This window comes from Salmo salar, chromosome ssa02 (genome assembly GCF_905237065.1).
Source record: "Salmo salar chromosome ssa02, Ssal_v3.1, whole genome shotgun sequence".
NCBI classification, from domain to species: Eukaryota; Metazoa; Chordata; class Actinopteri; order Salmoniformes; family Salmonidae; genus Salmo; species Salmo salar.
The window spans coordinates 73,581,964-73,848,378 of record NC_059443.1 but is presented as its reverse complement, the minus strand read 5'-3'; the positions used below and the strand labels follow the sequence as shown (position 1 = coordinate 73,848,378).

The 266,415-nt window shown below is 41.4% G+C and overlaps 8 protein-coding genes, 1 long non-coding RNA gene and 3 pseudogenes across 15 annotated transcripts; 9 read left to right on the top strand and 3 right to left on the bottom strand.

Moving 5' to 3' along the window:
- The first annotated feature begins 15,437 nt into the window (after positions 1–15,437).
- On the top strand, positions 15,438–17,023 carry LOC106592851 (GTPase IMAP family member 7-like). The gene is made up of 2 exons (XM_014184201.2): positions 15,438–15,459; positions 15,785–17,023. The coding sequence occupies exons 1-2, from the start codon at positions 15,438–15,440 to the stop codon at positions 16,699–16,701; spliced, it is 939 nt and encodes a 312-aa protein (XP_014039676.2). The 3' UTR covers positions 16,702–17,023.
- A 16,562-nt stretch (positions 17,024–33,585) lies between these two features.
- LOC123738004 (uncharacterized protein K02A2.6-like) lies at positions 33,586–66,169 on the bottom strand (annotated as a pseudogene).
- Positions 66,170–68,638: 2,469 nt separating this feature from the next.
- Positions 68,639–71,844, top strand: LOC106592293 (GTPase IMAP family member 7). Its single transcript, XM_014183624.2, has 3 exons — positions 68,639–68,811; positions 69,908–69,997; positions 70,206–71,844. The coding sequence occupies exons 2-3, from the start codon at positions 69,916–69,918 to the stop codon at positions 71,297–71,299; spliced, it is 1,176 nt and encodes a 391-aa protein (XP_014039099.1). The 5' UTR covers positions 68,639–68,811; positions 69,908–69,915; the 3' UTR covers positions 71,300–71,844.
- A 43,533-nt stretch (positions 71,845–115,377) lies between these two features.
- Positions 115,378–119,440, top strand: LOC106592321 (GTPase IMAP family member 7-like; annotated as a pseudogene).
- Positions 119,441–121,718: 2,278 nt separating this feature from the next.
- On the top strand, positions 121,719–138,218 carry LOC106592320 (GTPase IMAP family member 7). 3 transcript variants are annotated; one of them, XM_045709845.1, is made up of 5 exons: positions 121,719–121,850; positions 124,064–124,153; positions 124,648–125,533; positions 135,973–136,050; positions 137,444–138,218. In XM_045709845.1, exons 2-5 carry the CDS (start codon positions 124,072–124,074, stop codon positions 137,469–137,471), a joined length of 1,074 nt encoding a protein of 357 aa, XP_045565801.1. In that variant the 5' UTR covers positions 121,719–121,850; positions 124,064–124,071; the 3' UTR covers positions 137,472–138,218. The 3 variants fall into 3 exon arrangements, 1 of the variants encoding a protein (XP_045565801.1); XR_006762501.1 differs by lacking the exon at positions 137,444–138,218 and adding an exon at positions 134,732–134,870 and having other exon boundaries at positions 121,720–121,850; positions 135,973–136,059; XR_006762502.1 differs by lacking the exon at positions 137,444–138,218 and adding an exon at positions 134,732–134,870 and having other exon boundaries at positions 121,720–121,850; positions 135,970–135,989.
- Positions 138,219–144,335: 6,117 nt separating this feature from the next.
- Positions 144,336–160,115, top strand: LOC106592730 (GTPase IMAP family member 7). 2 transcript variants are annotated; one of them, XM_045709885.1, is made up of 4 exons: positions 144,336–144,575; positions 157,328–157,435; positions 158,086–158,126; positions 158,232–160,115. In XM_045709885.1, exons 2-4 carry the CDS (start codon positions 157,371–157,373, stop codon positions 159,146–159,148), a joined length of 1,023 nt encoding a protein of 340 aa, XP_045565841.1. In that variant the 5' UTR covers positions 144,336–144,575; positions 157,328–157,370; the 3' UTR covers positions 159,149–160,115. The 2 variants fall into 2 exon arrangements, with proteins under 2 accessions (XP_045565841.1, XP_045565842.1); XM_045709886.1 differs by lacking the exon at positions 158,086–158,126 and having other exon boundaries at positions 144,361–144,575.
- Positions 160,116–168,166: 8,051 nt separating this feature from the next.
- On the top strand, positions 168,167–168,664 carry LOC123737988 (FAM10 family protein At4g22670-like). Its single transcript, XM_045713278.1, has one exon. It carries the CDS (start codon positions 168,167–168,169, stop codon positions 168,662–168,664), a length of 498 nt encoding a protein of 165 aa, XP_045569234.1.
- Positions 168,665–176,217: 7,553 nt separating this feature from the next.
- On the bottom strand, positions 176,218–212,023 carry LOC106592152 (uncharacterized). Its single transcript, XR_006762519.1, has 2 exons — positions 211,933–212,023; positions 176,218–176,601 (listed from the first exon to the last, which is right to left on the bottom strand). It is a non-coding gene; the product is annotated as an uncharacterized lncRNA (long non-coding RNA).
- Positions 181,508–207,456, top strand: LOC106592611 (GTPase IMAP family member 7). 3 transcript variants are annotated; one of them, XM_045709873.1, is made up of 3 exons: positions 181,508–182,076; positions 195,933–196,022; positions 205,879–207,456. In XM_045709873.1, exons 1-3 carry the CDS (start codon positions 182,019–182,021, stop codon positions 206,757–206,759), a joined length of 1,029 nt encoding a protein of 342 aa, XP_045565829.1. In that variant the 5' UTR covers positions 181,508–182,018; the 3' UTR covers positions 206,760–207,456. The 3 variants fall into 3 exon arrangements, with proteins under 3 accessions (XP_045565829.1, XP_045565832.1, XP_045565840.1); XM_045709876.1 differs by lacking the exon at positions 181,508–182,076 and adding an exon at positions 193,936–194,126; XM_045709884.1 differs by lacking the exon at positions 181,508–182,076 and adding an exon at positions 193,959–194,126 and having other exon boundaries at positions 195,893–196,022.
- Positions 212,024–226,579: 14,556 nt separating the features above from the next.
- Positions 226,580–251,321, top strand: LOC106595410 (GTPase IMAP family member 7-like). Of its 2 annotated transcripts, none has more exons than XM_045709826.1 (3): positions 226,580–226,685; positions 228,589–228,675; positions 250,164–251,321. In XM_045709826.1, the coding sequence occupies exons 2-3, from the start codon at positions 228,594–228,596 to the stop codon at positions 250,943–250,945; spliced, it is 864 nt and encodes a 287-aa protein (XP_045565782.1). In that variant the 5' UTR covers positions 226,580–226,685; positions 228,589–228,593; the 3' UTR covers positions 250,946–251,321. The 2 variants fall into 2 exon arrangements, with proteins under 2 accessions (XP_045565782.1, XP_014042257.2); XM_014186782.2 differs by lacking the exons at positions 226,580–226,685; positions 228,589–228,675 and adding exons at positions 248,774–248,945; positions 249,977–250,066.
- LOC123733225 (GTPase IMAP family member 4-like) lies at positions 229,261–231,160 on the top strand. Its single transcript, XM_045712665.1, has one exon. It carries the CDS (start codon positions 229,261–229,263, stop codon positions 230,164–230,166), a length of 906 nt encoding a protein of 301 aa, XP_045568621.1. The 3' UTR covers positions 230,167–231,160.
- On the bottom strand, positions 238,489–244,415 carry LOC123733222 (uncharacterized protein K02A2.6-like; annotated as a pseudogene).
- Positions 251,322–266,415: the final 15,094 nt, after the last annotated feature.

Here is a 266,415-nt window from a genome sequence, read left to right as displayed (position 1 = left end):
TGTACATAATGTTGCTGCAACTGTCTCTTATGACCGAAAAGAGGTTCTGGACATCAGAACAGATTACTCACCTCGACCTGGACTCAAGTTTTTTATGTAACGAGTCCGACACAAATTATATAATGCCTTCTGAGAACAGGCCCAAATCTCCAACATTGGCGTGAAGAAAAGACAGAGAAAAAGGGGTCGGAGGTCGGGCTGCCTTCTGAGAATTCATAGGCGAGTGAGTAAACCTCCACTACCATCCGTTCTACTGGACAACGTGCAATGATGGAAAAATAAAATGGATGATCTACGATTAACACTATCCTACCAATGGGACATTAAAAACTGTAATATATTATATTTCACAGAGTCGTGGCTGAACAACGACACGGATAATATAGAGCTGGCTGGGTTTTCTGTGCATCGGCAGGACAGAGAAGCTACGTCTGGTAAGACGAGGGGCCGGGTGTGTGTCTATTAGTCAATAACAGCTGGTGCGTGATGTTTAATATTAAAGACGTCTCGAGGTTCTGCTCGTCTGAGGTAGAGTACCTCATGATAAGCTGTAGACCACTCTATCTACCAAGAGAATTCTCATCTATATTATTCATAGCCATCCATTTACCACCACAAACCGATGTTGGCACTAAGACCGCACTCAAAGAGCTGTATAAGGCCATACACAAACAAGAAAATGCTCATCCAAAAGTGGCGCTCCTAGTGTCCGGGGACTTTAATGCAGGGAAACTTAAGTCCGTTTTACCTAATTTCTACCAGCATGTCACATGTGCAACCAGAGGAAAAATAAACTCTAGACCACCTTTACTCCACACACAGAGACGCATACAAAGCTCTCGCTCGCCCTCCATTTGGCAAATCTGATCATAATGCTATCCTCCTGATTCCTACTTACAAGCAAAAACTATAGCAGGAAGTACAGGTGACTCGCTCAGTATGGAAGTGGTCAGATGATGCGGATGCTACACTACAGGACTGTTTTGCTATTACAGACTGGAATATGTTCCTGGATTCATTCAATGGCATTGAGGAGTATACCACTTCAGTCAACGGCTTCATCAATTAGTGCATCCACGACGTCATCCCCACAGTGACCGTACGTACGTATCCCAACCAGAAGCCATGGATTACAGGCAATATCCGCATCGAGCTAAAGGCTAGAGTTGCCGCTTTCAAGGAGCGGGACACTAATCCAGACACTTATAAGAAATCCCACTAAGCCCTCAGAAGAACCATCAAACAGGCAAAGCGTCAATACAGGATTAAGATTGAATCCTACTACACCGGCTCTGACACTTGTTGGATGTGGCAGGGCTTGAAAACTATTACGGACTACAAAGGGAAACCTAGCTGTGAGCTGCCCAGTGACGCGAGCCTACCAGACGAGCTAAATGTGCCCAAGGAAGTGAAGGTAACCTGACTAAATGATTACCGCCCCCTAGGACTCAAGTTGGTAGCTTTGAAGTGCTTTGAAAGGCTGGTCATGGCTCACATCAACAACATCCCGGAAACCCTAGACCCACTCCTATTCGCATACCGCCCCAACAGATCCACAGATGACGCAATCTCAATCACACTCCACACTGCCCTTTCCCACATGGAAAAAGGAACACCTATGTGAGAATGCTGTTCATTGACTACAGCTCAGCATTCAACAACATAGTGCCCACAAAGCTCATCACTAAGCTAAGGAGCCTGGGACTAAACACCTTCATCTGCAACTGGATCCTGAACTTCCTGACGGGCCACCACGAGGTGGTAAGGGTAGGCAACTACACATCTGCCAAGCTGATCCTCAACACAGAGGTGCGTGTCCCCTCCTGTACTCCCTGTTCACTCACGACTGCGTGGCCAAACACGACTCCAACACCATCATTAAAACCTGTTGGGGATCTTATCCCGATATCGGGATTCATTGTCAAGAGACCACGGCGGGAAATTCAAAAACTGCAAGAATCTAATAATTTCAATTTCTCAAACAATCAACTATTTCTCACAATTTGAAAGATAAACATCTCCTAAATCCAACCACATTGTCCGATTTCAAAGAGGCTTTACGGCGAAAGCATAAAGTTAGGTTATGTTAGGAGAGTACATTGAAAATAGCTGTGTGTAATGTTTTGTCAATTCAAAGACAGGCGTCACCATAAGCGGATAACCAGCTAGAATTATGCACCAACCTTTGACAATCTTCCTCAGATGACACTCCTAAGACATTATGTTACACAATACATGCATTTTTTGTTCCATCAAGTTGATATTTATATCCAAAAACAGCATTTTACCGAAGCGGTGAAAATCAGATTTTTTTTCTCTCAAATGCTTCCGGTGAACAACGTTACAAATCACAAAATTACTATTCGATAACATTGGTAAATTATATTATTGTCATTCAAATATTCATAGTTTAACATTTCGTAAATGCTACTGCAATGCCAGATTTCAAAATAACTTTACTGGGAAATCACAATTTGCAATAAACCGGGTGCTGTGCTAAGAACAATAGGCTAGGCTATACAGGTTAGCACCATATGTAACCATGTAATATCAAAATTACTATTGTCAATATTCCCTTACCTTTGATTATCTTCATCCATTGGCACTTCTAGAAATCCCAGGTCCACTACAAATGTGGTTTCTTTTGACAAAGTTCATAATTGATGTCCAAATAACTCCAAGTTGTTCCATGTTGTTAGCGCTTCGGTAGGCTACTAAAAAGTAGCGTGGGGGGGAGTCACGGCGAAAAGTAAAAAAATAATCTATTTACATTGTTCAAACATGTCAAACGTTGTTTAGCATCAATCTTTAGAGCCATTTTTAACGTGAAACATCAGTAATGTTTCAACCCGACCTCTCCTGTGTCTTGAAAAACGTCTTTGAAAAATGTATCGCATCACATGATTGCGCAGGTGCAGCCAATAATGAAGTGACGACATCCCAGGGAGGTCAACTTCTCTTCATTGCCATCCGGTCTCTGTTCATCATAGACGCTTCAAACAACTTTATAAAGATCGTTGACATCTAGTGGAAGCCGTAGGAGTTGCGAAATGAATCCTTTCTCACTATGGTATCTATAAAACAATGACACTAAATAGTACAGTCACAAAATTAAATTTTTTTTTTTTATCTATTTTTCACAGGTTTTTGCCTGCAATATGAGTTTTGTTATACTTACAGACACCATTCAAACTGTTTTAGAAAATTCAGAGTGTTTTCTATCCGAATGTGTTAATAATATGCATATCCTAGCTTCTGAGTTGGTGTAGGAGGCAGTTAAAAATGGGCACATATTTTTTTCAAAATTTCTCAATACTGCCCCCGAGCCTCAACAGGTTATGTTTGCTGACGACACAACAGTGGTAGGCCTGTTCACCGACAACGATGAGACAACCAATAGGGAGGAGGTCAGAGACCTGGCAGTGTGGTACCAGGACAACAACCTCTCCCTCAATGTGAGCAAGAAGAAGGAGCTGATCATGGATTACATGAAAAGGCAGGTGGAAAAGGCCCCCATTAACGTCGACAGGGCTGTAGTGGAGCGGGTCGAGAGTTTCAAGTTCCTTGGTGTCCACATCACCAACAAACTATCATGGTCCAAACACACCAAGACAGTCGTGAAGAGGGCATGACAACACCTTTTCCCCCTCAGGAGACTGAAAAGATTTGGCAAGGGTCTCTAGATTCTCGGTTGCATCACCACCTGGTATGGCAACTGCTCGGCATCTGACCATAAGGCTCTACAGAGAGTAATGCGTACGGCTCAGTACATCACTCAGGCCAAACTTAATGCCATCCAGGACCTATATACTAGGCATTGTTAGAGGAACGCCCCAAACATTGTCAAAGACTCCAGTCACCCAAGTCATAGACTGTTCTCTCTGCTTCCGCACGGCAAGCTGTAGCATTAGCAATGTCTTTCAAAAGGAGACAACTCACAAATGTGGAAATTCTGGAGATTTTTTTAAATTCTGACAATGAGTCTGAGTATGAAAGTCAGGAATCAGATTCTGGCAGTGAGGAGCTGCCCCCCAACCTTGCAGCCATTGAGAACCCTGAATCTGAGGATCCCTTGTCCACTGACAAAGTCTCAGGTCCCTTTGAAGATGCTGGTGGTGATGGAGGCAGACCGACAGTGGATGAAGTACAGGAGTTCTGTGGTAGCTGGAAGGTCGCCAGCCATTTCACCACTCCTGGCCCTGCTGTTTGCTTTGATGAGTCCCAGCCTTGAGTGCAATGCCCCTTTCCATTTCCCTATAGCTAAAACACCTAATCATTCTAACCTGAAGACCATGATAAAATGGTTACATTTTTATTGGAGTCAGGTGTGTTAGCTGGGGCTGATGCAAAAGTATGATTGTGTTTCCCTTCACAGGCGTTGTATGCATCAACCAATGGTTGCGTGCCATGTCATCAACTGTGCCATCCGGTACCAGATTGCTATAGCATATGGTGTGGTTTGCTGATATCAGAGGAGGCTGGTGGGTTGGAGCTACTGGAGGACAGGCTCATTGTAACAGTGTCACGCCCTGACCTGAGAGAGCCTTTTTATGTCTCTATTTAGGCTGGTCATGGCTCACATCAACAACATCCCGGAAACCCTAGACCCACTCCTATTCGCATACCGCCCCAACAGATCCACAGATGACGCAATCTCAATCGCACTCCACACTGCCCTTTCCCACCTGGACAAAAGGATCACCTATGTGAGAATACTGTTCATTGACTACAGCTCAGCGTTCAACACCATAGTGCCCTCAAAGCTCATCAGTAAGCTAAGGACCCTGGGACTAATCACCTCCCTCTGCCACTGGATCCTGGACTTCTTGACGGGTGTGTGCTTAGTCCCCTCCTGTACTCCCTGTTCACCCACGACTGCATGGCCGAACACGACTCCAACATCATCAATAAGTTTGCTTACTATACATCAGTGGTAGGCCTGATCACCGACAATGACAAGACAGACTATAGGGAGGAGGTCAGAGACCTGGCTATGTAGTGCCAGGACAACAACCTCTCCCTCAACGTGAGCAAGACAAAGGAGCTGATCATGCACTACAGGAAAGGGAGGTTCGAGCACACCCCCATTAACATCGACGGGACAGTAGTGGAGCGGGGCGAGATTTTCAAGTTCCTTCGTGTTTTTTATTTTATTTTATTTAACCTTTATTTAACTATGCAAGTCAGTTAAGAACAAATTCGTTTTTACAATGATGGCCTACCAAAAGTCAAAAGACCTCCTGTGGGGATGGGGGCTGGGATTACATTTTTTAAAATAAATAACACATAAATATAGGACAAAACACACATCACGACAAGAGACAACACAACACTACATAAAGAGAGACCTAAGACAACATAGCAAGGCAGCAACACATGACAACACAGCTTGGTAGAAACACAACATGACAACAACATGGTAGCAACACAACATGGTAGCACCACAAAACATGGTACAAACATTATTGGGCACAGACAACAGCACAAAGGGCAAGAAGGTAGAGACAACAAAACATCACGCAAAGCAGCCATAACTGTCAGTAAGATTGTCCATGATTGAGTCTTTACATGAAGAGATTGAGATAAAACTGTCCAGTTTGAGTTTTTGTTGCAGCTCATTCCAGTTGCTTGCTGCAGCGAACTGAAAGACGAGCGACCCAGGGATGTGTGTGCTTTGGGGAGCTTTAACAGAATGTGACTGGCAGAATGGGTGTTGTCTGTGGAGGATGAGGGCTACAGTAGATATCTCAGATGGGGGGGACTGAGGCCTAAGAGGGTTTTATAAATAGCATCAACCAGTGCGCCGGGTATACAGAGGAGAATAGAATGCAGTGATGTGTCCTATGAGGAGCATTGGTGGCAAATCTGATGGCCGAATGGTAAAGAACATCTAGCCGCTCGAGCACCCTTACCTGCCAATCTATAAATTATGTCTCCGTAATCTAGCATGGGTAGGGTGGTTATCTGAATCAGGTTAGTTTGGCAGCTGGGGTGAAAGAGGAGCGATTACGATAGAGGAAACCAAGTCTAGATTTAACTTTAGCCTGCAGCTTTGGTATGTGCTGAGAGAAGGACAGTGTACCGTCTAGCCATACTCCCAAGTACTTGTATGAGGTGACTACCTTAAGCTCTAAACCCTCAGAGGTAGTAATCACACCTGTGGGGAGAGGGGCATTCTTCTTACCAAACCATATGACCTTTGTTTTAGAGGGGTTCAGAACAAGGTTAAGGTAGAGAAAGCTTGTTGGACACTAAGAAAGCTTTGTTGTAGAGCATTTAACACAAAATACGGTGAGGGGCCAGCTGAGTATAAAACTGTATCATCTGCATATAAATGGATGAGAGAGCTTCCTACTGCCTGAGCTATGTTGTTGATGTAAATTGATATGAGCATGGGGCCTAGGATTGAGCCTTGGGGTACTCCCTTGTTTACAGGCAGAGGCTGAGATAGCAGATTTTCTGACTTTAAACACTGCACTTTCTTAGAATCAAGGGCAATGGTGACATCATTGACGACCTTTAAGGTTGCAGTGACACATCCATAACCTGAGCAGAAACCAGATTGCATACCAGAGAGAATACTATAGACATCAAGAAAGCCAGTCAGTTGATTATTGACAAGTTTTCCAACACTTTTGATAAACAGGGCAAAATAGAAATGGGTCTATAACAGTTGTCCACATCACCATCAAACTGTCATGGTCCAAACACACCAAGACAGTCATGAAGAGGGGACGACAAAACATTTTCCCCCTCAGGAGACTGAAAATATTTGGCATGGGTTCTCAAATCCCCAAAAAAGGTTCTACAGAGCATATTGACTGGTTGCATCACCGGTATGTCAACTCCTCCTGAACAGTTATTCAAATGGCTACCCAGACTATTTGCATTGCCCCCCCCCCCCACCTGTTGTTTTCGGTGCATGCAACAAATACATTTTAATTTGATTTGATTTTGAAAGTCTAACAAAACAGCCCCCACAATATTTTTATTGGTGATTTCCCTCAGTCAATCATCAGTCATTTGTGTAAGTGCTGTGCTTGTGGAATGTCCTTCCCTATGTGTGCTGAAAGTCTGCTGTCAATTTAAAACTCTACAGCGCTGGAAACGTTTGTTAGCTATTCCAGGCGAAGCAGGCTCCATTGAAACCCAGCTAGCTAACTGGCTAGTTGGTAGCAGGTGTTGACACAAACATTAATACAATTTAAATAAAACAAAGTAAATCTTCGGAAACAACAGGTTGAAGCAACAGGTCGAGGCGCAGGAGGTATCAGAGTTTGTGACAGGAAATTATGTCAGTAGACTGGAGGAGTCTTGGTACTGAGGGACACCTGCAGATTTCTTGGTGCTGAGGGACACACCTGCAGGTTTGTTGGTACTCTCAGGCCATTATACCATAGTGTACAGCAAGGATGGGCAACTCCAGTCATCTGGGGCCTGATTGGTGACCTTGAGTGCATTCCTGCCTGACTGCATTGCTGATGCATAACAGATCTTACAACGCCTGTATAGGTATTTTACATATCAGCTAACCACATCATAGGTTATAGCAATCTGTTGCCCAATGGTACAGTTGATGACATGGCACGCAACCATTGGTTGATGCAATGTAACGCCTGAATGGGGAAACACAATCATACTCAGCCCCAGCTAACACACCCGACTCCAATAATCAACTAATCATGATCTTCAGTTTAGAATGCAGTTAGTTGAATCAGGTGTTTTAGATATACGGCTCAGGGAAAAGTGTGCCACCAATCAGGCTCCCAAGGACTGGAGTTGCCCATCCCTGGTGTACAAGAGTCATATTCCCCTGCTCAGACGTTACATGCATCAACCAAGTGTCATATCTGTCGAGCTTCTTTCTTGACAACTTCAACCACCACAACCACCACCTCCCTCCTTGGCAATGCTCCCCCAAAAAAAATTCCACACTGATCAAATTTCAGGTCTGCTGAGCATAAACTTCTGTGCAACTTCCAGCACAGTTTACTGTGAACACTGAGGCTGTACCCGCTTTAAGTTACAGTTATAACAGTGGCCAAGTAGGCTACTGTGGCTATTTGATCATAATGTTGGTCTACCAGTGGCCTGCCATCAAAAACAATGAAGAAAATGCATCCCATAACATTTTATCATGGAAATAGCTGTTCTATCATTCAGCCTACAGTAGCAGCCAATGTGTGGCGTTCAATGTAGGCCTACAATCCATGAGACTTTTGGAAAAAAAACGAAAAAAACATGCAGGACTAGACATTAATCTGTTTATCCACTTGTCATTCAGACAAGTAGGTGACTAAAAGAGTTTGATGCAAGAAACCACTTTACAAAATAAAACATTATTATTCCCATACCATTATTACAGAGAATCAGACAAATTATGCTACCCTCTGCCTAATATTTCATAAACTAGTAAAGGATATGAACAAAATGTGCACACGTGGCTACATGCAGCTCTTGCTTTGATCTCAAAACAAGCGCATCAACTCACGAGTCATGACCACAGTTGTAAACACAGTCCAGTTCAAAGTAAATGCCACAGATGCATATATGGCAATGGTCTATTTACATATAGGCCTACTGCAGCTCTGAGTGGTTAAGCCGCACTGGTCTGTGTAGAGAACAGTCTGAGTCATGTGAAATATAATCCTACTCTCATGAGTTCTGCCTACAATTAAATCTCTTGCATAGTTCGTTTTGTTCCGGTGTGTTGCATTGAAAGTGACTAATATTGCGTTGATTCGATCACAATTGCCACAGTAAAGGTAAACTTTGACAGTGTAAACTAAAAGGGAAAACTCTAGAAAGTTGAGTGAACTTTAATCTCGTGCTTCTTTCTGTGAGCTGATATTTCTTCTGCGCTCTGCATGGCAGTCCAGAGGGAGCTGTGTTGCAGTCTTGGGGCTACTGCACACCTACACACAAGCACAGTTTAGAAGGAACATTTCTCCCAGGGTATTCAGCCAATCAGTGGCCACCACTGGTTTCAATGCATGTGGAGAGAAGCATTGCAATGTTACCTTTAAATTTCCCGCATGCAGAAATTGCTCTGCCATTTCCTGGTTGCTAAAATTTGTGACAAAATAAACTAGTGTAGTGTAGAGAATCATTGTACCATCTAAACCGCTGTGAAATATATTTTCCATAACCATTTTTTTCCCAGCTGTTTGAAGCTGGTGTACAAAACAAAAGTATGCAAAAATGAAATTTAAGAACCGGAAGCATAGAAATAGCACACAGAACCGATCTACCACTTCTTAGAATTGCTTTCAATGAGAATGACGGATATATATGAAATAACAAATCGGAATCAAATAACATTTTGTGATCCGTTTCAGGAAACTAGGCATATTTCGCAAGCCTCGACTTCACAGCAGAGCCATTTTAATGTTTTTTTAATTTTTATTTATTTATTTTTAATCAAAATGTGTTTTTTGGCAGAAATGCCTTTTGGAACATGTGAACTTTCATGTGCCTTAATTTCAAACTTGTATGCCATCTGTAAATAAGAATAAAATTGTTAAATTACGAGCCATGTTGGTTAAGCCACAGAAAAGGTAACCTTTCCACTAGCCATGATTGGCTGAGATAATGAGTGGGCTGGACATGCCGAGAGAGGAGTTCGGATTGGTCTGCCATATACTGTAGAAGGCCTCTGTCTATTTGAGCTGGTCAGTCTGTGTTGGTAATACTGTCGAACACAGCTTTTTTTGGAATGTATCGTATAGTGAAGCTGCATAACTGTTGCTCTCAACATTCTGGAGGATCAAGTTTTGAAATCAGTGGCATTATAGTATGATAGCTAAAGAGATGGAGAAAACACTTTCCCTTTGTAATCCGTGATAGTTTGCAAGCCCTTCCACATCCGACTTGTGTCAGAGCCATTGTAGTAGGATTCAATCTTAGTCCTGTATTGACGCTTTGCCTGTTTGATGGTTCATTAGAGGGCGTAGCAGGATTTCTTATAAGCTTCCGGATCTACAACTGACATTTCTATATGAATTTGGTCGGGTCACTCAAAAAGTTACATATTGCCACTTTAACGTAAGTCATCACAATTTTCAATTCATCACTGAGTTAACAAACACTCAATTAGGAGCACCTGGGCCAAAGCATGCACAGTAATTAGGGCATTCATCATACTATTATTTTATTCAAAGTAGTGCTACAAATAACCAATAAAGATCTCAGCAGGAAATTGTGCATTACAAACTACACAATATTATTATTCACTGGTGTAGATCAGCTCGAGGGAAAACCAGAAGAGGAAGAAACTTTACCTCTTGCTGATCTGGAGAGTCAGGAGCTTCAGAAACTGGTCTAAAGCTGTGGAGGCAGATATCATGTCTTCAACAATAGAGAGGATAACCAGATTAACAACTTTGGTAAAGGGGCCTCAGACTACACTATAGTATTATTCACTGGTGTAGATCAGCTACAGGGAAAACCAGTAGAGAAGTTTCTGGAGGAGAGTGAGGATCTTCATACGCTGGTCAGAGTCTGTGGAGGCAGATATCATGTCTTTAACAACAGAGAGAAGAGAGACCGTACTCAGGTCAGAGAGATGCTGAGGAAGATGGAGGAGATGGTGGAGGGGAATGGAGGACAATACTACACCAGTATGAGAAAGAGATCAAGAAAAATCAGTTGTTAGAGTTGTTTAAACAAGCTGCTATAGGAGTCGGCTGTGCAATTACAATAGTAGGACTACTGTAGGTCTTATTGCAGCTGCAAAAGAGGTTGCAGTTGTAGGGACAGTGATGGGGAAGGAGCAGCAACAACTATAGGAACAGCTATAGGACGAGGGATAACAAACAGACAACAAAATCGAAACTCTCGGGAGTCGGGATGAGACAGACACGCAGTGTTTCTCAGCCAGTCAAAATCATGAATCAGCAACAGTTTAAACAAATGCAAATGTGGCTACTTTGTTGTTATAAAAGTGATACTGCCCTCAAAGCTGGTGTTTGTAGGATATAAACAGCATGTGCACGGTTTGTCTCGGGCCTAACAACACCCGTGCCAGTATATCCTCCTAACACTGGCTTCACGGGAATTATCAAATCACTATATTTCTACTGAGAGAGAGAGAGAGAGAGAGAGAGAGAGAGAGAGAGAGAGAGAGAGAGAGAGAGAGAGAGAGAGAGAGAGAGAGAGAGAGAGAGAGAGAGAGAGAGAGAGAGAGAGAGAGAGAGAGAGAGAGAGAACTCAATGTTCTTGGGCTATTCTGACCTTGAACACAACACTCTCTGGATCAGTGGAGTAGGAAAGAGCACAAACAGATCTGGGAACATGATTTAGGCTTTCATTCAAAACAGACAGTCATAAAATAAATTATAAGGAACAAGATTTTAAAGTGTCTGTCCTATATCTAGGCCATATAAGAAAGCTGAAAAAATTTAATAATAATTTTGGACATATTTAGCCTGTTTTTTTTGTTGGCACAAAACTACTTCCATTCAATTTTTTTCTTTACCTTCAGACGAGTCCCATGGCACTTGTGGGGGTAGTAGAGCAAAACAGAGAAAACTATTGTATAACACCATAACAAAACCACAATGACAGTGCAATTGCAAGTTGCTGTCATTAATATTGGCACACTTGCATGATTCAATAATTAAGTTGAAATTGAAAAAACTTTTGGTGTTCACACGTGTTTGATTTACAACTGCACAGGACCAAGAAAAACAATAAGTAAAAAAATATTCAGAGTTACTTCATTTACTGTGCAATTTATCTCTCCTGTGGTAAATTGCAGGTAGCATGGCTGACACGAACCACGTGGTATACTGTACAACGAGGAAGAGCTGTAACTCACTGGTGTGGACAAGAAGCCGTTAATGCAATATTCTCTCAGAAATTGAGCAGACGCATTGATTGGTTCTCTCAAATATTTTCTTTTCTGGGGGGTTGAGAGCTCTCATTGTTTCGATTTGAAAATACAACAGTTGTAATGGAAGGTGACGGCTCTCAGGGGTTGTGTGTGAATGTGTGAGTGAGGAAGGGTGCGTTACACAGCTAAAGCGAGGCGACGTAACAACCAAAGGTTGCGTGCCACGTCACCAACTGTGTCATCGACTGGAAAACATATGCTGTGGTTAGCTGATACTTATCTATTCAGGTGTTGTAAGATCTGTCAGGAGTCAGCAATGCATAAGCATAGGAATGCGACAAGGAGGAGAATCAACCTGTAAACGCACAGCCCCCTTCATTATCAACGTATCGTGCCGACAACATCAAAAAAGCCTTTTAAGACTGAAGTCAGGAGGACTTTGAGTTAATATCAGCCAGACTTGTTGCTGGGTTACAGGGTAAGATAGCCAGGGTAAGATGCTCGGTCCAGGATATCCTGCACCAGCTCTACGCACTGTGTCGCCAGTGCGCATTCACAGCCCAGTTCGTCCTGTGCCAGCGCCCCGCATTTGCCGGGCTAAAGTGAGCATTCAGCCAGGACGGGTTGTGCCAGCTCTATGCTCCAGACCACCAGTGCCCCTCCACGGTCCAGTATATCCGGTGCGTCTGGTGCGTCCTGTGCCTGCTCTCCGCACTCGCCCTGAGGTGCGTGTTACCAGTCTGGTGCCACCTGTGCCAGCCCCACGCATCAGGCCTGCAGTGCGCCTTCCTGTTCCAGAGCTTCCGGCAACGGTTCCCAGTCCGGAGCTTCCGGCGACGGTTCCCAGTCCGGCGCTTCCGGCGACGGTTCCCAGTCCGGAGCTTCCGGCGACGGTTCCCAGTCCGGAGCTTCCGGCGACGGTCCGGAGTCCGGAACCTCCGGGGACGGTCCGGAGTCCGGAACCTCCGGGGACGGTCCGGAGTCCGGAACCTCCAGGGACGGTCCGGAGTCTCCTGGGACCGTCCGGAGTCTCCAGCGTCGGTCCTCAGTCCGGAGTCTCCAGCGACGGTCTGCAGTCCGGAGTCTCCACCGATGCTGGCGGGTTCGCAGGATGAGAGGGTTCGTCGTCCTGCACCAGAGCCGCCTCCGATGCGGGAGGATCCGCGGGATGAGAAGGTTCTTCGTCCTGCACCTGAGCCGCCACCAACACTAGACACCCCCCTAACCATCCCTTTTGGTTTCAGGTTTTGCGGCCGGAGTCCGCACTTTTGGGGGAGGGTACTGTCACATCCTGACCATAGAGAGCTCGTATTTTTCTATGGTAGAGTAGGTCAGGACGTGACTGGGGGTTTTTGTCTAGTTTCATTTTTCTATGTTGTGTTCTAGTTTATTTTTTCTATGTTGGGGATTTCATATGATTCCCAATTAGAGGCAGCTGGTCACCGTTGTCTCTAATTGGGGATCATATTTAAGTAGTTGTTTTTCCCGCTTGTGTTTGTGGGAGATTATTTTGAGTTAGTGCATGTTGCACCTCTTCGTCACGGTTTGTTTTGGTTATTAAGTTTATTGTATGTCTTGCATAGTTTCACATATAAATAAAGATGTGGAACAATACCCACGCTGCGCCTTGGTCTCCTCCTTACGACGGACGTGACAATTATAAGTGAAATAATCTGTCTGTAAACAATTGTTGGAAAAAGTACTTGTCATGCACAAAGTAGATGTCCTAACCGACTTGCCAAAACTATAGTTTATTATCAAGAAATGTGTGGAGTGGTTGAAAATCAAGCTTTAATGACTCCAACCTAAGTGTATGTAAACTTCCGACTTCAACTGTATGTATACATCTCACTGGGGATGACATTTCACGTGGAGTCATGTAAATTTCAATCTTATTAAAGAACTCACGCAATCTCAGATTATGAAGAAACTTGAATAGCTCTATCTGGACGCCAAATTCATTAATGTGTGGGTACAAATGATAACCCCTTATTGACAACACTGAGGTGAGCGCATGTCAGGGTCATAACCCCTTATTGAGAACACTAAGGTGAGCTGATGTCAGGGTCTTACTTGATAAGTTGAAGACATTTATCTCCTGTTGAACTGGGGGCCCGTCCTGGGTCTCAATTGGTAGGTGTCGCGGGGTGGTAGTGGATTTCCTATTCCCCCAACGTATGAGCCGGACCCTCTTACATGCTGGGAGTGTTGTCCCCGGTGTCCCCGCCCTCTGTTGTAGAAAAAAACGTTCACTTTTGGTAGAGGAGCCAGAGTTAGAGCTGTCTGTAGATACACAGGTATTGAGCATGTTGCTCTACCAAGGAGAGGAGGTAACATGGAGATCCTACTACTACAAAGGGAGGATTACTGGATATCCTCTCGAAAAACATTGACCCCTAGTGGTCTGAATATTGACTTTGATCTCAGGCCCTTATGAACAATTCTTTCTTTTATGAACAAGTCTTATAAATGTATATATTATTTCTACAGCTTATCAGCGTACACCTAATATGTTCCCCCTGTTGATGACGCTTATTATGCATTATGGTTTAACCAAAAGATTACATGTAACAAAAAAATGAAATGAAATAGGAAACCGTTAAATATGTGAAATTGAATTAAACAATAATGTATGTTGATGCTAATAGATTGTACAATATTCAATGACGTTTCCATATGATAACAATAGCCTAATATATTCAATATGCCATAAACTATTGTTTTTTTAACAGTTTCACTCAATTAATTATAATTAAAGTAATAATTATGACACACCCCTCACTATTGTCATTGGTTGCACTAATTGCACTGTTTGTCTACATAACCTGGTTCAAGCATTCATGACATTACCCTGAAGAAGGCACAGTGATGAAGAAACGTTGGTGATTTACCCAAAAATTACTGGGAGTTTCTATATGGAGTGTGTGACTCATTATTTTCATAGCTTATAGTTTATTCGCCGTTAGTCAGCACCTCTACATAAAATACATTTCTCTGGGTATGCGTCAGCTCATGTTTTTTATTTGACTAATAACAGCTTAATAACATATGTGATTCATGAAGACATTTTGAAAAGTTCCATTAAATTTGAAAAATTGTACAGCTATAAATCAGAACCTGATATATAATTATACATCCATTGTTTTATGTTTACAATAGTTCCTTTACTTGAGGAGGAAGAGATGACAGACTTCGGTGAGTATGGCTCAATTTTATGGTCAGAAAGATGGTCAGAGAATTAATAAACCCCAATTCCCTCTGTTGTCTAACAGTGAATGGTTAACCTTTTTTTATACTAGAGCATACAGTATATGTACAGCGTCACCAAGCCAACCAATATACAGAAACCCAGATCACATTATTCTCTCATAAATAATACATATTTCAGAGTGTACTATGGAATCATTGAAAATAATGTTGCAAGATACTAGGACAAAACATTTTCATTTCAGGTTCTGAAGATGAATTATTATATCTAGGTGAAAGATCCACTGATGTTTCATCATCCTATCCCATGAAGAATGACAGTCATGCAGGTTCTGAAGATGAATTATTATACCTAGGTGAAAGATCCACACCCACAGGTGTTTCATCACCCTATCCCATGGAGAATGACAGTCCTGCAGGTAAGGTAACAGTTTTGTTGGACAAATTAACCTGGTGATGCAATAGTTAGGCTTAACTGTTGCTGTTAGATGAATGTTGTCCCTGTGAAATTAAATCAATGACTTTGGTAGCTGATAATGATGTCACTGTGAATCTAATTGAATGACTTTAGTAACTGATAATGATGTCACTGAATCTAATGTAATAACTTTAGTAACGGATAATGATGTCACTATGAATCTAATTTAATGAGTTTAGTAACTGATAATGATGTCCCTGTGAATCTAATGTAATGACTTTGGTAGCTGATAATGATAAAATGTGTTACCATTTGTATTTCCACAGATTCAGAGCAGCCAGCTGATCTGAGAATAGTTCTGGTGGGGAAGACTGGAGCAGGGAAGAGTTCTTCAGGAAACACCATCCTGGGGAGAGATGCCTTTAAAGAAGAGGCCTCCTTTGTGTCTGTAACTGAAACATGTGAGAAACAGGGCGGAGTGGTGAATTGGAGAACAATTGATGTCATCGACACCCCGGGACAATTTGATACAACCATGTCTCAAGAAGAGATGAAAAGTGAAATAGTCAGGTGTATAGAAATGTCAGTGCCAGGACCCCACGCCTTCCTGCTGGTGATCCGACTGGGGAGGTTCACAGAGGAGGAGAGGAACACTGTGAAGTGGATCCAGGAGAACTTTGGAGAAGAAGCCTCAAAGTACACCATCATTCTGTTCACTGGTAAAGATCAGTTGAAGGGGAAAACAGTTGAGGAGTGTCTGAATCCTTGTGTTTCGCTTCAGGAACTGATCAAAAGCTGTTTGGGAAGGTACCATTGTCTCAATAATGATCAGAAGGATGACCGTCTTCAGGTCAAAGAGCTGCTGAAGAAGATAGAAGAGATGGTAGAGATGAATGGAGGAGAGCACTACACCAATGAGATGTACCAGGAGGTTCAGAGGAAATTGAGAGAGGAGGAGGAGAGAAAGAAACAGGAGATGGAGGAGGAGAGGAGGAGAAGGGAGGAGGAGTTACAGGAGCAAGAAAGGAGGAGACAGGAAGAAGAAAAGAGGAGACGGAAAAAAGAAAATATGAAAAAAGGTTTAATTTCAGCAGTAGTTGTTGGGGCAGTAGTAGCTGGGACTACAGTACTTATTGCTGTTGAAGTAGCAGTTTCCGTGGTAGTAGGACCTATTCTGTTGGCTGGGGGAGTTATAGTTGGTACAGTATCTTTAGTATTTTGGGGGGAAAAAATGAGAAAATAAATAAACAAAAAGAGAGGGAAGCAGTAATACCACAGATGGAAATTAGCTAGTTCAATACTTACAATATTAATGTTGAGCCTTGATGAATTAATAAACACGTTAACTGATAAATAATGTATACGGTAGGTGTTTAAAACAAAAATCTGATCAAACCTTTTTGGGGGTCATTTAATTCATCTATTTGTGATTCAAAAAGGGTTAAAGAGGTCAACTTCAAATAAAATAAAATGTATTTGTCACATACACATGGTTAGCAGGTGTTAATAAAAGTGTAGCGAAATGCTTGTGCTTCTAGTTCCGACCATGCTGCAGTAATATCTAACAAGTAATATAACCTAACAATTTCACAACAACTACCTTATACACACAAGTGTAAAGGAATGAATACGAATATGTACATAAAAATATATAAATGAGTGATGGCCGAACGGCATAGGCAAGATGCAGTAGATGGTATAGGGTACAGTATATACATATGAGATGAGTAATGTAGGGTATGAAAACATAAAGCAGCATTGTTTAAAGTGGCTAGTGATATATTACATCAAGCTGGCAAGATGCAGTAGATGGTATAGAGTACTGTATATACATATGAGATGAGTAATGTAGGGTATGAAAACATTATATAAAGTGGCATTGTTTAAAGTGACGAGTGATACATTTAATTACATCAAGATGGCAAGATGCAGTAGATGGTATAGAGTACAGTATATACATATGAGATGAGTAATGTAGGGTAATAAAGTGGCTAGTGATAAATTGATTACATACATTTTTCCATTATTAAAGTGGCTGTTGTTGAGTCAGTATGTTGGCAGCAGCCACTCAATGTTAGTGATGGCTGTTTAACAGTCTGATGGCTTTGAGATAGAAGCTGTTTTCCAGGCTCTCGGTCCCCGCTTTGATGCACCTGTACTGACCTCGCCTTCTGGATGATAGCGGTGTGAACAGGCAGTGGCCCGGGTGGTTGTTGTCCTTGATGATCTTTTTGGCCTTCCTGTGATATCGGGTGGTGTAGGTGTCCTGGAGGGCAGGTAGTTTGCCCCCGGTGATGCGTTGTGCAGACCTCACTACCCTCTGGAGAGCCTTCCGGTTATGGGCGGAGCAGCTGCCGTACCAGGCGGTGATACAGCCCTACAGGATGCTCTTGATTGTGCATCTGTGAAAGTTTGTGAGTGTTTTTGGTGACAAGCCAAATTTCTTCAGCCTCCTGAGGTTGAAGAGGCGCTGCTGCGCCTTCTTCACCACGCTGTCTGTGTGGTGAAGGGGGCTCCAACCCCCTATCTAATGTACATGGAAATATGATAATTCAGTTGAAGACGGAAGTTTACATACACTTAGGTTGGAGTCATTAAAATTCGTTTTTCAACCACTCCACACATTTCTTGTTAATAAACTAAAGTTTTGGCAAGTCGGTTAGTACATCTACTTTGTGCATGACACAAGTAATTTTTCCAACAATTGTTTACAGACAGATTATTTCACTTATAATTCACTGTATCACAATTCCAGTGGATCAGAAGTTTACATTCACTAAGTTGACTGTGCCTTTAAACAGCTTGGAAAATTCCAGAAAATTATGTCATGGCTTTAGAAGATTCTGATAGGCTAATTGACATCATTTGAGTCAATTGGAGGTGTACCTGTGGATCTATTTCAAGGCCTACCTTCAAACTCACTGCCTCTTTGCTTGACATCATGGGAAAAATCTAAAGAAATCAGCCAAGACCTCAGAAAAAAATTTGTAGACCTCCACAGGTCTGGTTCATCCTTGGGAGCAATTTCCACATGCCTGAAGGTACCACGTTCATCTGTACAAACAATAGTTCGCAAGTATAAACGCAGGTATATAATCATGAGGGAGGAAAATGATGTGGATATATTGAAGCAACATCTCAAGACATCAGTCAGGAAGTTAAAGCTTGGTCGCAAATGGGTCTTCCAAATGGACAATGACCTCAAGCATACTTCCAAAGTTGTGGCAAAATGGCTTAAGGACAAGAAAGTCAAGGTATTGGAGTGGCCATCACAAAGCCCTGACCTCAATCCCATAGAACATTTGTGGGCCGAACTGAAAAAGCGTGTGTGAGCAAGGAGGCCTACAAACCTGACTCAGTTACACCAGCTCTGTCAGGAGGAATGGTTCAAAATTCACCCAACTTATTGTGGAAGGCACCCAAAACATTTGACCCAAGTTAAACAATTTAAAGGCAATGCTACCAAATACTAATTGAGTGTATGTAAACTTCTGACCCACTGGGAATGTGATGAAAGAAATAAAAGCTGAAATAAATACTTCTATCTACTATTATTCTGACATTTCACATTCTTAAAATAAAGTGGTAATCATAACTGACCTAAGACGGGGAATTTTTAAGATTATATGTCCGGAATTGTGAAAAACGGAGTTTAAATCTATTTGGTTAAGGTATATGTAAACTTCCGACTTCAACTGTATGTCAGTAGACTATTGTGTTTTTAGTCTATTATTTTTGTATGTATGTATTGCACTCAGCTAAGGCAACTTTAAATGTATTTTACATTTGTCAAATAAAATACATGAAATAATGAATTCCTTCTGCATGACTTCATACTGTAACTGGGTAGTTCTACCAATTTGGTGCCTTTTGACAAGTGTAACATGGTAAAAAAACAAGTACTTTATATTTCACCTAATTTTAACATTCAAAGTGCCTATGTATTCCCAGTAATAGGGTTGACCATAACAGGGCTGACCATGCATGGTTGACAATATCATCTTAAATCAGCCATAAATCCCTTTGAGACAGGGGGAATGGATGCATAGTGTGTGCAATTGAATTCAAGCTTCACACATTTATTTGATATTCTCTAATTAGCATAAGAATACAAAACCTGTTTAAGTTAGAGATATCTGTTTCTCAGTACACGTCATCCACAGAGGAAGTGGCAGAGCTACAGCATCAAACTACAGACTCCGGTCATTTTAATTCCAGAGGTACAGTATCTCACAAAAGTGAGTACACCCCTCACATTTTTGTAAATATTTGAGTATCTTTTCATGTGAAAACACTGAAGAAATGACACTTTGCTACAATGTAAAGTAGTGAGTGTACAGCTTGTATAACATTGTAAATTTGCTGTCCCCTCAAAATAACAACACACAGCCATTAATGTCTAAACCGCTGGCAATAAAACTGAGTACACCCCTAAGTGAAAATATCCAAATTGGGCCCAAGTGTCAATATTTTGTGTGGCCACCATCATTTTCCAGCACTGCCTTAACCCTCTTGGGCATGGAGTTCACCAGAGCTTCACAGGTTGCCACTGGAGTCCTCTTCCACTCCTCCATGATGACATCACGGAGCTGGTGGATGTTAGAGATCTTGCACTCCTCCACCTTCCGTTTGAGGATGCACCACAGATGCTCAATAGGGTTTAGGTCTGGAGACATGCTTGGTCAGTCCATCACCTTTACCCTCAGCTTCTTTATCAAGGCAGTGGTCGTCTTGGAGGTGTGTTTGGGGTCATTATCATGTTGGAATACTGCCCTGCGGCCCAGTCTCCGAAGGGAGGGGATCATGCTCTGCTTCAGTATGTCACAGTACATGTTGGCATTCATGGTTCCCTCAATGAACTGTAGCTCCCCAGTGCAGGCAGCACTCATGCAGCCCCAGACCATGACACTCCCACCACCATGCTTGACTGTAGGCAAGACACACTTGTCTTTGTACTCCTCACCTGGTTGCCGCCACACACGCTTGACACCATCTGAACCAAATACGTTTATCTTGGTGTCATCAGACCACAGGACATGGTTCCAGTAATCCATGTCCTTAGTCTGCTTGTCTTCAGCAAACTGTTTGCGGGCTTTCTTGTGCATCATCTTTAGAAGAGGCTTCCTTCTGGGATGACAGCCATGCAGACCAATTTCATGCAGTGTATGGTCTAAGCACTGACAGGCTGACCCCCCACCCCTTCAACCTCTGCAGCAATGCTGGCAGCACTCATACGTCTATTTCCCAAAGACAACCTCTGGATATGACGCTGAGCACGTGCACTCAACTTCTTTGGTCGACCATGGCGAGGCCTGTTCTGAGTGGAACATGTCCTGTTAAACCGCTGTATGGTCTTGGCCACCGTGCTGCAGCTCAGTTTCAGGGTCTTGGCAATCTTCTTATAGCCCAGGCCATCTTTATGTAGAGCAACAATTCTTTTTTTCAGATCCTCAGAGAGTTCTTTGCCATGAGGTGCCATGTTGAACTTCCAGTGACCAGTCAGTATGAGGGAGTGTGAGAGCGATGACACGAAATTTAACACACCTGCTCCCCATTCACACCTGAGACCTTGTAACACTAACGAGTCACATGACACCAGGGAGGGAAAATGGCTAATTGGGCCCAATTTGGACATTTTCACTTAGGGGTGTACTCACTTTTGTTGCCAGCGGTTTAGACATTAATGGCTGTGTGTTGAGTTATTTAGAGGGGACAGCAAATGTACACTGTTATACAAGCTGTACACTCACTACTTTAAATTGTAGCAAAGTGTCATTTCTTCAGTGTTGTCACATGAAAAGATATACTCAAATATTTACAAAAATGTGAGGGGTGTACTGACTTTTGTGAGATACTGTATATTAGTGATCATAGCCCAAAGGTGGTTCATACAATTTTTCACATTTTTCATGAGTTTGTCAATCAACTTGTTCTTAACAAATCTAAATCATTGTTAAGTGATTCTGTATCAATATGGATTTAACAAAATGAATCCCAAAACACCTAATTCTGCCCATAGTCATTTGGTAAATAGGTCCTTTATTTGAATCTAGGTTTCTCTGGAGACATAATGACAAGTTATTCACCAGAGGGTGGAGGGGGATCTGTATCAGTGATTTAGACCAGATAGACAGATCATCTGCAGAGATATAGTTCCCCGTGTACTCACCTCAGATTGTACTTTTCTATACCATGTATCATATGACTGTGTACAAAACCAAAATTACCTGAACTCTAAGGCAACTCTAAGAAGTATTTAGTACCTGAACTCTAAGAAGTATTTAGTGAATCCAGCTTACTTCTTTCTACATATCATCAGAGGGTGGAGGGGGACCTGTATCAGTGATTTAGACCAGATAGACAGATCACCTGCAGAGATGGAACACCTTATTTACTCACCTATGGTTATAAGTGGTTATAACTAGGGATGACCATGTATAACATCTAAATGACCTTATATAAATGCTTAGTTGCAGTCAGAACAGCTCATACTAGTCTATCAGTGGTATGAATACTTGGTAGAACTGTAATACAGAGACCAGCTACCCTCTGAATGTACACATAGTGCTGAATTGGGGTGTATTTTCCAAAGAATTGTTATTATTCTGTTTATTGTTAAATGTTATATAAATAACAGAATTCCTATAATATCCTTTCCCTCTACCGTCCCTCCCTGGTCTGTATTTTCCCTCTACCCTCCCTGGTCTGTGTTCTCAACCTATCCTCCCTCCCTGGTCTGTGTTCTCCCCCCCACACTCCCTCTATCCTCCCTCTCTAGTCTGTGTTCTCCCTCTACCCTCCCTCTGTCCTCCCTCCCTGGTCTGTGTTCTCCCTCTACCCTCCCTCTCTGGTCTGTGTTCTCCCTCTACCCTCCCTCTTTCCTCCCTCCCTGGTCTGTGTTCTCCCTCTACCCTCCCTCTCTAGTCTGTGTTCTCCCTCTACCCTCCCTCTGTCCTCCCTCTCTGGTCTGTGTTCTCCCTCTACCCTCCCTCTACCCTCCCTCCCTGGTCTGTGTTCTCCCTCTACCCTCCCGCTACCCTCCCTCCCTGGTCTGTGTTCTCCCTCTACCCTCTATCCCTGGTCTGTGTACGCCCTCTACCCTCCCTCCCTGGTCTGTGTTCTCCCTCTCTACCCTCCCTCTCTGGTCTGTGTTCTCCTTCTCTACCCTCCCTCCCTGGTCTGTGTTCTCCCTCTACCCTCCCTCTACCCTCCCTCCCTGGTCTGTGTTCTCCCTCAACCCTCCCTCTCTGGTCTTTGTACTCCCTCTACCATCCCTCCCTGGTGTGTGTTAGTGTAAAACACCACATGATTAACACAGTAAGTAATGTTGTAATATACTGTACTTCATTACTGTATTTCTACTATACCTCATTACTGTATTTCTACTGTACTTCATTACTGTATTTCTACTATACCTCATTACTGTATTTATACTATACCTCATTACTGTATTTTTACTGTACCTCATTACTGTATTTCTACTGTACCTCATTACTGTATTTTTACTGTACCTCATTACTGTATGTATACTGTACCTCATTACTGTATGTCTACTGTACTTCATTACTGTATCTCTACTGTACTTCATTACTGTATCTCTACTGTACTTCATTACTGTATTTCTACTGTACTTCATAATCCAGGGGAAGGGATGGGGTCTCAGAACAAAAGGACAATTACATTAGAGGAACTACATCTCCATCTAGTCCTGCCTAGTTAAATAAAATAAATCAATAAACTCCTATTTTGTTATTATTATATATATTTTAACTGTTTTTATTTTAAAAAAAATTGTACCCCTTTTTCTCCCCAATTGGTAGTTACAGTCCTGTAACTGTATCTCCCGTACAGACTCGGGAGAGGCGAAGGTCAACCTAGCCAAGCCGCACTGCTTCTTGACACAATCCCCGCCGAACCTGGAAGCCGCACCAATGTGTCAGAGGAAACACCGTGCACCTGGCGACCATGTCAGTGTGCAGTAAGGCCATGTCCGCCACAGGAGTCAATAGTGCGCAATGGGACAAGAACATCCCTGCTGGCCAAACCCTCCCCTAACCTGGATGACGCTGGGCCAATTGTGCGTCGTCCAATGGGTCTCCCGGTCACGGCCGGCTGCGACAGAGGGTCTGAACTCGAATCAGGATATCTAGTGGCACAGCTAGCACTGCAATGCAGTGCCTTAGACCACTGCACCACTCGGGAGTATTTTCATTACTTTAACAATTACAATAGAGGAATTTCTATTTTGTATACTTACAGAGGAATTTTGTATTGTATACCTACTGAAAGGGATTTAGAGGGATTATATATTGTATAAATATAGATGAGTATCAATGTGATTATTAGTATTTTTTGTGTAGTGCTTGTGCTCTATAATATTTCCTGATTTATTAACCTTTGATGGACATTTGATGGACGTTTGATGGACGTTTGATGTACAACATTTGATGGACAACCTTTGATGGACATTTGATGAACAACCTTTAGTCGTTAGTGTTAGCTCATTGTTGCATGTATGATTTCGCCAGATTTCAACAATGTGAAATCCAGAAAATCCTTTCCTCACATTTCTTTCAAAGAAAAAAATCTTTACAACAGATTAATTTCACATTTGAGAGAGAGTGAGCGAGCGAGAGAAATATGCTTTGTCATCGTGCCGAGATCAAAAAAAGTCAGGAGAACTTTGAGCTAGATTCAGCCAGACTTGTTGCTGGGTTACAGAGTAAACATACTGTAGCAATTCAACAGGTTTGGAAAAGAGAAAACGCAACATTCCGCTCCATTGATTCAATCCAATACTGTATAGACACACATGCTTTCCACCTGGCCACCCTTACTCCGGTCAACAGCACTGCACCCCCCACAGCAACTCGCCCAAACCTTCCCCATTTCTCCTTCTCCCAAATCCAGTCAGCTGATGTTCTGAAAGAGCTGCAAAATCTGGACCCCCACAAATCAGCCGGGCTAGACAATCTGGACTCTTTCTTTCTAAAATTATCTGCCGAAATTGTTGCAACCCTATTACTAGCCTGTTCAACCTCTCTTTCGTGTTGTCTGATATTCCCAAAGATTGGAAAGCAGGGGGGGACACTCTTGACCCAAACTGCTACAGACCCACAGTGAGGGAAAAAAGTATTTGATCCCCTGCTGATTTTGTACGTTTGCCCACTGACAAAGAAATGATCAGTCTATAATTTTAATGGTAGGTTTATTTGAACAGTGAGAGACAGAATAACAACAAAAAAATCCAGAAAAACGCATGTCAAAAATGTTATAAATTGATTTGCATTTTAATGAGGGAAATAAGTATTTGACCCCTCCGCAAAACATGACTTAGTACTTGGTGGCAAAACCCTTGTTGGCAATCACAGAGGTCAGACATTTCTAAACCTACCATTAAAATTATAGACTGATCATTTATTTGTCAATGGGCAAACGTACAAAATCAGCAGGGGATCAAATACTTTTTTCCCTCACTGTATATCTATCCTACCCTGCCTTTCTAAGGTCTTCGAAAGCCAAGTTAACAAACAGATCACCGACCATTTCGAATCCCACCGTACCTTCTCCGCTATGCAATCTGGTTTCAGAGCTGGTCATGGGTGCACCTCAGCCACGCTCAAGGTTCTAAACGATATCTTAACCGCCATCGATAAGAAACAATACTGTGCAGCCGTATTCATTGACCTGGCCAAGGCTTTCGACTCTGTCAATCACCACATCCTCATCAGCAGACTCAACAGCCTTGGTTTCTCAAATGATTGCCTCGCCTGGTTCACCAACTACTTCTCCGACAGAGTTTAGTGTGTCAAATCTGAGGGCCTGTTGTCTGGGCCTCTGGCAGTCTGTATGGGGGTGCCACAGGGTTAAATTCTTGGGCCAACTCTCTTCTCTTTACATATCAATGATGTCGCTCTTGCTGCTGGTGAGTCTCTGATCCACCTCTATGCAGACGACACCATTCTGTATACTTCTGGCCCTTCTTTGGACACTGTGTTAACAACCCTCCAGACGAGCTTCAATGCCATACAACTCTCCTTCCGTGGCCTCCAACTGTTTTTAAATACAAGTAAAACTAAATGCATGCTCTTCAACCGATCGCTGCCTGCACCTGCCCGCCAGTCCAGCATCACTACTCTGGACGGTTCTGACTTAGAATATGTGGACAACTACAAATACTTAGGTGTCTGGTGAGACTGGAAATTCTCCTTCCAGACTCACATAAAACATCTCCAATCCAAGGTTAAATCTAGAATTGGCTTCCTATTTCGCAACAAAGCATCCTTCACTCATGCTGCCAAACATACCCTCGTAAAACTGACCATCTTACCGATCCTCGACTTTGGCGATGTCATTTACAAAATAGCCTCCAACACCCTAGTCAACAAATAGGATGCAGTCTATTACAGTGCCATCCATTTTGTCACCAAAGCCCCATATACTACCCACCACTGCGACCTGTACGCTCTCGTTGGCTGGCCCTCGCTCATACTCGTCGCCAAACCCACTGGCTCCAGGTCATCTACAAGACCCTGCTCGGTAAAGTCCCGCCTTATCTCTGCTCGCTGGTCACCATTGCTGCACCCACCCATAGCATGCGATCCAGCAGGTATATCTCACTTGTCACCACCAAAGCCAATTCCTCCTTTGGCTGCCTCTCCTTCCAGTTCTCTGCTGCCAATGACTGGAACGAACTTCAAAAATCTCTGAAACTGGAAACACTTATCTCCCTCATTAGCTTTAAGCACCAGCTGTCAGAGCAGCTCACAGATCACTGCACCTGTACATAGCCCATCTATAAACAACTACCTCTTCCCCTCCTGTATTTATTTATTTATTTATTTTGCTCCTTTGCACCCCAGTATTTCTACTTTGCACACTCATCTACTGTCAACTCTACCATTCCAGTGTTTTAAATGGTATATTGTATTTACTTCGCCACCATGGCCTATTTATTGCCTTTACCTCCCTTATCTCACCTCATTTGATCACATTGTATATAGACTTATTTTTCTACTGTTTTATTGACTGTATGTTTGTTTTACTCCATGTGTAACTCTGTGTTGTTATATGTGTCGAACTGCTTTGCTTTATCTTGGCCAGGTCGAAGTTGTAAATGAGAACTTGTACTCAACTTGCCTACCTGGTTAAATAAAGGTGAAATAAAAAATACAAATAAATAAACATAGGCTGGGATTCAGTCCAATACTGTATCGACACACATAGGCTGGGATTCAATCCAATACCGTATAGACACACATAGGCTGGGATTCAATACAAGGCGTGGTATAGAGCCAGACAGCTGACAATGCAACTTCTGCAGACATTCGTATGCATTTACCATAAATGTGATCTCTGTGAATTGGGAAATTGCCTTGGGGGAATTGTCAGCTTTCTAGTATATTGCTGTGTAACACACCTTGGATTGAATCCAGGCCATTGTGTTGTTCTGTACGGCTTCCTGATTTTTTTTTCATTGTGCCCTTGAACAAGGCACTTAACCTCAATGGCTCCAGGGATGTCGTTAATAATGTCTGACCCTGGCTAAAGACCCCATCTTTCTGCGGCTGTTGGGATATACAAGAAACACACGTCCAACTCACACATGTACAAGTGTGAAATAGGATGAATAAAAGCAGCTACTATAGTCACCATGCTAGTGAGCCTGACCTGAAATAACCCCTGCACATCTCATGACTGTTTTTAATCATGGCAGTTATCTACAGTTTCTCTTTCCCTGTTTGGAAACATGCAGAACTAGTTCATCGTCGTTCCATTGGATAATAATGGACATGTGGACACATGCAGAACTAGTTCATCATCGTTCCATTGGATAATAATGGACATGTGGAAACATGCAGAACTAGTTCATCATCGTTCCATTGGATAATAATGGACATGTGGAAACATGCAGAACTAGTTCATCATCGTTCCATTGGATAATAATGGACATGTGGTAACATGCAGAACTAATTCATCATCGTTCCATTGGATAACAATGGACATGTGGAAACATGCAGAACTAGTTCATCATCGTTCCATTGGATAATAATGGACATGTGGTAACGTGCAGAACTAGTTCATCATCGTTCCATTGGATAATAATGGACATGTGGTAACGTGCAGAACTAGTTCATCATCGTTCCATTGGATAATAATGGACATGTGGTAACGTGCAGAACTAGTTCATCATCGTTCCATTGGATAATAATGGACATGTGGTAACATGCAGAACTAGTTCATCATCATTCCATTGGATAATAATGGACATGTGGTAACGTGCAGAACTAGTTCATCATCGTTCCATTGGATAATAATGGACATGTGGAAACGTGCAGAACTAGTTCATCATCGTTCCATTGGATAATAATGGACATGTGGTAACGTGCAGAACTAGTTCATCATCGTTCCATTGGATAATAATGGACATGTGGTAACGTGCAGAACAAGTTCATCATCGTTCCATTGGATAATAATGGACATGTGGTAACGTGCAGAACTAGTTCATCATCGTTCCATTGGATAATAATGGACATGTGGTAACATGCAGAACTAGTTCATCATCGTTCCATTGGATAATAATGGACACGTGGTAACAAGCAGAACTAGTTCATCATCATTCCATTGGATAATAATGGACATGTGGTAACATGCAGAACTAGTTCATCATGGTTCCATTGGATAATAATGGACATGTGGTAACATGCAGAACTAGTTCATCATCGTTCCATTGGATAATAATGGACATGTGGAAACATGCAGAACTAGTTCATCCTCGTTCCATTGGATAATAATGAACATGTTGTAATAGATAAGATAGGTATCTTAAGAGACATTGGCAGATGTATAATGAGTCACATATCATAAAAGTGAGTATTCAGCTTAACTACCTTACTAATTAAATGTTGTACAACAATCTACAGTTTATTAACATCTATAGCACAACATTAAGTAAATATTTAATTGATACCAGGTCTGTTGACCTTCATGCATAAATAACCATGTTTAGAATATAATTGGATTTTACATCTTACCTTACATTTTATGGGAACATTATGTTGACCTGAGAAGGGAATGTACTGTGTTTAACGACAGTTATAGCACATAGCATTACTATCTTATAGTTTAGATTTTTTTTAAGTAAAATTGCTGCGAATTTTTTTTGATTTAAGTGATAATCCCAGACAAGCCAGTGTTATTGGCATGGGTGTTGTTAGGTGTTGTAAATCATGTCACAGTGCCAATATATCCTTCAAACACCGGCTTCGAGGGCATTATCACTTTCATACAATGTGTTACCAACATATTAAAATAATGATTGAAATATTTTCATAAAAAAAGTTATTTTGATGAATTTTTTCATACTATTTCATCCTTATACAAGATATAGTCCCCACACATCTAGGATTGTTACCTCTACAGTTATACCAAATATCATTAATCTCTTTATAGTACACACATCTAGGATTGTTACCTCTACAGTTATACCAAATATCAATACTCTCTTTATAGTCCCCACACATCTAGGATTGTTACCTCTTTCCTTGCGTTTGAGCCAATCAGTTGTATTGTGACAAGGTAGGGGTGGTATACAGAACATAGCACTATTTGGTAAAAGACCAAGTTCATATTATGGTAAGAACAGCTCAAATAAGCAAAGAGAAATGACAGTCCATCATTATTTAAAGACATGAAGGTCAGTCAATCCATAAAAATGTAAAGAACTTTGAAAGTTTCTTCAAGTGCAGTCGCAAAAACCATCAAGCGCTATGATGAAACTGCCTCTCATTAGGAACGCCACAGGAATGGAAGACCCAGAGTTACCTCTGCTGCAGAGGATAAGTTCATTAGAGTTACCAGCCTCAGCAATTGCAGCCCAAATAAATGCTTCACAGAGTGCAAGTAACACATCTCACCATCAACTGTTCAGAGGAGACTGTGTGAATCAGCTATTCATGGTCGAATTGCTGCAAAGAAACCACTACTAAAGGACACCAATAAGAAGAAGAGGCTTGCTTGGTTCAAGAAACACGAGCAATGGACATCAGACCGGTGGAAATTTGTCCTATGGTCTGCAGTCCAAATTGGAGATTTTTGGTTCCAGTCTTTGTGAGATGCGATGTAGGTGAACGGATGATCTCAGCATGTGTATTTCCCACTGTAAAGCATGGAGGAGGAGGAGATGTTATGGTGTGGGGGTGCATTGCAGGTGACACTGTCTGTGATTTATTTAGTATTCAAGGCACGCTTAACCAGCATGGCTACCACAGCATTCTGCAGCGATACACCATCCCAGCTGGTTTGGGCTTAGTGGGACTATCATTTGTTTTTCAACAGGACAATGACCCAACACACCTCCAGGCTGGATAAGGGCTATTTTACCAAAAAGGAGAGTGATGGAGTGCTGCATCAGATGACCTGGCCTCCACAATCCCCCGACCTCAACCAAATTGAGATGGTTTGGGATGAGTCGGACCGCAGAGTGGAAAAGCAGCCAACAAGTGCTCAGCATATGTGGGAACTCCTTCAAGACTGTTGGAAAAGCATTCCCGGTAAAGCTGGTTGAGAGAATGCCAAGATTGTTCAAAGCTGTCATCAGGGCAAAGGATGGCTATTTGAAGAATCTTTTGATTTGTTTATCACTTTTTTGGTTACTACATGATTCCATATGTGTTATTTCATAGTTTTGATGTCTACACAATCATTCTACAGTGAAGAAAATAGTAAAAATATAGAAAAACCTTTGAATGAGTAGGGGTTTTTAAACTTTAGACCGGTTGTGTATACATATGAGATGAGTAATGCAAACATGTAAACATCAATAAAGTGTCTAGTGTTCCATTGTTAAAGTAGCCAGTGATTCCAAGTCTATGTTTATAGGGCAGCAGCCTTTAACATGCTAGTGATGGCTATTTAACAGTATTTAACAGTCTGATGGCCTTGAGATAGAAGCTGTTTTTCAGTCTCTCGGTCCCAGCTTTGATGCACTGGTCCTGACTTCGCCTTCTGGATGATAGCGTTGTGAACAGGCATTGGCTTGGGTGGTTGTTGTCCTTGGTGATCTTGTTGGCCTTACTGTGACACCGGGTAGGTGTCCTGGAGGGAAGGTAGTTTGCCCCCAGTGATGCGTTGTGCAGACTGCACCACCCTCTGGAGGGCCCTGCGATTGCGGGCAGTGTAGTTGCGGTACCCGGCGGTGATACAGGATGCTCTCAATTGTTAATCTATAAAAGTTTGTGAGGGTTTTTGGTGTCAAGCCAAATTTCTTCAGCTTCCTGAGGTTGAAGAAGCACTGTTGCGCCTTCTTCAAAACACTGTCTGTGTGGGTGGACCATTTCAGTTTGTCAGTGATGTGTACGCCGAGGAACTTGAAGCTTTCCACATTCTCCACTGCGGTCCCGTCAATGTGGATAGGGGGGTGTTCCCCTATATGTGCATGCAAAGAGCAAACAACAAGCTGCACAAGAACTCACTGCTGTAATGGTCCATGTTACAAAGTGGCTCAGTGACTCACTACTGTAAGGGTCCATGTTATAAAGTGACTCAGTGACTCACTACTGCAATGGTCCATGTTACAATGTGGCTCAGTGACTCTACTGCAATGTTCAATGTTATAAAGTTGCTCAGTGACTCACTACTGCAATGGTCCATGTTACAAAGTGAATCAATACTGTAGTGGTCCATGTTACAAAGTGGCTCAGTGACTCACTACTGCAATGGTCCATGTTATAAAGTGACTCAGTGACTCACTACTGCAATGGTCCATGTTACAAAGTGGCTCAGTGACTCTACTGCAATGTTCAATGTTATAAAGTTGCTCAGTGACTCACTACTGCAATGGTCCATGTTACAAAGTGACTGAATACTGTAGTGGTCCATGTTACAAAGTGGCTCAGTGACTCACTACTGCAATGGTCCATGTTACAAAACGACTCAGTGACTCAATACTGTAGTGTTCCATGTTACAAAGTGGCTCAGTGACTCACCACTGTAGTGGTCCATGTTACAAAGTGGCTCAGTGACTCACCACTGTAGTGGTCCATGTTACAAAGTGGCTCAGTGACTCACTACTGTAATGGTCCATGCTACAAAGTGGCTCAGTGACTCACTACTGTAATGGTCCATGTTACAAAGTGGCTCAGTGACTCACTACTGTAATGGTCCATGTTACAAAGTGGCTCAGTGACTCACTACTGTAATGGTCCATGTTACAAAGTGGCTCAGTGACTCACTACTGTAATGGTCCATGTTACAAAGTGGCTCAGTGACTCACTACTGTAATGGTCCATGTTACAAAGTGGCTCAGTGACTCACTACTGTAATGGTCCATGTTAAAGTGGCTCAGTGACTCACTACTGTAATGGTCCATGTTACAAAGTGGCTCACGGACTCACTACTGCGATGGAGTTCATTTATTTTACTTTGGTAGCTAATAAAGATGTCACTGTTAATCTAATTGAATTATTTTAGTAACTGATAATTGTTAGGTTCCAATTATCAGTTGAGAGAAGCTTAACCAAGTTTAATTCTTCCCAAAGTGTCGTTACAGCTGTAATTCAGACAAAAAACATTTCACACAAGCACTGATATTTTACCCTTTCTCCTAGGCTGTGTCTCCTCCTCCATAACTGAACATCCAATGCATCTCTGTTGCTAGACAGAACCTTAGTGATATCTGTTCTTCCTCACTTCATCTAACCTGACCTCTACCCCAAAGTACTCACTCCTCCCCAACTCAAGGCTGTCATGGTGACTGGTACCAGACTGTGTCTCTTCTCCTCCCAGAGGATCCCTGATGGCTAACAATAACATATCCTGACATAATGTAAACATTATACATTACCCTCTCTCCCTCAGTGACAGATCTCCACCCGTCTTCCCTTATCAATGCCTGCCACATGTGATCGCTTCCCTGTACTCAACACATTCCAAGTTTAGTTGCACACACTATATACCTTCCTCCTATAACCCTTAACTTCTGGTGTAGACCCTCTAAACCTTAGCACTCCATCATTACATTTACATTTTAGTCATTTAGTCATTTTCCCCCCGTACTTATTGACATGAATAAGTATATTTCACATTTTCAAAACCCAACATAATCATGAAACCGCATTACAATTTGCATTTCCACAGATTCAGAGCAGCCAGCAGATCTGAGGATACTTCTGGTGGGGGAGACTGGAGCAGGGAAGAGTGCAACAGGAAACACCAACCTGGGTAAAAAGGTGTTTAAAGTGGAGGCTTCTCCAGTGTCTGTGACTGCTCAGACTGAGAAAGTGAGGAAGATTGATGTCATCGACACCCCGGGGATCTTTGACACAACCTTGTCTCAAGAAAATATTAAAAGGGAAATAGTCAGGAGTATAGAACAGTCAGTCCCAGGACCTCACGCCTTCCTGCCGGTGATCAGACTGGAGTATAGAACAGTCAGTCCCAGGACCTCACGCCTTCCTGCCGGTGATCAGACTGGAGTATAGAACAGTCAGTCCCAGGACCTCACGCCTTCCTGCCGGTGATCAGACTGGAGTATAGAACAGTCAGTCCCAGGACCTCACGCCCTCCTGCCGGTGATCAGACTGGAGTATAGAACAGTCAGTCCCAGGACCTCACGCCTTCCTGCCAGTGATCAGACTGGAGTATAGAACAGTCAGTCCCAGGACCCCACGCCTTCCTGCCGGTGATCAGACTGGAGTATAGAACAGTCAGTCCCAGGACCTCACGCCTTCCTGCCGGTGATCAGACTGGAGTATAGAACAGTCAGTCCCAGGACCTCACGCCCTCCTGCCGGTGATCAGACTGGAGTATAGAACAGTCAGTCCCAGGACCTCACGCCCTCCTGCCGGTGATCAGACTGGAGTATAGCACAGTCAGTCCCAGGACCCCACGCCTTCCTGCTGGTGATCAGTCTGGGGAGGTTTACAGAGGAGGAAAGGAAGACTGTGAAGTGGATCCAGGATTTATTTGGAAAAGAGAACTCAAAGTATGCCATAATTCTGTTCACTTTGAAAGATAGGTTAAACGGGAAAACAATTAAGGAGTATATAAAAGATTGTGTTCCACTTCAGAAAAGCTGTTGTGGGGGAAAGTATCATTGTCTCAATAATGATCAGAAGGATGACCGTCTTCAGGTCAAAGAGCTGCTGAGGAAGATAGAAGAGATGGTAGAGATGAATGGAGGAGAGCACTACACCAATGAGATGTACCAGAAGATTCAGAGAAAATTGAGAGAGGAGGAGGAGGAGAGAAAGAAACAGCAGATGGAGGAGGAGAGGAGACCAATTTGGTGCCTTTTGAGAAGTGTAACTTCATAAATAAATAAAAAATACTTTAGATTTTAACATTCAAAGTGCCTATTAAGTGCTAAGTAATGTAACGGTTGACTAAAACAGGGTTGACTAAACCAGGGTGTCACGGTTGTTGTCGGTGAATGAGGACCAAAACGCAGCAGGTACGTGAATGCTCATCTTGATTTTTAATTACTCTCAAAAATGAACATACAAAATAACAAAACACGAAAAACGAACACTCGACAAATAAACAGTCTGGTAAGGCACAAGGCTATACACAGAATAATCACCCACAAATCACACACACAAACACACCCTAATATATGGGACTCTCAATCAAAGGCAGATAGACAACACCTGCCTTCAACTGAGAGTCCCAACCCCAATTAACCAAACATAGACATACACTCACTAGACTCCACATAGAACTACCTAGACATAAACCAAAACCCGAAAATACTAAATCAAACACCCTTTACACAAACACACCACCCCGAACCACATAAAACAAATACCCCCTGCCACGCCCTGACCAAACTACAAAACAATTAACCTTATATACTGGCCAGGACGTGACAGTACCCCCCCCTTAAAGGTGCTACCCCAGAAGCACCTTAACAAAAAAATAACCCCAAGCAACACCAACAAAAAGTCCCCTTTTCTAAAGGGAGGGAAGGGAGGGTGGCTGCCGTCAACGACGGCACTGTGCTACACCCCCCCTCCCCAACCCACCTATTTCTGGAGGTGGCTCTGGTTCCGGCCGTTCCAGGCTGTCGGGCCACTCTGGCATCGCCGAGGGGCAGTCGGGCCAGTCTGGCATCGCCGGGGGGCAGTCGGGGCAGTCTGGCAATTCGGGAGAGTCTGGGCAGTCTGGCAATTCGGGAGAGTCTGGGCAGTCTGGCAATTCGGGACAGTCTGGGCAGTCTGGCAATTCGGGACAGTCTGGGCAGTCTGGCAATTCGGGACAGTCTGGGCAGTCTGGAAATTCGGGGCAGTCTGGGCAGTCTGGAAATTCGGGGCAGTCTGGCCACTCCGGCAGTTCAGGGCAGTCTGGCCACTCCGGCAGTTCAGGGCAGTCTGGCCACTCCGGCAGTTCAGGGCAGTCTGGCCACTCCGGCAGTTCAGGGCAGTCTGGCCACTCCGGCAGTTCAGGGCAGTCTGGCCACTCCGGCAGTTCAGGGCAGTCTGGCCACTCCGGCAGTTCAGGGCAGTCTGGCCAATCCGGCAGTTCAGGGCAGTCTGGCCAGTCCGGCAGTTCAGCGCAGTCTGGCCACTCCGGCAGTTCAGCGCAGTCTGGCCACTCCGGCAGTTCAGCGCAGTCTGGCCACTCCGGCAGTTCAGCGCAGTCTGGCCACTCCTGCAGTTCAGCGCAGTCTGGCCACTCCGGCAGTTCAGCGCAGTCTGGCCACTCCGGCAGTTCAGCGCAGTCTGGCCACTCCGGCAGTTCAGCGCAGTCTGGCCACTCCGGCAGTTCAGCGCAGTCTGGCCACTCCGGCAGTTCAGCGCAGTCTGACCACTCCGGCAGTTCACCGCAGTCTGACCTCTCTGGCGACTGTTGACTGGCGGGCAGCTCTGACGACTGTTGACTGGCGGGCAGCTCTGACGACTGTTGACTGGCGGGCAGCTCTGACGATGACTGTTGACTGGCGGGCAGCTCTGACGATGACTGTTGACTGGCGGGCAGCTCTGACGATGACTGTTGACTGGCGGGCAGCTCTGACGATGACTGTTGACTGGCGGGCAGCTCTGATGATGACTGTTGACTGGCGGGCAGCTCTGATGATGACTGTTGACTGGCGGGCAGCTCTGATGAAGACTGTTGACTGGCGAGGCTGGGTTGACGCACTTGTAGCCTGGTGCGTGGTGCTGGTACTGGGCTTACCAGATTATGTACACGCACCTCCATGCTAGTGCGTCTGGCGGGAAACACCGGACCGAAAGGGCGCACTGGCGGTCTTGAGCGCAGGGTTGGCATCACCCCTTCCGGCTCGATGCCTACTTCACCCTGGCACATGCGGGGCGCTGGTACCTTGCCTACCGGCCTGAAAATCCCAGGCCTCACCACAGCCCCAACCCCAAAGCACGGGACCTGTCCAGTCTGCCCTACAAGGGTACGGGGAGCTGGCCTGGGGCTGTAATCTCGCCCCGCCAAATAGCCCTTGTGCCCCCCCCTAAAAAATTCTTGGGGCTGCCTCCAACATTCCTCCCTCACTTGCCTCTGTCCTCTTCTCCGCTGCTTGGTCCTTTGGTGGTGGGTAGTTCTGTCACGGTTGTTGTCGGTGAATGAGGACCAAAACGCAGCAGGTACGTGAATGCTCATCTTGATTTTTAATTACTCTCAAAAATGAACATACAAAATAACAAAACACGAAAAACGAACACTCGACAAATAAACAGTCTGGTAAGGCACAAGGCTATACACAGAATAATCACCCACAAATCACACACACAAACACACCCTAATATATGGGACTCTCAATCAAAGGCAGATAGACAACACCTGCCTTCAACTGAGAGTCCCAACCCCAATTAACCAAACATAGACATACACTCACTAGACTCCACATAGAACTACCTAGACATAAACCAAAACCCGAAAATACTAAATCAAACACCCTTTACACAAACACACCACCCCGAACCACATAAAACAAATACCCCCTGCCACGCCCTGACCAAACTACAAAACAATTAACCTTATATACTGGCCAGGACGTGACACAGGGTTGACGATTTCATCTTAAATCAGCCATATATCCCTTCGTGACAGGGGGAATGGATGTATAGTGTGCACAATAAAATTCAAGCTTCACACATTTATTTTAGTATTATCTAATTAGCATAAGAATACAAATCCCCATAAAAATATTTCTGTTTAAGTTAGAGATATCTGTTTCTCAGTACACATCATCCACAGAGGAAGTGGCAGAGCTACAGCATCAATCTATCGACTGGGGTCGTTTGAGTTCCAGAGGTAAAGTACCTTTATTCAATTATTCACATTCGAATGAGTTTGTCAAATCAACTTGTTCTTATAACAAATCTGTTTCTGTAACAATATTGACCTTAAAAAAAATCAAACAGTCCAAACAATAACACCTAATTCTGCCCATAGTAATTTGGTAAATAGGACCTTTATATGAATCCAGCTTTCTTCTTTCTATATATCATCAGAGGGTGGAGGGGGGCCTGTATCAGTGATTTTGACCAGATACACAGCTCATCTGCAGAGATGAAGCACCTTATGTACTCACCTATGGTTATAAGTGGTTATAACTAGGGATGACCATGTATAAAATCAAAATGACCTTATATAAATGCCTAGTTGCAGTCAAAACAGCTCATAATAGTCTATCAGTGGTATGAATTATTGGTAGAACTGTAATACAGAGACCAGCTACCCCCCCCCCAAAAAAAGTATTCTATGGGAAATGTTATATAAATACCAGAATTCCTGTAATATCCTTTCCAACTACCCTCCCTCCCTGGTCTGTGTTCTGGTCTGTGTATGATTAATTTCACATTTGAGAGAGCGAGCGAGAGAGAGAGAGAGAGAGAGAGTCTGAAGTCAGCAGGACTTTGAGTTAGTATCAGCCACTTGTTGTTGGGTTACAGGGTAAAAATAGACATTCAACCAGTTTGGAAAAGAGAAAACAGAACGTTCTGCTCCATTGTTATCTACAGTTTCTCTTTCCCTGTTTGGAAACATGCAGAACTAGTTCATCATCATTCAGTTGGATAATAATGGAGATGTGGTGAAAGATAAGATAGGTATCTAAAGAGACATCGGCACATGTAGGATGAGTCACAAATGGCAACCTATTCCCTTAATAGTGCACTACTTTCTACCAGGTCCCTAGTGCACTATAAAGGGAATAGGGTGCTATTTGGGAAGAAAACCACATGTACCTCCCACAACACAAACATCCTTCTGAAAGGCAAGAGAGTGAAGCATTTAGCATACAGTGCCTTGCAAAAGTATTCACCCCCTTGGCATTTTTTCCTATTTCGTTGCATTAGAACCTATCGTTAATGAGCTTGAAGAGATCAGAGGATTTGATCCTGATTTAATTACCCTCACCTTTACCCTTAAATCACAAGGGTTATGCAAATATTGAAACTATAATTTTTTGGGGTTCAACAGATCACGTTGGTGTGCGGTTGCTAAGCAAATGTTTTGTAAGCTAAACTGACTTTTACACAGGTAAATAGAATCTGAGTACCCAGATACTGGAATTTCCATACTTCCATACTGGAAACGCACCTCCTGAGGAGAAGGACTGAGTCTAGAGGGAGTCATTACATCAACACCAGCTACAGTGTTTAGTCTACTTCAGGTCACACCTGTAGTCAAATCCAGGAAGAGACAACGCCGTGTCTCTGCCCTGTTCAACTGTTATATGGTCTAGTTGTTATCTACAATGCTGTGCCTGTCACGTCCTGACCAGCAGAGGGAGTAATTGTATTATAATTTGGTCAGGACGTGGCAGAAGGGTATTTGTTTTGTATGATTGGGAGTCATATATTAGATGCTTGTTTTCACCTGGGGATTTTGTGGGTAGTTATCTTTAGCACTGCTGTTGTTATTATAGCCTGTTAAACTGTCTTCTGTCGTTCTTCGTTTTTGTTGTTTTTGGTGTTCACCTTATTTAATAAATAATCAAGATGAGCATCCACATTCCTGCTGCGTTTTGGTCGTCTCTACCCAACGACACCCGTGACAGTGCCTTATCAGTTGGTTGATCAAATGTAACCTTTCTGCTAGTTTCTTACTTCTTATCTCTACTTGCATGGTCTCTCTAAGGTGACATATGGAATTGTTTTAATGTCATACTATGGATCAATTAGCTATTTGATTTGGAATTTTAGGATGCCTTTAAGTAGCATAAAAATATATTTATTAAAAAATATATTGAATTTGGCCTTTACTACTATAGCCCATAGAAATGCATTGAATAACACATTCATAAATGGCCAAAAATACAGTCAAAAAATAAAATATAAGAAACAAGGTTTTGAAGTGTCTATCCCATATCTTGCAGTAGACTATACAGTATAATAAAGCCCAGGAAATATATAGATAGATATAGATATTTCGGACACATATTTAACCCCTTCTTTTTGGGTAGGCTCCAAACCACCTTCAAAAATATTTGTCATTGTGCCTCTGATCAAGGCACTTAACCTCAATGGCTCCAGGAATGCTGTTAATAATGTCTGACCCTGTCTAAAGACCCCAGTTCTCTGTGGGTGTTGGGATATACAAGAAACACACGTCCAATTCACACATGTACAAGTGTGAAATAGGACGAATAAAAGCAGCTACTATAGTCACCATGCTAGTGAGTCTGACCTGAAATAACCCCTGCACATCTCATGTCTGTTTTTAATCATGGCAGTTATCTACAGTTTCTCTTTCCCTGTTTGGAAACATGCAGAACTAGTTCATCATCGTTCCATTGGATAATAATGGACATGTGGAAACATGCAGAACTAGTTCATCATCATTCCATTGGATAATAATGGACATGTGGTAACATGCAGAACTAATTCATCATCGTTCCATTGGATAATAATGGACATGTGGAAACATGCAGAACTAGTTCATCATCGTTCCATTGGATAATAATGGACATGTGGAAACATGCAGAACTAGTTCATCATCGTTCCATTGGATAATAATGGACATGTGGAAACATGCAGAACTAGTTCATCATTGTTCCATTGGATAATAATGGACATGTGGAAACATGCAGAACTAGTTCATCATCGTTCCATTGGATAATAATGGACATGTGGAAACATGCAGAACTAATTAATCATCGTTCCATTGGATAATAATGGACATGTGGTAACATGCAGAACTAGTTCATCATCGTTCCATTGGATAATAATGGACATGTGGAAACATGCAGAACTAATTAATCATCGTTCCATTGGATAATAATGGACATGTGGTAAAAGATCAGATAAGTATCTAAAGAGACATCGGCACATGTAGGAGGCTTCACAAATGGCACCATGTTCCCTTAATAGTGCACTACTTTAACCAGGATGCTGGTGCACTACTTTAAACAGGACCCTGCTGCACTACTTTAACCAGGACCCTAGTGCACTATTTCTACCAGGACCCTAGTGCACTACTTTAACCAGGACCGTAGTGCACTACTTTAACCAGGACCCTAGTGCACTACTTTCGACCTGGACCCTAGTGCACTACTTTCTACCAGGACCCTAGTGCACTACTTTGACCAGGACCCTAGTGCACTACTTTAACCAGGACCCTAGTGCACTACTTTCTACCAGGACCCTAGTGCACTACTTTCTACCAGGACCCTAGTGCACTACTTTGACCAGGACCCTAGTGCACTATAAAGGGAATATAGGGTGCTATTTGGGAAAACCGCCAAATGTATGAAATGTATGCATTCAATACTGTAAGTCGCTCTGGATAAGAGCGTCTGCTAAATGACTAAAATGTAAATGTAAAATGTACCTCCACAACACAAACATCCTTCTTAAAGTCAACTTCACCTGGGTACCGGTGAAACATACAAAAGAGCTGAAGGAGGCCGGCTTATAATCCATGTCATTTTTACAACAGTGTAATGTTAACTAAACAGACTGGTACCAAAACTACCTTGACACACCCTTTTCTATTTTACACTTTAGGTTACTACACATAACTTTAACCCATTGTATAAGACTTTCTCCAAAATGTAAATATTCCAGGCAATTATATATTTATTCCAGTCGTTTTTTATCAAAAGCCTTTTCAAAGTCAGCTATGAATTCCGGGCCTGGTTTCCCAGATTTTTCACAAGGTTCTATTGTTTCCCGTACTTGTCTTATATTATCTCCAATGTATTGTCCATGTAACAAACCTGTCTGATTAGGGTGAATAATATTCGAGAATACCTTTGTAATTCGGTGCGCTATGCATTTTGCTAGAATTGTATCATCACAACACTGAAGTGTAAGAGGCCTCTAAATTACTTTTTATTATTATATATTTTTTTACCGCCTTTTTCTCCCAAATTTCGTGATATCCTATTGTATCCTATTACGATCTTGTCTCATCGCTGCAACTCATCAACGGGCTCTGGAGAGGCTAATGTCGAGTCATTTGTCCTCCGAAACATGACCCGCCAAACCACGCTTCTTAATCACCCGCCGATCAACTGATAACCGAGGTCAGCCTGCAGGCGCCCGGTACGCCAAAAGGAGTCACTAGAGCACGATGAGCCAAGTAAAGCCCCCCAGCCAAAACCTCCCCTAACCTGGACAACACTGGGCAAATTGTGCGCCGCCCTATGAGACTCCCGGTGACGGCCAGTTGTGACACAACCTGGGATCGAACCGGGGTCTGTAGTGATGTCTCAAGCGCTGCGATGCAGTGCCTTGGACTGTTGCACCACTCGGAAGGCTGGGGGCTCCAATTTTTTAAATGGACTGAATATTTACCAGTTGGGTCCTGTTTCAGTAAATATGAAATCAGAACTTCTTGATGATGATAATGATAATCTAACATTTTTTATAGGTGTTGTTAAAACATGCTAATAATGGTCCTATGAGTACATCAAAAAGGGTTTGGTACACCTCAACTGGTGTGCCAAACAGCCCTGGAGTTTCCCCAGACTTAAAGGCTTTAATTGCATGAAGACATTCCTCCTCTGAAATTATTTTTGGTAGCATTTCTCTGTTGAAGATAAAAAAAATAATTTGGTGCATTTTCCCCCATATTCCATTAATTTCGCTTTATTTTTTCTAATACATTACACTTGATCTTTCTTGAATAAGTTCCACCATTTCCATTTGGGTTTTCCTTTAATGTATTCTGAGCCTCTATGGTACAGTTTTATTACTATCTATCTGTACTGTTAGTCCTTCAATTTCCTTTGTTAATATGAATTATTTTGACCTAAATTGCTTTAGTTTTAAAGATGAGTATTGAATTGCAAAAGGCACATTTAGAAGTGTCCCATACAATAAGTGGATCTGCTGTACCTATGTTATGGTGGAAAAAGTCAGTTATGAATTCTTCTGTCCTGGTTAAAAACAAGTTGTCATCCGATAGGCTTTGATTAAATTTACAATATCCTCACCAACATGGAAATTCTGTAAGAGTAATGTATGTGCCAATTATTTGATGGTCTGACTGCATTCTGCACCCCATCAACACTTATTTTTTTATTTTTTTTACTTTTGGTGCCATCGAGAATGACATGAGAAAGTAGTCAAGACGACAAGCTTGATTGAGCCTCCGCCATCTAGAGTGCCAGTCAAAAGTTTGGACACACCTACTCATTCAAGAGTTTTTCTTTATTTTTACTATTTTCTACATACTAATAGTGAAGATATCAAAACTATGAAATAACACATATGGAATCATGTAGTAACCAAAAAAGTGTTAACCTCTATGGGCTAGGTGGGACACTAGCGTGCTACCCATGGTGCACTACATCAACAGCTGAGGCATTTCAAGAGCGGCAAATTTGAATCCAAATAAATGTCAAAATTCAAATTTTTCAAACATACAACTATTTTACACCCTTTGAAAGATAAACATCTCCTTAATCTAACCACGTTTTACGATTTCAAAAAGGTTTTACAGCGAAAGCATAAATTTAGAGTATGTTAGGACAATACATTTACAAGAGTTGTGTGTAATGTTTTGTCAATTCAAAGACAGGGTCACCAAAACCATAAAACCAGCTAAAATGATGCACTAACCTTTTACAATCTCCATCAGATGACACTCCTAGGACATTATGTTAGACAATGCATGCATTTTTAGTTCTATCAAGTTCATATTTATATCCAAAAACAGCGTTTTACTATGGCATTGATGTTGAGGAAATCGTTTCCCTCCAATAACCGGCAGTCAAGTCAGCGTCACAAATTAAATAATTAAAATTAGAAAACATTGGTAAAATATTATATTGTCATTTAAAGAATTATAGATTTACATTTCTTGAACGCAATCAACTTGCCAGATTTAAAAATAACCTTACTGGGAAATCACACTTTGCAATAATCTGAGCACCGCGCCCAGAAAAATACCGTTGCGATACAGACTAGACGTCATGTTGGGGAGATCTAAAATCGAAAATACTATGTAAATAATCCATTACCTTTGATTCTCTTCATCAGATGTCACTTCTAGGTATCACAGGTCCATAACGAATGTAGTTTTGTTCAAAAAAGCTCATCATTTATGTCCAAAAATCTCCGTCTTGTTAGCACATGATCTAAGCCAGCCGAACTTCTCGTCATGAACGAGGGGAAAAAATATATTTACGTTCGTTCAAACATGTCAAACGTTGTATAGCATAAATCATTAGGGCCTTTTTTAACCAGAACATGAATAATATTCAAGGTGGACGAATGCATACTCTTTTATAACGTATTGGAACGAGGGTACCCAACATGAACTCGCGCGCCAGGTGTCTAATGGGACATCATCGTTCCATGGCTCTTGTTCGGTCAGATCTCCCTCCAGAAGACTCAAAACACTTTGTAAAGGCTGGTGACATCTAGTGGAAGCAATAGGAAGTGCCAAAATATTCCTCAGCCCCTGTGTTTTTCAATGGGATAGGTTTAAAGGTAATACAACACATCAGGTATCCACTTCCTGTCAGAAAATGTCTCAGGGTTTTGCCTGCCAAATGAGTTCTGTTATACTCACAGACACCATTCAAACAGTTTTAGAAACTTTAGGGTGTTTTCTATCCAAAGCCAATAATTATATGCATATTCTAGTTACTGGGCAGGAGTAGTAACCAGATTAAATCGGGTACGTTTTTTATCCGGCCGTGTAAATACTGCCACCTAGCCCTAACAGGTTAACACAATGTAAAAATCTAATGATTTATAATTGAAATAGCATCGGCGACCGAGAAAAACAAATTGGTACAATTTAAGGCCTGTACAGCAGGAAAAGTGTGGCTCCTTTGAAGAATCTCAAATATAAAATATATTTTGATTTGTTTAACCTGTTAGGGCTAGGGGGCAGCATTTGCACGTCTGGATAAAAAAAATGTACCCGATTTAATCTGGTTACTAATCCTACCCAGTAACTAGAATATGCATATACTTATTATATATGGATAGAAAACACTCTAAAGTTTCTAAAACTGTTTGAATGGTGTCTGTGAGTATAACAGAACTCATATGGCAGGCAAAAACCTGAGAAGATTCTGAACAGGAAGTGGCCTGTCTGACAAGTTGTTGTTCATCTTGGCTCTTTTTATTGAAGACTGAGGATCTTTGCTGTAACGTGACACTTCCTACGGCTCCCATAGGCTCGCAGAGCCCGGGAAAAAGCTGAATGATATCGAGGCAGCCCCAGGCTGAAACACATTATCGCGTTTGGATAGTGGCTGGTCAGAGTACTCTGAGACTCAGGCTCGTGCACGAGGGCACGAGATGTTTTTATTTTCTCTCTCTTTGTACGTATACACGCTTTCCCGGTCGGAATATTATCGCTTTTTTACGAGAAAAATGGCATAAAAATTGATTTTAAACAGCGGTTGACATGCTTCGAAGTACGGTAATGGAATATTTAGAATTTTTTGTCACAAAATGCGCCATGCTCGTCACCCTTATTTACCCTTTCAGATAGTGTCTTGAACGCACGAACAAAACGCCGCTATTTGGATATAACAATGGATTATTTGGGACCAAACCAACATTTGTTATTGAAGTACAAGTCCTGGGAGTGCATTCTGACGAAGAACAGCAAAGGTAATAACATTTTTCTTATAGTAAATCTGACTTTGGTGAGTGCTAAACTTGCTGGGTGTCTAAATAGCTAGCCCTGTGATGCCGGGCTATCTACTTAGAATATTGCAAAATGTGCTTTCACCGAAAAGCTATTTTAAAATCGGACATATCGAGTGCATAGAGGAGTTCTGTATCTATAATTCTTAAAATAATTTTTATGTTTTTTGTGAACGTTTATCGTGAGTAATTTAGTAAATTCACCGGCAGTGTTCGGTCGGAATGCTAGTCACATGCTAATGTAAAAAGCTGGTTTTTGATATAAATATGAACTTGATTGAATAAAACATGCATGTATTGTATAACATAATGTCCTAGGGTTGTCATCTGATGAAGTTCCTCAAAGGTTAGTGCTGCATTTAGCTGTGGCTTGGGTTTATGTGACATTATATGCTAGCTTGAAAAATGGGTGTCTGATTATTTCTGGCTGGGTAGTCTGCTGACATAATCTAATGTTTTGCTTTCGTTGTAAAGCCTTTTTGAAATCGGACAGTGTGGTTAGATTAACCTGTTAGGGCTAGGGGGCAGTATTGACACGGCTGGATAAAAAACGTACCCGATTTAATCTGGTTACTACTCCAGCCCAGTAACTAGAATATGCATATAATTATTGGCTTTGGATAGAAACCACCCTAAAGTTTCTAAAACTGTTTGAATGGTGTCTGTGAGTATAACAGAACTCATATGGCAGGCCAAAACCTAAGAAGATTCTATACAGGAAGTGCCCTGTCTGACAATTTGTTCTCCTTCTAGGGCATCTCTATCCATTACAGAGGATCTCTGCTGTTACGTGACACTTCCTACGGCTCCCATGGGCTCTCAGAAGGCGGCAAAAAGCTGAATCGTGGCTTTGCAGGCTCTGGTTGAAAAAAAGTAGCGCGTTTGGATAGTGGCTGGTTACAGTACTGTGAGACTCAGGCGCGTGCCCGCGTCGACCGAATGCTTTGTTTTCTTTCCTCTGTTTACCTAAACGCAGATTCCCGGTCGGAATATTATCGCTTTTTTACGAGACAAATGGCATAAAAATGGATTTTAAACAGCGGTTGACATGCTTTGAAGTACGGTAATGGAATATTTAGATTTTTTTTGTCACGAATTGCGCCATGCTCGTGACCCTTATTTACACTTCGGATAGTGTCTGGGACGCACAAACAAAACGCCGCTATTCGGATATAACGATGGATTATTTTGGACCAAACCAAAATTTGTTATTGAAGTAGCAGTCCTGGGAGTGCATTCTGACAAAGAACATCAAAGGTAATCAAACTTTTGTAATAGTAAATCGGAGATTGGTCAAGGCTAAACTTGGTGGGTGTCTAAATAGCTAGCCCGTGATGGCTGGGCTATGTACTCAGAATATTGCAAAATGTGCTTTCACCGAAAAGCTATTTTAAAATCGGACACCTCGATTGCATAAAGGAGTTCTGTATCTATAATTCTTAAAATAATTGTTATGTTTTTTGTGAACGTTTATCGTGAGTAATTTAGTAAATTCGCCGGAGGTTTCCGGGGGTATGCTAGTTCTGAACGTCACATGCTAATGTAAAAAGCTGTTTTTTGATATAAATATGAACTTGATTGAACAAAACATGCATGTATTGTATAACATAATGTCCTAGGGTTGTCATCTGATGAAGATCATCAAAGGTTAGTGCTGCATTTAGCTGTGGTTTGGGTTTATGTGACATTATATGCTAGCTTGAAAAATGGGTGTCTGATTATTTCTGGCTGCGTACTCTGCTGACATAATCTAATGTTTTGCTTTCGTTGTAAAGCCTTTTTGAAATCGGACAGTGTGGTTAGATAAAGGAGAGTCTTGTCTTTAAAATGGTGTAAAATAGTCATATGTTTGAAAAATGGAAGTTTTTGGATTTTTGAGGAATTTGTAATTCGCGTCACGCCTATCATTGGATATTGGAGCAGGTGTTCCGCTAGCGGAACGTCTAGATGTAAGAGGTTTAACAAACCCAATTTCATTACGTAAAAGTAGATCACGATGCTCAGCAGACTACGGAATAAAATCAATGTTGATCGGATAAAGTTCATGATAGCCATTACTGAGTCCATGGTGTTTGTTAATTAGGGATAGGGGGCACTATTTTCACGTCCGGATGAAAAGCATGCCCAAACTAAACTGCCTGCTACTCAGCCCCAGAAACTAGGATATGCATGTAATTGGTAAATTTGGATAGAAAACACTCTAAAGTTTCCAAAACTGTTAACATAATGTCTGTGAGTATACCAGAACTCATAAGGCAGGCAAAAACCTGAGGAAAATCCAACCAGGTAGTTGGAGATTTTGAGGGTTGTAGTTTTCAAGTGATTGCCTATCCAAACTACAGTGTCTGCGGGGTCATATTGCACTTCCTAATGCTTCCACTAGATGTCAACAGTCTTTAGAACATTGTTTCAGGCTTCTACTGTGAATGGGGAGAGAATAAGAGCTGACCAAACTAGTGGACTACTCGGAGGCCAATGAGTTGTTTACTGCGTGGTCACGCGGGTGCGCCGTTCCTTCTTTTTCATCTGTAATGAATACGCCATTGTCCGGTTGGAATATTATCGAAGATTTATGATAAAAACATCCTAGAGATTGATGCTATACATCGTTTGACATATTTCTACGAACATAAATATAACTTTTTGGACTTTTCGTCGTAATTTTCTGTTGCGCACTTCCTGCATTTGGAGTAGTGGACTCAACGTGCGAACTAAAGGAAGGATTTGGACATAAATGATGGACTTTATCAAACAAAATGAACATTTCTTGTGGATGTAGAAGTGGGAGTCCTGGGAGTGCATTACGTCGAAGATCAGCAAAGGTAAGTGAAGATTTATAATGTTATTTCTGAGTTTTGTTGACGCCATGACTTGGCGGGTAACTGTATAGCTTGCTTTGATGGCTGAGTGCTTTACTCAGAATATTGAACAATGTGCTTTCGCCGTAAAGCTGTTGAAATCTGACACAGCGGTTGCATTAAGGAGAAGTGTATCTTTATTTCTGTGCATAACACTTGTATATTTTATCAAAGTTTATTATAAGTATTTCTGTAAATTGAAGTGGCTCTCCGCAAAGTCACCGGAGGTTTTGCAGGCAAAGCATTACTGAACATAATGCGTCAATTTAAACTGAGATTTGTGGATATAAATATGAACTTTATCAAAAAAACATACATGTATTGTGTAACATGAAGTCCTATGAGTGTCATCTGATGAAGATCATCAAAGGTTAGTGATTAATTTGATCTCTATTTCTGCTTTTTGTGACTTCTCTCTTTGGCTGGAAAATGGCGGTGTGGTTTTTCTTGTTTAGGTGCTGTCCTAACATAATCGTTTGGTTTGCTTTCGCTGTAACGCCTTTCTGAAATCAGACAATGTGGTTGGATTAACGAGAATCTTACCTTTAAAATGGCGTATAATACTTCTATGTTTGAGGAATTTTAATTATGAGATTATTGTTGTTTTGAATTTCGTGCCCTGCTATTTCACTGGTTGTTTTCAAATCGATCCCGCTAAAGGGATTGGAGCGGGAAGGGGTCCCTAAGAGTTTAACCTGTTTGGGATAGGGGGCACTATTTTCACATCTGGATGAAAAGCGTGCCCAAACTAAACTGCCTGCTAGTCAGGCACAGAAGCTAGGATATGCATATAATTGGTAGATTTGGGTAGAAAACAGTCTAAAGTTTCCAGAACTGTTAAAATATTGTCTGTGAGTATAACAGAACTCATATGCCAGGCAAAACCTGAGGAAAATCCAACCAGGAAGTGGGAGATTTTGAGGATTGTACTTTTTAAGTGATTGACCTTTCTAATATGCAGTGTCTGTGGGGTCATATTGCACTTCCTAAGACTTCCTCTAGATGTCAATAGTCTTTAGAACTTTTTTTCAGGCTTCTACTGTGAATTGGGGGAGAATAAGAGCTGTTCAAACAAGTGGACTAGCTGAGGCCATTGAGTTGTTTACTGCGCAGTCACGGGGGCACGCCGTTCCTTCTTTTTCCTCTGTAATGAATACGCTATTGTCCGGTTGGAATTTTATTGAAGATTTATGATAAAAAGACCCTAAGGATTGATTGTAAACATCGTTTGACATGTTTCTACGAACAGTAATGGAACGCTTTTGACTTTTCATCTACCGTTTTCCTCTTGCGCATCTGCCTTTGGAATAGTGATCTGAACGCGTGAACAAAACGGAGGTATTTGGACATAAATGATGGACTTTATCGAACAAAACAAACATTTCTTGTGGGAGCCCTGGGAGTGCATTCCAATGAAGATCAGCAAAGGTAAGGGAAGATTTATAATGCTATTTCTGAGTTTTGTTGACTCCAAGTATTGGCGGGTAACTGTATAGCTTGCTTTGATGGCTGAGCTCTGTACTCATAATATTGAACAATGTGCTTTCGCCTTAAAGCTGTTTTGAAATCTGACAAAGTGGTTGCATTAAGTATCAAAAGTCAAAGTAAAAGTATAAATCATTTAAAAATCCTTATATTTAGCAAACCAGATGGCACAATTTTCTTGTTTTTTTTTAACTGACGGATAGCCAGGGTCACACTCCAACACAGTCCGCCAGATCAGAGGCTGCAGGGATCAGCAGGGATGTTCTCTTGATAAGTGTGTGAATTGGACCATTTTCCTGTCAAAATGTAACGAGTACTTTTGGGTGTCAGAGAAAATGTATGGAGTAAAAAGTATATTATTTTTTTTAGGAATGTAGTGTAGTAAATGTAAAAGTTGCCAAAAATATAAGTAATATATAGTAATGTAAAGTACAGATACCCCCCAAACGACTTTAAAATATTCTTACTGTACTTTACACCACTGATAATATCAAAGGCTGAACTGAAATCTAACAGTACAGCTCCCACAGTCATCTTATTATTAATTTCTTTCAACCAATCATCAGTCATTTTTGTCAGTGCAGTACACGTTAAGTGCCCTTCTCTATAAGCATGCTGAAGGCCTGTTGTGAATTTTTTTACACAGAAATAGCATTGTATTTGGTCAAACACATTTTTTTCCAACCAGAAAATGCTTTTCTTTTACTATTTTTTATGCAGGAATACGATGGCTCACTGTTCATCGCTGGTATTTCCTGCCTAAGTTTGCCATCTTTGCCAATGAAGTAATCATGAAAATAATTGGCAACATCAAATGGTTTTGTGATGAATAAGCCATGATTCGATGAAAGATGGAGTTGAATTTGTCTTTCACTACTGATAAAAAGCTCCACTACTATTCATGACATCCCCATCACTACTGAAAACAGCCCCCATCACTACTCATAACAGGATCTATCACTACTGATATCATTCTCCATCAATACCGATAACAGCCCCCATCACTACTGGTAACAGCACCTGTCACTACTGGCAACAGCCCCCATCACTACTGATAACAGGCCCCATCACTATTGATAACAGGCTCCATCACTACTGATAACAGTCCCCATCACTACTGATAACAGTCCCCATCACTACTGATAACAGTACCCATCACTACTGATAACAGGCTCCATCACTACTGATTACAAGCTCCATCACTGCTGATAACCTCTCTGCAAGTAAGGCTAGATTCCTGAATTTACGCCTGTCTGACGTGCCCAAAGTAAACTGCCTGTTACTCAGGCCCAAAAGCTAGGATATGCATATACATATGTATATGTAGAATTGGATAGAAAACACTCTGAAGTTTCTAAAACTGTTAACCTGTTATGGCTAGGGGGCAGTATTTTCACGGCTGGATAAAAAACGTACCCGATTTAAACTGGTTACTACTCCTGCCCAGTAACTAGAATATGCATATAATTATTGCCTTTGGATAGAAAACACTCCAAAGTTTCTAAAACTGTTTGAATGGTGTCTGTGAGTAAAACAGAACTCATATGGCAGGCCAAAACCTGAGAAGATTTCATGCAGGAAGTGGCCTGTCTGACAAGGTGTCGTTCTTCTTGTCTCTGTTTATTGAAGAGGAGGATCTTAGCTGTTACGTGACACTTCCTACGGCTGCCATAGGCTCTCAGAAGGCGGCAAAAGCTGAATCGTGGCTTTGCAGGCTCTGGCTGAAAAAAAGTAGCGCGTTTGGGTAGTGGCTGGTTACAGTACTGTGAGACTCAGGCTCGTGCCCGCGTCGCCCGAAAGCTTTGTTTTCTTTCCTCTGTTTAGCTAAATGGACATTCCCGGTCGGAATATTATCGCTTTTTTACGAGAAAAATGGCATAAAAATGGATTTTAAACAGCGGCTGACATGCTTCGAAGTACGGTAATGGAATATTTAGATTTTTCTTGTCACGAATTGCGCCATGCGCGCGACCCCTTATTTACCATTTCGGATAGTGTCTGGGACGCACAAACAAAACGCCGCTATTCGGATATAACGATGGATTATTTTGGACCAAACCAAAATTTGTTATTGAAGTAGCAGTCCTGGGAGTGCATTCTGACAAAGAACATCAAAGGTAATCAAACTTTTATAATAGTAAATCTGATATTGGTGAGTGCTAAACTTGCCGGGTGTCTAAATAGCTAGCCCGTGATGGCTGGGCTATGTACTTAGAATATTGCAAAATGTGCTTTCACCAAAAGCTATTTTAAAATCGGACATATCGAGTGCATAGAGGAGTTCTGTATCTATAATTCTTAAAATAATTGTTATGCTTTTTGTGAACGTTTATCGTGAGTAATTTAGTAAATTGTTAGCAAATTCCCCGGAAGTATGCTAGTTCTGAACGTCACATGCTAATGTAAAAAGCAGTTTTTTGATATAAATATGAACTTGATTGAACAAAACATGCATGTATTGTATAACATAATGTCCTAGGTGTGTCATCTGATGAAGATCATCAAAGGTTAGTGCTGCATTTAGCTGTCTTCTGGGTTTTTGTGACATTATATGCTAGCTTGAAAAATGGGTGTCTGATTATTTCTGGCTTGGTACTCTGCTGACATAATCTAATGTTTTGCTTTCGCTGTAAAGCCTTTTTGAAATCGGACAGTGTGGTTAGATAAAGGAGAGTCTTGTCTTTAAAATGCTGTGAAATAGTCATATGTTTGAAAAATTGAAGTTTTTGTATTTTTGAGGAATTTGTAATTCGCGCCACGCCTATCATTGGATATTGGAGCAGGTGTTCCGCTAGCGGAACGTCTAGATGTAAGAGGTTAAAATGATGTCTGTGAGTATAACATAACTGATATAGCAGGCATAAACCCGAGGAAAATCGATCCGGAAATAAAAAAATGGGCTCCAAATGACTTCCAATGCAATGCTATTGAAAGATCTAATTTCCACCTCCCAGATTGCAGTTCCTATGGCTTCCAGTAGATGTCAACAGTCTTTATACAAGGTTTTATGTTTGTTTTTTTGTAAAATTAAGAAGTATTTGTAGTCTTTCCAAGTTGAGCACCAGGGCAAAAGTAGCGCTCTTCGTTCCTTTCCTTTGCTTTGCTATTGAACATAGTAAACTCCGTCTGAAATATTATCATTTATTTAGATATTAGACAACCTGAGGATGAATAAAAAACATCGTTTGACTCGTTTGGACGATCCCTTTGTATGCATGTTGAAGGACTGGATTATTGAATTCAATGGCGCCAACTAAACAGTGTTTTTGGGATATAAAGAAGGACTTTATTGAACAAAACGACCATTCATTGTGTTGCTGGGACTCTTGGGATTGCCAACAGAGGAAGATCTTCAAAAGTAAGTGTTACGTGAATTAAGTTATCAATGTTCTTAACTTACATCTAGACGTTCCGCTAGCGGAACACCTGCTCCAATATCCAATGATAGGCGTGGCGCGAATTACAAATTCCTCAAAAATCCAAAAACTTCAATTTTTCAAACATATGACTATTTTACACCATTTTAAAGACAAGACTCTCCTTTATCTAACCACACTGTCCGATTTCAAAAAGGCTTTACAGCGAAAGCAAAACATTAGATTATGTCCGCAGAGTACCCAGCCAGAAATAATCAGACACCCATTTTTCAAGCTAGCATATAATGTCACAAAAAACAAAACCACAGCTAAATGCAGCACTAACCTTTGATCTTCATCAGATGACACGCCTAGGACATTATGTTATACAATACATGCATGTTTTGTTCAATCAAGTTCATATTTATATCAAAAAACAGCTTTTTACATTAGCATGTGACGTTCAGAACTAGCATTCCCACCGAACACTTCCGGTGAATTTACTAAATTACTCACGATAAACGTTCACAAAAAACATAAAAATTATTTTAAGAATTCTAGATACAGAACTCCTTTATGCACTCGCTATGTCCGATTTTAAAATAGCTTTTCGGTGAAAGCACATTTTGCAATAATCTGAGTAGATAGCACGCCATCACAGGCTAGCTATTTTGACACCCACCAAGTTTGACCCTCACCAAACTCCGATTTACTATTAGAAAAGTTTGATTACCTTTCCTGTTCTTCGTCAGAATGCACTCCCAGGACTTCTACTTCAATAACAAATGTTGGTTTGGTTCCAAATAATCCATAGTTATATCCAAATAGCGGCGTTTTGTTCGTGCGTTCAAGACACTATCCAAGGGTGACGAAGGGTTACGTGCCCGACGCGTTTCGTGACAAAAAAAATCTAAATATTCCATTACCGTACTTCGAAGCATGTCAACCGCTGTTTAAAATCAATTTTTATGCCATTTTTCTCGTAAAAAAGCGATAATATTCCGACCGGGAGTGGTTGTTTTCGTTCAAAGAGAGAGAAAGTAAACATGGAGTCGACTCGTGCACGCGCCTCAGTCTCAGAGTACTCTGACCGACCAGCCAGGGCCTGCAAAGCCACCATTCAGCTTTTTGCCGCCTTCTGAGAGCCCATGGGAGCCGTAGGAAGTGTCACGTAACAGCAGAGATCCCCTGTTTTGGATAGAGATGATCAAGAAGGCCAAGAAATGTTCAGATAGGGTACTTCCTGTACAGAATCTTCTCAGGTTTTGGCCTGCCAAATGAGGTCTGTTATACTCACCATTCAAACAGTTTTAGAAACTTTGGAGTGTTTTCTATCCAAAGCTAATAATTATATGCATATTCTAGTTTCTGGGCAGGAGTAATAATCAGATTAAATTGGGTACGTTTTTTATCCGGCCGTGAAAATACTGCCCCCTATCCATAACAAGTTAAACCGAACTTCAATTAAACTACTCAGTCTGCCCCCCCAGAGGGTGTAAGATTCTGGTTGAATGAAGCAGACGGATAGCCAGCCTACAAGGGTCAAAACGTTTATTTATGAGAGCTCTGAAATCCTTACAATGTACAAAGCCTTTTATATTAACACACACACACACACACACACACACACACACACACACACACACACACACACACACACACACACACACACACACACACACACACACACACACACACACACACACACACACACATCGGTAGAGAATTCCACCCAGATTTAGGCGGCTGTATTTTTCCACAGTACCCAGACAACCTGTCTCCTTACCTTTTGTCAGCCTAGCTGTTCCCAGGCCGTTGTTTCTCTCCCTAACTTAGGGAGACATCTTCTCCTGTTCCTTTCCCAAGGTCATCTTATCAACTCTGCCCTGCTCATTTTGAAGTGGTAACAGTGTCTTCACACACAGTATTGGAATATAGTTTTTAACCCATTATTATAGCCTTTATAATTTCAAATACATTTCAATGGGTTATATGGTTTCTGAGTGAAATCATTTAGCCAAACCTTTAATCATATAATTTCCATTACAGTAAGTGATTTATTTTACAGCTATTTGTTATTTTGTGACGCCTGCGCTGGTTTGTAAAATATGCTTAATGTGAGGCGCTGTCCTCAAACAGTCGAATGCTTTTGCCGTAAAGCCTTTTTGAAATCTGACAATGCAGTTCGATTACCAAGATTCTCAGCTAAAGAATCATGTATGACACTTGTATTTTCATGAATGTTTAATATTACGATTTTGTATTTTGAATTTGGCACGCTCCGATGTCACCGGATGTTGTCGAATTTGATCCCGCTAGCGGGATCTCTGCACTAAGAGGATAACAGGCCCCACCACTACTGATAACAGGCCCCATGACTACTGCCAACAAGCCCCATCATGAATGATACCAAGCTCCATCACTAATGATAACAGGTCGCATAACTACTGATAACAAGGTCAATCACAACTGATAACAGGCCCCATCACTACTGATAACAAACTCCATCACTACTGATAACAGGCCCATCACTACTGATAACAGGCCGCGTCACTACTGATAACAAGCTCCATCACAACTGATAACAGTCCCCATCACTACTGATAACAGGCCCATCATTACTGATAACAGGCCTCATCACTACTGATAACAAGCTCCATCACTACTGATAACATGCCCCATCACAATTGATAACAGGTCCCATCACTACTGATAACATGCCCCATCACTCATGGTAAGAGGCTCCATCACTACTGATTACAGGCTCCATCACTACTGATAACAGGCTTCATCACTACTGATAACAAGCTCCATTACTACTGATAACATGCCCCATCACAATTGATAACAGGTCCCATCACTACTGATAACATGCCCCATCACTCATGGTAAGAGGCTCCATCACTACTGATTACAGGCTCCATCACTACTGATTACAGGCTCCATCACTACTGATAACAGTTCCCATCACTACTGATAATCTCCATCACTACCAATAACAGGCCCATCACTACTGATTACAAGCTCCATCATTGCTGATAACAGACCCCATCACTAATGATAACAGGCCCCATCACTACTGATAACAGGCTCCATCACTGCTGATAACAGTTCCCATCACTACTGATAATCTCCATCACTACCGATAACAGGCCCATCATTACTGACAATCTCTATCACTAATGATAACAGGCCCATCACTAATAAATATACCAGGTTACTACATCCCCCCCTTTAAAGCTAAAAACCCAACGTAATTCCTTTCTGAGCTATGCTATTTTCAAATGTATTTTTTTTTTAAACATGATCTCCTTTAGGATCTGAAAAAGTCTGCCGGACGTCTCTCTCTAATAGAGCGTCTCAGAGGTGGTGTAGCTGGTGCCACCAGATCTTCACCCCTTGATGGTGAAACAACGTCATTTTGTGGAGACTTCACAGGAGGAGGTAGTCCCGGACTGGTGGTCTCAGGAAGTTGAGCATTGTTGGTCTCAGGTGGTTTGTCCAACTGCAACTCTGGGGAACGTTCCAATGTCCTGTCCTGCTCGTTTAAGCATTGATCCAGATCCCCGGATGGAACTGGAATTCTAGCTCAGATCTGATCCACGTGTCTCCGTAGTCTTTGTCCACTTCCGATGATCACAGTATAGGATACTGGTCTTGAGCAATCCTCAATGGTAGCTGGAATCCATTTAGGACCAAACCCATAGTTTCTTGTATAGACATCATCTCCAGGTGAGAAACTTCTGAGTTTGGCTTGGTTGTCATGATTCCATTTTTGATTCCATTGCCTTTGTTGTATTTTCACTTTCAGGTCTGGTCTGATGAGATCCAAGGTTGACCTTAACCTCCTTGACATCAACATTTCTGCAGGTGACAACCCAGTTGTAGCTTGAGGAGTAATCCTGTAGCTAAACAAGAATCTTGACACCTTTGATTCAATGCTGGGCCCTTGCATCTTCCTCATCCCCTCCTTCAAGGTCTGAACCGCACGTTCTGCTAATCCGTTTGAAGATGGGTGAGAAGGGGCCGACGTTACATGCTGAATTCCATTTTGTTTCATGAAACTTGTGAATTCAGTGCTTGTAAAACAAGTAGCATTGTCACTAACGAACATTTGAGGCAATCCCATAACACTGAAGCTTTGTCTCAACTTCTCAATTGTAGCGTATGATGTGGACATGTTCATGGTGTAAACATCCATCCACTTTGAATTAGAATCAATCAGCACAAGGAAAATATTTCCTAGGAAAGGTCCAGCGTAGTCCACATGTAGTCGTGTCCATGGTTTTTCCGGCTATTCCCATGGATGTAATGGCGTGGTGGGGGGTGACTTCCTGTTACTCTGACAATCTGCTCACCGGCTAACCTCATTTTCTACATCGTGGTCCATCTTTGGCCACCAGACGTATAACCTCGCTAGGCCTTTCATTCTTGACATACCTGGATGCAACTGATGCAAGAACTTCAGGGCGGCAGGTAGCCTAGTGGTTAGAGCACTGGACAATAACCAAAAGGTAACTGACTTGCCTAGTTAAATAAAAGTAAAATAAAAAAATAATAATACCCCGCCTTGCGATGGGATAACTACTCTTGAACCCCACAGAACACACCCATCTCCAACACTCAAGGCCAAGCGGTGAGCGTAGTAAGGCATGATCTGAGGCTCTGTCACTGTAGGCCATATTTTCAGGATAAATTCATGCACTTGGGATAACGTCATATCCTTTGAAGTCCATTGCCTGATTTGTGCGGTGTTCACCGTCGCATCATCCAACACATCGTTCATCAAGACCTGGTCATTTTCTTCTTCCTGAATGATGACTTCTGGAACGGGCAGCCTACTCAGAGCATCAGTTATTTCATTAGCAGCAAAGAAATGTTACATTATTTCACAGTACTCCTCCCATTCCTGATTAATAGGATCAAATGGTGATAGCGAGCCTATTGTTGTCAAAGCCATTTTTTCCGATTCTCTCTCCCCTCACACAGTCAATAATTTGTCCTACCCGAATCCAGGGAATCAAGCCTTCTTCCACCGCTCACTTGAGTCTCACATCCCGCGTCACGTGTCAAACACTCCGTTAAATTCATGGCAAAAAAATCCAACCCGGTCCTCCATAGTTATCCTCGTCGCCAAATATGTAATATCCTTAGAGGTTTCTTAGATTGATGACTCCTGACACGTAAGTACGGTTTAGTATTTAATTGTAACTTAGAATAACATTCCCTAATGCACCTGGCATAAGCTACCTGAAGCTTTCTTAATCACGGTTATATAGGCAGACATAGGAAATGGCTATGGAGAGTGGAAAGCAAACCCCCATCGAGCCAACACCGCCATCTATTGGTAAACATAAATATACCAGTTTACTACAACTGATAACTTATAGTTGAAGTCGGAAGTTTACATACACTTAGGTTGGAGTCATTAACTTGTTTTTCAACAACTCCACACATTTCTTGTTAACAAACTATAGTTTTGCCAAGTCGGTTAGGACATCTACTTTGTGCATGACACAAGTAATTTTTCCAACAATTGTTTACAGACAGATTATTTCACTTATAATTCACTGTATCAGAATTCAAGTGCGTAGAAACTTTACATAGACTAAGTTGAATGTGCCTTTAAACAGCTTGGAATGATGTCATGGCTTTGCTGCAGGAGGGACTGGTGCACTTCACAAAATAGATGGCATCATGAGGATGGAACATTTTGTGTAAAAATTGAAGCAACATCTCAAGACATCAGTCAGGAATTTAAAGCTTGGTTGCAAATTGGTCTTGCAAATGGACAATAACCCCAAGCATACTTCCGAATTTGTAGCACAATGGCTTAAGGACAACAAAGTCAAGGTATTGGAGTGGCCATCACAAAGCCCTGACCTCAAACCTATAGAAAATGTGTGGGCAGAACTGAAAAAGCGTGTGCGAGCAAGGAGGCCTACAACCCTGACTCGGTTACACCAGCTCTGTCAGGAGGAATGGGCCAAAATTCACCCAACTTATTGTGGGAAGCTTGTGGATGGCTACCATAGCAACACCCACCCGTAGCACATGCTCCAGCAGGTATATTTCACTGGTCATCCCTAAAGCCAACACTCCCATTTGCCACCTTTCCTTCCAGTTCACTGCTGCCAATAACTGGAACGAACTGCAGAAATCACTGAAGCTGGAGACTTATGTCCCTCTCTATATTTAAGCATCAGCTGTCAGAGCAGCTTACCGATCACTGTACCTGTACACAGCCAATCTGTAGATAGCACACCCAACTACCTCATCCCCATATTTTTATTTATCTTGCTATTTTACATCCCAGTATCTCTGCTTGCACATCATCTGCACATCTATCAATCCAGTGTTAATGCTAAGTTGTAATTATTTTGCCTCTATTTTATTTCTTTCATCACATTCCCAGTGGGTCAAAAGTTTACATACACTCAATTAGTATTTGGTAGCGTTGCCTTTATATTGTATAACTTGGGTCAAATGTTTCAAGTAGCCTTCCACAAGCTTCCCACAATAAGTTGGGTGAATTTTGGCTCCTGACAGAGCTGGTGTAACTGAGTCAGGTGTGCAGGCCTCCTAGCTCGCACACACTTCTTCAGTTCTGCCCACACATTTTCTATAGGTTTGACATCAGGGGTTTGTGATGGCCACTCCAATACCTTGACTTTGTTGTCCTTAAGCCCTTTTGCCACAACTTTGGAAGTATGCTTGCGGTCATTGTCCATTTGCAAGACCAATTTGCGACCAAGCTTTAACTTCCTGACTGATGTCTTGAGATGTTGCTTCAATTTTTACACAAAATGTTCCATCCTCATGATGCCATCTATTTTGTGAAGTGCACCAGTCCCTCCTGCAGCAAAGCACCCCCACAACATGATGCTGCCACCCCCATGCTTCACAGTTGGGACGTTGTTCTTCGGCTTGCAAGCCTCCCCCTTTATCCTCCAAACATAACGATGGTCATTTTGGCCAAACAGTTCTATTTTTGTTTCATCAGTCCAGAGGATATTTCTCCAAAAAATACAATCTTTGTCCCCATGTGCAGTTGCAAACCGTAGTCTGGCTTTTTTTATTGCGGTTTGGAGCAGTGACACCCTATTTTTGACTGATGACTGACATTTTTTATTTTATTTCACTAGGCAAGTCAGTTAAGAACAAATTGTTATTTTCTATGACAGCCTAGGAACACTGGGTTAACTGCCTGTTCAGGGGCAGAACGACAGATTTGTACCTTGTCAGCTCAGGGATGTGTACTTGCAACCTTTCGGTTACTAGTCCAACGCTCTAACCACTAGGCTACCCTGCCGCCCCATAAGGGCATGATAGGCCTATCTGGCTTATATGATTAGGATGGTCATAATGCTTCTTTATCGTGTCATAAAGTGTATTTTCTACAAGTTTAATTTAAAGTATGATGAAAAGAAACATCACTTTCTATCAGTCTCATGACAAAATTCTGCATTCATCAGCAACAGAGCATTGGGGTAGGTGCATGTATGACATCAATGTGTGCGCAATTACAATGATCATTTAATGGTCAAAAGTCAATTTCAGAAAATGATATAGGCTATGTTGTAATGGAATGTTTTGCCTTGCGTGGTAGGTTCTGTGGGTTTTGCCTATGTAGGTGTCATAACCAGCCATAAAATAACTACAGTGGTAGGTTCTGTGGGTTTTGACTCTTTATGTAGGTGTCATAACCAGCCTTAAAATAATGTAAGATATGTCACAACCGGTCTAAATATATGTATCAAGACAGTTTTGTTACAATACTATGACACATTATGTCAGATGTTATAACATATGACATGGTTATGACTTTGTAATAACATGTTATGATGCTGGGTGTCAAGTAAAGTGTAACCATTTTAAGTGTTTCTAAAATCTATGGGACAATGAATGGTGGAAAAATGATTGTAACCATTTCCTTGTTTGATAGCTAGGTGTTATGGGTATTGTGACTCATACTGTGGTACTCTATGGAGCTGGAAAGAGAACAAACAGATCTGGGACCAGGCTAGGCAAGTATAAAGTTACATTTGAAAATGCAGTTTTATGTTATTACATTTTGTTAATGTTGAGACAGTTCGTTTCTGGTAACAGAACAAAATAGTCAGCACATAGTAACTTCTGATTTAGCTGTACTTTAATTAATGCAAACACGTGCGTGGTATATGTGTGGTTCGTATATATATGGTCTCGCTGTTTTACCTCGCAGGGCAAAACAGAGAAGAGAACGACACATCCTATTGTTTTCTCTTTTTATACTCTAACAGAGATAGTTCCTGCTCAATGCTGGCCTGTCCGAGGGAGGAGGAGCGTGGTTTAAACTTGCTCCTCCTGTCGTCGGCGTGTAGGCTGATCTCAGCGTCGTGACGCACTTCCTGTTGCCGGTTGTAGTTCTTGTCTTCAACAGATGATTTACTCGTAGTTTATGTACTTAGCATAGCTTCCCCAGTATATTATATAAGTTATGCATACAAATAGCCAGTTCAACCCTAACAATCCCCCTTTTCACACCCCTTGGGGTGTGAACATACTCTAATAAGAAATTTCTGGGAAATTTAAGAGTCCCCCTTTTGACACCCCCTAGGGTGTCACTCAACACAATTTGTATATCTCCATTTCAATGATTATATATTTCCTTATAAACCTTCACATCAGGAAAGACAAATAGTATACAGGATAAATTCATAACATATTACTCAACACGTATAAAAAGCCTTTTTGCGACAGTGGCTACACCTAACATGTGTGGAACAGACTCTTTGTCCCAGTACTTAAAACCTTCACATCCACCTGCCACTACATGCAATACATATGAATTTATTGTGCATACGCTTTATTCAACCACTTCCTCAACTGTAAAACAAGGATCGTCCTCTGACAGATCCATCTTTGGCCCAGAGCTGGATTTAGTGTTCTCCGGGGTCAATTCCATCAAAGGCATCATTCCGGTTGCTCTGACAACTTCTTGCTCGGCGGTAGGTACTTGTCGTCTCATTGGTCTGAACTTTGACTCGGTCCGTAGCTCACCATCTGCTCCGTTATCCATCTCTCTAGAGTTCTGGTGATTAAACCTCTCGCACACGGGACCAAACAACAACCACACAACCCAAACACACTCATACAGGTGAAAGCAGCCCATAATACAGTTCTTGCAACACTTTTCCATTTCCCAAACATGAGCTGTGTTATCAGAAATGTACGTACAGTAATGAACCTAATCATTCTACCTACACCGCCCTCTTTGCCCGTAACCTATCGAGAGTCAGTCTATTTTACCAGGTCATGAGGGAGGTGGCGGATAATTGGTCAGAGAACCTCTTTACTGCATCCCCTGTTTCATTCATGAATCTCTGTTGATTAAAAGATGTCATAAATTCAATCCACATTATTATTTATTGTCAACTACGAACATAATGTAGTGTTAAAGCCTTCACATATTTGATTCATAACTTTGTATTAATCTGGAACCTCCCTGAGGATGCCAATAGCATCCATCTAGACAAAGCTAATCCCATCCTGGTCAAAACTCCTCCTGTGCCTTCTTTAGCCTCCTATAACTGGTCTCTGATAGTTAATTCAAACTGGTTGGGCCAATAACCCCAGGGCGCAAGTTCCTAACCACCCTTTGTGGTATTTCCTGTCGTATGCGTCCTTTGCTGGTACTAGCCCACCCTTTATCAGTTATAGGTGCTATGAGGTTACACATTTTCTCCTGTGCTTTCAAACCTAAGTCAGTCACATTAACGATTACCTTTCCAGCCATTAAAATCATCTTAGTTCTCGGTGCCATTCTTGTATCTATACCACTGGTGCTCATCAGGAATTTTGGTGAACCGAGGTGGGTTGGCTGAATACTTCAATCTGGCCAACCCCTATTCCTGTACAGTTGTCTGCTTCCCCAGGAAATTGTTTAATGTTTACCTTAAATTCTACATCTTGATCTTCTTTGATTCCTTATTCTGTACGTCACTCATCAGTGTATTATATAGTTTATCTTTTACTTCTTCTCAGTGACAACGGTATCCTATGATTAGTACCCGTAGGTGGTGGATCTGAATATATCAGAAAGATTAGACTATGATGCAGCTCAGAGTCTCTACTCTTCCCAAAAACCGCCAACCCTCTCCTGCCCTTAGTCTCTCTGCTTGGTACCACCCCATACTCACACCTCTAGGAGCACACACAGTGATGAACGGTCGGGATAGGAAATCTTCGTTAAGGAGGTAAACCCCGGACCTTATTGGTTCTCGGTTCTTCTCCTAACTCTGTGTGTGATCATCAGTGCTCATATGTGTACATACCTTCTTGCAGTGGGTAACGTGGACCCAAGTGACTCTCTCAGCTTTCCTAATGGCAAAGGCAATGGTTTAACAGCACCTGGTATGGGCCTTCCCAACGGGACTGCTTCCAGTTTTTTCTCCTCAGGGACTGGATCCACACCCAGTCTCCTAGTTGGATTGAGTGAATCACCTTCTCCTGTAATTCACCTGTTGGACACAAAATCTTGGACATACGGGTTTGGTTAACAAACAGTCTTCTCATGTGCTCTGCTAGTATTTCTTCAACTTCTATGTCTACCTGTTCTGGTCTCTCTAACTCTGGCATTCTATAGGCTCTACTTGATTAGCTAAAATGTCATCCATCATTTAAAGAGATAGATCCCAGTATCAACACTAGGGATAATATCTTGTCCTAATATTCTAGCTACCATAATCATGTCCACCAAGTAAGTTGGGAACGCTTCTACCCATTTACTATGCTTATCTGGTATTTTTAAACACCCCTTCTTCCCCTCAATTCGGAATAGTTCAATAAGTCCATTTCCAAATGTTGGAATGGACATTCTACAAAAAATGTTTTTGTTCTAGTAGCATCCTATCCTGTTCTAGCGCCTGCTCTACTATACTCCCCCTTTTTATACATGGCTCAAGCCATGTATAAATTTTGCTGCATTTCTTAACAATGTCTTTGGTAAGGTTAGTAAATTATCCTTATGTCAGCCCTTCTCTTGTAGGATTGCCCCCTTTTACTTTCCACATGTCCAATTCTCCCTGGGGCATTCCTCCTTAGCTACCCTGTGCATTTCTCTATCAAGTGTCTTATCTTCTTTAAGATTTAACAACTACTTTCAACTAAATTATCATATCTTTTCCTAGCGAATTTTACCAAACATAACTTAAAATCAAAACTAAAATACATGCTCATGGAGCTGATAGTCTCTTCATGAACTAATATCCTAAAGCTAAATGAACCTAACTAAATGATCCTGCTATCTTCTATTCTTATGTCTTTTCTGTCTCTCCCAGTGTTATTTCTGTCCTCACCTGTTTATAATTTAACTATGCTGGTCTCCACTCACTAACCGTTATCTAATTCTTCTGTTTACTTTTATCTTCTCTTCCTTGCTTATGCTCTCCTCCTACTTCCAACCCATCAAGGTCTCAGCAGTGCAGGGGGTACTAAATGTCTCATGGTCTTATTACATAGCTACTTACATTTATCTCGATACCCTCAATAATCCTGGATTCCCTACAGATGTCATATATTCCTGTCCTGTTGGCTTAGAATATATCCTAAAGCTTGGCATAAGTCTACCATTTAAAACTTATTTAACAACAAAATATAATATTACTATTATATTAATTCCAGTCTTGTTGTGTTAAATCTCTTCCACTAAATACAACCACAGCTGACTTCCTAAGGGAAAATAAACTTATCTAGATCATGTAAAAAGTACCCCTACTTATCAAACAATATCCACGTAACATAATCAGATCAAAATGACTAATCTAAACTACTCCCCAAAGAAAAATAATTGTACCATTTTCGTCATTTTGTCTTCTCATTGGTTCAAATTATCAATTGTGTCTAAGAACTTTAACTTCATCATAATTATCAGTTCTCCAAATTTCCTTAAAGTCAGTATCCCAAATGACCTTAAATTCACCATCCAATGGCTTTTCATTGCGGCTGATCAGACCACAAAAGGAAAAGTCACCAGTGGGGTCAAAAAGTCATACCCCCTTTTCAGAACTGTTTATTTTTTTTATTCATTTTTTACTACATTTGACAAATGAAAGCTAATAACCTTATCTACATTTTGTATCTCAAGTTCCCAGAACATTCCCTATCAAAAGAATTTCACGTGTTTAATTAAAACTCAGAAAACAAAACTTCAAAATGCCATGTGTGTCTACCCCTTTAAGATATCCTGTCCCTAGGAATTTTTCCCAAAAGAGCTAAGTGCTCCTTATTCCATAAAATAACCACTTGGTCAGCATTTCCTCATACTACACCGATTCAGAAACCCAAAAGTTAACTACAAACATAACCTAAAAATGCTTATACTTCCATTGTACTCCCCCCAATCATTAGTTTTAAACTTAATTGAACATGCGCTACCCTTGGATACAATACTGTACTTCAATCTATGAAACCCCATATTTTAACGTACTATTTAACCAATTTGACCCAAGATTGCTTAAAACCGTAAAACCCTTTCAGTTTGTCTGCAAACCGGCCCATTCTGTTTGCTAGGAATACCCTGCCATTATACACAACTGTGTTTAATGTGCACCGTCCCTGTTAATATAAAATTAACTCCACCTGTAATTCACCTTAATGACTTGATATTTTTCCTTGCAATGTTCAATTCACTGGTGTTACTAAACAATCAATACCACGAATCAATAAGCAGAATTTATCACAAAACAAAACGCTTCTTTCTCGCCAAACATAGCCCAGCGATTACCTCTTTTCAAACAGCGTTCTGCCTTTCCTCTATCACAAGATTAAAACCAATATTCCAACTGTATCTCTCTTTCGGCTTCACACTTATGAAATGTCTATGTCCTTATATGTACCATGTAAATCGCCAAATTTATATAATACTTAATACAATTTATTACTACTCCCTTTAAACCTATCCGCTCATTATAATTCATTAGATTTCGGTAACCGTCTCTTCATTTTAAACTAAACAAGCCATCAAAACGTTCGGTTTATATCTTAAACAACCACCATCAACCTTATGGTTCCATTCAAAACATAACAATTACATTTCAGTCCCATAGTGCATGGGCTGGGATCCGAACCCGGGTCTCCCGCATGGCAGGCGTGAATTCTACCACTGAACCACCAATGCTGTGTTTAGAGCTGCAATTTCGGTGGTTATGTCCAACTCCGTCACAATGTTTACAGGGTGTATAACAGTTTCTGGCGAGATGTCCCGTCCTATCGCAGTTAAAACACTGCTTCACTCCGTCTTTGTCAGCGTATCTCCCTGTTTTTCCCCTTCTGTCTACGGAGTCTCCGCTTCTCCCCGCTATTTCACCTAGGTTTGTTATCAGGTACTCTGTTGCCCCGACAGTTACTGTTAGTTGCTCTATCTCAACCGATTCACTCTTTTTGCAGTTTCGACCTATTTTATTGCAGTGTTTACACAGAACCTCACATTCTCTAGCAAAATGACCCGGTTTGTTACAGTTAAAGCATCCATCTCCCCCTTTCTTTTGTCTATTCCTATCTGGACTTTGGTTATGGTAAACGAGCCTACTGGGGGCTCTGGGTGGTGCAGCACCACTAACACGCTCTCGACCCCACGTTCTCGTCATTATATCTCCCTCTGTTTCTATCCACTTTTTTAATAAAGTGGCTACATCCTGTCTTCCTCCCTGTATCTCTTCCTCTCTACCTCCCTCGGCTCCCTGAGGACTAGCATATGGGGGAGGGGGTAACGTTACAGGCGGCACTTGATATAGTTGCCTCCGTCCCACTACCACCACCTCGCTATCTGGGTTCTCCCGCCACCCCTGGTCAGCCAGGAAGGGGTATAATATGGGTTTAGATGTTGTCTCTGTGTGAGCCGTGGGAGTCCTCTCTGTCTTTTCCTGTTCCTCCTCTTTACTTTGTTCTACTTTCCCCATTTCTTAAGTTTCCCTATCATTATCAATCATATTCTCTCCTTCTGTCTAGCTTTCTCCATTGCTTCCATAAATTTACCTTCTCCGGGTTCTCCCGCTTTCTTCCATTTCCCCTCTGCTTTCTGAATTTTCCGCTTCAATGCTCCCAGTATTCTACCTGGCTCACCTTCTGTGGGAACTCCATCAGGAGACAATACCCAACCATCCTCTATCCATTCCATATAGAGTTTCTCTCCTCGTCTCTTCCATTCCTTCCCTCCATTGATTTCGTGCGTGGATTTTAGAGCCTCTAATACTCTCTCCGCTTCTTCACTGATAGTCATATTTTAGTTTTACTGTATTATTTTTCGTTTTTATTTCTAACCAATTTGATAATTAGTCCCTTATTTAAAGCACGTTAACTATTTATTTAAATCAACTTATTTCAACCTATTTAGTTAAACTCGGTTCTTATTTTAACCTAATTATATGGAACCGGAGTTATTCAATACAATTCAAATATCACTCCATAACATTTCAACCCAATTATTTAAACCCGCGTTTTACAGTGTCAAGCTTCAAACATCAACTAATTTGATAACTCTCCAGTCGAGTCAACAATATCTCTCATTTAAACCATATATTCTTCAGACCCAACCACTCCCGCAATATGGGCCTTGCCAATAGCCACAATTTTCTTCCTATCTAAAATATTCCACCCGTCTTTTATTGCTTTTTCGTTAATAATTTCAAACAGTAAACTATTCCCTATTATTCCACGCCTAAATGTATCATATTATTTTATTTCCAATCCTTTTATTATACCATTATTCTCTTATCTTTAAATCCTCAACTCAGCATTCCTCTGTTACTTCGCCTTATAACCTTCTTTCCCAAGAATTACTCTACCGAACCCAACCGCACCTGTATATGAATGGATCTTGCCGGTCATCCAGTATTCTTATCTAAAATTTCACGATCATTGTCGGGGTAATTCCTCGGACCTAACCGCATTTCTATATGTACGAATCATTACCGATACCAATTACAAACCCAATTATTCTCTATCTAAAATTTCCCGGTCTTTGTCGTGGTAATTCCTCGAACCTAACCGCAGTGCTATATTTACGAATCTTTGCCGATACCAATTACAAACCAAATTATTCCCTATATCATCGAACCTAATCGTAACCTCCCTTACGAATCTCGCCGATATCATTAAACCCTATATCATCGAACCTAATCGTAACCTCCCTTACGAATCTCGCAGATACCATTAAACCCTATATCATCTATATCATCGAACCTAATCGGAACCTCCCTTACGAATCTTGCCGATTGATTTCAGTATTTTCCCTGAACCTAACCGCACCTTTCATATTTTACGGATCTCGCCAGATGAATAATACTCCAGGGTACCATTGTAATAACCACACATTTACCACAGGTTTGCATGTCACAATAGTGACTTTTTCAAATTTCTTATCTACTCATTATAATTCATAAATTTGTTCACTTACATCGAACAGGTACTTCACAAAATTAATTTGGTTAAAGCCAATATGCAGATCTTTAGTTATTATAACAATAGGTGTCTGCTTACCTGTTTTTAGTAGCCCGGACAATTTGTAAAGTACACCGTTTCCCGAAAGCGAAGTCCAATTGGCTGATTAAATGCTCAGCGTAAACGTCCTATACACCAGAACGTCAGGGGTCACCATGTTAATGTTGCGACAGTTCGTTTCTGGTAACAGAACAAAATAGTCAGCACATAGTAACTTCTGATTTAGCTGTACTTTAATTAATGCAAACAACGTGCGTGGTATATGTGTGGTTCGTATATATACGGTCTCGCTGTTTTACCTCGCAGGGCAAAACAGAGAAGAGAACGACACATCCTATTGTTTTCTCTTTTATACTCTAACAGAGATAGTTCCTGCTCAATGCTGGCCTGTCCGAGGGAGGAGGAGCGTGGTTTAAACTTGCTCCTCCTGTCGTCGGCGTGTAGGCTGATCTCAGCGTCGTGACGCACTTCCTGTTGCCGGTTGTAGTTCTTGTCTTCAACAGATGATTTACTCGTAGTTACATTTACATTTTTTTTTTTACATTTTAATCATTTAGCAGACGCTCTTATCCAGAGCGACTTACAGTAGTGAATGTATACATTTCATTTTTTCTTTTCTTCCCCTAGTTTATGTACTTAGCATAGCTTCCCCAGTATATTATATAAGTTATGCATACAAATAGCCAGTTCAACCCTAACAATTTTTAACCTTTCTTTGTGTCCCATGTGTCCAACACATTTCATCTTACCCAAAGATGTGGCCTATCTTCTGATTCTGGCAAGTAGCCAAGATTAAAGTAAAAAAGCAACATCCAATCAGAATTCAGACACTACCTGTTCTGAGAAGAATAATATTTGCCTAGCAGCACTCTCTCATTGGCTAGAAATGACTAGTTGCTGGGAAAATGAAACTTAACAGAATGTAAGGTGCAGCACATTGGGCGCTTTAGTTTCGCATGAGTTTTAGACCATTCCATTGGTTGTTGAGGTAAATATCCACCCACCTGGGGCACCTGGCTATGCAAAACCAGCAGGCCCACTGCTTCAGCTCTCTGTGACAACAGGGGACAACAATTAACAGATCTGTGAAACCACACTAAAAGTGAGTATTCAATTTAACTACCTTACTAAATAAATGTTGTATAACAATCTACTCTACAGTATTTTAATAACTGTAGCACAATATTAAGTAGACATTTTATTGATACCAGGTCTGTTAACATTTATACATAAATAATCATGATTATGTCAAAACTGTAAAATAATGTAGCTGTTAAAAATCACATTCTGCTATATGTGTGTATTTATACATATTGTTTAACAGTGAAAGAGGAAAATGGTTAAACATTTACCTTAAACATTTAGCTTGTTTAGTGCAGAGATAGTGCAGTATACTGTACCTTGTTTAGTGCAGTATACTGTACCTTGTTTAGTGCAGTATACTGTACCTTGTTCAGTGCAGTATACTGTACCTTGTTCAAGGAGGCTGATCTTGGGTGAACAGCCATCTTATAGCAGATTGTTGCTGTGAGGGACACACCTGCAGGTTTTTGTCAGTACTGACTAAGGTCACACTGCTTAGACGTTGCATGAATCAACCAATGGTTGACTGACAGATTGCTAAAACATATGATGTGGTTAGCTGATATGTAAAATACCTGTCCTGGCGTTGTAAGATCTAGCGTCAGCAACGTCTGAGCAAAGGAATGCACCTTTTGTGTTCCGACACCTCCCAATTTACTCATTATTCACTGGTTTCTGTTATACCGATTCTACTTAATTATTGTTTGAACTTTTCCTGTCTGTCTACACAGTAGATGTGATATTTGATGGTAATGGGAACACTCCCTCTAACTGGTCTATCTGGGCTAAATATGTAGCAGCCAGGCAACGGTAGAATAATAACCATGTTTAGAATGTCATTTGACACGCCATATATGAGTACGTTATGTACGCCCTATATTAGGGAATGTACTGTGTTTTATAACAGTTGTACAGCATATCATACAGTATAGTTTCTATTTTTATAGTTTTTATTGTTAAGAAGTCAAATAGCTGAAAAAAAAAATAATTGAGTCTTTCCTCATCTGTGAATGTTGGAACTTGGCCAAACCCTTTGGATGAGTCACTGAAGAAATGTGGACTTTGTATTTTGTAATGAGGTCATCATCTGTTTCTATGTTTTTGATTGGCTGCAGTAGTAGAGATGGAACAAGGGACAGGAGGGACTCTGAAGATTCTGTTCCTGTTGACACTCTGTCAGCAAGACTTCACTGGTCAATGCCAAGGTACACACACACACACACACACACACACACACACACACATAAAGTACACACACACACACACACACACACACACACACACACACACACACACACACACACACACACACACACACACACACACACACACACTGTGCATGAACACACACATAGTGTCTTGATAAATGGCTACTGAAAACGATCAACTCAAGCACTTCTTGTCTGTTTCCAGTTTCAGGGCAGCCTTCTGACCTGAGGATAGTTCTGGTGGGGAAGACTGGATCAGGGAAGAGTGCAACAGGAAACACCATCCTGGGGAGAGAGGTGTTTAAAGTGGAGTCTTCTCCAGTGTCTGTGACTGCTCAGAGTGAGAAACAGAGTGGAGTGGTGGATGGGAGGAAAATTGATGTCATCGACACCCCGGGGCTCTATGACACAACAATGTCTAAAGAAGAGATGAAAAGTAAAATAGAAAAGGCCATCTATATGTCAGTCCCAGGACCCCACGCCTTCCTGCTGGTGATCAGACTGGGGAGGTTCACAGAGGAAGAGAGGAACACTGTGAAGTGGATCCAGGAGAACTTTGGAGAAGAAGCCTCAATGTACACCATCTTGCTGTTCACACATGAAGATCAACTGAAGGGAAAATCAGTGGAGGGGTTTCTGGCTGATAGCAAAGATCTACAGAAACTCATCAATATGTGTGGGGGCAGATATCACTCCCTAAACAATGACAAGAGAAAAGACACTCAGGTCCCAGAGCTACTGAAGAAGATAGAGGAGATGGTGTCGAGGAATGGAGGAAAACACTACACCAATGAGATGTACCAGGAGGTCCAGAGGAAGATCGAAGAGGAGGAGAGGAAGAGAGAGGAGAGGAAGAAAAAAGAGGAAGAAATTAAGAAACAAGAGGAGGCGATCAGGGAAGAGGAGGTGAGGAGAGAGGAGGAAATGAAGAGAGAGGAGGAGTTGAGGAAGATAGAAGAGGAGAGACAGGAGGAGAGAAGGAAGATGGAAGAGGAGAGAGAGGAGGAGAGGAGGAAGACGGAAGAGGAGAGACAGGAGGAGAGGAGGAAGACGGAAGAGGAGGCGAGAGAGAGAGAGAGGAGACAGGAGGAGGAGGAAGAAAGAAGAAGAAGAGAAGAAAAATTGAATGACTGCAAGTGGTCAGCGCTTTTCAGTTCAGCTGCATTGGGGTTGGGAGCCATGTACAGCTCTCCATGGTCGTTAGCAGCAGGGTTTACATTAGCCGCTGTTAAAGGTTATGAATGCATGGACACCTATTTCAAATCAGGTAGTTCCAACTCAGAAGACCAGAAGAAGTAAGATTTCCACATCCACCATCTCAGATTGTTTTGAAATTAAGATTAATTATTGTGTTATATAATCTAAATAGAATTTGATCTCTGAGAAATTAAGCAAATTTATTGCGCCCAAATTGTACATTTTAATTGATAGGATTCATATACTATTCAATACATATAGTACCCAACATCTGATCTGGATCAACATTTTCCCCAACAATGATTTAGAACAAAGAATGGTCAAAAGCCTCAGATCAGATGTTGGCTATTATTTCACACTAATGTCTTGTTATCTGGAGGGCGGCCATTTGCATCTCCCCAATGGTCCAAATGTGGAATCCGTAACCATGCTGATATCATGGACAGTAAAGGTTTGAGAACATTTCAAGATTTGGAAGATACATACACATTACCATATACCTACACATTATCAGATACCTACACATTACCAGATACCTACACATTACCAGATACATACACATTACCAGTTACATACACACTACCAGATACATACACATTACCAGATACATACACATTACCAGTTACATACACACTACCAGATACATACACATTACCATTGTCATGACGTTGGCCTGTGGGTAAGGTTTATGACCCCCCCCATAAATACCTTTCTCCCTTCCCCTCTCTTTCTGACCCTACTGAAGGACTGCTGTCCTGAAGGACTGCTGTCCTGTCAAATATAGAGTCTGGGAACATCAAACAAATGGGAAAAGGAACCATATTTTGGTAATAAAACCAGATGGAAATATCTTTGGGAACGTAATGAGTATGGATGTCATTTCGGTTGTCATCTGAGACATTATGACTGATGACAGGACGACATAAACTGTACCTGGGAAAGTATACACCCTCTAGTTATCAGAGTCACATGGAATTGTTATGCAATTGAAATGTTTGATATTGAAATTGTTTGTTAGGAGATTAAATGTAATTTTAGCTTCCAAATGAGAGAATTGGGTTTTCATAAGGAAAGTGCCCTGCTTGATCAGTGGCCCACCCCTGTGAAGAGACAGGGGTTATAAACGATGAAACACATCCTTCCCCCTCTCCACTATATAAGCCTTTGATGAAAAGATAACCACATGTTCCAGTACGTGAGGTCTGCAGCCTCTACGTTAGAAGGACACACATGTCAAGTACAGAACTAAGCCAACCTCGGCGTGAGCTTTGGTGGTGAATGGTATGAACTTTGAGCTTATTCACTACAGAAGTGATACTTCCTAGCCGTTGAGTTAGCAGCGGCCGCTGTAGACGTGGGCTAGGAAAGGACGGACGACGGATTCAGTCTAACAACCAGACGAAGATACCACCACGTATCCAATTTACCACCAGAGACATTCTTCCGAGGACAGGAAGATCTGTTGGCCAACCCGGCCAGCATCTACGAGCAATCTACCGAAGCGCAGCTCAGAGTAAATATTTATAGCATTTTCCTTTTCCAAATGGGCGGTAATTTAGAATGCATAAGATAATGTATTTACGATAGCATAGCTGCTGTTTCTTTGTTCCTAAGTCTTCCCGCTCTTTCATTCAAGCCCAACCCCCTTTCCTTTGTGTAACCAGCCATCATGTATGACATTATTTGTATTCGGTGTATTTGTAATTCTGTGTGATTAGTTTAGGTATTTAGTAAATAAATAATTCAACCCAATTTACAGTGCCTTCTCCACTTGTTAGCCCAGAGTATACTCTGCTTCCTAAGAATTTAACATTGTTCAATGATCCGAAAAGGGTGTGAACAGACATATTTGGCGCCCCATGTGAGGACTCTTAAACTAAGACGCACGTTGGGTCAATTTGATAATATCATACATATTGAAGCCCCCGTGCGAGGAATCTAAAATAGGATGACGCTTTCATTTTGATTCAGCCTATATAAAATTGAAAAGCAGATTACATAATATACCAAGTTTATTATATACATTATGGGAATTGTAGACCGGAATTATTGGTGCGTGTGTGCTCTGGAGAATCGCTTCCGTGTTGTGCTCTGAGGTAGTCAGTGGCGAGCATAAGCTATACAGTTCTGTATGAGGGCTGATAAAGCTATCTGAGAAATAGCGCGTTTGGCCAAACGCTGGGCTATTTCTGCCTCGCGCGTTTCAGACGCGTGTTGGCTAGGTCATTATTAATTTCTCGAGCGAGGACAAAGAGCCAGCCGATTGAAATTTAGGAGAGATTAGCTTGACCAGCGATAAGTATCTCTCTGTCTCTCGCGCGTTTCGATGCGAGTAGACCACGGTGCATTTCGTTGTTTGCCGCGAGTTCCGGTTAAAACATCGTCAAATATCGCCGAAAAGGGTTTGAACATAATACGTTATAAGTAAAACCTTTCCCTTGCCAAGGGAATCCTATGTTTTGCATTTTTCAGGCATAAAGTAGCATTAGCTTGCTCGAGATGCTAAGCTAACAAAAGGGAAAAAAGCCATTTTGTTTTGTCCCACATTGTAAATCCTCCGCCTTGCTGAACGGAAGTCCCGCCCTGGGTACTTCCGCTTGATTTCAGCGTGTGCCAGCAGGGACCTCTGAAGAGTCACCAGTACTTTCCTTCAAGAAGAATTAGTCAGGTGACACTCAAGTCGTTACTCGTGATATCCAGACGGATATCGATGTCTTATTCAATTGAACTAATAAGTGAAATTGCCAGATTTACATTCTCAAGTGGATCTTTTAAATAATATCCAAATTGATGAGTTTTCTAAATGAGACATTGTAATCTTTTTCCACATTAACCTAGATGAATAAATCAGGTTAATTAAAGTTTAAATCCCAAAAAGCCTATACAGGTTTGATTTATCATTAAAATTGATCAATCAGTAAAATTTGGTTTTTGCAAAACCCATTCAGTAATCCAGTACTGACAGAAGTCCCGCCCCCGCGGGAATCCCATGTGGCTTCGGCCCAAGGAAGAAGTGTACCATAGTGGGGAGTGTTCCCAACATTTGATCGACTGTTTACACTTATGAAATCCAATCAATGGAGATTGTATGGATTATCGTCTCATTCAATTTAATAAGTTAAATTGTTGAACATACCTTAATGTTCTTCCAATCAAATGAGACACTTTTAAAACTTCTCATATTAACCTGGATGAAGCAACCTCTCAGGTTAATTCAAGTTTAATACCCAGATAGCCTACCCAGGTAGGATTAATCATTGGCATTGATTCATTAATTCAATTTGCTTTTGCAAATTCATTCACGTCCAACTTCCACATTACTGGTACAGTACTGATGGTTCGTCAACATCTATAAATAGATTAAACTTGTCTTTGCAGCTTCCAATGAATTCCAAACCCAAACATTGAAAAAAAAATAGGAACATTTTTCCTCTAAATTTTTCTAATAATGTGCAAGCTACCAAAGGAGGTGGTCACCACTCCTCTGCTAATTAGTGAACCTCCACCCATAAAAGGATTGATCTCTGACCTCAGCAAGGATACCAACCCTAATTATGACATTAGCGAAAACACAGCCGAAATTGCGAACGCTCTCCAAAATCAACCATCAAACACAGGCTTTGCGACGGTTCTCTCCACTTTAGCACTTATGTATCGCCATCAAAGGTTGGCATCGATCCAATACCACAGTGCACAGCTGAAGCACGTGCAAGACATGGCTAACATGAGGGCAAAGGTGGAGAGAACTGAGCAACTATTGACAAAAGCAGGAAATGAAAACATTCTGCTAGCCGAGTAACTGCGTTTGAAATCGGAAGAATTAAAAGTAATTGCAAATACTTATGACGATGAACGAGCACAAACTCTCCAACAAAATGTCATCTGCAGGAACAACTCGATTTAGCCAAAACTAAATACGATGTAGTCCACTCCAAACTAGATAAATCTGTCGAGTTATCTATAAACAGGAGCGCACAATTTGATAACATGCAGGCAGTTTTGTTGAACGTTACTCAAGGTAACAATGTTCTACTCCAAATTCTGCAGACCAAAGACGATCAGTTGATGAACACAATGACAAAGTTGGATGTCAAATCAGCAGAACTTATTGAAGTCGCTGACCAAATGAATGATGAGAGAACTCAGGTGATGAGGATGGAAATATTGATTTCTAAGCAAGCAGAGGAAATCTCATCACTGAATCTCTCGCTCCGTACTCGAGACCTCTATCTGCAAACCATGACAGATAAGTTTGAGACCAAAAGGAGCAGAGGTGACACTCACGTGTCCAAAATCGGTACTCTAAGCGCTCAAGTGGACTCTGCAATGCAGCAGAAGACCACCCTTAGGTACCAACTGGAGGAAGTCCAGAATGGTCACACTCTACAGCATGACTACCCATCCAAGCAACCGGAGTCCGGTACTCAAAGGAGTGAAGACGATAGGTTTCAGACATTGCCTCCATCATGTGTCCCTCAGTCTTCTCCTCTTGGCCATTCGGCACTGAGTAATATGGAGCCTCTTGGCCAACAAAGCCAAAGCTTGGCTTCTCCTCTTGACCTGTCGGCCCCAATTTCTCCACAGGATGGAGCCAACCCTCTCCGCCCACTTGGCGCGGAAGACCTTGACAAACTCGTCAAGAATTTCCCCACCTTTGACCCCGTTCCAGGTCAGCCAAACGGTTCATTCGTCTACAACAGCAACACGTGCTAAATGACTACGCTAAACTTGCCACAGCTTTGAAATTAGATTTCAGTGGTTCTGCGACTCGCAAACACGATAGCTCACTGGCTAACACGGTCAAACAAGCTCGGAACGAACACCCACAAGCTTTCTATCATAGGCTTTGTTCAGCTTACTTTGGCCTACTCACGGAAACAGCAATGGAAGAGCTGTTACCATTCAAACAAATGTTTCTGTCGAACATGTATCCCACCTTCATTACCTACTTGGGCCCTGCAGCCCACGTTGGCTTGCCTATCTTACAACTCAGAGAGCTTGCAAGCACAGCTTTTGAGGCATCAAAAGCTCGCAACTCTAAGAGCCCTGACAACTCGGTTTTGAAGTTTGACCAGGAGCACTCACTCCAGTTAGAGGGTGCATTATCAGGTATTGGAGCGTCGAGAGATGACGCACAACAACAGTTTCTACCACGAAACCATGATTCCAATAACCGCCGCGGTCTAAAAACTGTAAAGTACGTCGCCTTCAAAACGACTACCGCTACAATCGACCTGTTCGCTACGTTCCTGCACCCAACCCACACAAAGTGTCAGAACACAAGGGTAACAAAGGGTTGAAGGACGATCAAAACGTAGACCAATGTTCTCCAGAAGTTCCACTACGTGAAGAAATAAAGCGAGAACAATTTGAGAAAAGGGTAAAAGATAAGTCACAAGGACTAGACGGGGAATTACCGGACACCAGGTCCGCAGAAATTAACACCCATAGCAAGGACGTTAAAGTTCAAATTTCTCCCGCGCTCATTCAAGACCCTATCCAGGGCCCGCCTGATCAAGAAACAAGCCCCCGGGCTTTGTCTGTAGACTCTGATACAAAAGTTAAGAAGAAAAAGGTCAAACGCTTCGTTAAAGCCAAGCCCACTCAAAATCGGAAAAGTCAATCTGCTTCCACCTTGAACAGAAATGGCACATCACGTCGTTGCGAACGACCACTCCACTTTGTGGGGAATATGTCCACTAACCACGAATCTAAACGGCCATACCTGGAAACAGTCCTGGAGGACTGCTTAACTTGTCATGCGCTAATTGATTCGGGTGCGACAATATCACTCATCTCTCAAACATTGTTTGATGATCTCAAAAGGGCTTTGAAGCCAACTAAACGTTGGTTAAAAGTGGAACGATGCGAAACTACACTTCGAGGGGTCACTCAGACTACCTCGCCTCTAACATTGAGAGTCATGCTGAAAGTACAGTTCAAGGACGTATCGCTCGTTCACCCTGTGTATGTTACCAGCCTCGAAACTGTACCCCTGCTACTTGGAGCAGACTTGATGGATCGATTACTCCCATTGATGGATTGGAAAACCAACCAGGTATGGTCACAGGCCACAGTGCCTTCTCCACTGACCACACTGTCTTCCCCTAACGCTAGCTGCAACGCAGTCATTCACGAGGGGTATCTGTCGAAAGCACCCCTTGGGAAAAAGACGTTTAGAAACCTCTTGGTGCAGAATCCGATCCAAGGAGATATTACGATATCTCGACACATTCCATCAGCCAATCTGATTGACCATTCTTTTCATGATTTCGAGCCAGCTGTCTCTGTGAATGAGCAACTTCCCTTCTCCTTGCAGTCGTGCAATACGGTAGTTGAGATGAACTTCTCTTGCCCTTCGGACACTTCCACAAGCACTGCGGCCGTCTCAGCAAGAAAAACATCGATGCGCAGAGTATACTCTGCTTCCGATGATACACCTTCTGCTTTGTTGGGGACTGTCACCCCTTACAATGACACTAATGGCGTAAGTCCAGCAACTGACCCGATGACTCCCACTGGTGAAACACTTTGCGATATCACAGACCGATATCCTCGCCTCAGTTTGCAGGTACTGAAGAGGTTGCCACACGCGGATGCGGTGGTGACTGACAGACCTCGACAGCCACTGAGTGCTTTGAAGCACAAACACCAGGAGATTTAGTTGAAAGGTTACAGCCATTCTCATAATAACGCGGTCACTGACAACTCGTACATAGGGTCTGAACTTTTCGTTTGCGCCTCGGACACCAACACCACCCGCTGGTGGGGGGGTCCCGAGACACAAAGGGGGGGAATAGTAGCCCAGACCCATGATGAGCCTCATCGAGGCCGGTGGGGGGGTCGAGACTACGGACAACACCGTACGAGGCCGCCAGAGCATAAATCAAATCTAGTTGTAAACTCCCCTATGAGAACAGTGAGGAGCAGACAGGCCCCTAGACGGGGATTATCTTAGAACACACTTAAGATAGTACTGAGGTGTACCACACTGGTCGTAAAGGAAGTCCAATGGACTTGTCCACCTCCAAAACAAATGGCAACAACAATCATTCCTTGCCATGTGTAGGTTCAACTACAATACAACTAGTAATATGCTCCAATCATGTGTTCCGGTAGATAATATTTCAGAATAAATCGGTAGGACAACTGGACCCCTTGAATACCAGTACCAATACCACAGTCAGTCCAGCAACACTCAGTAAGAGGATTAGTAACCTCACAAGTTAACCTCCCTACTCAACAGCCAGTTGAATCCTGTGGCGCGTTATTCAAATCCTTAGATATGCTATTACTTCAATTTTTCAAAAATATGACTATTTTACACCATTTTAAAGATAAGACTCTCGTTAATCTAACCACACTGTCCGATTTCAAAAAGGCTTTACAATGAAAGCAAAACATTAGATTATGTCAGCAGAGTACCGAGCCAGAAATAATCAGACACCCATTTTTCAAGCTAGCATATAATGTCACATAAACCCAAACCACAGCTAAATGTAGCACTAACCTTTGATGATCTTCATCAGATGACAACCCTAGGACATTATGTTATACAATACATGCATGTTTTGTTCAATCAAGTTCATATTTATATCAAAAACCAGCTTTTTACATTAGCATGTGACTAGCATGTGACTAGCATTCCCACCGAACACTGCCGGTGAATTTACTAAATTACTCACGATAAACGTTCACAAAAAGCATAACAATTATTTTAAGAATTATAGATACAGAACTCCTCTATGCACTCGATATGTCCGATTTTAAAATAGCTTTTCGGTGAAAGCACATTTTGCAATATTCTCAGTAGATAGCCCGGCATCACAGGGCTAGCTATTTAGACACCCAGCAGGTTTAGCACTCATCAAAGTCAGATTTACTATAAGAAAAATGTTCTTACCTTTGTTGTCTTCGTCAGAATGCACTCCCAGGACTTCTACTTCAATAACAAATGTTGGTTTGGTCCAAAATAATCCATCGTTATATCCAAACAGCGGCGTTTTGTTCGTTGCGTTCTAGACACTATCCTAAAGGCTAAATCAGGGTTACGAGCATGGCGCAATTCGTGACAAAAGAATTCTAAATATTCCATTACCGTACTTCGAAGCATGTCAACCGCTGTTTAAAATCAATTTTTATGCCATTTTTCTCATAAAAAAGCGATAATATTCCGACCGGGAATCTGCGTTTAGATAAACAGACAAAGGATAACAAAGCATTCGGTCGAAGCGGGCACGCGCCTAAGCCCATAGTACTCTGAGTGGCCACTTGCCAAAAGCGATAAAGTGTTTCAGCCAGAGCCTGCCTCGATATCGTTCAACGTTTTCCCGGGCTCTGAGACCCTATGGAAGACATAGGAAGTGTCACGTTATTGCACAGATCCTGAATCTTCAATAAAAAGAGCCAAGATGAAACACTACTTCTCAGACAGGCCACTTCCTGCTTGAAATCTTCTCAGGTTTTGGCCTGCCATAGGAGTTCTGTTATACTCACAGACACCATTCAAACAGTTTTAGAAACTTTAGGGTGTTTTCTATCCAAAGCCAATAATTATATGCATATTCTAGTTACTGGGCAGGAGTAGTAACCAGATTAAATCGGGTACATTTTTTATCCAGCCGTATCAATACTGCCCCCTATCCCCTACAGGTTAAATTGCTATTGATAATAGCGACATAGGAGTCACTCAGAGTGCAACACGGGGAAGGGAATCTCAATTGCACTCTTCCAATGGTTAACACATGCCACTAATAAATAGAACCCTCCGTTCAGGAGAAAAGTTATTAGAAGTCATGAACCATGATCACACCACGTACGACTGGTCTAATACTTAGAGTACTTCCGTCGTGAGGTTAGCTCCTCTGTGGATAACATAGCTATGAAATAGACTTCATACCTACCGCCACTACAGTAGTGGAAGACACTGACTTGTAGAAAACTACTACAGACTCCCTTGACACCAATTCTGACTGACCTCCAGGCATTGACCTGAAAATTACCTGACTACGTCACACTTATTCTGAACAAGTTGTAATCTGCCAGAATACTTGGTTTTCTTCCCTTGACATGCGCGATTGTGTAAGCATAAACGCACATGCACAACGGAACATCCAATTAGGATTTATGCTAGGATCACTTAACCTGTTGGGTCTAGGGGGCAGCATTTGCACGTCTGGATAAAAAAAATGTACCCGATTTAATCTGGTTACTAATCCTACCCAGTAACTAGAATATGCATATACTTATTATATATGGATAGAAAACACTCTAAAGTTTCCAAAACTGTTTGAATGGTGTCTGTGAGTATAACAGAACTCATTTGGCAGGCAAAACCCTGAGAAGTTTTCTGACAGGAAGTGGATACCTGATGTGTTGTATTGACTTTAAACCTATCCCATTGTAAAACACAGGGGTTTAGGAATAATTTGGCACTTCCTATTGCTTCCATGGCTCTCAGAAGTCGGGAAAAAGCTGAACGAGTGTAATTCGAGTCCCCGAGGGAGTCTGAGAACACAAGAGCGTTTGGCAAGTGCTCTATCGAGGCCCATTAGACTGAGGCTCGTGCATGAGGGGATAGCATGCTTTTACTTTCACTCTCTTTGTTATAAAAGAGTACGATTTCCCGGTCGGAATATTATACGCTTTTGTTACGGAAAAATGGCATAAATGATTTGCTAAACAGCGGTTGACATGCTTCGAAATACAGTAATGGAATATTTAGAATTTTTTTGTCACGAAATGCGCCATGCTCATCAGCCTTATTTACCCTTTCGGATAGTGTCTTGAACGCACGAACAAAACGCCGCTATTTGGATATAACAATGGATTATTTGGGACCAAACCAACATTTGTTATTGAAGTAGAAGTCCTGGGAGTGCATTCTGATGAAGAACAGCAAAGGTAATAACATTTTTCTTATAGTAAATCTGACTTTGGTGAGTGCTAAACTTGCTGGGTGTCTAAATAGCTAGCCCTGTGATGCCGGGCTATCTACTTAGAATATTGCAAAATGTGCTTTCACCGAAAAGCTATTTTAAAATCGGACATATCGAGTGCATAGAGGAGTTCTGTATCTATAATTCTTAAAATAATTTATGTTTTTTGTGAACGTTTATCGTGAGTAATTTAGTAAATTCACCGGCAGTGTTCGGTGGGAATGCTAGTCACATGCTAGTCACATGCTAATGTAAAAAGCTGGTTTTTGATATAAATATGAACTTGATTGAACAAAACATGCATGTATTGTATAACATAATGTCCTAGGGTTGTCATCTGATGAAGATCATCAAAGGTTAGTGCTGCATTTAGCTGTGGTTTGGGTTTATGTGACATTATATGCTAGCTTGAAAAATGGGTGTCTGATTATTTCTGGCTGGGTACTCTGCTGACATAATCTAATGTTTTGCTTTCGTTGTAAAGCCTTTTTGAAATCGGACAGTGTGGTTAGATTAACGAGAGTCTTGTCTTTAAAATGGTGTAAAATAGTCATATGTTTGAAAAATTGAAGTTTTTGCATTTTTGAGGTTTTTGAATAACGCGCCACGGGATTACACTGGCTGTTGAGTAGGTGGGACGCAAGCGTCCCACCTAGCCCATAGAGGTTAATGAAGATTTCCTATCCCGACCGTTCATCACTGTGTGTGCTCCTAGAGGTGTGAGTATGGGGTGGTACCTAGCAGAATGACTAAGGGCAGGAGAGGGTTGCCGGTTTTTGGGAAGAGTAGAAACTCTGAGCTGCATCATAATCTAATCTTTCTGATACATTCAGATCCACCACCTTCTGGTACTAATCATACGATACCGTTGTCATTGAGAAGAAGTAGAAGATAAACTATATAATACACTGATGAGTGACTTACAGAATAAGCAGTCAAAGAAGATCAAGATGTAGGATTTAAGGTAAACATTAAACAACTTCCTGGGAAAGCAGACCACTGTACAGGGACTGGGTGGGTCAGATTGAGGTACTCGGCCAACCCACCTAGGTTCGCTTAAATTCCTGATGAGCACCAGTGTTATAGATGCAAGAATGGCACCGAGAACTTGGATGATTTTAATAGCTGGAAGGTAATCGTTAATGGGACTGACTTAGGTTTGAAAACACAGGAGAAAATTCTTAACCTCACAGCATCTATAACTGATGTAGGGTGGGCTAGTACCAGCAAAGGACGCATACAACAGAAATGACCACAAAGGGTGGTTAGGAACTTGCGCCCGGGGTTATTGGTCCAACCAGTTCGAGTTAGTCATCAGAGGCCAGTTATAGGAGGCTAAAGTAGGCACAAGAGGAGTTTTGACCAGGATGGGATTAGCTTTGTCTAGATGGATGCCATTGGCATCCTCAGGGAAGCTCCAGAAGAATACAAAGCTATGAATCAAATATGTGAAGGCTTTAACACTACATTATTTTGGTGGTTGACAATAAATACAAATGTGGATTGGATTAATGACATCTTTTATAATCAACAGAGATTCATGAATGAAACCGGGGATGTAGTAAAGAGGTTCTCTGACCAATTATCCACCACCTCCCTCATGACCTGGTAAAATAGACTGAATCTTGATATGTTATTGGCAAAAGAGGATGGTGTAAGTAGAATGAGTAAGTTCATTGCTGTACGTACATTCCTGATAACACAGCTCATGGTTGGGAAATGGAAAAGTGTTGTAAGAACTGTATTATTGGGCTGCTTTCACCTGTATGAGGTTTAATCACCAGAACTCTAGAGAGATCGATAACGGAGCAGATGGTGAGATACGGACCGAGTCAAAGTTCAGACCAGTGGGATGACAAATACCTACTGCCGAGCCTGGTGGAGGATTCATTTAATTATGAGGAGCACATGTTAGATGAGACCATCTTTAGAGTTTCCTGAATTAGTTAGATTGTGTGTGAAATTTCTGAATCCAATAAAAATAGATGTGTTATAATGTATGTGAAATATTTAGCCAATCGGGTGGATTGTGATGGAATGATATGATTTTAAGCCCTACTGAGACTAGACAAGCTATCTGCTGAAATGAAGGGTGTAGCGGGGGTAGACGAGTGGAATTGAATTAATATATTTTTTGGCAAGTACAAATCTATGGTGGATACTGGATTTCTGACCCTAGTGCTTGTTTTCCTATTATTGATAAGTTGTGCTGCCTGTATAATCCCTTGTTTAAGAAAGTGTTTTACAGATGTTGTCAGAGCAACCGGAATGATGCCTTTGATGGAATTGACCCGGGAGAACACTCAATCCAGCTCTAGGCAAAAGATGGATCTGTCCGAGGACGATCCTTGGTTTGCTGTTAAGGAAGTGGTTGAATAAAGCGTATCCACAGTAATTTCATATGTATTGAATGTAGTGGCAGGTGGATGTGAAGGATTTAAGTACTGGGACAAAGTGTCTGTCCCACACATGTTAGGTGTAGCCACTGTCGCAAGAAGGTCTTCTTTTTAATATGTTTTTTAAATATTATGTTCTGAATTTATCCTGTATACTATTTGTCTTTCCTTATGTGAAGGTTTGAAGTTCCTGGGTGACTGAAGGGTTTTTAACTAATTATCTAATCATTAAAATTGAGATACACAAATTGTGTTGAGTGACACCCTAGGGGGTGTCAAAAGGGGGAATCATACATTTCTCTGAAATTTCTTATTGGAGTATGTTCACACCCCAAGGGGTGTGAAAAGGGGGATTGTTAGGGTTGAACTGGCTATTTGTTTGCATAACCTATATAATATACAGGGGAAGCTATGCTACAATATTAAGTATATGAACTACGGATAAGTCAACTGCTGAAGACAAGAACTACACCCGGCGACAGGAAGTGCGTCACGAGGATGGGACCAGCCTGCATGCCAGCGATAGGATGAGTAAGTTTAAACCACGCTCATCCTCGCTCTGACAGGCCAGCAATGAGTGGGAACTATCTCTGTCAGAGTATATAGCCTTCCTTGTAGCTCAGTTGGTAGAGTATGGTGTTTGCAATGCCAGGGTTGTGGGTTTGATTCCCATGGGGGGCCAGCACAGAAAAAAAAATTATGTATGAAATGTATGCATTCACTACTGTAAGTTGCTCTGGATAAGAGTGTCTGCTAAATGATGTAAATGTATATAAGGGAGAACAAAGGGTGTGAACTTCTCTGTCTGCCCTGCGTGGAGTTACAGGGAGACCCTATATACGAACATCATATTTTCCATTTGTACTATCATTCTATTTACTTAAAGATGAATTAAATAATCATTGCAAAACTAAGTTGCATGGTTTGTTTATATCCTAATACTAGATTTGAATTGACGGGACCCGACAGATACATACACACTACCAGATACATACACATTACCAGATACATACACATTACTCTTTTTGTTTATGTTTACAACTCAGGTTAGCTATGTTGGCCTATGGAGTGGAGTCCCTTGGGAAACCCAACTACCGAACCCTCCAATGATGGGATTTATAAATAAATGATCTGGGCTCCTGAAAGGACTGATCTCTATAATATACATGCTATACATTCTGGAAAGTGGTAAAACATGTTTAACAACTCCTCCCCCTTGGGGGTGGCAGATAGCCAAGTGGTTAGAGCATTGGGCCAGTAACTGGATGGTTACTGGATCAAATCCCTGAGCATACAAGGTAACAATCAGTTGTTCTGCTCCTGAGCAAGGTAGTTAACCCACTGTTCCCCAGGTGCTGAAGATGTGGCTGTTGATTAAGGCAGCTCTCTGCACTTCTCTGATTCAGGAGGGTTGGGTTAAATGCAGAAGACACATTTCAGTTGTACAACAGACTAGTATCCCCCTTTCCCTTGTTGTCCCAGCAGGTTTTGACAGCCTCTGGTCCCATACCAGACAAAATTTAAATTTGTGGTACTTTCAATAACCATTTTGCTTCAGCTGGCCAATTATTCAAAAGGACAACCTCTGAAAATGCATATCATTCTACTAGAGTCCCCTAGTCACATGACCTTGTAGATAACGATGCACTAACAGACTCACAGACTGTATCTTCATTTCCCCATTTGATGTCTATGATGTACTAAGTGCTATGCTAAAGAGTGTAAGAAAGTTTTTTTTTTTTAACTGATTCACATAATCCCTTCTTACTCTCTGCACCACTTATCACAGAACCATTACATTATAACTTTACAGTTGTTTCTGGTGTTGTCCCTAAGATCTGTAAAGCAGGGTATGTCCTCCCCCTACACAGAGGAGATCCTTCTGACTTAGATAACTACCGTCCAATTTGCAAATGATCTTGCCTTTCCAAAGTACTAGAATCCCTGGCCAACTGTCAACTAACTTTTTTAACTTCCCACTCTATTCTTAATGTGAACCAATCAGGTTTTAGACCTGGACAGAGCACAGTTTCAGCTGCTACGCTTGTTTTAGATGTGTTCAATTGCTTTGATCAGAAACATTATTTCCAAGACTTTGGACACTGTTGACCATCACACTCATTCAAAGTTTACTGAAATAGGCCTGGATCAGGCTTCTTGAAAGTGGTTTGAGAATGATCTGTCAGACAGGACTCAATGTGTGATTTCTGATGGTGTCAAGTCTAGTTTCCTGGTACTGGGACCTGTTCTCTTTACTACTAATATAAATAATATTGGTTTATCTGTTAAAACTTGGATTATTAATCTGTATGCAAAGTGGGCCTCGGTTTTAGGAATATATCTTGCCTCTCCCTAAATAGCAGGAAGCAGACTGACAGTTCTTCCAGACAGTTCTTGACTAAGGTGACACCATTTACCAGATTGCAGCAGCTACTATTCTTAAAACTTTGGATGCCGTCTACCATAGTGCCCTTCACAGGTGACAGTTATAATACTCACCACTACATCCTGTATCAAAAGGTTGGCTGGTCCACATTAAAGTCCCGTAGATCACTTCATTACTCCCATTATGTTTACAAAGCTTTACTTCACAAGCTTCCAACGTACCTAACTTAGTTGCTAACGTATGAAATAATGAGCTACCAAAGCCGCTCGTAAGATTAATTAATTCTTGAGGTCCCTCTGGTCTCCACCAATTTAGGTAAATACTCTTTTAGTTTTACATTTACATTTAAGTCATTTAGCAGACGCTCTTATCCAGAGCGACTTACAAATTGGTGCATTCACCTTATGATATCCAGTGGAACAACCACTTTACAATAGTGCATCTAAATCTTTTTTTTTGTGGGGGGGGGGTTAGAAGGATTACTTTATCCTATCCCAGGTATTCCTTAAAGAGGTGGGGTTTCAGGTGTCTCCGGAAGGTGGTGATTGACTCCGCTGTCCTGGCGTCGTGAGGGAGCTTGTTCCACCATAGGGGTGCCAGAGCAGCGAACAGTTTTGACTGGGCTGAGCAGGAACTGTGCTTCCTCAGAGGTAGGGGTGCCAGCAGGCTAGAGGTGGATGAGCGCAGTGCCCTCGTTTGGGTGTAGGGACTGATCAGAGCCTGAAGGTACGGAGGTGCCGTTCCCCTCACGGCTCCGTAGGCAAGCACCATGGTCTGGTAGCGGATGTGAGCTTCAACTGGAAGCCAGTGGAGAGAGCGGAGGAGCGGGGTGACATGAGAGAACTTGGGAAGGTTGAACTCCAGACGGTCTGTGGCGTGCTCGGAATGAGTTGTAGGGTTTTAATGGCACATGCAGGAGCCCAGCCAACAGCGAGTTGCAGTAATCCAGACGGGAGATGACAAGTGCCTGGATTAGGACCTGCGCCGCTTCCTGTGTGAGGCAGGGTCGTACTCTGCGAATGTTGTAGAGCATTAACCTACAGGATCGGGTCACCGCCTTGATGTTAGTGGAGAACGACAGGGTGTTGTCCAGGGTCACGCCAAGGTTCTTAGCACTCTGGGAGGAGGACACAATGGAGTTGTCAACCGTGATGCCGAGATCATGGAACGGGCAGTCCTTCCCCGGGAGGAAAAGCAGCTCCGTCTTGCCGAAGTTCAGCTTGAGGTGGTGATCCGTCATCCATACTGATATGTCTGCCAGACATGCAGAGATGCGATTCGCCACCTGGTTATCAGAAGGGGGAAAGGAGAAGATTAATTGAGTGTCGTCTGCATAGCAATGATAGGAGAGACCATGTGAGGATATGACAGAGTTTTATTGCCCCCATTGTTGTAATAACCTACAAAATTCCTTGCATCTTGTTTCCCTGGAGCCTCTTGGGCAGGTTAGGACTCTGGTGGTGAATTATTTCAATGAAGATTGTATTTTACCCCTTTTTTCTCCACAATTTCGATCTTGTCTCATCGCTGCAACTCCCCAATGGGCTGGAGAGGTGAAGGTCGAGTCATGCGTCCTCTGAAACATGACCCGCCAAACCACGCTTCTTAACACCCGCCCACTTAACCCAGAAGCCAGCCGCACCAACTTGTCGGAGGAAACACTATTCAACTGACGACCGGGTTAGCCTGTAGGGGCCCGACCCACCACAATTAGTCACTAGAGCGCGATGAGCCAAGTAAAGCCCCTCGGCCAAACCCTCCCCTCACCCGGACGATGCCGGCCTATTGTGTGCCGCCCTATGGGGACTCCCGATCACAGCCAGTTGTGATACAGCCTGGGATCGAACCCGGGTCTGTAGCGACACCTCTCAATTGGGCTACCCTCAATAACTAAAAGTTAATAAATAAAAAATGTATAAACAACTATTGGAAAGCTCCTATTCTGAGCTAACCATTAAAAAAGTATGGTCCACAGATCTAATTGAATCTGAACAGCCCTTTAACTGGAACAGAATTTGGTAAAATATGGCATCCTGTAATCTGAACCTTCAATTTATACATTGTGTGCAACCCAGTCATCACCAAGTTGTACCAGGGTGCTGGTGGTATGCCCGAAGGCATGGCTGGTGGTCCCCGGTGCTGGTGGTATGCCCGAAGGCATGGCTGGTGGATTCCCCGGTGCTGGTGGTATGCCTGAAGGCATGGCTGGTGGTCCCCGGTGCTGGTGGTATGCCAGAAGGCATGGCTGGTGGATTCCCCGGTGCTGGTGGTATGCCCGAAGGCATGGCTGGTGGATTCCCCGGTGCTGGTGGTATACCCGAAGGCATGGCTGGTGGTTCCTGGTGCTGGTGGTATGCCCGAAGGCATGGCTGGTGGATTCACCGGTGCTGGTGGCGCAGCTCCTGCAGGTGGTGCATCATCTGGACCAACTATTGAGGAAGCCGACTAAACCATTCTAACGTTTCAGCAAATACCTCCCCCTAACAAGCAACGTTTGAAATGTTTTACACTCTTGTGGCTTTGAATCAATGACTTTTATCACTGTGACTCTTATCACAACCTGTTTCAAGTCACTCCAGTTCAAACTGACCGTAGTTGTAGTCCATCATGTGCTTGGGAACTTTGTTTTTTTCCTTCAAGTGTTATTAAATACACCACTCCCTGTGTTCGTTGCTTCCTGCGCCTCATTCCTGCAAACGCGACTACCAAAGCCCTTACAATCACAACTTTTCCCCACTGATCTTTGTCTATAGCGCCTGCTGAATTCAAGGCAGCAATGTTGTTGAGAGCAGTCCATTGCTAACGTTATATCTTTAAAAAACAGCTGCTCAGTATCTTCACATACTGAGCAGCTCACGTTATAGACAGAATCGTGCTACATGGCAGACCAATCCGAACTCATCTCTCGGCATATCCAGCCATTTATCTCAGCCAATCATGGCTAGCGGGAAGGTTCCTGGCTTTTTCCGTGGCTAAACTGACTAGCCTCGTTTTTTATTTTTTAAGGCATTTCTGCCAAACAAGCAGTGAAGTAGTGCCTAGCTTCTTGAATCAGGTCACATATGAACATTCTATCATTAATGAGCTCGGAAAGATAAGAGGATTTATCCTGATTCAAAAACCCTCACATATATCCTTATCACAAGGGTTATGCAAATATTGTAAGTCTATCACAGATCACGTTGGTGTCCGGTTACTAAGCAAATGTTCCGTAAGCTAAACTGACTGTTACACACAATGAAATAGGATCCGGGTACACAGGCTACGTTGCCACACCTTTTACTGGAAATTACATTAGAAACACACCTCGTGATGAGAAGGACGTCATTCCATCAAAACACACCTCGTGATGAGAAGGACTGTGAGGGAAGTCAGTGCATCATGTTCATGACTTCAGAACAAAGCAGACATTTCATCCACCTGTGGTAAGAGATAGGTATCTAAATAGGAAGGACTGTCTGAAACACATCAGCACATGTGGGATATGTCGCAAATGGCACCCTATTCCCTTTACAATACTTTTCATCAGGGCCGTCGTGCACTGTAAAGTGAACTGGGTGCCTTTTGGGACAAAAGGTACCTCCCACAACACAAACCCAATGGGGTTTGTAAGTTCCCTAAATCTCATATTTAGTGTAGCGTGATCAACACAATACTTAGCATATTCAGAGTTTCTGTAATACACATGATATACAGTGTTCTATTTGTGACACTCATGGTGCAGGTTTATAGTCACCAGACTTGTTATGGTTTGTTCTCATATCTGTTGATATAGTGAATGACAACAGAGCAAATTGTAAAAGCTGATGTGTTGTAACTCTCTAACAGCTGATGTTTATAACTCTAACAGCTGATGTTTATAACTCTAACAGCTGATGTTTATAACTCTAACAGCTGATGTTTATAACTCTAACAGCTGATGTTTATAACTCTAACAGCTGATGTTTATAACTCTAACAGCTGATGTTTTATAACTCCAACAGCTGATGTTTATAACTCTAACAGCTGATGTTTATAACTCTAACAGCTGATGTTTTATAACTCTAACAGCTGATGTTTTATAACTCTAACAGCTGATGTTTATAACTCTAACAGCTGATGTTTATAACTCTAACAGCTGATGTTTATAATTCTGCAACAGTTGATGTTTATAACTATATAAAAGCTGATGTTTATAACTCTAACAGCTGATGTTTTATAACTCTAACAGCTGATGTTTATAATTCTAAAAGCTGATGTTTTATAACTATGTAACAACTGATGTTTTATAACACTGTAGCAGCTGATGTTTATAACTCTGTAACAGCTGATGTTTAACTCTGCAACAGCTGATGTTTATAACTCTGTAACAGCTGATGTTTATAACTCTGTAACAGCTGATGTTTATAACTCGGTAACAGCTGATGTTTAACTCTGCAACAGCTGATGTTTATAACTCTGTAACAGCTGATGTTTATAACTGTAACAGCTGATGTTTAACTCTGTAACAGCTGATGTTTATAACTCTGTAACAGCTGATGTTTAACCCTGTAACAGCTGATGTTTTATAACTATGCAACAGCTGATGTTCATAACTCTGTAACAGCTGGTGTTTATAACTATATAACAGCTGGTGTTTATAACTATATAACAGCTGATGTTTATAACTCTGTAACAGCTGATGTTTATAACTCTGTAACAGCTGATGTTTAACTCTGTAACAGCTGATGTTTATAACTCTGTAACAGCTGATGTTTAACCCTGTAACAGCTGATATTTATAACTCTGTAACAGCTGATGTTTATAACTCTGTAATAGCGGATGTTTATAAGTCTGTAACAGCTGATGTTTATAACTGTAACAGCTGATGTTTAACTCTGTAACAGCTGATGTTTATAACCATGCAACAGCTGATGTTTATAACGCTGTAACAGCTGATGTTTAACTCTGTAACAGCTGATGTTTGTAACTCTGTAACAGCTGATGTTTAACTCTGTAACAGCTGATGTTTATAACTCTGTAACAGCTGATGTTTATAACTGTAAAAGCTGATGTTTATAACTGTAAAAGCTGATGTTTATAACTCTAACAGCTGATGTTTTATAACTCTAACAGCTGATGTTTATAATTCTAAAAGCTGATGTTTTATAACTATGTAACAACTGATGTTTTATAACACTGTAGCAGCTGATGTTTATAACTCTGTAACAGCTGATGTTTAACTCTGCAACAGCTGATGTTTATAACTCTGTAACAGCTGATGTTTATAACTCTGTAACAGCTGATGTTTATAACTCGGTAACAGCTGATGTTTAACTCTGCAACAGCTGATGTTTATAACTCTGTAACAGCTGATGTTTATAACTGTAACAGCTGATGTTTAACTCTGTAACAGCTGATGTTTATAACTCTGTAACAGCTGATGTTTAACCCTGTAACAGCTGATGTTTTATAACTATGCAACAGCTGATGTTCATAACTCTGTAACAGCTGGTGTTTATAACTATATAACAGCTGGTGTTTATAACTATATAACAGCTGATGTTTATAACTCTGTAACAGCTGATGTTTATAACTCTGTAACAGCTGATGTTTAACTCTGTAACAGCTGATGTTTATAACTCTGTAACAGCTGATGTTTAACCCTGTAACAGCTGATATTTATAACTCTGTAACAGCTGATGTTTATAACTCTGTAATAGCGGATGTTTATAAGTCTGTAACAGCTGATGTTTATAACTGTAACAGCTGATGTTTAACTCTGTAACAGCTGATGTTTATAACCATGCAACAGCTGATGTTTATAACGCTGTAACAGCTGATGTTTAACTCTGTAACAGCTGATGTTTGTAACTCTGTAACAGCTGATGTTTAACTCTGTAACAGCTGATGTTTATAACTCTGTAACAGCTGATGTTTATAACTGTAAAAGCTGATGTTTATAACTGTAAAAGCTGATGTTTATAACTCTAACAGCTGATGTTTATAACTCTAACAGCTGATGTTTATAATTCTGCAACAGTTGATGTTTATAACTATATAAAAGCTGATGTTTATAACTCTAACAGCTGATGTTTTATAACTCTAATAGCTGATGTTTTATAACTATGTAACAACTGATGTTTTATTACACTGTAGCAGCTGATGTTTATAACTCTGTAACAGCTGATGTTTAACTCTGCAACAGCTGATGTTTATAACTCTGTAACAGCTGATGTTTATAACTCTGTAACAGCTGATGTTTATAACTCGGTAACAGCTGATGTTTAACTCTGCAACATCTGATGTTTATAACTCTGTAACAGCTGATGTTTATAACTGTAACAGCTGATGTTTAACTCTGTAACAGCTGATGTTTATAACTCTGTAACAGCTGATGTTTAACCCTGTAACAGCTGATGTTTTATAACTATGCAACAGCTGATGTTCATAACTCTGTAACAGCTGGTGTTTATAACTATATAACAGCTGGTGTTTATAACTATATAACAGCTGATGTTTATAACTCTGTAACAGCTGATGTTTATAACTCTGTAACAGCTGATGTTTAACTCTGTAACAGCTGATGTTTAACTCTGTAACAGCTGATGTTTAACCCTGTAACAGCTGATATTTATAACTCTGTAACAGCTGATGTTTATAACTCTGTAATAGCGGATGTTTATAAGTCTGTAACAGCTGATGTTTATAACTGTAACAGCTGATGTTTAACTCTGTAACAGCTGATGTTTATAACCATGCAACAGCTGATGTTTATAACGCTGTAACAGCTGATGTTTAACTCTGTAACAGCTGATGTTTGTAACTCTGTAACAGCTGATGTTTAACTCTGTAACAGCTGATGTTTATAACTCTGTAACAGCTGATGTTTATAACTGTAAAAGCTGATGTTTATAACTGTAAAAGCTGATGTTTATAACTCTGTAACAGCTGATGTTTATAACTATGCAACAGCTGATGTTTTACAACACTGTAGAAGCTGATGTTTATAAGTCTGTAACAGCTGATGTTTATAACTCTGTAAGAGCTGATGTTTATAACTGTAACAGCTGATGTTTATAACTATTCAACAGCTGATGTTTTATAACTCTGTAACAGCTGATGTTTAACTCTAACAGCTGATGTTTATAACTGTAACAGCTGATGTTTAACTCTGTAACAGCTGATGTTTATAACTGTAACAGCTGATGTTTTTAACTGTAACAGCTGATGTTTATAACTGTAACAGCTGATGTTTATAACTGTAACAGCTGATGTTCGTAACAGATTATATTTATAGCTCTTTAACAACAGATGTTTATAATTCTGTAACAGCTGATGTTTATAACTCTGTAACAGCTGATGTTTATAACTGTAACAGCTGATGTTTAACTCTGTAACAGCTGATGTTTATAACTCTGTAACAGCTGATGTTTAACCCTGTAACAGCTGATGTTTTATAACTATGCAACAGCTGATGTTCATAACTCTGTAACAGCTGGTGTTTATAACTATATAACAGCTGATGTTTATAACTCTGTAACAGCTGATGTTTATAACTCTGTAACAGCTGATGTTTAACTCTGAAACAGCTGATGTTTATAACCCTGTAACAGCTGATATTTATAACTCTGTAATAGCGGATGTTTATAACTCTGTAACAGCTGATGTTTATAACTGTAACAGCTGATGTTTAACTCTGAAACAGCTGATGTTTATAACTCTGTAACAGCTGATGTTTAACCCTGTAACAGCTGATATTTATAACTCTGTAACAGCTGATGTTTATAACTGTAACAGCTGATGTTTATAACTCTGTAATAGCGGATGTTTATAACTCTGTAACAGCTGATGTTTATAACTGTAACAGCTGATGTTTAACTCTGTAACAGCTGATGTTTATAACCATGCAACAGCTGATGTTTATAACTCTGTAACAGCTGATGTTTATAACATTGTAACAGCTGATGTTTAACTCTGTAACAGCTGATGTTTGTAACTCTGTAACAGCTGATGTTTAACTCTGTAATAGCTGATGTTTGTAACTCTGTAACAGCTGATGTTTAACTCTGTAACAGCTGATGTTTATTATAACTCTGTAACAGCTGATGTTTATAACTTTGTAACAGCTGATGTTTATAACTCTGTAAAAGCTGATGGTTAGAAGTCTGTAACAGCTGATGTTTATAACTCTGTAAAAGCTGATGGTTAGAAGTCTGTAACAGCGGATTTGTATAATTCTGTAACAGCTGATGTTTAACTCTGTAACAGCTGATGTTTGTAACTCTGTAACAGCTGATGTTTGTAACTCTGTAACAGCTGATGTTTATAACTCTGTAACAGCTGATGTTTATAACTATTCAACAGCTGATGTTTTATAACTCTGTAACAGCTGATGTTTAACTCTGTAACAGCGGATGTTTATAACTCTAACAGCTGATGTTTATAACTGTAACAGCTGATGTTTAACTCTGTAACAGCTGATGTTTATAACCATGCAACAGCTGATGTTTATAACTCGGTAACAGCTGATGTTTAACTCTGCAACAGCTGATGTTTATAACTCTGTAACAGCTGATGTTTATAACTGTAACAGCTGATGTTTAACTCTGTAACAGCTGAAGTTTATAACTCTGTAACAGCTGATGTTTAACCCTGTAACAGCTGATGTTTTATAACTATGCAACAGCTGATATTCATAACTCTGTAACAGCTGGTGTTTATAACTATATAACAGCTGGTGTTTATAACTATATAACAGCTGATGTTTATAACTCTGTAACAGCTGATGTTTAACTCTGTAACAGCTGATGTTTAACCCTGTAACAGCTGATATTTATAACTCTGTAACAGCTGATGTTTATAACTATGTAACAGCTGATGTTTAACTGTAACAGCTGATGTTTATAACTGTAACAGCTGATGTTTAACTCTGTAACAGCTGATGTTTAACTCTGTAACAGCTGATGTTTGTAACTCTGTAACAGCTGATGTTTAACTCTGTAATAGCTGATGTTTGTAACTCTGTAACAGCTGATGTTTAACTCTGTAACAGCTGATGTTTATTATAACTCTGTAACAGCTGATGTTTATAACTTTGTAACAGCTGATGTTTATAACTCTGTAAAAGCTGATGGTTAGAAGTCTGTAACAGCTGATGTTTATAACTCTGTAAAAGCTGATGGTTAGAAGTCTGTAACAGCGGATTTGTAAAATTATGCAACAGCTGATATTCATAACTCTGTAACAGCTGGTGTTTATAACTATATAACAGCTGGTGTTTATAACTATATAACAGCTGATGTTTATAACTCTGTAACAGCTGATGTTTAACTCTGTAACAGCTGATGTTTAACCCTGTAACAGCTGATATTTATAACTCTGTAACAGCTGATGTTTATAACTATGTAACAGCTGATGTTTAACTGTAACAGCTGATGTTTATAACTGTAACAGCTGATGTTTAACTCTGTAACAGCTGATGTTTATAACCATGCAACAGCTGATGTTTAACTCTGTAACAGCTGATGTTTGTAACTCTGTAACAGCTGATGTTTAACTCTGTAACAGCTAATGTTTATAACTCTGTAACAGCTGATGTTTATAACCATGCAACAGCTGATGTTTTACAACACTGTAGAAGCTGATGTTTGTAAGTCTGTAACAGCTGATGTTTATAACTCTGTAACAGCTGATGTTTATAACTGTAAAAGCTGATGTTTATAACTGTAAAAGCTGATGTTTATAACTCTGTAACAGCTGATGTTTATAACTATGCAACAGCTGATGTTTTACAACACTGTAGAAGCTGATGTTTATAAGTCTGTAACAGCTGATGTTTATAACTCTGTAAGAGCTGATGTTTATAACTGTAACAGCTGATGTTTATAACTATTCAACAGCTGATGTTTTATAACTCTGTAACAGCTGATGTTTAACTCTAACAGCTGATGTTTATAACTGTAACAGCTGATGTTTAACTCTGTAACAGCTGATGTTTATAACTGTAACAGCTGATGTTTTTAACTGTAACAGCTGATGTTTATAACTGTAACAGCTGATGTTTATAACTGTAACAGCTGATGTTCGTAACAGATTATATTTATAGCTCTTTAACAACAGATGTTTATAATTCTGTAACAGCTGATGTTTATAACTCTGTAACAGCTGATGTTTATAACTGTAACAGCTGATGTTTAACTCTGTAACAGCTGATGTTTATAACTCTGTAACAGCTGATGTTTAACCCTGTAACAGCTGATGTTTTATAACTATGCAACAGCTGATGTTCATAACTCTGTAACAGCTGGTGTTTATAACTATATAACAGCTGATGTTTATAACTCTGTAACAGCTGATGTTTATAACTCTGTAACAGCTGATGTTTAACTCTGTAACAGCTGATGTTTAACCCTGTAACAGCTGATATTTATAACTCTGTAATAGCGGATGTTTATAACTCTGTAACAGCTGATGTTTATAACTGTAACAGCTGATGTTTAACTCTGAAACAGCTGATGTTTATAACTCTGTAACAGCTGATGTTTAACCCTGTAACAGCTGATATTTATAACTCTGTAACAGCTGATGTTTATAACTGTAACAGCTGATGTTTATAACTCTGTAATAGCGGATGTTTATAACTCTGTAACAGCTGATGTTTATAACTGTAACAGCTGATGTTTAACTCTGTAACAGCTGATGTTTATAACCATGCAACAGCTGATGTTTATAACTCTGTAACAGCTGATGTTTATAACATTGTAACAGCTGATGTTTAACTCTGTAACAGCTGATGTTTGTAACTCTGTAACAGCTGATGTTTAACTCTGTAATAGCTGATGTTTGTAACTCTGTAACAGCTGATGTTTAACTCTGTAACAGCTGATGTTTATTATAACTCTGTAACAGCTGATGTTTATAACTTTGTAACAGCTGATGTTTATAACTCTGTAAAAGCTGATGGTTAGAAGTCTGTAACAGCTGATGTTTATAACTCTGTAAAAGCTGATGGTTAGAAGTCTGTAACAGCGGATTTGTATAATTCTGTAACAGCTGATGTTTAACTCTGTAACAGCTGATGTTTGTAACTCTGTAACAGCTGATGTTTGTAACTCTGTAACAGCTGATGTTTATAACTCTGTAACAGCTGATGTTTATAACTATTCAACAGCTGATGTTTTATAACTCTGTAACAGCTGATGTTTAACTCTGTAACAGCGGATGTTTATAACTCTAACAGCTGATGTTTATAATTGTAACAGCTGATGTTTAACTCTGTAACAGCTGATGTTTATAACCATGCAACAGCTGATGTTTATAACTCGGTAACAGCTGATGTTTAACTCTGCAACAGCTGATGTTTATAACTCTGTAACAGCTGATGTTTATAACTGTAACAGCTGATGTTTAACTCTGTAACAGCTGAAGTTTATAACTCTGTAACAGCTGATGTTTAACCCTGTAACAGCTGATGTTTTATAACTATGCAACAGCTGATATTCATAACTCTGTAACAGCTGGTGTTTATAACTATATAACAGCTGGTGTTTATAACTATATAACAGCTGATGTTTATAACTCTGTAACAGCTGATGTTTAACTCTGTAACAGCTGATGTTTAACCCTGTAACAGCTGATATTTATAACTCTGTAACAGCTGATGTTTATAACTATGTAACAGCTGATGTTTAACTGTAACAGCTGATGTTTATAACTGTAACAGCTGATGTTTAACTCTGTAACAGCTGATGTTTAACTCTGTAACAGCTGATGTTTGTAACTCTGTAACAGCTGATGTTTAACTCTGTAATAGCTGATGTTTGTAACTCTGTAACAGCTGATGTTTAACTCTGTAACAGCTGATGTTTATTATAACTCTGTAACAGCTGATGTTTATAACTTTGTAACAGCTGATGTTTATAACTCTGTAAAAGCTGATGGTTAGAAGTCTGTAACAGCTGATGTTTATAACTCTGTAAAAGCTGATGGTTAGAAGTCTGTAACAGCGGATTTGTAAAATTATGCAACAGCTGATATTCATAACTCTGTAACAGCTGGTGTTTATAACTATATAACAGCTGGTGTTTATAACTATATAACAGCTGATGTTTATAACTCTGTAACAGCTGATGTTTAACTCTGTAACAGCTGATGTTTAACCCTGTAACAGCTGATATTTATAACTCTGTAACAGCTGATGTTTATAACTATGTAACAGCTGATGTTTAACTGTAACAGCTGATGTTTATAACTGTAACAGCTGATGTTTAACTCTGTAACAGCTGATGTTTATAACCATGCAACAGCTGATGTTTAACTCTGTAACAGCTGATGTTTGTAACTCTGTAACAGCTGATGTTTAACTCTGTAACAGCTAATGTTTATAACTCTGTAACAGCTGATGTTTATAACCATGCAACAGCTGATGTTTTACAACACTGTAGAAGCTGATGTTTGTAAGTCTGTAACAGCTGATGTTTATAACTCTGTAACAGCTGATGTTTATAACTGTAACAGCTGATGTTTATAACTATTCAACAGCTGATGTTTTATAACTCTGTAACAGCTGATGTTTATAACTGTAACAGCTGATGTTTAACTCTGTAACAGCTGATGTTTATAACGCTGTAACAGCTGATGTTTAACCCTGTAACAGCTGATGTTTTATAACTATGCAACAGCTGATGTTCATAACTCTGTAACAGCTGATGTTTATAACTCTGTAACAGCTGATGTTTAACTCTGAAACAGCTGATGTTTATAACTCTGTAACAGCTGATGTTTAACCCTGTAACAGCTGATATTTATAACTCTGTAACAGCTGATGTTTATAACTGTAACAGCTGATGTTTATAACTCTGTAATAGCGGATGTTTATAACTCTGTAACAGCTGATGTTTATAACTGTAACAGCTGATGTTTAACTCTGTAACAGCTGATGTTTATAACCATGCAACAGCTGATGTTTATAACTCTGTAACAGCTGATGTTTATAACACTGTAACAGCTGATGTTTAACTCTGTAACAGCTGATGTTTGTAACTCTGTAACAGCTGATGTTTAACTCTGTAACAGCTGATGTTTATTATAACTCTGTAACAGCTGATGTTTATAACTCTGTAACAGCTGATGTTTATAACTCTGTAAAAGCTGATGTTTAGAAGTCTGTAACAGCTGATTTGTATAATTCTGTAACAGCTGATGTTTAACTCTGTAACAGCTGATGTTTGTAACTCTGTAACAGCTGATGTTTGTAACTCTGTAACAGCTGATGTTTGTAACTCTGTAACAGCTGATGTTTAACTCTGTAACAGCTGATGTTTATAACTATAACAGCTGATGTTTATAACCATGCAACAGCTGATGTTTATAACTCTGTAACAGCTGATGTTTATAACACTGTAACAGCTGATGTTTTAAAACACTGTAGAAGCTGATGTTTATAAGTCTGTAACAGCTGATGTTTATAACTCTGTAACAGCTGATGTTTATAACTCTGTAACAGCTGATGTTTATAACTATTCAACAGCTGATGTTTTATAACTCTATAACAGTTGATGTTTAACTCTGTAACAGCTGATATTTATAACTGTAACAGCTGATGTTTAACTCTGTAACAGCTGATGTTTATAACTATAACAGCTGATGTTTATAAATGTAACAGCTGATGTTTATAACTGTAACAGCTGATGTTTAACTCTGTAACAGCTGATGTTTATAACTGTAACAGCTGATGTTCGTAACAGATTATATTTATAGCTCTTTAACAACAGATGTTTATAATTCTGTAACAGCTGATGTTTATAACTATGTAACAGCTGATGTTTATAAGACTAACAGCTGATGTTTATAACTATAACAGCTGATGTTTATAACTATAACAGCTGATGTTTAACTCTGTAACAGCTGATGTTTAACTCTGCAACAGCTGATGTTTAAAACTCTGCAACAGCTGATGTTTATAACACTGTAACAGCTGATGTTTATAACTCTGTAACAGCTGATGTTTAACTCTGTAACAGCTGATGTTTGTAACTCTAACAGCTGGTGTTTGTAACTCTGTAACAGCTGATGTTTATAACTCAGTAACAGCTGATGTTTATAACTCTGTAACAGCTGATGTTTATAACTCTGTAACAGCTGATGTTTATAACTCTGTAACAGCTGATGTTTATAACTCTGTAACAGCTGATGTTTATAACTGTAACAGCTGATGTTTAACTCTGTAACAGCTGATGTTTAACTCTGTAACAGCTGATGTTTCTAACTATGCAACAGCTGACGTTTATAATTCTGTAATAGCTGATGTTTATAACTCTGTAACAGACGATGTTTATAACTCTGTAACAGCTGATGTTTATTACTATGCAACAGCTGATATTTTATAATACTGTAGCAGCTGATGTTTATAACTCTAACAGCTGATGTTCGTAACAGATTATATTTATAACTCTTTAACAACAGATGTTTATAATTCTGTAACAGCTGATGTTTATAACTATGCAACAGCTGATGTTTTATAACACTGTAGCAGCTGATGTTTATAAGTCTGTAACAGCTGATGTTTATAACTCTGTAACAACTAATGTTTATAACTCTGTAACAGCTGATGTTTATAACTCTGTAACAGCTGATGTTTATAACTCTGTAACAGCTGATGTTTAACTCTGTAACAGCTGATGTTTAACTCTGTAACAGCTGATGTTTATAAGTCTGTAACAGCTGATGTGTAACTCTGTATCAGCTGATCTTTAACTCTGTAACAGCTGATGTTTATAACTCTGTAACAGCTGATGTTTATAACTCTGTAACAGCTGATGTTTATAACTATGCAACAGCTGATGTTTTATAACACTGTAGCAGCTGATGTTTATAAATCTGACAGCTGATGTTCATAACAGTTTATATTTATAACTCTTTAACAACAGATTTTTATAATTCTGTAACAGCTGATGTTTATAACTGTAACAGCTGATATTTATAACTCTGTAACAGCTAATGTTTATAACTCATCTCTCGGCACATCCAGCCCATCCGTTATCTCAGCCAATCATGGCTAGCAGGAAGGTTCCTGTCTTTTTCCGTGGCTAAACCGACGAGGCTCTTATTTGCAGATGGCATGCACGTTTTTTTTTAAGGCATTTCTGCCAAACAAGCAGTGAAGTAGTGCCTAGCTTCTTGAATCAGGTCACATATGAACATTCTATCATTAATGATTTCAAAAAGATAAGAGGATTTATCCTGATTCAAAAACCCTCACATATATCCTTTTCACAAGGGTTATGCAAATATAGTAAGTCTATCACAGATCTCGTTGGTGTCCGGTTACTAAGCAAATGTTTCGTAAGCTAAACTGACTGTTACACACAAGGAAATAGAATCCGGGTACACAGGCTACGTTGCCACACCTTTTACTGGAAATTACATTAGAAACACACCTCGTGATGAGAAGGACGTCATTCCATCAAAACACAACTCATGATGAGAAGGACGTCAATCCATCAAAACACACCTCGTGATGAGAAGGACGTCATTCCATCAAAACACACCTCGTGATGAGAAGGACTGTGAGGGAAGTCAGTGCATCATGTTGATGACTTCAGAACAAAGCAGACATTTCATCCACCTGTGGTAAGAGATAGGTATCTAAATAGGAAGGACTGTCTGAAACACATCAGCACATGTGGGATGTATCACAAATGGCACCCTATTCCCTTTACAATACTTTTCACCAGGGCCCTAGTGCACTACTTTGACCAGGGCCCTAGTGCACTATAAAGTAAACAGGGTGCCATTTGGGACAAACACCACAGGTATCTCCCACAACACAAACCCAATGGGGATATGTAAGTTCCCTAAATCTCATATTCAACATCAACACAATGTTTAGCATATGTAGAGTTTCTGTAATACACATGATATACAGTGTTCTATTTGTGACACTCGAGGTGCGGGTTTATAGTCACCAGACTTGTTACGGTTTGTTCTCATATCTGTTGATATAGTGAATGACCATAACATCCAAGACTATAATAAAATGAATTGATCTTGTTCTACACGTTTGTTCTGAGAGGTGGAGGAAAGAACAGCAGACAGAATGAGTTGAAATATAAAGTCAAGAAGGAGATTTAAGATTGACATCACCAGTAGTAGTTCAGACGGTGGTAGCAGCACCAGTAGTAGTTCAGACGGTGGTAGCAGCACCAGTAGTAGTTCAGACAGTGGTAGCAGCACCAGTAGTAGTTCAGACGGTGGTAGCAGCACCAGTAGTAGTTCAGACGGTGTTAGCAGCACCAGTAGTAGTTCAGACGGTGGTAGCAGCACCAGTAGTAGTTCCTGTTACAGCTGTTTTAACGGGTATTGTCATTGTTCAATGCCTTTGAAAAGACTGAAATGCCCTGGCATATAAAGATGTGGAAGATAAGCGGTTGGAGTGGGAAATACACTCAGAGTGATTTAAGTGTAGCAGTACAGTAGATTAATACGGTACAATGTGAATCAACAGACGTCAGATACACTGAGTGCAGACACACATCTTTTCTTTTTACATACAACATGACTGATAACACTTTACTTGACATCCAGCATCATAACAGGTTATAACACGGTCATAATCATGTCTTAAAGCCAGGCACCACAGGCTAATAGGATTTATTTTGTTTGTTTACTCTCATCAGACTGACACTTTACCAGTTCAAAGTAAACATATATGCAAGTTTTATTTATTTTAAAATTGAAATATGCAAAGGAAGCAAAGCCTCCTTAAATATGCGCTATTTTGCAAATTGTGAGAATCTGTTTTTCAAGACATTGCTTCGAGGCAGAATTTTGTTGCTTTGTTTTACTGTGATAAGACACTCAATGGTCAGACTTTTACAGAACAGTTTATCAAAATATTGTCATTTCATGGAATTAGTTATTCACATGTATGACAGGTGCATATTTTGCATATATTTTACAGATATTCTACACAGTCATAGCTATGTCATAATATGTCATAACAGCTGCCATAACGTGTCATAGCCTGTCATAATATGTTCATAACACTGTCATGACACATATATTTAGACCTGTTGTGACATATCTTGCATTATTTTATGGCTGGTTATGACACCTACATAAGAGTCAAAACACACAGAACCTACCACTGTAGTTATTTTATGGCTGGTTATGACACCTACATAAGAGTCAAAACCCACAGAACCTACCACTGTAGTTATTTTATGGCTGGTTATGACACTTACATAAGAGTAAAAACCCACAGAACCTACCACTGTAGTTATTTTATGGCTGGTTATGACACCTACATAAGAGTCAAAACCCACAGAACCTACCACACAAGGCAAAACATGGGATGAATGCAGGAGCAGATTTCAGGAGCAGGACAATACACCCTATTTTTGACTGATGACTGACATAAGTGCATGATAGGCCTATCTGGCTCATATGATTAGGGTGGTCATAATGCTTCTTGATAGTGTCATAAAGTGTATTTTCTACAAGTTTAATTTAAAATATGAAAAAAAAACATGACTGTTTCTCTCAGTCTCATGACAAAATTTTGCATTAATCCTGGTCATCAGCAACAGAGCATTGGGGTAGGTGCATGTATGACATCAATGTGTGCGCAATTACAATGATAATTTAATGGTCAAAGGTCAATTTCAGAAAATGATATAGGCTATGGTGTAATGGAATGTTTTGCCGTGTGTGGTAGGTTCTGTGGGTTTTGACTATGTAGGTGTCATAACCAGCCATAAAATAACTGCAGTCGTAGGTTCTGTGTGTTTTGATTCTTAGGTAGGTGTCTTAACCAACCATAAAATAACTACAGTGGTAGGTTCTGTGTGTTTTGACTATGTAGGTGTCATAACCAACCATAAAATAACTACAGTGGTAGGTTCTGTGGGTTTTGACTCTTATGTAGGTGTCATAACCAACCATAAAATAACTACAGTGGTAGGTTCTGTGTGTTTTGACTCTTATGTAGGTGTCATAACCAGCCATAAAATAACTACAGTGGTAGGTTCTGTGGGTTTTGACTCTTATGTAGGTGTCATAACCAACCATAAAATAACTACAGTGGTAGGTTCTGTGTGTTTTGATTCTTATGTAGGTGTCATAACCATCCATAAAATAACTACAGTGGTAGGTTCTGTGTGTTTTGATTCTTATGTAGGTGTCTTAACCAACCATAAAATAACTACAGTGGTAGGTTCTGTGTGTTTTGATTCTTATGTAGGTGTCATAACCAACCATAAAATAATGCAAGATATGTCACAACAGGTCTAAATATATGTGTCATGACAGAGTTATGACCATATTATGACAGGTTATCACAAGTTATGTCAGTTGTAAGACATATTATGACATGGTTATGACCATATAGTGTTACCATTTTAAGTGTTTCTAAAATCCTCTATGTGAAAAATGAATGGTGGAAAAATGATTGGAACCATTTCCCTGTTTGACAGCTAGGTTTTATGGGTATTATGACTCGTACTGTGGTATTCTATGGAGTTGGAAAGAAACAGATCTGGGACCAGGTTAGGAAACTATAAAGTTACAACCACAGTATACAGTTACATTTCAAAATGCAGTTTTATTTGTTATTTCATTTTTAACCTATTTTTTTCCCCGAAGTAGACTTCTATGTATCCAACACATTTCATTTTATCCAAAGATGTGGCCTATCTTATGATTCTGGCAAGCAGCCAAGGTTGAACAGCGATACCCAATCAAAATTCAGATTTAGCCTATTCTGAGTAGAATAATGTTTGCCTAGCAACATTCTCTCATTGGTAAGGTGCAGCACTTTAGTTTTGCATGAGTTTTAGACGATTCCATTGGTCGTTGAGGTAAATCTCCACCTACCCGGGGCATGTGGCTATGCAAAACCAGCAGGCCCACTGCTTCAGCTCTCTCAGTGTCAACAGGGGACAACAATTAACAGATCAGTACAACTGCACTAAAAGTGAGTATTCAACTTAACTACCTTAGAAATTAAATGTTGTACAACAATCTACTTAAAGTATTTGAATAACTGTAGCACAATATTAAGTAGACATTTTATTGATAACAGGTCTGTTAATATTTATGCGTAAATAATCATATGATTACAGTTTGTTTGTATTTATACACGTTTTAATATTGTAGAATAGTGAAAGGAGAAACATGGTTAGATTTTTACCTGAAACATTTACCTTGTTTAGTGCAAAGATAGTGCAGTATACTGTACCTTGTTTAGTGCAGAGATAGTGCAGTATACTGTACCTTGTTTAGTGCAGAGATAGTGCAGTATACTGTACCTTGTTTAGTGCAGAGATAGTGCAGTATACTGTACCTTATTTAGTGCAGAGATAGTGCAGTATACTGTACCTTGGTTAGTGCAGAGATAGTGCAGTATACTGTACCTTGGTTAGTGCAGAGATAGTGCAGTACACTGTATCTTGTTTAGTGCAGAGATAGTGCAGTATACTGTACCTTGGTTAGTTCAGAGATAGTGCAGTATACTGTACCTTGGTTAGTGCAGAGACAGTGAAGTATACTGTACCTTGGGTCAACACCCATCTTATAGCAGGTTGTTGCTGTGAGGGACACACCTGCAGGTTTTTGTCAGTACTGACTAAGGTCGTGTTTCACTGCTTAGCCGTTGCATGAATCAACCAATGGATGACTGATAGATTGTGGTGTCTGTGTGTGACACAGTGGGCTCTGAGTATCTGGGCAGACAACCAATGTTGAGTTGTCAGGAGGAACTTGATAATAGCAACACCCAATCAGAATTCAGACTCTGCCTGTCCTGATTTGAATTATCTTTGCTTAGTAACACTCTCTCATTGACTATAAATGACTAGTTACAGGGGAAATGAAACTTAACTCGAAATGTACAAGTGACTGCCAAAATAAAATAAACACTTGTGAAATTGAGGCTTCTGGCTGCTCTGTTATGGTGCGGGGTGTAATATTTGTGTTGTGGAGAAATGACCAGGCAGGAGTACAGTTAGTTTTCGTTTAGTCAAAACCTCTCGTGCTCTACAGCCCCCGGCCCAATGGTGCACATGTGTATTTCCTATTAGGTGTAGTAACGTAACACTGCCCTAATACATCACTGCTTAGTAACAGCATAGTAACTAATATAAATGGATGTAGATCCCAGATATTACACTCCTCCCCCATAGTGTTTAACTCCCAGAGAACAAGGTAAATATGTTAGGGAACTACTAATGCAATATCTGAACAATGCATTCTTAAACATTTTTCAACTACTGGGTTGAAGCAGACTTTTCAGAGCCCAGCACAAATCCAGGGGATTATTCTGCCCCGAAGATGGAGTTTGTGTCCTAATAACTAACCTATGTAATGTCATTTTTCTTTCCTTTTATCTAGGACATATTAACTTCTATGGGCTAGGTGGGATGTGAGCGTCCCACGCAATTCAACAGCCAGTGGTAGAGCGTGGCGCGAAATTCAAAACAGCAAAAATCTAATGATTTCAATTTCTCAAACAATCAACTATTTTACACCATTTGAAAGATAAGACTCTCGTTAATCTAAACACATTGTCCGATTTCAAAAGGCTTTACAGCGAAAGCAAAACATTAGATTATGTTAGGAGAGTACATAGCCAGAAATAACCACACATTTTTTAAGCAAGCATATATGTCACAAAAACCCAAAACACAGCTAAATGCAGCACTAACCTTTGATGATCTTCATCAGATGACACTCCTGAGTGGGTCGGTTTGGAGCGAGCAGTCGCACTACGCTTCGCTCCACAGGTAATATTACACTTCGCTACATTACAACGGCTTGATTTGTCTGATCTGAGCAATCTGAGCAATTCTTCTTAGCTAGCTACATAGCCGTCTTTGTATCAAAGATAACTGTGTAGTTTAGAGTAATCAGAGTAAACATCGAGGCTAGCTATCTTCGTCATCCTAACATAGTCAACACTGCTAGCTGCTAGCTAGCTAGTCATCACTGCTAGCTAGCCAACTTAATCTGACTAGCAGCACTGCAGAAACTATTACATTACAACGGAACGACTTGATTAGTGCGGTGTTAGTGTTAGTTAGCCAGCTACATAGTTGTCTTTGCTGTCTCTGTATCTAAGATAATTGTGTAGTTTGAGTAATTATCGAGGTGAGCTAGCCAGCCGCGACGCGGCGCCAGACTTAGTCAACACACCTAGTCATCATTAACCCACTGCTAGCTAGCCAACCGTTACCGACTAGCAGCGCTGTAGTTACTAATACTTTACAACGGAACGATTTGACTAGTGCAGTGTTAGCTAGCTAGCTACTTAGTTGTCTTTGTCATAGCTTGATAATTGTGTAGTCTAGTAATTACCGAGGTTAGCTAGCCAGCCATTGAGGTCAGCTAGCCAGCTATTTCCGTCCCCCGCGACGCCATTTTCCCTAACCCAGCCAACTATTACCGACGAGCAGCATTGTAGAAACTAAATACATTACAAGGACGTCTTGATTAGTGTTATGTTAGCTAGCTAGCTACAAAGTTGCTTTGTATCATGACAAGGGGTAGTACTGAAACTATCGAGGTTACCTAGCCAGCTACACGTTCAAAGTCAACAACGCAGCCACTGCTAGCTAGCCTACTCCACCAGCCAGCAGTACTGTATCATTTTCGTCATTTTAGTCAATAAGATTTTTGCAACGTAAGCTTAACTTTCTGAACATTCGAGACGTGTAGTCCACTTGTCATTCCAATCTCCTTTGCATTAGCGTAGCCTCTTCTGTAGCTTGTCTACTATGTGTCTGTCTATCCCTGTTCTCTCCACTCTGCACAGGCCATACAAACGCTCCACACCGCGTGGCCGCTGCCACTCTAACCTGGTGGTCCCAGTGCGCACGACCCACGTGGAGTTCCAGGTCTCCGGCAGCCTCTGGAACTGCCGGTCTGCGGCCAACAAGGCTGAGTTCATCTCAGCCTATGCTACCCTCCAGTCCCTAGACTTCCTGGCGCTGACGGAAACATGGATTACCACAGAGAACACTGCTACTCCTACTGCTCTCTCCTCGTCTGCCTACGTGTTCTCGCATACCCCTAGAGCATCGAGCCAGCGGGGTGGTGGCACTGGAATCCTCATCTCTCCCAAGTGGACATTCTCTCTTTCTCCCCTGACCCATCTGTCTATCTCCTCATTTGAATTCCATGCTGTCACAGTTACCAGCCCTTTCAACCTTAACATCCTTATCATTTATCGCCCTCCAGGTTCCCTTGGAGAGTTCATCAATGAGCTTGACGCCTTGATAAGTTCCTTTCCTGAGGATGGCTCACCTCTCACAGTTCTGGGTGACTTTAACCTCCCCACGTCTACCTTTGACTCATTCCTCTCTGCCTCCTTCTTTCCACTCCTCTCCTCTTTTGACCTCACCCTCTCACCTTCCCCCCCTACTCACAAGGCAGGCAATACGCTTGACCTCATCTTTACTAGATGCTGTTCTTCCACTAATCTCATTGCAACTCCCCTCCAAGTCTCTGACCACTACCTTGTATCCTTTTCCCTCTCGCTCTCATCCAACACTTCTCACTCTGCCCCTACTCGGATGGTATTGCGCCGTCCCAACCTTAGCTCTCTCTCTCCCACTACTCTCTCCTCTTCCATCCTATCATCTCTTCCCTCTGCTCAAACCTTCTCCAACCTATCTCCTGATTCTGCCTCCTCAACCCTCCTCTCCTCCCTCTCTGCATCCTTTGATTTCCTCTGTCCCCTATCCTCCAGGCCGGCTCGGTCCTCCCCTCCTGCTCCGTGGCTCGACGACTCACTGCGAGCTCACAGAACAGGGCTCCGGGCAGCCGAGCGGAAATGGAGGAAAACTCGCCTCCCTGCGGACCTGGCATCCTTTCACTCCCTCCTCTCTACATTTTCCTCTTCTGTCTCTGCTGCTAAAGCCACTTTCTACCATTCTAAACTCCAAGCATCTGCCTCTAACCCTAGGAAGCTCTTTGCTACCTTCTCCTCCCTCCTGAATCCTCCTCCCCCTCCCCCCCTCCTCCCTCTCTGCGGATGACTTCGTCAAACATTTTGAAAAGAAGGTTGACGACATCCGATCCTCGTTTGCTAAGTCAAAGGACACCGCTGGTCCTGCTCACACTGCCCTACCCTGTGCTTTGACCTCTTTCTCCCCTCTCTCTCCAGATGAAATCTCGCGTCTTGTGACGGCCGGCCGCCCAACAACCTGCCCACTTGACCCTATCCCCTCCTCTCTTCTCCAGACCATTTCCGGAGACCTTCTCCCCTACCTCACCTCGCTCATCAACTCATCCTTGACCGCTGGCTACGTCCCTTCCGTCTTCAAGAGAGCGAGAGTTGCACCCCTTCTGAAAAAACCTACACTCGATCCCTCCGATGTCAACAACTACAGACCAGTATCCCTTCTTTCCTTTCTCTCCAAAACTCTTGAACGTGCCGTCCTTGGCCAGCTCTCTTGCTATCTCTCTCAGAATGACCTTCTTGATCCTAATCAGTCAGGTTTCAAGACTGGGCATTCAACTGAGACTGCCCTTCTCTGTGTCACGGAGGCTCTCCGCACTGCTATAGCTAACTCTCTCTCCTCTGCTCTCATCCTCCTAGACCTATCTGCTGCCTTTGATACTGTGAACCACCAGATCCTCCTCTCCACCCTCTCCGAAATGGGCATCTCCGGCGCGGCCCACGCTTGGATTGCGTCCTACCTGACAGGTCGCTCCTACCAGGTGGCGTGGCGAGAATCTGTCTCCGCACCACGTGCTCTCACCACTGGTGTCCCCCAGGGCTCTGTTCTAGGCCCTCTCCTATTCTCGCTATACACCAAGTCACTTGGCTCTGTCATATCCTCACATGGTCTCTCATATCATTGCTATGCAGATGACACACAATTAATCTTCTCCTTTCCCCCTTCTGACAACCAGGTGGCGAATCGCATCTCTGCATGTCTGGCAGACATATCAGTGTGGATGACGGATCACCACCTCAAGCTGAACCTCGGCAAGACGGAGCTGCTCTTCCTCCCGGGGAAGGACTGCCCGTTCCCTGATCTCGCCATCACGGTTGACAACTCCCTTGTGTCCTCCTCCCAGAGTGCTAAGAGCCTCGGCGTGACCCTGGACAACACCCTGTCGTTCTCCACTAACATCAAGGCGGTGACCCGATCCTGTAGGTTCATGCTCTACAACATTCGCAGAGTACGACCCTGCCTCACACAGGAAGCGGCGCAGGTCCTAATCCAGGCACTTGTCATCTCCCGTCTGGATTACTGCAACTCGTTGTTGGCTGGGCTCCCTGCTTGTGCCATTAAACCCCTACAACTCATCCAGAACGCCGCAGCCCGTCTGGTGTTCAACCTTCCCAAGTTCTCTCACGTCACCCCGCTCCTCCGCTCTCTCCACTGGCTTCCAGTCGAAGCTCGCATCCGCTACAAGACCATGGTGCTTGCCTATGGAGCTGTGAGGGGAACGGCACCTCCGTACCTTCAGGCTCTGATCAGGCCCTACACCCAAACAAGGGCACTGCGTTCATCCACCTCTGGCCTGCTCGCCTCCCTACCTCTGAGGAAGCACAGTTCCCGCTCAGCCCAGTCAAAACTGTTCGCTGCTCTGGCACCCCAATGGTGGAACAAGCTCCCTCACGACGTCAGGACAGCGGAGTCAATCACCACCTTCCGGAGACACCTGAAACCCCACCTCTTTAAGGAATACCTGGGATAGGATAAAGTAATCCTTCTAACCCCCCCTTAAAAGATTTAGATGCACTATTGTAAAGTGGTTGTTCCACTGGATATTATAAGGTGAATGCACCAATTTGTAAGTCGCTCTGGATAAGAGCGTCTGCTAAATTACTTAAATGTAAATGTAAATTATGTTATACAATACATGCATGTTTTGTTCAATCAAGTTCATATTTATATCAAAAAACAGCTTTTTACATTGGCGTGTGATGTTCAGAAATTGTATTCCCACCGAAAACTTCCGGTGAATTTACTAAATTACTCATGAAAAACGTTGACAAAATACATAACAATTATTTTAAGAATTATAGATACAGAACTCCTTTTTGCAATCTCGGTGTCAGATTTTAAAATAGCTTTTCGGCGAAAGCACATTTTCCAATATTCTGAGTACATAGCTCGGCCATCAAGGCTAGCTAATTTGACACCCGCCAAGTTCGGGGCAACCTAAACTCAGAATTACTATTAGAAAAATTGGATTACCTTTGCTGTTCTTCGTCAGAATGCACTCCCAGGACTGCTACTTCCACAACAAATGTTGTTTTTGTTCCAAATAATCCATAGTTATGTGCAAATATCTCCATTTTGTTCATGCATTCAGGTCACTATCCAAAGGATATGCGAGCTGCATATCGACACAAAAAAATTCAAAATGTTCCATTACCGTACTTAGAAGCATGTCAAACGCTGTTTAAAATCAATTTTTATGCTATTTTTCTCGTAAAATAGCAATAATATTCCAACCGGACAATACTGTATTCATTCAAAGAGGAAAATAAAAAAATGACGAGGTCTCGTGAATGCGCATTTCCATTAGTCACCAGGCAGACCACTCAGAAACCATATTTTGCCCAGAGACAGGAGATGCCCCAATCCACTTTCTGGTGGCTTTAGAGAGCCAATGGAATCCTTAGAAAGTGCAACATAACCCCACGGATACTGTAGTTTTGATAGACAAGCAAAAGCAGAACTACAAAATCGCAGACAGGCCACTTCCTGCTTGGAATCTTCTCAGGTTTTTGCCTGCCATATGAGTTCTGTTATACTCACAGACACCATTCAAACAGTTTTAGAAACTTTAGAGTGTTTTCTATCCAAATATACTAATAATATGCATATTCTCAGTTCTGGGCAAGAGTAGTAACCAGTTTAAATCGGGTACGTTTTTTTTCCGGCCGTGAAAATACTGCCCCCTAGACCAGACAGGTTAAAGTGTTTGTTTGTTTTACTGTCTGTTAACTCCTTAAACAGCTCAACTCACAGGTCAAGCTTTTGAGGTGCCCTTCGCTGTCGAATAGGATATCTCCGCTCCTCCTGGGCTTCTGGTGGCGGGCCAGGTTCGGGTGGAAATTCAGGCTCTGTCTTTCCCATACGTCCACAGTCAGGAGAATAGTCCTGGGGGTCATTATTGTTCTTGTTCTCTCGGCATGTCTCTGCTGGGGCGTTGGACCGTAGCAGATGATCCACATGAACGTTGACCTGGCGATGACCAATTTGGACTTGCTAAGTCAAAGGTGCTCTGCATTGCAAGATCACACCTGAGTTCCACAGGCGCTTGGGGTGTCTAAAATCATGTACCATCACCCTCTCTCCTTCTTTGAATTCTCTGACAGTCTTTGAGTGTCTGTCATGAGCTTTCTTCTGCTGTAGCTGGTGCTTTGCCACAGTGCTTGACAAGTCTGGTTTCAACAATGTCAGGCGGGTACGTGGTTGGCGTTTCAGAAACAGTTCAGCTGGTGTACATTCCGTTATTGTGTATGGTGTGTTACGGTAAGTAAACAGGAATCGGGGAAGCCTTTGGTGGGTGGGCACAGACTGAACCTCGAGTCTAGTCCATGCCTTCTTAAAGGTTTGCTCGGCTCATACCGCTGCTCCGTTTGATGCCGGATTGTAAGGTGGTGACAGGATGTGCCTTACTCCATTGTTCTTGAAAAACATTTCAAAATTGTTTGACGTAAAAGGAGGGCCATTGTCCGATACGAGCTCCTTGACTAGTCCAAAGGATGCGAACAGGTGTCTGAGAAGATTGATGGTCTTCTCAGCTGTGGTCAGTTGAGTAGGGAACACTTCCATCCACATGGAATGGACATCGACGACAACAAGGAAATGTTGCTTGTCAATCTCGGCGTAATCCACATGGATGCATTCCCAAGGTGTAGCAGCCCAAGACCATGGATGCAGAGGTGCAGCAGCAGGCTTGTTGCGAACAGCACAAGGTGAGCAGTGGCCTACATGCTGTGGAATGTCCTGATCTAGTCCAGGCCACCACAGATAACTGCTGGCGAGTGCTTTCATTCGAGTGATCCCTGGATGTCCCTCATGCAGGTCAGATAGCAGTCTCCTCTGGAATTTGTGAGGTACCACCACCCTTGATCCCCACAGAACACATCCTTGATCAGTGGACAACTGGTCTTTCTTGTCGATGAATGGACGAAGGTTATCGTCATTTATTAAGGTTGGCCAACTGCCTAATGTTAAGTCCAAGACTTTGGAAAGCACTGGGTCTTTCCTTGTTTCCTCTGCTATGTCTGAAGCAGATATGGGCAGTTCGTCGATGAGAGAGATCTGGAAGACTGCTCTATCATCTTCACTGTCGGAGTCACTATTGCATGGTAGTCTTGATAGTGCATCTGCATTTGAGTGATCACTGGATCGTCTGTACTCAATCTCGTAGTCGTAGGCTAACAATATCAAAGCCCAACGTTGCATTCGAAGTGCAGCAAGGGTTGGTATAGCTGATTTTGGTCCAAGGACGACCAACAGAGGCTTGTGATCTGTCAGCAGTTGGAACTTCCTACCGTAGAGGTGTTACGCCCGCCTCAAGGAAGAGGGAACGCAACACCCTGCTACAACTCAACTCTCTGTGGTGTGAAAGCGGTATGGGACTGTAGGTGTGAGTAAGGATGACAAAAGGCAGAGAATTACCATTTACAGGGAATTTTTTACGTCGCACGGTAAGTTTGGGGAAAAGGGGCTGGATGGAACCAAAGCAAGGAAAGTAAATATCAAAGCCCCCTCTACTACCTTACCTGCCTACCCACTACTTACCTAACTAGCACCACCTGGTGCACTAACCAAAATACAGGGGATGGTCCACCCAGGTCTTTCCTAGTGTGCATAGACAGTAAACTACTATGGGTTATGTATGCCCGCGGGCCTCTTGCCTAAGCACTCCCTAGGTGCCTTCCCCTTCCCCCCTGGGAACAAATGCAACAGGATATTCCAAATTACTTCACAACAAAATTGAGAAAAAAAACTAACTCAGGACATTAAAGAAGCTCTCTCTCTGAGCAACAAACTAACACAGAACATTACAATCAGCTCTCTTAGTAACAACCAACATGCTATAATCCTCAGCCATTAGCCTCCTCTCTCAGCAATCATGTCTCTCTATGAGCAACTGAACACCGGCTAATAAAGCTCAGAAAGAGTCGGTAATGGGATACAGCTGTATCCTGACAAGGGGGCGTGGTCAGCCAATTCTAGATTTAACTTTGGATTGGAGATGTTTGATGTGAGTCTTGATGAGCATTAAACTATGTAAACCATATGCCATGGCCGTCACACGATCTAAACCCAATTTTAAACTAGTGGGAGATTCTGGAGCGGCGCCTGAGACAGCGCTTTCCATCACCTTCAACAAAACACCAAAATGATAAGAGGGATGTGACAGTTGCAAAACCTATGCTAAGGCGCATTGAAGCAGTTTATGCATCTCGTGGTGGCACAACGTCCTATTAATACACATTATGTTGGTGTTTCCTTTATTTTGGCAGTTACCTGTAAGGTCCAGCTAATAGCTTCACCTCTCAGCAGGCGAGAACAATTAACGGATTTGTGCAATTACACTAACAATGAGTTTTCAACTTAACTACCTTACTAATGAAACGATGTACAATGATTACATTAGAAGACCTAGGCAACGAATACCCTGAATGCCAGTCTGTTTGTGCTATCATTACAACTCATTGTCATGGCTTGAGAGTGACCAAGGGAGTTGGAAAGACCACAAACAGATCTGGGACCAGGCTAGGCAACTACATATTTACATTTTAAAATGCTGTAAAAAAAAAAAAAAATTATATAACCTTTTTTATTTAACCTTTATTTAACCAGGAAGGGCTCATTGAGATTTAACATCTCTTTTTCAAGAGTGTCCTGACCAAGATAGACACCACCAAGTCATTACAGAAATTACAGAAAAACATGAAAAACTAACATAGAATTCACAAGAGTATAACAAAATCAAAAACAGCAAATTAAAAACATTGACATGTCAGGGAATCAGTCTCAAGATCATTCATCAGTGATTTAAAAATACCAAATCGGGACAAGTTCTTCCAGTTTAAAAGTTTAAAAGTATTGTGTAAGGCGTTCCAAGACGATGGCGCAGAGTACATAAAAGCCCTTTTACCAAATTCAGTTTGGACATTTGGAACAGTTAGCAGGATAAAGTCTAGCAAACGAAGAGAGTACCCACCACATTTCTGAACAATACAAATGCCCAAATGAAATGGTAGTAAACCCAAAATGGCTTTGTAAATAAAAGTATACCAGTGACTGAGCCTACGAGTGACTAGAGCAGGCCAGCCTTTTGGACATTTTTGTCTAAATTATTTATATAAATAGTGAATAAGAAAGGACCAAGTACAGAGCCTTGGGGCACACGATTACAGACAGACAATTTAACAGACATGAGCCCATCAAATTGAGTGAACTGAGTTCTATCAGACAGATAGTTAGCAAACCATGCAACTGCACTCGACAATCTCTCCCTTAGTATAGCATGATCAACTGTATCAAAAGCCTTAGCGATCAATAAAAAGTGAGACACAGTGCTGTTTTCTGTCAAGGGCTTCAGTGATATCATTTAAAACCTTCATGGCTGCTGTAATTGTGATATGTTTCTTCCTGAAGCCCGATTGGTACATTGATAAAATAGAGTTAGTAAATAAAAGCTATTTTAGCTGTTCACTCACAAGGGTTTCAAGTATTTTCACCAGGGGTAACAGCTTTGAGATTGGCCTATAATTATTTAACATAGATGGATCTCCCCCTTTTAAAAGTGGTAGGACATATGCTGATTTCCAGATCTTTGGAATTTCATTACATTCCAGGGTTAAATTAAACAGATATGTAAGTTGTTCATCTCAGCTGCCAGATTTAAAAAGCAGAGATCCAGAAGATCTGACCTGCAGGCTTTCTCTGATATAAGGATTTCAGGGCTTTATGTACCACCTGCATTGAGAATGTCAAAAAGCTACAAGTTTGACCAACTCTCACTGGTTCAACTACACAGGGTTGTACAAAGACAAAGGACACTGAATCAAACAGATGATACAAAGTGCTCATTGAAACAATTCAGCATTTCAGTTTTGTCATATACAGCAACAAAGTCCTTCAATACACAGGTAATTCATTAACGTTACTGTTTCCAGACTTACTAGCCTTCCAAAACTTTCTAGGGTCATTCAGGTTATCAGTGGTAACAGACATAAAATATTCAGACTTGGCCTTCCTGAGAAGAAAAGAACCCTTGTTTCGTAACTGCCTAAAAATAAGCAAATCAGCATCAGAACATGATTTCCTTGCTTTAGCCCAGGCTAGATTACGGTCATGAATAATACAAGACAGCTCAGAAGAAAAACATTTATTATCCCTCCCTTTATCTCTGAACCTGCTGAATGGGGCATGTTTGTTTACTATTTGGAAAAAACCATCATGAAAGAATTTCCAGGCCGTTTCCACATCAGGAATAAGCTCAATCTTGCTCCAGTCAAAATAAAACTAATCGTGAAGGAAAGCCTGCTCATTAAAACACTTTAAATTACTCTTACGAATAAAACGTGGGTTTGTCTTAGGAACCTTAGTATTTCTAACAGCAACAACAGCACAATGGTCACTTAAATCATTACAAAAAACACCAACAGCAGAATATTTATGTGGAACATTTGTCAATATCAAATCAAATCAATATACAGAAAAATCTATGATATACCTTAAAGGTGTCAGACACATTTCATTTTACTCAGAGATGTGGTCTACCTTCTGATCCTAGGCAGACAGCCAAAGTTAATTTGTCAGGAGGAGGTTGATTACAGCGACACCCTATCAGAATTCAGCCCCTGCCTGTCCTGAATTGAATTATTTTTGCCTAGCAACACTCTCTCATTGGCTAGAAGTGACTAGTTAGAGGGAAAACAAAACCTAACTGAATATAGTCTGTCACAGTCACAACAGGGAACAACAGTTAACAGATCAGTACAACTGCACTAAAAGTGAGTATTCAACTTAACTACCTTACTAATTAAATGTTGTACAACAATCTACAGTTTTCTAACAACTATAGCGCAGCACTAAGTTAATATTTAATTGATACCAGGTCTGTTGACCTTCTTGTATAAATAACCATGTTTAGAATATAATTGGATCCTGATACATCTTATGGAAACATTATGTTGACCTGAGAAGGGAATGTACTGTGTTTATCGACAGTTATACCACATAGCATTACTATTTTCATAGTTTAGATTTTTTTGAAAGTGAAATTGATGAGAAAAAAATTATAATTACGTGATAATGCCCGACAAGCCGGTGTTATTGGCACGGGTGTTGTTAGGTGTTGAAAATCATGTCACAGTGCCAATATATTTTCCAAACACCAGCTTCGAGGGCATTATCACTTTCATACAAGGTGTTACCAACACATTAAAATAATGATTGACATATTTTCATTCAAAAAGTTATTTGGATGTATTGATTCATATTATTTCATCCTTCCACGGGATATAGTCCACACACATCTAGGATTGTTACCTGGACAGTTCAACTACATATCATTAGTCTCTTTATAGTTTAGATTGTTTGAAAGTCAAATAGCTGAGAAGAAATTCTAATTCAGTTTATCCTCATTTGCAAAAAATGGAACTCGGACAAAAAGATGTGGACAAAATTTTTGTAATGAGGTCATTGTCTTTTACCATGTTTTGATTGGCCATTGTAACAGAGATGGAACGAGGTAAAGGAGGGACTCAGAGGACTCTGTTCCTGTTGACACTCTGTCTGCAAGCCTTCACTGGTCAATGCCAAGGTACACACACACACATACACACACAGTTTTCAGTAGCCTTTTATCAAGACACTATCAACTCAAGCACTTCTTGTCTGTTTCCACAGTTTCAGGGCAGCCCTCTGACCTGAGGATAGTTCTAGTAGGGAAGACTGGATCAGGGAAGAGTGCAACAGGAAACACCATCCTGGGGAGGGAGGTGTTTAAAGTGGAGGCTTCTCCAGTGTCTGTGACTGCTCAGAGTGAGAAACAGAGTGGAGTGGTGGATGGGAGGAAGACTGATGTCATCGACACCCCGGGGCTCTATGACACAAAACTGTCTCAAGAAGAGATGAAAAGTGAGATAGAAAAAAGCCATCTACATGTCAGTCCCAGGACCCCACGCCTTTCTGCTGGTGATCAGACTGGGGGTGAGGTTCACAGAGGAGGAGAGGAACACTGTTAAGTGGATCCAGGAGAACTTTGGAGAAGAAGCCTCAATGCACACCATCTTGCTGTTCACTCATGGAGATCAACTGGAGGGGAAATCAGTGAAGGAGTTTCTGAAACAGAGCCCAGAGCTACGGCAGCTTGTCACCAGCTGTGGAGGCAGATATCACTCCCTAATTAATGACAAGAGAAAAGACTACACTCAGGTTACAGAGCTGCTGGAGAAGATAGAGGAGATGGTGGAGGACAATGGAGGACAACACTACACCAGTGATGCCTATGAAGAGGCTCAGAGAAAGATCAGAGAGGAGATGATGTTTTACTGTAAACTGGCAGCATACAGCAGTCTAGCCACAACAGGACTAGGGATATTTTATGCTTCACCAGTATTGGTGGCAGCAGGTCTAGCTGCAGGCTTCAGCCAACGGTTTGAATGCACTAAGGAGATGCTAGGCTTTTAAAACACCAGTGGTGCGTTCAGTTGGTCTTAATGTTTCGCTATGTATGGCAATGGTATTTAGTGAATGATATAATAGTTATTTCAAAACCATTTGCAATGTTATAGATATGCTAGCCGTGCAGCAGGATGGGTCTAGCAGGGTGTGAACATGGAAAATGTTAACAAAACTCTTGCTGCACTGTACACAATCACCCTTTCATAGCCCATAGTTACAACGTTTCTCAACTTAAATCATGACCGTTTATTTTAGTGGAGGTGTATGTATTTAGTGGGGATACGTAGTATATATTAAATGGTACTGTATGTATTTAGTGGGGATACATAGTATGTATTAAATGGTAGTGTATGTATTTAGTGGGGATACATAGTATGTATTAAATGGTAGTGTATGTATTTAGTGAGGATACATCGCATGTATTAAATGGTAGTGTATGTATTTAGTGGGGATACATAGCATGTATTAAATGGTAGTGTATGTATTTAGTGGGGATACATAGTATATATTAAATGGTAGTGTATGTATTTAGTATATATTAAATGGTAGTGTATGTATTTAGTATATATTAAATGGTAGTGTATGTATTTAGTGGGGATACATAGCATGTATTAAATGGTAGTGTATGTATTTAGTGGGGATACATAGTATATATTAAATGGTAGTGTATGTATTTACTATATATTAAATGGTAGTGTATGTATTTAGTATATATTAAATGGTAGTGTATGTATTTAGTATATATTAAATGGTAGTGTATGTATTTAGTGGGGATACATAGCATGTATTAAATGGCAGTGCCTGTTTTTGTGGGGTGGTTGTATTATGGGTAGTGGGTACTGGCTGTGTAGGGATATAAAACACAACTGTTATTATGAATACTCTTGTTTCCAGTTGTTTTATACATCCTGATACAGTCCTTGAAATGCATTTTCCAGATTGCATTATTTCTTTAAAAAAAGTTATGTACAGCAGGATTTGATGTATGGATGACTCATAGTGAAGACTGGGTTCGTGCAGATAACCAACAATTTACGACGTTTGGAATGAGACTAACGTGAGGTAAAGAATAATTCATCATTAATTAGAAGATTAATTGATCAGATATTAAAATATCTGAACATTATATTAGGAAAATTATAACTTTGTAATCTGAATATTTTCCTTGGTGCCCCGACTTCCTAGTTAATTACATCTACCTGATTAGTTAATCACGTAATAATAATTACAGAGAATTGATTTGATAAACTAAAAACAAGTCTTCAGTTTAATGATGCCAAAGACATGACACAGTCATGGGTGAACAGGGAGTACAGGAGAGGGCTGAGAATGCACCCTTGTTTGCCCCAGTGTTGAGGATCTGCCGGGTGGAGATGTTGTTTCCTCTCTCACCACCTGGGGGCATCCCGTCAGAAAGTCCAGGACCCAGTTGCAGATGGCGGGGTCGAGTCCCAGGGTCTCGAGCTTAATGACAAGTTTGGAGGGTACTATGGTGTTAAATGTTGAGCTGTAGTCGATGAACAGCATTCTTACATAGGTATTCCTCTTGTCCAAATGGGTTACGGCAGTGTGCAGTGTGATTGCGATTGCGTCGTCTGTGGACCTAATGGGGCGGTAAGCAAATTGGAGTGGGTCTAGGCTGTCAGGTAGGGTGGAGGTGATATGATCCTTGACTAGTCTCTCAAAGCACTTCATGATGACGGAAGTGAGTGCTACGGGGCGATAGTCGTTTAGGTCAGTTACCTTGGATTTCTTGGGAACAGGAACAATGGTGGCCCTCTTGAAGCATGTGGGAACAACAGACTGGGATAGGGATTGATTGAATATGTCCGTAAACACACCAGTCAGCTGGTCTGCGCATGCTCTGAGGACACGGCTAGGGATGCCGTCTGCGCCGGCAGCCTTGCGAGGGTTAACACATTTAAATGTTTTACTCATGTTGGCTGCGGTGAAGGAGAGCATGCAGGTTTTGGTAGCGGGTCATGTCGGTGGCACTGTATTGTACTCAAAGCGAGCAAAGAAGTTGTTTAGTTTGTCTGGGAGCAAGACATCGGGGTCAGCGACGAGGCTGGTTTTCTTTTTGTAGTCCGTGATTGACTGTAGACCCTGCCACATACCTCTTGTGTCTGAGCCATTGAATTGTGACTCTACTATCAGCTATTTTAGTGCTATTTTAAACATTTTGTCATGAGGCTGAGAGAAAACAGTCATGTTTTTTCATCATACTCTTATGTAGGTGTCATAACCAATCATAAAATAACTGCAGTGTTAGGTTCTATGGGTTTTGACTCTTATGTAGGTGTCATAACCAGCCATAAAATAACTGCAGTGGTAGGTTCTGTGGGTTTTGACTCTTATGTAGGTGTCATAACAACCATAAAATAACTGCAGTGGTAGGTTCTGTGGGTTTTGACTCTTATGTAGGTGTCATAACCATAATAATGCAATACATGTTACAAACGTGTCTAAATATATATCATGACAGTGTTATGACCATATTATGACATATGACATGGTTATGACCGTGTTATGATGCTGGGTGTAAAGTATAGTGTTACCATTTTAAGTGTTTCTATAGTCCTTTATGTGAAAAATGAATGGTGGATAAACAGCTGGGATTTATGGGTATTAGGAGAACAAACAGATACAAAAAAAAAGGTACATTTTTTTTACCTGGGCAAGTCAGTTAAGAACAAATTCTTATTTTCAATGATGGCCAAGGAACAGCGGGTTAACTGCCTTGTTCAGGGGCAGAACAAGAGATTTGTACCTGTCAGCTCGGGATTTGAACTTGCAACCTTTTTGTTGCTAGTCCAATGCTCTAACCACTAGGCTATGCTGCTGCCCCAGATCTGGGACCAGGCTAGACAGATATAACATTACATTTGAAAATGTAGTTTAATTTGTTATTTACTTTGTAACCTTTTTCTCCCAGAAGGAGAAGTCTATATCTTTCATTTTATCTGATTCTGGCAAGCAGCCAAGAATAAAAAGCGACATCCAATCAGAATTCAGATCCTACTTGTCTTGAGTAGAATAATGTTTGCCTAGCAACACTCTCTCATTGGCTAGAAATGACTAGTTTGCTGGGAAAATGAAAGTTAACAGAATGTAAGGTGCAGCACATTGGGCGCTATAGTTTCGCATGAGTTTTAAACCATTCCATTGGTCGTTGAGGTAAATCTCCACCCACCCGGGGCATGTGGCTATGCAAAACCAGCAGGCCCACTGCTTCAGCTCTCTGTGACAACAGGGGACAACAATTAACAGATCTGTGAAACCACACTAAAAGTGAGTATTCAACTTAACTACCTTACTAATTAAATGTTGTACAACAATCTACTCTACAGTTTTTGAATAACTGTAGCACAATAATATGTAGACATTTTATTGATACCAGGTCTGTTAACATTTATGCATAAATAATCATATGATTGCATCACTTAACATCAACATGTCAAAACAAATCATGTAGCTGTTAACAATCACATTCTGCTATATGTTTGTATTTATGCACGTTTTAATATTGTAGAACAGTGAAAGGAGAATTATGGTTTGACTTTTACTTGAAACATTTACCTTGTTTAGTGCAGAGATAGTGCAGTATACTGTACCTTGTTTAGTGCAGAGATAGTGCAGTATACTGTACCTTGTTTAGTGCAGAGATAGTGCAGTATACTGTATCTTGTTTAGTGCAGAGATAGTGCAGTATACTGTACCTAGTTTAGTGCAGAGATAGTGCAGTATACTGTATCGTGTTCAAGCAGGCTGATCTTGGGTCAACAGCCATCTTATAGCAGGTTGTTGCTGTGAGGGACACACCTGCTGATTTTTGTCAGTACTGACTAAGGTCACACTGCTTAGACGTTGCATGCATCAACCAATGGTTGACTGACAGATTGCAAAAACACATGATAGGATTAGCTGATGTGTAAAATATCTATCCAGGCGTTGTAAGATCAGGCATATGGTGGTTCATTTCTTTACTATCAAATTAGCAGAGACAAACTTATCACACAAGTCAGAGTTATACTTAAACTAAATCTTTAATCACTTATTAATAAGGGAGCAGGTCAATACAACACACACATATAAAGTGAATCGATTGAGTGCTCTACGATAATGATGGCTGGTCAACGATTCATGCTCAGATGATCTATAGAATGGGTCACAAGCTTAAGATTTGTATGAAAGACACCTATAATGCATAGCAGACAGTATCTGCTGTGTCAACAGTTTTCATTGTATAGACCAGTGTCTATACACTGACAGTAGATTTACAATGTCTTTGGGGGATAAAACCTAAAGAGCATTCCAGAGCATGAGTTAATGTTTCTGTTCTGTACTGTACCAGGGAGAGATGGCTCCAGTATGGAGTTGGGGGAACTCCATTACTGGAGCCATCTCTCCCTGGTACAGTACAGAACAGAAACATTAACTCATGCTCTGGAATGCTCTTTAGGTTTTATCCCCCAAAGACATCGTAAATCTCCTGTCAGTGTTATCTCCCAGAGGCCCATCCTCAGTAGAACACACACACAATAGCTATAAGAATCCTCTATTCTGTTGCATAAAACAATCATTTGATGCAATAAAAGTATTATAACATAATCTAGCAATTTTCCACCATAGGCGTCAGCAACGTCTGAGCAGAGGAACACTCCCTTTGCGTTCCGACACCTCCCGATTTACACGTTGTTTGTGTTCACCTCTAACTGGTGTATCTGGTCTTAACAGTTGTAACGGTCGTCGTACGTAGTGGACCAAAGCGCAGCGGGTTGAGTGCTCATAGTGACTTTATTTAACACTGAATAAACAAAACAAGAAAACGATCAAATGAACATGATTGCAGGCTAAACACACAGCTATGCAACCACAACTTCCCACAAAGGGACAGGTGAAAACAGGCTACCTAAGTATGACTCTCAATCAGCAACAACGATGTACAGCTGTTCCTGATTGAGAGCCATACTAGGCCAACAAAGAAATACACATCATAGACAGAACATAGAAATACGAAATAAAGAACATAACCCAAAAACCCCGGAATACTCTAACCAAACACCCCTCTACATAAACACATATACTAACAAACCCCGAACCACATAAAACAAATACCCCCCTGCCACGTCCTGACCAAACTACAATAACAAATAACCCCTTTACTGGTCAGAACGTGACAACAGTACCAGCCAGGCATGTTTAGAATGTCATTTGATACGCATGTGAGTACATTATGTTCACCTGATGTAGGCTACGTTGTTAGGGATTGTAATTTGTCTTACAACAGTTATACCACATAACATTACTCTTTTTATAGTTTATAGTTTAATAGTTTTTATTGTTTGAAAGTCAAATAGCTGAGAAAAATATATAATTTAGTTCATCCTCATCTATAAACGTTGGAACTTTGCCAAACACGCTGCATGAGTCACCGAAGAAATTTGGACTTTTTATTTTGTAATGAGGTCATTGTCTGTTTCCATGTTTTTGATTGGCTGCAGTAGTAGAAATGGAACGAGGAAGAGGAGGGACTCTGAAGATTCTGTTCCTGTTGACACTCTGTCAGCAAGACTTCACTGGTCAATGCCAAGGTACACACACGCACGCACACACACACACACTTGTTGTTTGTTTGTTTGGATCTCATTATCTTTTCCAGAGGCAGCATATATTCTTTCTGGGGTCAACAGAAAACACAAAACATGACAAGTAACTAAACACTGATAGACAAGGACAGTCACACAAATAAATGTATAAATATATATAATAATACAATACAATACATTAAAATAATGTGTTTGTTTGTGTGTGCCATTCCATGAGAAATTGCTTAATATTTTATTATTGTTAGTTTAATTTTGGACTTGGGGACTGTGAAGAGACCCCTGGTGGAATGTCATTTGGGGTATATATGTGTGTATAAGCTGAATGTTATTTGACGATAAGAGAAGCATTTGTCTCGTCAACCCTCAACCAGGAAAGACACAGACACACACACACACACACACATATATGCATGGTCATAGAGTAGCCTTATATCAAGACACCTACTATCAAATCAATCATTTCTTGTTTATTTCCACAGTTTCAGGGCAGCCCTCTAACCTGAGGATAGTTCTGGTGGGGAAAACTGGATCAGGGAAGAGTGCAACAGGAAACACCATCCTGGGGAGAGAGATGTTTAAAGTGGAGGCTTCTCCAGTGTCTGTGACTGCTCAGAGTGAGAAACAGAGTGGAGTGGTGGATGGGAGGAAGATTGATGTCATCGACACCCCGGGGCTCTATGACACAACAATGTCTAAAGAAGAGATGAAAAGTGAAATAGTCAGGTGTATAGAAATGTCAGTCCCAGGACCCCACGCCTTCCTGCTGGTGATCAGACTGGGGAGGTTCACAGAGGAGGAGAGGAACACTGTGAAGTGGATCCAGGAGAACTTTGGAGAAGAAGCCTCAATGTACACCATCATTCTGTTCACACATGAAGATCAACTGGAGGGTAAATCAGTGGAGGAGTTTCTGGCTGAGAGCAAAGAGTTACGGAAACTCATCAATATCTGTGGGGGCAGATATCACTCCCTAATCAATGACAAGAGAAAACACAACACTCAGGTCCCAGAGCTGCTAGAGAAGATAGAGGAGATGGTGTCGAGGAATGGAGGAAAACACTACACCAATGAGATGTACCATGAGGCCCAGATGAAGATCGAAGAGGAGGAGGAGAGGAAGAAACAAGAAGAGGAGAAGAGAGAGAGAGAGAGGAGACAGGAAGAGGAAGAAAGAAGAAGAAGAGAAGAGAAATTGAATGAGTGCAAGTGGTCAGCATTTGTCAGTACGGCTGCATTGGGGTTGGGAGCCATGTACAGCTCTCCATTGTCATTAGCAGCAGGAGCTGCATTAGCCGCTGTTAAAGGTTATGAATGCATGGACACCTATTACAAATCAGGTAGTTCCAACTCAGAAGACCAGAAGAAGTAAGATTTCCACATCCACCATCTCAGATTGTTTTGAAATTAAGATTAATTGTTTTGTTATATAATATAAATATAATTTGATCTCTGAGAAATTAAGCAAATTTATTGCGCCCAAATTTGACATTTTAATTGATAGGATTCATATACTATTCAATACATATAGTACCCAACATCTGATCTGGATCCAATTTTTCCCCAACAATGATTAAGAACAAAGAATGGTCAAAAGCCTCAGATCAGATGTTGGCTATTATTTCACACTAATGTCTTGTTATCTGGAGGGCGGCCATTTGCATCTCCCCAATGGTCCAAATGTGGAATCTGTAACCATGCTGATATCATGGACAGTAATGGTTTGAGAACATTCCAAGATTTGGAAGATACATACACATTACCAGGCAACTCTTTTTTGTTTATATTTACAATTTAGGTTAGCTATGTTGGCCTATGGAGTCCCTTGGGAAACCCAGCTACCAAACCATCCAATGACGGGATTTATAAATAAATAATCTGGGCTCCTGAAAGGACTGATATCTATAATATACATGCTAACTTCTGGAAAGTGGTAAAACATTTTAAACAACTCCTCCCCTTGGGGGTGGCAGATAGCCAAGTGGTTAGAGCATTGGGCCAGTAACTGGATGATTACTGGATCAAATCCCTGAGCTAACAAGGTACAAATCTGACCTTCTTCTCCTGACCAAGGCAGTTAACCCACTGTTCCCCAGGTGCTGAAGATGTGGCTGTTGATTACGGCAGCCCTCTGCACTTCTCTGATTGGGTTAAGTGCGGAAGACACATTTCAGTTGTACAACTGACTAGTATCCCCCTTTCCCTTGTTACCCCAGCAGGTTTTGACAGCCTCTGGTCCCATACCAGACTACATTTTTTGTACTTTTAATAACCATTTAGCTTCAGCTGGCCAATTATTTGAAAGGATAATCTCTGAAAATGCACATCAATCTACTAGAGAGTCCCCTAGTCACATGACCTTGTAGATAACGATGCACTAACAGACTCACAGACTTTATCTTCATTTCCCCATTTGATGTCTATGATGTACTAAGTGCTACGCTAAAGAGTAAGAAAGTAAAACAATTCTTAGCTGATTCACATAATCACTTCTTACTCTCTGCACCAGTTATCACAGAACCATTGACCTATATATTATAACTTTACAGTTGTTTCTGGTGATATCCTTAAGATCTGTAAAGCAGCACATGTCCTCCCCCTACATAAAGGAGGAGATCCTTCTGACTTAGATAACTACCGTACAATTTGCAAATGATCTTGCCTTTCCAAAGTGTTTAATCCCTGGCCAACTGTCAGCTAAGAACTTTTTTAACTTCCCACTCTATTCTTAATGTGAACCAATCAGGTTTTAGACCTGGACAGAGCACAGTTTCAGCTGCTACGCTTGTTTTAGATGTGTTCAATTGCTTCGATCAGAAACATTATTGTGCTGCCTTTCCAAGGCCTTGGACACTGTTGACCATCACACTCATTCAAAGGTTGACTGAAATAGGCCTGGATCAGGCTTCTTGAAAGGTGGTTTGAGAATGATCTGTCAGACAGGACTCAATGTGTGATTTCTGATGGTGTCAAGTCTAGTTTCCTGGTACAGAGACCTGTTCTCTTTAATATTAATATAAATAATATTGGTTTATCTGTTGACTTGTAATATTCATCTGTATGCAACGTGGGTTTCTGTTTTAGGAATAGATCTTGCCTCTCCCTAAATAGCAGGAAGCAGATTGTACAGTCAACTTTCCTAACAGTTCTTGACTAAGGTGACACCATTTACCAGATTGCAGCAGCTACTACTCTTAAAACTGTGGATGCCGTCTACCATATTGCCCTTCACAGGTGACAGTTTTAATACTCACCACTACATCCTGTATCAAAAGGTTGGCTGGTCCACATTAAAGTCCTGTAGATCACTTCATTACTCCCTTTTTGTTTACAAAGCTCTACTACAGAAGCTTCCAACGTACCTAACTTTGTTGCTAACGTATGACATAATGAGCTACCAAAGCCGCTCGTAAGATTAATTAACTCTTGAGGTCCCTCTGGTCTCCACCAATTTAGGTAAATACTCTTTTAGTTTTATTGCCCCCATTGTTGTAATAACCTACAAAATTCCTTGCATCTTGTTTGCCTGGTGCCTCTAGGGCAGGTTAGGACTCTGGTGGTGAATTATTTCAATGAAGATTGTATTTTACCCCTTTTTTCTCCACAATTTCGATCTTGTGTCATCGCTGCAACTCCCCAATGGGCTGGAGAGGCGAAGGTCGAGTCATGCGTCCTCTGAAACAGGACCCACCAAACTGCGCTTCTTAACACTTAACTCCGCTTAAGCCGGAAGCCAGCCGCACAAACGTGTCGGAGGAAACACTGTTCAACTGACGACGGGGTCAGCCTGTAGGCGCCCGGCCCGCCACAAGGAGTCGCTAGAGCGCGATGAGCCAAATAAATCCACCCCTCACCCGGACGACGCCGGCCTATTGTGTGCCACCTTATGGGGACTCCCGATCACAGCCAGTTGTGATACAGCCTGAGATCGAACCCGGGTCTGTAGTGACACCCCTAGCACTGCGATAAAGGGCATTAGACCGCTGTGCCACTCGGGAGGCAGATTGTAGTTCTTTTGATTGATTGTGGTGGTTTACATGTTGAAATTGTGATGTTGAGTTTGTTCTTTGTGCTTATTTTTATTCTCCTTGTTCTATTTGTCATGTTAGTTTTTCTTCCTGTTTGGGAGAACATTTTTGTATTCAGGGCACCATTGGGAATGAGACCCTGGTCTCAATTGGGCTACCCTCAATAAGGAAAAGTTAATATATAAAAAATGTATAAACAATTATTGGAAAGCTCATATTCTGAGCTAACCATTAAAAAAGTATGGTCCACAGATCTAATTGAATCTGAACAGCCCTTTAACTGGAACAGAATATGGAAAAATATGGCATCCTGTAATCTGAACCATCAGTTTATACATTGTGTGCAACCCAGTCATCACCAAGTTGTACCAGGTTGCTGGTGGTATGCCCAAAGGCATGGCTGGTGGATTCCCCGGTGCTGGTGGTATTCCCGTATGGCATGGCTGGTGGTCCCTGGTGCTGGCGGCATGCCCGAAGGCATGGCTGGTGGATTAACCAGTGCTTGTGGTATGAACGAAGGCATGGCTGGCGGATTCCCCGGTGCTGGTGGCACCGCTCCTGCAGGCGGTGGATCATCTGGACCAACTATTGAGGAAGCCGACTAAACCATTCCAACCTTTCTGCAACTACCTCCCCCTAACAAGCAACATTTGAAATGTGGCTTTGAATCAATGACTATTATCACTGTGACTCTTATCACAACCTGTGTCAAGTCACTCCACACTGACCGTAGTAGTAGTCCATCACAACTTTTCTCCACTGATCTTTGTCTATAGCACCTGCTAAATTCAAGGCAGCAATGTTGTTGAGAGTGTCAGGGTTCACCTAGGGGTCATGATAGGGGCTGTACCAAATGTTTGATGATTATGCTTATGTTGTATTAACCTGTTAGGGCTAGGGGGCAGTATTTACACGGCCGGATAAAAAAACGTGCCCGATTTAATCTGGTTATTACTACTGCCCAGAAACTAGAATATGCATATAATTATTGGCTTTGGATAGAAAACACCCTAAAGTTTCTAAAACTGTTTGAATGGTGTCTGTGAGTATAACAGAACTCATATGGCAGGCAAAAACCTGAGAAGATTCTGTACAGGAAGTGCCCTCTCTGACCATTCCTTGGGCTTCTTGGCTCTGTTTATTGAAAACTTAGGATCTTTGCTGTAACGTGACACTTCCTACGGCTCCCATAGGCTCTCAGAACCCGGGAAAAAGCTGAATGATGTAATTCCAGCCCCTGGCTGAAAAACATTAGCGCCTTTGGTAAGTGGTCTATCAGAGGACAATCAGACTGAGGCGCGTGCACGAGGCAACCCCATGTTTTTATTTTCTCTCTCTTTGTACTAAAACACAGATTCCCGGTCGGAATATTATCGCTTTTTTTACGAGAAAAATGGCATAAAAATTTATTTTAAACAGCGGTTGACATGCTTTCGAAGTACGGTAATGGAATATTTAGAAATTTTTTGTCACGAAACGCGTCGGGCGCGTCACCCTTATTTAACCTTTGGATAGTGTCTTGAACGCACGAACAAAACAGAGGATATTTGAACATAACTATGGATTATTTTGAACCAAACCAACATTTGTTATTGAAGTAGAAGTCCTGGGAGTGCATTCTGACGAAGAACAGCAAAGGTAATAACATTTTTCTTATAGTAAATCTGACATTCGTGAGGGCTAAACTTGGTGGGTGTCTAAATAGCTAGCCCTGTGATGCCGGGCTATCTACTTAGAATATTGCAAAATCTGCTTTCACCAAAAAGCTATTTTAAAATCGGACATAGCGAGTGCATAGAGGAGTTCTGTATCTATAATTCTTAAAATAATTGTTATGTATTTTGTCAACGATTATCATGAGTAATTTAGTAAATTCACCGGAAGTATGCTAGTTCTGAACGTCACATGCTAATGTAAAAAGCTGGTTTTTGGATATAAATATGAACTTGATTGAACAAAACATGCATGTATTGTATAACATAACGTCCTAGGGTTGTCATCTGATGAAGATCATCAAAGGTTAGTGCTGCATTTAGCTGTGGTTTGGGTTTATGTGACATTATATGCTAGCTTGAAAAATGGGTGTCTGATTATTTCTGGTTGGGTACTCTGCTGACATAATCTAATGTTTTGCTTTCGCTGTAAAGCCTTTTTGAAATCAGACCGTGTGGTTAGATAAAGGAGAGTCATGTCTTTAAAATGGTGTAAAATAGTTTTGTTTTTTTTGAGGAATTTGTAATTCGCGCCACGCCTATCATTGGATATTGGAGCAGGTGTTCCGCTAGCGGAACGTCTAGATGTAAGAGGTTAAAGCACGTTAACCTCTCTAGGGCAGGTGGCACCAAATCGTCCCACCTACGTAACAGCCAGTTGAATCCTGTGGCGCGTTATTCAAATACCTTAGAAATGCTATTACTTCAATTTTTCAAACATATGACTATTTTACACCATTTTAAAGATAAGACTCTCGTTAATCTAACCACACTGTCCGATTTCAAAAAGGCTTTACAACGAAATCAAAACATTAGATTATGTCAGCAGAGTACCCAGCCAGAAATAATCAGACACCCATTTTTCAAGCTAGCATATAATGTCACATAAACCCAAACCACAGCTAAATGTAGCACTAACCTTTGATGATCTTCATCAGATGACAACCCTAGGACATTATGTTATACAATACATGCATGTTTTGTTCAATCAAGTTCATATTTATATCAAAAACCAGCTTTTTACATTAGCATGTGACTAGCATGTGACTAGCATTCCCACCGAACACTGCCGGTGAATTTACTAAATTACTCACGATAAACGTTCACAAAAAGCATAACAATTATTTTAAAAATTATAGATACAGAACTCCTCTATGCACTCGATATGTCCGATTTTAAAATAGCTTTTCGGTGAAAGCACATTTTGCAATATTCTCAGTAGATAGCCCGGCATCACAGGGCTAGCTATTTAGACACCCAGCAAGTTTAGCACTCATCAAAGTCAGATTTACTTTAAGAAAAATGTTATTACCTTTGTTGTCTTCGTCAGAATGCACTCCCAGGACTTCTACTTCAATAACAAATGTTGGTTTGGTCCAAAATAATCCATCGTTATATCCAAACAGCGGCGTTTTGTTCGTGCGTTCTAGACACTATCCTAAACGGTAAATAAGGGTGGCGGCATGGCGCAATTCGTGACAAAAAATTCTAAATATTCCATTACCGTACTTCGAAGCATGTCAACCGCTGTTTAAAATCAATTTTTATGCCATTTTTCTCATAAAAAAAAGCAATAATATTCCGACCGGGAATCTGCTTTTAGGTAAACAGACAAAGGAAAAGAAAGCATTCGGTCGAAGCGGGCACGCGCCTAAGCCCATAGTACACTGAGTGGCCACTTGCCAAAAGCGATAAAGTGTTTCAGCCAGAGCCTGCCTCGATATTGTTCAGCTTTTTCCCGGGCTCTGAGACCCTATGGAAGCCGTAGGAAGTGTCACGTTATTGCACAGATCCCGAGTCTTCAATAAAAAGAGCCAAGATGAAACACTACTTCTCAGACAGGCCACTTCCTGCTTGAAATCTTCTCAGGTTTTGGCCTGCCATATGAGTTCTGTTATACTCACAAACACCATTCAAACAGTTTTAGAAACTTTAGGGTGTTTTCTATCCAAAGCCAATAATTATATGCATATTCTAGTTACTGGGCAGGAGTAGTAACCAGATTAAATCGGGTACGTTTTTTATCCAGCCGTGTCAATACTGCCCCCTAGCCCTAACAGGTTAACCTAATTATATGGAACCGGAGTTATTCAATACAATTCAAATATCACTCCATAACATTTCAACCCAATTATTTAAACCCATGTTTTACAGTGTCAAGCTTCAAACATCAACTCATTTGATAACTCTCCAGTCGAGTCAACAATATCTCTCATTTAAACCATATATTCTTCAGACCCAACCACTCCCGCAGTATGGGCCTTGCCAATAGCCACAATTATCGTCCTATCTTTAATATTCCTCCAATCCCTTTGATTTCTTTTTGTTTGTAAATTCTATCAGCTATATATCTCCTTTTATTCTACACCTAAATGTATCATATTATTTTATTTACAATCCTTTTATGATACCATTATTCTCTTATCTTTAAATCCTTAATACAGTATTCCTCTTTTACCTCGCCTTATAACCTCACCTCCTTTCCCAAGAATTACTCCGCCGAAACTAATCGTACCCTTCGTTACGAATCTTGCCGGTCACCAAGTATTCTTATCTAAAATTTCCCGATCCTTGTCGGGGTAATTCCTCGAACCTAACCGCAATTTTATATGTACGAATCTTGCCGATACCAATTACTAACCCAATTATTCCCTATATCTTCGAACCTAATCGTACCCTTCGTTACGAATCTTGCCGAATGATTTCAGTATTCTCCCTGAACCTAACCGCACCTTTTATATTTTACGGATCTTTCCAGGTGAGCAATACTCTATGGTACCATGGTACTAACAACACATTTACCACAGGTTTGCATGTCACAATAGTGACTCTATCAAATTTCTTATCTACTCAAAATAATTCATAATTTTGTTCACTTACATCGAACAGGTGCTTCACAAAATTAATTTGGTTAAAGCCAATATGCAGATCTTTAGTTATTATAACAATAGGTGTCTGCTTACCTGTTTTTAGTTGTCCGGACTCATTGTGAAGCACACCGTTTCCCGAAAGTGAAGTCCAATTGGCTGATCAATGCTCAGCGAAGACGTTCTATATACCAGACCGTCGGGGTCACCATGTTAAAGTTGCGACAGTTCGTTTCTGGTATCAGAACAAAATAGTCAGCACATAGTAACTTCTGATTTATTTGTACTTTAATTAATGCAAATACGTGTGTGGTAAATGGGTGGTTCGTATATATACGGTCTCGCTGTTATACCTCGCAGGGCAAACAGAGAAGAGAACGACACCCCTATTGTTCTCGCTTATATACTCTGACAGTGATAGTTCCTGCTCAATGCTGGCCTGTCAGAGGGAGGAGGAGCGTGGTTTAAACTTGCTCCTCCTATTGTCGGCGTGTAGGCTGGTCCCAGCCTAGTGACGCACTTCCTGTCTTCAGCAGTTGATTTATCCGTAGCTTATATACTTAATATTGTAGCATAGCTTCCCCGGTATATTATAAAGGTTATGCATACAAATAGCCAGTTCAACCCTAACACTATGAGGGGTGGCCAGTCCTCTTCTGGCTGTGCCGGGTGGAGATTATAACAGCACATGGCCAAGATGTTCAAATGTTCATAAATGACCAGCATGGTCAAATAATAATAATCATAGTAGTTGTCGAGGGTGCAACAAGTCAGTAACACAAGAGTAAGTGTCAGTTGGCTTTTTCATAGCCGATCTTTGAGAGTATCTCTACCGCTCCTGCTGTCTCTAGAGAGTTGAAAACAGCAGGTCTGGGACAGGTAGCACATCCGGTGAACAGGTCAGGGTTCCAGCAGGTCTGGGACAGCAGGTCTGGGACAGGTAGCACGTCCGGTGAACAGATCAGGGTTCCATTTTCCAGGGTTCCATTTTGTTCGTGCGTTCAGGTCACTATCCGAAGGGTAACGCGCGAGCGCATTTCGTGACAAAAAAATTCAAAATATTCTATTACCGTACTTAGAAGCATGTCAAACGCTGTTTAAAATCAATTTTTATGCTATTTTTCTCCAGTCTCACTGTCCCCAGGCTGACCACTTACAAACTCTGCTCCTATACTTTGCCCAGAGACTGCAGACACCCCATTCCACTTTCTGGTGGCTTTAGAGAGCCAATGGAAGCCTTAGAAAGTGTCACGTTACAGCACAGATGCTATAATTTCGATAGAGATGCAACAGAAGGACAACAAATTGTCAGACAGGGCACTTCCTGCATGGAATCTTTTCAGGTTTTGGCCTGTGTTAGGGTTTGACCAACTATTTGAGTGCATATCCTATATAATATAACAATTTGTTTGCATAACCTATATAATATAACACAGATGCTATAATAATGAGTATATAAACTATAGATAATTGAGTACTGCTATATGTTAAGAGGAAGTGGCTCATATGATGGTGGGTCATATGGAAAGAATGCTGATGATGTAGAAACAGGATTTTCTGTAGAATAATAGCAATAACAGGATATGGGTGAAAGGTATATGCGGGGGGGCGTAAGGGTTTTAGAGAACTGTGCATTGTGCAGTCGCAAGTTGAGACATCCGCCAGGAAGTTGGAGTGCGTCTAGAGGTTGGGACCAACCGGCACGCCAACGATAGGCTGGAATAAGTCTAAACCATATTCTAGACTCTACTATGACAGGCCCTCAAGGAGAGGGAACTAAGTCTGTCAAAGTATTTAAAGAAGAACTTGTAATGTCATTCCAGTTCTCTGTCTACCCTGCGTGGTGTTACAGGGAGCCCGTATATACGAACCACATATTTACCATTCAAGTGTTTGCATTAATTAAAGTACAAAGAAATCAGAAGTTACAATGTGCTGACTATTTTGTTCTGATACCAGATTCGAATTGACGCGACCTGACAAATGGTGACCCCGACGTGATTCTGGTACCGGGACTTCGCTGAGTATTGATCAGCCAATTGGACATCGCTGTCATGGGACGGGGTGTTTCACAAAACGTCATGACAACTAAAAACAGGTAAGCAGACACCTATTGTTATAATAAGTAAAGATCTGCATATTGGCTTTATCCAAATAAATTTTGTGAAGCACCTGTTCGATGTAAGTGAACCAAATTATGAATTATTATGAGTAGATAAGAAATATTATAGAGTCATTATTGTGACATGCAAACCCGTGGTGAATGTGTTGTTATTACCTTGGTACCATAGAGTATTGTTCTACCGGCCAGATCCGTGACATTGAGGGCACGGTGAGAACCGGAGAAAATACTGAAATCTCCCGGCTAGGATCGTAACTCGGCGGGTGCACCTAGGACCGGGGATATAGGGAATAATTGAAATAGCAATTGCTGCCGGCGAGGTTTGTAACTACGAGAGTACGACTGGGGTCGGAAAATTTTAGATAAGAATACTGGGTGACCGGCGAGACGGCGGAGTAATTCTTAGGAAAGGAGGTGAGGTTGGAGACGAGATAAAAGAGGAATAGTAACTTAGGAATGTAAAGGCAAGAGAATGACAGTATAATAGAAGTTTCGAAGATAAAATAATATGCTTAATTTAGGTGTAGAATAAAAGGTGATATTTAACTGTTTGAATTTATTAATGAAAAAGCATCAAAAGGACTGGAGGAATATGTTAGATAGGACGATAATTGTGGCTATTGGCAAGGCACGTACTGTGGGCGTGGCTCGGTTTGTAAAGTTTATCTTTTGAATGGTGGGGTAATGTTGGCTCTAACGGAGAGTTATTACTTGATTTGATATACTAAGGGTGTGTTTAGGTTTGGAAAAAATATGTTTTAAATGATGGGTTAAAGTTGGGACTAATGGTAAGAAAGATGCATAAGGTATGTGGAGACAAGACAGGGAAACAGCATGTTGAGGGTTAGACATAGCCAGGGTATGGCTGTCTGAAGCCCGGTTAAGAAGGCAAAAAGGCAAGTGTAGAGAAAGAGAGAGAGAAAGATTGAAGAAGGATATCAGCAGGAAAAGGAAAAAATTAAAATTATTATGTGCGTGTGAGATAGGTTTACTGACCAGTTAAAGGTAACTTGTATGTGTGTGAGACCTAATAACTTATCAAAAGTCACAATAGTAATTATTCCTAAATTCTGAGAAGGAGAAAAAGAGAGACAGAGACAACGAGGAAGCGAGCAGAGGGTGAAAAGAAAAAGGAAGTTACTAAGAAAGTTGAAAAGTAAGTTTGGCGATTTATATGTTACTTTTAAGTCTTGGACATTTTATAAGTGTGAAGCCAAAAGAGAAGAGAAAGTTGAAAAGTTTGGTTTTACTCTTACAATAGAGGAAAGGCAGAACGTTGTTTGAGTAGAGGTTATATTTTGGCCAACTGGTAAGAAGAGGAGAGTTGGTTGTGCGCGCTGGACTATATTTAGCTGTAAGGAATTCAGGTCTGAATAGTTGGATCGTAAAAGTTTTGTGATAGTTTCTGATTGTTGTTTATGGGTTTTATTGTTTAGGTAAAAATAGTGAATTTGAGCAGGAAGTAATGTATTCTAACATTATAATTTGTTTCCATTACGTGGAAAAATGTCAAGTCAGTAAAGTGAATTGCAGGTGGAGTTAATTTTATTTTTACAGGGACAGTGCACATTAAACACAGTTGTGTATAATGGCAGGGTATTCCTAGCAAACAGAATGGGCCGGTTTGCAGACAAACTGAAGGGGTTTAAGGTTTTAAGCAATCTTGGGTTAAATTAGTCAAGTAGTATGTTAAAGTAGGGGAGTTTAATAGGTTTGAAGTACAGTATTGTATCCAAGGGTAGCGCATGTTCAATTAAGTTTAAAACTAATGATTGGGGGGAGTACAATGGAATTATAAGTATTTTTAGGTTTTGTTTGTAGTTAACGTTTGGGTTTCTGAATCGGTGTAGTATGAGGAAATGCTGACCAAGTGGTTAGTTTATGGAAAAAGGAGGCTTAGCTCTCTTTGGAAAAAATCCTAGGGACAGGATATCTTAAAGGGATACACACATGGCATTTTGAAAGTTTTGGTTTCTGAGTTTTAATTAAGCACGTGAAATTATTTTGATAGGGAATGTTCTGGGAACCGGGAATAAAAAATGTAGATAAAGTTCTTAGCCTTCATTTGTCTAATGTAGTAAGAAATATGGTTCTGAAAGGGTGGTATGACGTTTGACCCCTCTAGTGACTTTTCCTTTTGTGGTCTGATCAGCCGCAATGAAAAGCCATTTGGATGGTGAATTTAAGGTTATTTGTGATACTGACTTTAAGGACATTTGTAGAACTGATAATTATGATGGAGTTAAAGTTCTTACACACAATTGATAATTTGAACCAATGAGAAGACAGAATGACGATAAGGCTACAATATTTTTTCTTTGTGGAGAAGTTCAGATTAGTCATTTTTGATCTGATTATGTTAGGTGAATATCGTTTGATAATTAGGGGTATTTTTTACATGATCTAGATACGTTTATTTTCCCTTAGGAAGTCAGCTGTGGTTGTAAGCAGTGTCAGAGATTTAACACAACAAGGCTGTGGAATTGACATAATAGTAGTATTATATTTTGTTGTGAATAAGTCTAATAATGGTAGACTTTTGTCAACAGGACAGGAATATATGTCATCTGTAGGTGATCCAGGATCATTGAGGGTATCGAGATAAATTTAAGTAACTATGGAATAAGATAGTGAGACATTTAGTACTCCCCTGCACTGCTGAGACCTTGATGGGTTGGAAGTAGCAGGAGGAGAGCATAAGCAAGGAAGAGAAGATAAAAGGGACACAGAAGAATTAGATAACAGTTAGTGAGTGGAGACCAGCATATTTAAATGATAAACAGGTGAGGACAGAAATAATACTGGGACAGACAGAAAAGACATAATAAGAATAAAAGATAGGAAGAGAATTTAGTTTGGTTCGCTTAGCTTTAGGATATTAATTCATGGAGAGACTATCGGCTCCATAGGCATGTATTTTAGTTTTGATTTTAAGTTATGTTTGGTAAATTTAGCTAGGAAAAGATATGATAATTTTGTTGAAAGTAGTTGTTAAATCTTAAAGAAGATAAGACACTTTACAGAGAATGGTTACAGGGTAGCTAAGGATGAATGCCCAAGGGAGAATTGGACATGTGGAAAATGAAAGGGGGCAATCCTACAAGAGAAGGGCTGACATAAGGATCATTTACTAACCTTACCAAAGAAACTGTTTAGATATTCTGCAAAATTGACACATGGCTTGAGCCATGTATAAATAGGGGGAGTATGGTAGAGCAGGCGATAGAACAGGTTAGGATAATTACTTAAACAAGAACATATTACTTAAACAAAAACATTTTTTGTAGAATATCCATTCCAACATTTGGAAATGGACTTATTGAACAATTCCGAATTGAGGGGAAGAAGGGGTGTTTAACAATAACAGATAAGTATAGCAAATGGGTAGAAGCGTTCCCAACTTACTTGGTGGACATGATTATGCTAACTAAAAAATGAGGTCAAGATATTATCCCTAGAGTTGATTTACTGGGATCTATCTCTTTAAATGATGGATGACAGTTTAGCTAATCAGGTAGAGCCTATAGAATGCCAGAGTTAGAGATACCAGAACAGGTAGACATAGAAGTTGAAGAAATACTAGCAGAGCACATGAGAAGACTGTTTGTTAACCAAACCCGTATGTCCAAGATTTTGTGTCCAACAGGTGAATTACAGGAGAAGGTGATTCACTCAATCCAACTAGGAGACTGGGTGTGGATCCAGTCCCTGAGGAGAAAAAACTGGAAGCAGCCCCATTGGGAAGGCCCATACCAGGTTCTGTTAAACCATTGCCTTTGCCATTAGAAAAGCTGAGAGAGTCACTTGGGTCCACGTTATCCACTGCAAGAAGGTATGTACACATATGAGCACTGCTGATCACACACAGAGTTAGGAGAAGAACCGAGTACCAACAGGGTCCGGGGGTTACCTCCTTAACCTCTATGGGCTAGGTGGGACGCAAGCGTCCCACCCGTGGTGCACTCCATCAACAGCAGGTGCATTTCAAGAGCGGCAAATTTGAATCCAAATAAATGTCAAAATTCAAATTTTTCAAACATACAACTATTTTACACCCTTTGAAAGATAAACATCTCCTTAATCTAACCACGTTTTACGATTTCAAAAAGGTTTTACGGCGAAAGCATAAATTTAGAGTATGTTAGGACAGTACATTTACAAGAGTTGTGTGTAATGTTGTGCCAATTCAAAGACAGGCGTCACCAAAACCATAAAATCAGCTAAAATGATGCACTAACCTTTTACAATCTCCAACAGATGACACTCCTAGGACATTGTGTTAGACAATGCATGCATTTTTAGTTCTATCAAGTTCATATTTATATCCAAAAACAGCGTTTTACTGTGGCGTTGATGTTCAGGAAATCGTTTCCCTCCAATAACCGGCATTCAAGTCAGCACCACAAATTAAATAATTAAAATTAGAAAACATTGGTAAAATATTATATTGTCATTTAAAGAATTATAGATTTACATCTCTTGAACGCAATCAACTTGCCAGATTTAAAAATAACCTTACTGGGAAATCACACTTTGCAATAATCTGAGCACTGCGCCCAGAAAAATACGCGTTGCGATACAGACTAGCCGCCATGTTGGGGAGATCGAAAATCGAAAATACTATGTAAATAATCCATTACCTTTGATTCTCTTCATCAGATGTCACTTCCAGGTATCACAGGTCCATAACGAATGTAGTTTTGTTCAAAAAAGCTCATCATTTATGTCCAAAAATCTCCGTCTTGTTAGCACATGATCTAAGCCCGCCGGACTTCTCTTCATGAACGAGGGGAAAAAATATATTTACGTTCGTTCAAACATGTCAAACGTTGTATAGCATAAATCATTAGGGCCTTTTTTAACCAGAACATGAATAATATTCAAGGTGGACGAATGCATTCTCTTTTATAACGTATTGGAACGAGGGTACCCAACATGAACTCGCGCGCCAGGTGTCTAATGGGACATCATCGTTCCATGGCTCTTGTTCGGTCAGATCTCCCTCCAGAAGACTCAAAACACTTTGTAAAGGCTGGTGACATCTAGTGGAAGCAATAGGAAGTGCCAAAATATTCCTCAGCCCCTGTGTTTTTCAATGGCATAGGTTTAAAGGTAATACAACACATCAGATATCCACTTCCTGTCAGAATCTGTCTCAGGGTTTTGCCTGCCAAATGAGTTCTGTTATACTCACAGACACCATTCAAACAGTTTTAGAAACTTTAGGGTGTTTTCTATCCATATATAATAAGTATATGCATATTCTAGTTACTGGGTAGGATTAGTAACCAGATTAAATCGGGTAAATTTTTTTATCCAGCCGTGCAAATACTGCCCCCTAGCCCTAACAGGTTAACGAAGATTTCCTATCCCGACTGTTCATCACTGTGTGTGCTCCTAGAGGTGTGAGTATGGGGTGGTACCTAGCAGAGCGACTAAGGGCAGGAGAGGGTTGGCGGTTTTTGGGAAGAGTAGAGACTCTGAGCTGCATCATAGTTTTGGTAACCTTTCTGATACATTCAGATCCACCACCTTCCGGTACTAATCATACGATACCGTTGTCATTGAGAAGAAGTAAAAGATAAACTATATAATACACTGATGAGTGACATACAGAATAAGGAATCAAAGAAGATCAAGATGTAGAATTTAAGGTAAACATTAAACAATTTCCTGTGGAAGCAGACAACTGTACAGGAATTGGGGTTGGCCAGATTGAAGGACTCAGCCAACCCACCTCGGTTCACCTAAACTCCTGATGAGTACCAGTGTTATAGATACAAGAATGGCACCGAGAACTTAGATGATTTTAAAGGATGGAAAGTAATCGTTAAATGTGACTGACTTAGGTTTGAAAGATGAATAGAAAATTCTTAATCTCACAGCACCTATAACTGATGTAGGGTGGGCTAGTACCAGCAAAGGACGCATACAACATAAATTACCACAAAGGGTGGTTAACTTGCGCCCTGGGGTTATAGGTCCAACCAGTTCGAGTTAGTCATCAGAGGCCAGTTATAGGAGGCTAAAGTAGGCACAGGAGGAGTTTTGACCAGGATGGGAGTAGCTTTGTCTAGAGGGATGCTATTGGCATCCTCAGGGAAGTTCCAGATGAATACAAAGCAATGAATCAAATATGTGAAGGCTTTAACACTACATTATTTTGGTGGTTGACAATAAATAAAAATGTGGATTGGATTAATGACATCTTTTATAATCAACAGAGATTCATGAATGAAACCGGGGATGCAGTAAAGAGGTTCTCTGACCAATTATCCGCCACCTCCCTCATGACCTGGTAAAATAGACTGACTCTCGATATGTTATTGGCAGAAGAGGGCGGTGGAGGTAGAATGATTAGGTTCATTGCTGTACGTACATTCCTAATAACACAGCTCCAGATGGATCAGTAACCAAGGCCCTGGCCGGTCTAAACAATTTTGCTCAGGAGTTAGCAGAAAACTCTGGGGTGGACACTGCACTCAAGGGGTGGTTCGATAGTACCTTTGGAAAAATGTTGTAATCATTGTGGTGTGGGCTGCTTTCACCTGTATGAGTGTGTTTGTGTTGTGTGGTTGTTGTTTGGTTCCTTGTGTGAGAAGTTTCATTTCCAGAACTCTAGAGTGATCGATAACGGAGCAGATGGTGATATACGGACCGAGTCAAAGTTCAGATCAGTGGGACGACAAATACCTACCGCCGAGCCTGGTGGAGGATTCATTCAATTATGAGGAGCCCATGATAAGATGAGACCATCTTTAGAGTTTCCTGAATTAGTTTGATTTTGTGTGAAATTTCTGAATCCAATAAAAATAGATGTGTTATAATGTATGTGAAATATTTAGCCAATCGGATGGATGTAATGAAAGGTTTGACTAAATGATTTCACTCAGAAACCTTATAACCTGTTGAAATGTATTCAAAATAAGGCTATAATAATGGGTGAAAAACTATATTCCAATACTGTGTGAGTAAGACACTGTTACCAGAATGAGCAGGGCAGAGTTGATAAGACGACCTTGGGAAGGGAACAGGAGAAGAAGCCTCCCTAAGTTAGGGAGAGTAACAACGGCCTGGGAACGGCTAGTGGGCAGGAGATTAGAAGACAGGTGGCAAGGTTGATAAGGAATGTATGTGTACTGTGGAAGAATACAGCCGCCTAAAGCTGGGTTGAGTTCTCTACTGATGTGTGTGTGTGTTAATATAGAAGGATATATTATAACCAACAGAGATTTGTTAACTATACTCGCACTGCACTGACAGGTATGGCTGAGCAACTAGAGGCTACCACTAGAACCGCTAGACAAAATAGATTGGAGTTGGGTATGATATTGGCTAATAATGGGGGGTGTATAAAACGTTTGGTGAACAATGCTGTACTTTTATCCCTAATAACACTAGCCCTGATGATAGCATTACCAAAGCACTACTGGGACTTGACAAGCTATCTGCTGAAATGAAGGGTGTAGCAGGTGGTATACTAGGGGAATTGGCTGAACAACTTTTTTGGTAAGTACACATCTATGGTGGTTACTGGATTTCTGACCCTAGTGCTTGTGTTCTTATTATTGTTGTGTTGTGTTGCCTGTATAATCCTTTGCTTGAGAAAATATCTTACAGAAGTTGTCAGAGCAACCGGAATGATGTCTTTGATGGAAGTGACCCCAGTGGATACTGAATCAACCTCTGAGCAAAAGACGGGTCTGTCTGAGGACGATCCTTGGTTTGCTGTTGGGGAAGTGGTTGAATAAAGCTTATCCAAAATGTCCTCATATGTATTGAATGTAGTGGCAGGTGGACGTGAAGGTTTTAAGTACTGGGACAAAAAGTCTGTCCCACACGTTAGGTGTAGCCACTGCCGCAGAAGGTCTTCTTTTTATAAGTTTTTTAAATAATATGTTATGAATTTATCCTGTGTATTATTTGTCTTTCCTTATGTGAAGGTTTGAAGTTCCTGGGAGGCTGGTAGTCAACCTAGTACAAGTGAGGTGTAGCCGGAAGGACTTGAGGGTTTTTTAATGAATCAGCTAATCATTAAAATGGGAATTTAAAATTGTGTTGAGTGACACCCTAGGGGGTGTCAAAAGGGGGAATCTCAAAATGTCCCTGAAATATTAAGAACTTATGTATTCACACCTATCAGGTGTGAAAAGGGGGATTGTTAGGGTTTAACCAACTATTTGTTTGCATAACCAATATAATACAACTATTTAAACCTATATAATAAAATTAGTTGTGGTGCATAACTTATGAATACTAATGCTAAACATAAGAGGTTTATATTGTATTAACATAGATTGAGCGACATATAATAGACATGACTAACTGGAGGATTGCTGGCTAGTAGGAGTGTAGGCTGAGTAGACTCGTGACACACACACACAATGCCTGGTTGTGGGGCCGCTCAAGGACAGGTGTATGGGAGGGGCTGGTAGAATGGAAGATAGCTGTAGCGCAAAAGCAGAAACTGTCCTAACTGTAGCATAAAAACAGGCACTGTCCTTGGGTGTCTGACTCTCGGGTACACACACGAAGATATGCTAGAAGACAACTATGCTTGGCAACAAAGATGCGTCTAGAGGCTGGGACCAGCCTGCACGCCAACGATAGGATGAGTAAGTTTAACACGCTCATCCTCCCTCTGACAGGCCAGCAGTGAGCGGGAACTATCTCTTCTCAGAGTATTTAATGAAAAGCAAAGGATGTGTCACTCAGTTCTCTGTTTGCCCTGCGAGGTGTTACAGTGAACCCGTATATACGAACATTGCATTTATCACTATTTACTTAGCTTAATAAACAGCTGTGAAACAGTACTAGAGACCAGAGTTTCTCTTTGTCCTAACACCAGGTTCGAATTTACGCGACCCGACACATGGTTATGACCGTGTTATGATGCTGGGTGTAAAGTATAGTGTTACCATTTTAAGTGTTTCTATAGTCCTTTATGTGAAAAATGAATGGTGGATAAATGATAGGAACCATTTCCGTCTTTGACAGCTGGGATTTATGGGTATTAGGAGAACAAACGGATACAAAAAAAAAAAAGTTAACTTTTTTTTACCTAGGCAAGTCAGTTAAGAACAAATTCTTATTTTCAATGATGGCCAAGGAACAGCGGGTTAACTGCCTTGTTCAGGGGCAGAACAAGAGATTTTTACCTTGTCAGCTCGGGATTTGAATTTGCAACCTTTTTGTTGCTAGTCCAATGCTCTAACCACTAGGATATGCTGCCGCCCCAGATCTGGGACCAGGCTAGACAGGTATAACATTACATTTGAAAATGTAGTTTAATTTGTTATTTACTTTGTAACCTTTTTCTCCCAGAAGGAGAAGTCTATGTCTTTCATTTTATCTGATTCTGGCAAGCAACCAAGGTTAAAAAGCGACACCCAATCAGAATTCAGATCCTACCTGTCTTGAGTAGAATAATGTTTGCCGAGCAACACTCTCTCATTGCCTAGAAATGACTAGTTGCAGGGAAAATGAAACTTAACAGAACGTAAGGTGCAGCACATTGGGCGCTTTAGTTTCGCATGAGTTTTAGACCATTCCATTGGTCGTTGAGGTAAATCTCCACCCACCCGGGGCATGTGGCTATGCAAAACCATCAGGCCCACTGCTTCAGATGTGTCAGTGACAACAGGGGACAACAATTAACAGATCTGTGAAACCACACTAAAAGTGAGTATTCAACTTAACTACCTTACAAATTAAATGTTGTACAACAATCTACTCTACAGTTTTTGAATAACTGTAGCACAATAATATGCAGACATTTTATTGATACCAGGTCTGTTAACATTTATGTATAAATAATCATATGATTGCATAACTTAACATCAAAAAGTCAAAACAAATCATGTAGCTGTTAACAATCACATTCTGCTATATGTTGTATTTATGCACATGTTTTAATATTGTAGAACAGTGAAAGGAGAATTATGGTTTGACTTTTACCTAAAACATTTACCTTGTTTAGTGCAGAGATAGTGCAGTATACTGTATCGTGTTCAAGGAGGCAGGTTTTGACAGCCTCTGGTCCCATACTAGACGACATTTACATTTGTGATACTTTTAACAACCATTTAGCTTAAACTGGCCAATTATTTGAAAGGATCATCTCTGAAAATGCATATCATTCTATTTGAGAGTCCCCTAGTCACATGACATTGTAGATAACGATGCACTAACAGACTCACAGACTTTATCTTCATTTCCCCATTTGATGTCTATGATGTACTAAGTGCTATGCTAAAGAGTGTAAGAAAGTAAAAAATGTATAGCTGATTCACATAATCCCTTCTTACTCTCTGCACCACTTATCGCAGAACCATTACATTATAACTTTACAGTTGTTTCTGCTGATATCCTTAAGATCTGTAAAGCAGGGTATGTCCTCCCCCTACACAGAGGAGATCCTTCTGACTTAGATAACTACCATACAATTTGCAAATTATCTTGCCTTTCCAAAGTGTTGAATCCCTGGCCAACTGTCAACTAAGAACATTTTAAACTTCCCACTCTATTCTTAATGTGAACCAATCAGGTTTTAGACCTGGACAGAGCACAGTTTCAGCTGCTACGTTTGTTTTAAATGTGTTCAATTACTTTAATCAGAAACATTATTGCGCTGCCTTTCCAAGGCCTTGGACACTGTTGACCATCACACTCATTCAAAGGTTGACTGAAATAGGACTGGATCAGGCTTCTTGAAAGTGGTTTGAGAATGATCTGTCAGACAGGACTCAATGTGGGATTTCTGATGGTGTGAAGTCTAGTTTCCTGGTACTGGAACCTGTTCTCTTTACTATTAATAAAAATAATATTGGTTTATCTGTTAAAACTTGGATTATTAATCTGTATGCAAAGTGGGCCTCGGTTTTAGGAATATATCTTGCCTCTCCCTAAATAGCAGGAAGCAGACTGACAGTTCTTCCTGACAGTTCTTGACTAAGGTGACACCATTTACCAGATTGCAGCAGCTACTACTCTTAAAACTTTGGATGCCGTCTACCATAGTGCCCTTCACAGTTGACAGTTTTAATACTCACCACTACATCCTGTATCAAAAAGTTGGCTGGTCCACATTAAAGTCCCATAGATCACTTCATTACTCCCTTTTTGTTTACAAAGCTCTACTACAGAAGCTTCCAACGTACCTAACTTTGTTGCTAACGTATGAAATAATGAGCTACCAAAGCCGCTCGTAAGATTAGTTAACTCTTGAGGTCCCTGTGGTCTCGACCAATTTAGGTAAATCCTCCTTTAGTTTTATTGCCCCCATTGTTGGAATAACCTACAAAACTCCTTGCATCTTGATTCCCTGGTGCCTCTAGGGCAGATTAGGACTTTGGTGTTGAATTATTTCAATGAAGATTGTATTTTACCCCTTATTTCTCCACAATTTCGATCTTGTCTCATCGCTGCAACTCCCCAATGGGCTCGCGAGGCAAAGGTCGAGTCATGCGTGAAACATTACCCACAAAACCGCGCTTCTTAACACTCGCCCGCTTAACCAGGAAGCCAGCCTCACCAACGTGTCGGAGGAAACACTGTTCAACTGACGACCGGGGTCAGCCTGTAGGCACCCGGCCCGCCTCGTGATGAGAAGGACGTCATTCCATCAAAACACATCTCGTGATGAGAAGGACGTAATTCCACCAAAACACACCTCGTGATGAGAAGGACGTCATTCCACCAAAACACACCTCGTGATGAGAAGGACGTCTTTCCATCCAAACACACCTCGTGATGAGAAGGACTGTGAGGGAAGTCAGTGCATCATGTTCATGACTTCAGAACAAAGCAGACATTTCATCCGCCTGTGGTAAGAGATAGCTATCTAAATAGGAAGGACTGTCTGAAACACATCAGCACATGTGGGATATGTCACAAATGGCACCCTATTCCCTTCACCAGGGCCCTAGTGCACTATAAAGTGTACTAGGTGCCTTTTGGTACAAACCCCACAGGTACCTTCCACAACACAAACCCAATGGGGAAATGTAAGTTCCCCAAATCTCATATTTAGTGTAGAGTGATCAACACAATGTTTAGCATATTTAGAGTTTCTGTAATACACATGATATACAGTGTTCTATTTGTGACACTCAAGGTGCGGGTTTATAGTCATCAGACTTGTTATGGTTTGTTCTCGTATCTGTTGATATAGTGAATGACACCAGAGCAAGTTACTGAAGGTACAAGTTAAAGAACCGAGGACTGATTATTCACTGATGTATTATATTGATAACGTTCTGTGGACACTGTCTGATGATCTGATTAGGTTACAACTACTCTTTGATGTAATCGATTACTAATAATCTTTTTACTATAGTGATTGCTTCAATACTGTTTAATATCTGTGTAACAGCTGATGTTTTATAACTCTTTAACAGCTGATGTTTAAAACTGTAAGAGCTGATGTTTATAACTCTAACAGCTGATGTTTAACTCTGTAACAGCTGATGTTTATAACTCTGTAACAGCTGATGTTTATAACTCTGTAACAGCTAATGCTTATAACAGCTGATGTCTATAACTCTGTAACAGCTGATGTTTATAACTCTGTAACAGCTAATGCTTATAACTCTAACAGCTGATGTTTATAACTCTGTAACAGCTGATGTTTATAACTCTGTAACAGCTGATGTTATATAACTCTGTAACAGCTGATGTTTATAACTCTAACAGCTGTTGTTTATAACTCTGTAACAGCTGATGTTTATAACTCTGTAACAGCTGATGTTTATAACTATGTAACAGCTGATGTTATATAACTCTGTAACAGCTGATGTTTATAACTCTGTAACAGCTGATGTTTATAACTCTGTAACAGCTGATGTTTATAACTCTGTAACAGCTGATGTTTATAACTCTTTAACAGCTGATGTTTATACCTCTGTAACAGCTGATGTTTATAACCATAACATCTGACATTTTATAACTCTATAACAGCTGATGTTATTAACTATTTATTATTTAACTATTTAATAGTTATGAACTATTTAACAAAGTGAGCAAATGAGGTGAGATAAGGGAGGTAAAGGCAAAAAAGGCCATGGTCGCAAAGTAAATACAATATAGCAAGTAAAACACTGGAATGGTAGATTTGCAATGGAAGAAAGTGCAAAGTAGAAATAGAAATAATGGGGTGCAAAGGAGCAGAATAAATAAATACAGTAGGGGAAGAGGTAGTTGTTTGGGCTAAATTATAGATGGGCTATGTACAGGTACAGTAATCTGTGAGCTGCTCTGACAGCTGGTGCTTAAAGCTAGTGAGGGAGATAAGTGTTTCCAGTTTTAGAGATTTTTGTAGTTCGTTCCAGTCATTGGCAGCAGAAAACTAAAAGAAGAGGCGGCCGAAGTAGGAATTGGCTTTGGGGGTGACCAGAGAGATATACCTGCTGGAGCGCGTGCTACAGGTGGGTGCTGCTATGGTGACCAGCGAGCTGAGATAGGGGGGAACTTTACCTAGCAGGGTCTTGTAGATGACCTGGAGCCAGTGGGTTTGGCGACGAGTATGAAGCGAGAGCCAGCCAACAGGAGCGTACAGGTCGCAGTGGTGGGTAGCATAGGGTGATGTATATATAACTATGTAATAGCTGATGTTTTATAACTCTGTAACAGCTGATGTTTATAACAGATGACATTTATAACTTTGTAACAGCTGATGTTTATAACTCTGTAACAGCTGATGTTTATAACTCTGTAACAGATGATGTTTATAACTATATAACAGCTGATGTTTATAACTCTGTAACAGCTGATGTTTACAAGAGATGACATTTATAACTTTGTAACAGCTGATGTTTATAACTCTGTAACAGCTGATGTTTATAACTCTGTAACAGCTGATGTATATAACAGCTGATGTTTATAACTCTGTAACAGCTGATGTTTATAAGAGATGACATTTATAACTCTAACAGATTATGTTTATAATTCTGAAACAGCTGACGTTTTATAACTCTGTAACAGCTGATGGAGTTCCATATTTGGATTTCCTACCAGCTTCCGGGGTTATTGTTGATAGAACTCAGAGAAGGCCAGATAGACATTTTCTCTGCTTCTGTGCTGGATGGTGTCTCCCTGTTGTAACTTTGATTAAACCATGAATGTGATATCCGTGAACAACGGGGAAATTGCCTTTAAATATATCATTGTCATCTGTCTAGTGCTCTGCTCTATAATACACCTTGGATTGAATCCAGGTCAGAGTCTTGTTCTATGGTAACCATGTTTGTGAGCCTGACCTGAAATTACCCCTGAATAATCGGATGACATTTTTTAATCTATCATCATGTCAGTTACCTACAATTTTCGTTCCTTGTTTAGAAACATGCTGAACTAGTTCCTGCTGATGTCTTCAAAACCAGTGGTGGAAAAAGTACCCAAGTCATTAATGATTCAAAGTAAAGATAATTTAATATAAAATGACTGAAGTAAAAGTGAAAGTCACCCAGTAAAATACTACTTGAGTAAAAGTCTAAAAGTATTTGGTTTTAAATATTCTAAAGTATCAAAAGTAAATGTAATTGCTCAAATATACTTAAGTATCTAAAGTAAAAGTATAAATCATTTCAAATTCCTTATATCAAGCACACCAGACAGTAATATTTTCTTGTGTTTTTAATTTACAGATATACACTTAGACATAATTTACAAACAAACTGTGTGTTGTTTAGTGAGTCCACCAGATCAGAGGCATGTCTTGGTTTTTGCTCTGACATGCACTGTCAACTGTAAGACCTTATATACAGTTGTGTGCCTTTCCAAATCATGAATTTACCACAGGTAGACTCCAATTAAGTTGTAGAAACATCTCAAGGATGATCAATGGAAACAGGAAGTACCTGAGCTCAATTTTGAGTCTCATAGCAAATGGTCTGAATACTTATGTAAATAAGGTATTTCTGTTTTGTTTTTATTTGCACAAATTCTAAAAACCTGTTTTCACTTTGTCATTATGGGGTATTGTTTGTAGATTGCTGAGGATTTTTTAAAATGTAATCAATTGTGACCGACCTGCTCAAATCGGTATTATGAAGCAAAATATGTGACCGGCCGCCTTGATTCGATGTAGCAAAATTTGAAACTGTGTTTTTTTCATTGGATAAAAGTAAAGACTCGGAGCTATAAAATTGTATATCATACACTGCATCTGCAGGAACAATGTGTCAGTAATTCTGCTTTGAAAGTTGATAAACTTGTAAATTCACTTTTGAGAAAATGGTCTTTGAATGTTTTGGAACTTACTGGAGAGCTCTCCTTTGTCTACACCCATTCTGTCACGGTTATCGTAGGTTAGAGACCAAGACGCAGCAGGGAAGTGTATACTCATCTTCTTTTATTTAGGAAAAGAAGGAAAAACCAAAACAAACACGTATACAAAAACACAAACGAACTTGACAGTCTTGTCAGGCAACATACAGCTAAACAAGAACAATCTCCCACAAAGTACTAAACAAACACATACCTATTTATAGGACTCTCAATCAGAGGCAACATAGAAAACACCTGCCTCCAATTGAGAGTCCAAACCCCAATTAACTAACATAGAAATACAAAAGACTAGACTAAACATAGAAATACAAAAACATAGAACATTTCCCAAAACCCGGAATAAATAAATCAAACACCCTACTAAACACACAACCACCCCGAACCACATAAAACAAATACCCTCTGCCACGTCCTGACCAAACTACAATAACAAATAACCCCTATTACTGGTCAGGACGTGACATATTTAGTAATGTTCCCACCCTCTTAAGTCAGCCCCACCCATCTCTTTAAGGATTCACATGTGAGGTTGTGTAGTAAAGATTAAGACAAAAAATGGTAAAAGGAAAAATTCTAGGTCAACAGTGTCCAGATAAAAATATTTTATTAATATTAGATGACGCTTACCCAGACACACTTGTCTAAATTGATGGGTCATGTGAAAGATATTGTGAAGCAGCAACCAAAGCAGCGGATCGGACAGTGAGGAGACAGAGAGGATATTCTAGTGCTCACCTCTCTTAGAGGCTTTTATGTACAATATTAACCGGTGCAAAAAAAAACATTTTGATCTTTAAAAAAAGTTTACGCTCAAATGGCTCTCCTGTAAAGTTGTGATCCTCCGACATACACCTAGTTCCCTGAAACGGGTCACTATTGTCAATTAAGGCTGTAACATAACAAAATGACGAAAAAAGTAAAGGGGTCTGAATACTTTCCGAAGGCACTGTATATATCGAAAGAATGAAAGATTGTTATTTGTTTATAAAGATTCAGTTATTGTTACATTGTTTGAAGACAGGATAGAGAGAGACATGAGTACAACACAGACAGACAGACAGACAGACAGACAGACAGACAGACAGACAGACAGACAGACCATGAAGGCAGCCAAGTAAATACATAATTCATTCATTTAGAGTAAAGTAAAAAATACAATAAATAAAATGTGTTTTTTTATGCCAAAAAAGCGATTTTCAATCATTTATTACCAAAGCGGTCCCCAGAGGAAGAAGGCCATGCCTTGCTGGTCCCTGGCTCAAACTGGTTTAAGAAAGGCTGTAGTAGTGGAACCTTTAGTAGGACAATCATGGTGAATGATGACACTGTATTGACATGCTGGCTGGATTTAAATCCATGGCATGTTATAGATTGATTACAAAAATTATCTTGCTAATTGCATTTTTTTGTTTATCTCACATTGAACCTAATGAGAATATCACAAAATATGAACATGTTCCATTATATATCTATTGATGTTTTTCAAAATATTTGTTTTCATCCAAATGTATTTATCAAGAAAACACAAGCCATGAGATCAGTCAATTATGTTGTTGTAATGTGTCTGTATGTGTAGGCTAGTGGTTCTCTACCTTTTTTGGTTACTGTATCACCAAGTACATTTTGATCTGCCTGGAGTACCTCTGAAGTACCCCTCATGTACATTTGACCAGTAAGCCTGTTATCCATTTTTTACATTTACATTTTAGTCACTTAGCAGATGCTCTTATAAAGAGCAACTTACAGTAGTGAATACATACATTTCTTTTTATTCTGGCCACCCGTGGGAATCGAACCCACAACCTTGGCGTTGCACACACCATGCTGGCGTTGCAAACACCATGCACCATGCAGTCTTTACAGCAGATACTATCTATTAGTATCTTTCATACAAATCCTAACCTTGTGACCCATTCCATACATCTGTTGTTAGTCATGAACATTCAGGAGGATGTACTTTACTATAAAATCCTGTGGCTCAAATCTGCTCGTTGGGCTCTCAACGAATCATCTAGGGGTGGTTCATCGACCAGCTTCATTACTGCAATAAGTAATCAATGTTATTAATACGTTTTGACTAAAGTAATATCCTGATTGACCGTCTCTCCTCAACTTTGATTAGAATTTCCACGACACCCCCAACTCCGCTCAAAAACGAAAACAGCTTACATCCTGCATTTCAACACATTTTGCAGTGGGGCAGAAAGAAACATTTGCAGCTTTTTCAATGCTTTTCTTAACATTTTGTCATGAGGCTGAGTAAAAATTGTTGTGGTTTAAAAGCAAATTTCTTGAAATTCTACAAATTGTTCCATTGCTTAGGTCGTGTTCAAATACCAACCCCCAAAACATTGAGCCCTGCGTGCCTGTTCGATAATCCAGTCTTACTGCAGGGACAGAGGTGGAGGCTCACCACTGAGCAGTATAATATGACTAAAACAATTACATTAGAAGACATAGGCAACTATTAACCTGAGTGCCAGTCTGTTTGGGCTATCATATGGCTTGATAGTGATCAGTGGAGTTGAAAAGAGAACAAACAGATCTGGGACCAGGCTAGATAACTACAGTATGTAGTGATCAGTGGAGTTGGAAAGAGAACAAACAGATCTGGGACCAGGCTAGACAACTACAGTATGTAGTGATCAGTGGAGTTGGAAAGAGAACAAACAGATCTGGGACCAGGCTAGACAACTACAGTATGGAGTGATCAGTGGAGTTGGAAAGAGAACAAACAGATCTGGGATCAGGCTATACAATTACAATATGTAGTGATCAGTGGAGTTGGAAAGAGAACAAACATCTGAGATCAGGCTAGGCAACTACAAAGTTATATTTGAAAATGTTTTATTAGCTATTTTATTTTTTACCTTTTTCCCACAAAAAGATGTCTGTGTCCAACACATTTCATTTTACCCAGAGTTGTGGCTTATCCAGGGTTGAGTTGTCAGAGGAGGTTGATAATAGTGACACCCAATCAGAATTCAGACTCTGCCTGTCCTGAGGTGAATTATTTCTCTCATTGGCTAGAAATGACTAGTTACAGGTGAAATTAAACTTAACTCTGACTATAAGGTGCAGCACATAGCCTCACCTCTCACAGTCACAACAGGGGACAATTAACAGATATGTGCAACTACACTAAAAGTGAGTATACAACTTATCTACCTTACTAATTAAATGTACAACAATGTATTGTAATAACTGTAGCACAATATTGAGTAAACATTTTATTTATACCAGGTTTGTTGACATTGATGCAGACATAATCAAACAATGACATCACTAGACATGTCAAGACAATTCAATCACATAAACAAGTTTCTTGGAAAGTCAACAATCACATTAATCTATTTGTATTTATACCTGTGGTTTAATATTGTATAACAATGAAAGGGGAATGATGTTTTTCACTTTTACCTAAAACATTTATCTTGTTTTATTGAATAGAAACCAGAGGGTCTAGGACAAGATAGTGTAGCACAGGTCAGGGTCTATGATATTTACCTAAGAGAGTTCAAGGGTTAAGTAGCCTATACTGCAGGGATCATCAGCTAGATTCAGCCACGGTCCGATTGTTTTTTTTTGTAGGGGATGGTCGGGGGGCCGGAACATAATTACAAATCATTTGTAGACTGCAAATTGACCACAAGAACCCCAAACAGATATGTTTTACTAAAACATAATCATTTCAAAACTTGCTTACATTTGTTTACGATCACATCTCTCTAATATGCGTGGGAATACTTGGGAACAGATTTCTTAACCTCTCTGGGCTAGGCGGGACGAATTCGTCCCACCTACGCAACAGCCAGTGTAATCCAGTGGCGCGATTTTCAAATACCTTAAAAATCCTATTACTTCAATATCTCAAACATATGACTATTTTACAGCTATTTAAAGACAAGACTCTCATTAGTCTAACCACACTGTCCGATTTCAAAAAGGCTTTACAACGAAAGCAAAACATTCGATTATGTCAGCAGAGTACCCAGCCAGAAATAATCAGACACCCATTTTTCAAGCTAGCATATAATGTCACAAAAACCCAGAAGACAGCTAAATGCAGCACTAACCTTTGATGATCTTCATCAGATGACAACCCTAGGACATTATGTTATACAATACATGCATGTTTTGTTCAATCAAGTTCATATTTATATCAAAAATCAGCTTTTTACATTAGCATGTGACGTTCAGAACTAGCATACCCCCCGCAAACTTCCGGGGAATTTGCTAACAATTTACTAAATTACTCACGATAAACGTTCACAAAAAGCATAACAATTATTTTAAGAATTATAGATACAGAACTCCTCTATGCACTCGATATGTCCGATTTTAAAATAGCTTTTTGGTGAAAGCACATTTTGCAATATTCTAAGTACATAGCCCAGCCATCACAGGCTAGCTATTTAGACACCCGGCAAGTTTAGCCTTCACCAAAATCAGATTTACTATAACAAAAATGTTATTACCTTTGTTGTCTTCGTCAGAATGCACTCCCAGGACTGCTACTTCAATAACAAATGTTGGTTTGGTCCCAAATAATCCATCGTTATATCCAAATAGCGGCGTTTTGTTCGTGCGTTCCAGACACTATCCGAAATGGTAAATCAGGGTTACGAGCATGGCGCAATTCGTGACAAAAAATTTCTAAATATTCCATTACCGTACTTCGAAGCATGTCAACCGCTGTTTAAAATCAATTTTTATGCAATTTATCTCGTAAAAAAGCGATAATATTCCAACCGGGAATCTCCTTTTCGGTAAACAGAGGAAAAAACACAAAGACGGGGGCGGCCAGTGCACGCGCCTAAGCCCACAGTCCCTTGATCGGCCACTTGAGAAAGGCGATAATGTGTTTCAGCCTGGGGCTGGAATGACGACATTCAGCTTTTTCCCGGGCTTTGAGAGCCTATTGGAGCCGTGGGAAGTGTCACGTTACCGCAGAGATCCTAAGTTTTAGAAAGAGATGTCAAAGAAAGACAATAAATGGTCAGACAGGCCACTTCCTGTAAAGGAATCTCTCAGGTTTTGACCTGCCATTTGAGTTCTGTTATACTCACAGACACCATTCAAACAGTTTTAGAAACTTTGGAGTGTTTTCTATCCAAAGCCAATAATTATATGCATATTCTAGTTACTGGGCAGGAGTAGTAACCAGATTAAATCGGGTACGTTTTTTATCCAGCCGTGTCAATACTGCCCCCTACCCTCAACAGGTTAACTAAAAATGTATTGGAGCTGATTTCCTCGTGTTGTTACAGTCTTAATGTTTTGCTCATAAAAATTGGTGGGCCAAATTAAACTACCTGCGGGCCAAATTCAGCCTGTGGGCCGCGAGTTGTGTAACCCTGCTATATCTTATTGAAGTGGGCAAACCTTGAGTCAACACACCTTATAGCAGGTTGTTGCTGTGAGGGACTGACGTGCAGGTATCTTGGTACTGAGGGACACCTGCAGGTTTGTTGACACTGAGTGCCAGGTCATTATACCACAGTGTACAGCAGGGATGGGCATCTCCATTCATCTGGGGCCTGTTTGGTGACTTTGAGTGCATTCCTGCCTGACTACATTGATGATGCATGACAGATATTACAACGGCTGGATAGGTATTTTACATACCAGCCAGAGGCTGTAGGAGGGATGGCTTATTGTAATGGCTGGAATAGAATACATTTAATGGTTCCTACACATCAAACACATGGAAACAACGTGTTTAACACCGTTCCGATGATTCCATTTCAGCCGTTACAATTAGCCCATTCTCCTATATCTTCTCCCACCAGCCTCCACTGATATCAAATATCCACATCATATGCTATAGCGATCTGGTGCCCGACAGCACAGTTGATGATGTGGCATGCAACCATAGGTTGATGCAATGAAACTCCTGTGCAGGGAACCACGATCATACTTTAGCCCCAGCTAACACGCCTGGCTCCAATAATCAACTAATGATGGTTATTCTGCCCTTGAATTGCGTTCCCATGCAAAACTAGACAGATAGCTAACTAAGTCTTCAATAAAACTCCCAAGGCGTGACTTTTTTGAATATATTGAAAACGTTTATGTTGTGAAACTGCAAAATACAGAAAAGAAAATACTTTAGTATTCAATTCAAATCAACATACTGTAACTGTACATTATACATTTCAAGTTGAAGTTGCATGAAAATACAAAACACGTGCTGAGGGTACCATGCATCTGGCATGACGCCAAACCATGTAGCTAATTGTTACTCATATGGTAATTGGCTAACTCCTTTCATTACTCTAATAATGTACAACCATCTCTGTAGAATAACAAAGCATATTACACTAGAAACAGTAACAAAACTGCAGTATTGTATGTTTTACAATTCGTTTGCATGACGCACGAGCAAAGTAATACAGCTGACGACATACATGAAAAGCATTGCAATTTGTGTGAGTAAATACAACCGACCAACATTGATATGTAAGCAACTCTATCAATAACAAGATTATCATCACTAGCTAAATGCTTGAATCCAACTTACAAACAAATTTTCCGAGGCTGAAGCGTGACAAGAAATAGCTACACTGAAAGACCTGCACCGTAGCGTTGTTTTTAGCTGCTTCTATGCGTGCAGGGCGAATTCTCTACTTCCTGTTTGCGTACAGTCTTTAAGTACCAGAAAGCTCCACTAGGGGGCGAATAACACCATGGAACACAATGAAAATCCATCTTAACCATTGTAATAAAATGATCTGTTACCTTCTAACAGGATGGCAGCACAATGGTCTTCAGGTTAGAATGTAATAGTTGAATCAGGTGTTTTAGCTGTAGGGCTGGGGGAAAAGTGTGACACCAATCAGGCCCCAGAGAACTGGAGTTGCCATCCCAGGTGCACAGGAACTGGTCTATCTGGTCCTAACACGTAGCAGAATGTCAACTGTAGAATGATAAGCATGTTTAGAATGTAATTTGACACCCCCTATATAAGTACATTATGTTTACCTGATGCTGGTTATGTTGTTAGGGAATGTAATTTGTTTTACAACAATTGCACCACAAACCATTTAGTTCACATTGTTTTAAAGTGAAATAGCTGAGAAGAAATTCCAATTTAGTTTATGTGGGCTTAGTTTTTTTGTAATGAGGTCATCGTCTGTTTCTGATAGTTTTTGATTGGTCGACTGTAGCAGCGATGGAACGAGGAAGAGGATGGACTCTGAAGATGATGTTCTTGTTGACACTCTGTCTGCAAGCCTTCACTGGTCAATGCCAAGGTACAGTATACACCCCCACGTACACATATACACACCAGGGCCGTGCACAGACCTTTCAGGGGCCAGGTGCTCAAAATGAAAAAAGGGCGAAATTGAGAAAATACTAAATGCCACTGTGGTGTAAATGTAACATGTTTAAATAGGCCTATTTATGTAATTACAAATTGTAAACAAACTAGTTCAGTGCCTCCTAAAGACATGATTGATATGGGGTAAAGAAGGCGGGCTATCAGCTGATCATTGATGTTGGTGATTGATGTTAATCTGCTGGTTAGCTTTATGTATTATACTGATTGTAATTTACCGTTGTCTGATAGGAGCATAGAGAAGAAGAAAAGACAATCAGACTGAAGTATTTTCTTCCTCTCTCTCTCTGCTCCTATCAGCCAATCAGACTGAATATGGATGATGATGATGATGATGATGTAGGCTAAATCAAGTGTTTAAAGTGTTAAACAAATGTTAAGGTCTCTCAAGCCGTCCATGTTTGCATATTGGGCAGGTGCAATCTCCTTACAGGGCAGACTGGTAAACAGGTGCAACCTACGGACGGGGTGGGGGGTGATGAACTTGACAACAGCTTGTGATCAGTAGTGGATTCCGAACAACAATGACAGAAACATTTATTTAAAAATTATATTACAACACAGAAGGGAGACTGGATGGACAAAGGGGCATGTGCTCTGCACAGGTAGGTCCCTATCTGCGCACATGCCTGATACACACACATACACACATTTCATTAGCTTTCATCAAGACAATCACTATCAACTCAAGCACTTGTCTGTTTTCACAGATTCAGGGCATCCCTCTGACCTGAGGATAGTTCTAGTAGGGAAGACTGGATCAGGGAAGAGTGCAACAGGAAACACCATCCTTGGGAGAAAGGTGTTTAGAGAAGACCTCTCCCCTGAGTCTGTCACTGCTCACTGTGAGAAACAGAGTGGAGTGGTGGATGGGAGGAAGACTGATGTCATCGACACCCCGGGGCTCTATGACACAACAATGTCTAAAGAAGAGATGAAAAGTGAAATAGAAAAGGCCATCTACATGTCAGTCCCAGGACCCCACGCCTTCCTGCTGGTGATCAGACTGGGAAGGTTCACAGAGGAGGAGAGGAACACTGTGAAGTGGATCCAGGACAACTTTGGAGAAGAAGCATCAAATTACACCATCCTTCTGTTCACCGGTGGAGACCAGCTGAAGGACAAATCAATTGTGGACTTTCTAAGTGAGAGTGACGAGCTTATGAAACTCGTCAAGGTCTTTAAGGGCAGAAATCATGTCTTCAATAATGAAAAGAAGAATGACCACAATCAGGTCCCAGAGCTGCTGAAGAAGATAGATGAGATGGTGATGAAGAATGGAGGACAACACTACACCAATGAAATGTACCAGGAGGTCCAGAGGAAAATCAAACAAGAGGAGGAGAGGAAGAAACAGGAAGAGGAGATCAGAAAACTGGAAGAGAAGGTGAGAGAGGAGGAGAGGAAGAAACAGGAGGAGGAGATCCTGAAACTGGTAGAGGAGCAAATTAAGAAACAGTGGGAGATGAATAAGAAAAAGTTAATAGATTTATCGGGAAAAGCTGTGGGATTGATAGCAACTGGTATCACAGCGGTGTTATCAGGACCAGCAGCCTTGGCAGTTGGAGGTGCTGTAATCTTAAAAGAGTTTGTTGAAGATGCAGTTGACGTTTATATGGATTCTTAGTAAGTAAAGATGAGAAAGAGGTGGCAGTGTGAAGTACCAATCTCTTCCTCATCTTAATGTCAAGTAGTAACAGTAGAGTAGATTATTACTGTATAATGACAACCATCAGGGATTATTCAAAACTTTCTAATATGATCAGTTATTTAGCATGTAATTATATAAGGGATCAGGGATAATAACATAGGAGGCTGTTCAGAAAAAATGTGTTCTCCCTCTACCCTCCCTCCCTAGTCTGTGTTCTCCCTCTACCCTCCCTCCCTAGTCTGTGTTCTCCCTCTACCATCCCTCCCTAGTCTGTGTTCTCTCTCTACCCTCCCTCCCTGGTCTGTGTTCTCCCTCTACCCTCCCTCCCTGGTCTGTGTTCTCCCTCTATCCTCTCTCTACCATCCCTCCCTGGTCTGTGTTCTCCCTCTTGTGTCAGACTTAGTGTAAAACACCACATGATTAACACTGTAAGTAATGTTGTAATATACTGTACTGTACCTCATTACAGTATTTCTACTGTACTTCATTACTGTATTTCTACTGTAACCCATTACTGTATTTCTAATGTACCTCATTACTGTATGTCTACTGTACTTCATTACTGTATTTCTACTGTACTTCCTAATCCAGGGGAAGGGATGAGGGCTCAGCACTGTAGGACAATTATTACTGAAACTATTACAATAGAGGAGCCAATTGAGAGATTTTTATTGTATAATTACATTTATGTATGTTTATTCCAGTGCACTCATGGGTATTTGAAAATTTGTCTCAGCTGTTTGTGCGTTAAATTGAAAGATAATCGATTATTCATGTTTTTTGTTTCATGCTTGTGTTTTATGCTGTTTCATGATTTTCCAACAACTAATGAACATGTGATGGACAATCTTTGAGGACATTTAGTCATTTGTAGTGTGTACTTTTGTTGTATGTATGATTTCCCAAGATTTTAACAATATATAATAAAGTGAAATCCATAAAATCCTCTCCTCATATTCTGTTCAAACACCAAAACATTAATATAAAACAGGACGTGTTCTTCTTGAAAAAAGTGTTATTTTAGAAGCATCAGAGAGATGCTGCTGTCTCTTACCTCTGCTGTCTCTTATCTAGTAGTTTTGTGTCTTATGATAAAAACAGTGATGGTCAACATACAGTGCCTTGCAAATGTATTCATATCCCCTTGGATTTATAAAAAAAAAATTGTGTTACAATATATGTATATATATATTTTTGTCAACAATCTACAGAAAAATACTCTAATGTCAAATTGGAAGAAAAATTTAAAACTTTTTTAAAGATTAATACAAATTAGATAACAAAAATATAGTCGTTGCATAATGTCACGATCGTCGTAGTGAGTGGACCAAAACGCAGCGGGTGCAGTGCTCATCTTCTTCTTTATTTTTTAAGAAACATGAACACTTAACAAAATAACAAACAACGACGAGAACAGTCCTGTAAGGCTACACAGCTATACATGGAACAACTACCCACAAACACGGTGACAAAAAACCCCTACTTAAATATGGCCTCCAATTAGAAGCAACGAAGAACAGCTGCTTCCAATTGAAGGCCAAACCAAAAAGCCCTGAACATAGAAATAGACTAAATAGAACATTACCCCCAAAAAACGAAACACACTAAACAAACACCCCCTGCCACGCCCTGACCAAACTACAATAACAAATAACCCCCTTTACTGGTCAGGACGTGACAGTACCCCCCCCCAAAGGTGCAGACCCCGTATGCACCTCACACAAAAAACACAAAATTAACCCCAAATAAAGGGAGGGAAGGAAGGGTGGCTACTGTCACCGACGGCTTCCGTGCTACACCCCCCCCCAATCCTCCAACTACGGAGATGGCTCAGGCTCCGGCCTTAGTCCCCATCCTAACCTGCCCACCCCCCTTGAAGGCTCATGGCTATAGACCACTACTAAATGCTCTGGGCTAAGGCGAGTCGCTGGAGACCTCGGGCTGAGGCGCGTCGCTGTAGACCTCGGGCTGAGGCGCGTCGCTGGAGACCTCGGGCTGAGGCGCGTCGCTGGAGACCTCGGGCTGAGGCGCGTCGCTGGAGACCTCGGGCTGAGGCGCGTCGCTGGAGACCTCGGGCTGAGGCGCGTCGCTGGAGACCTCGGGCTGAGGCGCGTCGCTGGAGACCTCGGGCTGAGGCGCGTCGCTGGAGACTCAGGGCTGAGGAGCGTCGCTGGAGACTCAGGGCTGAGGAGCGTCGCTGGAGACTCAGGGCTGAGGAGCGTCGCTGGAGACTCAGGGCTGAGGAGCGTCGCTGGAGACTCAGGGCTGAGGAGCGTCGCTGGAGACTCAGGGCTGAGGGCCGTCTCTGCGGGCTCCGGACTGTGGGCCGTCTCTGCGGGCTCCGGACTGTGGGCCGTCTCTGCGGGCTCCGGACTGTGGGCCGTCTCTGCGGGCTCGGACTGTGGGCCGTCTCTGCGGGCTCCGGTCTGTGGGCCGTCTCTGCGGGCTCCGGACTGTGGGCCGTCTCTGCGGGCTCCGGACTGTGGGCCGTCTCTGCGGGCTCCGGACTGTGGGCCGTCTCTGCGGGCTCCGGACTGTGGGCCGTCTCTGCGGGCTCCGGACTGTGGGCCGTCTCTGCGGGCTCGGACTGTGGGCCGTCTCTGCGGGCTCCGGACTGTGGGCCGTCTCTGCGGGCTCCGGACTGTGGGCCGTCTCTGCGGGCTCCGGACTGTGGGCCGTCTCTGCGGGCTCCGGACTGTGGGCCGTCTCTGCGGGCTCCGGACTGTGGGCCGTCTCTGCGGGCTCCGGACTGTGGGCCGTCTCTGCGGGCTCCGGACTGTGGGCCGTCTCTGCGGGCTCCGGACTGTGGGCCGTCTCTGCGGGCTCCGGACTGTGGGCCGTCTCTGCGGGCTCCGGACTGTGGGCCGTCTCTGCGGGCTCCGGACTGTGGGCCGTCTCTGCGGGCTCCGGACTGTGGGCCGTCTCTGCGGGCTCCGGACTGTGGGCCGTCTCTGCGGGCTCCGGACTGTGGGCCGTCTCTGCGGGCTCCGGACTGTGGGCCGTCTCTGCGGGCTCCGGACTGTGGGCCGTCTCTGCGGGCTCCGGACTGTGGGCCGTCTCTGCGGGCTCCGGACTGTGGGCCGTCTCTGCGGGCTCCGGACTGTGGGCCGTCTCTGCGGGCTCCGGACTGTGGGCCGTCTCTGCGGGCTCCGGACTGTGGGCCGTCTCTGCGGGCTCCGGACTGTGGGCCGTCTCTGCGGGCTCCGGACTGTGGGCCGTCTCTGCGGGCTCCGAACTGTGGGCCGTCTCTGCGGGCTCCGAACTGTGGGCCGTCTCTGCGGGCTCCGAACTGTGGGCCGTCTGTCGCCGGAAGCTCTGGACGGGGAACTGTCGCCGGAAGCTCTGGACGGGGAACTGTCGCCGGAAGCTCTGGACGGGGAACTGTCGCCAGAAGCTCTGGACGGGGAACTGTCGCCAGAAGCTCTGGACGGGGAGCTGTCGTCGGAAGCTTTGGACGGGGACTGCGCACTGAAGGCCTCATGCGCGGGACTGGCTTTGGAGGCACCAGACTAGTAACGCACACCACAGGGCTAGTGCAAGGAGCAGGAACTGGATACACGGGGCCTTGACTACGCACTAGAAGTCTGGAGCGCACAGCCTTTACAACCCGTCCTGGCTGGACTTTTACTGTAGCCCGGGCGGAGTGCTGGCACAGGGCGAACTGGGCTGTGCTGAGGCAAGATGGCTGCCGTGCGTAGAGCAGGCGCAGGGTAGCCTGGTCCTTGGAGACGCACTGGTGGCCAGATGTGTTGTGCCGGCGCACTTCTCCCAGGCTGGATGCCCACTCTATCACAGCACTTACTGGTATCGCTCGCGCCGGACTGTGCATGCGGATGGGCGAGATCGTGGGCACTTCCGCATAGAACGGCGCTCTCACCGCCAAATGCTCCCCATAATAAACACAGTGAGTTGGCTCAGGTCTATTGCCTGACCAAGCCAATTTTCCCGTGTGCCCCCCCCCAATTTTTTGGGGGGGCTGCCTCTCAGCCTCCTTGCCAGCCGTGTTCCCGCATAACGTTCCCGGTCCTCTCCAGCCTTCCTCCATGGTCCTTCTCCAGCTAGTATCTCCTTCCAGGTCCATGACTCCTTATACTCCTGCTGCTGCTCCCTCCTCTGCTGCTTGGTCCTCTTATGGTGGGTAGTTCTGTAACAATCGTCGTAGTGAGTGGACCAAAACGCAGCGGGTACAGTGCTCATCTTCTTCTTTATCTTTTAAGAAACATGAACACTTAACAAAATAACAAACAACGACGAAAACAGTCCTGTAAAGCTACACAGCTATACATGGAACAACTACCCACAAACACGGTGACAAAAACCCCCTACTTAAATATGGCCTCCAATTAGAAGCAACGAAGAACAGGTGCTTCCAATAAAAGGCCAAACCAAAAAACCCTGAACATAGAAATAGACTAAATAGAACATTACCCCCCCCCCAAAAAAAAACACACTAAACAAACACCCCCTGCCACGCCCTGACCAAACTACAATAACAAATAACCCCCTTTACTGGTCAGGACGTTACACATAAGTAATCAGCTCCATGAGTCAATAAAGAAAAACTCTTGAAAAGAAAGGGAAAGGGGATACCTAGTCAGTTGTTCAACTGAATGCATTCAACTGAAATGTGTCTTCCGCATTTAACCCAACCCCTCTGAATCAACCGAAAGGTTCCTGGATCAAATCCCAGAGCTGACAAGGTAAAAATCAATCGTTCTTCCTCTGAACAAGGCAGTTAACCCACTGTTCCCCGGAATGAGTATTTGTGTCCAAACTTTTGATTGGTACTGTATACATTCATACAATACCTCAGGACCATTTAAATATAATACATATGAAGGTTGTGCAGGACTGTTGTAGATGAAAAAACCAATCATCTGTTGAGGGAGTATTTATCTGGTCAATCTGGTCAATAAAAAAACACAACACTCAGATCCCAGAGCTGCTGAAGAAGATAGATGAGATGGTGATGAAGAATGGAGGAAAACACTACACCAATGAGATGTACCAGGAGGAACAGAGGAAGATCAACAAGGAAAAGGAGAGGAAGAGACAGGAGGAGGAGAAGAGAGAGAGGAGACAGGAGGAAGAAAGAGGAAGAGGAGAAAAATTGACGTCTGCGTTGGGGTTGGGAGCCATGTACAGCTCTCCATTGTCGTTAGCAGCTGTTAAAGGTTATGATTGCACGGGCTATTTCACATCAGATAGTTCCAACTCAGAAGACCAGTAGGATTAAGATTTCCACGTCCACCATCTCAGATTGTTTTGAAATTAAGATTAATTATGGTGTTATATAATATAAATGTAATTTAATCTCTGAGAAATTATGCAAATTTATTGCGACCAAATTTGACATTTTAATTGATAGGATTCATATACTATTCAATAAATATAGTACCCAACATCTGATCTGGATCCAATTTTTCCCCAACAATGATTAAGAACAAAGAATGGTCAAAAGCCTCAGATCAGATGTTGGCTATTATTTCACACTATTGCCTTGTTATCTGGAGGGCGGCCATTTGCATCAACCCCAATGGTCCAAATGTGGAATCCGTAACCATGCTGATATCATTGACAGTAATGGTTTGAGAACATTCCAAGATTTGTAAGATACATACACATTACCAGATACCTACACATTACCAGATACATACACATTACCAGATACATACACATTACCAGATACATACACATTACCAGATACATACACATTACCAGATACATACACATTACCAGATACCTACACATTACCAGATACATACACATTACCAGATACATACACATTACCAGATACATACACATTACAAGATACATACAAGATACATACACATTACAAGATACATACACATTACCAGGCAACACTTTTGTTTATATTTACAATTTAGGTCAGCTATGTTAGCCTATGGATTTATTAATAAATGATCTGGGCTCCTGAAAGGACTGATCTCTATAATATACATGCTATACATGCTAACTTCTGTAATGTGGTAAAACATTTTAAACAACTAATCCCCCTTGGGGGTGGCAGATAGCCTAGTGGTTAGAGTGTTGGACTAGTTAAATGAAAGGTTGCAAGATCAAATCCCTGAGCTGACGTGGTAAAAATCTGTCGTTCTGCCCGGGAACAAGGCAGTTAACCCGCTGTCATTGAAAATAAGAATTTGTTCTTAACTGACTTGCCTAGTTAAATGAAGGAAAAATAAAAAACTGGAAGGTTACTGGATCAAATCCCTGAGCTAACATGGTAAAAATCTGTTGTTCTGCTCCTGAGCAAGGCAGTTAACCCACAGTTCCCCAGGTGTTGAAGATGTGGCTGTTGATTAAGGCAGCCCTCTGCACTTCTCTGATTGGTTTAAATGTGGGTTGGGTTAACTGCGGAAGACACATTTCAGTTGTACAACTGACTAGTATCCCCTTTACCTTGTTGTCCCAGCAGGTTTTGACAGCTTCTGGTCCCATACCAGACAAAATTACAATTTGTGGTACTTTTAATAACCATTTAGCTTCAGGTGGCCAATTATTTGAAAGGATAATCTCTGAAAATGCACATCATTCTACTAGAGAGTCCCCTAGTCACATGACCTTGTAGTGAACGATGCACTAACAGACTCACTGACTTTATCTTCATTTCCCTATTTGATGTCAATGATGTACTAAGTGCTATGCTAAAGAGTGTAAGAAAGTAAAAAATGCATAGCTGATTCACATAATCCCTTTTTACTCTCTGCACCAGTTATCACAGAACCATTGACCTATATATTATAACTTTACAGTTGTTTATGGTGATATCCTTAAGATCTGTAAAGCAGCACATGTCCTCCCCCTACATAAAGGAGGAGATCCTTCTGACTTAGATAACTACCGTACAATTTGCAAATTATCTTGCCTTCCCAAAGTTTTAGAATCCCTGGCCAACTGTCAACTAACTTTTTTAACTTCCCACTCTATTCTTAATGTGAACCAATCAGGTTTTAGACCTGGACAGAGCACAGTTTCAACTGCTACGCTTGTTTTAGATGTTTTCAATTGCTTTGATCAGAAAAATTATTTCCAAGGCCTTGGACACTGTTGACCATCACACTCATTCAAAGTTTACTGAAATAGGCCTGGATCAGGCTTCTTGAAAGTGGTTTGAGAATGATCTGTCAGACAGGACTCAATGTGTGATTTCTGATGGTGTCAAGTCTAGTTTCCTGGTACTGGAACCTGTTCTCTTTAATATTAATATAAATAATATTGGTTTATCTGTTAAAACTTGTAATATTTATCTGCATGCAAAGTGGGCTTCTGTTTTAGGAATATATCTTGCCTCTCCCTAAAAAGCAGGAAGCAGATTGTACATTCAATGTTCCTGACAGTTCTTGACTATGGTGACACTATTTACCAGATTGCATCAGCTACTACTCTTAACTTTGGATGCCGTCTGTCACGGTTGTGTGGAGAGACGGACCAAGATGCAGCGTGCTCTGAGTTCCACATATTTTATTTAGTGAAACTTACAAAACAAAAGGAAACAAACAAATAACCGTAACATCAGAGGTGCTACATGCACTAACTCAAAACAAGATCCCACATAACACAGTGGGGAAATGGCTGCCTAAATATGATCCCCAATCAGAGGCAACAATAAACAGCTGCCTCTGATTGGGAACCATACCAGGCCAAGAGAAAAATAAAACACCTAGATAGAAACATCCCCCCCTAGTCACACCCCGACCTAACCACAATAGAGAATAAAAAGGCTCTCTAAGGTCAGAGCGTGACACCGTCTACGATAGTGCCCTTCTCAGGTGACAGTTTTAATACTCACCACTACATCCTGTTTCAAAAGGTTGGCTGGTCCACATTAAAGTCCCGTAGATCACTTCATTACTCCTTTTTTTGTTTACAAAGCTTTACTACAGCAGCTTCCAACATACCTAACTTTGTTACTAATGTAGGAAAGAATGAGCTACCAAAGCCGCTCATAAGATTAATTAACTCGAGGTCCCTCTGGTCTCCACCAATTTAGGTAAATACTCCTTTAGTTTTATTGCCCCCATTGTTGGAATAACCAACAAAATGTCTTGCATATTGTTTCCCTGGAGCCTCTAGTGCAGGTTAGGACTCTGGTGTTGAATTATTTCAATGAAGAATGTATTTTACCTCCTTTTTTCTCCATAATGTTGATCTTGTCTAATCACTGCAACTCCCCAATGGGCTCGGGAGGCAAAGGTCAAGTCATGCGTCCTTTGAAACATGACCCACCAAACTGCGCTTCTTAACACCCGCCCGCTTAACCCGGAAGCCAGCCGCACCAACGTGTCAGAGGAAACACAATTCAACTGACGACCGGGGTCAGCCTGTAGGCGCCCGACCCGCCACAAGGAGTTGCTAGAGCGCGATGAGCCAAGTAAAGCCCCCCGGCCAAACCCTCCCCTAACCCGGACGACACCGGCCAATTGTGTGCCGCCCTATGGGGACTCCCGATCACAGCCAGTTGTGATACAGCCTGGGATCAAACCCGGGTCTGTAATGACACCCCTAGCACTGCGATAAAGGGCTTTAGACCGCTGTGCCACTTGGGAGGCGGATTGCAGTTCTTTCGATTGATTGTGGTGGTTTAAATGGTGAAGTTGTGGTGTTGAGGTTGTTCCTGTGCTTATTTTTATTCTCATTGTTCTATTTGTAATGTTAGTTTTTCTTCCTGTTTGGGAGAAAATGTTGTATTCAGGGCACCATTGGGAATGAGACCCTGGTCTCATTTGGGCTACCCTCAATAAGTAAAAGTTAATAAATTAAAAATGTATAAACAACTATTGGAAAGCTCATATTCTGAGCTAACCATTAAAAAAGTATGGTCCACAGATCTAATTGAATCTGAACAGCCCTTTAACTGGAACAGAATATGGTAAAATATGGCATCCTGTAATCTGAACCATCAATTTATACATTGTGTGCAACCCAATCATCACCAAGTTGTACCAGGGTGCTGGTGGTATGCCCGAAGTCATGGCTGGTGGATTCCCCGATGCTGGTGGTATACCCGAAGGTATGGCTGGTGGATTCCCCAGTGCTGGTGGATTCCCTGGTGCTGGTGGTATGCCCGAAGGCATGGCTGGTGGATTCCCCAGTGCTGGAGGTATGCCCGAAGGCATGGCTGGTGGATTCCCCGGTGCTGGTGGTATACCCGAAGGTATGGCTGGTGGATTCCCCAGTGCTGGTGGATTCCCCGGTGCTAGGGGTATGCCCGAAGGCATGGCTGGTGTATTCCCCGGTGCTGGTGGTATGCCTGATGGCATGGCTGGTGGATTCCCCAGTGCTGGAGGTATGCCCGAAGGCATGGCTGGTGGATTCCCCGGTGCTGGTGGTATGCCCGAAGGCATGGCTGGTGGATTCCCCGGTGCTGGTGGTATGCCTGAAGGCATGGCTGGTGGATTCCCCGGTGCTGGTGGCGCTGCTCCTGCAGGTGGTGGATCATCTGGACCAACTATTGAGGAAGCCGACTAAACCATTCCATCGTTCCTGCAACTACCTCCCCCTAACAAGCAAAGTTTGAAATGTGGCTTTGAGTCAATGACTATTATCACTGTGACTCTTATCACAACCTGTGTCAAGTCACTCCAGTTCACACTGACCATAGTAGTAGTCCATCACAACTTTTCCCCAATGATCTTTGTCTATAGCGCCTGCTAAATTCAAGGCAGCAATGTTGTTGAGAGCAGTCCATTGCTAACGTCATATCTTTTTAAAGCTTCTCAGTATCTTCACATACTGAGCAGCTCACGTTATAGACGGAAGCGTGCTACATGGCAGACCAATCCGAACTCATCTCTCGGCATATCCAGCCCATCCATTATCTCAGCCAATCATGGCTAGCGGGAAGATTCCTGGCGATTTTCCATGGCTAACTGACTAGGCTCGTATTTGCAGATCAAATCAAATCAAATTTATTTATATAGCCCTTCGTACATCAGCTGATATCTCAAAGTGCTGTACAGAAACCCAGCCTAAAACCCCAAACAGCAAGCAAAGCATGTGAAAGAAGCACGGTGGCTAGGAAAAACTACCTAGGAAAAACTCCCAAGAAAGACCAAAAACCTAGGAAGAAACCTAGAGAGGAACCAGGCTATGAGGGGTGGCCAGTCCTCTTCTGGCTGTGCAGGGTGGATATTATAACAGAACATGGTCAAGATGTTAAAATGTTCATAAATGACCAGCATGGTCAAATAATAATAATCATAGTAGTTGTCGAGGGTGCAACAAGCACGTCCGGTGAACAGGTCAGGGTTCCATAGCCGCAGGCAGAACAGTTGAAACTGGAGCAGCAGCACGGCCAGGTGGACTGGGGACAGCAAGGAGTCATCATACCAGGTAGTCCTGAGGCATGGTCCTAGGGCTCAGGTCCTCCGAGAGAAAGACAGAAAGAGAGAAAGAGAGAATTAGAGAGAGCATATTTAAATTCACACAGGACACCGGATAAGACAAGAGAAATACTCCAGATGTAACAGACTGACCCTAGCCCCCCGACACATAAACTACTGCATCATTGATTGTATGTTGTTTTACTCCATGTGTAACTCTGTGTTTTTGTATGTTGTCGAACTGCTTTGCTTTATCTTGGCCAGGTCGTAATTGTAAATGAGAACTTGTTCTCAACTTGCCTACCTGGTTAAATAAAGGTTAAATAAATTAATAAATAAAAATAAATAAATACTGGAGGCTGAGACAGGAGGGATCAGAAGACACTGTGGCCCCATCCGATGATACCCCCGGACAGGGCCAAACAGGCAGGATATAACCCCACCCACTTTGCCAAAGCACAGCCCCCACACCACTAGAGGGATGTCTCCAACCACCAACTTACCATCCTAAGACAAGGCCGAGTATAGCCCACAACGATCTCCGCCATGGCACAACCCAAGGGGGGGCGCCAACCCACACAGGAAGACCACGTCAGTGACTCAACCCACTCAAGTGACGCACCAATCCCATGGACGGCATGGAAGAACACCAGTAAGCCATTGACTCAGCCCCTGTAAAAGGGTTAGAGGCAGAGAATCCCAGTGGAAAGAGGGGAACCGGCAAGGCAGAGACAGCAAGGGCGGTTCGTTGCTCCAGCCTTTCCGTTCACCTTCACACTCCTGGGCCAGACTATACTTAATCATAGGACCTTCTGAAGAGATAAGTCTTCAGTAAAGACTTAAAGGTTGAGACTGAGTCTGCGTCTCTCACATTGGTAGGCAGACCATTCCATAAAAATGGAGCTCTATAGGAGAAAGCCCTACCTCCAGCCGTTTGCTTAGAAATTCTAGGGACAATTAGGAGGCCTGCGTCTTGTGACCGTAGCGTACGTGTAGGTATGTACGGCAGGACCAAATCGGAAAGATAGGTAGGAGCAAGCCCATGTAATGCTTTGTAGGTTAGCAGTAAAACCTTGAAATCAGCCCTTGCCTTAACAGGAAGCCAGTGTAGGGAGGCTAGCACTGGAGTAATATGATAAAATTTTTGGGTTCTAGTCAGGATTCTAGCAGCCGTATTTAGCACTAACTGAAGTTTGTTTAGTGCTTTATCCGGATAGCCGGAAAGTAGAGCATTGCAGTAGTCCAGCCTAGAAGTAACAAAAGCATGGATGAATTTTTCTGCGTCATTTTTGGACAGAAAGTTTCAGATTTTTGCAATGTTACGTAGATGGAAAAAAGCTGTCCTTGAAACAGTCTTGATATGTTCTTCAAAAGAGAGATCAGGGTCCAGAGTAACGCCGAGGTCCTTCACAGTTTTATTTGAGACGACTGTACAACCATCCAGATTAATTGTCAGATTCAACAGAAGATCTCTTTGTTTCTTGGGACCTAGAACAAGCATCTCTGTTTTGTCCAAGTTTAAAAGTAGAACGTTTGCAGCCATCCACTTCTTTATGTCTGAAACACAGGCTTCTAGCGAGGGCAATTTTGGGGCTTCACCATGTTTCATTGAAATGTACAGCTGTGTGTCGTCCACATAGCAGTGAAATTTAACCTGTTAGGGCTAGGGGGGCAGCATTGACACGGCTGGAAGAAAAAACAACCCGATTTGTTACCACTCCTACTCGAATAGAATATGCATTTTTTACATAGATAAAAACACCAAATTTTGTGAGCTGTGAGTATAACAGAACGCAAATGGCAGGGCAAAACCTGAGAGACTTCTTTACAGGAAGTGGCCTGTCTGATTTGTTGATACTTCTTTTATCTCTATCATTTACTAACTCTGCTCTAACGTGTCCCTTTCCCCGCCTTCATAGGCTCTCAGACCCGGGAAAAACGAATGTCGATTCAGCCCCGGGAAAAAGCCTGGACAGAATTTCAGAATTGGATTTTTTTCTAAACAGCGAGTTGACATGCTTCGACGTACGGTAATGAAATACTTTGAATTTTATTGTCAGGAATTGCGCCAAGCGCGTGACACTTCTTTACTATTTTGGATAGTGTCTGGAACGCATACGAACAAAACGCCGCTATTCGGATATAACGATGGATTATTTTGGACCAAACCAACATTTGTTATTGAAGTAGCTGTCCTGGGTGTGTATTCTGACGAAGACAACAAAAGGTAATGACATTTTTATAATAGTAAATATGATTATGGTGAGTGCTAAACTTGCCGGGTGTCTAAATAGCGAGCCCGTGATGCCTGGGCTATGTACTTAGAATATTGCAAAATGTGCTTTCACCAAAAGCTATTTTAAAATCGGACATATCGAGTGCATAGAGGAGGTCTGTATCTATAATTCTTAAAATAATTGTTATGCCTTTTGTGAACGTTTATCGTGAGTAATTTAGTAAAATGTTAGCGAATTCCCGGAAGTTTGCGGGGGGTATGCTAGTTCTGAACTTCACATGCTAATGTAAAAAGCTGGTTTTTGATATAAATATGAACTTGATTGAACAAAACATGCATGTATTGTATAACATAATGTCCTAGGGTTGTCATCTGATGAAGATCATCAAAGGTGAGTGCTGCATTTAGCTGTCTTCTGGGTTTTGGTGACATTATATGCTGGCTTGAAAAATGGGTGTCTGATTATTTCTGGCTTGGTACTCTGCTGACATAATCTAATGTTTTGCTTTCGTTGTAAAGCCTTTTTGAAATCGGACAGTGTGGTTAGATTAACGAGAGTCTTATCTTTAAATGGCTGTAAAATAGTCATATGTTTGAGAAATTGAAGTAATAGGATTTTTAAGGTTTTGAAAATCGCGCCACAGGATAGCCGTGGCTGTTACGTAGGTGGGACGAATTCGTCCCGCCTAGCCTAGAGAGGTTAACATTATGTTTTCGAATGACTTCCCCAAGAGGTAAAATATATAGTGAAAACAATAGTGGTCCTAAAACGGAACCTTGAGGAACACCGAAATTTACAATTGATTTGTCAGAGGACAAACCATTCACAGAGACAAACTGATATCTTTCCGACAGATAAGATCTAAACCAGGCCAGAACTTGTCCATGTAGACCAATTTGGGTTTCCAATCTCTCCAAAAGAATGTGGTGATCGATGGTATCAAAAGCGGCACTAAGATCTAGGAGCACGAGGACAGATGCAGAGCCTCGGTCTGACGTCATTAAAAGGTCATTTTCCACCTTCACAAGTGCAGTCTCAGTGCTATGATGGGGTCTAAAACCAGACTGAAGCATTTCGTATACATTGTTTGTCTTCAGGAAGGCAGTGAGTTGCTGTGCAACAGCTTTTTCTAAAATTTTTGAGAGGAATGGAAGATTCGATATAGGCCGATAGTTTTTTATAATTTCTGGATCAAGAGAGGCTTTTTCAAGAGAGGCTTTATTACTGCCTCTTTTAGTGAGCTTGGTACACATCCGGTGGATAGAGAGCCATTTATTATGTTCAACCTAGGAGGGCCAAGCACAGGAAGCAGCTCTTTCAGTAGTTTAGTTGGAATAGGGTCCAGTATGCAGCTTGAGGGTTGAGGCCATGATTATTTTCATCATTGTGTCAAGAGATATAGTACTAAAACACTTTAGTATCTCCCTTGATCCTAGGTCCTGGCAGAGTTGTGTAGACTCAGGACAATGGAGCTTTGGAGGAATACCCAGATTTAAAGAGGAGTCTGTAATTTGCTTTCTAATGATCATGATCTTTTCCTCAAAGAAGTTCATAAATGTATTACTGCTGAAGTGAAAGCCATCCTCCATTTGCGAAGGCTGCTTTTTAGTTAGCTTTGCAACAGTATCAAAAATAAATTTCGGATTGTTCTTATTTTCCTCAATTAAGTTGGAAAAATAGGATGATCGAGCAGCAGTGAGGGCTCTTCGATACTGCACGGTACTGTCTTTCCAAGCTAGTCGGAAGACTTCCAGTTTGGTGTGGCGCCATTTCCGTTCCAATTTTCTGGAAGCTTGCTTCAGAGCTCGTGTATTTTCTGTATACCAGGGAGCTAGTTTCTTATGACAGATGTTTTTAGTTTTTAGGGGTGCAACTGCATCTAGGGTATTGCGCAAGGTTAAATTGAGTTCCTCGGTTAGGTGGTTAACTGATTTTTGTCCTCTGACGTCCTTGGGTAGGCAGAGGCAGTCTGGAAGGGCATCAAGGAATCTTTGGGTTGTCTGAGAATTTATAGCACGACTTTTGATGCTCCTTGGTTGGGGTCTGAGCAGATTATTTGTTGCGATTGCAAACGTAATAAAATGGTGGTCCGATAGTCCAGGATTATGAGAAAAAACATTAAGATCCACAACATTTATTCCATGGGACAAAACTAGGTCCAGAGTATGACTGTGGCAGTGAGTAGGTCCAGAGACATGTTGGACAAAACCCACTGAGTCGATGATGGCTCCGAAAGCCTTTTGGAGTGGGTCTGTGAACTTTTCCATGTGAATGTTAAAGTCACCAAAAATTAGAATATTATCTGCTATGACTACAAGATCCGATAGGAATTCAGGGAACTCAGTGAGGAACACAGCATATGGCCCAGGAGGCCTGTAAACAGTAGCTATAAAAAGTGAGTGAGTAGGCTGCATAGATTTCATGACTAGAAGCTCAAAAGACGAAAACGTCATTTTTTTTTTTTTTTGTAAATTGAAATTTGCTATCTTAAATGTTAGCAACACCTCCACCTTTGCCGGATGCACGGGAGGTATGGTCACTAGTGTAACCAGGGGGTGAGGCCTCATTTAACACAGTAAATTCATCAGGCTTAAGCCATGTTTCAGTCAGGCCAATCACATCAAGATTATGATCAGTGATTAGTTCATTGACTATAACTGCCTTGGAAGTGAGGGATCTAACATTAAGTAACCCAATTTTGAGATGTGAGGTATCACAATCTCTTTCAATAATGGCAGGAATGGAGGAGGTCTTTATACTAGTGAGATTGCTAAAGCGAACACCGCCATTTTTAATTTTGCCCAACCTAGATCGAGGCACAGACACGGTCTCAATGGGGAAAGCTGAGCTGACTACGCTGACTGTGCTAGTGGCAGACTCCACTAAGCTGGCAGGCTGGCTAACAGCCTGCTGCCTGGCCTGCACCCTATTTCATTGTGGAGCTAGAGGAGTTAGAGCCCTGTCTATGTTCGTAGATAAGATGAGAGCACCCCTCCAGCTAGGATGGAGTCCGTCACTCCTCAACAGGCCAGGCTTGGTCCTGTTTGTGGGTGAGTCCCAGAAAGAGGGCCAATTATCTACAAATTCTATCTTTTGGGAGGGGCAGAAAACAGTTTTCAACCAGCGATTGAGTTGTGAGACTCTGCTGTAGAGCTCATCACTCCCCCTAACTGGGAGGGGGCCAGAGACAATTAATCGATGCCGACACATCTTTCTAGCTGATTTACACGCTGAAGTTATGTTGCGCTTGGTGACCTCTGACTGTTTCATCCTAACATCGTTGGTGCCGACGTGGATAACAATATCTCTATACTCTCTACACTCGCCAGTTTTAGCTTTAGCCAGCACCGTCTTTAGATTAGCCTTAACGTCGGTAGCCCTGCCCCCTGGTAAACAGTGTATGATCGCTGGATGATTCGTTTTAAGTCTAATACTGTGGGTAATGGAGTCGCCAATGACTAGGGTTTTCAATTTGTCAGAGCTAATGGTGGGAGCCGTCGGCGTCTCAGACCCCACAACGGGAGGAGTAGAGACCAGAGAAGTCTCGGCCTCCGACTCCGACTCGCTTAATGGGGAGAACCGGTTGAAAGTTTCAGTCGGCTGAATAAGCGACACCGGTTGAGCATTCCTACAGCGTTTCCCTCCAGAAGCCATGAGAAAGATGTCCGGCTGCGGGGACCGTGCGAGGGGGTTTATACTAACGTTACTATCTGTACTTACTGGTGGCACAGACGCTGTTTCACCCTTTCCTACACTGAAATTACACTTGCCTAACGATTGCGTCTGAAGCTGGGCTTGCAGCACAGCTATCCTTGCCGTAAGGCGATCGTTCTCCTGTATATTATAAGTACAACGACTGCAATTAGAAGGCATCATGTTAATGTTACTTAGCTTCGGCTGTTTGAAGTCCTGATGAACCATGTCCAGATAAAACCTCCGGGGTGAAAAAGTTGAATGAAAAAAGTTGAGTGAGGGAAAAAGTAAAAATATACGGTAATGAAAAAGTAAAAAACCGTCAGGTAGCAAAGTAAGACCGGCAACAAAACGCACAGCAGCGTAAACAAGTCTGCAAGTTGTGACCGGAAACAGGAAATGGAGGCAGCAGAGTCTGATGCATGCACATTTTTTTTTTTTAAGGCATTTCTGCCAAACAAGCAGTGAAGTAGTGCCTAGCTGTAACGCCCTGGCCATAGAGAGGGGTTTTTTGTTCTTTATTTTGGTTAGGCCAGGGTGTTACAGTGGGTGGGCGTTCTATGTTCCTTTTTCTATGTTTTGGTATTTCTTTGTTTTGGGCCATGTGTGTGGCTCCCAATCAGGCACAGCTGAAGCTCGTTGCTGCTGATTGGGAGTCACACATAAGGAGCATGTTTTTCCTTTGGGTTTTGTGGGTAATTGTTTCTGTTTAGAGTATTTTCCTAACAGGACTGTTTGCTGTCGTTTTTGTTCATTTTGTAGTGTTCTCTTGTTTATTTGAATTAAAATTCTAATGATGAACACATCCTCTGCTGCACTTTGGTTCCCTCTTACAGACAGCCGTTACACTAGCTTCTTGAATCGGGTCACGTATGAACATTCTATCATTAATGAGCTCGAAAAGATAAGAGGATTTATCCTGATTCAAAAACCCTCACATATATCCTTATCACAAGGGTTATGCAAATATAGTACGTCTATCACAGATCACATTGGTGTCCGGTTACTAAGCAAATGTTTCATAAGCTAAACTGACTGTTACACACAAAGAAATAGAATCCGGCTACACAGGCTACGTTGTCACTCTTTTTACTGGAAATTACATTAGAAACACACCTCGTGATGAGAAGGACGTCATTCCATCCAAACACACCTCGTGATGAGAAGGACTGTGAGGGAAGTCAGTTCATCATGTTCATGACTTCAGAACAAAGCAGACATTTCATACACCTGTGGTAAGAGATAGCTATCTAAATAGGAAGGTCTGAAACACATCAGCACTTGTGGGATGTGTCACAAATGGCACCCTATTCCCTTTACAATACTTTTCACCAGGGCCCTCGTGCACTACTTTGACCAGGACCCTAGTGCAATACTTTGACCAGGACCCTAGTGCACTACTTTGACCAGGACTCTAGTGCACTACTTTGACCAGGGCCCTAGTGCACTACTTTGACCAGGGCTCTAGTGCACTACTTTGACCAGGACCCTAGTGCATTACTTTGACCAGGACCCTAGTGCATTACTTTGACCAGGGCCCTAGTGCACTACTTTGACCAGGGCCCTAGTACACTACTTTGACCAGGGCCCTAGTGCACTATAAAGTAAACAGGGTGACATTTGGGACAAACCCCACAGGTATCTCCCACAACACAAACCCAATGGGGAAATGTAAGTTCCCTAAATCTCGTATTCAACATCAACACAATGTTTAGCATATTTAGAGTTTCTGTAATACACATGATATACAATGTTCTATTTGTGACACCCAATGTGTGGGTTTATAGTCACCAGACTTGTTACGGTTTGTTCTCATATCTGTTGATATAGTGAATGACCATAACATCCAAGACTATAATAAAATTAATTGATCTTGTTCTACACTGTCATGTATATACTCTTTCTTTCTTACTAAAGTCTGTTTGTTCTGAGAGGTGGAGAAAAGAACAGCAGACAGAATGAGTTGAAATATAAAGTCAAGAAGGAGATTTAAGATTGCGTATTGACAGCAACAGCAGTTGTTCTGACGGTGGTAGCAGCACCAGTAGTAGTTCTGACGGTGGTAGCAGCACCAGTAGTAGTTCAGACGGTGGTATTTTAGCAGCACCAGTAGTAGTTCAGACGGTGGTAGCAGCACCAGTAGTAGTTCAGCCGGTGGTAGCAGCACCAGTAGTAGTTCAGACGGTGGTAGCAGCACCAGTAGTAGTTCAGACGGTGGTATTTTAGCAGCACCAGTAGTAGTTCAGACGGTGGTAGCAGCACCAGTAGTAGTTCTGACGGTGGTAGCAGCACCAGTAGTAGTTCTGACGGTGGTAGCAGCACCAGTAGTAGTTCAGACGGTGGTATTTTAGCAGCACCAGTAGTAGTTCAGACGGTGGTATATTAGCAGCACCAGTAGTAGTTCAGACGGTGGTATTTTAGCAGCACCAGTAGTAGTTCAGACGGTGGTAGCAGCACCAGTAGTAGTTCAGCCGGTGGTAGCAGCACCAGTCGTAGTTCAGACGGTGGTAGCAGCACCAGTAGTAGTTCAGCCGGTGGTAGCAGCACCAGTAGTAGTTCAGCCGGTGGTAGCAGCACCAGTCGTAGTTCAGACGGTGGTAGCAGCACCAGTAGTAGTTCAGACGGTGGTAGCAGCACCAGTAGTAGTTCAGACGGTGGTAGCAGCACCAGTAGTAGTTCAGACGGTGGTAGCAGCACCAGTAGTAGTTCAGACGGTGTTAGCAGCACCAGTAGTAGTTCAGACGGTGGTAGCAGCACCAGTAGTAGTTCCTGTTACAGCTGTTTTAACGGGTTATTTTCATGGTTCAATGCCTTTAAAAAGACTGAAAGACCCTGGCATTTGGAAGATAATGTGGAAGATAAGAGGTTGGAGTGGGGAATACACTCAGTGATTTAAGTGTTGCAGTAGAGTAGATTAATACTATATAATGTGAGTCAACAGACGTCAGATACACTGACTGCAGACACACGTCCTTTCTTTTTACATACAACATGATTGGTAACACTTTACTTGACATCCAGCATCATAACAGGTTATAACACGGTCATAATCATGTCTTAAAGCCAGGCACCACAGGCTAATAGGGATTTTTATTTGTTTACTCTCATCAGACTGACACTTTACCAGTTCAAAGTATTCATATATGCAAGTTTTATTTATTTTAAAATTAAAATATGCAAAGGAGGTAAAACCTCATTAAATATGTGCTATTTTGTAAATTACGAGAATCTGTTTTTCAACACAATCCTTTCAGGGCAGAATGTTGTTGCTTTGTTTTATTGTGATACGACACTCAAATGGTCAGACTTTTACAGAACAGTTTATCAAAATATTGTAATTTCATGGAATTAGTTATTCACATGTATGACAGGCGCATATTTTGCATATATTTTACAGATAAAATTACACTTAAAATCTAAATGACACAAGATATATAAAAATAGCCTCTGTATTAGTCTGACTATAAGACCTAAGAACTTGTGTGTGGAGTAATGTGAATCTACATCCGTAGAAGACAGAGAACAATTATTTGGTGCACGGGGAACATGTCATTTTGAGAAAATGGCCGATAAAGATAGACTAATGCAATTTAAATGTACTTTCCATAAATATGACCATTTATGTCACATTAATTAAACTATTATTCATATATCACTTTTAAACTGAGAAATAAACATCAAATATACCTTTTACAAATACATCACCACGGTTAATACATTTGTTTCAAGCAATAGAGCATATGCTTTGAATACTGGTCTGTTGGGTAAATTCTCATATCACTTTGCTCAATTTGTCACATACAAGGCTTTTTTTATGGCTGTTGAAACGTGTAGAACATTAATCAGCTTTGCCTGCCCCATATTTAAGGCACTCTTTGAGTTGTTGCTGGTGCCTATACTTTCTTGACTGTGTCATGGGACCTGTTCCTACGCTTGGCACTCTCCATTGAAGCAGCATCAGCTCTCACAACACACCTCGGATCCTCCTCTCTGATTGTTTCCAGTGTCACCAAAGTGCTGTCAAGCCACAATTTGTCCATCACATTTGATGGCACTGTTGCCGGAAGCTCTGGACGGGCACTGCGCACTGAAGACCTGATGCGTGGAGCTGGCTTAGGAAGTGCCAGACTAGGTACACGCACCACAGGGCTAGTGCGAGGAGCGGGAACAGGACCTCCTGGACCGGGCTGACGCACTGTAGGCCTGGTGCGTGGTGCTGGCTTTGGATACACCAGACTGGAGACACGCACCTCAGGGCTAGTGCGAGGAGAGGGAACTGGATATACCGGGTCGTGGAGGCGCACTGGAGGTCTCGAGCGCACCTCCTGCACAACCCGTCCTGGCTGGATGGAAATAGAAGCCCTGCACGAGCGGAGTGCTGGCACAGGGCGAACTGGGCTGTGCAGAGGCCTGATGGTTGCCGTGCGTGGAGCAGGCGTAGGGTAGCCTGGGCCTAGGAGGCGCACTGGTGGCCAGATTACGCTGCGCAGGCATCCTCCTTCCAGGCTGGATGCCCACTCTAGCACGTCACTTGCGAGGGGCTGGGATCGCTCGCACCGGACTGTGCGTGCGCATGGGCGAGATCGTGCGCACTTCCGCATACTCCGGCGCTCTCCACTCCATACGCTCCCCATAATAAGCACAGGGAGTTGGCTTAGGGCTCACCCTTGGCCCAGCCAAACTACCCATGTGCCCCCCCCCAAAAAAATTATTGGGTGTGCCTCTCGTGCTTCCCAGTCGGCGCGTATATAGCCTCATAACGGTGCCGCTCCACCTTGGCTGCCTCTATCTCCTCCGGTGGGTGACGGTATTCACCAGCCTGGTGCCATGATCCAGCCCCGTCCAGAATTTCCTCCCATGTCCACGATTCCCTGTAGTCCACATAATTCCTCTCTAGCTTCTTACCCCGCTGCTTGGTCCGTTGGTGGTGGGTAGTTCTGTATCGGGTGTCGTAATGATTGGACCAAGGTGCAGCGGGAAAGTGTATACTTATCTTCTTTTTTAATGTGAAAGAAGGAAAAAAACGAACAAAACACGTATACAAAAACAATGGACGACACTAAACAGTCCCGTCAGGTGCAACATACAGTAAACAGGAAGTAACTACCCACAATTGCCATAACCAAAACACCCCTATACATAGGACCTTCAATCAGAGGCAACGAGGAACAGCTGCCTCCAATTGAAGGCCAAATCAATAAACTAAATATAGAACTAGAAAGACTAGAACATAGAAATACACTAACATAGAACATAGACCAAAACCCCGGAACACTCTAAACAAACACCCCTCTTACTTAAACACGTCCTGATCAAACTACAATAACAAATAACCCCTTTACTGGTCAGAACGTGACAACTTATTATGTCTGTCGACATTACAGTCATAACTGCAGGACTAAATATCAGCATGTTACCCAATAGAAATATCAGCATGTTACTCTATGTAAATATCAGCATGCTGCCCTATGTAAATATCAGCATGCTGCCCTATGTAAATATCAGCATGTTACCCTATGTAAATATCAGCATGCTGCCCTATGTAAATATCAGCATGTTACCCTATGTAAATATCAGCATGTTACCCTATGTAAAAATCAGCATGTTACCCTATGTACATCTCAGCATGCTCACTATGTAAATATTAACATATCAGCATGTATTTACTTTATGTAAAGCTAATTTCTCAGTAGGCTACAGCCCTACGATACTGTAGGCCTTCGTGACAGTCTCATTGTATAGTTATGTTTTCCTATCACTCTGTTTATTTACTTTGAATACATTTGCTGGAGCAAGGAAATAAACCTTATTTATACACAGGAAGTCACCTGACAATAATGGGCTACTCTCCCTTTTTATTTACCTGTCACGTTTCTGATATGAGCTGAGACGCAAGGAAGGAATCCCTAGGACTTTCTAATTTTCTTGAGAGCTGCATAACCAGGTCCATGTTCGTGGGCTAGAAGAACCATCCTCACATTTATATTAAATGCCCTATCTCCCCTGGAGCACTCCTGCAACCTGAAGGAAGTGTGAACACTCCTCCTAAATGCATCACAATCACCTTCAATGTGCACATTCTATCCTTAAAAAACTAGCGGCGGAGGAGATGGCCGCCGTTTTACGGTCTCCTAACCAACTGTGCTATTATGTGGGTTTTTTGTCACAATATTTGTAAATTATTTTGTACATGATGTTTCTGCAACCGTATCTTACGGCAGGAAAGAGCTTCTAGATATCAGGAAAGCGATCACTCACCTCGGATTAGACAAAGATTTTTTCAACAACAACAACAGCAGGAAGCAGTACTCACACGATATTCTACAAACACCCCACAGGGCAGACATCCCAATTATTCGCAAAAGGAAGCGACGCTGAGGAAAAAGAGCCGGATGCCTTGTCTGGACCCGCTGAAGGCAACTAGGAAAGCTGCCGTTACCGTCAATATTACTCGCCAATGTGCAATCATTGGACAATAAACTAGACGAGGTACGATCATGAATATCCTACCAACGGGACATCAAAAACTGTAATATCCTATGTTTCACGGAATCGTGGCTGAATGACGACATGGATATTCAGCTAGCAGGATACACGCTGCACCGGCAGGATAGAACAGCACACTCTGGTAAGACGAGGGGGGAGCGGTCTGTGCATATTTGTAAACAACAGCTGGTGCACGGAATCTAAGGAAGTCTCTAGGTTTTGCTCACCTGAAGTAGAGTATATTGTGATAAACTGCAGGCCACACGACTTGCCTAGAGAGTTCTCAGCTATTCATTTCGTGGCTGTTTATTTACCACCACAATCAGATGCGGGCACTAAGACCGCACTCAGCCAGCTGTATAAGGAAATAAGCAAATAGGAAACCACTCACCCAGAGGCGGCGCTCCTAGTGGCCGGAGACTTTAATGCAGGGAAACTTATATCAGTTCTACCAAATCTCTATCAACATGTTAAATGTGCAACCAGAGGGAAAAAAATTCTAGATCACCTGTACTCCACACACAGAGACGCGTACAAAGCTCTCCCTCGCCCTCCATTTGGTAAATCCGACCACAACTCTATCCTCCTGATTCCTGCTTACAAGCAAAATTAAAGCAGGAAGCACCAGTGACTCGGTCTACAAAAAAATGGTCAGATGAAGGAGATGCTGAACTACAGGTCTGTTTTGCTATCACAGACTGGAACATGTTCCGGGATTCTTCCGATGACATTGAGGAATACACCACATAAGTCACTGGCTTTATCAATAAGTGCATTGAGAACGTCGTCCCCACAGTGACTGTACGTACATACCCCAACCAGAAGCCATGGATTACAGGCAACATTCGCACTGAGCTAAAGGGTAGAGCTGTCACTTTCAAGGTGTGGGACTCTAACCCGGAAGCTTACAAGAAATCCTGCTGCGATGAACCATCAAACAGGCAAAGCGTCAATACAGGGCTAAGATTGAATCATACTACACCGGCTCCGACGCTTGTCGGATGTGGCAGGGCTTGCAAACTATTACAGACTACAAAGGGAAGCACAGTCGTGAGCTGCCCAGTGACACGAGCCTACCAGACGAGCTAAATCACTTCTATGCTCGCTTCGAGGCAAGCAACACTGAGGCATGCATGAGAGCATCAGCTGTTCCGGATGACTGTGTGATCATGCTCTCCGTAGCCGACGTGAGTAAGACCTTTAAAACAGGTCAACATTCACAAGGCTGCGGGGCCAGATGGATTACCAGGACGTGTGCTCCGGGCATGTGCTGACAAACTGGTGGGTGTCTTCACTGACATTTTCAACATGTCCCTGATTGAGTCTGTAATACCAACATGCTTCAAGCAGACCACCATAGTCCCTGTGCCCAAGAACACAAAGGCAACCTGCCTAAGTGACTACAGACCTGTAGCACTCACGTCCGTAGCCATGAAGTGCTTTGAAAGGCTGGTAATGGCTCTCATCAACACCATTATCCCAGAAACCCTAGACCCACTCCAATTTGCATAACGTCCAAACAGATCCACAGATGATGCAATCTCTATTGCACTCCACACTGCCCTTTCCCACCTGGACAAAAGGAACACCTATGTGAGAATGCTATTCATTGACTACAGCTCAGCGTTCATTCCACAAGTGCATGTTCATTCATTGTTTATAGTTCATTGAACAAGCATGGGAAACAGTGTTTAAACCCTTTACAATGAAGATCTGTGAAGTTATTTGGATTTTTACAAATTATCTTTGAAAGACATGTTCTTGAAAAAGGTCTGTTTCTTTTTTTGCTGAGTTTATGTACTAGCTAACAAAATGCTCCGGAAAACAAGCTTTTGAATGATATATGATTCAACATGGAGCGTTTTAAAGATAGTGGTTGAAATTCTACATGACACATGCTAACAAGAACGAAATGTATGCTAGGTGTAGTTGACGGAGTTGGGAAAAAAATATACAAATATTCCAAAAATATTTTATGGCTGGTTATGACGCCTACATAAGAGTGTCAAGACCCACGAATCCTCTATGGGACAAATGAATGGTGGAAAAACAATTGGAACTATTTCCCTGTTTGACAGCTACAGTGGGGGAAAAAAGTATTTGATCCCCTGCTGTTTTTGTACGTTTGCCCACTGACAAAGAAAGGATCAGTCTATAATTTTAATGGTAGGTTTATTTGAACAGTGAGAGACAGAATAACAACAAAAATATCCAGAAAAACGCATGTCAGAAATGTTATAAATTGATTTGCATTTTAATGAGGGAAATAATTATTTGACCCCTCTGCAAAACATGACTTAGTACTTGGTGACAAAACCCTTGTTGGCAATCACAGAGGTCAGATGTTTCTTGTAGTTGGCCAACAGGTTTGCACACATCTCAGGAGGGATTTTGTCCCACTCCTCTTTGCAGATCTTCTCCAAGTCATTAAGGTTTCGAGGCTGAGTTTTATTTGCATCTGATAAAACTGTATATTTCTTGAGGAAAGAGCATTGTTTGTGAGAGCCAAAAAAATGTATATATATTTTTTTTATGGCAGGGAAATTCGCACTGACACTTAGTGTTAGCTTGATGACTTACCAATAGATTTACCAATCTATGATACAATGTTATTTGCAATTGTATAAAAATATATATATACATAATTTAGGTCAACCACTTGCGTGGTGCAAAGGAATGTTTTTATTTGCAACTAGTAAGAACTTTTCTTTTTGTGAGAAACCTGATTCATGTTGAAGTATTCAAGTTTCATATTCTTCATATATTCACTGTGATAGTAAATGTCCATTTCTGTTTTTTCTATTAATGCCAGGGGAATCTGTAATATTTTGAAAAGGACATCTTTATTTTTGTATTGTAAGGGTAAGAGCGCCAACTTTTATTTCATTCAAGAAACTCATGCCGGTTCCACAGATACTGCGTTTTGGAAGTGTCAATGGGGGAATTATATTTGGTTTTCATTTGGTACTAATTGCTCAGCAGGTGTCGCTATTTTAAAAGGCAACTTTAAGGGTCATATATTGAGTCATGAAGCAGATAATACAGAGAGATGGATTATACTATTGGTAGATGTCAACCACGTTCAATTCATTGTTGTAAATACTTATGCTTCCAATAACAAGTCAAGTAACTGTATTTTATTTAGAGACATTGAGAGGCAAATAAGTAAAATGATGTCTAAATTTCCATTGGCCAAGGTAATATGGGGTGGAGATTTTAATACAGTATAATCTAGATAGATGGCCTCCTAAGGATAGCAATTCTGTTTGTGAGATAAGGAATAGATGTCTAAGATTAGGTGTTCTAGATATTTGGAGACATAAGAACCCAGATAAGATTATGTTAACATGGAGTACCAAAGATTTATCTATACAATCCCGTATTGATTTCTGGCTGATATCTGAAGATATGGCTGACAAGGTTGATACAGTCTCGATTGAACCATCGATTTTAACAGACCACAAAGGGATCTCAATAAAGATAAATATGCATGATTTGTCAACAAAAAAAGTTAGTAAAGGTTACTGGAAAATGAACAAGACTTTACTAGAGAATTAAGTATTTAAGAAGGAAGTAGCAGGAATTATTGATAAATAATGGAATTGTGCCTGTGTTATGAATACGTTAGGAAGTTACTGGGAGCTACTGAAATTTGATATAAGGCTTTTGGCTATTTCAATGTGGAAAGAAATTGCTCGTGCCAAGAGAGAGAAAGAATATGACATCATAAAGGGAATAATAGATTATACTAAAAAACTGAACTCAAATCAAAAATCAAATCAAATTTATTTTTATATAGCCCTTCGTACATCAGCTGATATTCTCAAAGTGCTGTACAGAAACCCAGCCTAAAACCCCAAACAGCAAGCAAAGCATGTGAAAGAAGCACGGTGGCTAGGAAAAACTCCCTAGGAAAAACTCCCTAGAAAGGCCAAAAACCTAGGAAGAAACCTAGAGAGGAACCAGGCTATGAGGGGTGGCCAGTCCTCTTCTGGCTGTGCAGGGTGGATATTATAACAGAACATGGTCAAAATGTTAAAATGTTAAAATGTTCATAAATGACCAGCATGGTCAAATAATAATAATCATAGTAGTTGTCGAGGGTGCAACAAGCACGTCCGGTGAACAGGTCAGGGTTCCATAGCCGCAGGCAGAACAGTTGAAACTGGAGCAGCAGCACGGCCAGGTGGACTGGGGACAGCAAGGAGTCATCATACCAGGTAGTCCTGAGGCATGGTCCTAGGGCTCAGGTCCTCCGAGAGAAAGACAGAAAGAGAGAATTAGAGAGAGCATATTTAAATACACACAGGACACCGGATAAGACAAGAGAAATACTCCAGATGTAACAGACTGACCCTAGCCCCCCGACACATAAACTACTGCAGCATAAATACTCCTATCGTTGGCGTGCAGGCTTGTCCCAGCCTCGTGACGCACTTCCTGTCGCCGGGTGTCGTTCTTCCTGTCTTCAGCAGTTGATTTATCCATAGCTTATATACTTAATATTGTAGCATAGCTTCCCCGGTATATTATAAAGGTTATGCATACAAATAGCCAGTTCAACCCTAACAGAGCGTTTGTAAGATCAAGACACAAATGGATGGAAGAGGGAGAGAAAAATACAAAATATTTATTTAATTTAGAAAAAAGGGCAGGCAAAGACTTCCATATGTAAATTAATGATTAATAATACTCCCAATGAAAATCCAAAAGAAATCTCTCAGCATGTTGCCCAGTTTTATCAGAATCTGTATACATCACGCCAATCAACTTGCAATATGGACCTTTTCTTAGACAATGTAGCAAACATTGCTAAGAAGATAGATAATGATTTCAGGGAATTTTGTGATGATGAGTTATCTGAAAGTGAGATAAAAGATTGTATTAAAAGCCTTAAGGACAATAGGTCCCCTGGAAATGATGGTTTAATAAGCGAGTTTTATAAAGCATTCAATGATAAATTGATTCCTTCATTCTTGCTATGTTTCAAGAATCAATAGAAAAAGGGGAGTTACCGGCTTCCTTAAAGCAAGGTATAATTACTTTGATTCCCAAACCTAATAAGGATACTCTTTATATAGACAACTGGAGACCCATTAGCCTGTTGAACAATGATGGGAAATGATTTGCCCTTGTATTTGCTAAGAGGTTGAAACAAGGCTTCCATCATATAATTGATGAAGAACAATCTGGTTTCATGCATGGTTGACACATTAGTAATAACATCATGTTGATCTTAGATATGATTGACTATAATGACCTCATCCTTGATGATAGTTTTCTTATGTTTGTTGATTTTTATAAAGCTTTTGACACTGTAGAACATGAGTTTATGTTCAAAGCAATACATTTTTTGGGGTTTGGTGACTTTTTTTTGAAAGCAGTCTAAACTTTATATAGTGGTTGTACTAGGTCTGTAAAATCCCAAAGATTTGATATTGGCCGTGGCATTAGGCAGGGTTGCCCAATTAGTCTATTTTTATTTTTATTGGTTACTCAAACTATGGCTCTTCATATCAAGAAAGGGAATTTTCAAGGTGTTTCAGCACATGGCAATGAATTTAAATTATGTCAACTGGCTGATGATACCGCCATATTTTTAAGAGACAGGAATGAGGTTTATAAAGCAGTTTCCTGTATTGAAGACTTTTCCTTAGTTTCGGGTTTGAAAATGAATATCAATAAGTCAGTCTTATTTCCACTCAAGGATTGTGTTTTACAGGAAGTATATGGTATCCCAATTAAAGATAATGTGACTTATCTTGGAATTGTTATATACAAGGATGAAAAACAAAGGAGTGAATTGAACTTTAACCCCATTACTGAGGAAACAAAGAAGAAATTGAACCTCTGGTTGCTGAGAGATATTTCGTTATACGGTTGGGTTTTATTGTCCAAAGCTGAAGGGTTATCCAGATCGGTTTATATCTCGTTATCACTTGACATACCCCCTAAAATTGTAAAGGACTTAGATAAGATTCTTTATAATTTTATTTGGAGGAACAAGTCTCACTATCTACGAAAATATATTCTCACTAATACTCAAGAACAAGGAGGTCTTGAGGTTTTAGATTTCAATACTCTAAATAATACTTTTAAAATAAATTGGATTCTGAGGAATGTTAAGAACCAGAACAGTATTTGGAATGTCTTCCCTAAGTATTTACTTGACTCTGTTGGTGGTTTATAATTTCTGCTTCAATGTAATTTTTTATGTTGATAAAATCCCAGTAAAGTCTTCCAAATTCCATAAGCAGTCAATTTTAGCTTGGATGTAAGCTTATAAACACAATTTTTCCCCTCACAGATACTGTCACGTCCTGTCCAGTAAAAGGGGTTATTTGTTATTGTAGTTTGGTCAGGGGGTGTTTGTTTTGTGTGGTTCGGGTTTTTTGGTTGATGTTCTATATTTTCTATTTCTATGTGAATATCTAGTTTTCTATTTCTATGTTGGGTTTTTGGCAATGACCTCCAATTAGAGGCAGCTGGTTGTCGTTGCCTCTAATTGGAGGCCATATTTAGTTGGGTTTGTTTTCACTTGTGTTTTGTGGGTGGTTGTTTCCAGTATAGTCTGTGCACCTTACTGGACTGTTTTCATCGTCATTTACATTTACGTCATTTAGCAGACGCTCTTATCCAGAGCGACTTAGTTTATTTTGTTTAAGTGTTTTCTTTCATAAAGAAAGAACATGAGCACTTTACCCGCTGCGTTTTGGTCCAATCCTTACGACGCCTATGACAGATACGTTATATGGAACAACAAAGATATACAATTTAAACATAAGTCTCTTTTTTCGAAACTGGGTTGAGAATAAAATTATTTTGGTTGGTCAGTTACTGAATGAGGATGGATATCTACACTCATATGGGGAATTTTAAAATTCCAATAACCCCGAAAGAATATGCAATTGCTTTTGATGCGATTCCTAAGGGTGGTTGTATATTTTTTCCTCTGTAATGTAACATAGATTAACATGAAAATATATTCATTGGCAATATTAACATCAAAGATAAATGTAGTTATAAACAGATTAGGAATATTGTTTGTGATACTACAATTCCCTCATCAAGATTCTTTTGGTTGAATATCTATGGTGATATACAATGGGGGAAAGCATGGAAAATTGCATCAGTAACGAGGTAAAGGAAGTTTCATGTTACATAAAATGTATCCTGTGAAACATGTTTTGGAAGGATTCAAGCTGAATATTGACTATAAATGTGATTTCTGTCTAATGGAGAAGGAGACCATTTTGCATTTGTTTTTTGCCTGTATTTCTAGTAGAATTTTTTGGATTGACACAGATTTTTGTTACAAAAAAAAATAGGACCGGTTGTACTATTTAATGGTTTTGTATTAATGATTTATTTCAGAAATTCTGACATAGATAAAGATGTAGTATATTTAATTAAACTGCTAATAATACTAGGTACAGTGAGGGAAAAAAGTATTTGATCCCCTGCTGATTTTGTACGTTTGCCCACCGACAAAGAAATGATCAAATCAAATGTATTTATATAGCCCTTCTTACATCAGCTGATGTCACAAAGTGCTGTACAGAAACCCAGCCTAAAACCCCAAACAGCAAGCAATGCAGGTGTAGAAGCACGGTGGCTAGGAAACACTCCCTAGAAAGGCCAAAATCTAGGAAGAAACCTAGAGAGGAACCAGGCTATGAGGGGTGGCCAGTCCTCTTCTGGCTGTGCCGGGTGGAGATTATAACAGAACATGGCCAAGATGTTCAAATGTTCATAAATGACCAGCATGGTCAAATAATAATAATCACAGTAGTTGTCGAGGGTGCAACAAGTCAGCACCTCAAGAGTAAATGTCAATTGGCTTTTCATAGCCGATCATTGAGAGTATCTCTACCGCTCCTGCTGTCTCTAGAGAGTTGAAAACAGCAGGTCTGAGACAGGTAGCACATCCGGTGAACAGGTCAGGGTTTCATAGCCGCAGGCAGAACAGTTGAAACTGGAGCAGCAGCACAGCCAGGTGGACTGGGGACAGCAAGGAGTCATCATGTCAGGTAGTCCTGAGGCATGGTCCTAGGGCTCAGGTCCTCCGAGAGAGAAAGAAAGAAAGAGAGAAAGAGAGAATTAGAGAGAGCATACTTAAATTCACACAGGACACCGGATAAAACAGGAGAAATACTCCAGATATAACAGACTGACCCTAGCCCCCCGACACATAAACTACTGCAGAATAAATAGTGGAGGCTGTGACAGGAGGGGTCAGGAGACACTGTGGCCCCATCCGATGATACCCCCGGACAGGGCCAAACAGGAAGGATATAACCCCACCCACTTTGCCAAAGCACAGCCCCCACACCACTAGAGGGATATCTTCAACCACCAACTTACCATCCTGAGACAAGGCCGAGTATAGCCCACGAAGATCTCGCCACAGCACAACCCAAGGGGGGGCGCCAACCCAGACAGGAAGACCACATCAGTGACTCAACCCACTCAAGTGACGCACCCCTCCTAGGGACGGCATGGAAAAACACCAATAAGCCAGTGACTCAGCCCCTGTAATAGGGTTAGAGGCAGAGAATCCCAGTGGAGAGAGGGGAACCTGACAGGCAGAGACAGCAAGGGCGGTTCATTGCTCCAGAGCCTTTCCGTTCACCTTCACACTCCTGGGCCAGGCTACACTCAATCATAGGACCTACTGAAGAGATGAGTCTTCAGTAAAGACTTAAAGGTTGAGACCGAGTCTGCATCTCTCACATGGGTAGGCAGACCATTCCATAAAAATGGAGCTCTATAGGAGAAAGCCCTGCCTCCAGCTGTTTGCTTAGAAATTCTAGGGACAATTAGGAGGCCTGCGTCTTGTGACCGTAGCGTACGTGTAGGTATGTACGGCAGGACCAAATCGGAAAGATAGGTAGGAGCAAGCCCATGTGCTTTGTAGGTTAGCAGTAAAACCTTGAAATCAGCCCTTGCCTTAACAGGAAGCCAGTGTAGGGAGGCTAGCAATGGAGTAATATGATCACATTTTTTGGTTCTAGTCAGGATTCTAGCAGCCGTATTTAGCACTAACTGAAGTTTATTTAGTGCTTTATCCGGGTAGCCGGAAAGTAGAGCATTGCAGTAGTCCAACCTAGAAGTAACAAAAGCATGGATGAATTTTTCTGCATCATCTGTGGACAGAAAGTTTCTGATTTTTGCAATGTTACGTAGATGGAAAAAAGCTGCCCTTGAAACAGTCTTGATATGTTCTTCAAAAGAGAGATCAGGGTCCAGAGTAACGCCAAGGTCCTTCACAGTTTTATTTGAGACGACTGTACAACCATCAAGATTAATTGTCAGAATTAACAGAAGATCTATTTGTTTCTTGGGACCTAGAACAAGCATCTCTGTTTTGTCCGAGTTTAAAAGTAGAAAGTTTGCAGCCATCCACTTCCTTATGTCTGAAACACAGGCTTCTAGCGAGGGCAATTTTGGGGCTTCACCATGTTTCATTGAAATGTACAGCTGTGTGTCATCCGCTTAGCAGTGAAATTTAACATTATGTTTTCGAATGACATCCCCAAGAGGTAAAATATATAGTGAAAACAATAGTGGTCCTAAAACGGAACCTTGAGGAACACCGAAATTTACAGTTGATTTGTCAGAGGACAAACCATTCACAGAGACAAACTGATATCTTTCCGACTGACAAGATCTAAACCAGGCCAGAACTTGTCCGTGTAGACCAATTTGGGTTTCCAATCTCTCCAAAAGAATGTGGTGATCGATGGTATCAAAAGCAGCACTAAGATCTAGGAGCACGAGGACAGATGCAGATTCTCGGTCTGACACCATTAAAAGGTCATTTACCACCTTAACAAGTGCAGTCTCAGTGCTATGATGGGGTCTAAAACCAGACTGATGCGTTTCGTATACATTCTTTGTCTTCAGGAAGGCAGTGACAACAGCTTTTTCAATTTTTTTGAGAGGAATTGAAGATTCGATATAGGCCAATAGTTTTTTATATTTTCTGGGTCAAGGTTTGGCTTTTTCAAGAGAGGCTTTATTACTGCCACTTTTAGTGAGTTTGGTACACATCCGGTGGATAGAGAGCCATCTATTATGTTCAACATAGGAGGGCCAAGCACAGGAAGCAGCTCTTTCAGAAGTTTAGTTGGAATAGGGTCCAGTATGCAGCTTGAAGGTTTAGAGGCCATGATTATTTTCATCATTGTGTCAAGAGATATAGTACTAAAACACTTTAGTGCCTCCCTTGATCCTAGGTCCTGGCAGAGTTGTGCAGACTCAGGACAACGGAGCTTTGGAGGAATAGCCAGATTTAAAGAGGAGTCCGTAATTTGCTTTCTAATGATCATGATCTTTTCCTCAAAGAAGTTCATGAATTTATTACTGCTGAAGTTAAAGCCATCCTCTCTTGGGGAATGCTGCTTTTTAGTTAGCTTTGCGACAGTATCAAAAATAAATTTTGGATTGTTCTTATTTTCCTCAATTAAGTTGGAAAAATAGGATGATCGAGCAGCAGTGAGGGCTCTTCGATACTGCACGGTACTGTCTTTCCAAGCTAGTCGGAAGTCTTCCAGTTTGGTGTGGCGCCATTTCCATTCCAATTTTCTGGAAGCTTGCTTCAGAGCTCATGTATTTTCTGTATACCAGGGAGCTAGTTTCTTATGACAAATGTTTTTAGTTTTTAGTGGTGCAACTGCATCTAGGGTATTGCGCAAAGTTAAATTGAGTTCCTCAGTTAGGTGGTTAACTGATTTTTGTCCTCTGATGTCCTTGGGTAGGCAGAGGGAGTCTGGAAGGGCATCAAGGAATCTTTGGGTTGTCTGAGAATTTATAGCATGACTTTTGATGCTCCTTGGTTGGGGTCTGAGCAGATTATATGTGGCGATTGCTAACGTAATAAAATGGTGGTCCGATAGTCCAGGATTATGAGGAAAAACATTAAGATCCACAACATTTCTTCCACGGGACAAAACTAGGTCCAGAGTATGACTGTGGCAGTGAGTAGGTCCAGAGACATGTTGGACAAAACCCACTGAGTCGTTGATGGCTCCGAAAGCCTTTTGGAGTGGGTCTATGGACTTTTCCATGTGAATATTAAAGTCACCAAAAATTTGAATATTATCTGCTGTGACTACAATGTCCGATAGGAATTCAGGGAACTCAGTGAGGAACGCTGTATATGGCCCAGGAGGCCTGTAAACAGTAGCTATAAAAAGTGATTGAGTAGGCTGCATAGATTTCATGACTAGAAGCTCAAAAGACAAAAACGTCGTTGTTTTTTTTGTAAATTGAAATTTGCGATCATAAATGTTAGCAACACCTCTGCCTTTGCGGGATGCACGGGGGATATGGTCACTAGTGTAACCAGGAGGTGAGGCCTCATTTAACACAGTAAATTCATCAGGCTTAAGTCATGTTTCAGTCAGGCCAATCACATCAAGATTATGATCAGTGATTAGTTCATTGACTACTGTAAATTTAATATTCAGAAATGCAAATGGTCTAATTCAAAACCTACCTTTTCTCACTTTATAAAACAATATGGCACTACTTTAACTCAAATTAAAAACAAAAAGGCAATTACAACTTGTTGTATTATTAATTAATGTGATTTGTTTGTTTAGGATTCCTGGCAATGTAAATAGTTTGTATGTATGCTTGTTTGCATGTGAATATTCCTCTTTTGTTTGTTGATATTTGTTAATAAATGTTTTTTAAAACAATTTTTAAAAAGAAAATAAAGAAAGAGAACAAACAGATCTGTGACCAGACTAGGCAACTGTAAAGTTACATTTTAAAATTCAGTTTAATTTGTTATAAAAAAAAATTACCTTTTTTTTGTGTGCGACACATTAAATCTTGCCCAAATATGTGGCCTGTCTTCTGATTCTGGCAAGCAGCCAAGGTTAAAAAGCGACACACAATCAGAATTCAGACTCTACATATCCTGAGTATAATAATGTTTGCCTAGCAACACTCTCTCATTGGTTTGAAATGACTAGTTTCTGGGAAAATGAAACTTAACAGAATGTAAGGTGCAGCACATTGGGCGCTTTAGTTTTGCATGAGTTTTAGACCATTCCATTGGTCCTTAAGGTAAATCTCCACCCACCCGGGGCACGTGGCTATGCAAAACCAGCAGGCCCACTGCTTCAGGTCTCTGTGACAACAGGGGACAACAATTAACAGATCTGTGCAACCACACTAAAAGTGAGTATTCAACTTAACTACCTTACAAATTAAATGTTGTACAACAATCTAAGTTAAGTATTTGAATAACTGTAGCACAATATTAAGTAGACATTTTATTGATACCAGATCTGTTAACATTTATGCTTAAATAATCATATGATTACATCACTTAACATAAAATGTCAAAACAATAAAATCATGTAGCTGTTAACAGTCACATTATGCAATACAGTTTGTTTGTGTTTATACACATTTTAATATTGTAGAACAGTGAAAGGAGAAGCATGGTTAGACTTTTACCTGAAACATGTACCTTGTTTAGTGCAGAGATAGTGCAGTATACTGTTGATGATCAGTTACTTGAGAAGGAGACCAAGTCAAGACGCTGGTCCGGGTGGATTCAGTTTATAGTAAGGCAGTTTATTATGAGACAAAGATATTTGGCAAAGCGTGCACGGACTCCTTCGTTTAGCTCATAGGGAACTAGCAGAAGAGAGCCCCGAAACATAGTGTACATCCAATTTATACAATGAAATAACAGTGTGTTGACGTAGTTGAGTCTAGTAGGTCCGCTCTCCTGACTGGTCGATGAGTGGAGGGACGGTCCATTCTCCAGGTGGTGTCGACTTCCCATTGGCCCTTGGCAGTGTCCTTTGTCCTCGGAGTCCAACACACCTAAGTGTGTGTGTGTGTGTGTGTGTGTGTGTGTTTCTGCTAATTCGTGTCTGGGTGGTTGCGATATTCATGGAATGTTGTTTTTTACACCAGTGGTCAGTTCATGTGGCTAGGGCGCTTTCATGTCTTGACATTCTTGTGTGAGTGCTTAAGTCAGCCATCTGTCTCTGGGTGTGGTCGTGATTGGTATCAGTTGGTTGCTCAATATGTCTCTGGAATTTTGTTGTGTGCTGTTGTGAAGCATGTTGTGCAAATGCCCTCCTTATATATCATTAGGTAAAACGTTAGATTATCTTTATTACAATACTGTACCTTGTTTAGTGCAGAGATAGTGCAGTTTACTGTACCTTGTTTAGTGCAGAGATAGTGCAGTATACTGTACCTTGTTTAGTGCAGAGATAGTGCAGTATACTGTATTGTGTTCAAGGAGGCTGATCTTGGGTCAACAGCCATTTTATAGCAGGTTGTTGCTGTGAGGGACACACCTGCAGGTTTTTGTCAGTACTGACTAAGGTCACACTGCTTAGACGTTGCATGCATCAACCATTGGTTGACTGACAGATTGCTGAAACACATGATGTGGTTAGCTGATATGTAAAATACCTATCCAGGTGTTGTAAGATCTGATGTCAGCAACGTCTGAGCAGAGGAACAGAGGAACACATGCTTTGTGCTCTGACACCTCCCGATTTACACATTAAGCACTGGTTTCAGTTATACTGATTCCACTTAATTATTGTTTGAACTTTTCCTGTCTGTCTACACAGTAGCTGTGATGTTTGATGTTAATGGGAACACAACCTCTAACTGGTCTATCTGGTCTTGACAGTAGCAGCCAGGCAATGGTAGAATAGTAGCCATGTTTAGAATGTCATTTGATACGCCCTATATGAGTACATTATGTTCACCTGATGTAGGCTACGTTGTTAAGGAATGTACTGTGTTTATCCAGTTATACCACATATCATCACTCTTTTTATAGTTTATAGTTTAATAGTTTTTATTGTTTGAAAGTCAAATAGCTGAGAAAAAATTATTATCTGTAAAAGTAGGAACTTTGCCGAACACTGCATGAGTCACCAAAGAAATGTGGACTTTTTATTTTGTAGTGAGGTCATCGTCTGTTTCCATGTTTTTGATTGGCTGCAGTTGGAGTAATGGCACGAGGAAGAGGAAGGACTCTGAAGATTCTGTTTCTGTTGACACTCTGTTTTCAAGACTTCACTGGTCAATGCCAAGGTACAGTACACACACACACACACACACACGACACACATACACACTTGTTTGTTTGTTTATTTGGATCACATTGTCTTTTCCAGAGGCAGCACATATCCTTGACCAATTATAATTCCTTGCAATAAAACTGGGCCAATGGCAAAATAACAAGTATCCTATTTCAATCTCAATGTCTAGACAAATTCCTCCCATGTCTCTCACCCATTGATCAATAATTCCCTATTACAGAAAAAACACTATTTTTATTGATCGTTAGTACTCTATTGACTTTTAGTCCTCTTGACCTTTAGTACTCTATTGACCTCTCATCCTCTGCGTTGTGTATTTATCTTAAAATATTGTTACACTCCCCTCTAGACCATTTTAAAAAGAAATATACTTCAAATGTATTTTTGGAAAATAATAGAAAAAATAAAATATATACAGTGGGGGAAAAAAGTATTTGATCCCCTGCTGATTTTGTACGTTTGCCCACTTACAAAGAAATGATCAGTCTATAATTTTAATAGTAGGTTTATTTGAACAGTGAGAGACAGAATAACAACAAAAAAATCCAGAAAAACGCATGTCAAAAATGTTATAAAATGATTTGCATCATCGCCGGACCGCCGCCGGAGGTTCCGGACTGCGAACCGCCGCCGGGGGCTGCGAACCGTCGCCGGAGACTCCGGACTGCGGGCCGTCTCTGGTGGCTCCGGACTGTGGGCTGTCTCAGGAGGCTCCGGACAGGGGACCGCAGCTGCAGGCTTCGGACCATGGATCATCACTGGAGGCTTCTTACGTGGAGCCGGAACAGGTCTCACCGGACTGGGGAACGTCGCTGGAGGCTCCGGACTGGGGGACGTCGCCGGAAGCTCTGGACTGGGAAGGCGCACTGGAGGCCTGATGCGTGGGGCTGGCGCAGGTGGCCCCAGACTGGTAACACGCTCCTCAGGGCGAGGGCGAGGAGCAGGCACAGGATATACTGGGCTGTGGAGGCGCACTGGAGGTCTCGAGCGTACAGCTGGCACAACCCGTCCTGGCTGGATGCTTACTTTCGCCCGGCAAATGCGGGGCGCTGGCACAGGACACACTGGGTATGAATGCGCACTGGCGACACAGTGCGTGGAGCCGCCGCAGGATATCCTGGACCGAGGAGGCGTACTGGAGACCAGGAGCGCTGAGTTGGCCCGGCAAATGCGGGGCGCAGGCACAGAGCGCACCGGGCTAGGAATGCGCACCGGAGATACGGTGCGCATCACCGCATAATACGGTGCCTGACTGTTCATATGCTCCCCACGGTAAGCACAGGGAGTTGGCTCAGGTCTCCACCCTGACTCTGCCAATCTCCCGTGTGCCCCCCCCAATTTTTTTGGGGGGCTGCTTCTCGGGCTTCCGTCGTTGCCGTGACTCCCTCGCTGCCTCCACCTGCCTCCTCGGCAGGCTGTTGTCTCTATCCAATACCTGCTCCCAATTCCAGTCTATCCTTTCCTCCAACACCTCCAGAAACTAGGATGCCATCTCCTCCCGGGCACGCTGCTTGATCCAGTCCTCCTGACCACGCTGCTTGGTCCTTTGGAGGTGGGATCTTCTATGATGTTCGTCGTTAGGAGGAGACCAAGGCACAGCGTGAGTTGAGTTCATCATATTTATTGATAAATGAGAACCAGCAAAAACAATAAACAATACAACAAACGAAAAGCTAGGCGTGCAAACACATGCAACACAAAGACAAGATCCCACAACTGACTGTGGAAAAAAGGGCTGCCTAAGTATGATTCCCAATCAGAGACAACGAATGACAGCTGCCTCTGATTGGAAACCATACTCGGCCAATGAAAGAAAAAGACAACATAGACATACAACACATAGAATGCCCACCCCATGTCACACCCTGACCTAACCAAACAGAGAAAAACGGCTCTCTCAGGTCAGGGCGTGACACACTGGTATCAGTCCCACATAGATAACTATTAGAAATTATGTTCTGACAGTCTGCCGGTAGTGAGGAATTCTTATTCCGTTCCACTGGTTGATAAGGACTTCTCTAATGAACACTTCACCGGTGATCTTGTATCATTTCATGTACAGTCCTTGGGTCAAAGGGATATTGCTGCATTTTCAGATGGTAGATTCTCATAACCTGTAACGAAGGAAACAATGATGAAAGTAACGTCCTGGTTTCAAGACAAATGTATATTTCACATACATTTCCCTAAGTAAGCATGTCCCGATTTTCATGAAAAAGTTGGACATTTCACCTACATATCCCTAATATGATGACTGTTGTGTACAACATAGAAGCTTATCAGGTTCTGATCATCTTACTATGCTTCTTCACCTGAGATTGGCCCCGATTGTTATCTATCAGTTCTTTATTCTCCAGGTTCCGCTTTGTCATCAAAATGGACAACCTTGCAATGAGTGTATCTTTGGTGATTTTTCGTGATTTTTCCTGGACTTTCACTGCTGACCTTGTTATGAGCAACACTTTATAATGACCTTCCCATTTTGGCCCTAAATAGTCTGTTACTGTCACGTCCTGACCCTGGTATGAGGTCATTTTTCCCTAGTGGATTGGTCAGGGCATGACAGGGGGTTGTTTTGTCTATGTGTTTTGGGTTTTCTGTTTTCTATGTGGTTTGTCTAGAGTTGCATTCTAGGTTGTCATTTTCTATGTTGTGGCCAGGTATGGTTTCCAATCAGAGGCAGCTGTCTTTCATTGTCTCTGATTGTAAGCCATACTTAGGCAGCCTGTTTTTCATGGGGTTTTGTGGGTGGTTGTTTCCGTTTAGTCGTGTGTACCCTGACGGGACTGTTGTTGTTCGTTTTCTTGTTTCTTTTTGTAAAGTGTTCATTTTTCTTCATTAAACTTTGAGATGAGCACTAAACACGCTGCGCCTTGGTCTCCATTCAACGACCCATGTGACAGAACCACCCACCACAAAAGGACCAAGCAGCGTGAAAGGAGGTACTTGGAGTCGTGGACGTGGGAAGAAATCCTGGATGGGAAGGGACCCTGGAGCCAGGCTGGGGAGTATTGTCGCCCGAAGGAGGAATTGGAAGAAGCCAAGAGGGAGCGACGGTATTATGAGGCGCTGTATCCTCCAATAGGGGAGGCGAAGAGGCATCCTCCCAAAAGATTTCGGGGGGGGGCATACGGGGAGTTCGGCGAGGTCAGGGAGGAGCCCTGATCTAACTTCCCGGGCATTTCGGAGAGAGCCATGGAGTAAACCGGAGCCAGTCGGGGAGTCAAGCAGGGAGCACGACGCTAGATTCCGGAGAGAGGTACTGGCGGAAAGGGCACGGCGGAGCAGGCGCGCAGAAGGGCGAGCAATGCAGAATGGAGTGATGCGCACTAGGTCGCCCATACGCACTCACAATCCGGTGCGGTCTATTCAAGCTCCTCAACGTTGCAGTGCGAGAGTTGGCCGGCAGCCAGGGAGAAGTGCGCCGGGTCAACGTATCTGGCCTCCAGTGCGGCTCTTCGGCCCAGGATACCCTACGCCTGCTCCACGCACGGTACCCCGCACTCCCCAGCACAGCCCAGTTCGTCCTGTGCCAGCGCTCCGCCCTTGCCGGGCTAGAGTCAGCATCGAGCCAGGATGGGTTGTGCTAGCCGTAAGCGCCAGACCTCCGGTGAGCCTCCATGGCCCAGTATATCCTACGCCTGCTCCACGCACGGTACCCCTCATTCCCCAGCACAGCCCAGTTCGTCCTGTGCCAGTGCTCCGCCCTTGCCGAGCTAGAGTCAGCATCGAGCCAGGACGGGTTGTGCTAGCCGTAAGCGCCAGACCTCCGGTGAGCCTCCATGGCCCAGTATATCCTACGCCTGCTCCACGCACGGTACCCCTCATTCCCCAGCACAGCCCAGTTCGTCCTGTGTCAGCGCTCCGCCCTTGCCAGGCTAGAGTCAGCATCGAGCCAGGACGGGTTGTGCTAGCCGCAAGCGCCAGACCTCCAGTAAATCTACACAGCCCAGTACGTCCTGTTCCTGCTCCCCGCACTCGCCCTGAGGTGCATGTCACCAGTCTGGCACCTCCTGTGCCAGCCCCACGTATCAGGCCTCCAGTGCGCATTCCTAGTCCAGAGCATCCGGCGACAGTTCCCCGTCCAGAGCTTCCGGCAACAGTTCCCCGTCCAGAGCTTCCGGCGACAGTTCCCCGTCCAGAGCTTCAGGCGACAGTTCCCCATCCAGAGCTTCCGGCGACAGTTCCCCGTCCAGAGCTTCCGGCGACAGTTCCCCGTCCAGAGCTTCCGGCGACAGTTCCCCATCCAGAGCTTCCGGCGACAGTTCCCCGTCCAGAGCTTCCGGCGACAGTTCCCCGTCCAGAGCTTCAGGCGACAGTTCCCCGTCCAGAGCTTCCGGCCACAGTCTACAGTCCGGAACCTACTGAGACTGCCTACAGTCCGGAACCTACTGAGACGGCCTACAGTCCAGAACCTACTGAGACGGCCTACAGTCTGGAACCTACTGAGACGGCCTACAGTCCGGAGCCTCCTGCGACGCTCCTCAGCCTGGAGCCTCCAGCGACGGCCTGCAGCCCAGAGCCTCCAGCGGCGGCCTGCAGCCCAGAGCCTCCAGCGGCGGCCTGCAGCCCAGAGCCTCCAGCGGCGGCCTGCAGCCCAGAGCCTCCAGCGGTGGCCTGCAGCCCAGATCCTCCAGCGGCGGTTTACAGCACAGTGAGTCCGGTAAGGATCTACAGTCCGATTTCTCCAATAATGATCCACAGGCCTATGTTACAGAAGCGGAGGGATCTGCGGGCGGAATGGAGGTTACGCCCTGAGCCAGAGCCACCTCCGTGCTGGAGGATCGGGAGAAGAGGAAGGTTCTGGGTGGAGCATATGAGCCGCCATAGACTGTTGTCACCCTCCCTGCCCTCCCTTTGTGTTTGGGGTTGTTATTGTTGGGTTTTTGGTCTGGGTGCAGTCGGAGTCTGCACCTTTGGGGGGGGTACTGTCACATCCTGACCCGGTATGAGGTTATTTTTCCCCAGTGGATTGGTCAGTGCGTGACAGGGGGTTGTTTTGTAAATGTGTTTTGGGTTTTCTGTTTTCTATGTGGGTTGTCTAGAGTTGCATTCTAGGTTGTCATTTTCTATGTTGTGGCCAGGTATGGTTTCCAATCAGAGGCAGCTGTCTTTCAATGTCTCTGATTGTAAGCCATACTTAGGCAGCCTGTTTTTCATGGGGTTTTGTGGGTGGTTGTTTCCATTTAGTCGTGTGTACCTGACGAGACTGTTGTTGTTCGTTTTCTTGTTTCTTTTTGTAAAGTGTTCATTTTTCTTCATTAAACTTCGAGATGACCACTAAACATGCTGCGCCTTGGTCTCCATTCAACAACCCATGTGACAGTTACATATTTTTTTTACCATCACCCACTGTCCTGGTACTATGTCACGTCCCCCCTCGGGACTTATTCCCCACGCCTCTTTTACTTGTCTGTCTATGATTTCTCTAATCAGAATTTTAGCTGTGTTTTGTGTGGTTCCGTTCTTAGTAGGGTAGGCTTCAACTCATCGTGAGAAAGGATCAACAATGACCAGCACATCTTCCTGTCCTTTACATTTGTGCAGCTTGATGTAGTCAAGCTGTAGATGTCTGAAGGGTCCTGGTGGGGCAGGTGCTCGTCGTGTCTGTACTTTCACTGTCCTTTGGTGTTGTTTTCCAGTCAAATGTTGCAATTTGCCACAACAGCCTCAGCCTCTTTCCACACACCAGGATTCCACCATTTGCCCACAAAACGATAAACTATCTTGTCCACACCAATGTGTCCCAAAGAGTGGATCTGTATCACCAAGTAGAGTAAGAGTGCATTTGGCGCTTCACATCTCAGGTTGTATTTCCACAGACCTTCATGATTGAGTTTGCACCCTGCAGCCATCCATTCCCACACTTCATCTTTTGGTATGCATGTCTCTAATGTCTCTAATGTGTTGCAATGTATCCAAGGTGTATCTCGTAATCAGTTTAGGTGACAGAGGTGTTCTCTTGGCAGCCGGCTTGGCAGCTCTGTCAGCCAGATCATTACCTTTACTCTTGTCTGTAAAGATTTTTCCATGTACTTTAATTTTCAAAATTGCAACTTGTCCAGGTAACTGGAGAGCATTCAGTAGAGCCATCACCTCTGGTCCATTCTTCACAGGAGCCCCCAGTGATGTCATGAATCCTCTTTTTTTCCATATTTTTCCTAAATCATTGGTAACGCCGAAAGCATACCTTGAGTCTGTGTAGATATTAGCTGTTTTTCCTTCAGCCTGTTTACATGCTTCTGTTAAAGCCACCAATTCTGCCACCTGTGCTGATGTTCCTGCAGGTAACGTGCCTGTCACTATCACATTGTCCATTGTAGTAACTGCCCAGCCTGCCTTCCTCACACCCCCCTCCACAATGCTTGAACCATAAGATAAACTCAGGATTTTCCAACGGATGACTCTTAATAAACCCATCAGAGAGCTGATCCAAAACCAACTCACAACAGTCGTGTTCAAGTAATGTGGAATCTGGAGGAAGCATCAGCGTAGCTGGATTACATTGGGTGCCACGTTGTACTGTATGATGATGTTAGGAGTTTCCAACACAGTTGACCATTTGTTCCAACGAGCAGCTGTGACCTGTGCAGCTCGAATCATTGTCAAAAGAGTATGAACAACATGTCGGCAGAATCTTTAATAACTACTTTAGTAGCCTCCATAGCTTCCTTGCTAATGGGATATTGTTTTGTGCAAGGTGGGGCAACACCTGTCAAGCACACTGGTTCCATATCCAAAGTTCCACTCTCATTTTTCTTTGTAGTCCAAATAGGATGGTTCTGAACTGTACTTTCCTGCAGTTGTCTAATTTGCCACGTCACCTTCCCTTCAGAGATGTTCAATGTAGAGTCAAGTTGCATAATAACATCAAGGCCTAAAATAGGTTGTTCAAATGAGCCCATCCACACCCCTGCATCCATCTTCATTGGACCAAAATAAATTGATAATGGTTAGTTCTGTTAGATATCTGCCATCTCTGCTCTATACCTTTCATCTTCCATGTTGGGTAACCTACTGTGTCTAACCATCCCTGCTCTATACCTTTCATCTTCCATGTTGGGTAACCTACTGTGTCTAACTACCTCTGCTCTATACCTTTCATCTTCCATGTTGGGTAATCTACTGTGTCTAACTACCTCTGCTCTATACCTTTCATCTTCCATGTCGGGTAACCTACCGTGTCTAACCATTTACATTTACTAACCATCCCTGCTCTATATCTTTCATCTTCCATGTCGGGTAACCTACTGTGTCTAACCACCTCTGCTCTAAACCTTTCTTCAAATTCAACAAACGGTTCTTTCAGTTTTTGAACACATTTGGTGGTTGCATTGGTCAGACCCTTAAGGAAAACATGTCTGGCTCTCCATCCATCGGCCACATCTTGCTCTTCACCACCCATTGGTCAAACCCTTAACCTGTTATGGCTAGGGGGCAGTATTTTCACGGCTGGATAAAAAACGTACCCGATTTAATCTGGTTACTACTCCTGCGCAGTAACTAGAATATGCATATAATTATTGGCTTTGGATAGAAAACACTCCAAAGTTTCTAAAACTGTTTGAATGGTGTCTGTGAGTATAACAGAACTCAAATGGCAGGTCAAAACCTGAGAGATTCCTTTACAGGAAGTGGCCTGTCTGACCATTTCTTGAACTTGTTTGCCATCTCATTCAATTACAAAGGATCTCTGCTCTAACGTGACACTTCCTACGTCTTCCATAGGCTCTCAGAGCCCGGGAAAAAACAGAATGTTGTCATCCCAGCCCCAGGCTGAAACACATTATCGCCTTTGTCAAGTGGCCGATCAAGGGACTGTGGGCTTAGGCGCGTGCCCTGGCCGCCCCCGTCTTTGTGATTTTTCCTCTGTTTGCCGAAAAGGAGATTCCCGGTCGGAATATTATCGCTTTTTTACGAGATAAATTGCATAAAAATTGATTTTAAACAGCGGTTGACATGCTTCGAAGTACGGTAATGGAATATTTAGAATTTTTTTGTCACGAATTGCGCCATGCGCACGACCCTGATTTACCATTTCGAATAGTTTCTGGAACGCATGAACAAAACGCCGCTATTCGGATATAACGATGGATTATTTGCGACCAAACCAACATTTGTTATTGAAGTAGCAGTCCTGGGAGTGCATTCTGACGAAGACAACAAAGGTAATAACATTTTTGTTATAGTAAATCTGATTTTGGTGAAGGCTAAACTTGCCGGGTGTCTAAATAGCTAGCCCTGTGATGGCTGGGCTATGTACTTAGAATCTTGCAAAATGTGCTTTCACCAAAAAGCTATTTTAAAATCGGACATATCGAGTGCATAGAGGAGTTCTGTATCTATAATTCTTAAAATAATTGTTATGCTTTTTGTGAACGTTTATCGTGAGTAATTTAGTAAATTGTTAGTAAATTCCCCGGAAGTTTGCGGGGGGTATGCTAGTTCTGAACGTCACATGCTAATGTAAAAAGCTGTTTTTTGATATAAATATGAACTTGATTGAACAAAACATGCATGTATTGTATAACATAATGTCCTAGGTGTGTCAACTGATGAAGATCATCAAAGGTTAGTGCTGCATTTAGCTGTCTTCTGGGTTTTTGTGACATTATATGCTAGCTTGAAAAATGGTGTCTGATTATTTCTGGCTGGGTACTCTGCTGACATAATCTAATGTTTTGCTTTCGCTGTAAAGCCTTTTTGAAATCGGACAGTGTGGTTAGATAAAGGAGAGTCTTGTCTTTAAAATGCTGTGAAATAGTCATATGTTTGAAAAATTGAAGTTTTTGTATTTTTGAGGAATTTGTAATTCGCGCCACGCCTATCATTGGATATTGGAGCAGGTGTTCCGCTAGCGGAACGTCTAGATGTAAGAGGTTAACCAGGTAAGTTGACTGGGAACGAATGTCACGTTACAGCAGAGATCCTGTATTTTTGATAAAGAGGCTACAGAAGGCTAAGAAATGGTCAGACAGGGCACTTCCCATATAGAATCTTCTCAGGTTTTGGCCTGCCATATGAGTTCTGTTATACTCACAGACACTATTCAAACAGTTTTAGAAGCTTTAGGGTGTTTTCTATCCAAATCAAACAATTATATGCATATTCTAGTTTCTGGGCAGGAGTAATAACCAGATTAAATCGGGTACGTTTTTTATCCGGCCGTCAAAATACTGCCCCCTATCCTAAACAGGTTAAATAACGGTAAAAAAAAATAAAACGGTCTTGACTCACCCAGCAATATGTTAGCAGTCAATCAGGAGATTAAGAGTTAAATCCCATGGGTTGCGCTCAATTGGTCTCTCTTTTCCCTGGATCAACACACAGTTGAGTCTTTCCTTGTTGTTGGTTACGACCAATTCATCCGGGTCACGGCACCAAGTGCTAGCAGTTGATGTTACTCTTCAATAACACAGACCCCAAAGCAAATGAGGGGGAGAAAAATAGGTTTATTCAAAGAGTGACAAATCATAGATGTTATGCTGAGAGGTAGATGTTCATTCTCCCCTGTCCTCAGTGATTCTCTCCTCTGTGATTCTTTCCACAGAACAAAGGGACAGGATGTATTTGTATAACCCAACCCTAGCCTGTGGTTGACCAATTATAATTCCTTGCTACAAAACTGGGCCAATGGCCTATTTCAGGCTCAATGTCTAGACAAATTCCTTCCATGTCTCTGACCCATTGATCAATAATTCGCTATTACAGGAAAAAACTCTATTTCCATTGATTGTTAGTACTCTATTGACTTTTAGTCCTCTTGACCTTTAGTCCTCTGCGTTGTGCATTTATCTTAAGATAATATTACAAAATCAATAATTTCTTGTCTGTTTCCACCGTTTCAGGGCAGCCCTCTAACCTGAGGATAGTTCTGCTGGGGAAGACTGGAGCAGGGAAGAGTGCAACAGGAAACACCATCCTGGGGAGAAAGGTGTTTATAGCGGAGGATTCTCCAGTGTCTGTGACTGCACAGAGTGAGAAACAGAGTGGAGTGGTGGATGGGAGGAAGATTGATGTCATCGACACCCCAGGGCTCTATGACACAACAATGTCTAAAGAAGAGATGAAAAGTGAAATAGAAAAGGCCATCTATATGTCAGTCCCAGGACCCCACGCCTTCCTGCTGGTGATCAGACTGGGGAGGTTCACAGAGGAAGAGAGGAACACTGTGAAGTGGATCCAGGAGAGCTTTGGAGAAGAAGCCTCAATGTACACCATAGTGCTGTTCACACATGAAGATCTACTGAAGGGAAAAACAGTGGAGGAGTTTCTGGCTAAGAGCAAAGATCTACAGAAACTCATCAATATCTGTGGGGGCAGATATCACTCCCTAAACAATGACAAGAGAAAAGACACTCAGGTCCCAGAGCTACTGAAGAAGATAGAGGAGATGGTGTCGAGGAATGGAGGAAAACACTACACCAATGAGATGTACCAGGAGGCCCAGATGAAGATCAACGAGGAAAAGGAGAGGAAGAAACAGGAAGAGGAGAAGAGAGAGAGAGAGAGGAGACAGGAAGAGGAAGAAATAAGAAAAAGAGAAGAAAAATTGAACGGCTGCAAGTGGTCAGCACTTGCCAGTTCGGCTGCATTGGGGTTGGGAGCCATGTTCGGCTCTCCATGGTCGTTAGCAGCAGGGGCTGCATTAGCCGCTGTTAAAGGTTATGATTGCATGGACACCTATTACAAATCAGGTAGTTCCAACTCAGAAGACCAGAAGAAGTAAGATTTCCACATCCATGTTATATAATATGAATATAATTTGATCTCTGAGAAATTAAGCAAATTTATTGTGCCCAAATTTGACATTTTAATTGATAGGATTCATATACTATTCAATACATATAGTACCCAACATCTGATATGTATAAAAATTTTCCCCAACAATGATTAAGAACAAAGAATGGTCAAAAGCCTCAGATCAGATGTTGGGTATTATTTCACACTAATGCCTTGTTATCTGGAGGGCGGCCATTTGCTTCTCCCCAATGGTCCAAATGTGGAATCCGTAACCATGCTGATATCATGGACAGTAATGGTATGAGAACATTCCAAGGTTTGGGAGATACATACCAATTACCAGATACCTACACATTACCAGATACATACACATTACCAGTTACATACACATTACCAGATACATACACGTTACAAGATACATACACATTACCAGATACATACACATTACCAGATACATACACATTACCAGTTACATACACATTACCAGATACATACACGTTACAAGATACATACACATTACCAGATACATACACATTACCAGATACATACACATTACCAGGCAACTCTTTTGTTCATATTTACAACTCATGTTAGCTTTGTTAGCCTACGGAGTCCCTTGGGAAACCCAGCTACCAAACCATCCAATGATGGGATTTATTAATAAATGATCTGGGCTCCTGAAAGGACTGATCTCTATAATATACATGCTATACATGCTAACTTCTGGAAAGTGGTAAAACATTTTAAACAACTCCACCCCCTTGTTGTCCCAGCAGGTTTTGACAGCCTCTGGTCCCATACCAGACAGAATTTTAATTTGTGGTACTTTTAATAACCATTTAGCTTAAACTGGCCAATTATTTGAAAGGATAATCTCTGAAAATGCACATCATTCTACTAGAGAGTCCCTTAGTCACATGACCTTGTAGATAACGATGCACTAACAGACTCACAGACTTTATCTTAATTTCCCCATTTGATGTCTATGATGTACTAAGTGCTATGCTAAAGAGTAAGAAAGTAAAACATGTATAGCTGATTCACATAATCCCTTCTTACTCTCTGCACCACTTATCACAGAACCATTGACCTATATATTATAACTTTACAGTTGTTTCTGGTGTTGTCCTTAAGATCTGTAAAGCAGCACATGTCCTCCCCCTACATAAAGGAGATCCTTCTGACTTAGATAACTACTGTAGAATTTGCTAATTATCCTCTTACATCTAGACGTTCCGCTAGCGGAACACCTGCTCCAATATCCAATGATAGGCGTGGCGCGAATTACAAATTCCTCAAAAATACAAAAACTTCAATTTTTCAAACATATGACTATTTCACAGCATTTTAAAGATAAGACTCTCCTTTATCTAAACACACTGTCCGATTTCAAAAAGGCTTTACAACGAAAGCAAAACATTACATTATGTCAGCAGAGTACCAAGCCAGAAATAATCAGACACCCATTTTTCAAGCTAGCATATAATGTCACATAAACCCAAACCACAGCTAAATGCAGCACTAACCTTTGATGATCTTCATCAGATGACAACCCTAGGACATTATGTTATACAATACATGCATGTTTTGTTCAATCAAGTTCATATTTATATCAAAAACCAGCTTTTTACATTAGCATGTGACGTTCAGAACTAGCATACCCCCCGCAAACTTCCGGCGAATTCACTAAGAATTTACTAAATTACTCACGATAAACGTTCACAAAAAGCATAACAATTATTTTAAGAATTATAGATACAGAACTCCTCTATGCACTCGATATGTCCGATTTTAAAATAGCTTTTTGGTGAAAGCACATTTTGCAATATTCTAAGTACATAGCCCAGGCATCACGGGCTAGCTATTTAGACACCCGGCAAGTTTAGCACTCACCAATATCAGGTTTACTATTATAAAAGTTTGATTACCTTTTGTTGTCTTCATCAGAATGCACTCCCAGGACTGCTACTTCAATAACAAATGTTGGTTTGGTCCAAAATAATCCATCGTTATATCCGAATAGCGGCGTTTTGTTCGTGCGTCCCAGACACTATCTGAAATGGTAAATCAGGGTTGTGCGCATGGCGCAATTCGTGACAAAAAAAATCTAAATATTCCATTACCGTACTTCGAAGCATGTCAACCGCTGTTTAAAATCCATTTTTATGCCATTTTTCTCGTAAAAAAGCGATAATATTCCGACCGGGAATCTCCTTTTAGCTAAACAGAGGAAAGTAAACAAAGCTTTCGGTCGACGTTGGCACGAGCCTGAGTCTCACAGTACTGTAACCAGCCACTACCCAAACGCGCTACTTTTTTTCAGCCAGAGCCTGCAAAGCCACGATTCAGCTTTTTACCGCCTTCTGAGACCCTATGGCAGCCGTAGGAAGTGTCACGGGACAGCTAAGATCCTCACTCTTCAATAAACAGAGACATTAAGAACGACACCTTGTCAGACAGGCCACTTCCTGCCTGAAACCTTGTCAGGTTTTTGCCTGCCAAATGAGTTCTGTTATACTCACAGACACCATTCAAACAGTTTTAGAAACTTTAGGGTGTTTTCTATCCATATGTAATAAGTATATGCATATTCTAGTTACTGGGTAGGAGTGGTAACCAGATTAAATCGGGTACGTTTTTTATCCAGCTGTGAAAATACTGCCCCCTAGCCATAACAGGTTATCTTGCCTTTCCAAAGTGTTGAATCCCTGGCCAACTGTAAACTAACTTTTTTAACTTCCCACTCTATTCTTAATGTGAACCAATCAGGTTTTAGACCTGGACAGAGCACAGTTTCAGCTGCTACGCTTGTTTTAGATGTGTTCAATTGCTTTGATCAGAAACATTATTGTGCTGACTTTCCAAGGCCTTGGACACTGTTGACCATCACACTCATTCAAAGGTTGAGGTTCTTGAAAGTGGTTTGAGAATGATCTGTCAGACAGGACTCAATGTTTGATTTCTGATGGTGTGAAGTCTAGTTTCCTGGTACTGGGACCTGTTCTCTTTACTATTAATAAAAATAATATTGGTTTATCTGTTAAAACTTGGATTATTAATCTGTTTGCAAAGTGGGCCTCGGTTTTAGGAATATATCTTGCCCCTCCCTAAATAGCAGGAAGCAGCCTGACAGTTCTTCCTAACAGTTCTTGACTAAGGTGATACCATTTACCAGATTGCAGCAGCTACTACTCTTAAAACTTTGGAGGCCATCTACCAAATTACCCTTCACAGGTGACAGTTTTAATACTCACCACTACATCCTGTATCAAAAGGTTGGCTGGTCCACACTAAAGTCCTGTAGATCACTTCATTACTCCCTTTTTGTTTACAAAGCTCTACTACAGAAGCTTCCAACGTACCTAACTTTGTTGCTAACGTATGAAATAATGAGCTACCAAAGCCGCTCGTAAGATTAGTTAACTCTTGAGGTCCCTCTGGTCTCGACCAATTTAGGTAAATCCTCCTTTAGTTTTATTGCCCCCATTGTTGGAATAACCTACAAAACTCCTTGCATCTTGATTCCCTGGTGCCTCTAGGGCAGGTTAGGACTCTGGTGGTGGATTATTTCAATGAAAATTGTATTTTACCCCTTTTTTCTCCACAATTTCGATCTTGTCTCATCACTGCAACTCCCCAATGGGCTCGGGAAGCAAAGGTCGAGTCATGCGTGAAACATTACCCACAAAACTGCGCTTCTTAACACCCGCCCGCTTAACCCGGAAGCCAGCCGCACCAACGTGTCGGAGGAAACACTGTTCAACTGACGACCGGAGTCAGCCTGTAGGCACCCGGCCCGCCACAAGGAGTCGCTAGAGCGCGATGAGCCAAGTAAAGTGACCCTGGCCAAACCCTCTCGCCGGGCCTATTGTGTCTCCCCCTATGGGACTCAGGCAGATTGCAGTTCTTTCGATTGATTGAGGTGGTTTATATGTTGAAATTGTGGTGTTGAGGTTGTTCTTGGTGCTTGTTTTTATTTTCCTTGTTCTATTAGTTTTTCTTCCTGTTTGGGAGAAAATGTTTGTATTCAGGGCACCATTGGGAATGAGACCCTGGTCTCATTTGGGCTACCCTCAATAAGTAAAAGTTAATAAATACAAAATGTATAAACAACTATTGGAAAGCTCATATTCTGAACTAACCATTAAAAAGGTATGGTCCACAGATCTAATTGAATCTGAACACCCCTATAACTGGAACAGAATATGGTAAAATATGGCATCCTGTAATCTGAACCATCGATTTATACATTGTGTGCAACCCAATCATCACCAAGTTGTACCAGGGTGCTGGTGTTATGCCTGGAGGCATGGCTGGTGGATTCCCCGGTGCTGGTGGCGCCACTCCTGCAGGCGATGGATCATCTGGACCAACTATTGAGGAAGCCGACTAAACCATTCCAACGTTTCTGCAACTACCTCCCCCTAACAAGCAACGTTTGAAATGTGGCTTTGAGTCAATGACTATTATCACTGTGACTCTTATCACAACCTGTGTCAAGTCACTCCAGTTCAAACTGACCATAGTAGTAGTCCATCACAACTTTTCCCCACTGATCTTTGTCTATAGCGCCTGCTAAATTCAAGGCAGCAATGTTGTTGAGAGCAGTCCATTGCTAACGTTATATCTTTAAAAAAACAGCTGCTCATTATCTTCACATACTGAGCAGCTCACGTTATAGACGGAAGCGTGCTACATGGCAGACCAATCCGAACTCAACTCTCGGCATATCCAGCCATTTATCTCAGCCAATCATGGCTAGCGGGAAGGTTCCTGGCTTTTTCTGTGGCTAAACCGACTAGGCTCTAATTTGCAGATGGCAAATACGTTTTTTTTTAAGGCATTTCTGCCAAACAAGCAGTGAAGTAGTGCCTAGCTTCTTGAATCAGGTCACATATGAACATTCTATCATTAATGAGTTCAAAAAGATAAAGAGGATTTATCCTGATTCAAAAACCCTCACATATATCCTTATCACAAGGTTATGCAAATATAGTAAGTCTATCACAGATCACGTTTTGTCCAACAGATCACATTGGTGTCCGGTTACTAAGCAAATGTTTTATAAGCTAAACTGACTGTTACACACAATGAAATAGGATCTGGGTACACAGGCTACGTTGTCACACCTTTCACTGGAAATTACATTAGAAACACACCTCGTGATGAGAAGGACGTCATTCCATCAAAACACACCTCGTGATGAGAAGGACGTCATTCCACCAAAACACACCTCGTGATGAGAAGGACTGTGAGGGAAGTCAGTGCATCATGTTGATGACTTCAGAACAAAGCAGACATTTCATACACCTGTGGTGAGAGATAGGTATCTAAATAGGAAGGACTGTCTGAAACACATCAGCACATGTGGGGTGTGTCACAAATGGCACCCTATTCCCTTCACCAGGGCCCTCGTGCACTATAAAGTGTACTGGGTGCCTTTTGGTACAATCCCCACAGGTACCTCCCACAACACAAACCCAATGGGGAAATGTAAGTTCCCCATTGGGTTTGTGTTGTGGGAGGTACTCAGGGTGCGGGTTTATAGTCACCAGACTTGTTATGGTTTGTTCTCGTATCTGTTGATATAGTGAATGACACCAGAGCAAGTTACTGAAGGTACAAGTTAAAGAACCGAGGACTGATTATTCACTGTTGTATTATATTGATAACATTCTGTGGACACTGTCTGATGATCTGATTAGTTTACAACTACTGTTTGATGGAATTGATTACTAATAATCTTTTTACTATAGTGATTGCTTTAAAACAGTTTAATATCTGTGTAACAGCTGATGTTTTATAACTCTTTAACAGCTGATGTTTATAACTCTGTAAGAGATTATGTTTATAACTCTATAGCAGCTGACGTTTTATAACTCCGTAACAGCCGATGTTTCTAACTCTGTAACAGCTAAGGCTTATAACAGCTCATGTTTATAACACTGTAACAGCTGATGTTTATATCTATGCAATAGCTGATGTTTAAAACTCTGTAAGAGCTGATATTTATAACTGTAACAGCTCATGTTTATAACTGTAACAGCTGTTTATAACTGTAACAGCTGATGTTTAACTCTGTAAGAGATGATGTTTATAACTGTAACAGCTGATGTTTATAACTGTAACAGCTGATGTTTAACTATGTAACAGCTGATGTTTTATAACACTGTAACAACTGATATTTATAACTTTATAACAGCTGATGTTTTATAACTCTAACAGCTGATGTTTATAACTATGTAACAGCTGATGTTTATAACTCTGTAACAGCTGATGTATATAACTCTGTAACAGCTGATGTTTTATAACTATTTAACAGCTGATGTTTCTAACCATGACAGTTGATGTTTTATAACTCTAACAGCTGATGTTTATAACTATGTAACAGCTGATGTTTATAACTCTGTAACAGCTGATGTTTATAACTATGTAACAGCTGATGTTTTATAACTCTAACAGCTGATGTTTATAACTATGTAACAGCTGATGTTTTATAACTCTAACAGCTGATGTTTATAACTCTAACAGCTGATGTTTTATAACTCTAAAAAAATAAGTCTAAATACAAAGTGAGCAAATGAGGTGAGATAAGGGAGGTAAAGGCAAAAAAGGCCATGGTGGCAAAGTAAATACAATATGGCAAGTAAAACACTGGAATGGTAGATTTGCAGTGGAAGAAAGTGCAAAGTAGAAATAGAAATAATGGGGTGCAAAGGAGCAGAATAAATAAATAAATACAGTAGGAGAAGAGGTAGTTGTTTGGGCTAAATTATAGATGGGCTATGTACAGGTGCAGTAATCTGTGAGCTGCTCTGACAGCTGGTGCTTAAAGCTAGTGAGGGAGATAAGTGTTTCCAGTTTTAGAGATTTTTGTAGTTCGTTCCAGTCATTGGCAGCAGAAAACTGGAAGAAGAGGCGGCTGAAGGAGGAATTGGCTTTGGGGGTGACCAGAGAGATATACCTGCTGGAGCGCATGCTACAGGTGGGTGCTGCTATGGTGACCAGCGAGCTGAGATAAGGGGGAACTTTACCTAGCAGGGTCTTGTAGATGACCTGGAGCCAGTGGGTTTGGCGATGAGTATGAAGCGAGGGCCAGCCAACGAGAACGTACAGGTCGCAGTGGTGGGTAGGATATGGTGATGTATATATAACTATGTAACAGCTGATGTTTTATAACTCTGTAACAGCTGATGTTTATAACAGATGACATTTATAACTTTGTAACAGCTGATGTTTATAACTCTGTAACAGCTGATGTTTATAACTCTGTAACAGCTGATGTTTATAATTCTGAAACAGCTGATGTTTATAACTCTGTAACAGCTGATGTTTATAATTCTGAAACAGCTGATGTTTATAACTCTGTAACAGCTGATGTTTATAACTCTGTAACAGCTGATGTTAATTACTCTGTAACAGCTGACGTTTTATAACAGCTGATGTTTATAACTCTGTAACAGCTGACGTTTTATAACTCTGTAACAGCTGATGTTTATAACTCTGTAACAGCTGATGTTAATTACTCTAACAGCTGACGTTTTATAACAGCTGATGTTTATAACTCTGTAACAGCTGACGTTTTATAACAGCTGATGTTAATTACTCTGTAACAGGTGACGTTTTATAACAGCTGATGTTTATAATTCTGTAACAGCTGATGTTTATAACTCTGTAACAGCTGATGTTAATTACTCTGTAACAGCTGATGTTTTATAACAGCTGATGTTTATTACTCTGTAACAGCTGATGTTTATAACTGTAACAACTGATGTTTTATAACTCTGTAACAACTGATGTTTTATAACTCTGTAACAGCTGATGGACTTCCATATTTGGATTTCCTACCAGCTTCCAGGGTTATTGTTGATAGAACTCAGAGAAGGCCAGATAGACATTTTATCTTTTCTGTGCAACTTTGATTAAACCATGAATGTGATATCCGTGAACAGTGGGGAAATTGCCTTTAAAAGGAGCATTGTCATCTGTCTAGTGCACTGCTCTATAATACACCTTGGATTGAATCCAGGTCAGAGTCTTGTTCTATGGTAACCATGCTTGTGAGCCTGACCTGAAATTACCCCTGAATAATCAGATTATATTTTTTAATCTATCATCATGTCAGTTACCTACAATTTTCGTTCCTTGTTTAGAAACATGCTGAACTAGTTCCTGCTGATGTCTTCAAAACCAGTGGTGGAAAAAGTACCCAATTGTCATTAATGATTCAAAGTAAAGATAATTTAATATAAAATGACTGAAGTAAAAGTGAAAGTCACCCAGTAAAATACTACTTGAGTAAAAGTCTAAAAGTATTTGGTTTAAAATATACTAAAGTATCAAAAGTAAATGTAATTGCTAAAATATACTTAAGTATCTAAAGTAAAAGTATAAATCATTTCAAATTCCTTATATCAAGCACACCAGACAGTAATATTTTCTTGTGTTTTTAATTTACAGATATCCACTTAGACATAATTTACAAACAAAGTGTGTGTTGTTTAGTGAGTCCACCAGATCAGAGGTATGTCTTGGTTTTTGCTCAGACATGCACTGTCAACTGTAAGACCTTATATACAGTTGTGTGCCTTTCCAAATCATGAATTTACCACAGGTAGACTCCAATTAAGTTGTAGAAACATCTCAAGGATGATCAATGGAAACAGGAAGCACCTGAGCTCAATTTTGAGTCTCATAGCAAATGGTCTGAATACTTATGTAAATAAGGTATTTCTGTTTTGTTTTATATTTGTATTTGCAAAAATTCTAAAAACCTGTTTTCACTTTGTCATTATGGGGTATTGTTTGTATATTGCTGAGGATTTTTTAAAATGTAATCAATTGTGACCGACCTGCTCAAATCGGTATTATGAAGCAAAATATGTGACCGACCACCTTGATTCGATGTAGCAAAATTTGAAACTGTGTTTTTTTCATTGGATAAAAGTAGAGACTCGGAGCTACAAAATTGTATATCATACACTGCTTCTGCAGGAACAATGTGTCAGTAATTCTGCTTTGAAAGTTGACAAACTTGTAAATTAACTTTTGAGAAAATGGCCTTTGAATGTTTTGGAACTTACTGGAGAGCTCTCCTTTGTCTACACCCATTCAGTAATGTTCCCACCCTCTTAAGTCAGCCCCACCCATCTGGATTCACATGTGAGGTCGTGTAGTAAGGATTAAGACAAAAAATGGTAAAAGGAAAAATTCTAGGTTAACAGTGTCCAGATAAAAATATTTTATTAATATTAGATGACGCTTACCCAGACACACTTGTCTAAATTGATGGGTCATGTGAAAGATATTGTGAAGCAGCAACCAAAGCAGCGGATCGGACAGTGAGGAGACAGAGAGGATATTCTAGTGCTCACCTCTCTTAGAGGCTTTTATGTACAATATTAACCGGTGAAAAAAAAACATTTTGATCTTTTAAAAAAAGTTTACGCTCAAACGGCTCTCCTGTAAAGTTGTGATCCTCCGACATACACCTAGTTCATTGAAACGGGTCTCTATTTTCGATTAAGGCTGTAACATAACAAAATGAGGAAAAAGTCAAGGGGTCTGAATACTTTCCGGAGGCACTGTATATATCGAAATAATGAAAGATTGTTATTTGTTTATAAGGATTCAGTTATTGTTACATTGTTTGAAGACAGCATAGAGAGAGACATGAGTACAACACAGACAGACAGACAGACAGACAGACAGACAGACAGACAGACAGACAGACAGACAGACAGACAGACAGACAGACAGACAGACAGACAGACAGACAGACAGACAGACAGACCATGAAGGCAGCCAAGTAAATACATAATTCATTAATTTAGAGTAAAGTAAAAAATACAATAAATAAAAGGTGTTTTTTATGACGAAAAAGCGATTTTCAATAATTTATTACCAAAGCGGTCCCAAGAGGAAGAAGGCCATGCCTTGCTGGTCCCTGGCACAAACTGGTTTAACCTCTATGGGCTAGGTGGGACGCTAGCGTGCCACCCGTGGTGCACTCCATCAACAGCAGGTGCATTTCAAGAGCGGCAAATTTGAATCCAAATAAATGTCAAAATTCAAATTTTTCAAAAATACAACTATTTTACACCATTTGAAAGATAAACATCTCCTTAATCTAACCACGTTTTACGATTTCAAAAAGGTTTTACGGCGAAAGCATAAATTTAGAGTATGTTAGGACAGTACATTTACAAGAGTTGTGTGTAATGTTTTGCCAAGTCAAAGACAGGGTCACCAAAACCATAAAATTAGCTAAAATGATGCACTAACCTTTTACAATCTCCATCAGATGACACTCCTAGGACATTATGTTAGACAATGCATGCATTTTTAGTTCTATCAAGTTCATATTTATATCCAAAAACAGCGTTTTACTATGGCATTGATGTTGAGGAAATCGTTTCCCTCCAATAACCGGCAGTCAAGTCAGCGTCACAAATTAAATAATTAAAATTAGAAAACATTGGTAAAATATTATATTGTCATTTAGAGAATTATAGATTTACATCTCTTGAACGCAATCAACTTGCCAGATTTAAAAATAACCTTACTGGGAAATCACACTTTGCAATAATCTGAGCACTGCGCCCAGAAAAATACGCGTTGCGATACAGACTAGACGTCATGTTGGGGAGATCTAAAATCGAAAATACTATGTAAATAATCCATTACCTTTGATTCTCTTCATCAGATGTCACTTCCAGGTATCACAGGTCCATAACGAATGTAGTTTTGTTCAAAAAAGCTCATCATTTATGTCCAAAAATCTCCGTCTTGTTAGCACATGATCTAAGCCAGCCGGACTTCTCGTCATGAACGAGGGGAAAAAATATATTTCCGTTCGTTCAAACATGTCAAACGTTGTATAGCATAAATCATTAGGGCCTTTTTTAACCAGAACATGAATAATATTCAAGGTGGACGAATGCATACTCTTTTATAACGTATTGGAACGAGGGTACCCAACATGAACTCGCGCGCCAGGTGTCTAATGGGACATCATCGTTCCATGGCTCTTGTTCGGTCAGATCTCCCTCCAGAAGACTCAAAACACTTTGTAAAGGCTGGTGACATCTAGTGGAAGCAATAGGAAGTGCCAAAATATTCCTCAGCCCCTGTGTTTTTCAATGGGATAGGTTTAAAGTCAATACAACACATCAGGTATCCACTTCCTGTCAGAAAATGTCTCAGGGTTTTGCCTGCGAAATGAGTTCTGTTATACTCACAGACACCATTCAAACAGTTTTAGAAACTTTAGAGTGTTTTCTATCCATATATAATAAGTATATGCATATTCTAGTTACTGGGTAGGATTAGTAACCAGATTAAATCGGGTAAAAAAAAAATATCCAGACGTGCAAATGCTGCCCCCTAGCCCTAACAGGTTAAGAAAGGCTGTAGTAGTGGAACCTTTAGTAGGACAATCATGGTGAATGATGACACTGTATAGACATGCTGGCTGGATTTCAATCCATGGCATGTTATAGATTGATTACAAAAATTATCTTGCTAATTGCATTTTTTTGTTTATCTCACATTGAACCTAATGAGAATATCACAAAATATGAACATGTTCCATTATATATCTATTTGCTTTTCACTAAGATGTTTTTCAAAATATTTGTTTTCATCCAAATGTATTTATCAAGAAAATGCAAGCCATGAGATCAGTGAATTTTGTTGTTGTAATGTGTCTGTATGTGTAGGCTAGTGGTTCTCAACCTTTTTTGGTTACTGTATCACCAAGTACATTTTGATCTGCCTGGAGTACCCCTGAAGTACCCCTCATGTACATTTGACCAATAAGCCTGTTATCCCATGAGTCTTCTGAAGTACCCCCTGTGGATAGGCCCAGTAACCCTAGGGGTTCTATCATCCCTGGTTGAGAAGCACTGGTGAAGGTCTACTGCAGTGCAGGGCCAGACTACTGCATTTGGGGCCCTGGGGCACATACTCCCATGGGGCCCCCTGTGAGAGTGAAATTACAAGATTATGTTATAATACTGTTATTGCATCAAATGGTTGTTTTATGTAACAGAATAGGGGGCTCTTAGAACTCCTCTATTTTGTCTGTGTGATCTGAGAATGGGCCTCTGGGGCTTAATGCTAACAGTGGATTTACTATGCCTTTGGAGATAAAACTTAAAATACCGCATTCCATAGCATGAGTTGGTGTTTGTTTGCCGGGAGGTGCCAGGGTGGAGATGGCTCGGGTATGGATAATTATGAGAGGAACCTTGTTTTGGGGGCGAGACCCTGGTTTCTATACAATGAGAACAGTCTTTACAGAAGATACTGTCTATTAGTATGTTTCATACAAATCCTAACCTTCTGACCCATTCCATACATCCGTTGTTTGTCATGAACATTCAGGAGGATGTACTTTGCTATAAAATGCTGTGGCTCAAATCCGCTCGTTGGGCTCTCAACGAATCATCTAAGGGTGGTTCGTCGACCAGCTTCATTATTATAAAAATTCATCAATGTTATTAATACGTTTTGAATAAAGTAATATCCTGATTGGTGATTGACCATCTCTCCTCAAAATTTATTAGAATTTCCATGACACCCCCAACTCCGCTCAAAAACGAAAACAGCTTACATCCTGCATTTCAACACATTTTGCAGTGGGGCAGAGAGAAACATTTGCAGCTATTGCAATGCTATTCTTAAAATAAATTTTTATGCCATTTTTCTCGTAAAAAAGCGATAATATTCCGACCGGGAATCTGCAATTAGGTAAACAGACGAAAGAAAATATATCACTGGGTCGACGCGGGCACGCACCTAAGCCCTTTGTCCTCTGATCGGCCTCTTGGCAAAGGCGATAATGTGTTTCAGCCAGAGGCTGCCTCGATATCGTTCAGCTTTTTCCCGGGCTATGAGAGCCTATGGGAGCCGTAGGAAGTGTCACGTTACAGCTAAGATCCTGACTCTTCAATAAACAGAGACAAGAAGAACGACACCTTGTCAGACAGGCCACTTCCTGCATGAAATCTTCTCAGGTTTTTGCCTGCCATATGAGTTCTGTTATACTCACAGACACCATTCAAACAGTTTTAGAAACTTTAGGGTGTTTTCTATCCAAAGCCAATAATTATATGCATATTCTAATTACTGGGCAGGAGTAGTAACCAGATTAAATCGGGTACGTTTTTTATCCGGCCGTGTAAATACTGCCCCCTAGCCCTAACAGGTTAACCTCTCTGGGATAGGTGGCACCAAATCGTCCCACCTACGTAACAGCCAGTGCAATCCCGTGGCGCGTTATTCAAAAACCTTAGAAATGCAAAACCTTCAATTTTTCAAACATATGACTATTTTACACCATTTTAAAGATAAGACTCTCGTTAATCTAACCACACTGTCCGATTTCAAAAAGGCTTTACAACGAAAGCAAAACAATAGATTATGTCAGCAGAGTACCCAGCAACAAATAATCAGACACCCATTTTTCAAGCTAGCATATAATGTCACATAAACCCAAACCACAGCTAAATGTAGCACTAACCTTTGATGATCTTCATCAGATGACAACCCTAGGACATTATGTTATACAATACATGCATGTTTTGTTCAATCAAGTTCATATTTATATCAAAAACCAGCTTTTTACATTAGCATGTGACTACCATGTGACTAGCATTCCCACCGAACACTGCCGGTGAATTTACTAAATTACTCACGATAAACGTTCACAAAAAGCATAACAATTATTTTAAGAATTATAGATACAGAACTCCTCTATGCACTCGATATGTCCGATTTTAAAATAGCTTTTCGGTGAAAGCACATTTTGCAATATTCTCAGTAGATAGCCCGACATCACAGGGCTAGCTATTTAGACACCCAGCAAGTTTAGCACTCATCAAAGTCAGATTTACTATAAGAAAAATGTTATTACCTTTGCTGTCTTCGTCAGAATGCACTCCCAGGACTTCTACTTCAATAACAAATGTTGGTTTGGTCCAAAATAATGCATCGTTATATCCAAACAGCGGCGTTTTGTTTGTGCGTTCAAGACACTATCCGAAAGGGTAAATAAGGGTTACGAGCATGGCGCAATTCGTGACAAAAAAATTCTAAATATTCCATTACCGTACTTCGAAGCATGTCAACCGCTGTTTAACATTTTGTCATGAGGCTGAGAAAAATTTGTTGCGGTTTGAGAGCAAATTTCTTGCAATTCTACAAATTGTTCCATTGCTTATGTCGTGTTCAAATACCAACCCCCCAAAAACATTGAACTCCTTGTCACTCATTGTCATATGGCTTGATAGTGATCAGTGGAGTTGGAAAGAGAACAAACAGATCTGGGACCAGGCTAGGCAACTACAAAGTTATATTTGAAAATACTGTTTTATTTGTTATTTAATTTTAACCTTTTTTTCCCAGAAGGAGACGTCTATGTATCCGACAAGTTTCCTTTTTCCCAGAGATGTGGCTTATCCAAGGTTGAGTTGTCAGAGTAGGTTGATAATAGCAACATCCAATCAGAATTCAGCCTCTGCCTGTCCTGAGGGGAATTATTTCTCACATAGGCTAGAAATGACTTGAAATTAAACTTAACTCCGACTGTAAGGTGCAGCACATAGCTTCAGCTCTCACAGTCACAACAGGGGACAATTAACCAATATACGAAACTACACTAAAAGTGAGTATTCAACTTAACTACCTTACTAATGACATGTACAACAATCTATTGTGCAGTATTGTAATAACTGTAGCACAATATTGAGTAAACATTTTATTGATACTAGGTCTGTTGACATTGATGCATACATAATCAAACGATTTAATCACTAGACATGTTAAGACAATGCAATCACAGAAACAGGTTTCTTGGAAAGTCAACAGTCACATAAATCTATATGTTTGTATTCAAACATATGGTTTAATATTGTATAACAATGAAAGGAGAATTATGTTTTTCACTTTTACCTGAAACATTTATCTTGTTTCATTAAATAGATTAAATAGAGGGTCTAGGACAAGATAGTGTAGCACAGGTCAAAGTATATGATATTTACCTAAGAGAGTTCAAGGGTTAAGTAGCCTATACTGTGTCGTATTGAACTGGGCCAATCTTATAGCAGGTTGTTGCTGTGAGGGACACACCTGCAGGTTTCTTGGTGCTGATTGACCACAGTGGTGCTGATATACCACAGCAGGGATGGGATGGAGGGACAGGGATGGGCATCTCCTGTCAGCTGTGGCCTGATTGGTGACCTTGAGTGCATTCCTGCCTGACTACATTGCTGACGCGTGACAGATATTACAATGCCTTGATAGGTATTTCACATATCAGCCAGAGGAGGCTGGTGGGAGGAGCTATAGGAGGATTGGCTTATTGTAATATCGCGAATGGAATCAATGGAATAGTACCAACACATCAAACACATGGAAACAACGTGTTTGACTTCGTTCCATTGATTTAATCCCAGCTGTTTGTAACACTTGTCGTCTGTAGAAGAAGGGGACCAAAGCGCAGCGTGGTGAGTGTTCATATTAATGTTTTAATAATAAGAAACACTTCAAACAAACAAGAAAATGAACGACAGCCAACAGTTCTGTCAGGTCACAAAATGTACAAAACAGAAAATAACTACCCACAAACCCCAAAGGAAAACAGGCTGCCTAAGTATGACTCCCAATCAGCGACAACGATGTACAGCTGTCCCTGATTGAGAGCCATACCAGGCCAAAACAAAGAAATACAAAGCATAGAAAAAAGGACATAGAATGCCCACCCAAATCATACCTTGACCAAACCTAAATAGAGACATAAAAAGGCTCTCTCAGGTCAGGGCGTGACACTGTTACAATGAGCCTGTCCTCCAGTAGCTCCAACCCACCAGCCTCCTCTGATATCAGCAAACCACACCATATGCTATAGCAATCTGGTACCGGATGGCACAGTTGATGACATGGCACGCAACCATTGGTTGATGCATACAACGCCTGTGAAGGGAAACACAATCATACTTTTGCATCAGCCCCAGCTAACACACCTGACTCCAATAAAAATGTAACCATTTTATCATGGTCTTCAGGTTAGAATGATTAGGTGTTTTAGCTATAGGGAAATGGAAAGGGGCATTGCACTCAAGACTGGGACTCATCAAAGCAAACAGCAGGGCCAGGAGTGGTGAAATGGCTGGCGACCTTCCAGCTACCACAGAACTCCTGTACTTCATCCACTGTCGGTCTGCCTCCATCACCACCAGCATCTTCAAAGGGACCTGAGACTTTGTCAGTGGACAAGGGATCCTCAGATTCAGGGTTCTCAATGGCTGCAAGGTTGGGGGGCAGCTCCTCACTGCCAGAATCTGATTCCTGACTTTCATACTCAGACTCATTGTCAGAATTTAAAAAAATCTCCAGAATTTCCACATTTGTGAGTTGTCTCCTTTTGAAAGACATTGCTAATGCTACAGCTTGCCGTGCGGAAGCAGAGAGAACAGTCTATGACTTGGGTGACTGGAGTCTTTGACAATGTTTGGGGCGTTCCTCTAACAATGCCTAGTATATAGGTCCTGGATGGCATTAAGTTTGGCCTGAGTGATGTACTGAGCCGTACGCATTACTCTCTGTAGAGCCTTATGGTCAGATGCCGAGCAGTTGCCATACCAGGTGGTGATGCAACCGAGAATCTAGAGACCCTTGCCAAATCTTTTCAGTCTCCTGAGGGGGAAAAGGTGTTGTCATGCCCTCTTCACGACTGTCTTGGTGTGTTTGGACCATGATAGTTTGTTGGTGATGTGGACACCAAGGAACTTGAAACTCTCGACCCGCTCCACTACAGCCCTGTCGACGTTAATGGGGGCCTTTTCCACCTGCCTTTTCATGTAATCCATGATCAGCTCCTTCTTCTTGCTCACATTGAGGGAGAGGTTGTTGTCCTGGTACCACACTGCCAGGTCTCTGACCTCCTCCCTATTGGTTGTCTCATCGTTGTCGGTGAACAGGCCTACCACTGTTGTGTCGTCAGCAAACTTAATGATGGTGTTGGAGTCGTGTTTGGCCACGCAGTCGTGAGTGAACAGGGAGTACAGGAGGGGACACGCACCTCTGTGTTGAGGATCAGCTTGGCAGATGTGTAGTTGCCTACCCTTACCACCTCGTGGTGGCCCGTCAGGAAGTCCAGGATCCAGTTGCAGATGAAGGTGTTTAGTCCCAGGCTCCTTAGCTTAGTGATGAGCTTTGTGGGCACTATGTTGTTGAATGCTGAGCTGTAGTCAATGAACAGCATTCTCACATAGGCGTTCCTTTTTCAATGGGTGAAAGGGCAGTGTGGAGTGTGATTGAGATTGCGTCATCTGTGGATCTGTTGGGGCGGTATGCGAATAGGAGTGGGTCTAGGGTTTCCGGGATGTTGTTGATGTGAGCCATGACCAGCCTTTCAAAGCACTTCAAAGCTACCAACTTGAGTCCTAGGGGGCGGTAATCATTTAGTCAGGTTACCTTCACTTCCTTGGGCACATTTAGCTCGTCTGGTAGGCTCGCGTCACTGGGCAGCTCACAGCTAGGTTTCCCTTTGTAGTCCGTAATAGTTTTCAAGCCCTGCCACATCCAACAAGTGTCAGAGCCGGTGTAGTAGGATTCAATCTTAATCCTGTATTGACGCTTTGCCTGTTTGATGGTTCTTCTGAGGGCTTAGTGGGATTTCTTATAAGTGTCTGGATTAGTGTCCCGCTCCTTGAAAGCGGCAACTCTAGCCTTTAGCTCGATGCGGATATTGCCTGTAATCCATGGCTTCTGGTTGGGATACGTACGTACGGTCACTGTGGGGATGACGTCGTGGATGCACTAATTGATGAAGCCGTTGACTGAAGTGGTATACTCCTCAATGCCATTGAATGAATCCAGGAACATATTCCAGTCTGTAATAGCAAAACAGTCCTGTAGTGTAGCATCCGCATCATCTGACCACTTCCATACTGAGCGAGTCACCTGTACTTCCTGCTATAGTTTTTGCTTGTAAGTAGGAATCAGGAGGATAGCATTATGATCAGATTTGCCAAATGGAGGGCGAGCGAGAGCTTTGTATGCGTCTCTGTGTGTGGAGTAAAGGTGGTCTAGAGTTTATTTTTCCTCTGGTTGCACATGTGACATGCTGGTAGAAATGAGGTAAAACGGACTTAAGTTTCCCTGCATTAAAGTCCCCGGACACTAGGAGCGCCACTTTTGGATGAGCATTTTCTTGTTTGTGTATGGCCTTATACAGCTCTTTGAGTGCGGTCTTAGTGCCAACATCGGTTTGTGGTGGTAAATGGATGGCTATGAATAATATAGATGAGAATTCTCTTGGTAGATAGAGTGGTCTACAGCTTATCATGAGGTACTCTACCTCAGACGAGCAGAACCTCGAGACGTCTTTAATATTAAACATCACGCACCAGCTGTTATTGACTAATAGACACACACCCCGGCCCCTCGTCTTACCAGACGTAGCTTCTCTGTCCTGCCGATGCACAGAAAACCCAGCCAGCTCTATATTATCCGTGTCGTTGTTCAGCCACGACTCTGTGAAATATAATATATTACAGTTTTTAATGTCCCATTGGTAGGATAGTGTTAATCGTAGATCATCCATTTTATTTTTCCATCATTGCACGTTGTCCAGTAGAACGGATGGTAGTGGAGGTTTACTCACTCGCCTATGAATTCTCAGAAGGCAGCCCGACCTCCGCCCCCTTTTTCTCTGTCTTTTCTTCACGCCAATGTTGGAGATTTGGGCCTGTTCTCAGAAGGCATTATATAATTTGTGTCGGACTCGTTACATAAAAAACTTCAGTCCAGGTCGAGGTGAGTAATCTGTTCTGATGTCCAGAACCTCTTTTCGGTCATAAGAGACAGTTGCAGCAACATTATGTACAAAATAGGTAAAACATTTTTGAAACAAAAAAAAAAGTATCAAAATAGCACAGTTGGTTAGGAGCCCGTAAACGGCAGCCATCCCCTCCGGCGCCAGAAGTATACTATTCGAAAAAAAGGTTCCAAAAGAGTTCTTCGACTTCCCCCATAGGAAAACCCTTTTTGGTTCCAGGTAGATACCTTTTGAGTTCCATGTAGAACCCTCTGTGGAAAGGGTTCTACTGGAACAAAATAGTGTTCCCTTATGGGTACAGTCAAAGAACCATATTGGAACCCTTTTTCCTACGAGTGTGCCTCTATTTATGTGATTGTTTTGTCTTGACATGTCTAGTGATGTCATCGTTTGATTATGTCTGCATAAATGTCAACAGGTGAAAAATGTGTCAATGTGCCCTTAAGCAAGGCACTTAACCCTAATTGTTCCTGTAAGTCACTCTGGATCAGATCGTCTGCTAAATGACATAAAATGTAAAAACATAAAAAAAATATTTGAGGTTCTAGACAGCACTTTTTCCTCTATAAACTGAGCAGGACAGTTATGACTAAAACAATTACATTAGAAGACCTAGACAACTATGAGACAAAGTGGCAGTCTGTGTGTGATATCATTACATCTCCTTGTCACTCATTGTCATGGCTTGATAGTGATCAATGGAGTTGGAAAGAGAAAAACAGATCTGGAACCAGGCTAGACAAATATAAAGTTACATTTGAAAATGTTTTATTTGCTATTTTATTTTTAACCTTTTTCCCAGAAGAAGACATCTGTGTCCAACACATTTCATTTTACCCAGAGTTGTGGCTTATCCAAGATTGAGTTGTCAGAGGAGGTTGATAATAGTGACACCCAATCAGAATTCAGCCTCTGCCTGTCCTGAGGTGAATTATTTCTCTCATTGGCTAGAAATGACTAGTTACAAGTGAAATTAAACTTAACTCTGACTATAAGGTGCAGCACATAGCTTCAGCTCTCACGGTCACAACAGGGGACAATTAACAGATACGTGCAACTACACTAAAAGTGAGTATTCAACTTAACTACCTTACTAATTAAATGTACAACAATGTATTGTAATAACTGTAGCACAATATTGAGTAAACATTTTATTTATACCAGGTTTGTTGACATTGATGCATACATAATCAAACAATGACATCACTAGACATGTCAGGACAATTCAATCAAAATAAACAAGTTTCTTGGAAAGTCAACAATCACATTCTTCGGTTTGTATTTAAACATGTGGTTTAATATTGTATAACAATGAAAGGAGAATTATGTTTTTCAATTTTACCTGAAACATTTATCTTGTTTCATTAAATAGAAACCAGAGAGTCTAGGACAAGATAGTGTAGCACAGGTCAGGGTCTATGATATTTACCTAAGAGAGTTCTCGGGTTAAGTAGCCTATACTGCAGGGATCATCAGCTAGATTCAGCCACGGTCCGATTGTTTTTTTTTGTAGGGGATGGTCGGGGGGCCGGAACATACTTACAAATCATTTGTAGACTGCAAATTGACCGCAAGAAGCCCAAACAGATATGTTTGACTTTAATTTGTGTACGATCACGTCTCTCTATTATGTGTGGGAATACTTGGGAACAGATTTCTTAAATAAAAACGTATTGGAGCTGATTTCCTCGTGTTGTTACAGTAAAAATTGGTGGGCCAAATTAAACCACCTGCTGGCCAAATTCAGCCTGTGGGCCGTGAGTTGGGTGACCCTGCTGTCTTCACTGTGGCTCAGTTGGTAGAGCATGGTGTTTGCAATGCCAGGGTTGTCGGTTTGATTCCCACGGGGGGCCAGTATGGAGAAGAAAAAAAGAAAAAAAATGCATGAAATGTATGCATTCACTACTGTAAGTTGCTCTGGGTAAGAGCGTCTGCTAAATGACTAAATTGTAAAAATATCTTATTGAAGTGGGCAAACCTTGAGTCAACACACCTTATAGCAAGTTGTTGCTCTGAGGGACTGACATGCAGGTTTCTTGGTACTGAGGGACACCTGCAGGTTTCTTGGTACTGAGGGACAGGTCATTATGCCACAGTGTACAGCAGGGATGGGCATCTCCATTCATCTGGGGCCTGTTTGGTGACTTTGAGTGCATTCCTGCCTGACTACATTGATGATGCATGACAGATATTACAACGGCTGGATAGGTATTTTACATACCAGCCAGAGGCTGTAGGAGGGATGGCTTATTGTAATGGCTGGAATAGAATACATTTAATGGTTCCTACACATCAAACACATGGAAACAACGTGTTTAACACCGTTCCAATGATTCCATTTCAGCCGTTACAATTAGCCCATTCTCCTATATCTTCTCCCACCAGCCTCCACAGATATCAAATATCCACATCATATGCTATAGCGATCTGGTGCCCGACAGCACAGTTGATGATGTGGCATGCAACCATAGGTTGATGCAATGAACCTCCTGTGCAGGGAAACACGATCATACTTTAGCCCCAGCTAACACACCTGGCTCCAATAATCAACTAATGATGGTCTTCAGGTTAGAATGTCATTAGTTGAATCAGGTGTTTTAGATGTAGGGCTGGGGGAAAAGTGTGACACCAATCAGGCCCCAGAGAACTGGAGTTGCCATCCCATGTGCACAGGAACTGGTCCATCTGGTCCTAACACGTAGCAGAATGTCAACTGTAGAATGATACACGTTTAGAACGTAATTTGACACCCCCTATATGAGTACATTATGTTTACCTGATGCTGGTTATGTTGTTAGGGAATGTACTTTGTTTTACGACAGTTACACCACATAGCATTACTCTTCTTTTAGTTCATATTGTTTTAAAGTGAAATAGCTGAGAAGAAATTCCAATTTAGTTTATGTGGGCTTAGTTTTTTTGTAATGAGGTCATCGTCTGTTTCTGATTGTTTTTGATTGGCCGACTGTAGCAGCGATGGAACGAGGACGAGGAGGGACTCGGAAGATTCTGTTCCTGTTGACACTCTGTCTGCAAGACTTCACTGGTCAATGCCAAGGTATACACACACACCCGCGTACACACATGCATGCACGTACACACACCAGGGCCATGCACAGACCTTTCAGGGGCAGGTGCTCAACAAAAAAAATGCCTCTGTAGTGTACATTTTTATCATAGGCCTATTTATTTCTGCAACAACACACTCAGTTCAGTGCCTCCTAAAGACATGATTGATATGGGGAAAAGAAGGCGGGCTATCAGCTGATCATTGATGTTGGTGATTGATGTTAATCTGCTGGTTAGCTTTATTTATTTTACTGATTGTAATTTACCTTTGTCTGATAGGGGCATACAGAAGAAGAAAAGACAATCAGACTGAAGTCTTTTCTTTCTCTCTCTCTCTCTCTCTGCTCCTATCAGTAAATCAGACTGAAGTATTTTCTTCCTCTATCTGCTGCTCCTATCAGCCAATCAGACTGAATACAGATGATGATGTAGGCTAAATCAAGTGTTGAATAAATGTTAAGGTCTCTCAAGCTGAGTGTCTCTTTACAGGTCAGACTGGGAAACAGGCACAACCAGCGGACGGGGTGGGGGGTGGTGAACTTGACAACTTGCGAGCAGTGGGTTCTGAACAACAATGGCAGAAACGTTTATCTTCTCTGTTTTCACAGATTCAGGGCAGCCCTCTGAACTAAGGATAGTTCTGATAGGGAAGACTGGATCAGGGAAGAGTGCAACAGGAAACACCATCCTGGGGAGAAAGTCGTTTAAAGAAGCCTTCTCCCCTGAGTCTGTCACTGATCACAGTGAGAAACAGAGTGGAGTGGTGGAGGGCAGGAAGACTGATGTCATCGACACCCCGGGGCTCTATGACACAACCATGTCTCAAGAAGAGATGAAAAGTGAGATAGAAAAGGCCATCTATATGTCAGTCCCAGGACCCCACGCCTTCCTGCTGGTGATCAGACTGGGGAGGTTCACAGAGGAGGAGAGGAACACTGTGAAGTGGATCCAGGAGAACTTTGGAGAAGAAGCCTCAATGTACACCATCATTCTGTTCACTGGTGGAGACCAGCTGGAGGACAAATCAATGGTGGACTTTCTAAGTGAGAGTGAGGAGATTATGCAACTCGTCAAGGTCTTTAAGGGCAGAAATCATGTCTTCAATAATAAAAAGAAGAATGACAACAATCAGGTCACAGAGCTGCTGAAGAAGATAGATGAGATGGTGATGAAGAATGGAGGACAACACTACACCAATGACATGTACAAGGCGGCCCAGAGGAAGATCAAAGAAGAGGAGGAGAGGAAGGAACAGGAGAAGAAGGACAAAGAGGAGGCCGAGAAGAAGAAACAGGAGGAGGAGACCAGAAAACGGGTAGAGAAAGCGAGACAGGATGAGAGGAAGAGACAAAAGGGCATGTTGAGAAAAGCTGTGGGATTGTTAGCAACTTTTGTCACAGCGGTGTTAGCAGGACCCGCAGCAATTCCAGTTGGAGCTGCTTTACTTGCAAATGAAGTAGCTGAACATTTAGACGATTGAGGAAGAGGTAGCAGTGTGAAGTGCCACTATCTTCCTCATTTTAATGTCAAGTAGTAGCAGTTGATTAATACTGTACAATGACAACCATCAGGGGTTGTTCAACACTTTCTAACATGATTAGTTATATAACATGTTTATTATTCAGAGCATCAGGGATAATAACATAGGAGGCTGTTCAGAAAAATGTGTACTCCCTCTATCCTCCCTCCCTGGTCTGTGTACTCCCTCTATCCTCCCTCCCTGGTCTGTGTACTCCCTCTATCCTCCCTCCCTGGTCTGTGTACTCCCTCTATCCTCCCTCCCTGGTCTGTGAACTCCCTCTATCCTCCCTCCCCGGTCTGTGTACTCCCTTTATCCTCCCTCCCTGGTCTGTGTACTCCCTCTATCCTCCCTCCCTGGTCTGTGTACTCCCTCTATCCTCCCTCCCTGGTCTGTGTCCTCCCTCCCTGGTCTGTGTCCTCCCTCCCTGGTCTGTGTTCTCCCTCCCTGGTCTGTGTACTTCCCCTACCCTTTCTCCCTGGTCTGTGTACCTCCCCTACCCTTTCTCCCTGGTCTGTGTACTCCCTCTATCCTCCCTCCCTGGTCTATGTTCTCCCTTTACCCTCCCTGGCTCAGCACTAAGTAGAACAATTATTACTTCAGCAATTACAATAAAATAACTTCTATATTATATAATTGCATTTTTGTATGTGTTTAATCCGGTTCATACCATGACATCGTTGAATACTCATTTCTGATTGGCTTGACGGGCATTCTAGAGCATCCATTATTTCCTGATATATAAGTTAGAACTGTATATAACACACTGTATATTTGTAATGTAGAACTCAATAGCTATAGTTCATTCTTACATGTTCTACATTTGGCATTGTTGAATTCAATTTTCATAATAGAAAGCTATGACTGATGTTTTGGTTAGATAAACTAGCGAGTCTGTTTGTTTGGTTACCAAGGCAACTACAGTAGCTAGCTAATAAACTTGCTAGCAACTTCAGTGGATGTTGAACACATTTCTTCCTACAAATGAACACATTTCCAGCTGCAAATATGCTAAATTGTAGCCATAGTATAAAAGGGATAATCATCTCTGGGCTCTCTATGCGTTTTCTGAAAATAATGCAACTCTGTGGAAGGTTAAGTTTCACTACGCTAGCACGTCGTAGAGCCCCGAGTTGATTACCATGGCTATCTGAAAATGTCTGAGCTGTTTATAAATTGACAGATTATCCATTATTCGTATATTTTTTGTTTCATGCTTGTGCTGTATAATGTTTTGTGATTTGTCAATCTTTGATGAACATTTGATGGACAACCTTTGAGGACATTTGTGACCGGTTTCAGGAAACTAGGTGTATGTCGTGGGTCACTACTTCACAGGAGGGCCGTTGGAACCTAAACATTTATATTTTTATCAAAATGCGTTTTTTGGCAAAAATGCCTTCTGAAACATGTGAACTTTCATGTGCCTTAATAACAAACTTGTATGCCATCTGTAAGTACGAATACAATTGTTAAATTACGAGCCTAGTTGGTTTAGCCAAAGAAAAAGTTGGCAGCCTTCCCGCTAGCCATGATTGGCTGAGATAATGAGTGGGCTGGACATTCCGAGAGCTAAGTTTGGATTGGTCTGCCATTTAGCATGCTTCTGTCTATTTGAGCTGTTCAGTATGTCTAGGTAATCCTGTCTAACACATTTAAAAAACAAATGTATTGTGTATTAAAACTGCATTAGTGTTGCTCTCCACTTTCTGGAGGACTGAGTTTTGAAATCAGTGGAATTAGAGTATTTTTTCCAAAAATATTTATTTTACCTTTATTTAACTAGGCAAGTCAGTAAAGAACAAATTCTTATTTTCAATGATGGCCTAGGAACAGTGGGTTAACTGCCTTGTTCAGTGGAAGACTGACAGATTTGTACTTTGTCAGCTCGGGGATTCAAACTTGCAACCTTTCGGTTACTAGTCCAACGCTCTAACCACTGGGCTACCCTGCCATATGATAGCTAAGGAGATGGGGAAAACACCTGTCGCCGGATTAAATCTTCAAACTAAGGGCAAGCATGGCATCCGACAGGAGACGCGTCCAACCATGAATGATGTATACGTGTAAAATAGTCTAGCTGGCTACATTTTCAGATATTACACATTTCTAATTTTGACAGAAAGAGCCATTTACTAGCTAACATTGAACCTGGTTGGTTAGCTACCTTCAGATTCTTGTAAGGTAGTAACGTCATGAGTTGTGATTATGGTTCATTGTTTACATTGTTAGCTAGCTAATGTTAGCTGGCTAGCTCGCTAGCTAACGTTACGTGTATGATCTTATTATTCATATCTCAGAGCTATTTGCTTGGCTAGCTATAGCCTAATGTTAGCTAGCTAACATTGAACCTGGTTGGTTAGCTACCTGCAGATTCATGCAGGGTAGTAACATCATGAGTTGGGATTATGGTTCATTATTTATCTACAAATAAAAATAAAATATGACACGAGGAAACAATCAAAAGTTACATAAAAGCTTTATAAATACAATAACATTTTAAATCCTTAATGGAGATGTCAACTCTAGCAGTATTGTACTGTGTGATAGCTGGCACTCTAGGCTCAACGCTTTTTTATCTTAACAAAAGACTCCACTATGCAAGTAAACATTTCGGGTGCATTTGTAAATTCAGTCTGACAATCTACTCCGATTTCAGAGCACTCTCGTCTCAGTGTGCCAGAGAGAGCAAAATAACTTATGAATTTACGAACGCTCAACACCAATTAAATATGGCCGTTGTCAGTAAACGTCGTCAAATAAGCGAAATAAAATTTTTGCCAGCAGCACAGTTACAGTCACCAACACTCTCGATAAAATGAAAACAACCTAACCAGCTCTGCTAGGGTGAGTAAAATGGTCAGAGTGGGGTGTTCTCTCATTATGTGTCTGGAAGTAGCTAGCCAATGTTAGCCAGTTAGCTTGGGTGCTTGACTGCAGTTGTGAGGTCAGAATGTTCGGATCAACCCTACTCATCGCCCAGAGAGTCCGGTGTGCGCTCTGAACTAGAAACACTGAATTTATGAATGTACAATCTGACAGCACAGTTGCAGTCACCACAGCTCAGAGCTTTAACAATGCTCCTATGAAAGGTTCTAACAATGAACATAGCTTTTTGGGAAACCGGGCCCTGGTCTCTTTGACACAACGCTCGCTGAAAAGGCAATGAAGAGTGAGATGGATGTATAGACAAGCCAGGACATGTTGCTGCTGGTGATCAGACTGACAAGGTTCACAGATGAGGAGAGGAACACTGTGAAGTGGATCCAGGAGAACTTTGGAGAAGAAGTCTAGAGTCTAGAATTTCTCTTAATTTCTCACAATTACAAAAGAAAATGTGAAGCAAAACCAATGGCTTGCATTGTAATTTTTACTTTTCATGTTTGGTTTACAGATTCAGGGCAGCCTTCAAAATATACTATTATATTATTCACTGGTGAAGATCAGTTAAATTGTAATTAGTCGAAGTTTGTGGGAGAAAGCGATGAGCTTCAGGATCTTATAAACATCTATGGATTTAGAAATCACTCTCACAACAACCAGACAAAAGATTGCTCTCAGGTCACAGAGCTGCTGAGGAAGATAGAGGAGATGGTGGAGGGGAATGGAGGAGAGTACTACACCAGTGAGATGATAGAGCAGATGGTGGAGGAGAATGGAGGACAGTACTACACCAGTGAGATGATAGAGGAGATGGTGGAGGGGAATGGAGGACAGTACTATACCAGTGAGATGATAGAGGAGATGGTGGAGGGGAATGGAGGACATTACTACACCAGTGAGATGATAGAGAAGATGGTGGATGGGAATGGAGGAGAGTACTACACCAGTGAGATGACAGAGGAGATGGTGGAGGGGAATTGAGGACAGTACTACACCAGTGAGATGATAGAGGAGATGGTGGAGGGGAATGGAGGACAGTACTATACCAGTGAGATGATAGAGGAGATGGTGGAGGGGAATGGAGGACAGTACTACACCAGTGAGATGATAGAGAAGATGGTGGATGGGAATGGAAGAGAGTACTACACCAGTGAGATGACAGAGGAGATGGTGGAGGGGAATGGAGGACAGTACTATACCAGTGAGATGATAGAGGAGATGGTGGATGGGAATGGAGGACAGTACTACACCAGTGAGATGATAGAGAAGATGGTGGATGGGAATGGAGGAGAGTACTACACCAGTGAGATGACAGAGGAGATGGTGGAGGGGAATGGAGGACAGTACTACACCAGTGAGATGATAGAGCAGATGGTGGAGGAGAATGGAGGACAGTACTACACCAGTGAGATGATAGAGGAGATGGTGGAGGGGAATGGAGGACAGTACTATACCAGTGAGATGATAGAGGAGATGGTGGAGGGGAATGGAGGACAGTACTATACCAGTGAGATGATAGAGGAGATGGTGGAGGGGAAGGGAGGACAGTACTACACCAGTGAGATGACAGAGGAGATGGTGGAGGGGAATGGAGGACAGTACTACACCAGTGAGATGATAGAGGAGATGGTGGAGGGGAATGGAGGACAGTACTACACCAGTGACATGTATCAGGAAGCTCTGAGAGCCCAAGAACAGACAGACAGTTGGCGAAAGATTGAAAGTTAGGGAAAGCCGTAGCAAAGGTAGGAACTTGTTTTTTAATCGCTGGAACAGCAGAGCTTGTGTCACCAATTGAGTTGCCGACAACATCAGTAGCAATATAATTAGGTTAGGAAGCAGGACGCATTTCACTGATTTAAACCACGGCCAATGACTTGTGATAGGGAGGGGAAAGCATCTAAAGATTCATATTCGGATGAAGAATCAACATTTTTTGAAAATATCTACAAACAGTAGTGTAAACTTCTCTGTCACTTGTTTAGGTCAGACTGTCTTTTGTTTTTACACAAAATTATTTCTGAAGGAAAACCATTTATGAAAATATATGTAAACTATTGTGAGGAGTTTATAATAAATATTTTATAACAACTGAACTCATCATTGTCCTTTGGCTCTTTGTCCTGATTTGGTCAGATGGGTCCCTCTAGTGGTGACCTTGAACACAACACTCTCTGGTTTGATGGGTCCCTCTAGTGGTGACCTTGAACACAACACTCTCTGGTCTTATGGGTCCCTCTAGTGGTGACCTTGAACACAACACTAAATAAGAAGGCCAGTGTTTCTTAACCTTTTTCGTTTACTGTACCACCAAGTACATTTTGCTCTGCCCGGATTAATCCTGAAGAACCCCCTCATGCGATTTTACCAGTAAGCCTATTGTCTCATGAGTCTTCTCAAGTACCCTCTTTGGAAAGGCCAAGTACCCCCAGGGGTCCTACCAGCCCTGATTGATATATACAAATATTTTTACACTACTGATAATATCAAAGGCTGAACTGAAATCTAATAGTACAGCTCCCACAGTCATGTTATAATTCATTTCTTTCAACCAATCATCAGTCATTTGTGTCAGTGCAGTACATGTTGAGTGCCCTTCTCTATAAGCATGCTGAAAGCCTGTTGTGAATTTGTTTACACAGAAATAGCATTTGGTCAAACACATTTTTTTCCAACTGTTTGCTCAGAGCTGGGAGCAAGGTCTGCTGTTAGAACCAGAAAATGCTTTTCTTTTACAATTTTTTATGCAGGAATATGATGGCTCACTGTTCATTGGTGGTATTTCCTGCCTAAGTTTGCCATCTTTGAAGTAATCATGAAAATAATTGGCAACATCAAATGGTTTTGTGATGAATAAGCCATGATTCGATGAAAGATGGAGTTGAATTTGTCTTTCACTACTGATAAAAAGCTCCACTATTATTCATAACATCCCCATCACTACTGAAAACAGCCCCCATCACTACTCATAACAGGATCTATCACTACTGATATCATTCTCCATCGCTACTGATAACAGCCCCCATCACTACTGGTAACAGCACCTGTCACTACTGGTCCCCCATCACTACTGATAAAAGGCTCCATCACTATTGATAACAGGCTCCATCACTACTGATAACAGTCCCCATCACTACTGATAACAGGCCCCATCACTGCTGATAACAAGCTCCATCACTGCTGATAACTTCTCTGCGAGTAAGGCTAGTTTCCTGAATTGCCTGTTAAACTGTAAACTGCCTGTTACTCAGGCCCAGAAGCTAGGATATGCATATAATTGGTCGAATTGGATAGAAATCACTCTGAAGTTTCTAAAACTGTTAAAATAATGTCTGTGAGTATAACATAACTGATATAGCAGGCAAAAACCCGAGGAAAATCGATCCGGAATTATTTTTTTTGAGCTCTGAATGACTTCCAATGCAATGCTATTGAAAGATCTAATTTCCACCTCCCAGATTGCAGTTCCTATGGCTTCCAGTAGATGTCAACAGTCTTTATACAAGGTTTTAGGCTTGTTTTTTTGTCAAATGAAGAAGTATTTGTAGTCTTTCCAAGTTGAGCACCAGGGCAAAAGTAGTCTTTTTGCGCGGGTGAAAGTGGGTGCGCTCTTCGTTCTTTTCCTTTGCTATTGAACATAGTAAACTCCGTCTGAAATATTATCGTTTATTTAGATATTACACAACCTGAGGATTAATAAAAAACATCGTTTGACTCGTTTGGACGAACTTTGCTGGGAACTTTTTGGAACCCTTTGTATGCATGTTGAAGGACTGGATCATTCAATTCAATGGCGCCAACTGAACAGCGTTTTTGGGATATAAAGAAGGACTTTATTGAACAAAACGACCATTCATCGTGTAGCTGGGACCCTTGGGATTGAAAAGATCTTCAAAAGTAAGTGATTTATTTTATTGCTATTTGTTATTTTGTGACGCCTGCACTGGTTTGGAAAATATGCTTATGTGAGGCGCTGTCCTCAGACAATCGAATGCTTTTGCCGTAAAGCGTTTTTGAAATCTGACAACGCAGTTCGATTACCAAGATTCTCAGCTGAAGAATCATGTATGACACTTGTATTATCATGAATGTTTAATATTACGATTTTGTATTTTGAATTTGGCGCGCTCCGATTTCACCGGATGTTGTCGAATTTGATCCCGCTAGCGCATCACGAATGATAACAATCTCCATCACTACTGATAACAGGCTCCAACACTACTGATAACAGGCCCTATCACTATTAATAACAGGCTCCATCACTACTGATAACAAGCTCAATCAATACTGATAACAAGCTCCATCACTAATGATAAGAGGCCCCATCACTATTCATAACATACCTCATCACGACTGATAACAAGCTCCATCACTACTGATAACAGTTCCCATCACTACTGATAAAAGCTCCACCACTACTTATAACAAGCTCAATCAATACTGATAACATGCTCCATCACTGCTGATAACAGGCCCATCACTACCTATACCAGGCCCCATCACTACTGATAACAAGCTCCATCACTACTGATAACAGGTTCCATCACTACTGATAACAGGCCCCATCACTAATGATAACTGGTCACATAACTACTGATAACAATCTCCATCACTACTGATAACAGTCCCCATCACTACTGATAACAGGCCCATCACTACTGATAACAGGCCTCATCACAACTGATAACAGGTCCCATCACTACTGATAACAGGCCCCATCACTACTGATAACAGTCCCCATCACTAATGGTAACAGGCCCCATCACTACTGATTACAGGCTCCATCACTACTGGTAACAGGCCCCATCACTACTGATTACAAGCTCCATCACTGCTGATAACAGGCCCCATCACTAATGATAACAGGCCCCATCACTACTGATAACAGGCTCCATCACTGCTGATAACAGTTCCCATCACTACTGATATCCCCATCACTAATGATAACAGGCCCATCACTAATTATAACAGGCCCCATCACTACTGATAACAAGCTCCATCACTACTGATAACAGGCCCCATCACTACTGATAACAAGCACCATCATTACTGATAACAGGTCCCATCACTGATGATAACAGTCCCCATCACTACTGATGTAGATTGATGACTCCTGACACGTAAGTACGGTTTAGTATTTAATTGTAACTTAGAATAACATTCGCTAATGCACCTGGCTTAAGCTACCTGAAGCTTTCTTAATCGCGGTTATATGGGCAGACATAGAAAATGGCTACGGATAGCGGAAAGCAAACCCCCGTCGAGTCAATACTGCCATCTATTGGTAAACATAAATATACCAGGTTACTACATTCCCCCCCTTTAAAGCTAATAACCCAACATAATTCCTTTTTGAGCTATGCTATTTTCATATATTATTTTTTTTAAACATGATCTCCTTTAGGATGTGAAAAAGCCTGGCGGACGTCTCTCTCTAATAGAGCGTCTCAGAGGTGGTGTAGCTGGTGCCACCAGATCTTCACCCCTTGATGGTGAAACGAAGTCCTTTTGTGGAGACTTCACAGGAGGAGGTAGTCCCGGACTGGTGGTCTCAGAAAGTTGTGCATTGTTGGTCTCAGGTGGTTTGTCCAACTGCAACTCTGGGGAACGTTCCAATGTCCTGTCCTGCTCGTTTAAGCATTGATCCAGATCCCCGGATGGAACTGGAATTCTAGCTCCCATCTGATCCACGTGTCTCCTTAGTCTTTGTCCACTTCCGATGATCACAGTATAGGATACTGGTCTTGAGCAATCCTCAATGGTAGCTGGAATCCATTTAGGACCAAACCCATAGTTTCTTGTATAGACATCATCTCCAGGTGAGAAACTTCTGAGTTTGGCTTGGTTGTCATGATTCCATTTTTGATTCCATTGCCTTTGTTGTATTTTCACTTTCAGGTCTGGTCTGATGAGATCCAAGGTTGATCTTAACCTCCTTGACATCAACATTTCTGCAGGTGACAACCCAGTTGTAGCTTGAGGAGTAATCCTGTAGCTAAACAAGAATCTTGACACCTTTGATTCAATGCTGGGCCCTTGCATCTTCCTCATCCCCTCCTTCAAGGTCTGAACCGCACGTTCTGCTAATCCGTTTGAAGATGGGTGAAAAGGGGCCGACGTTACATGCTGAATTCCATTTTGTTTCATGAAACTTGTGAATTCAGTGCTTGTAAAACAAGTAGCATTGTCACTTACCAACATTTGAGGCAATCCCATAACACTGAAGCTTTGTCTCAACTTCTTAATTGTAGCGTATGATGTGGACGTGTTCATGGGGTAAACATCCATCCACTTTGAATTAGAATCAATCAGAACAAGGAAAATATTTCCTAGGAAAGGTCCAGCGTAGTCCACATGTAGTCGTGTCCATGGTTTTTCTGGCCATTCCCATGGATGTAATGGCGTGGTGGGGGGTGACTTCCTGTTACTCTGACAATCTGCTCACCGGCTAACCTCATTTTCCACATCGTGGTCCATCTTTGGCCACCAGATGTATGACCTCGCTAGGTCTTTCATTCTCGACATACCTGGATGCAACTGATGCACCAACGTCAGGGCGTCAGGTAGCCTAGTGGTTAGAGTGTTGGACTAATAAGCAAAAGGTTGTAAAATCGAGTCCCCTAGCTGACAAGGTAAAATCTGTTGTTCTGCCACTGAACAAGGCAGTTAATCCACTGTTCCTAGGCCATCATTGAAATAAGATTTTTTTCTTAACCTCTCTTGGGCAGGTGGGACGCTAGCGTCCCACCCACGGTTCATACTATTCAACAGCCAGTGAAAAATCAGAGCGCCACATTCAAAACCACAAAATGTCATAATTCAAAGTTCTCAAACAAAGGACTATTTTACACCATTTTAAAGGTACACGTCTCCTTAACCTCTTACATCTAGACGTTCCGCTAGCGGAACACCTGCTCCAATATCCAATGATGGGCGTGGCGCGAAATACAAACTCCTCTAAAATCCGAAAACTTCCATTTTTCAAACATATGACTATTTTACAGCATTTTAAAGACAAGGCTCTCGTTAATCTAACCACACTGTCCAATTTCAAAAAGGCTTTACAGCGAAAGCAAAACATTAGATTATGTCAGCAGAGTACCAAGCCAGAAATAATCAGACACCCATTTTTCAAGCTAGCATATAATGTCACAAAAAACAAAACCACAGCTAAATGCAGCACTAACCTTGATGATCTTCATCAGATGACAACCCTAGGACATTATGTTATACAATGCATGAATGTTTTGTTCAATCAAGTTCATATTTATATCAAAAAACTGCTTTTTTACATTAGCATGTGACGTTCAGAACTAGCATACCCCCCGCAAACATCCGGTGAATTTACTAAATTACTCACGATAAACGTTCACAAAAAACATAACAATTATTTTAAGAATTATAGATACAGAACTCCTCTATGCACTCGATATGTCCGATTTTAAAATAGCTTTTCGGTGAAAGCACATTTTGCAATATTCTCAGTAGATAGCCCAGCCATCACGGCTAGCCATTTAGACACCGACCAAGTTTAGCCCTGACCAAACTCCGATTTACTATTACAAAAGTTTGATTACCTTTGTTGTCTTCGTCAGAATGCACTGCCAGGACTGCTACTTCAATAACAAATGTTGGTTTGGTCCAAAATAATCCATTGTTATATCCAAATAGCGGTGTTTTGTTCGTGCGTTCAAGACACTATCCGAAGTGTAAATAAGGGTCACGAGCATGGCGCAATTCGTGACAAAAGATTTCTAAATATTCCATTAACGTACTTCGAAGCATGTCAACCGTTGTTTAAAATCAATTTTTATGCCATTTTTCTCGTAAAAAAGCGATAATATTCCGACCGGGAATCTGCGTTCAGGTAAACAGACGAAAGAAAACAAAGCATTCTGTCGACGCGGGCACGAGCCTGAGTCTCACAGTACTGTAACCAGCCACTACCCAAACGCGCTACTTTTTTTCAACCAGAGCCTGCAAAGCCACGATTCAGCTTTTTGCCGCCTTCTGAGAGCCCATGGGAGCAGTAGGAAGTGTCACGTAACAGCAGAGATCCTCTGTAATGGATAGAGATAATCAAGAAGGGCAAGAAATTGTCAGACAGGCCACTTCCTGCATGGAATCTTCTCAGGTTTTGGCCTGCCAAATGAGTTCTGTTATACTCACAGAAACCATTCAAACAGTTTTAGAAACTTTGGAGTGTTTTCTATCCAAAGCTAATAATTATATGCATATTCTAGTTTCTGGGCAGGAGTAATAATCAGATTAAATCGGGTACGTTTTTTATCCGGCTGTGAAAATACTGCCCCCTAGCCATAACAGGTTAATGTAACCACATTGTCCGATTTCAAAAAGGCTTTATGGCGAAAGCATAAAGTTAGATTATGTTAGGACAGTTCCAACACAAGAAAAAGCACACATGTTTTGTTCGATAAAGTTCATATTTATATCCAAAAACAGCATTTTACATTGGCGCGTGACGTTCATAAAATATTTTGCCTCCAATACTGCCGGTGAATCAGCACAACAATTGAATCCTACAGACGAAGAACCGTATATGTGACATTTTTCTATAGTGAACCGGTTTCACAAGCTTTCCACGCACTAATTAACAATCATTTTAACTTTAAAGATAGGCTCTCGTGGAATAACCGTTTATGTGCACCACTCAGAATGGATGGACAAGCGCACAACTTTTCTGTTGCTGATGAAAATCGCCGAAATGTGGGAAAGAAACGTAAAACAAAACTAAAAGAATGGAAAGACAGGCAAAGGAAGATCTTACGGAATGCGGGAAAACCCTATACAAATCTTAAGGATCAAGAAAAAACTGTGAAAAGCTGTCCAAAAGAGGTATGTGGAAGAACCGTATATCAAACAATCAAGCTAGCTAGCTATAGAGTACAGTAACTAACATGTATGTTCTGTGTTGTCTAATTTGTAACTATAGAGAAAACATATTAGCTTAAGTTCGTTGGCTACTAATTTATACATTATCGTTACAAATGTTATTACTTGATTATAGAGGAAACATAGCTAGCTACTTTTTCTCCATCCACCGGATGATTCGACATGGCTACAGTAGCTAGCTAGTTATATGTAACGTTACACTGTATCCTGCAGGGAAGAGTGTGTTCCACGACGTGCAGAAAGGATTGTGGAAAGTTGACTGATGAGCGCAAGCTGCATCTGTTCAACAGTTTCTACACTGTCCCATACGAGAAACAACAAGCGTTGATTCTCTCCGGCTTAGAACAGGTTAGAAATAGGACAAAACTCCTATTATAATAGCTATATTGAACACTTGCATAGTTTAACTTTCACAGTAATGATACGTACATTAACGTTAACTCTAAAAGTGCAGTGTTACACAATGGTGCAATACAAACTCATTCTGTGTATAGGTTGGGAGTGTGTGAAAGATGGGGGTCCTGATCAAGCAATAGCCTGAATGTGCTACAGTATATGCTTTACTATCAATACATGTATATGTTCTACAAAGAGAAGAATACCACATCATCTGCAAAACTCTGGGTTTATAGGGACATTTTCAAACAGCAGAGTCTCAATTTCGGCCAACCCAGGAGTGACACCTGTGGCAAATGTGACGCATTCTTCACTAAGATGTCAGCAGAAACATCTGAAGAGGAGAAGAGGAAGATTGCAGTTGAAAGTGAGTTGCACCATCGAAAAGCCGAAAAGGCCTACACACAGCTTCAAAGTGACACTGAGTGGGCTAAAGCCAATGCTGACTACCATGTCATTTCTGTGGATCTACAGGGGGTGATGTACACCCCTAATCTGACCCACTCCAATGTCTACTACCAGCGGTAGCTGTCAAATTTTAACCTTTGCATCCAGGAACTTGGAAAAGAAGATCCTGCATACATGTGTGTTTGGCATGAGGGGATTGCACACCGAGGGTCCATTGAGGTAGCAAGCTGCATATTGAAGTGGGTGAAGCCAAAATTCACGCCACTCACCAAACCAGAGGTGCGCAAGTTGATCATCTTCAGTGACAGATGCAGTGGGCAGAATAACAACTGGCGGATGCTCAATCTGATGTCGATGCTCGTCTCTATGGGTTACTTTACCCAAGTTGAGCAGAAGTTCATGGTCTCTGGTCATTCTTTTCTTCCTTGTGATCGATCTTTTGCCACCATCGAGAAGAGGTGCAAGGAGTCAGTCCTTCATACACCTGATGATGTTTCAAAGATGATACTTGAAGCACAACCAGCAAAACCATTCAAGGTGATGAGGATGCAATGTGAAGTCTTCAGGCACCTTCCAGATTCTGTCCTCAAGCGACCAGCTGGACTACAGATCACCTCAGTGAGGTGGTTAAAAGTCACAGGTATTGCACAGAAAATAGTTTACTAACATCCCATCAACATGCAACATGTTGTTCTAACAATAAAATATCCTAATGATTCCCTTTTTTTATTCATTACAATATACAGTACATCTCTCTGTCACCACATTTAGCATTAACTCTAAGCAGTTAATACTTATTTACTGCTGTCACCTCAGTACAGAAGGACATTTCTTGCCTTTAGCATGGGTTTAACGCAATTGAAAACTTAATTGCTGATCATAGTGTTAAACGCAAAGAGAATGGTTTTCTGAACGTTTTGTAATATTGACCTTAGGGACCTGCATAATGGACATGCATATTGGCACATCACATTGATCCATATTTGATATGTACAAGTTGTGCTTCTTTTGATTGAATTAATTTAATTGTATTCTATTTTTGTAGTTATTCTATGGTATGTTCACATTGAGGGCTTCATTTTAAATGAGACTAAGATTTCATGACTCAACTTTTAAGGAAAGTCATCAGTGCTAAAGTTGATAGACCACCTTTAAATGAACCTCCATACAAATGAATTAACTACATATTGCATTTAAGTTATTTACAGGAAGGGCATCTGTACTTGAAAGTACTTAAAACATCATATCAGGTGTTAAAAAAGGACATCTTACAAGTGTCATGCAAAATGTCACATATACTGTTCTTCCACAAACTGAAATCATCACTGGATATATACTGTTCTTCCACATTCTAAAAATTAATCAGTAGTATACTCACAGACATCATTCAAACAGTTTTGGAAACTTCAGAGTGTTTTCTATCCAAATCTACTAATAATATGCATATTCTAGTTCCTGGGCCCGAGTAGTAGGCCGTTTAATTTGGGTACGTTTATCATCCGGCCGTGAAAATACTGCCCCCTACCCCACTGACTTGCCTAGTTAAATAAAGGTAAAATAATAATACCCCGCCCTTGCAATGGGATAACTACTCTTGAACCCCACAGAACACACCCATCTCCAACACTCAAGGCCAAGCAGCGAGCATAGTAAGGCTTGATCTGAGGCTCTGTCACTGTAGGCCATCCTTTCAGGATAAATTCATGCACTTGTGATAATGTCACATCCTTTGAAGTCCATTGCCTGATTTGTACGGTGTTCACCGGCACATCATCCGACACATCGATCATCAAGACCTGGTCATTTTCTTCTTCCTGAATGATGACTTCTGGAACGGGCAGCCTACTCAGAGCATCAGTTATTTCATTAGCAGCAAAGAAATGTTACATTATTTCACAGTACTCCTCCCATTCCTGATTTATAGGATCAAATGGTGGTAGCGAGCCTATTGTTGCCAAAGCCATCTTTTCCGATTCTCTCTCCCCTCACACAGTCAATAATTTGTCCTACCCGTATCCAGGAAATCAGGCCTTCAGAATCTTCCACCGCTCACTTGAGTCTCACATCCCGCGTCGCATGCCAAACACTCCATTAAATGCGTGGCAAAAAAATCCAACGCAGTCCTCCATAGTTATCCTTGTCGCCAAATATGTAATATCCTTAGAGGCTTCTTAGATTGATGACTCCTGACACGTAAGTACGGTTTAGTATTTAATTGTAACTTAGAATAACATTCGCTAATGCACCTGGCATAAGCTACCTGAAGCTTTCTTAATCACGGTTATATAGGCAGACATAGGAAATGGCTACGGAGAGCGGAAAGCAAACCCCCATCGAGCCAACACCGCCATCTATTGGTAAACATAAATATGCCAGTTTACTACAACTGATAACCTACAGTTGAAGTCGTAAGTTTACATTCACTTAGTTTGGAGTGATTATCTTGTTTTTCAACAACTCCACAAATTTCTTGTTAACAAACTATAGTTTTGCCAAGTCAGTTAGGACATTTACTTTGTGCATGACACAAGTAATTTTTCCAACAATTGTTTACAGACAGATTATTTCACTTATAATTCACTGTATCAATTCCAGTGAGTAGAAACTTTACATAGACTAAGTTGAATGTGCCTTTAAACAGCTTGGAGAATTCCAGAAAATGATGCCATGGCTTTAGAAGCTTCTGATGGGCTAATTGACATCATTTGAGTCAATTGGAGGTGTACCTGTGGATGCATTTCAACGCCCACCTTGAAACTCATTGCCTCTTTGCTTGACATCATGGGAAAATCAAAAGAAATCAGCCAAGACCTCAGAAAAAATGTGGACCTCCAAGTCTGGTTCATCCTTGGGAGCAATTTCCAAATGCCTGAAGGTACCACGTTCGTCTGTATAAACAATAGTACGCAAGTATAAACACCATGGGACCACGCAGCCGTCATACCGCTCAGGAAGGAGACGCGTTCTGTCTCCTAGAGATGAACGTACTTTTGTGCGAAAAGTGCAAATCAATCTCAGAACAACAGCAAAGGACCTTGTGAAGATGCTGGAGGAAACGGGTACAAAAGTATCTATATCCACAGTAAAACGAGTCCTATATCATCATAACCTGAAAGGCCGCTCAGCAAGGAAGAAGCCACTGCTCCAAAACCTCCATAAAAAAGACACACTACGGTTTGCAACTCCACATGGGGACAAAGGTCATACATTTTGGAGAAATGTCCTCTGGTCTGATGAAACAAAAATAGAACTGTTTGGCAAAAAAATAACAATTTTTATGTTTTGAGGAAAAGCGGGACGCTTGCAAGCCGAAGAACACCATCCCAACTGTGAGGCATGGGGGTGGCAGCATCATGTTGTGGGGGTGCTTTGCTGCAGGAGGGACTGGTGCACTTCACAAAATAGATGGCAACATGAGGACGGAAAATTGGGGATATATTGAAGCAACATCTCAAGACATCAGTCAGGAATTTAAAGCTTGGTTGCAAATTGGTCTTGCAAATTGACAATGACCCCAAGCATACTTCCGAAGTTGTAGCAAAATGGCTTAAGGACAACAAAGTCAACGTATTGGAGTGGCCATCACAAAGCCCTGACCTCAAACCTATAGAAAATGTGTGGGCAGAACTGAAAAAGCGTGTGTGAGCAAGGAGGCCTACAAACCTGACTCGGTTACACCAGCTCTGTCAGGAGGAATGGGCCAAAATTCACCCAACTTATTGTGGGAAGCTTGTGGAAGGCTACCATAGCAACACCCACCTGTGGCACGCGCTCCAGCAGGTATATTTCACTGGTCATCCCTAAAGCCAACACTCCCTTTGGCCGCCTTTACTTCCAGTTCACTGCTGCCAATAACTGGAACAAACTGCAAAAATCACTGAAGCTGGAGACTTATGTCCCTCTCTATCTTTAAGCATCAGCTTACCGATCACTGTACCTGTACACAGCCAATCTGTAGATAGCACACCCAAGTACCTCATCCCCATATTGTTATTTAATTAACTTGCTCTTTTGCACCCCAGTATCTCTACTTGCACATCATCTGCACATCTATCAATCCAGTGTTAATGCTAAATTGTAATTATTTTGCCTCTATTTTATTTCCTTCATCACATTCCCAGTGGGTCAGAAGTTTACATACACTCAATTAGTATTTGGTAGCGTTGCCTTTAAATTGTATAACTTGGGTCAAATGTTTCAGGTAGCCTTCCACAAGCTTCCCACAATAAGTTGGGTGAATTTTGGCTCCTGACAGAGCTGGTGTAACTGAATCAGGTATGTAGGCCTCCTTGCTCACATACGCTTTTTCAGTTCTGCCCACATTTTCTATAGGTTTGAGGTCACGGCTTTGTGATGGCCACTCCAATACCTTGACTTTGTTGTCCTTAAGCCATTTTGCCACAACTTTGGAAGTATGCTTGCGGTCATTGTCCATTTGCAAGACCAATTTGCGACCAAGATTTAACTTCCTGACTGATGTCTTGAGATGTTGCTTCAATATATACACAAAATGTTCCATCCTCATGATGCCATCTATTTTGTGAAGTGCACCAGTCCCTCCTGCAGCAAAGCACACCCACAACATGATGCTGCCACCCCCATGCTTCACGGTTGGGATGGTGTTGTTTGGATTGCAAGCCTCCCCCTTTATCCTCCAAACATAATGATGGTCATTTTGGCCAAATAGTTCTATTTTTGTTTCATCAGACCAGAGGATATTTCTCCAAAAAATACGATCTTTGTCCCCATGGAGCAGTGGCTTCTTCCTTGCTGAGCGGCCTTTCAGGTTATGTCGATATAGGACTCGTTTTACTGTGGATATAGATACCTTTGTACCTGTTTCCTCCAGCATCTTCACAAGGTCCTTTGCTGTTGTTCTGGGATTGATTTGCACTTTTCAGAGTCAAAACCCACAGAACCTACCACACAAGGCAAAAAGTTGGATGAATGGAGGAGCATATTTCAGGAGCAGGACAAGACACCCTATTTTTGACTGATGACTGACATAAGGGCATGATAGGCCTATCTGACTTATATGATTAGGATGGTCATAATGCTTCTTTATCGTCTCATAAAGTGTATTTTCTACAAGTTTATTTTAAGGTATGATGGAAAAAAACATGACTTTCTCTCAGTCTCATGACAAAATTCTGCATTCATCCCAGTCATCAGCAGCAGAGCATTGGGGTAGGTGCATGTATGACATCAATGTGTGCGCAATTACAATGATCATTTAATGGTCAAAGGTCAATTTCAGAAAATGATATAGGCTATGTTGTAATGGAATGTTTTGCCTTGTGTGGTAGGTTCTGTGGGTTTTGACTATGTAGGTGTCATAACCAGCCATAAAATAACTACAGTGGTAGGTTCTGTGGGTTTTGACTCTTATGTAGGTGTCATAACCAACCATAAAATAACTACAGTGGTAGGTTCTGTGGGTTTTGACTCTTATGTAGGTGTCATAACCATCCATAAAATAACTACAGTGGTAGGTTCTGTGTGTTTTGACTCTTATGTAGGTGTCATAACCATCCATAAAATAACTACAGTGGTAGGTTCTGTGGGTTTTGACTCTTTATGTAGGTGTCATAACCAGCCTTAAAATAATGTAAGAAATGTCACAACCGGTCTAAATATATGTATCAAGACAGTTTTGTTACAATACTTTAAAGAGAACAAACAGATCTGGGACCAGGCTAGGCAAGTATAAAGTTACATTTGAAAATGCAGTTTTATATGTTATTACATTTTTAACCTTTTTTTGTGTCCCATGTGTCCAACACATTTCGTCTTACCCAAAGATGTGGCCTATCTTCTGATTCTGGCAAGTAGCCAAGGTTAAAGTTAAAAAGCAACATCCAATCAGAATTCAGTCCTGAGTAGAATAATATTTGCCTAGCAGCACTCTCTCATTGGCTAGAAATGACTAGTTGCTGGAAAAATGAAACTTAACAGAATGTAAGGTGCAGCATATTGGGCGCTTTAGTTTTGCATGAGTTATAGACCATTCCATTGGTCGTTGAGGTAAATCTCCACCCACCTGCGGCATCTGGCTATGCAAAACCAGCAGGCCCACTGCTTCAGTTCTCTCAGTGACAACAGGGGACAACAATTAACAGATCTGTGAAACCACACTAAAAGTGAGTATTCAACTTAACTACCTTACTAAATAAATGTTGTATAACAATCTACTCTACAGTATTTTAATAACTGTAGCACAATATTAAGTAGACATTTTATTGATACCAGGTCTGTTAACATTTATGCATAAATAATCATGATTATGTCAAAACAGTAAAATCATGTAGCTGTTAACGATCACATTCTGCTATATGTGTGTATTTATACATATTGTTTAACAGTGAAAGGGGAAACATGGTTAAAATTTTACCTGAAACATTTAGCTTGTTTACTGCAGAGCTAGTGCAGTATACCGTGTCTCGTTCAAGGAGGCTGATCTTGGGTCAACACCCATCTTATAGCAGGTTGTTGCTGTGTGGGACACACCTGCAGGTTTTTGACAGTACTGACTAAGGTCGCGTTCCACTGCTTAGACGTTGCATGCATCAACCAATGGTTGACTGACAGATTGCTAAAACACATGATGTGGTTAGCTGATATGTAAAATACCTCTCCTGGCGTTGTAACATCTAGCGTCAGCAAAGTCTGAGCAGAGAAATGCACCTTTTGTGTTCCCGACACCTCCCAATTTACTCATTAAGCACTGGTTTCAGTTATACTGATTCTCCTTAATTATTGTTTGAACTTTTCCTGTCTGTCTACACAGTAGATGTGATATTTGATGGTAATGGGAACACTCCCTCTAACTGGTCTATCTGGTCTTAATATGTAGCAGCCAGGCAACGGTAGAATAATAGCCATGTTTAGAATGTCATTTGATACGCCATATATGACTACGTTATGTACGCCCTATATTAGGGAATGTACTGTGTTTTACAACAGTTGTACAGCATATCATACAGTATAGTTTCTAGTTTTCTAGTTTTTATTGTTTACAAGTCAAATAGCTGAAAAAATAAATAATTTAGTCTTTCCTCATCTGTGAATGTTGGAACTTGGCCAAACCCTTTGGATGAGTCACTGAAGAAATGTGGACTTTGTATTTTGTATTGAGGTCATTGCCTGTTTCCATGTTTTTGATTGGCTGCAGTAGTAGAGATGGAACAAGGTACAGGAGGGACTCTGAAGATTATGTTCCTGTTGACACTCTGTCTGCAAGACTTCACTGGTCAATGCCAAGGTACACACACACACATACTGTACATGAACACACACATAGTGTCTTGATAAATGGCTACTGAAAACTATGAACTCAAGCACTTCTTGTCTGTTTCCAGTTTCAGGGCAGCCTTCTGACCTGAGGATAGTTCTGGTGGGGAAGACTGGAGCAGGGAAGAGTGCAACAGGAAACACCATCCTGGGTAAAAAAGTGTTTGAGGTGAAGGAATCTCCAGTGTCTGTGACTGCTCAGAGTGAGAAACAGAGTGGAGTGGTGGCTGGGAGGAAGATTGATGTCATCGACACCCCGGGGCTCTATGACACAACAATGTCTAAAGAAGAGATTAAAAGAGAAATAGAGAAGGCCATCTACATGTCAGTCCCAGGACCCCACGCCTTCCTGCTGGTGATCAGACTGGGGGTGAGGTTCACAGAGGAGGAGAAGAACACTGTTAAGTGGATCCAGGAGAACTTTGGAGAAGATGCGTCAATGTACACCATCTTGCTGTTCACACATGGAGATCAACTGAAGGGCAAAACAGTCAAAGGGTTTCTTGCTCAGAGCAAAGAGCTACGGAGACTCATCAATATGTGTGGGGGCAGATATCACTCCATAATCAATGACAAGAGAGAAGACAAGACTCAGGTTACAGAGCTGCTGGAGAAGATCGAGGAGATGGTGGTGGAGGACAATGGAGGAGAACACTACACCAGTGCTGACTATGAAGAGGCTCAGAGAAAGACCAGTGATATTACGTTTTACTGTAAACTGGCAGCGTATGGCGGTCTAGCCACAGCAGGACTAGGGATGTTGTCTGCTTCACCAGTATTGGTGGCAGCAGGTCTAGCTGCAGGCTTCAGCCAAGGGTTTGAATGCACTAAGGAGATGCTAGGCTTTTAAAACACCAGGTGTGCGTTCAGTTGGTCTTAACTTTTCAATACGAATGGCAACGGTACTTACTGAATGATATAACAGCTCTTTCAAAACCATTTGCAATGTTATAGATATGCTAGCCGTGTGGCAGGATGGCCCTAGCAGGGTGGGAACGTGGAAAATGTTAACAAAACTCTTGCTGCACTGTACACAATCACCCTCTCATCACCTATAGTTACATTGTTCCTCAACTCAAATCATGACAGTTTTTGAAAGCAGCCCAGGAGTTGACCATGTTTATCTTAGTGCATGTATTTAGTGTGGATATATAGTATTGTCGTGTCTTTACTATGGATTAAATGATATGACATGCTATTTTATAAAATCAATTCTCTGTAATTAATATTACCTGATTAAACTAATCATGTAAATGTAATTAACTAGGAAGTCAGGGCACCACAGAATAATGTTTATAGAGCTGTTGTCTTTCTAATAAACTCTTAAAGACCTGGTAATCTTTTATATCAATAGCAGCCAATTATTAATCATCACCTTATTCAGTCTCATCTGAAAGTCGTAAAATTCTTGGTTATCTTCACGAACCCTGGCTAACAAGTTGAATCTGCAATACAACATTTGGTTTAATTATTTATTTACAAAATACCTAAATAATTACACAGAATTACATATATACAGGATGGATCATACATTGATTACTAATTATGTCATAAAGGGAAACGTCCCTAGCGGACGAAACCGATATGACGGCTGGTTACACAAAGAAAGGGGGTTGGGTTTGAATGAAAGTGCGGGAAGACTGAGGAACAAAAGGATTGGGTCTCTATCGGACCTTATGAAGCTATGATATCGTAAGTACAGAATCTTATGCATTCTAAATAACCACACATTCGGAAAAGGAAAATCCAAGAAATATACACTGCTCAAAAAAATAAAGGGAACACTTAAACAACACATCCTAGATCTGAATGAAAGAAATAATCTTATTAAATACTTTTTTCTTTACATAGTTGAATGTGCTGACAACAAAATCACACAAAAATAATCAATGGAAATCCAATTTATCAACCCATGGAGGTCTGGATTTGGAGTCACACTCAAAATGAAAGTGGAAAACCACACTACAGGCTGATCCAACTTTGATGTAATGTCCTTAAAACAAGTCAAAATGAGGCTCAGTAGTGTGTGTGGCCTCCACGTGCCTGTATGACCTCCCTACAATGCCTGGGCATGCTCCTGATGAGGTGGCGGATGGTCTCCTGAGGGATCTCCTCCCAGACCTGGACTAAAGCATCCGCCAACTCCTGGACAGTCTGTGGTGCAACGTGGCGTTGGTGGATGGAGCGAGACATGATGTCCCAGATGTGCTCAATTGGATTCAGGTCTGGGGAACGGGCGGGCCAGTCCATAGCATCAATGCCTTCCTCTTGCAGGAACTGCTGACACACTCCAGCCACATGAGGTCTAGCATTGTCTTGCATTAGGAGGAACCCAGGGCCAACCGCACCAGCATATGGTCTCACAAGGGGTCTGAGGATCTCATCTCGGTACCTAATGGCAGTCAGGCTACCTCTGGCGAGCACATGAAGGGCTGTGCGGCCCCCCAAAGAAATGCCACCCCACACCATGACTGACCCACCGCCAAACCGGTCATGCTGGAGGATGTTGCAGGCAGCAGAATGTTCTCCACGGTGTCTCCAGACTCTGTCACGTCTGTCACGTGCTCAGTGTGAACCTGCTTTCATCTGTGAAGAGCACAGGGCGCCAGTGGCGAATTTGCCAATCTTGGTGTTCTCTGGCAAATGCCAAACGTCCTGCACGGTGTTGGGCTGTAAGCACAACTCCCACCTGTGGTCGTCGGGCCCTCATACCACCCTCATGGAGTCTGTTTCTGACCGTTTGAGCAGACCCATGCACATTTGTGGCCTGCTGGAGGTCATTTTGCAGGGCTCTGGCAGTGCTCCTCCTGCTCCTCCTTGCACAAAGGCGGAGGTAGCGGTCCTGCTGCTGGGTTGTTGCCCTCCTACGGCCTCCTCCACGTCTCCTGATGTACTGGCCTGTCTCCTGGTAGCGCCTCCATGCTCTGGACACTACGCTGACAGACACAGCAAACCTTCTTGCCACAGCTCGCATTGATGTGCCATCCTGGATGAGCTGCACTACCTGAGCCACTTGTGTGGGTTGTAGACTCCGTCTCATGCTACCACTAGAGTGAAAGCACCGCCAGCATTCAAAAGTGACCAAAACATCAGCCAGGAAGCATAGGAACTGAGAAGTGGTCTGTGGTTACCACCTGCAGAACCACTCCTTTATTGGGGGTGTCTTGCTTATTGCCTATAATTTCCACCTGTTGTCTATTCCATTTGCACAACAGCATGTGAAATTTATTGTCAATCAGTGTTGCTTCCTAAGTGGACAGTTTGATTTCACAGAAGTGTGATTGACTTGGAGTTACATTGTGTTGTTTAAGTGTTCCCTTTATTTTTTTGAGCAGTATATTTACTCTGAGCTGCGCTTCGATAGATTGGTTGAAGATGGAAGGCTGGGTTGCCCAGCAGAGATCTCCCTTGTCCTTTGAAGAGTATTTCTGGGCAGATACGTTGTAGTCGTTCATCTGGTGGTAGAACAGATACCATGTAATACCCTGTTGTTCGGTGGTAGAACGGATACGATGTAGTACCCTGTCGTTCGAAGAGATTCTCCGTCCCTTCCCAGGCCACGCACGTCCACAGCTGCTGCTGATAACTCGACGGCCAGGATGTATCACTTCAAAGTTCATACCAAGTTGCTATACCATAAGCTCATGCTATATTCTGGCTGGTATAGTCGAAATTCATCCTTTCAGCGTGTCGATCGTCACCTCCACATTGAAATTCGCCCTTTTTAAAGTATGGACAGCAGTCCTCACGTCATCGGGACTATAAGAGGTTGACTTTCGTCAATGGGCATTTGTGGTGAGGGAGAGAAGGGCATGTTTCATAGTTCACAACCAATGCCTGTTCACTTGGGCGGGGCCACTGTGTGAGCATAGTTCACTTATGAAAACAATTCTTTCATTTAGAAGCTAAAATTACATTTAAATCTTTTCACAAATAGTTTCATATTTAAACATTTAAATTGCACAACAATTCCATGTGAATCTGATAACTAGAATGTGTAGACTTTCCAAGATACAGTTAATGTTGTCCAATCATCAGTAATAATGTCTCAGACGACAACTGATCTGACATCACATTTTTTAAGTACCAACGGACACTTTCAACTGGTTGGATTACCGAGATATTGTTAGGTTCCCAACCTTTTGATGTTACCATACTCTATGTTACCAAAGGGCTTTCCAAGAGTCCATTCTGTAGAGTGGAGAGAAAAAGGGGGAAAGGTATTTATGGGGGGGGGGTCATAAACCTCCGCCAACAGGGCAACGTCATGACAGTATGTATTAAATGGTAGTGTATGTATTTAATGGGGATACATAGTACATAGTAGTGTATGTATTTAGTGGGGATACATAGTATATATTAAATGGTAGTGTATGTATTTAGTGGGGATATATAGTATATATTAAAATGGTAGTGTGTGTATTTAGTGGGGATGGTGTAGGAAAGAACAGGAAACAGAATGAGTGGAAATATAAAGTCAAGAAGAAGCAGATTTAAGATGGCGTGTTGACAGCAACAGCAGTTGTTCTGACGATGGTAGCAGCTCCAGTAGTAGATCCCGTTACAAGTGTTTTAACGGGGTATTTTCAGGGTTCAATGTCTTTAAAAAGACTGAAAGACCCTGACATATAAAGATGTGGAAATTAAGAGGTTGGAGTGGGGAATACACTCAGTGGTTTAAGTGTAGCAGTAGAGTAGATTTATACTGTACAATGAGAATCAACAGACGTCAGATACAAATCAAATCAAACTTTATTTGTCACATGCGCCGAATACAACAAGTGTAGACCTTACCGTGAAGTACTTACTTATAAGCCCTTGACCAACAGTGCAGTTCAAGAGGAGTCAGTTCTTCAAATTTCTGCCCTGCTAGAGCTGCCCTGGTCAACTGTAAGTGCTGTTATTGTGAAGTAGAAACGTCTAGGAGCAACAACAGCTCAGCCGCGTGTCTGTCCTCGGTTGCAACACTCCAAACGGCCTCTGGAAGCAACGTCAGCACAGGAACTGCTCATCGGGAGTTTTATGAAATAGGTTTCCATGGCCGAGCATCCGTACACAAGCCTAATATCGCCATTCGCAAAGTGTCGGCTGGAGTGGTGTAAAGCTCGCCGCCATTGGACTCTGGAGCAGTGGAAACATGTTCTCTGGAGTGTTGAATCAAGCTTCACCATCTGGTAGTTCGAATCTGGGTTTGGCGGATGCCAGGAGAACACTACCTGGCCAAATTGTGTTTGAATTTTGTTTGTTTCCATGCCTGTCATAACATTTTTTATCTGACCTGGACTTTACTTGCATAACAATGTTGGATATGAAATGGCAAAGGAATTCGCACCTCGATATCAACCCGAGTTGCAGTGACCTAAAATCACAAAACATACACATAAAAAATATTCATATCATGTGTAATGGTACAGTATAAACACCATTAATCATATAAACTTCATAAGTCTAAAAACACTATTCCTTACATCTGCCAAGAGGAACAAAGTTTTGTCCTCCTCTTTGAAGTGGGTCATCAACAAAACAATGGCAGAATGGTCTTTTGGCTTTTAAAAATGTTGACAATTCTCTTACTCTTGTTCAGGAGAGCTTGAGCCAGGCGACTGTCAATCACGATGCCAGTGAGGGTATTGAAGTGGTCGCAGAGCCATAACTTGGTGAAAAGGAAAGGCCACTGTTCCTGGAGGTCACTGGTGCTTGGAGGAGGACAAGAGTCCTATCCATTGTTACAGATAATATCCATTCTTCATTTTCTTTAAACAATGACAAAGAAAAAACTGTTAGACTATGTGCTGCACTCCATACCAGCACAAGAGGACAAACAAACAATTTAAAGAAACATTTGTATATTTTTGTACTTTTATGTATTTTTGTCATTTCTGTCCATTTTATTACATTTGTCTCGCTCCCTCAAAGCATAAACCATTTATTTTGAGGGAAAACAAATTAACTATTTACAGAACCTTTTTAACATGTGTGTACACTCTTAGAAAAAGGGTTCCGAAAGGGTTCTTTGCCTGTCCCCATAGGAGAACCCTTTTTGTTTCCAGCTAGAACCCTTGGTGGAAAGGGTTCTAAATGGAACCCAGAAGAGTTTTACCTGGAACCAAAAGGGTTATACATGTAAAGTTACCTGGAATCAAAAAGGGATCTTCAAAGGATTCTCCTATGGGGACAGCCAAATAACCATTTACCGTTCTAGATAGCACCTTTTTTCATAACAATTACATACATATGTTACATTCATCAATCAAGATCTCACCTCTTTGGTTGAAGGACTGAAGCAATTCCCGGCACTATATTGGCATCAAATGGTCTTTTATGTCCTCCGGTTGAACATATTCAAGGTCTTTAATATTCTCCACTCCAACATTTGCCCTCAGATGCTCTGACAAAGATCTCAACGTCTCAGTCTCCAACTCAGGCAATTGGTTTTTAATTGCATCTTGAAGACCCTCCATGCCTACACTGGTTTAAGAACACACTGAGTGAGACAGGGAAACAACAGAGAAACCTGAAAGATCAACAAGAAAGATCAATGCAACAGACTGACATTTCAACTTGGCTACTGTTAGCTAACACAATCCAAACAAGCTAACGTTAGCTAGCTAGTTAGTAGCTTAGTTAAGAAAACCTGCAGTAGGTATATAGAAGAATATAGTATATGGAATTACTACAAACTTATCAGATGCTCAAAAATATTTAGGCTTTTCCACAAAAATAAAATAGCTAGAGTAGAACAGAAAGCTTATTTTCTCATGAGTCTTCCTCACAGACCGTTTGGCGAGGAGCATCGCATTAGTGGAAATCAAGTCTGTTCTCAGGGCAGGCCTGGTTGTAGATAGATTCGAGTCGTGTCGGGGACATTGTTAGTATTTTAGCTTTCCCTAACCTTTACCTAATTATCCTAACTTGCTGCGTTAATTCTCGTAACCTGCTACGAAAAGTATTTTCTGCCATTCAAAACCGGCAGAGCTGCCCTGAGAACAGTTTTGGTTTCAACCTTGAGATACAGCTCTCTTTCTCTTTCTTTCACACACACACACACACACACACACACACACACACACACACACACACACACACACACACACACACACACACACACACACACACACACACACACACACACACACACACACACACACACACACACACACACACACACACCACAGGCCGTTTGGCGCCACCAACTACAGCAGTGTTCGGACTGTAAAGAAATATAATAAGTTAGAGTAATTTTTACAGGAGGCTTACATTCACAGTTAACAACAGTATTTTTCAGCATTTTACCCATGATGCAGTGCAATCTACTGCATTAACGCTGTAAAACACATTTAAGTTATTTTACTGTTCATTCTACAGTGTTTTACTGTTGAAATTACAGAAAAGTCTTACAGTGTACGAGGTCGACCGATTATGATTTTTCAACGCCGATACCGATTATTGAAGGACCCAAAAAAAAGTCGATACCGATTAATTGTCCGATTTATATATATATATATATATATATATAATGTAATAATGACAATTACAACAATACTGAATGAACACTTATTTTAACTTAATATAATACATCAATAAAATCAATTCAGTCTCAAATAAATAATGAAACATGTTCAATTTGGTTTAAATAATGCAAAAACAAAGTGTTGTAGAAGAAAGTAAAAGTGCAATATGTGCCATGTAAAAAAGCTAACATTTAAGTTCCTTGCTCAGAACATATGAAAGCTGGTGGTTCCTTTTAACATGAGTCTTCAATATTCCCAGGTGAGAAGTTTTAGGTTGTAGTTTTTATAGGACTATTTAGCCAGCAGCATATCACCCTGCATCCCACTACTGGCTTGCTTCTGAAGCTAAGCAGGGTTGGTCCTGGTCAGTCCCTGGATGGGAGACCAGATGCTGCTGGAAGTGGTGTTGGAGGGCCAGTAGGAGGCACTCTTTCCTCTGGTGTAAAAATAAATATTATCCCAGGGCAATGATTGGGGACATTGCCCTGTGTAGGGTGCTGTCTTTCAGATGGGATGTTAAATGGGTGTCCTGACTCTCTGAGGTCATTAAAGATCCCATGGCACTTATTGTACGAGTAGGGCTGTTAACCCTGGTGTCCTGGTTAAATTCCCAATCTGGCCCTCAAAACATCATGGTCACCTAATAATCCCCAGTTTCCAATTGGCTCATTCATCCCCCTCCTCTCCCCTGTAACTATTCCCCAGGTTGTTGCTGTAATGAGAATGTGTTCTCAGCCAACTTATGTGGTAAAATAACAGATAAATAAAATATTTCTCTGTATTTCATATACCTTTGACTATTGGATGTTCTAATGGGTACTTTAGTATTGCCAGCTTAATCTCAGGAGTTGATAGGCTTGAAGTCATAAACAGTGCAATGCTTGAAGCAGAGCAAATGCAGGAAAGTGCTGTTTGAATGAATGCTTACGAGCCTGCTGCTGCCTACCACCGCTCAGTCAGACTGCTTTTTCAAATCATATACTTAATTATAATATAATAACACACAGAAATATGAGCCTTAGGTCATTAATATGGTCAAATCCAGAAACTATCATTTAGAAAACAAAATGTTTATTCTTTCAGGGAAATACGGAACCGTTCGGGTGGCATCCCTAAGTCTAAATATTGCTGTTACATTGCCCAACCTTCAATGTTATGTCATAATTATGTACAATTCTGGCAAATTAGTTATGGTCTTTCTTAGGAAGAAATGGTCTTCACACAGTTCGCAACGAGCCAGGCGGCCCAAACTGCTGCATATACCCTGACTCTACATGCACAGAACGCAAGAGATGTGACACAATTTCCCTAGTTTAATAACCTGTTAGGGCTAGGGGGCAGTATTGACACGGCCGGATAAAAAACGTACCCGATTTAATCTGGTTACTACTCCTGCCCAGTAACTAGAATATGCATATAATTATTGGCTTTGGATAGAAAACACCCTAAAGTTTCTAAAACTGTTTGAATGGTGTCTGTGAGTATAACAGAACTCATATGGCAGGCAAAAACCTGAGAAGATTCTGAACAGGAAGTGGCCTGTCTGACAAGTTGTTGTTCATATTGGCTCTTTTTATTGAAGACTGAGGATCTTTGCTGTAACGTGACACTTCCTACGGCTCCCATAGGCTCTCAGAGCCCGGGAAAAAGCTGAATGATATCGAGGCAGCCCCAGGCTGAAACACATTATCGCATTTGGATAGTGGCCGGTCAGAGTACTCTGAGACTCAGGCTCATGCACGAGGGCACGATATGTTTTTATTTTCTCTCTCTTTGTACGTATACACGCTTTCCCGGTCGGAATATTATCGCTTTTTTACGAGAAAAATTGCATAAAAATTGATTTTAAACAGCGGTTGACATGCTTCGAAGTACGGTAATGGAATATTTAGACATTTTTTGTCACGAAATGCGCCATGCTCGTCACCCTTATTTACCCTTTCGGATAGTGTCTTGAACGCACGAACAAAACGCCGCTATTTGGATATAACAATGGATTATTTGGGACCAAACCAACATTTGTTATTGATGTAGAAGTCCTGGGAGTGCATTCTGACGAAGACAGCAAAGGTAATAACAATTTTCTTATAGTAAATCTGACTTTGGTGAGTGCTAAACTTGCTGGGTGTCTAAATAGCTAGCCCTGTGATGCCGGGCTATCTACTGAGAATATTGCAAAATGTGCTTTCACCGAAAAGCTATTTTAAAATCGGACATATCGAGTACATAGAGGAGTTCTGTATCTATAATTCTTAAAATAATTGTTATGCTTTTTGTGAACGTTTATCGTGAGTAATTTAGTAAATTGTTAGCGAATTCCCCGGAAGTTTGCGGGGAATTTGCTAGTTCTGAACGTCACATGCTAATGTAAAAAGCTGGTTTTTGATATAAATATGAACTTGATTGAACAAAACATGCATGTATTGTTTAACCTGTTGGGGCTAGGGGGCAGCATTTGCACGTCTGGATAAAAAAAATGTACCCGATTTAATCTGGTTACTAATCCTACCCAGTAACTAGAATATGCATATACTTATTATATATGGATAGAAAACACTCTAAAGTTTCTAAAACTGTTTGAATGGTGTCTGTGAGTATAACAGAACTCATTTGGCAGGCAAAACCCTGAGACATTTTCTGACAGGAAGTGGATACCTGATGTGTTGTATTGACTTTAAACCTATCCCATTGAAAAACACAGGGGTTTAGGAATATTTTGGCACTTCCTATTGCTTCCACTAGATGTCACCAGCCTTTACAAAGTGTTTTGAGTCTTCTGGAGGGAGATCTGACCGAACAAGAGCCATGGAACGATGATGTCCCATTAGACACCTGGCGCGCGAGTTCATGTTGGGTACCCTCGTTCCAATACGTTATTGTTACGAACCTCTTTGGCCCAGCGGTCTAGGGGGGATGGATACGAGACCCGTAACATAAATCATGCAAATTATAATCGTGACATGTAACAGTGAGAACCAAAAACCACAGACAACTGAAATCTACCGTCAAACTCAAAAGGTTTATTTTAAACACACGGTAAAGGGGTGTGGGAAAAGGGGCTGAGCTGGACCCAAGCAACGAAACAATAATCCAAAACCACCCCTAAGCTAGACTAGCCTATTTCAACAACAGCTAGCTAACTAACCAAAAATACAGTGGGTGGTCCGCCCAGTTCTAACTATGGTACTTAGACACAGTATTCCTACGGGTAATGTATGCCCATGGGCGACTTGTCTTGGTACCCCCTTTTCCCACCAATCAAACAAACAGTCAAATAACAAAACAATACTCACAGGATTACCGGACAAATGTGACATGTAGTTTGCAAAAACAAAAGAGATCAATACAGAGAGAGAGAGACACGGGGAGATAGAGATTGGACACAAGAGCGAATGAGCACAAAGATTGATCACAGAGTGAGAATGAGCTCGCGAGATAAAAATGAGCTCTGGGAGAAAACAACTGACTGGGTTTTTAAACCAAGGGAAAGGGACTGTGATTGGTTGAGGGAGAAGGAACAGGTGTCTTCTGATTGGGGACTGATGATTGTCACCTGTGATGGGGAGAAGGAGAGAAAAGAAACACACAGGATACACACTTGTATCCGTAACACTCCCACCCTTAAAGAGCAACCCCCAGGGGGGATTGCGACTAAAAGTATGTACACAGTTTATACAAAAGTATCTACAATGAATACTCACAAAATCAAAGTCAATCTTCCGAAACATACAAAAATTATTACACACGAGACAAAGCATCTGCTAACATATTTTCAGAACCCTTTTTGTGGCAAATCTCCAAATTATAATTTTGTACAATAAGAGCCCAACGCATAAGGCGCTGGTTCTGGTTGTACATACGGTGGAGAAACACTAAGGGGTTATGGTCCATATATACAGTCACAGGTAGGGCACTAGACCCTATGTACACCTCAAAATATTGCAGAGCTAACAACAACGCTAGAGCTTCTTGCTCGATGGTGGCATAGTTTGTCTGACATTTGTTAAATTTTCTGGAGAAATAACACACCGGATGATCCAGTCCACTCTTGTCCTGCTGAAGTAGAACAGCACCAGCACCTCTGGCACTAGCATCTACCTCAAGTTTACACATTTCTAACTGGAGATTTTCTCGCCTAATTTGGGCTCTCTCTTCTGCCTCCAGTTGAAACTGTATAGAACGGACATCCCTTCTGGCATCACCAGTTGACAGTGGGGAGAGTGGATCAAAACGGGGCAATGTAGCTGGAGCTTTAGCCTCGCCTTCGGTCTCAGACACCGACGGGCTTACAGGAGCAGCAACATCCCCTACAGGGGTAGTAGGCTCAGGCAGCGGTAACACAAGCACCTGCTCTTTCAACAATACATTTAACACTAGTTTCTTAACCTCCGCCTTAACTAAATTGTGAGAAATAGACAATGAATAATGTTCTGCCAAGGTCATTAAATCAATTTTACGACATTTATTAAACACCTCCCACAAAGGGTTATCCAAAAAGGATTTCAACTCAAAAGTAGCCATCTTGAACTACTACCAAACACAAAAGCCAACAAATAGCAAACACTAATGCTTATGACGCTCAACACTGACTAACCACACAATAACAATCTGCATGAGCGGTATGGGCGTCAGTAATGACAGATCCTGGATGAGCCCCCACTTATGTTACGAACCTCTTTGGCCCAGCGGTCTAGGGGGGATGGATACGAGACCCGTAACATAAATCATGCAAATTATAATCGTGACATGTAACAGTGAGAACCAAAAACCACAGACAACTGAAATCTACCGTCAAACTCAAAAGGTTTATTTTAAACACACGGTAAAGGGGTGTGGGAAAAGGGGCTGAGCTGGACCCAAGCAACGAAACAATAATCCAAAACCACCCCTAAGCTAGACTAGCCTATTTCAACAACAGCTAGCTAACTAACCAAAAATACAGTGGGTGGTCCGCCCAGTTCTAACTATGGTACTTAGACACAGTATTCCTACGGGTAATGTATGCCCATGGGCGACTTGTCTTGGTACCCCCTTTTCCCACCAATCAAACAAACAGTCAAATAACAAAACAATACTCACAGGATTACCGGACAAATGTGACATGTAGTTTGCAAAAACAAAAGAGATCAATACAGAGAGAGAGAGACACGGGGAGATAGAGATTGGACACAAGAGCGAATGAGCACAAAGATTGATCACAGAGTGAGAATGAGCTCGCGAGATAAAAATGAGCTCTGGGAGAAAACAACTGACTGGGTTTTTAAACCAAGGGAAAGGGACTGTGATTGGTTGAGGGAGAAGGAACAGGTGTCTTCTGATTGGGGACTGATGATTGTCACCTGTGATGGGGAGAAGGAGAGAAAAGAAACACACAGGATACACACTTGTATCCGTAACAGTTATAAAAGAGTATGCATTCGTCCACCTTGAATATTATTCATGTTCTGGTTAAAAAAGGCCCTAATGATTTATGCTATACAACGTTTGACATGTTTGAACGAACGGAAATATATTTTTTCCCCTCGTTCATGACGAGAAGTCCGGCTGGCTTACATCATGTGCTAACGAGACGGAGATTTTTGGACATAAATGATGAACTTTTTTGAACAAAACTACATTCGTTATGGACCTGTGATACCTGGAAGTGACATCTGATGAAGAGAATCAAAGGTAATGGATTATTTACATAGTATTTTCGATTTTAGATCTCCCCAACATGACGTCTAGTCTGTATCGCAACGCGTATTTTTCTGGGCGCAGTGCTCAGATTATTGCAAAGTGTGATTTCCCAGTAAGGTTATTTTTAAATCTGGCAAGTTGATTGCGTTCAAAAGATGTAAATCTATAATTCTTTAAATGACAATATAATATTTTACCAATGTTTTCTAATTTTAATTATTTAATTTGTGACGCTGACTTGACTGCCGGTTATTGGAGGGAAACGATTTCCTCAACATCAATGCCATAGTAAAACGCTGTTTTTGGATATAAATATGAACTTGATAGAACTAAAAATGCATGCATTGTCTAACATAATGTCCTAGGAGTGTCATCTGATGGAGATTGTAAAAGGTTAGTGCATCATTTTAGCTGGTTTTATGGTTTTGGTGACCCTGTCTTTGACTTGACAAAACATTACACACAACTCTTGTAAATGTACTGTCCTAACATACTCTAAATTTATGCTTTCGCCGTAAAACCTTTTTGAAATCGTAAAACGTGGTTAGATTAAGGAGATGTTTATCTTTCAAATGGTGTAAAATAGTTGTATTTTTGAAAAATTTGAATTTTGACATTTATTTGGATTCAAATTTGCCGCTCTTGAAATGCACCTGCTGTTGATGGAGTGCACCACGGGTGGCACGCTAGCGTCCCACCTAGCCCCAAGAGGATAACATAATGTCCTAGGGTTGTCATCTGATGAAGATCATCAAAGGTTAGTGCTGCATTTAGCTGTCTTCTGGGTTTTTGTGACATTATATGCTAGCTTGAAAAATGGGTATCTGATTATTTCTGGCTTGGTACTCTGCTGACATAATCTAATGTTTTGCTTTCGTTGTAAAGCCTTTTTGAAATCGGACAGTGTGGTTAGATTAACGAGAGTCTGGTCTTTAAATAGCTGTAAAATAGTCATATGTTTGAGAAATTGAAGTAATAGCATCTCAAAGGTTTTGAAAATCGCGCCACAGGATTCAACTGGCTGTTACGTAGGTGGGACGAATTCGTCCCGCCGGTCCCATAGAGGTTAAATCACCTGGTTGGAGAAGTAGGCTGTTATTCAATGATAAATGAACAGGCAACGCATCCATTATATGCAACGCAGGACAAGCTAGATAAACTTGTAATATCATCAACCATTTGTTGTTAACTAGTGATTATGTTAAGATTGATTGTTTTTTCTAAGATAAGTTTAATGCTAGGGTCGTGACGTTGTATTAGTTAATGTGACGACTGTTGCTCATCGAATGATTAACTGTTTATAATTGCGTGGTTAAATGAATCAAGCAATGAATCAAGCAATTATTAACTCATTAACCTGGGGCACCATGGGAAAATTAGTTTTATTGAGTTTCTATTTCCCAAATTAACTCAAAGAATATCAGAATATCGATTTTACAACAGTCGCTACTTAAAACAATTTCCTCTAATGTCTCATTTCTGATGTCGCATAATCCAGGAATCTGCACGAACCCGGGCTACACCAATGAGTTTACCACACCAATCTTAGTTGATTATTTATTTACTAGCAAGCTAAAATGATGATAAAAATACACATACACAAAACACAGTCTAGGCTATTGATTAGGACTTAGTATAACGGGCCAACACACTGTGGCGCGTGTTACCCAAAATGGGGATTTAAAAAGAGAGAGAAACAAAGAAAGTACACGAGAGAAATATACATTTGAGTTAATTTGTCAGCTATGCTTATTTAAACCTAGCCATGCCCCGAACTGCCGCTCTTATGGGTCAGAATATAATGATGTAATTACGTGTTGGAGGTCTCAGATGGGCGTCCCGCGTGGCTCGTTTAGGCTTCTCAAAGGCGCAGAGCTCCGACGCAACTCTCTGATTGTCCTCACGATGTCAGTGTCCTTCTTGGCTTGGTGGTCTGATTTCTTCCCTTTTCTCTGTGGTGTCGCCTGAGGACAGACAGCTCTGTAGCTCAGAGCTCACAGTGTAGATACCACGATTCGATGGAGAGTGGAGGCTAGGTGGTTCGGCTTGAAATCACCCGCTTAGACACAGCTACTCATCCATAGCTTGTGTAGAAAAGGATTCCTTGGTCTTCTTCCTTGTGTTTCGTTTTGGGGTTCGTTGACCATTTAGACCTTCGCTGCAGCTTGGGGTCTCTTAGTCTAATGTTAATTCTCCAATCTCCTGTCTTATACCCTCGGGTCAGAAGTGGGCGTAACCGCCTTTAGGGCAGTTCTCTGGGCGTACCACGTTAAGAGCAAGGGCTGGATTTTACTCAAATCCAATTTTAGACACTAACTTCACATTTCATCTTTACCAAAACATTCTCTTTGATTTGGATATTTTCCACACCACGTACAATGTATAAACATCAGGCATATACTGGGGAAACTCTTAACTTCTCTAGGGCCAGTGGGACGATTTCGTCCCACCTACGTAACAGCCAGTGGAATCCCGTAGCGCGTTATTCAAATACCTCAAAAATGCAAAAACTTCAATTTTTCAAACATATGACTATTTTACACCATTTTAAAGACAAGACTCTCGTTAATCTAACCACACTGTCCGATTTCAAAAAGGCTTTACAACGAAAGCAAAACATTAGATTATGTCAGCAGAGTACCCAGCCAGAAATAATCAGACACCCATTTTTCAAGCTGGCATATAATGTCACATAAACCCAAACCACAGCTAAATGTAGCACTAACCTTTGATGATCTTCATCAGATGACAACCCTAGGACATTATGTTATACAATACATGCATGTTTTGTTCAATCAAGTTCATATTTATATCAAAAAACAGCTTTTTACATTAGCATGTGACTAGCATGTGACTAGCATTCCCACCGAACACTGCCGGTGAATTTACTAAATTACTCACGATAAATTTCTATCCAAAGCCAATAATTATATGCATATTCTAGTTACTGGGCAGGAGTAGTAACCAGATTAAATCGGGTACGTTTTTTATCCGGCCGTGTCAATACTGCCCCCTAGCCCTAACAGGTTAATAATAAACCACAGCAATGCCTGCTAGATTCAGGGGCCACATGTAACGTTATGAGCCTTAAAGATAAAAGGAGGCTCGCGCCCAGAGACAAACTCACACA

Excerpts from the sequence above, each read along its gene's own strand:
- LOC106592851 (XM_014184201.2), top strand. The coding sequence starts at position 15,438 with ATGGAGAATGACAGTCCTGCAG. Across the intron at positions 15,460-15,784 it reads GGAGAATGACAGTCCTGCAG|ATTCAGAGCAGCCAGCTGAT; the intron begins GTAAGGTAACAG and ends GTATTTCCACAG.
- LOC123737988 (XM_045713278.1), top strand. The coding sequence starts at position 168,167 with ATGGCTGGTGGATTCCCCGATGCTGGTGGTATACCCGAAGGTATGGCT.
- LOC106592320 (XM_045709845.1), top strand. The coding sequence starts at position 124,072 with ATGGAACGAGGAAGAGGAGGGACTCTGAAGATTCTGTTCCTGTTGACA. Across the intron at positions 124,154-124,647 it reads CTTCACTGGTCAATGCCAAG|TTTCAGGGCAGCCCTCTAAC; the intron begins GTACACACACGC and ends TTATTTCCACAG. Across the intron at positions 136,051-137,443 it reads GTTACTAAGAAAGTTGAAAA|GACAGGAATATATGTCATCT; the intron begins GTAAGTTTGGCG and ends TTTTGTCAACAG.
- LOC123733225 (XM_045712665.1), top strand. The coding sequence starts at position 229,261 with ATGGCAGAAACGTTTATCTTCTCTGTTTTCACAGATTCAGGGCAGCCC.
- LOC106592730 (XM_045709885.1), top strand. The coding sequence starts at position 157,371 with ATGGACTCTGAAGATGATGTTCTTGTTGACACTCTGTCTGCAAGCCTT. Across the intron at positions 157,436-158,085 it reads CTTCACTGGTCAATGCCAAG|AAGGGAGACTGGATGGACAA; the intron begins GTACAGTATACA and ends ATTACAACACAG. Across the intron at positions 158,127-158,231 it reads GGGGCATGTGCTCTGCACAG|ATTCAGGGCATCCCTCTGAC; the intron begins GTAGGTCCCTAT and ends CTGTTTTCACAG.
- LOC106592611 (XM_045709873.1), top strand. The coding sequence starts at position 182,019 with ATGGATATTCAGCTAGCAGGATACACGCTGCACCGGCAGGATAGAACA. Across the intron at positions 182,077-195,932 it reads GGATAGAACAGCACACTCTG|TTGGAGTAATGGCACGAGGA; the intron begins GTAAGACGAGGG and ends GATTGGCTGCAG. Across the intron at positions 196,023-205,878 it reads CTTCACTGGTCAATGCCAAG|GGCAGCCCTCTAACCTGAGG; the intron begins GTACAGTACACA and ends CCACCGTTTCAG.
- LOC106592293 (XM_014183624.2), top strand. The coding sequence starts at position 69,916 with ATGGAACAAGGGACAGGAGGGACTCTGAAGATTCTGTTCCTGTTGACA. Across the intron at positions 69,998-70,205 it reads CTTCACTGGTCAATGCCAAG|TTTCAGGGCAGCCTTCTGAC; the intron begins GTACACACACAC and ends GTCTGTTTCCAG.
- LOC106595410 (XM_045709826.1), top strand. The coding sequence starts at position 228,594 with ATGGAACGAGGACGAGGAGGGACTCGGAAGATTCTGTTCCTGTTGACA. Across the intron at positions 228,676-250,163 it reads CTTCACTGGTCAATGCCAAG|TTTCAGGGCAGCCTTCTGAC; the intron begins GTATACACACAC and ends GTCTGTTTCCAG.